Source organism: Erpetoichthys calabaricus, chromosome 5 (assembly GCF_900747795.2).
Source record: "Erpetoichthys calabaricus chromosome 5, fErpCal1.3, whole genome shotgun sequence".
In the NCBI taxonomy this organism is placed as follows: Eukaryota; Metazoa; Chordata; class Cladistia; order Polypteriformes; family Polypteridae; genus Erpetoichthys; species Erpetoichthys calabaricus.
In genome coordinates this window covers 144018184-144306541 of record NC_041398.2, presented here as the reverse complement: position 1 = coordinate 144306541, position 288358 = coordinate 144018184, and the positions used below count along the sequence as shown (strand labels likewise).

General features: G+C 38.4%; 3 protein-coding genes across 6 annotated transcripts; 1 reads left to right on the top strand and 2 right to left on the bottom strand.

The window, feature by feature from the left end:
- Window positions 1–52236: 52236 nt before the first annotated feature.
- On the bottom strand, window positions 52237–183475 carry irf2b (interferon regulatory factor 2b). 4 transcript variants are annotated; one of them, XM_028802121.2, is made up of 11 exons: window positions 183223–183475; window positions 144557–144713; window positions 117340–117439; window positions 112199–112298; window positions 87984–88083; window positions 86800–86976; window positions 81145–81188; window positions 74694–74799; window positions 64136–64300; window positions 60278–60321; window positions 52237–54443 (listed from the first exon to the last, which is right to left on the bottom strand). In XM_028802121.2, the coding sequence occupies exons 4-11, from the start codon at window positions 112283–112285 to the stop codon at window positions 54129–54131; spliced, it is 1038 nt and encodes a 345-aa protein (XP_028657954.1). In that variant the 5' UTR covers window positions 112286–112298; window positions 117340–117439; window positions 144557–144713; window positions 183223–183475; the 3' UTR covers window positions 52237–54128. The 4 variants fall into 4 exon arrangements, with proteins under 4 accessions (XP_028657954.1, XP_028657957.1, XP_028657953.1 ...); XM_028802124.2 differs by lacking the exon at window positions 117340–117439; XM_028802120.2 differs by lacking the exon at window positions 144557–144713.
- On the top strand, window positions 127638–128939 carry LOC114652799 (uncharacterized protein F54H12.2-like). The gene has a single exon (XM_028803114.1). The coding sequence runs from the start codon at window positions 127638–127640 to the stop codon at window positions 128937–128939; it is 1302 nt and encodes a 433-aa protein (XP_028658947.1).
- A 40436-nt stretch (window positions 183476–223911) lies between the features above and the next one.
- LOC114651983 (caspase-7-like) lies at window positions 223912–288024 on the bottom strand. The gene is made up of 6 exons (XM_028802119.2): window positions 287891–288024; window positions 273677–273852; window positions 255582–255710; window positions 248185–248360; window positions 226308–226425; window positions 223912–224533 (listed from the first exon to the last, which is right to left on the bottom strand). Exons 2-6 carry the CDS (start codon window positions 273807–273809, stop codon window positions 224304–224306), a joined length of 786 nt encoding a protein of 261 aa, XP_028657952.1. The 5' UTR covers window positions 273810–273852; window positions 287891–288024; the 3' UTR covers window positions 223912–224303.
- Window positions 288025–288358: the final 334 nt, after the last annotated feature.

The window sequence follows — 288358 nt, the reverse complement described above, 5'->3', positions numbered from 1 at the left end:
GATATCATTTTTAAGATGAAATGCAGCAAAATATGTTTATTACATGATACAAATAAAATGTTAACATCATTTAATTTATCTATATTGTTAATAATGAAACATGTGAGGACACAGTGGCACAGTGCTAGTTAGTTCAGGGATTGTTCCTGCCTCGTGCTGTATGCTTGCTGGGGCTGACGCGACACTGGAAGAATAGATGGATGGAATAATTAAACATGTACAGTACTATGCAGATATTTCAATGTTCCTTAAAAGTTTTGAAGAATCGGTGTTCTAAGCTTACAGATGGCTTAACATCTAATACAGAGCTGATTGTGTGGCGATTGGGTATTTGGAGAAAGAAAAGGAAGGACAGGAATTGTGAGGGTTAGTACATTTGAAAGAGACAGTATTGCTGCAATAAATTATTTTATTGAAGGTCATGCATGGAGCAGCAAGCATCTTGCTGGAGGCAGGAAAAATCTCTGGACAGGGCGCCAGCTCATCACTATCACTGCGCCACCGTGTTCCCATGTTTAATAACGTGCTTTAACTCCTATCATCATGAAAATGATATCAAATATACATCTCAGTATTTTAATTATTCAGAGAACTGTAATATCACGAATGTAATGGATTCTGTGTCCTGTCGGAGGAAGAAAAAGTCCATTTAAAAAGCACATGGTGATTCACACACATAGAGCACATAGAAGAACACATACAAAAAAAGCATTTAACGTGGTATTTTAGTTACGATGGGATTTGAGAAACTAGTAAATTAAACGATTTAAAGATGAAGTTTATGATGTTCTACTTTAATGACAAAATAAACTACGTGATTAAAGTGGAAATTTTGAGATTAAAGTCGACATTTCGAGCTTTTTTCTCACTGTGTCCCTATTTTTTTCTTTTCTCTGTACCCTATTAAGCTTTCATATGACACTCAGATGGTGGGCTATGACTCGCCTTTTCATGGCAACTTTGATATCTGACAAACTTCTTTTTTATTTCAGGCACTGTGCGACTTTGTGAACTTGAGCTTTCGAGTTTTTCTTACACTCTATGTCAGTGATTCCCAACACTGTGCCGTGGCACATTAGTGTGTCGTGAGAGATCATCAGGTGTACCGTGGAAAATTATCCAAGTTCACTTAATTGGTCTGAAAATTATTATTTATTTACTGCAAATAATTTGTCTTCGTTCTTCTATGCGACAATGACAGGCAAAACAATTAAATACTCTTCCACTAGGTGGCAGCAGATGGCTAATTTGTGTATCTACATGTTGTCATTCAAACAGTAGAATTAGTGATGCATCGACTGTGACAGCAGTGATAGCGATGGATAAATATTTGAAAAGAAAAAGTACACAATCCGAACTGTTCGTGGAGAAAACTGTGACCCAGATGAAGGCCTTAGTATGAGTAGAGGTCAGAAGAAAACAAAATCGGTGAACTCAAGACAATACAATGAAAGTTATCTTTCCTTTGGATTTACTTTTATCGGGGAACCAACTGAGCCAATTCCGTTATGCTTGGTATGTGGGGAAAAGCTGTCCAACAGTGCCATGGTTCCTAGCAAACTTAAACGCCATCTCCAAACAAAACACCCGTCACTTCAAAACAAGAACACAGACTATTTTATTCAACTTCGTGAACAGAGTAAGAAACAGGCAGCTTTAGTGAGGAAAACCACAAGACACATGAGAGAGCTCTTAAAGCTAGCTACCATCTTGCTGAACTCATCGCCAAATCAAAACAGCCACACGCGGTGGCAGAGACATTAATGCTACCTGCCTGCAAAATCATTGTAAATGAGATGCTCAGCCCTGACACTCTTAAAGAAATAGCCCAAGTCCCTCTGTCAAATAATACAATTGCCAGATGTATTGATGACATGTCTGCAGACATTGAAAGGATCATTTTGGAAAAGTTGCACGTCAGTGGAAAATTTGCTTGCACATCAGTGGACATGCACAACTTTTGGCAAATGTGTGCTTTGTAGACGGAGACACCATCAGAGAAAACTTCCTGTTTTAGAAGGAATTGCCAGAAAGAACAACAGGAGAGGAAATTTTTCGAGTTGTATCAAAGTACCTTGAGCAAGGAGGACTTAAGTGGGAAAACTGCATAAGTGTTTGCACTAATGGAGCAGCAGCCATGTTCGGGTGCACCAAAGGATTTGTAAGCAGAGTGAAAGAGCAACATCCAGATGTTATTGGAACGCATTGTTTTCTGCACCGTGAGGGACTCATTCCCAAGATATTACCAGCAGACCTAGCTCCTGTATTGGACGATGTTGTGCGCATTACAAACTTTGTGAAGACAAGACCTGTAAAAAGTCGCATGTTTGCATCATTGTGTGAGGATGGGAGCGGAGCATAAAGTGCTATTGCTGCATACGGAGGTCCAGTGGTTGTCCCGTGGCAAAGTTTTAGCCCGTGTGTATGAGCTGCGGGAAGAACTAAAAGTGTTTTTGACAAATGAGAGGTGTGATGACGCTAAGTTGCTTTCAAGTGATGAGTGGTGTGTAAGAATAGCATGTCTGGCAGATATATTTCAACATTTGAATGACCTGAACATACGGATGCAAGGCCGAAAACGAAAACCTGCCCACAAGTGCAGATAAAATAAATGAGATTTCGTTCAATGGTGCAGCTCTGGCAACAACATGTGGAAAGTGCCAACCTTGACATGTTCCCACACACCCAGAAATGGCAAGGTATCAACATTGCTGCACTATGTGAGACAATAGGCAAGCATTTGAAAACTCTTGAACAGAAGTTGTCATTTTATTTCCCTTCAGTTTCCACTGATGCCTTGACTGGGTTAGGAGCCCATATAGCTCAACCACAGTTGGAAAGGACATGACTGTGCAGGAGGAAATAACTGTACTGAGAGAAAATCGTGGTTTAAAGCTGAGCTTTGCTGATCTACCTTTGGACAGATTTTGGTGGACTGCTGCCAAGGAGTTCCCCATTCTGGCAAGCAGAGCTATTTCAGCCCTGCTCCCATTTTCCACAACCTACCTATGCAAGCTTGGCTTCTCAAGCATGACTGCTATAAAAACTAAAAAAAGAGAGAGACTCAGAGCTGTTGAAGAAGATCTTCATGTGTCTTACTTCAGTTCCTGTGTGTATATGAGCCTTGTGTTCAACTAAACTTTTAAATTGTAAGTAAATTGAAACTAGAAGATCATTATATTTCATTACATATACTTTTTGTGACATTTTTGTTAGGTGGTGCGCCGTGGGATTTTTCTAATGTAAAATATGTGCCGTGGTTCAAAAACGGTTGGGAAACACTGCTCTATGTCACTCGATCAGCTTCGTTTTGTTGTTTATACCACTGTTTAAACCAAGAAATAGTACGTTTTTCTTTGCTTCCACTTGGTATTCACTGAAATTCTTCTATTTTCCAACGTGCTTTTTCCATTGTCTTTTCATAGAACGCTGAGCTTAAGGGCTATTTATGTTGATTTGCATATTCAAAGAGGCGTAATTATGGGAGGAATTGGGGAGTGGCAGCAGGTGTGTGCATGTGCATTACTTTTCATGCTTTTCATTTATGGAGTGGAAGAATGTGGAAATTGGCGAACGCACAGATTTATGCATCTGGATTTTTTTGTGCGTATGCACATTTCCGCTTTTGTCCTTACGCCATGTTTTAGTGTAAATTCTACGCACAGCATTATGCATGAGGCCCCTGGTCTTTAATCCATCAATGTAGAGACATCACGGTGCTTTGATTAGGTGGTGGTGGTGCAGATTGCCACCACAGAAAACCAGAAAAAGAACAGAAGAGAAAGTAGGGGTTAGTACGGATTTTGGAGCCACCATGAATAATAATGATAATTAATTGAATATACAGAGCATCAGGATTAAACTAAAATGAAGGTATGAGAAAGCCATGTTAAAATAATGTGTTTTCAGCAGTGTTTTAAAGTACTCCACTGTATTAGCCTGGTGAATTCCTATTGGCAAGCTATTCCAGATTTTAGGTGCATAACAGCAGAAGACCACCTCACCACTTCTTTTAAGTTTAGCTCTTGGAATTCTAAGCAGGTACTCATTTGAAGATCTAAGGTTACAATTTGGAGTGTAAGGTGTAAGACATTCCGAAATATAAGATGGAGTGAGATTATTTAAGGCTTTGTAAACCATAAGCAGTTTTTTAATGTCAATTCTAAATGACACAGGTAACCAGTGTAGTGACATCATAACTGGAGAGATGTGCTCGGATTTTCTTTTCCTAGTTAAGATTCTAGCAGCTGCATTCTGCACTAGTTGCAATCGATTGATGTCTTTTTTGGATAGTCCTGAGAGGAGTGCATTACAGTAATCTAGCCGACGGAAAACAAAAGCGTGAACTAATTTCTCAGCATCTTGCAATGTTATAAGAGGTCTAACTTTTGTTATATTTCTTAAGTGAAAAAATGCTCTCCTAGTAATCGATTAATATGTGATTTAAAATTTAGGACAGAGTCAATAGTTACCCCTAAATTCTTTACCTCTGTCTTGACTTTTAATCCTAATGCATCAAGTTTATTTCTAATAACCTCATTATATCCATTATTGCCAATCACTAAAATTTCTGTTTTCTCTTTATTTAGTTTGAGAAAATTACTACTCATCCATTCAGAAACACAAGTGAGACATTGTGTCAGTGAATCAAGAGTGTCGGGGTCATCAGGCGCTATTGATAAATACAGTTGTGTGTCATCAGCATAGCTGTGGTAGCTCACATTGTGCCCCGAGATAATCTGACCTAACGGAAGCATGTAAATCGAAAAGAGTAGCGGACCCAGGATAGAGTCTTGTGGAACACCATATAGAATATCATGTGTCTTTGAAGTATAATTACCACAACTAACAAAGAACTTTCTACCTGTCAGGTAGGACTCAAACCAATTTAAGACACTGCCAGAGAGGCCCACCCATTGACTAAGGCGATTTCTAAGAATATTGTGATCAATGGTATTAAATGAGGCACTTAGATCTAAGAGGATGAGAACAAATAAGCAGCCTCTGTCTACATTTACCCACAAATCATTTACTACTTTAACGAGTGCAGTTTCTGTACTGTGATTTGTTCTAAAACCTGACTGAAACTTATCAAGAATAGCATGTTTATTGAGGTGGTCATTTAGCTGCATAATGACTGCCTTCTCTAGGATTTTACTTAAGAAAGGCAGGTTAGAAATTGGTCTAAAATTTTCAAAAGCAGAGGAGTCAAGATTATTTTTCTTGAGCAGGGGTTTAACTACAGCAGTCTTAAGGCAGTCTTAAGGCAGTCTGGGAAGACCCCCATATCTAATGACGAGTTTACTATGTCAAGAATACTATCAATTAGCATGCCTGATACTTCTTTGAAAAAACTTGTTGGTATTGGTTCAAGGACGCAGGTGGAGGGTCTCAGTTGAGAAATTATTTTATATAAATCAGGTAAATCTATCCTGGTGAAAGAATTTAATTTGTTTATAATGGAGTACGGGGGTACTTTATTATTTTCTAATATCATTCATTTTTTGATTAAAAAATACAGCAAAAGCCTCACAAGTTTCACTGGAAGTATTTTGGAGGCATTCCATTGAGTGACCTGGGTTTAGCAGACGATCAATTGTAGAGAATAAGACTCTGAGATTACTAGCTTTGTTATTTATAATTCTAGAGAAATAACACCGCCTCTCAAGATGGACTATGTTGTTCTAATCTGTTATTTTAACCTTCAATATCTCATAGTGGATAATCAGTTTAGTTTTTTTCCATTTACGCTCAGCTCTACGTCATGTTCTCTTTAGATTAGACACTCTTTGGGTCTTCCATGGTATAACAGTGCTAGATGTGCACTGTGCAGTGTTTTCTGGCGTGATTATGCCAGCAGCAGCTCTCACCTTATTATTAAAATTTTCCACCTTAGTATTTACATTATTCTCACTATTGTAGTAAGCACAACAAATGGACTGGTTGCTTAGAATGTTTGTAAATTTTGAAGCTGCTGATGAATCAGAGAAGCGTTTTTTAACAATATGCTTCTTGTGAATATTTTCTGTCATTATTTCTATATTAAATAGTAAAAGAAAATGGTCTGATAGACCAATATCAATGATCTGCTTCACATCAACTTTTAGTCCTTTAGTAATTACTAAGTCTAATGTATGACCTGCTATGTGTGTAGGCTGACTAACGTGCTGGCTCAAATCAAAAGAGTCCAGGAGGTTCATGAATTCTTTTACTTTCGGGTCACACTGATTATTGATATAAGAAGTCACCGACTATTAGGAACGTGCCATAGTTCGTAATTATAATTGACACCAAGTCTGAGAATTCCTCAAAGAAAGACGCATTGTATTTAGGAGGTCTATACACGGACAATACTAGAAACTGAGAAACTCCATGAATAACAACGGCAAGATACTCAAAGGACTTGAATTTATCAAAACTGACATCTTTACACTTTAACCGGCTTGAGTAAATGTTTGCTAAGCCGCCACCTTTCTTACCTTGGTGATCCACATGAGCAAAGCTGTAATTCAAAGGCGCAGATTTGATTAAAACAGCCGCTCCATCAGAGCTATGCCACGTTTCACTTCATTCAATTTTCCTATCACTAATAAGATCGTTGATGGAAAACGTCTTGTTGGTTAATGCTCTAACATTTAATAAAGCCATATTTAATGTTTCGGAAGAGCAGAACTAAATTGTATGTGCGTAATGGGTATTCGAGATAGAAATTAAGTTATTTTTATTAGCGCCGCTCTGTGCATATTTTTTATTTAATCTATGGTCTGTTTTTATAGTTTTAAATCATTGTTCATCTAGAGGTGTAATTGTAATTAAATTATTTGTATTTATGCCGCACTGCCTAGATTTTTTACATGTATTGATGTTAGTTATTAGAGTATTAATGCAGTACACTTTTGAGGAAGATACTAGGATAAGTTTGATAAAACCTCTTCAAGTCAGTAATCCGACAGGAGGAAGCTTGTCCATTTTGTCTTTTATTTACTCCTCAGCAAATGCTGAAAAGGGAACTTTCATCATCACAATAGTCTGTTACAGAATGATCAGAAAAATAAGGACTTAGGTCTATTTGATAAACAACTGAATTTACGTAGCAGTGCTTATTAATGCATACATCTACTCTTATCAGTTTGTTGACTTACATCCAAATAACTTATCTAAATAAAAGTCTGCTCTACTACACTCTGGTTCTTCCCATATTATATTCAGCTATTGCCCTAGAAATCTCTGTGTATGTGATAACTGCCCAGTCTTGTTGTTTATAAGACATCTGTTGATCTCTTAATCATCTCCTAGTACATTTTGTGTATTACATCAACCATTCTCCTAGTACATTCTTGCCTTTCAGTTACTTAACCATTCTAGTAGTTCTTTTCATGACATGCTTTTATATTTCTCTGTGCACAGCAAGCCAAAATACTTACCTATTGTTACCCCTACATTATTCTCTCACATAATTTCCACCTGTTTAAGTGTGTTGTCATTTTGTTTCATCATCCAGATGCTGCATAAGAAATGAAATTATTTGCTGTCTGTGAACTTCAGGACAATATGATAGCATTTAATGATGGCTCTATTGTTTGAATGTTCCTAGGCAGATGTTATGGGCTGAAATGGACACATGTTTTGGAGCCACTAGACGCTCTTTAGAGGGATTTAAGAGCCTCAAGAAAAAAAAAACATCAGCAAGCTTGCAGATCACTGGCTGGGAGGTTCGTTGACTGGGTGAGGTGGCCACCATGAGTAGTTGGTCTACTTGAGCAGTTGGAGTAGCTGATAAAAATCAGGGTCACTTTCAGCAGAGCTCTCTAATAATAAACCCACTGAGAGGTTCATATGTCGTGGATGCTATCCGTTTCTATCTACTATCTTAATCTGTAGATTATATGTAATATAATTGTTTTGTCTTGGTAGAATAATATATTACTCTACTTTCCCTTTTTGTGTTATTAATATGTAGGCTTTGTCAGAATACCTTAAATCTCCCAGACTTACCACTGTTTATAAGTCATATAACATCTCCCCACCTTCCCTTCTACATTTATAACCTCAAGCAATTAGGTGTAGTAAAAGACAAGCAGTAGTTAAGTTACAATTTAAATAATGTATTATTGATAATATTCATAAATAATAACAATATGCAAAGGACATTTGAATATGGGCAACCATACAAACTGATAAATGCTGATGTGTAGTTTCAGGTGGCACACAGACTTGTTAGTTACTTAAAATGTCTCTAGTTAAGTCCTCATTTGTGGTCAGCTTTCTTCAGAAAAGGCCGCATGGCTGTCTAGATATGGCTGCCGATTTGTGCTTTCCATTGTGTTGTCCTTTTCAGTTCATGATGTGTGAGATTCTCATTCATCAGATGTTTGTAAAAGAGAGAGAGAGAGAGAGAGGGGTAAAGTAAGCAAATTTATAGATTTCCAGTCCAACCCCTACAGCCAATAGGGTGTCATGGTACTTAAAGGCTTCTGATACAAGCCAAATCCAAATAGCCTTACTTCAGACCAATGAGGCACAGAATACCTTCACACCTGCCCTCCAAACCATGTGTTAAGGTGAAGTTTGCCAGTTAGGCAGTCTGGCTTTCCTGTGGGGGTTGACTGAGAGAATCCTGCAGAGAATCACTTGCCAAAGTTGTTTGAGGCATCTTCCCTTTGAACCCTGTCGTAAAATTCACTATCCTGAGTTAGTCCTAGGGGGTAAACATGAATGCTTCTCACTAATGAAATACTAATATTACATTGCTTTGCCTAAGTTACAAATAAAGACATACAAAATATTTATCAACTTATATGCAAAATTTCACACCACAGCAGTAATTTATGATATTAATAGGAATTGTAGTAATTTAGGTTAGCAGGTATTTTGGGGGGTTTGTTGAGAGTGTATTATCTGTATTTTATGCTATATGTTTCATAATACATCATAACAACTCGGATTTTGAAAATAACTAATTGGGTTTTTGTTAAAGGACAGGAAGGGTTTTGACAAAATATGATGAATATGTTCACCTGTTTTCTGGACGTTTACTAAACCTAGTTAGTTTGGTGAGGTGTAAAAGGTCGCCCTTCATAGCTTTAGAGCATATTTTTTTATAGAAAGGAGTGTTGCAGTTTTATACCTGCCACAGATGAGCTTTATCATAGCAAGAGAAGCAGCACCCAGGAGCTGTCTGTTTGTGGTGGCAACAGAACTCAGCAGCTCTTTATTGTGTACCTTCCTGGTGAAACAGTGACATGAAAACTTTATTGCAGAAGTTTTATATTTTCAATTCCTCTTCCAGCTCTACAGTTCTGTATGATACTGGCCATTTCTATTACAGGGATAGCAAATGGAAAAAACAAAGCTCAAAGAAATAGTTGGCCAACACCCCTCTTTAGTGAAGCAAAGTCAAGAAAACGATAAAGCTGCAGCTTTAATTCATCTTGATGACAAAATGAATGACAATTTGTGGCAGACATCGACATTGTGAACATCTTCCTACCAGATGTTCTTTGTTACCAGAAACTCAACAAGATCAACAAATTATTTCTATATTTTGTTGCTGTGGTTTTGAGGCCCTCACCACTTCCTGTGAAGGTTGTTTCGTGATCTGCAGCAGCTTTAAATCAGATTATGCTGGTTGAAGTGACTGCTTTTTTATGTTATGCAATACCTCTGAAAACTACTAACAGCTCTTAGATAAAAACATAACACCACAAGTGTGTGCTTTCACAGATATCTCAGGTTTGAAAGCATGTTATACAATCCAATGTGGAAGTAAATCGACCAACTTCCTATGATTCATCTCTTTGGCTTCTCTTTACATAAATATGTCTATGAAACATAGCGTAAATAGGCATACAAAGCACATCTGGCCTCATTAAATTAAAACTGGACTGAACAGGGATAGCTCTATGGTGCAATAGGAGATCTGCATCTCAGCTCCAGAGACCTGAGTTTGAACCCTGGTGTAGCCCTGTCTGAGAAGTTTGCTTTTTTATCCAATTCTGTGTTGCCTTTCTCTGGTTGCTTTGGTTTCCTCCCATATCCCAAGGATGTACAAGTTAATTTGTCTGACAACTCTAAAGTGGCCTGCTCGGGGTGTGTGTGCCCAATTTTGCACTTATACCAACCAGCACTTTCACATTTGTTGGCAGCGGTGGGATGAACCAAGACAATGAGGACTGAAAAGACAGAGAAACAGCAAGTGAGTAAGATGCCTGACTTGTAAAGAACCCACAAACTCAACCCAGAGGAGAAGTTTTTAAGACCCATACATTTTAATGGAATATTTATTGCTTGATTGTTTTATTGTCTTTTAAAGTTCTTATTCTTTTAATGTCCCTTTTCACAAGGGGGGCTTGGATTTTGTTTTATGCAAGGGTTGGTTTTAGTGCTTTCATTTGTTTTAGTGCAATGTCAGGGCTAAGCTGCGGACCTGTGCTATCAGATTCAATGGGTTGGTTGTGGTGAAGAGCCTTTCCACGCAATGGGAGGCTTAAGAGGGGAGGTATATGGAATAATGGGACCGCAGCTTAACAATTAGGAGCCCTTTTTAAATAAATAAATGGCCAAAAACCAATGTTATTGGCCACTCGCAGGTGTTCTTTATGTTCTCAGTACTAATAAATGCTCAGTGTAATGCAGCATATAAACACACAAAATCAAAAATTCTGAGCAAATGAAAAAGGTGAATTGCACAATATATACAGTATAAGCTATGAAGAAATGAAGTTTCACAAATCTGTCACTGTTCTTTTTTTTTTTGCTTTTTTCTCTTTTTTAATATGGTAGACAGAAAGAGAAAGAGTGAGGATGGTGTGTTTGAGTGAGTTAAAGTAATTAGAAACTTTAGCTGTTTCTTGTCATTAGACATATATTTAAGTCCATAATATGGTGAGACAATTCTGCTTTTAATCTTTGATATAGAGTTGTGATTTCTATCAGCTTTAAATTTAACTTTTAATGACTATTCTTTTTCTATTTTTTTTCACATGGTTTTACCTCCTTTGCATCAGCTGAGGTTAGTGCCACCTCCAATGCTCTCTCAGACCGCAAAATATGTTGGAGAAGAAATGTTGGCAGAGACAGACTTTATGCCTTGGGTACTTGAAATGTCTTTTTCAGAAACTGATAACGTCATCTCCATTCTCATTTCCACTCACACTGACTCAATAATCGGCACATAATAGAGGAGGGAAAGGAACAGGATGAGTTGATACAGCTGTGGACACGGTCCTCGTGTTAGCATCTGGTGTGTGTCACAATCAGGCTTTTTACTTTTCATTTTTTAACAATTCTCGACACTGATTGAAATATTTGATGTAGCAACATCTCCTGATTCCAGTTGCACTAAAAGCTACTGCCAAATTGTGTAGTCAGTGCAGAGTAAAGGTGAGCAATTGTATGTAACAATCAAGATTCAATAATTCTCAAGTTGAGTCCTGCAATTCAGAAAGCGGCCCTGTCCACTCTGTCACATTTTCTTTTAAAAATGCAGAGAACTGTCTTCAGTTTTGCCTTTTGTCCACACTAGCCCAGCATTTTTATCTCCTGAAAACAAAGACACTTAAAAACACTCTTCAGAGCTGGATGCTTCCATGAGCAAAGTGTCAGTGTTTTAATGTGGATGGGTTAAAATAGAGTTTTCCGAAAATTATACTCTAATTGCACTTGGATTGATCTGTGTTTATTTCATGACCCTTCTCTGATTAGATTCTGCTCATTACAACGTCCCACTTCCTGGTGCTTCACAGAAAAAAAAAATATTCCAATATAGTGGGCACAGAAGAATTGCTTTCCATGGTGCTTATTAAGCTGCTTGGTCTGCATGCATCTAAATCATTTTTACTGTAGATGACAAATAATTACATAAACTTAATCTGGTTAGTAACAAAGAGCTCATTCTGCAGCAAAGTCAATAACAAGGCCCATAACAAACTAGATGGGTGTAGAATGGTCTTCACTGTTTTTAATGGCTCCTTATTAGCAATAAGATGCGAATGACAAAGGAGCCAGCAGTTCTCCATCGTAACTTGTTTCCATTTGAACCTCTGTGAATTCATTGTGTACTGCTTGGATTAATAAAACAGTTAAGAAAAAAATGTGACAGACTGAAAATTATCCATTTTAGGTTTCATATCATTTGGATGATATCCTGGAGAGGAAAAAAATGTACAACATTGCAGACTAACAAGCCATAAAATTAAAGAAGGTCTGAGATTGGAAAAGATGGGTTTCTAATTAAGCCTTTGGGTTGGACAAAAACCTGCAGCCACTGTGGCCCCCCAAGAACTGATGCTACACACCCCTGCTTTAAGGATTTTCAGCCCAAGGTGCACATGTCCAATGTAGGTGACGATCTATGTCATATGCGTTTTTGTGGGTTTCATTATGGACAGGGATACTTTTGGAAACAATGGAAAAACTCCAGTGTAGACGGAGATCACTTTTATTTAAAAACTCTGGACAGGAAGGTGGTGAGAGTGAAAGAGTACTTCATTGTACTTCAGTTGGGCAACCAATACAAATATCTCCTATCAGATCCAGCATCTCCACCTTTCCTCAACACTCCCTAATCTGAAATTCAGTACTTACAACATTGTAGGCTAACTTCTTTTTATGTAGAGCACATCTTTTCCATTTTACCTATCACTATTGCTCCTCCACCTATGAGTTGAATTGAAAGTGTTATGCAGGTTTAGGTACCTGGAGGTTTAGGTACCTGGATAGATAGATAGATAGATAGATAGATAGATAGATAGATAGATAGATAGATAGATAGATAGATAGATAGATAGATAGATAGATAGATAGATAGATAGATAGATAGATAGATAGATAGATAGATAGATAGATAGATAGATAGATAGGAAATTGGAGGTGTGATAATGAATGTTGTTAATGCATATGCACTGCATGTTGGGTGTGCAAAGGATGAGAAAGAAGATTTTGGAGTGAGTTGGATGAAGTGATGAACAGTGTACCCAAGGGACAGAAAGTGGTGATTGGAGCGGATTTCAATGGGCATGTTGGTGAAGGGAACAGAGGAGACAAGGAGGTGATGGGTAGGTATGGTGTCAAGGAGAGGAATGAAGAAGGTCAGAGGATAGTGGATTTTGCCAGAAGGATGGACATGGCTGTGGTGAATACATATTTTAAGAAGAGGGAGGAACATAGGGTTATGTATAAGAGTGGAGGAAGATGCACACAGTTAGATTACATCCTATGCAGAAGAGTTGATCTGAAGGAAATTGAAGACTGCAAAGTGGTGGCAGGGGAAAGTGTAGTTAAGCAGCATAGGATGGTGGTCAAGAAGAGGAAGAGAGTGAGGGCAGAGCCAAGGATCAAATGGTGGAAGTTGAAAAAGGAAGACAGCAAGGTTGAGTTTAGGGAGGAGGTGAGACAGGCACTGGGTGGCTTTGAAAAGTTACCAGACAGTTGAGAAACTACAGCAGATGTAGTAAGGGTGACAGCTAGAAGGGTGCTTGGTGTGACATCTGGACAGAGGAAGGAGGAAAAGGAAACCTGGTGGTGAAATGAGGAAATACAGGAGAGCTACAGAGGAAGAGGATGGCAAAGAAGAAGTGGGATAGACAGAGAGATGCAGAGAGTAGACAAGAGTACAAGGAGATAAGGCACAAGGTGAAGAGAGAGGTGGCAAAGGCTAAAGAAAAGGCGTATGATGAGTTATATGAGAGGATGGACACTAAGGAGGGAGAAAAGGACCTGTACCGATTGGCTAGACTGAAAGAACGAGCTGGGAAAGATGTGCAGCAGGTTAGGGTGATAAAAGATAAAGATGGAAATGTACTCACAAGCGAGAAGAGTGTGTTGAGCAGATGGAAAGAGTACTTTGAGAGGCTGATGAATGAAGAGAATGAGAGAGAGAAGAGGTTGGATGATGTGGAGATAGTGAATCAGGAAGTGCAAGGAGGAAGTAAGGACAGCTATGAAGAGGATAAAGAATGGAAAGGCCGTTGGTCCAGATGACATACCTATGGAAGCATGGAGGTGTTTAGGAGAGATGGCAGTGGAGTTTTTAACCAGATTGTTTAATAGAATCTTGGAAAGTGAGAGGATGTCTGAGGAGTGGAGAAGAAGTGTACTGGTGCCAATATTTAAGAATAAAGGGGATGTGCAGGACTGTAATAACTACAGTGGAATAAAATTGATGAGCCACAGCATGAATTTATGGGAAAGAGTAGTGGAAGCTAGGTTAAGAAGTGAGGTGATGATTAGTGAGCAGCAATATGGTTTCATGCCAAGAAAGAGCACCACAGAGGCGATGTTTGCTCTGAGGATGTTGATGGAGAAATTAGAGAAGGCCAGAAGGAGTTGCATTGCATCTTTGTGGACCTGGAGAAAGCATATGACAGGGTGCCTAGAGAGGAGCAGTGGTATTGTATGAGGAAGTTGGGAGTGGCAGAGAAGTACGTAAGATTTGTACAGGATATGTGCAAGGGAAGTGTGACAGTGGTGAAGTCTGCAGTAGGAGTGACAGTTGCATTCAAGTTGGAGATGGGATTACATCAGGGATCGGCTCTGAGCCCTTTCTTATTTGCGATGGTGATGGACAGGTTGACAGACGAGATCAGACAGGAGTCCCCATGGATTATGATGTTTGCTGATGACTTTGTGAGCTGTAGCGATAGTAGGGAGCATGTTGAGCAGACCCAAGAGAGGTGGAGATATGCTCTAAAGAGGAGAGGAATGAAGGTCAGTAGGAACAAGACAGAATACATGTGTGTAAATGAGAGGGAGGTCAGTGGAATGGTGAGGATGCAAGGAGTAGAGTTGGCAAAAGTGGATGAGTTTAAATACTTGGGATCAACAGTACAGAGAAATGGGGATTGTGGAAGAGAGGTGAAAAAGAGAGTGCAGGCAGGGTGGAATGGGTAGAGAAGAGTAATTTGTGACAGACGGGTATCAGCAAGAGTGAAAGGGAAGGTCTACAGGACGGTAGTGAGACCAGCTATGTTATAGGGGTTGGAGACGGTGGCACTGATCAGAAAGCAGGAGACAGAGCTGGAGGTAGCAGAGTTAAAGATGCTAAGATTTGCACTGAGTGTGACGAGGATGGACAGGATTAGAAATGAGTACATTACAGGGTCAGCTCAAGTAGGACGGTTGGGAGACAAAGTCAGAGAGGTGAGATTGTGCTGGTTTGGACATGTACAGAGGAGAGATGCTGGGTATATTGGGAGAAGGATGCTAAGGATATAGCTGCCGGGGAAGAGGAAAAGAGGAAGGCCTAAGCGAAGGTTTATGGATGTGGTGAGAGAGGACATGCAGGTGATGGGTGTAACAGAGCAAGATGCAGAGGACAGAAAGATATGGAAGAAGATGATCCGCTGTGGTGACCCCTAACGGGAGCAGCCGAAAGAAGAAGATGCAGGTTTAGGTACCTGTCTTTGTAGCTGGTCTAAGAATGGGAGTGTTGATGCAAATTATGGGGTGTTGCAGTCAGCTGAGTTCTCCACTTCTCATACCAATTCTCATAGAAAGTACTGATAGCAAAGAAATTAAGAAATTTGTAATGGACACCTACAACCACACAGAGGCAATACTGCTTCTCAGCTATAAGCCAAAAGTCTTTAAACCCTAACTCAGCACCTAGAAAATGCACAACTAGCCAGTCCTTTCCAGTGAAAAAGTAAATCTGAAGGACAGCAGTGGACAGCTATTGCTTGGATGGGTTATTTTCGACAGGTCACTTTGCTCTCATGGCTCCACATTCAAGCTGTTATTTCTGACTGGAAAGAGGTGGCTGGGCTGGCTGGCTTGTAAATGTCTGCTTTGACAGGAGCCATGCTCTGCTCTGGTGCTTCTCACCTCAGGAAGTGGTGGCTATGGTTACTAGCCTGTCATTAAGAGGTGGACAATAAATAAGTTTATAATGTCTTCCTAAAAGCTTGTTTTATATTAGGACAGGCAGCACTGGAACATTTTTAGGTGAAGACCAGAGGCTGTTAGTTAGACAAACAAACTTTATGCATTGTTGTTACTTAGATAGGACGCAGTAATGGATAAACCCTAACCAAGCACTGATTCATTGTGATCTTAGGATGAAGTATTGTTAGGTGGGTGCAGAGGGCAGAGCTAACTGGCAGGAGGAATACAGCCTACCTTAGACAAACACAGACATGAGCAGAACAGGTTATGGCTTTGAAGGGAGAAGCACACAGAATTTTTGGTTTATAAGGAGACAGAGGACAGGAGGGTGTTTCAAAATTTTCATTTTTTCATTTTACTTCATTTGTGTCTTGATAAGAGCCGGTCAGGCGTGGTAGGCCCAAACGTGTTGTGAGGGCCTGCTGGGAATGTCTGGCAGAGCCCCCTGTCAGAAGTAGCTTCAACTTCACACCTCCGGCAAAACTTTGACCACGTCCCGAGGGAGGTGGAGGACATTGAGTCCGAATGGGCCATGTTCCGTGCCTCTATTGTTGAGGCGGCTGACCGGAGCTGTGGCCGTAAAGTGGTCGGTGCCTGTCGTGGCGGCAATCCCCGAACCCGTTGGTGGACACCGGCGGTGAGGGATGCCGTCAAGCTGAAGAAGGAGTCCTACCGGTCCCTTTTGTCCTGTGGGACTCTGGAGGCAGCTGATAGGTACCGGCAGGCCAAGCGGAATGCGGCTTCGGTGGTTACTGAGGCAAAAACTCGGGCATGGGAGGAGTTTGGGGAGGCCATGGAGAACGACTTTCGGATGGCTTCGAGGAGATTCTGGTCCACCGTCCGGCGTCTCAGGAGGGGGAAGCAGTGCAGTGTCATATATGGTGGAGATGGTGTGCTGCTGACCTCGACTCGGGACGTTGTGGGTCGGTGGGGGGAGTACTTCAAAGACCTCCTCAATCCCAATAACATGCCTTCCAATGAGGAAGCAGAGCCTGGGGACTCGGAGGTGGGCTCCCCCATCTCTGGGACTGAGGTCACCGAGGTGGTCAAAAAACTCCTTGGTGGCAGGGCCCCAGGGGTGGATGAGATACGCCCGGAGTTCCTCAAGGCTCTGGATGTTGTAGGGCTGTCTTGGTTGACACGTCTCTACAACATCGCATGGACATCAGGGACAGTGCCTCTGGATTGGCAGACCGGGGTGGTGGTCCCCCTCTTTAAGAAGGGGGACCGGAGGGTGTGTTCCAACTACAGAGGGATCACACTCCTCAGCCTCCCTGGAAAAGTCTATTCGGGGGTTCTGGAGAGGAGGGTCCGTCGGATAGTCGAACCTCGGATTCAGGAGGAACAGTGTGGTTTTCGTCCTGGTCGCGGAACAGTGGACCAGCTCTACACCCTTAGCAGAGTCCTGGAGGGTGCATGGGAGTTTGCCCAACCAGTCTACATGTGTTTTGTGGACTTGGAAAAGGCGTTCGACCGTGTTCCTTGGGGAATCCTGTGGGGGGTACTCCGAGAGTAAGGAGTACCGGACCCCCTGACAAGGGCGGTTCGGTCCCTGTACAACCGGTGTCAGAGCTTGGTCCGCATTGCCGGCAGTAAGTCGAACCCGTTTCCAGTGAGAGTTGGACTCCGCCAGGGCTGCCCTTTGTCACCGATTCTGTTCATAACTTTTATGGACAGAATTTCTAGGCGCAGCCAGGGTGTTGAGGGGGTCCGGTTTGGTGGACTCAGGATTGGGTCACTGCTTTTTGCAGATGATGTTGTCCTGTTTGCTTCATCAGGCCGTGATCTTCAGCTCTCTCTGGATCGGTTCGCAGCTGAGTGTGAAGCGGCTGGGATGGGAATCAGCACCTCCAAATCCGAGACCATGGTCCTCGGCCGGAAAAGGGTGGAGTGCCCTCTCAGGGTTGGGAGCGAGATCCTGCCTCAAGTGGAGGAGTTCAAGTATCTTGGGGTCTTGTTCACGAGTGAGGGAAGAATGGAGTGTGAGATCGACAGGCGGATCGGTGCGGCGTCCGCAGTGATGCGGGCTCTGCATCGGTCTGTCGTGGTGAAAAAGGAGCTGAGCCATAAGGCAAAGCTCTCAATTTACCGGTCGATCTATTTTCCTACCCTCACCTATGGTCATGAGCTATGGGTAGTGACCGAAAGAACGAGATCGCGAATACAAGCGGCTGAAATGAGTTTCCTCCGCAGGGTGTCTGGGCTCTCCCTTAAAGATAGGGTGAGAAGCTCAGTCATCCGGGAGGGGCTCAGAGTAGAGCCGCTGCTCCTCCGCATCGAGAGGAGTCAGATGAGGTGGCTCGGGCATCTGATTAGGATGCCTCCTGGACGCCTCCCTGGTGAGGTGTTCCGGGCACGTCCAACCGGGAGGAGGCCCCGGGGAAGACCCAGGAGACGCTGGAGGGATTATGTCTCCCGGCTGGCCTGGGAACACCTGGGGATTCTCCCGGAAGAGCTAGAAGAAGTGGCCGGGGAGAGGGAAGTCTGGGCATCTCTGCTCAAGGTGCTACCCCTGCGACCTGACCTCGGATAAGCGGAAGAGAATGGATGGATGGATGGATGGATGGATAAGAGCCACTATTTAATTTTGTATTCCTTTGCTTTTAAGGCAACATAATGTTTTGGATTTCAGGCGGTGCTTTTGTTTGGTGCAGTCTAAATGGCCATTAATGCATTTTTGTTTTAAACCACTTAATCATTTTAGAGGAAACAGAAAGCAGAGTCTACTTTGGAGGTCTGGGTACAATGCAGAAGTTAGACCTGAATGGGATGCCAGTCTGTCGGTGGGCACGCTCAGTCATATAAGGCTGGAACAAGGCACCTGATGTCTAAATAGAAACCTGAGGTCAGCTTGCAGTATTTGCACAGTCAGTACAGCTTTGCTAAATAGTAAACTGGGCTTAGAAGAAATATTTTTAGCACCTTTTAAGATAAACAGCTGACAGTTAAGGAATTAATTTGAAATTGGAAGTCACATTTTAATTGATTAGTGATCACTTAAAAAAATGCAGCAAGTATCTCTCAAAAGAACTCTGGCAACATTTTCAAGTACTGAGACACATGGAGCACACTGGCATAAAAGAAAATGACATGAAGTGTACACATGTGTTTGGAGATAATAAAGAGAAGGCTTCCGCCTTGTTACTGTGACTACTTCTCCAAGAATGCACAGCGACTTTGAAATACTGTATGTGTAAGAAAGTAAAGCCTTTATCAATAAACATTCTCAGGATTTGTGACTGTTTGAAAAATGAAGCAAGAATTATGAAGACCAAAAGGAGTCTTTTTAAGGTCTTGTTACATAATTATGAATGAGCAATAGGTGCATTTTTGAAGTAACTAAACTAAAGTTTTACCAAATTGCTTCTGAAAGCATAAGCACCATAAACATTAAAGGAGATAAAGTGCAATGTCTTTCAGGTGCATTCATCCCTTTCTCTGTTTATTTAAGTATTTCCTGATCCCAGTTTTTCCATTAAAGGGTCACCAAGAGTCTGAGGCTATCCCAGCCTGGCAGAACTGGTAATAGCCTTGGCAAAGGGAGGAACAGGATAGGGCAGCACTCCGACGCGGGGCAGGCTGGGCCAGTTCACAATAGAGAATCAAACTGTTATCCATGTCTTTGGGATGTGGGAAGAAATACTTCATCCAGAGAAAACAGACATGAGAAAAACACTCATATTGGCCAGTGTCAAAGCTGGAAAGTCACATGTCACCAGCTGAGTAGTTCAGGACCGACCACAACCGAGAGAGATCAACATCTACAAAAACAGGTCGATGTTATTCCACACACAATCAGTATAAAAAGAACTCACTGTTCTGGGTTCAAAAATATTTACAGTGAAAAATTTGTTCAAATAAAAGTGAACATCAAAAATATAACTACTCCATCGGAAAAAATGAAAAGATAACAAAATGAAAAATCAAAGGCTTTTACCCAAATATCAGCTCAATCAATGGATTTTTTATCAGCATTTTAAAACAAAACAAAATTTAACTCCAAAAAATTAAAGTCAGGAGCCTAACCAGGCTAACGGGGGCCTCAACCTATTTCAATTACGCAGCCCGTTGCTTAGCCCACTTGCTCGCTCTCATGCTGTGTTCCATATGAAGTGGGAAGTCAGAATTTCTTAGTTCCAAGTTAGAATTTTCTGCTGGAATGTCCCCACAAGTCGGATTTCCTACTCAGAAAGTTGGGAGCGTGTCACCAAACCCGACTTCAAAATCCAAGATGGCTGCCATGTGCATATCCAGTAAGTGAAAGCTGTAGTGTTATACTGTATTAATACTCTGACTATTTGTGTCTCATTAAATCAGTCGTACATACAGTACTGTCCAACTTCTATCTGTGGACATGTTGCTACGGTGTTTGGTAGCACAACAAAGGTTCTCCTGAAAGCTTCCCTACTGAATTTCTGAATGTTTTACTGGAACATGGTCAACTTGGGTGCGACATAAAATTCCCAGCTCAAAATGCAACTTCCCAGGGAAATGGAACGCAGCATTGCTCAAACTCCTCTATAGATCGGTTCTCTATGGCCAACATCACCCTTATAAAGAGAATGCCATTCCCCAAACTTGCCTGCACTCTAGATTCGAGCTACCATTCCCTCTATAAAACGGAATTGGACACATGTAGCAAAACTCTAAAGAGAACCAAACATAACTCAAATAATAATCAAACACAAACAAACATTATCCCTGGAATAAATAAAAATAAATACTAACAAAAAATGACTCCTTAACACTAATTAAACTCAATTAAACTAATTAAGGTCAACAATCAAAGTAAATAAGCAAACTAAAGTGCCCCCATGACTATTGTTCTGAGCTCCTGTCTGTCTGTGGTTGGGCAAAGCATCAGCACCATGTTTAAATCACCAGTACACACGCAAAGCCCACGTGTGAAACCGATGGTAGAAAGATAGAAACTCATGAGTAATACTTAGCGGAAGGTCTAAAACCTGGCAAACATATTCCTCACTGCAAAAATGAAATTTCTATTTTAAAAGAGGTTAGCTTCATATATACTGCAGTCATCTCGTAATGTGCTGGTGACCTGGTGAGGCTATAGCATCACAGCAGAGCTGAGACCCTGGAGATATGCAACAGTGATACTATCCATTGTTCCACCATTCACTACCGCAGTGTTTCCCAACATTTTTTGAGCCACGGCACATATTTTACATTAGAAAAATCCCACAGCGCACCACCTAACAAAAATGTCACAAAAAGTATATTATAGTATAGTTTCAATTTACTCACAATTTAAAAGTTTAGTTGAACACAAGGCTCATATACACACAGGAACTGAAGTAAGACACATGAAGATCTTCTTCAACAGCTCTGAGTCTCTCTCTTTTTTTAGTTTTTATAGCAGTCATGCTTGAAAAGCCAAGCTTGCATAGGTAGGTTGTGGAAAATGGGAGCAGGACTGAAATAGCTCTGCTTGCCACAATGGGGAACTCCTTGGCAGCAGTCCACCAAAATCTGTCCAAAGGTAGATCAGCAAAGCTCAGCTTTAAACCACGATTTTCTCTCAGTACAGTTATTTCCTCCTGCTCCTGCACAGTCATGTCCTTTCCAACTGTGGTTGAGCTATATGAGTTCTTAACCCAGTCAAGGCAATCAGTGGAAACTGAAGGGAAATAAAATGACAACTTCTGTTCAAGAGTTTTCAAATGCTTGCCTATTGTCTCACACAGTGCAGCAATGTTGATACCTTGCCATTTCTGGGTGTATGGGAACATGTCAAGGTTGGCACTTTCCACATGTTGTTGCCAGAGTTGCTCTGTTGAACGAAATCCATTTATTTTATCTGCACTTGTGAGCAGGTTTTCGTTTTCGGCCTTGTATCCGTGTGTTCAGATCATTTAAATGTTGAAATATATCTGCCAGACATGCTAGTCTTGCACACCACTCATCACTTGAAAGCAACTTAGCATCATCACACCTCTCATTTGTCAAAAACACTTTTAGTTCTTCCCGCAGCTCATACACACGGGCTAAAACTTTGCCACGGGACAACCACCAGACCTCCATATGCAGCAGTAGCACTTTATGCTCCTCTCCCATCCTCACACAATGATGCAAACATGCAACTTTTTACAGGTCTTGTCTTCACAAAGTTTATAATGCGCACAACATCATCCAATACAGGAGCAAGGTCTGCTGGTAATGTCTTGGGAACGAGTGCCTCACGGTGCAGAAAACAATGCGTCCCAATAACATCTGGATGTTGCTCTGTCACTCTGCTTACAAATCCTTTGGTGCACCTGAACATGGCTGCTGCTCCATCACTGCAAACACTTTATGCAGTTTTCCCACTTAAGTCCTCCTTGCTCAAGGTACTTTGATACAACTTGAAAAATTTCCTCTCCTGTTGTTCTTTCTGCCAATTTCTTGCAAAACAGGAAGTTTTCTCTGATGGTGTCTCCGTCTACAAAGCGCACATTTGCCAAAAGTTGTTCATGTCCACTAATTTGCAATGCAAATTTTCCACTGACGTGCAACTTTTCCAAAGTGATCCTTTCAATGTCTGCAGACATGTCATCAATACGTCTGGCAATTGTATTATTTGACAGAGGGACTTGGGCTATTTCTTTAAGAGTGTCAGGGCTGAGCACCTCATTTACAATGATTTTGCAGGCAGGTAGTATTAATGTCTCTGCCACTCTGTGGCTGTTTTGATTTGGCGATGAGTTCAGCAAGATGGTAGCTAGCTTTAAGAGCTCTCTCATGTGTTTCTGTGGTTTTCCTCACTAAAGCTGCCTGTTTCTTAGTCTGTTCATGAAGTTGAATAAAATAGTCTGTGTTCTTGTTTTGAAGTGACGGGTGTTTTGTTTGGAGATGGCGTTTAAGTTTGCTAGGAACCATGGCACTATTGGACAGCTTTTCCCCACATACCAAGCATAATGGAATTGGCTTGGTTGGTTCCCCGATAAATTCAAATCCAAAGGAAAGATAACTTTCATTGTATTGTCTTGAGCTCACTGTTTTTGCTTTCTTCTGACCTCTACTCATACTAAGGCCTTCATCTGGGTCACAATTTTCTCCAGGACCCAGTTCGAATTGTGTACTTTTTCTTTTCAGATATTTATCCATCGCTATCACTGCTGTCACAGCCGATGTATCACTAATTCTACTGTTTGAATGGTAACAGGTAGATACACGAATTAGCCATCTGCTGCCACCTAGTGGAAGAGTATTTAATTGTTTTGCCTGTCACTGTCGCATAGAAGAACAAAGACAAATTATTTGCAGTAAATAAATAATAATTTTCAGACCAATGAAGTGAAATTGGATAATTTTCCATGGTACACTTGATGATCTCTCACGGCACACTAATGTGCCACGGCACAGTGTTGGGAATCACTGCACTACTGTAACACGTTCAATATGCCTATTTAACGCTATTGGAGTGTAAGCGAAAATATGGATTGGCTGGAATCCTGGGCAGGATGGTTGGAAGTTTACAATGGATGGTCCTAATGGACTGATGGGCATCCTACCTGGGACTGATGTTTTTTTACCCAGCAGGAACTCCATTATAATGGATGAAACTAGTGGAAGAATAGGCAATATGCGCAGGCTGGGAGGTTATAATGATGAATGGATGTAAGGAGATTACTTCCTGGGGTCATATATGGATTACCCCGCTACTGTCTCTCACTTATGCACTCCCATACCCACAGCATTGGAGTTGCAGTTCGTTTGGACGGCCCTGCTGGGTTTCATGGGAGCCGCCAGGGGTACCTATAGGGAGGAAAATTCCTTTTTTTAGCAATGTTCTGCCTGACCCAGAAGTACTCAAGGGGGGTGAGGATGGTGCGCCAGAAGTACACAGATGTCCAGGATCAAAGAGGCTGCTCCACCTTGCCAGAAGAGAAAGGGCCGGGTATGGAGAATGGAGAGGAGACATGGAGTGGACAATGACTGATTGTACTAGTTATTCGATCAAGAAGCCTGTTTAATGGTTCTGAATCAAATAAATAAATTTATTTCAATCTCGGAATGTGCCTGTATAGTCGTGTCTGGCGTTTGAGGTTCCGGGTCGCCCCCTACAGACCATAATGTAACATCACAAAGTAGTCAGCTCTTAGAGTAATTGTTTATCTTGGTGTCTGTAAATGTAAAAAGAGCAACTATTCACTTTCATATCAGCCTATATTTACCACAGAAGCAAAACTCTTTGAGCTAATTATTTAGTAGTTTATTATTAAGTAATCAAAATGCTGGTATACCTTTGAAGTGCAAATAACCATTGTGTAACACGATTGTACTGCCCATTTCAGAGATTACGGATTTCTGTGGGTTTTTATCCAAGCACACTGGTAAAAAGAAATGGTGGCAACAAGACTGCTGGGTTTCCAATTATAAATTAGATTTTTAGGTAAAGTAATTCAGATAAGGAAGATGGACATTTTAAGGTAAAGTGCTGATGGTAACTGATAATGGTGCTGGAGAGTGGTCACAAGTTGCTCATGCAAGTAAGAATTTCACTGTATTCTGTACACATTGCACTATTGACCCTATTTGATGGAACAAGGGCAACCAATTTTGCTTTTAAGAATTAATCACATCTACAAAAGTGATTTTTTACAAGACTATGATGGTATTGTTAGACACACGAGCATTGGGATTGTGTAATGGATTCTGGTGAAGGGGAAACACAAAAGGATAAAGAAAGATGTTGCACAATCAGTAAGTTGTTGACCATTTCCTTTCATAGAATGGAGAAGAAGTCCTTGGAAGAAACTGAAGTTACTTCGACCATGACTCCTCCATCCCTGCACCTTCTGGTTCCCAAGATATATAAGACTCCTTTGCACAGAAAGTCAGCCATTAGCTGTTAGTTACATTTTTTATTCCTAGGAACCTTCTTATCATTAAAAGGGACATCCTCTGGGACCCCAGGTCTCCACCTGATTATCTGTCTTCCTTTTACAGTGCAATATACCTTTTAGTGGTGTGATGGTGGTATCATCTATATAATTCCTCTACAGAGCAGCTATAAAAGGATTTTTAATGCTATTTGCAATCGTAATACTAATTTTGCCACTATGATTATATGCTGCACGCTGTGCTAAGAACTGAGCCTTCAACCTATCACCATCTCATCAGATTTTCTTCTCATACTCTCCTCATTTGGTTTACACACCTTATACAATAAATCAGGGGTGGCCAATTCCGATCCTGGAGAGCCACTGTGGCTACAGGTTTTCATTCTAATCATTTTCTTAATTAGTGACTAGTTTTTGCTCTAATTAACTTCATTTAATTTATTTGCTATTTAACACTCAGACCCTTTAAATCAGGGCTGAGTGACGCTGGTCCTGGAGGGCCGCAGTGGCTTCAAGTTTTTGTCCCAACCCAATTGCTTCATGAGAAATCAGTCATTGCTGATGAAGCACTTATTGCTCAAGTGACATTTTTCTGGATCATTTTAATTGTCTCACTTATTAAGATTTTGAACCCTTAATTGCTTATTTTAGTCTTAAACAGCTATATTCATTGTTTTAACTGCTCCTTATTAGCAATAAGATGCAAATGACAAAGGAACGAACAGTTCTACATCTAGCTTGTCTCAACTTCACTATTTGGTTTAATTAATTACTCAGAAGGAAAATGAAGAATGGAAAATTGCTCATCCATTTTAGGCTTCAGATCACTTGCATGATACATGTATCATTAGAAAGGAAAAAAAATCTATGATTTAAGAATGAATTGACATGGTAGAGTTAAAACACTAACAAGCCATGAAATTAAATAAGATCTGTTATTGGTGTGGATTGGCTTTGTTATTAAGCTACTGGGTTGGAAAAAAACCTGCAGCCACTGCGGCTCTCCAGGATCAGAATTGAACACCCCAGCAATAAATGAACAGGAAACATGAAAAGTTTGGGTTCCATGCAGAAATTTCAGTTTATTGAAGAGATCATAATGGAGAGCATAATGGAGAAACATGTTGTTCTCATCCAAGTCCTGAGATAACATTGCGACCAGCCAGTCCATCTTTTATAAATGCTGTAAATATTTTATTACCATTTGTTATTTCATTATATTTTTATAACCAGCATTTGTTTTGGTGTATCTGTGTTTGAGGGGTGCGGGTTGGACAAGGCTGGAGGTGTTCCTAGCTGTTTACAGTAAAATAAATAAATCACAATGCATCACTATGTGAATCTGTTGTGGATATACCAGGGTTTTGACACCACTGCACTGATGGGAATAAACCTGAGGCTTTTTAATAAACCTTTCAAAAATGGAGGATAAACACACTTACTGAAATAGTTCCCCCTTGTGAAATACTCCCCTGCCCAGTGGTGCTGAACTCACATCACTAACAGCAGTCTCTTCCTAAGTTCACCTTTGTTATACCAGTCTGTGGAATATCTTCTGACACTGTGATTACTGTTTACCAAAAATCATGTTTAAAGACACATCACAGACACTCATCCTCATCCTCTTTGTTCGCCCATAGTCACAAAAAGCAGCCCTGTAATTACTGCTTTTCTATTTAAAAACATTTAGCTCCTTCCACACCTGCTAAGCACTTATACACCGTTTTCTTTCAGTCTTGTTTCTCGAGTGCAGGACATACCGGCTCTTCTGTCTTCTCCCAATAAAATTCTTTGTATCCCAAAAGTACCATGCAGCTGATTCATCTTAGGGAGGTGTCTTGTGCTTTGTTTGATCAGTCTTGAGGCTCCAGTAGTTTTCAGTCTTTGTTTTGCTACTTTAAAATTAAGATTTACACTACTTTCAGATAACCAAAGCAGACAACTTTATCTCTCTATTATATAAAGAAATCTTGGGACGAGACGAGAGTTTTTCAGAGAGATGAGACGACACATTTTCAGAGAGATAATTTCAAGTCCCACGAGACAAGACTTAGTGCCAAGAGATGAATTGAAAACCTAACAGGTCCAAGTGGGGGCAGAAATAAAAGACACAGTAGAAGAAGAAAAGACAAAGAGTAGAAGACAAAGTAGAATGTCATAAAGAGGTTCAAAAACATTGGCACGATACACATACAGAGCAGGTTAGAGATTATGAAAGTACCATAATTCGAAAGTCTCAAAAAACTGATAGTAAAGATCGCATTAGTGCTAACAAATAGAAATTATTACTCAGAGAAATAACGGAACAGTGAAAAACAATTGAATATATGGACATAGGTATCCGTGAGAAATAAAAGGTTTGTTATTTGGTGAAAGTGGAATCCACAAACACTACATGCAAAATATCAGAATCTACAGTACAATAAACTGTTCTCGTTCGCATCATTCAATGCTCAAAACGTAGATTTACATGATTCAGAACCGTACACTATGAGAATCTGTGGTTCTGCTACAATTAAAGCTACTACAACGTCTAATTTCAAAGAAACCACAATTCGGTCAGGTTTATATTTATGATCACGGAGAAGCGACACAACATAGAATTGAAAGAGCTAAATGATCGGATGTATTAGAAATTCTACAGCCAATAATGGATACAAATCCATACGTCCAAAAGTATCGCATTTCACACGAAATTTATCTGAAAAACTCGGACAAAGAAGTTTTCTTGGATTTCAATATGAATCCGAAAGGTCACGTTCACATGTATAATAAACCAACGTGACGAATTGTCAGCAATAATAGTTTCGAAAGATGGAGATATCAAAGACAGAGTTGATATTCATGTTTATCCAAAAGCACAGTAAGATTCGTCGCAAGCGGCAGATCTGGGAAATGGCTAGTGCATAGGGCCTCCATGGGGGTTGGCAAGCGAAGCGAGCAGGTGGCAGAGTTCCCTAGTATTTCAAATGTATTGAATATTTCAGAGAACTCAGGGTGGTATTCTCAGCTTGAGAAAAGTCTTGAAGTTCAGAATAAACTAAAATGTGGATCTAGATATCTGCACAGCATTGTAGGCCTGTGGGATCCAGAGGAAGTAGATGATCTTTTTGAGCACTTAAATAGTGTTGAAGTTTAACAAAAGTACTAAAAGTACACCAAATCAGGAGCCTCCAGTCTTAGCAGATGTTATCTGCTCATCATTTTAATAAAATTTCTTTCTTTCTAAACTTTATTCTTCTTGTCGACATTTAACTTATCTACTAAAGCTATTAAGTTATTTGTAAGTACCTACAATACTTGTGCATATCATTCATATGTTAATCCTTTTTCCTGTTCTGTTTATTATCAGGCAGCAGGTCACCAAAATTGCATTGGCGGCATTCTGAGGACAAGGCGGGAATTGACCCTGAGAGGGACACCAGTCCTTGGCAGTGTGTCACATCACCACAAACATATCACACGTAAATGAACAAGGACGCATGCAGCACTTATTTATACAAACATTTGTTACTCAAACAAAAATAGAAAAATAGTCCATGAAGATATAGATAAAGATCTTGGTCTTTCTTTTAAATCTAGGGTTCAGGTTTTATTCTAGCTAGAGAAAATGCTTAAAAAGAAAGGAAATTGCAAAAAAATCTAAAGCATCAAAAGTGTAGCTCAAGTAAAAAAGCAGAAGAGGATTAAATTTAAAAGTTGTTTTTTTCTTTAAATCATGTTTGAAATTTCCCATGGTGTAATGCATAGTACCAGGTTTCCAGCAATATTCTGTAACCTTTGTTTTTTGTTTCTAAAAAATATATTTGAAGCACAGAAAGGAAGCAAAGAGATAACATTGCTCACTTCTTTTTCCTTTTGTTCTCAGACAGATTCTCTCTTCCTTTGAAATCTTCTCCAGCTGGCATAAAGGGGAGTGAAGTAGAAGTTCCACCCATCATTTAAAAAACGTGTCCTGCTGGGCTGAAGAGGACTGAGACATAAACTAAAGAACCGGTTAGTCCTGCTTTTACCTAAGCAATTGATTAAGTTTCATTTTTGTATTGAAAGAACAATGCTTCTTTTCAAAATACTCAAAAAAATTGCACTTTCACATTCCAAAAATGTGCAAAAATGATAATTAATACATGGCATAGTCCAGCATGGCCCACGCACACTGGGTCAGTTTATTTACTTACTCAGCTACTAACAGGAGTAATTTTTTCCCATCAGGTGCAGCTTTCTCTTTTTTTCTATTATGATCTGCTTTGTTTTAAAATTTTCCTGTGTTCTCCTTTGCTCTTCTTGAACAATTTGGGGTTCTTCATGTGGTCTGTCATTTATTTTTAGTTTAGTTTTAATTTTAATGAAGTGAGAATTATTTTATGGTCTATTTGTTGCTGGTTGCTATGTATGAATGACTAGAAGCACATGGTGCTTGACATCATTGTTGCAATTGTATAAAGGTCAGCATTGTGCAATTCCTTTCCAGCTTGCATTCTTTGTGATTAGTGTTTTGGCCTGCTTGTAACTTCTGGCTAGGGGTTTGTTTAATGCCATGGCTTTGACAGCTCTATCTGCAGCAAACTTTGGCACATATTTCTTAATTCCATACTTTGGTAGAAATTTCTCAACCCATCATCATTCGTAGCTGGTCTCATATTCCTTAATATGGCCATATTTCCATACTTTGGTAGAATAATTCAAATCATCGTCGTTCATAGCTTGCAACCATACTGCAGTTATTATGATGTCAGATATTTACAAACTTCTTTGCTCATTGTAGCAATTTTTATGACTGTTTTATATCTAGTATGGAGTCTTGAAGCATAGAAAATCTGAACCTGATGTTGTGTTTAGAATTTATTCCCTGCTAACAAAGGTAATATTTAATATTAATTAATTAATTAATATTTTGTTTATGTTCTACTGTGACACCATTTTGTTTTCATCACAAGTCATGAACATTGTGCTGCCCATTGCAATGGAAATCTGTCTCTGGATTCCTAGAATGTGCTCACTGGTGATGTCAAATAATCAATGCAATGGTGCCGAGATCATTTCCACTCATTTTTGAGTATCCTTGCTTGACAGATTATAACCCTTTAGTTAGCAACGTACTTAAAATCTCTTTAGAATTCCTGGTCCTGAATCTTCATTTGTTTTTTGACTCTGTAGTTTGGCTGTGTTTTGGACTCTGATGAAAGGTTCTTTCCGATTCCCAGTTTTGACCTTGGCCACCAATTTATTTTTTGCATCTTCTGCTCGTTTTATTGTTTTTGACCTCTGTCTCTCTTAGGCCAATGTCACATTACGAGACTTCTAGGTCTGGGGTATGTCACATTGGATGACCACAGTCACTGATCTCATCCATTGAACATGTCTCTCTATTATAATAAAAAAGTTCTTGGGAGACGAGACTTTTTATCCTGTGACAAGTCTTTTGAAGAGACTTTTTGGAATGAAGCCCCACAAGATGGATACATTTGCCATTAGATTCTTTCAAGTCACGCCCTACTTACAACCATTTTCAAACAAGACTACGGTCCTCTCACCTCTCAGTCTTGTAAATGCTTTTGTCAGACACACTTCTTGCGCTCTCAGCTCTTATACATTTTAACGTTTTCCTCACTTTAATTTCCCAATTAAAGAAGATGCACCGTGTCCAAATCTTATTGAAGAATTTTATCACGAAGGGTTATCAACAGAAGAAATGAGTACACGGGCAATCCTAGCACCTAGAAACAAGGAAGTCAAACAAATTTATGCCAAAAATGTTGATCGGTAACACGGCAAAATGGTTAAACGCTTATTAATAGACTATGCTGAAACAGTTGGTGGTGATGGTGCGGAAGATGAAAACAACAACTTACAATATCACGAAGAACATCTACAACTGTTAACACTGTCCAGTCTTCCACCGCACGAATTAATGTAGTGTGGGGAACAGCCCGGACACAGACAGGTAGACATGTTGGTTTCACTACACACACGTTTATTATACATTACTTATTTACAGTTAGTGCATCAACCCAGTGCCGCAGCACCAATCACCCCTAAAGTCTTTGACCACAACACAATGCCTTCTCACAGTCTCTGGTCCGCCTCCACTCCTCTCCACCAAGCTTCGTCCACTTCCACCCGACTCTTGCCATTGACTGGAGGGAGGCGGCCCCTTTTATACACCCCGGATGGACTCCAGGTGCATCCTGAGGAGCTTCTGTAGCCACACCCCTGTGTGGCGGAAGCTCTGATGGTGCATCCGGAAGTCCTCCGGGTGTCCCCAATCCTCTTCCCCCCAGCACTTCTGGGTGTGGCGGAAGTGCTGAGGTCCAGGGCTCCCAAGGCATCGGGGCACCCCCTGGCAGTGACCACGGGCCCCAACAGGGTTGAGCTTCCAAGCTCTGCACCCGTGGCCCCCCAAACCAACCAGGGCGAGTGCCCCCTCGTGTTCTGGAGGAGGCACATGCCCTCCTCCGGTCCTCCTGGGCATCCCGACCGGGCATGAACCCCAGCTGGGTACCACAGTAGAAAGAAGGATGTATCCAAGAAAGGTAATGTATCTCCCGTGGATAACATTAAACACCAAAGGAAATCTTGATAAGCCGTTCGTATTAAAACATTAACAATTTCCCATTAGCATAGCTTTTGCAAAGACAATTAACAAATCTCAGAGCCAAACATTAGGCAAATTCATTTTATTTAATAGAGAGAAAGAAACAAAATGCAATTACGGGCAGTTATACATTGCGTGGATGCAAATGTAACACTTCACATGAAAATTAAAATCGGTTTAAATTGTACATTCACAATCCCTATATGCGAGCGGCAGAACCACAAAGAGGCTAGCGTGTAGCGCTGGCCAGGGGGTTGGCGAGTGAAGCAAGCAGGGGGTAAAGCCCCCCTACTTAATTTAAATGACTGAACTTGTTAGCCATGGCACATTTACTTATCTTGTGTCAACCATCCAGCACAATCATGCTTGTCCCTTTCAAAGTGTGTTGCCTGACAAATCCTGTGCTGTACTAGGGGTTAATAGCTGTGGCAACTTCAACAGTAATCTCAGCCCTTTAATTTTGTTTATCCATTCTGTTATGGAAACGCAAGACATCAGCCAGACAAGACTCCATTCTGTTTTTGAGGTCCAAGTCTCCCATGCTGCTTGATGAACCCGATGCTGCATGAAGGGTTCTTTATTTCTTTTTTTCCATTGAGTATGTAAAACACGAGAAATCAGAAAGAAACCCTTTCTTCTAGTTTGTGTGGTTCCTTTATTCCTCATCACTACTTCCTAAGCATTCTATTTAGGGATGAGCATTCATTGGTTGTCAGCTCCACTGCATGCAGAACTCATCCCTACGGCTAAAGTTAAAATCAAGCCTAATGAATTTTATCATATCAATGTAACAGTACAAGACTATTGATCTAATATATTTACTGCTACTTATGGGGTTCTTCCCAGTCAACTTTAAGATAACCCACTATTCTTTGTTTGACCATTTTCTGTTTTGCCCCCACAAACAAAACTGCAACATTAAACAGATCTGATCTGAGGTTGAGACATATGTTAGACAATTATATAAATAACAATAGCAAAAGAAAACATACAGATGTTTACAAAAGCCATTAAAGAAGTACATAACACCCTTTCCCTATACCTATATTTTACAGTCTCAGTACCAGCTGGTATTTAAAATACTTTTAAAAAAAATCTTGAGCTTAACTCATATATGCCACGTTATGACCTCCAATTGTGAGCGCTACAGTGATTGTTCCTCATCTTTTTTCCCAAATGAAATCAGTCCACCATGATGATGAAAATATAATATATCATTATTGGCTTTGATCTTCAAGTTTTCTGCTCTGTTGATCTTTCGTCGTTGAATTAAATCCCTCCTCCCTGTACGTTCTTCCTGTTCTTATACCATTATTTTCTGTAAGTACAGGCACAGCTATGGAGGCCTCTTCGAGACATTCTTGAAGTGGACTGTCCTTTTCTTTACTGTTTCACGTTCCATTCTTTATACAGCATTATAAAGGAAAGCAAATGTCAACATGCAGATACATAAATGTGTCTCTCTTATAGCAAGTCATAGACTAGTTGGTCTCAGATGGGCATGCCACATTAGATTTTTCCCATCATGTCCTCGTGTTGCTGACTGCCTCCAGCGTGCTAAGATCATGAAGGCTATGGAGAAGTTGTGTAATGTGACATAGGCTTGAGGCAGAGCAGCAGTCCCATGATAGGACAGTCAAGTGAAATAAAACAGTGAGTCCAGATAGACTGCTTCACTCTTGCAGTGTGCCTGCTGTCAGTGTGGTGAGCCTCTCTTTGAGTTTGCTACTGAACACACTCTTCAGCGCTTTGATAGTTTCACTCTCTGCTCATTGTTTTTGGATCCTTTGGCTGTGTGCTGCCTGCCTTTTTATGTGCTTCACCTCCTAATGCATTTTGAATTTTCTTTTGCATTAAAGATAGAGAGAGAGGTTTGGAGCATGCGCTGATAGATTGCTTCCACACTCACCACACGGCGAACCACCTGGATTGGGACCCGAGTGCGGCGGGTGACACGTCAGCACCACACTTGAACAATGTGAGGTTTTTTATGGTGGCTGGAGTGCCAATCTGGCCACCAACCCCCAAGTTTTCCCTGTATGTTGGAGGACCTGCTTGCAGGGCTGGATGCAGTGTAATGTCATACCCAGGATGGAGTAATTGCAGGTTAAGGGCCTTGCTGAAGGGCTTTAAAGACATTAATAAAATGTTACTTTTTTTGCAAAATTGATGATTCTATATAACATATACAGTGCATACTGCTGTGCATTTAAAAATGACTTTCCACAGAAAAGACCAAAGGAGTTGGCAAGTGTTCTTTGCAATGATGAGAATGTGGTAATAATAGTAGTAGAATGTGCACTGTGAATAGTTTGCTGTCATTTTTATGGCTCCTATGCAGAATGCAATGCACCTGAAAGGTAATCTTAACTTCACACAAATTCATCATTTGAAATGATGATATAGGTAATAACTGACAGATTTATTTAAGATAAAGAAGAAAGACGTTTCAAGGAAATTCCTGTTCTACCCACTAATCATGGTGATATGTCGTATGTGGATTAGTACATGCAAGTAAGAATTTCACGTGACATGAATGACTCTGTAAATGTACACATTTACAACTATGGAGCTATCTCAGATTGTTGAGGCAAAATGTTTAAGCCTCAAGGTGCTGACGAGTGAGGATTTCTTAATGATTAACTTTTCATCAAAGTCTTTCAAAGCTATTTATGATTATTGTGCTATCACTTTAATCTAAATAAACCTCCTCTTCAATTTAGCAAACATTTAAAGAATCAGAACTCGGAAAACCAGAAACCACAATACAGTAATCATGTCACTCCCTATTTCATTGTAAAATGAAAATAAAAAGGTTAAACATACAATTTATGCAAGAAATTAGATCTGCTATGATTTCACACCAAGTTTACTTACATGGTCAGATAGAATGCTGCATTCTAACCAGGAAATGCTTTTATACTGTAGTGGTATCCGTCCACTACAGATTCACACAGAGAGGCGCTGTAATTTACTTATTTTGTAGTTTTTCCCAGCGTCCCATCCCAAAGGGCTCACACTGAAGCCTCTGTAGTTAATAATGTCAGGGCCTGCACTTGCTGCTCAGTGTGTAGCGATTGCTATAATAGGACAGTAAGCGAAAAGAGAGCCGACTTGCTGTAATGTAAAGCCTGATGTCTCCACACAGCCCAACATTGTATCCACTTTTTGGCCAAAAGGCCCTGTTAGTTGAAAACATGCAGCTTTACCGTAACTTCCTGGAGTGCTTATATGATTCAGATAAAGACATTTTGGAAAGAATAAAATGTATTTTACATTTAAGTTTACATTTATTTACTTGACAGATGCTTCATCCAAAGTGACTTACAAAAGAAGTCTACATAATCGAGAAAACATCAGTCCGGGGGACTATTTGGGAATAACTAAGTCTTACAGGATAGATTACAAATTGATCACCACAAGTGAAGAGCCCAAACAAAATTCAAGTGAGTTATGATTCCTAGGTTACAAAATGTAACCGCTAATATCAGATGGACACAAATTCACCAACCAAACAAAGTCTTCAAATGCTTCTTCAACACATTAAGGGAGTCAGAATTTTGTATGGAGGTTGGTAGCTCATTCCACCAGCCAGGAGGTGGGCTAAGATTTGATACAATGCAGAAGTGGCATCACCAGACACCATTCATCTGCAGACCTGAGTGATTGAGAAGGAGATTAGAGCCTTACAAGTGTCTCTCTATATATGGATAGATAGATAGATAGATAGATAGATAGATAGATAGATAGATAGATAGATAGATAGATAGATAGATAGATAGATAGATAGAGATAGATAGATGCTGACTACACTGTAGGCAAGTATCTTGGCATACTGTATTTCTGGACATCATAGTGGTTAGTTCTGCTTATTCCTAGCTTCAGAATCCTAGGTTGAGATTGTAGCTTAGGTCCTGTCAGTGTGTTTAGTTTGTCCATTGTTGTCCAACTCCTTCTCCTTCCCACACACATGTAGGGTTGGCTAACTGGTGAAGTTATGACCGTCCCCACCTGAACAAGAGTGGATGTATGTATCAGTCTGACATGTGATAGACAGGTGCCATCTCCAGGGTTGGATGCTCTCGTGTGCATTGCTGCTGTTTTAGGTACTGGTTCTCCATGACCCACAACTGGATAAATGCGTTAGACACCGAATGGATAGATAACTAGTATATTTCTCACCAACATAATTCATAACTGAGTTATAAATGGCAGTATTTCTTAGTTTGTGTCACCTAAGAAAAAGAAAACAGAAAGTCCAACATGAGGCTGAATGAAGCTGCAGTACTGCTAGAGGGCAAAATACAAAATACAAAGCAAAAGTGAGATGACAGTATTCCTCACATAACATTTTGCATAGTAGTTTATAAGTTAAAGGAATTCTGGCACTTAGAAAAAGTATTATCAATTAAAAAGTTGTCAACAAATTCAAGAGCTGATATGCAGAAGACAATCAAAGGAAACACAAGCACGTCATGGTTCATAGGTCCTGTTCAAACCATAGACTTTATCTTCTTATATAATACGCTACCGTGGCTGTCCATTTGTCTGTCCGGGATTTTAAATTACCTGTAGCTCACAAACTGTTTGACCTCTTGACCTGAAATTTGGTACACACATACTACATGACGTCTACTATCCGCTTTTGAGGTGATGAGTCACCTCCAAGGTTATTGCTGTTTTAATTTTAATTTTATTTTAGAATTAACTCTCGGCAGTGGCCAGCAGGGCGGCCGTGTAGCACATGCATATGGGAGCCATTCTCATCCCTACCACCTTCGCCATCACTTCATATCTTAAATCTTTCTTGAGGCAGATTGAAAACTTAAGTGCCAGCTTAAGTGAAAAATGAAGGAAAACATTCTAAATAATTGCAACACAAACACTGACTTAATCAGTTTTAACGCGAAAAGATGCTGACGAAAGAAGAGAAGAAACAGGCCGCTAGGGTGGAGAAAAGAAGAGCTGCTCGGGAAGCAGCAAGTGTATGAACCTCTGAGCAAACGAATGCTAAACATACAGAGAAAGAGGAGGAAATCTAGGAATGCTCAAGTCAAGTGTAACGTGCAGTGCGCCGTTACTGATACAAGAAATATTTCAATTCAGGCTGCAGAGACTTACAATAATGAAAGAATATTTTACAATTTCCTGTCTTTCCAATTTCCTAATTGCAATTGTCCTTTGTTTTAGACAAGTCACTAAATAAAAGGTAACCATTTGTTACTCGTCCCTCTATATTCTGAGGGAAACAGTCAGAACTGACACAGCTGCACTTTTACCTGCTTATCCATAAATGCCTGGTAAGAGGCTCTCATGACCTGTTAGATAATCTGATGACCTTCACAGCTGAACAGAGATTTCCATGTTAGTTATTAACTGAAATGAAGTTAATGTTTCACTTTTCAAGCTTTACTGACTCAACAGTAGAGAAAAGCCAAGCAAAATGACACCTTTTATTGGCTAACTAGAAAGATTACAATATGCAAGCTTTCGAGGCAACTCAGGCCCCTTCTTCAGGCAAGACTCAACAGTTGTGTTTTTTATCAAGCAGAATTCTTTGGAATACAATCCTCTATATGTAAATAAATGTGCCTTTCCTAACCTGATACTTCTTAGACCAAGTGTTCACATAAAGTTTAATTTTTTTTTTTACCACTTGCCCTATAGCCACACCGATCTTAAAGTGGCCTTTGGTGTCCCTGCACTTCTGACCCTTACTGTATATTCTTTGGAAAATGCAGTTTTAGCAGCAGGATGGATCCTTCACTAACTGTCTTTTTGTCAGGATTAACATTTTAATGGAGTATAGTTTGACCTTCACAATGAGCCCCCTGACAATCCATTTTGTGGTTTCCAGCCGACTGGCATAACATCACTCAAGAGATTTTAAAAAAGACAAACACTCCTGGACTTGGCAGAAACAATGCACAGACACAAAAGATGATTTGCTCTTCCCTTTGCACTGCTGACATCCTCCAAAAATGGAACCTTACAAGCAACATGTAAATAGGTGCAATATGGCTTATAAAGGCACACAAAATCTGTAGCTTTACAAAAACATATATGAAATGCAGTTTTTAACCCATAAGTAATTCAAGTAATATAATCTAAAATAATACAATTAAAAAAAAAGCAGCATCTATTCATCTCTCCATCCATTCATCTTTCAATGCAACCTGCCCAATCCACTGTAAGGATGGCCGGGTAAGCAGACAATTCAAGGAGTCAAAAAAAAGACCCGGGAACCACCCTGGTAACCCCTTTTAATTGTAACAAAAAAGACACATTGAGTTGAGAAATGGCTCAAGCAAAAATAGCAATATTTTAAGATTTTAGCACTCAGGTAGGAGTTCAGGAGCTGTGTCTTTCAGTAGTGTCCGTTCAGTATCTGACACCACCTACTGGGAACCAGCTCACTTTATAGGGCTGGGACTGGAAGGGGAGTGGTTTTCTCTGGGAGGAGAGGTGGGGTTTTCCCTGGGACTCAATCATCTTTCTTGGTGTTTTTCCTTGGCCGAGGCAGAGGAAGGAGAGGACATTGTTAGGGTCAGTGCCCCCTCTCTTCCGGGGGTGAAACTGATTACCTCACCAGAGCCAGGAAGGTGGACCCCAGACGTAAATGCATGATACCACATTTTGGGTTTTGGATGCCGAGTGCAGGAGCAGTGGGAAATGCTGCTGCCTCACATGTCCAGTATTCTGGGCTTGAAATCCACACCCAGCCATTTTCTGTGCCACTCCACGTTTTCCTGGGTTTTCCCTCCACATATCCACATATGCTTTGTTCTGTTAGACAATGATTCCAAATTGGTTTTTAATCAGAATCAGAATCCAAATCATATTCTTTGGCCAAGCATGCTTGCATGAAATGAATTTGACCTGATTATTTGATGACTCTCCAAATACAGAGTTATGACAGACATACACACAGATGATAAGCACACACCTGAGATAAAGAAAAGACAGAAATATAAACTTATGCATGTAAAGTGCAAGACAGTGTCAGAAATACTGAAATAAATATTTAATTAGGCGTCAGCTCTATGTAAGAATACTGCAAGATATAGGGATCATCAGGCTGAGCAAGGACAACTGAAGTAGCTAGTTTTGAGCTTGTCGACCTGTGTAAGAAACTGTTCTTACATCTGCTTGTTTCAACGTAGTTTAGTCTAAAAGAAGTTGTGGCCTAGATGCAAAGGGTCGGTGATGACTCTACCCGCTTCATGACTCTGGAATAGTACAGGTACTGTAATGTGAGAAGACTGGCGCCTGTGATCTTTTTGGTAGACCTGACTATTTATTGTATCCTGTTCTTGTCATGTTTAGTTGCTGATCTAAACCACACCATAATTGAGGAGTTGAGAACAGACAGACTCGATGATTGCTGAATTGAACTGAATCTGCAGCTCCTGTGGTACATTGAACTCCCTCGGTTGTTGCAGGAATTACATCAGCTGCTGGGCGTTTTTTATGATGGAATCTGTGTTGGTCTTCCATGTCAAGTGCCAGGTGATTACAGATCCCAGTAATCTGAAGATTTCCACAACTGGCACATTATTGATCAGTATGCAGAGTGAAGGCTCTCTCTCATGGGTGGTGGTCCTGAAGTCCACTGCCATCTACACAAGATTTTTCTGACCACATCAAAAGGCCAGCTGCTCAACTGCCATTCTGTATGCAGACTCTTCACTGTTTGTGATGAGACTACAATAATGATGGTTGTGTCTTCCATATTTCTGAGGAGCATGACAGAGGGGTCCTTAGATGTACAGTAATTAGTATATTGGGAAAAGAACAGTGGGGGGAGCACACAACCCTGAGGGGCACCAGTGCTGATTGTTTGAATGCTAGAGGTGAGTTTCCCCAGTTTCATTTTTTCCTATTTTTCACAAATTGGTAATCCACTGAGAGGTGAAACAGAAAGCTGGGTCAGTTTGCAGTGGAGGAGTTCAGGGATGATTGTGTTAAATGCACAAAGTGGACAAAGAGAATCCTTGGGTTGTCAAGATGTTGAAGAATGTAAGGCAGACCCATACTGACTGCATCATCCTCTGACCTGTTTGCTCAGTAGACAAAATAAAAGGGGTTCAACATGATATCCTTCAAGTGAGTTAACACCAACCTACCAACAGTTTTCAAGAGCACAGATGTCAAAGAAACAGGCCTATAGACATTCAACCCCTTCATGTGGGATTTTTTTGGGATTGATATGATTGAGGCTTGAATGAAACACAAGGGAACTTCACACAGCACTAATGGCTTGTTGAAACCCCTTGTAAAGACAGGGACCACAGGTTTTCAAGCAGGACGGTGTATGTGTATGAGTGTGAGCACAAGCATCAGTGGGCCCTGTGATAAATATTCATCCTGTCCAGAGGGGTTTCCGGCGTTGTGCACAGGGCTAAATTAGTTAGAAAATGGAACGTTATATCGGAGAACAAATACATTTTCTGTTATGAAAGCACAGAGAAATCAGAAAAGAACTGTAGAGTGGTAGCGTTTAAAGCAAAATGTTGGGAGGCATATGAATCATGGAACAGGTAGGGGTCAGCCATGGGAAAAGAAAGTGGCGCTGTACTTATAGAGAGTAAACAGGCAACATGAAAGTCAGAGAACAAAACACAACATAACATGAACCAAAACAGACGTGCTTAGTCTAACTGAGAGTGGCATGGACCAATGCACTACTCACATATGCCTACTCCCACACTCACACATGACCAGATTTACCTAACACAAACAAATCTTTGGGGGTGTAGGAGAAAAAAATGGAGCATGCAAAGAAAAATCCACGTATGCACAGGGTAAACATATAAACTCCATGCTATCAATGACCCAGATTGAGAAATGAACCAAAGACACCAGAGCAATGAAGAAACATCACCACTAGGGTACCATGAAACCAGCCACCTAATTCAGTTTGGTCAAAAAATAAGGTATTTCAAACTTTCTTTACAAAGCCCGGCTGTCATTGTGCAAAGCTCACAGAGCAACTGAAAGCTTTTATTATTCATTTTTTATAGCTTTGTTTTAAAATTCTTCGTGGACCTTTTGGTTTTTTGAAATGTTTTGGAGGTTGTTGAATCTTATTGTGATGACAGTGTTTTGAAAAAATATTTATTCAAAGACATTTTACACCATGCCATTTTGTTTTCCAGTGAGCAGCCAGCTTGGATTATTAATAGTGCTCTTTTGTTTACTGATTTTCTGGTTAAAACCATTGGTTTTTGATTCTTTTGAATTTGATCTTTGGGATCATGGTTAGGCTGGACAACAGATTGACTTTGATTTTTGTTTAACGAGTGTTGTGTAACTTCTCCTGAAGCTCCAATATTTTCTGTTCCAGAATAAAAAGCAAATAGCACCTGTGCAAGTTGCTGGAAAGTTTTGTTATTTGTGGACACACGTACAGCTACCCTCAGCACTTGGTTATTCCTAGATGCATAGTATTCACGTTTTTTGTTCTTAGATGGAGTATGAGCAGCAGAGATGAAGAATACATTTTTAGGGTTAGACAGAGCTATAAGACGAGTCAAGGGTTAGGAGATCATTCAAAACATATCATGGATATAATTATAGAGAAACACAGATCTGGGGACAGGTACAAGACCATGACAGACTGTTAGGATATAAAGTTCCAGACGGAACAAAAAAGGTTAGAGGCCTCAAAAACTGCAACACAAAGCAGGCCAGAATCCTCACCAGACTGCCCAGATAAGGCAACATTCCCAGGTAGCCTGAGCTCCAATTCCACTGGCTGGTTTCTTCCTACACGAGTCTAAGAGCTCAAAATATTCTTGAATGTTTTCTTGAATTCTTGATGAGAAAGATAAACTGTAAAAACTCTATGTTTTACAGGTAATCCAAAATGAGAACCTTTACAAAAGAAGATTTTTATTGACAAGAGGCAAAAAAAGCAAAATTAACAGAAAAAGATCCTCAAAGGATCAAAAAGGAGTTACCTAAAAGGACACAATCTAAAGATGATCACAATCTAAAGCAAAGAATCCAAAGACAGACACAAGAATCAAAAAAGCAATAAATCCAAAAAACCAGACAACACTCCCAGAAGTAAACTTCTAACCGCACTCACCGCTGCTGAATCCTCTCGCCAGCAGACCTAAAGAGCCAATTGGAGGATCAGCAGTAACACCTGCCTCTTGGTGTACACTTCACAAACAAAAGGGACATGATAAGACAACATTTTACTCAAAGAAAAGAAATAATAAATAAAGAGAACAATATTAACAGAAATTACATAAATGCATGAAACAAATTCAAAAATAAACAAAGGAAAACACAAAAAAGGAAAAACGCTGACAGAACACAACACAAACACACTGAACAGTCTTCAGAGCTCAGTGCAGTCCATCATACAGAAATGGACAAAATATGAAATAACTGCCACCCTGCTGAGGTCAGGTCACCCCTCAAATGACACTTGTCATAGTGGCTACTGTGACACCAATTGTCACACTGACTGAATTGCAGAAGTCCATGACTGTGACTGAACAAGATGTTCACAACTCAACAATCTCCAGGGCCTTTATGATAGAGTGGAAAGAAAGAAGCTCTGACCAAAAAGAAAAAAAAAAATCATGTACAGAATCTGTAAAGCGTCACTTGGAAGATACTGCCAAAATGTGGCACAGGCCTGATGAACCTTTTTGGCTTGAACACTAAGGTGCAAATCAGCCAAGTATTACACTCCTTACTTTCAAATGTGCTAGTGGTGTCATCATGTTGTGTGGAGGCTGCTCAGCAGCAGGGACTGGCAATCTGGTCATAGATAGTATGATGAATGCTGTACTCTACAGAGAGATCCAGGAGAAAAATGGCTTAAGATCAAGATAGTTGCTGTCCTTGAGTAACCCAGTTGGACTTCTGACCTTAACTCCATTGAACATTGAACATCTGTAGCAAGACCAAGTAAGACCTAAGTAAACCTGGCACAGCTTGAGCAATTTTGCAAGCAGGAATGGGTAAATCTCACTTCATCACACGGTAAACTTAAGAGAGACTTCTTCATAATGACTACTTGCTATAAAAAGTGGTGAGAGGTGGCTTAACCATGTAGAAAAGGAAGGAGGAACACTTACAAGCTCTTTTACTTTTTGGAATTAATTTTTAAAAAAATGAAATTAGTCAGATTGGCTAGTCAAAATTATCAAAATAATATGAAGTTTATATATAATCTTATATATAAACGTCTACGCATGGAAGTGTGTGTCTGTCTGGCCCGGAAGTGAGAGGTGGAGTTGGAGTAAGGGCTCCATCTCTGCGGAGCCATGGATGTTGCCCTTCCCCATATAGTCTGTTGGTCTGAGGACTACTGTATATATCTGATAGGATATGATTTTTTTTATTTTTAGTCCATTAATCTTCTCATATATTATTTTTAGTGATCATGTCTCTATGCACTCTGATAGGAAACCCTAAAATAAAATTAATTGCATCTTTTGTCAGCTCAAGATCAGATGAAGTTGCAGTGAAAGGCTTCCTGCTCAACTGGGAGGCACATCAGATGCAGTGAATTGGTGGTGATCTGACACTTACAGTACAGGCCAAGGTGCTTGGCTTCCACAGTGAAGGCTTCGCTTGGCTTAGTAGTGATGTGAGGTGCACAACTTCAATCAAAGCTTAATTATCACCAACAATCCCCTTCATGGTGTGTCAGGTTCCTCATGCCGAGAATAAAATTGCCCAGGAGGATGCTGGAGAATGTTTCTAGATACTTAATGGGTTGATATACCAGACATTCACATTACCCATAAATCAAGTTCTTCTCAGTCACCACATCTGACGCCAAAAACACTTTTGATTCCCACAATAATGTGGTTTTCCATCTCCTTTACCAAGGCTCTGATAGCAGAAGAATGCAGAATTACAGACATTAGCGCTTGATATGCCACGTGGTTGTGTTTCAACATGATAGTGGTATTTCCACCTTTTAGACCACTCTACATTCATGTACTGAAAGTTAACTTGTGGGATGTACTAGTTATAATTCAAATCAATCATTCATTGTTACTAATTAATTTTGTCAAAATAACATTTTATTCTTTCTTCATGAAGTGGTTTCCCATGTTAGGAGGCTCTATGTTGCCTCCACTTGTTTCATCCTGGCTTGAGGTGTAGACACACCACCCATTTCAACTGACCTGAAAACGTTCAAGTAAGGAGATATTTACAAAGACTGTATGGTGAATTTTGTTATTCACGTTTCACACGCTACAAGAAAGAAAAATTTAAACCGGTATAGTGTCTACTCTGAGAAAGTAAAAGATGTGTTTGTGAAGTCTAAGATGATGTTGGAGGAGCTCTGGACAAAGTGAAGGAATGAGCAGCAAATGACAATTTGCGAATGGCTTTCTGGGGTGAGGGACAACACCGAAGAGAATATGAGGGTCTGCCAAAAATTATAAAAGTCATGTGCACTTGTACACTTTGGTGAAATAAAGGAGTGCTACACGTGCATTGTGACTCTTTTACTAGCACTGCAGGCAAATACGCTGGTGATACTATGTATGTCGGATCTAGAGAAAATGCTAAAGATTCAGAAAAGAGGAATTTATCCCAGAAATGAACCTGTATCATCCCTGAGGAGGTAAACAATGTTGTATGACCACTGTGGCACATTTACTGTAGAGCAGAGAACACACACACATTATATATATATATATATATATATATATATATATAGAGAGAGAGAGAGAGAGAAAAGCCAAGCAAAATGACACCTTTTATTGGCTTACTAGAAAGATTACAATATGCGCTCGGGGGTCGCGTAACTATTTAGCAGGAGGGAGTCTCGTTCGTTATCGGTGGTGGTGCATGGCCGTTCTTAGTTGGTGGAGCGATTTGTCTGGTTAATTCCGATAACGAACGAGACTCCCTCCTGCTAAATAGTTACGCGACCCCCGAGCGCATATTGTAATCTTTCTAGTTAGCCAATAAAAGGTGTCATTTTGCTTGGCTTTTCTCTACATTCATAATGGCTAACACGGTACAACACCCTAGTACTACATATATATATATATATGTATATGTATATGTATATATATTGTGGCACGCGGCTGGGGGTGGTACCCAGCCGGGACGCCCAAGAGGACCGGAGGAGGGCTCCTCCAGACCACGAGGGGGCGTCCGCCCTGGTTGTGTTGGGGACCACAGGTACAGGGCTGTGAAGCCCAACCCTGTAGGGGCCCATGGTCACCGACAGGGGGCACCCCAATGCCTGGAGAACCCTGGACCTCAGTACTTCTGCCACACCCGGAAGTGCTGGGGGGAAGACGAGCAGGGACACCCGGAGTGCTTCCGGGGATACAGCCAGCACTTCCGCCACACTGGGGCGTGTCGGTGGAAGATTGCCGGAGCACACCTGGGGGCACATCCGGGGGAACATAAAAGGGGTCACCTCCCTTCATTTAGGGCTGGAGTCGGGTGGAAGAGGACGAGGTCTGGGAGAGGAAAGGCATATTGTGTTGGCTTGGACTGTTGTGGTGATTGGTGCTGCGGCACTGGGTTTTGTGCACTTTATTATTATAATAAATGTGTGTTGGACTGTGAACGATGTCTGTCTGTCTTTGTCCAGGCTGCTTCCCACAATATAATATAATATATATATATATATATATATATATATACTAGTCATTTAGCCCGTTACAATAACGGGCGCTAGAACAGTAGTGCATAAACATTAGTAGGAACAGTCTATATTAAATGGCAAGGGACTTTGACCTCATTCTTTTTGTTGGTCGTATTTTTCTTTGTCTTTCAGCCTTTCTTTTGTTGATGTTTACTTGCTGAGCTGACTGTGCTTCGTGGGCTGCCGCCGTGTATTGTGTGTCTTTAATCTTCTGTGACAGTAATACTGTCTTGTACGTCCGCTAGCTTGTACGTCCGTACTATACCTTTAATTTTCTCTGGCGGTAATACAGGCCTGCACGTCGGTAATATGCCTTTAATTTTCTCTGACAGTAATACTGGCTTGTATGTGGCTGCAATATGCGTCACTGTATTGTGTACCTTTAGTTTCCTCTCGCAGTAATACTGGTTTGTATTTCTGTAAAACGCCTGTAATTTTCTCTGACAGTAATATCGCGCATCGCACCGTGCCCCGCGCATGCGCACTTCACCAGAAGACACCCACACACGGACACCTGGACGCACACAGGGATTTTATTAAAGAGGATATATATATATATATATATATATATATATATATATATATATATATATATATATATATATATATATATAAAACCCTAAGTCTAAGTGCAACGATTTTATGTGACATTTTAATTTCATGTTCTTTGTCACGCTTTAAATTGGGCTTATTTTAAAACCTACATATATATGTTTGGTATCATTCTTTTCAGATTATTTCGAACTTTAATGTGATGTTGTTATATTTTCAGGTTCTCATTCCATTTTAAAAAAAACTAAACTAAAAAATATCAAGAGCTCACGTCCCATGAGACAAGACTTTGTGCTGACAGATTTAACCACGCCCGGGGCCGGAAATAAAAGACAAAGACAACTGCTGTACAGGCTTTTAAATGTTCGAAGCACCGTGCAAGATACAGATCATGCAGCATGGCAACAGCAGCAAGCCAGCAGCTGATCGAGCAAAGAGGAGGTAAAAAGAAACTGTATTTGTTTCCCATTGTATCACCGTTTAAGAGGGTGTTTCGGAGGAGCGACTGTGTGTCCTTGGGGTGCGTTCAGCCCCCCTTTTCACAACGTAAGTGCCAGAGACGCGAAGTGGCTGGCATGTAGCGCAGGCAAGGGGAGTTGGTGAGCAAAGTGAGCAGGGGGTAAACCCCCCAGTATATATATATTTTAATATATGATTAAACTACATGTCTCCTAACTTGATGCGGACCCAATTTAAGCCCGTGAAGCAGCAGATCAAAGTCTCATATCTGCCCCTCCAGCTAAACACCACAAACTTCACCTCTGCCTAAGAATTAGGTTGGAATGAAAACCAGAAACATCAGTGAAATTCCAGGGCTGTACATAATACCCAAGGAGTTTACCTAATAAGGCTGTCAAATCACAAACTCCTCATCTAACGCAACTGGCAACTTCCCTGCTTCTGCATTTAGTGCTCTAACTCAAATATTCCAGAAGAGCCTGTGCTACATTCTGAAAAGAAGTACTGTCAGGTAATGGCAGCACAGAGACAGGTAAACTGATTAGGATTTTCTATGAAATAAAATGCAATAATGTGCTTTTTTTTTGGAAGACAGAAGATTTAAGGCAGGGGTCCCCAACTCCAGACCTGGAGGGCCCCAATGGCTGCAGGTTTTCATTCTAACCGTTTTCTTAATTGGTGACCCGTTTTTGCTGCTAATTAACTTCTTTTGAATTAATTTTAATTGACTTGTTTTTTAAGATTTGTTTCCCTGAATTTTTTCATCACACCTCTGAATTGCTTCATTTCTTTACTTAAATGACACCCAAACAGAAATGAAATGTGAACTGAGTGAGGCAACAGAAGATCAACTAAGTCGGGGCCTCAAACTCCAACCAATTTCAATCCAACCAGTAGCTTAATTAGGCGCTGATTCTTGTTGTTAATTAAACCCGTTCTTTAATTCCATGGGTTGTTGCTGCCCTCATTGTGCAATAGCAGACATTTCTGAAATTGCTGATTTTCGGTTTCCTAAGACCATTGGTAAAATGTTTCGTGGACCTGAGCAGATTAGCATTCTTGACCTACACCTTTCTTTATTGACAGATATTGTATGACGGACACAGTTTGCTGGTCATGTTTTGGTTTATTTTGTATCTTATTATTGTTTGGCTGCTAATTAAGGAAAAAGAAACAACTAAGGGGGCTTAGTCTTCAAGAGCAAATCGATTAAAAATGAATTCAAATTAAGTTAATTAGCACCAAAAACAGGTCACTAATTAAGAAGAGGGTTAGAATAAAAACATGCAGCCACTGGGGCCCTCCAGGACTGGAGTTGGGGACCCCTGATTTAAGGTAAGGTAACACTAAACATGGGGTATGATGTGTGTTGATTAGCACATGCAAGTGTGAATTTCACTGTACTTTGTACATGTGGCTGCATTAGTTTTTCTCAATTGCTTAGACACATTTCTTTAAAATAAGCTGCACCCCCCCCCCCCCCCCCCCCCAAACTCTTAACACAATTTGATAACCGCACACTCAACTCCCCAAACTTCAAACTTCCAGGTCAAAGCCAAACTCTCTACTCAAAACCATGTACTGTAATCTTATATCAAAACCAAACTTTGCTTAAGAGATCACACAAAATCCCTCAGAACCACATACTGTACACTACAACATAGGCTTACACCATGCTGAGATCAATTCAAAACACTACTGTAAAAACCTGACACTGCAATGAGTAATGTTACATATGCCACCGCCCCCCCCCAAACTACCTCTTTACATAATGAACACTATATAAACAACAAATGTAGATTTTTTTTTCTAAAAAAAAAATATATTCTTTAGTGAACAATACAATACATTAAGAATTGGAAAGAAAAATAAAATTGTATTCAGCTGCAGCATCCCTTCTCTGCTTAGGGTCAGGCCAGAGACTCCCATCCCATTCATGCAATATGAGCCCTGTTCATGCAGAGGGGGGAGAAAACCCTTGTCTGCCTCATCCATCCCTGGCAAGCCTCAATTGTGATATCCAAATGAGTTTCCTCCATGGCGTGGAGGAGGTGAACATGAATGTAGCAGTCTCAGCTGTAGACCTTCCACTGCCATACTGGGAAAAAAAACTCCTTGATAGGGGTTTAGGAAAGGAGAAAATGCAGGCAGAAAGATGGTGCTGAATCCGGGGCTGTTGGTGAATCAGTCATGAACCAGAGGAGCCCAGTGGAAACTGACAGTGTGTGGCTTCTCTGGTTGTGTTGGCTCCCTCTGGTTGAGTTGGTATATGGGATCTCAGAGACCATTGAGGTAACCAGCAGAAGCATGGTGTCGTATGGACCAAGGAGGGCATGTCAGTCGAGGACCGCTTGGAGGATGATGGCAGCACACATGGTCACATTCCCACCTCGCTGGCTAGGGACATTCGCAATGGTTCGTTGGTCAGTTATGCTCCCTCCTCCTCCTCCATTTAGTGAGGTTGAAGCCTGCCTCATCAACAAAGATGAACTTCTATTTCAAAGATTCTCTACAAAAGATAACACACACTACAGTAAGTGACTAGTTTAAAACACATTGCTAGGGTACACAAAAGAGGAGGCTATAAATATAGTTGATTCTATGTTATATAGAGCTGTACAATACTGTAATACATATTGTAACTACTGTATGCTCAGATACTTTACAAAGTATGAAAAAATCCATGCCTGAACATATTCCAGGAGTTGGTTTTTAACTCCATTGGAGTTCCTATCAAAAGGAACATGATAGGTCTGTTTCATCATCAACCAGTTCTTTGAAATAATGCAGTCAATTGTAGGAATGCTGACAGCAACAATCCCTTGGAAGGTTTCTTGGTCCTCAATAACCCTTGAATCGTGTTGTTGGCTATAACAATATTGATCATCGTCCTCTCTTGCTCTTCAGAAAATAAGTTTATTCTGCCTCCACCAGGTGGTCACCTCTCACTTCTGGAAAACAAAATACTGCAAGTAAAACCTTATCTTTACAATAGGAACATACAGTAACTATGGGGCAGCAATTCAATGAATTTCAGACAGCATACTATCCATGTAGGTGATGTACATAACAGTGTACAGTACTCCACATTTACAGTAGGGAGCAGTATGACCTGCCTATTTTCCTCTTTGAAGGTTTGTATTACAGAGGCGGAAGTTTGGTTGCATTCCTTGACCGGCTTCTACCATCGACATCCCACACACAAGGACATGGTCAACAAGAGTGACACAAATCTCACTTGAAACCGTTTGTCTCCTTGCTCTTTTTTTCCTGTGGTGGTTGACCCATGGCCCTTTGATCAATCTATCTAAGGCTATGACTGGTGTGTGAACAATTTTGACTTGTAGTGTTTGCATCTGGGGAATTGTGTGCTAAATGTGTTCAACTTAATGATATTGAAGCCAGCGTTTTCTAAATGTGCACATTGTGAAGATACATGAAGGCATTTGTGTGTAGAGTTTTGCTCAAAAAGTGAAATGAATCTGAATCATGTGTCAAAATAGTGGAATAGTTTTAGTAGTTTCTGGAAATGAGTCTGTATTTTGGTATATGGAGGTACGGTTTGGGATATTTGGTTCATAAGTTTGGTAAAAGTGTTTAAGTGATCAAGACAAACTGTACTACTACTTACTGAGTACATTTACAATGCCAGTGTTCCTGCTTGAGCTTTCTTCTCCTCCAGAATTTGAAAACCATAGAACAAAAAGAACTTTTTAAAGATTCTCACCGAAAACACAACCAGATAAAGGAAGCATGTGCAATGCACAATCTGATAAAAACATATTGTGACAGATAAAAAGATGAGAAAATAGTTCAAATAAAAATATCCACTCTAAAAGGAAGTCACATCATGGAGTTCTTAGTAATCACTGTATTAGTTTATTTGATATTGCTATAATTGTGTTGCGTGTTGGCTGTACGTGTGTCATAAATGAGTACCTGAAGTTTAAAGCCTGAAGAGACTCCAGAAGTATCCATCCATCCATCCATTGTCTCCCGCTTATCCGAGGTCGGGTCGCGGGGGCAGCAGCTTGAGCAGAGATGCCCAGACTTCCCTCTCCCCGGCCACTTCTTCTAGCTCTTCCGGGAGAATCCCAAGGCGTTCCCAGGCCAGTCGAGAGACATAGTCCCTCCAGCGTGTCCTGGGTCTTCCCCGGGGCCTCCTCCCGGTTGGACGTGCCTGGAACACCTCACCAGGGAGGCGTCCAGGAGGCATCCTGATCAGATGCCCGAGCCACCTCATCTGACTCCTCTCGATGCGAGGAGCAGCGGCTCAACTCTGAGCCCTTCCCGGATGACTGAGCTTCTCACCCTATCTTTAAGGGAAAGCCCAGACACCCTGCGGAGGAAACTCATTTCAGCCGCTTGTATTCGCGATCTCGTTCTTTCGGTCACTACCCATAGCTCATGACCATAGGTGAGGGTAGGAACATAGATCGACTGGTAAATTGAGAGCTTCGCCTTGCGGCTCAGCTCCTTTTTCACCACGACAGACTCCAGAAGTAAAAAAAAAAAAAAAATGGGAAAAACGTTTCTTCAGTTCAGTTACAATATGGCAGCTTGCATTTTGTGCTCCAAGGACATGCCCCGTGTTCAAGTACTACTAACTTGCAATCAGAGCAACCATATTTGTCTAAATGAATGTGCAGTTTAAACTTTCTGCTCCTTACTCTTTTACAGCATTCCCGCTTGTTTGCAATAACAATGTGAACACAGTGCAAAGCCACCAGGCACGTCCAGGGTAGAGGCAGAGTTGTAAAGGTAACTTCTCTCATGTGGTCTCATTTGATCCCAAGTCACCATAGTGAATATGTGAATACACACCTATTGTGTGCCATCCCTCCAACAACTGGAGGATTCTGGTCCAGATCATCATTGCTGGGTCTCCTTCACTCAGTAATGTACACCTTTTAGCACAGGCAACACAATCTAAAGGAACTTCACCAGAAAACTAGTAAGGTGGGGTTGTGGAGGAGTAGTGCTTCGTGGCTTTGTGTCCAAACCACATCAGTAAATCATGCAGCTTCTACAGAGGCATTTGCTGAAGTTTTCTGTATTTTACTGAGTGAGAGGGAGGCTTATAATATATGGTATATCTAACTTGATTAAAATATCAATCTGACACAAAGTGATAGTTACATAGAGAAAGACAATGAAAAAACAATTATGTTTAATATTGTATCACTTCACATTTTTGATTGAGCAACACAAAACCCTTTTTTCAGTTTGCACAATATACCTTACTAAGAATTCAATAATTCATTACAAGGCACCATTGAGCATTAAGATATTTATGGGAAAGGATCGGATTCAACAACCAAATCCAAAATAAAAAAGGCATTTATTAACAAAGCTTGTATATTGATTCTTCCCAAATTTCCTTGCACTATTTACTTCTCTCCTTTGTGTAGATGTAGTGAGTTAAAGGAACCGAGCCCCACACACAAGATGTTGCAGGGAACTCTCAATGCTAGAAAGCTGTGGTTCTCCCCAGCAGCTTTTGGAAACTGGTGTTTTATGACTAGACTGGCTTTCTCCATCTGACTCGATGATCTGTCATTAGACAGGCAAATTGATATTTGCTCATTTCTCATGATGGAAAGGCCAGAGTCTTCCTCTAGCAGTTACAGCCCCTGCAATGAAGGGGGGAAAAAAACAGCAGATCCTTCTCCCAGATTTTTAATGCAAAGCTACTAGTTGCCTTTTCTTTACTTCTGTTATTTTAATCAAGTTTGTGTATTGTACATTTTCTTCAACTGTCAGGCACTTCCTTGTTAGGTTAAAAATACGTAAACTCCTCCATGCAAAGCTGAGTCATTTAAGTGGGTAAAGAAGATGGTTACATCCAGGGATGCATTGCTTATTTTTACAGTGCAATAACTTGTCTTTATTTTTTTGCTTTCAACGATACATTCAATATATTAAAAAGATGCGTACACATTATACTTTGACGTGCTGTTCTCTTTGAATGCTTTTCCCCCCTTAATGACATCATTCTAATATTGCAATGCATACAACAAAACATGTCTCTTATAGAAATAGTATTTAAAATATTAACATGATATATTCTTTCACATTATCTTTGTGATCGCTGATAGCTGCGACAGGAACTGGAACACCCAACTTAATAAAGATAAGCTCATGTCCCTATTAGTTACCCACTTTTGGCATCTGCTGCAGAGCACTTGGTCACAGAAGTTTATATGTATAGAAATAAAAATAATAATAATAAAAAAAATCATATCTTGCTCAAGTCATTAGTTCACTCATACCAATCTTTATTTCCAAAAGATGGCTAACTAACCTGATGACTGACAATTCACCAATCATGAACAAAATAAACATCTCTTCTTCGGTTTTGTATATACAGTATTTTCTTGTCCTGCTCATATTTCCGTCACACTGCTACAGGATGGTCTGTTAAGGCACACAGCAGAAAGCAAAGGCTGATCTAATGATTGTGCTTTGTCACTCTCGAGCAACCATTTCGAGCTGCAAGAAATGCTACTCCATGGGTAATTAGAGCTGTAATCAAACACTTTAATTAAGCTTTGCATATTTATTGATCCACAGGATTAATAGCAATATATATATATATATACTGTATATATATATTTCATATACTATATATAAATCATTTAGAAGGTCATACCAACTGTACACTATTACAAAAATCAGAAAAGAAATGTGCCATTTAATTTCAGTAAAATGTCTAATTATGAATTAAAATCAAACACACTTTTTGGTAGAAAAGATAAAACCTTTACATAAGATTCACCCTGAATAAAGTATTCCCTTTAATAAAAAAGGACAAAATAAAACTATAAAGCAGGGGTACTCAATCACGGTCCTGGAGGTCCGCAGTGGGTGCAGGTTTTTGCTCCAACCCAATTGCTTAATAAGAAGCACTTACTGCTCAAGTAACACTTCTGCTTCACTTTAGTTGTCTCGCTCGTTAAGATTTTGAACCCTTATTGCTTATTTTAGTCTTAAACAGCTGTAGTCTTGGTTTTTAATTGTTCCTTATTAGCAGTAACATGCAAATGACAAAAGAGACCAGCATTTCTCCATTTAGCTTGTTACCATTTACACCTGTGTGTATTTATCGTGCACTAATAGGTTTAATTAAATATTTGGAAGGAAAGTGAAGAGAAAAAAGTGAAGGACTAAGAATCACTCATCCATTTTAGCGTTCAGATCATTCGGATGATATCCTTAGAAAGAGGAAGAAAATCCAGGATATGAGAATGACCTGACATAGCAGAGTAAAAGCACTTACGAGCCATGAAATTAAATTATTGGCAAGAATTGCTTTCTAATTAAGCAACCGGGTTAGAACAAAAACCTGCAGCCACTGCGGACCTCCAGGACCGTGATTGAGTACCCCTGCAAAAGGTTTGCAGTAAAGATTAGAAGTAGCTGATGTCATCACATTTTTTCATATTAGTTTTACATACTTTTTTAGAAAAAAAAATCTTTTTTTTTTTTTTTTTTTTTTTTTTTACAATCCTGCTTTTTGTTTTTAAGAAACAAACGAAAAAAAACAAACAGTTAAAACCAGCACAGTTTTCAGCATTACACAGCAGTCTCCTCCACAGAAACTTTTACTTACTCAAGGTTCCAAACGTCGTAGGATGAGTTGTGGAAGTGCCTATGGTGCCATATGCTGTAGAAGTGCTTTCAATAAGGTGCTGAAGCCAGCTGCAATTATACCAGTATCACACTATGTACATATTCACAACATTTTCTCTTGGTATACCAATAATTCACAGTGTCTTCCTTAATTCAGAGACATTCCCTTTCTTACAACAATGCACAATGACCAATGTGGAAACCTTCACATATATGTCATCCTTTTGGTAAAAATATGACAACAGTCTTCACTTTTAAGACTGTCTAATAAAATAAAACATGAACTGCAGTAGATTTCAGTGGCATTCCCATGTCAGATGTGCTATCCTGAGCTCTAGAAAGTAATCGAATCAGGCAGCCAGGTTACCAGGACCTGTGTACTTTGATAAAAAGAAAACAACACCTTTGATCAGGCAACCTAGGAAGGCTTTTGTCTCTTACCATCCAAAAATGGCACTGCCTGAATAAGAGCTGATCAGATAGTTTTCCTGAAGCAATAAAGTAAGAAAGAACTGGCTCAGCAAGTTTTTACCCTGGATTTGGAAATGTCTGATGTCTTCATAATGACGCTGGCCCTTGTCTCATGGCCTGGTCGGTTCACTGAGGAGCTGAGTGCAGCCTGCTGGGGGATTGTTTCTGAAAGGGCTGTCCATGGAGTGGAGCTGTAGGCAATTAAGGGAGACTCTTCTCGACTACTGATCACTTTAAAATTGGTCTTTCCAGTTGTCACAAAGGTGGCCATGCTTGGCAACTGGCAAGTGCTGCTGATAATTCCTTTGTTGTTTAAGAAAGGCTTCCCTTCCACTCCACCAGTCTGCCATATTCGGATACCCTATGGAATTTAAGTAAACAAATTAGTAAAGAGAGGAGCACATTCTTCAATATTCAAATGACTCAATAAGCTGCAACACATTCATTAGAATTACCAGTATTAAATGAAAGCAGAGTTATATTAAGGTGTGGGTTTACTATTTATTAAGCTATCTTTTTTTTTTTTTTTTTTTTTTAACAATGGTGGCATATTCTCAATACCCAGCAACAGTTCAGTTAGATTCCACTGTGAAGTAAGCCACAAGAGGTGGCCCCATGTTGAAGTAAATTACTTAGAGTTTCAGCCATTATTCTGTGATGAATGATGGCAGTATTAAAAACAAAAACAAATCTTTGCTCTGAAACAAGTACATTATCTACAGTATATGAGGGGGGACCCAAAAATAACCGGAATTTTGTTGTTGTTAGGTTGGTACTTGTAGTACGTGGTTGGGCCGCTAGGGCAATCTAGTTACACTCCTCACAAGTCAGTCTGCCAAGTGCCATCAGTCTGGAAGGTTGTGCTTGTGTTCAGTGAATTTTTTTGTAAAAGTAGTTTTATGCAAGCGTCGTTTTTTTACGATGGCCGATTATCGTCAGCAACGCACGACAGTGAAATTTTGCTTTCTTCTTGAAAAAAGTGTTGCAGAAACTATTGTTATTGAAATGGTATGACAACCCTGAACCACCCACCCTACTCACCGGATTTAGCTCCGTGTGATTTCTTTTTGTTCCCTCGGATGAAAAAAGACTTGAAAGGAAGGCGTTTTGCTGACATCGAAGAGGTAAAACAAGAAACGACCAGAGCATTAATGGGCATTACTTCAGACGAATTTAAAAAATGTTTCGAACAATGGAACAAACGGTTAGATAAGTGTATTTCCGCCAATGGAGAATACTTTGAAGGAGACTAATTGTAGTTTGTACAGAAAATTAAATAAACACGTTTTAAAAATATTTCCGGTTATTTTTGGGTCCCCCCTCGTATAGTAGGTGAACCCTTTGGAAATAGATTTGTACATAAATGAGGCTATCTTTAAAATGATGCCATTTAAAAGAAACATCTGCTGATGTGAAACATGGCTAGCAAAAACATATCTCAGAAGATGTACAATCAAGAAATGTTGATCTGCATAAAGCTTTAGAAGGTTACAAAGTAATTTCAGAGTTTAGATATTCCTAATTCTGGAGATAAACTGTGTATAAATGGAGATGATTTAGTACTATGGCTACTTCCCAAGAAGTGGGCACCCAGCCATGATGACTCAAAAGGCACAACACAAAATGCTCAAGAACACAAAACAAGAACCCTACAGTAACAGCTGAAGGCTTGAAGGAATCATTGGCACATGTCAAAATTTCTGTTCATGAATCTACCATACACAAAACATTGAACAGGCATGGAGTCCATGGCAAGACACCAAGGCAGAAGTCACTGTTCTTCATTAAGGGGGAAAAAAAATCACTGCAAACCTGAAGCTTGCCAAAGACCATCTTGACCTTCCACAGTGCTATTGGGAAACTGTTTTGTTGACTGAATTGTTTGAGAAAAATATATAGAAGTATGTATACCGCAAAAAGGGCTCTGCATACCAACGTGAAAACATCATATCAATGGTGAAGTACAGTGGAAGAAGCATCATGATTAAAGGCTGCTATGCTAACTTGGGGCCTGGGCAGCTTGCCATCAGTAGGGGGAAAAAGAATTCCAAAATTTATCAAAGAATCCTACAGGATAATATCAGGGTGGCTGTCCACCAGCTCAAGCTCAGTAGAAGCTGGGTGATGCAGCACAACACTGACATTAAACATCAAAGTAAATCTACTACAGAATGTCTACAAAAAAAAGAAAACCATATCCAAGAGTGGCCCAGTCAGAGCCCAGGCTAACCTAATAGTGATGCTGTGGAGTTATCTCAAGAGAGTTGTTCACACCAGACATTCTAAGAGTATAGTTGAGCTGAAGTAGTCCTGTAACCAAGAACAGTACATAACTCTTCCTGAATGTCATGCAGGTCTGATATGCAGCTACCAGAAGTGCTTGGTAGAGCGAGCATACTGCTGCCAAAGTAGGTTTGACCGGTTATAAAATCCAAGGATTTGCTTAATTTTTCCACGGCATACTGTGAATGTTTGATGGTTGTGTACAATAAAAACATGAAACGTTATAATTGTTTGCATGTTATTAGCTTAAGCATATTGTGTTTATCTACAGTATACTTGTGTCTTAGATGAAGATCAGATCACATTTTATGACCAATTAATTCAGAAAACCAGGTCATTCCAAAGGGTTCACAAACCTTTTCTTGTCACTGTATACAGTATATATGAGTCCAGAGTATTCCTGTAATGTACACGCTTGTCTTCATACAAAACTGGAATTTTTGTGGCGCAAACAGTACTACACCATGATAAGGACATTTAACATTTGTTTTCAGTTTCTCTTAAACGTAAAACCATTCGATAATAAAATGTGATACTAACTATTAAATAACATGAGATTTTGTTTTTTAGACACTCTAATATTTCTACTGTATACTAAGACACCTAAAGCTATGTTTTTTTTCTTCTAAAATTTGTATAAAATGCAACCTGACAAAGGAACCCAGGAGTCTGAAGCTTAGTGGTTTGCAAACTTCAGCAATCGAATAATAGAAAATGCAGGTGGCAAAGTAGTAATGCTGCAAGGAGATCATGGGTTCACGTTTTGGTTTATCCCTGCATGGACAGCTATTTGAATAGTGAGAAAAAGCACTATATAAAATTGTAAAGAATTTTTCTTCTTCTTATTACTATTATTATATTCCATCATTTGACATAAAAACACCAATATTTCAATCACTCATTTTCTAATAATTATCTACAACAACCTTAAGCCTAAAATTACCTTCTGAAAAAAGTTTGATTGCCTCAAAGTGTTCATGTAGCTGTATAAGACAGCTGCCTGCAGTATTTTTGCATTCATAAAACTACTGCTTCAGTGTCTGACAGAGGGAGTGGAAACTTTGCTGTTTATCATCTGCTGCTGAAAGTCAATTCAGATACTGTATATAGTGCTTGTAGAAAAGTACACAATAACTAAAAATATTGAATACAATACAAGGTGCTGTAGTGTTGTGGATTTTAAATTTTATATTTTATTTTTTGGCCACACAAACAAAAAACTTAATTTTACAAGGACAGTTAACATTAAAGCATCTTCTTTTCCTGAATTGTATCAGAAATCAATCACTGTAACATCTGTCTAAACAAGCAGAAGCTCGGGAAATGGCTAAGATGCATCGGCTGTATTGATTTCTTTATAACATGCCAACAGATGGGCACCTGGGACAAGGAATTGCCAAACTGATTTACAGTTTGGGAAAAGAAGGTAAAAGGACAGATCAAAGAGTGTGAGTGAGGACATCCATCATATCAAGAGCCAGCCAATCAGATGTGTGTAACATCACATGTTCCAGAATCCCATGTGGAATTTTAAAGTACAGTAAATATAGCTTGTCCAAGAGACAAAGACAGTGCAACTTCAGGAGAGGGTGACAGCGACATCAGAAGAAGGTGAGAGACGTGTGACTGTTTTCATCTGATCTTCAGCTAAAGCATTTCATGAACAACATTGATTCCTGGGTCAAAAGCTGCCCTAGGATACTCATCTTTAACATCTCTAACTTTTCGTAAGCTTTTTGTATAGACTATGACTAGAAGATGGCTACTCTTAACACCAAAGGAATCCTGTTACCAAGATGTATCAATAAAGAACATACAAAGTTCACAAACTATAACTGAAGGAGTCCTGAAGAAAAACCCATTGAAGTCAGGAGTGCTTCAAAAGACCATCTCAATTTCTGATGATGATTTGTGACTTATATCAGGACTTCAGGAATCCTGGAAGGAAAAATCTGTTTATTCTGTTTTGGATATAAATATATATCTTATATACTTGGATTTAGGTTCATTCAACTTTACAATAGCTTTCTTTGTACTTTATTTATAAATACTTATTACTCTTTTGAGCTAGGGGTGGCACTGCTGTTTGGGTTGGTTTATTGCAGTGTGTTTGTACTTTTTTGCTATTTAATTATTAACTTAAATATTTCACTGTTAAAGGACTGTGATTTGTTGTTTTATTTCGTCAGCATGTTGTGAGTGCTCTGTGGTCTTGATTACATTCAGGTTTACTGTCAGTTTTCATCTAATTTTTATTTATCATGTCTTTCCAGGACATTGAAGAGATCTACGCTAAAGTAAACTTCCAAAAGATTCCTGGAACTGAGGCTCACTATATTACAACATAATAAAAAAAAAACGAAAAAAGAAAACAAATGTTGTAGTTAAAATGTTTTCCAGTAAGTTAACAAAGCTCATATACTTGTATTTCTCTCACTAAGTGATCTCTTTCAAAAAAAACAAAAAAAAACAAAAAAAAAAACCATAAAAGTAAACCCTAGTTTAACTTGAGCGCTACTAAAAAATGTTGTAATCTTCTGAAATGTTACTTTTAAGAAGTTGCCTTTTCTCCAGTTTGGACAGCACATATACTTCATACTACTGGTTTACACTTCCATTCATTCATCCATTTTCTAGGTCAACTAAGTAATTTGAAGAGACATTGAGACCCTGAACTTTTCCTAACATTATAGTGCACAAGGGAGGAATGACCTCTTAAAGGACTAAACTCCCATGTGTTTGTTTTGATGAAGAAAAGCTCAAAGAAAAGACACACAGACGTGAAAAATATGCAAATTTCACAAAATGTCTGAACCTACAGTACGTCTCTGGAGGCTCAGGCAGCAGAACCAACCACTGCACCACCATGTCACCCTGGATTAAAATGCATCTACCCATGACTGATATTGTAATACAGAGTCCTGTTGTCAACTCCCAATGAGTTTTCCGATCACATTGATTTTCCCTAGATGCTCCAGTTAGCTCCTTCAACTGAAAGACATGCAGATAAATCTAATGACTCCGACTCTAAATTGGCCCTGTACAAATCAGTATTGATGCATGTGCATGTGTATGTGTAAGTGTATCCTACAATGGACTGTTGTCCAGTCCAGGGTCAGTTCTTGCCCTGTGATAAATGCTATCCTGCCAAGCTTCAGTGCACTGTGAACCAATACGGCTATAAGTATACAGTGGTGCATAATTCTTAGAACAATTCTAACTTTGAATAGTCCAGAGTTCAAACCCTAAATTCAAAAGAAATTTGATCTAGAGTTTGAACGATACTTCTATGATTAAACTACGTGCACAGTGAAAAAATGCAGCAACAGATGGTGGTTACATAGCAAGCGTAAATGTTATCTGTTGTGGGACCAAGTCCTCTCTCACTCTCGCTGTGAAAGCATCTCTTGTGTTTCTTGTGTTTTCAGTGCTTTTTTCCACTTTTTGGTGACTTTGGTTATATTTAACCATGGCATCCACACTGGACATCAACACTCCTCACTAAGGTACAATAAATGCAATTTTCATTTCATTATACAGTATTTACATATTTTATTTATTGTTTTAATTTATTATTTAGGGCATTTAATTGTGTTATTTTTACCTCAAATTATGTGCATTTGCTGTTTAAGATTATTGAAATAGTGTAAAGGTGCATTATAATAACAACATCTAGTTTAGGAGGTATATTTTCATGAAAACATTCCACAAACATTGTCTAACTAGATATCAGAGTTCATTTAATTATACAAATTAGTGTCTATTTAAGAAACCATAAAGAAAACACTCCACAACATCATAATGGACTTTTCTTTGGTAATTTACATCCAGACATAATAAGCAATAAAATGGTACATGGATATATAGAAGATTGATGAGATACAAATAAAATCAATACAGATGAATACTCACTTCTTTAGTGTCTTCATCACTGTGTACGCTGTCAGTTTCACTTTCTTTATAAAAGAAAAGAAAAAACAGAAGTCAATAGCTCAATTGTGACAGACACTGCAAATAAAAAAATAAATAAAAGAAACATTGTTTTAGTTAATCTGATGTAATCAGATGCATTGCAGCCATTGTAACTTTCATTACCCTAAAATTCCAACATTTATATAGAAAGCAAACAAAAATACAAAAAATGGTAGGATGTGAATATATCATTTCAATCTCTCCCATACCTTTAACTGCAAATCATTAAAGAAAGTGAATTTTTAAAAATACCACCAGCATATAGTCTTTGCACGATGTGATTAGCTTGCAAGAGTCACTTTCATTTGGCTTTCATATAGACCTGCCAAAAAGGCCTCTTAAAAAACTCAATGTGCACAATCATACTCTTGGATACAAACATACAGTGCCAATAACAACTATTCAATCCCTAGGAAGATTCACATTTTATTATTATGAAACACTGAATTGCAGATAAATTAATTTAACTTTTTTGATACTGATCAATAGAAAAAGACTCTTTAAAGTGAAAGTGAAAACAGATCTCTGCAATGTAATCTAAATTAATTACAAATATAAAACACACAATTGATCACATATGTATTCGGGTCCTTTAATATGACATTCCTTAATCATCACTGGTGCAGACAGTTGGCTTTTGAAGTCACATAATTAGTTACAGTATATGGAGATCACCTGTCTGTAGTGAAAGGGTTTCAGTTGACTGAATTTAAAAGCATTTCTGAACCTAGTAGGTTCAGCTAGTGGCAAGTTAGTATTGTGACTTAACCATCACAATGAAGACAAGCAGCTTCATGAAAAGGAGAAACATGAACAAGTCCAGGGATGGATACAAGATAACATCCAAGTTACTGCATATCTGTTAGAGTTCAGTTAAATCAAACTTGGGAGAAGGTTGGTAGGCTTAAATAATGTTGTTTCTCAGCTGGACCAGGGGTTGGTGCGGTCATCTGACCGTCTCTCTTTTTGTCCCTCTACAGACCAGCAAAACAGTGCTGTCACCACCATCCCTCCCCTCTGATGACATCACTTCCGTTCTTACGTGAGGACATCTTCCTTCTGAAAACACACCTACCTATGAAATAACTTCCCCTTCCACCCACCCTGGACCATGCCCTTCCTATCTCCGTCATATAAATACCTCTGTTTTCCCATCTGTATTCAGTTCTGTTTTGAACTCTGTTGCAACCATGAGTTTCTTTTGCTGCATTTTTCAGTATACGGGTTCCCTAAACCTGTTTGAGACTCCTGTTCTCATTTACACTGGCCATTCACAAAAACTGAGTGATTGTACAAGAAGACTACGACAAGTGAAGGAGGCCACCAAGAGACCTATGATAATTTTGAGAGACTCTGAAGGAAGCTTGAGGAAGGTTCTATGGTCTGAGGAGACCAAAGTTGGGCTGCTTGGTCATTAGACTAAACAGCATGTACATTATCAAAAACATATCACCCTCACTGTGAAACATTGCTAGTGCAAAACCTGATGCAGTCTGTAAGAAACCTATGCCTTGGGAGATTTTTGTTTCAGCAAGGAAAGCCAAGCCTACACAAAAATGGCTCTAAAACAAACATGTTAATGTAAAGTTGCAGAGTCAGAATCCAGATCTCAATCCAATTGAGAATTGGTGGCCACTTGAAAAGGTTGTTCACTCACAATCTCCATGCAATCTGTCAGACATTGAGCAGCCTTGCAAAAAAGAATGGGAATAAGCTTCATCGATATGTGCAAAGGTGACAGAGACCCATGGAAACAGACCCAAGGCTGAAATTTCTGCCAAAGGTGCATCTACAAAATACTGACTTGAAGTGGGTGAATACTTTGCAGTTAATTTGGACCACTTTGTAGCGATATATTTTCACTTCTTCATTAAAGAGTCTTTTTCTGTTGATCAGTGTCAAAACCAGCCAACTTAAATCCCTTGTGCTTCAAAGTTTCGTAGTAATGAAATGTAAAAAGAGGGTAAATATTTTCTATAGACACTATATCTCTAATCATAATTCAATTAAAATGTAGCAGATTTTAGCACTAAATTGGTTTTAAAGGAAATCACCATAGGAAGAGGTTACAGATTCCAATAAGCAATTGGGAAATTTAACCTAATGATTATATTGTTAATTTTTCAAACACAGTGCAGTTTGTAGTAAACACTTAGACAAACATTAAGACCAACTATAATTAAACAGTTCTGTCATAGGGGTAAACATTTTAGCTCTCTCAGTATTGATCATAGGCTTGTTTTGAACTCTTTTTGCTCTTAAAAAGGGTTAATTGCACAGGATCCACCATAAATCCTCATATTTGGACAGCTGAACTCAAGAGAGCCTCAACATTGTCAGAATCCCTTCCCAGCCCCACACGAATTGGTGCATCCCCTTCTGCTTGTTAAGAAAATACATTAGCAAGTTACTAAAGCTTAAACATTTTCAAATGATCCAAAGATACAAATGAGATTATATCCCCATAAATTACAATCAAGACGTGACTGTTCACAAATCTGAAAGATCTACATGATGATGGAACAAATACTAAGCAGAGAAGTGTTGGTATGTATACAGAAGAAGTAGCACATCACAGTCTGTAGTATTTCACTACCCTTTATTTTCCTAACTGAGAAAAGCGTAATGAATTATTATTATTATAAGTTTGCAGCAGGCTTGGACACTTTTGTTCAGTGAAAGCTTTCAGCTAATTTTAAATCTCAATATTCAGGTGACAATAATATCCATGCATGTGCTTGTAGAATGAATACAGCAGGAAGTGATGAATGTGGGCAGTGAAAGAAACATTGAATAGAACAAATAAAACATATATTGATACACCAATTCAAAAATAAGTAAACTGCATATAATGATACATTCAGGCATAATAAATACTTTGCTTTTAGAACAAAGGAAATGGAGACACTTAATGTATACTACTTGTCAAACGTCTAAGCTTGTGTGGTAAAATATTTAAAAAACTGGTGGTCTGTAGAATGATTTTATGAAAATTTCAGGCTACTCCCTAAAGATGTATACTTCTTCAGCTGATTTTCAAGATATGAAATGAGCCATCTGTCTGTCTCCACATGTGATCATGAACTGCTCTACAAGCATTTACTTGCTTAGTGGCCTCTTGGCAATAAATAAAGAAAGCCATGTTAAAACCCACACTTTTAACAGCAAACGCCAACCACTTTGAGACTATCTCATAACACACTCTACTACCTTGTCCTAGTGCCAAATCTTAAGATACCCTGGTCCAGTTACATTCAAGCTCCCCACATCACATTTGAAAAGCCCTTTGAAAACTAGGATTACATTCTAGGACTTGGTTTGACAATACATAGGAGGCCTTACAAATGACACCGACTTTCAAGATGTATTAAATAGACACAAAAACAACTTATGATCATCTTAAGTTAAATATGTTTAATCAGAGGTGGCAAAGTGGTTAGCTTCGCTATCTCACAGATCTAGTGTGTCAAGTTAGTAACCTATGCCTGGTTGTGTTGTTTGTGTGGAGTATGCATGTTCCTCCAATGTCTGGATGTGCTTTTCTCCAGGCCCTATGGATTCCTCTCACATCTCAAACATGTGCAAATTAAGGTTGCTGCTTGGCTTGTCAACGATGGTGCCAGGTTAAGCCCTGACCCCAGCAACAGTGGAACTGATTAAGCAGGTTTGCGAATGTGACATCAAAATAAAACTATTATTACTCAAATAATTTTTTAAAAGGTGCCTTAAGTTTTCATGTGCAGGAGGCCAGTCTTTATGAAATGGTCTTATGACTGAAGTTCAAATGCATAGACTCACCTGCATATGAAGAAACTGGTGAGATCTGTAACGGATAGGGATGACTGGAAGTCACTGACTGATCTTCACTTTCCGTTATCACCTCAATTACCTGGCATACATCGGGTGGGTTGGTGAAGATCACTTGGTCTTCCAGTACACTGTGGGATGTCGTCTGGCTGAACTCTTGAAAGTTATAAAAAAAAAAAATTAATAATATGCTTAAGGTTAGGTAATAATTGCACTTTCTTAAATGTTAACAGCTTTCACACGCATGCTGTTACACTTCAAAATTTTACATTTGATGCTTTATAATCAAACTTCTTGCTTTAATTTTTGGACGTTAACCACTGAGAAAACAATCAATTCAGCTTGACAATAATCAGTTCAGCAATCAGCATATGAAGGTTTCCAACACTATCTGCTAATCCCACCTACTGTCTATCTTTTACATCTTCACAAGTTGTAAATTCTACACAAGGGAATCCACTGTACATTTTTTAGCAAATTAACAGGTTCCAAATAAGTCAGATTCAGATAGTAACTTTTATTTGCCAATTTTAGTTTAAAGTGAAGTGCAGATGCTGCCCTCCTTCAAATGTACTTGATGTGAAGATTTTCCTTGTTCTCAGATAGTCTTACCACAAGCTTGCTGTATTTTAGTCAGTCACTCAGTGTATCTCTCTGTGTTTTTGTAATTGCTTTGTTTTTAAATTGTGTATTTCAGTTCTATCATAGGTCAATTACTCACTTTGGTTCATAAATTGAATAACAATAAAGTTTAGGAACCTTTGCTATTCTGATATTATTTTTGTTATCTCTTATGAAATGCACCTGTTATTGATCAGACCAACTATAAGGTTGGGAGATTTAACTGCTAAAATCCAAGACACATTATAAACTCAAAAAACCCCAAAACTATTGATCACAGAGAATAATGGTAATGGGCTTTTCCGATTAAAATGTCAGAAAAACAAAAGAAATTGTGCAAATCATAAAATACATTCTTGTTCAATCCGCATTTAGCATGCAGTAATTCAACTAAAAATGTTTCATCATTCAATATTAAAATATATAAATTTGTCTAGAAATGCCAAGCCAGGAACTTGGCTTCTGGTAAACAGATGGGTGTGATCCTATACATTACTAAGATATGTAAAATTATATCATTGTCGTAGAGCACATCTGCTCGTCTAATATTCAGCTACTCACTATTGCACATATTTCATACTATCTGCCAGGTGAAATTTAATGAAATCTTTAGTATAACAGTTTAGGATCAAATTTGTGAAACTAAACAAAAACTGGAAACCAAGTCATCTAGGTCCTTCAAACTTGTGATGTGTGATTTCAATTTATGTGAACTGGAATTAGCATTGCCACACACCAGTACATTAATATTAATATTAGGGGGGAAACATACTGGACAAATATGATGGAAACATCTCTGATGCTTACAAAATCCCACTGCAGCAGGATGTGTCTAACCACAACATTATTAACTAACTACTACGTAACAAGAAGGAACTGAAACGAGAAGTTTGAGCCATAAGAAAAACAGAGGACAGGAGCAATGACAGTATTGCAGAACTACTGGGATTCTTCTTCTGTGCAGACTAGGATATGCTGAAATTCTCACAGACATTGAAAAAGGCTGATTATGCCATCAGAATATGAATTTCTTGAACAGAAATATGACTTCTCAAAAAGTCCAAAGCAAGTCTGAAAACTAGACCAGGTGTTAAAAAATGGGGGACCAAACAGACAAGGGCCACAAGCTCTCCACTAATGAACTAAATAACTTTTTAGAAGATTTGAAACCAATCACTTTAGTATCCAGAATAAGCAATTAAGGGAGATGCTTTGTAAAAATGCTAGAAACATTCCTGTGATGGAGCTTAGCTCAGCTGAAGTGGACAAATCTCTAGGTCAGGTTGAAACCAACTGGGGTGTGGGGGCAATAGGCATATCTGGGAGATAATCAACTGTCCCCGGTTTTTCACTTGTTTTTTTAACTGGTCCCTGAGCTGTGCAAGCAATCAATAATTACCACAGTTCCCATGTAGTCTGAATGACTATGAGCCGGTAGCAATCAGCTCCATAACAAGGAAATCCTTTAAACATTTAAGGGACAAACATCTCATTGACACAATGAGTGTGTTTACATGCACTTGCAAAACCAGAATAAGCGAGTTACCAATTATGGCTGAATTATGGTTTCCTAAAAAAAAACCCAGTCACTTGCATAAGTCCCTTTATCAACTTCTCCTTTGGCAAAACACTAATTGAAAACACTCAACAACATATAGAAATGCGATAAAAAAAATAATAAAAAAAAACGATATTGTGAACACTGATGTTTTTTACTTTTAAAAGTAACTTAGTTACATTACTCATTACTTACAGAAATGTAACTAAATATATTACATATATAACTACTATAACAGGAAATGCATTACAAAGAGTGCATTACTTTTGTGTTACCTTTTCTTCTTTTGTATGAAAAACTGCACATTTCACTGGCCAGCAGTTATTAAATCCTAAGCCCATATTTGAACCTTCATGAAACTGACTAGAAACACAGCCAAACGTAATAATTTTCCTGTGCTTTATAAATATGTTTAGTTCTTCATGTGCTTTGAAGTAAATCACATTCTGCCCTCTAATACATCCATGACCTGAGCCACCAATGATTTGCAGCACAGCCACTGTGTCACCAGATCATACCGTTCTGACATGGCTACAGCAAATTGCTGGATCAAAACTAAACTGACACTTTATTATTATGTTTTTTCTACTGGATTACATGCAGCACGTTGTCTGCTTGTCTATGTATTTGAGCCCTGCAAAGAAGCTGCGTACCAGTATGTCTGCTGGAATAATAAAAAAAAACACAAGCATTGCATTAGGTTACTTGTTATTTTAAAAATTAACCACACTACAATAATGCATGTTACTTTTAACAGATTATCCCCAACACTGCCCCCACAATTGTGAGGCAGGCTTAACAAAAGCAAATCTGCCTACCTTGACACTGACAGTTTTGAGTATTTTAAAATGGTATTTACAACTTCCCAAAATAACGGTGCTACCTGTTTCATTGGAAGCAAATGTGGGTGCAATTACACAATAGCGTTTCTTTACACATTTTCCAAATCTATTTCTTTCTAAATGAGCTTCTAGCAGAAGTGCAATATCAATTTTGTTTTAATGCAATATGTCTAAACAACATGCTTTATTTTGACATAAATTGAGGTTGTGCACTTTCTTAATTCGAGTATGTGGGATAAAAAAAAAATAAAAGAATGAAAAAGACACAAGTGGAAGAAACTGAAATGATACAGGAGGAAAATCTAAGGCAAAATTAGGGCAAAAATCATACCCTGCCCAACATTCACAACCCCCCTCCCCCTGAGTACACCAACACCCCCAAGATCAAATAACTACAAAAGAAAAAAAATAACAAGACAGCACAATGCCCTAAAAACAGAAGACCGTTAATGTGGAAGGTGAACTAACTCGCAAACACCCAACATCATGGAGACACAGCAACCTGTACAAACAGCATATAACATTAATAAACCAACTATAAAACCTTCAAATCAAGGAGAAAGTGTCCCCAAAAGCAATGTATCAATCTATGGCATTACAGAGAGAGAGAGAGAGAGAGAGAGAGTTTGGAAGCATGCATCAATACAGCGCATTGCTGCAATCACCACATGATGAACCACCTCAGGATCCCAATTAGAACCTGAGTGTAGCTGTGCAACGGGTGACATCTCAGTACCACACTAGTTTTTTTTTTTTTTTTTTTTTAAACAGTGCCTGGAGTGCCAATCCTGCCACAAACCCCTGAATTTTCCTTTGCAAGTCTAAGGGCTGGATGCAGATCTTTAGGCATACCGGAAATGGAGGGGAGGCCCTAGGATGATCTGATCTGTTTTGCTTTCTGTGTTGACAGAATAAAACTTCTTTCTTCAACCTGTATTAGGTGTGAAGTCTGGGAAAAACCACAAGTCAGATTTGTTACAGCTGACTTTGAATTCTGAAAAAACTCTTAATATCTGGACTCAGTTGGTGAATATTAGTGGCTTTGCAATCATGACCTGTGGCTTTAAAGTGGACATATTTGAGCTGTAAACCCTGTGGGCTCTTATAATCTCAATCTGGCCAGGTGCCAGTTGTGGAAGCCACTCTCAATAAAAGCTCTAGAGTCTTCTCCCTTAACCCCCTCCAGTAAATGTGTTGTATGGATGTTGTACCTTCTCGAGCAATTTTCTAAGCCACTTAGTTTCTGGTTCAAGGTAGTACAGTAGCTTCAGTCTTGAGAGTCATAATTCTCAACATGGCGTGCACTGAAGCTTTTCAGGGCAACCGTTGCAACTCCAAGATTAAGTTTCTTCTTTAACAGCTACTATTTCAGCTTTGATTTCTGAAAAAAATCTTAAATATTAAATTATTCAGCTGCAAAGTAATTTTCAGGATTCAATTACATAGCATTTCTATGGTGTTTGAGTTGAGAGACTCACAAGCCGATTCATACTACAAAGATTTCTTTGATGAATCCGAAGCAGCAGAGTGAAGTCTGCAAGATGAAGAAGCCATTATTCGAAGGCCCACAGTATAGCTGTTCACGAAAATAAAGTATAACTATGGATTGCTTCAGTGTAAGACTGAGAAAAAGATTAAATTGGAAGACTAAGACTCAGAGGAAAAACTTGGGCTGCCATTTTCACTGAGGTGTAATGTGACTTCAGAGGTCTATTTTTGTAAAGCAACATGGTTTTGTTGCACTTGTAAAGAGCAGATCTGTATCAAACCGAGCAATATCTGAACAGATTCTTTCAGCCGTAAGAAGGAATAATGCAATCGACTGAGCATTTGCCTCAAGGAATTGATCTTTGTGTACGCTTCCTCTGTCTTCTACCCTTGGATACTGGAAGTCTGTGCGAAACTAACAGGGTGCAACAAACAAGCACAGACTACAAAATCCTTTACTGCAACAGGTTTACATGGTGAAGCAACTGGGCTACTCGCAGAGAAGTCAACCTGTGATAACCTGGTTTCTCAGAGACCAACATCCTAATTCCTGATACTGGAAAAAGGGTTTACATGACATTTTGGAAACCAAGTTTCTATGCATAAGTGGGTTATTAGTGCGTTTACATGAACTTTAAATGTAAGCCCTTTCAAGATAGCTATCAATTTTTTTTACTGTGCGAAGACAAGAAAACATGTATTTTAAAGTTTAAGGTTCATGTACTATATGCTAAGCAAAGAAAGTAAAACTGGGCCAATAGGCAGCATGGACACTCAACTCAGGAAAACATTTCTAATCTGCTCTTACAAACATCATTTCTAGGACTTTAGTACAGGAAAGGCAAATAATAATGGATTATAAGTGAACTAGGTGAACTATAACTATAGTACTAGGGGAACTATAAATTCAGAATACTGAATTTCTTTTACAAGTCTCTTTACAATAATACATTACTTCATCAATGTTATTTTTACCTTTTCATATATTCTTCTCCTACGACTATTACAAATTACAAACAAACAAGTATATGTCCAAGATTCAAAATTGGTCTGATTATTGAACCTGAAGGGAGGTATCCAAGAAAGACCACCACATACTGTACAATAGCAGCTGAGCAGGATTTGTGAGCAAGCTAAGAAAGCAGTGTGACAAATGTCAATACACTAATATTTTTTGAGGATGTGCATTGAATCACATCCTATTTGGAAAAGTTTCTAAAATGGTGATTAGAGTTAAAGGAGCTGTGAAAGTTTTATCATTTTCCAAAACAAGGGAAAAGTAGATGTCCTAAGTAAAACATAAGCTTCAGACAAATCCAAAACATGTGGCTAAGCGAGGCTGGGCCTTGGTGGAGCCTCTAAAATGCATGATCTTATCTTGGAGAAATTTTGGAAGGTTTGAACTTGATAGAGGGATATGATTATACAGTATTAGGCAATATCTACCACAACAAGTAAACAAAATCATTTAAGAGATGAATACAAAATTAAAATCTTCTAGTGTTGTTTTAAGGAGTACAAGGTTATGCAGTATTACAGGTTTAAATATTATTTAGACATTACGACTTTGTCTACACAATTTTTAATAACATTTTACCATTGAATTATATAGTGGCAGTTTAGGAACTTGAGGTATACCACTACAGTGCTATGTGACGGTGTGGGTTGGCTCTCACTTCTTTTTGGGAGCCACTTAAACCCGTCACTGTCAATAGTCATAACCAAGATCAGCCCGGCAAATGAGGACACACATATGAAGCAAGGGGTAGGTGCAGAAAGTTATAAGTGCTTTAATTAAAATCAACCCCATAAGCAAAGATTGATCCAAAAGTGCAGTGCAAAAGTTTAATAAATAAATAATCCAATAAAAGTCAAAGTGATTATAGTGGTTTAAAAATAAAAAATAAAAATCCATAAATAATTCATTAAAACTCCAAAGCATGAAGCTTCTCTTAAAACCCCAGTCCCCAGTACATCCCTTTAAAACCAACATCTCTGTTTATTCCGCATGGGGCTTCATAGCAGAAGTGACATCTAACTGATAGGCACAGCCGACCTTCATTTAGAGGCCTGGGTCTCTGCTATCCATTGCTCCTAGCAGGGCTCAAAATCAAAGCCTCATGTTGCTTCATCCATCTCTCACTGCCTCTCCCCTGACTTACATGGTATTGAGCTACGGGTCTCTCCAGCTCCCAAAACCACTTAGATGGAGTGACCCCTTTCAGCCCCCAAAGTCTGCCTCACGCTGTCCCAATGGCCTCATCTTCTGGCTGGCTGCTCCCCCTTTCCCACACCGACCTTCCATTTCTTTTCTCCGTAAGTTTTCTCATCTTTCACGACTACCTGCCATGCAGGCTCCTCTTAATTTTGGCTTTCTTAATTGGGCACAGGAACAATGTGCCACTACCTCTCAGGTAATAAAGAGGAACCTGACGGATGTTTCCATTCGCACATGCACATGCAATCAGCCAGGTGCCCCAATTGTCCCCGAAATCAAACGCGTTTGTTCAAACTCTTGTCCGATCAGAGCTCGCACTTTATGGGGAGAGATTATTTATTTAAAATTTTCCTGATGCCACAGACCACTTATAACATGCTAACAAAGTGCCAAAGTCTTTCTGAAAGATTTAGATTTTGACATATTCTTCTAAAATGACTGTCTTTAAATCCTGACAATTAAGATTGCTTAAACTGATCTTTAGTTCCTTCCACAAATGTTCAATTGGATTTAAGTTAGGTGATTGACTAGGCCATTCTAACAACTTGATTTTCTTTCTCTGAAACCCATTTAGAGTTTCCTTTGCTGTATGCTTTGGATCATTGTCCTACTGGATGGTCCATCCTAAGTCTTATCCTCATCATCCTGGTGGACGGCAGCAGATTAATTTCAATAATCTCTTGGACCCATTCACTGTTTCTTCAATTACATGAAGTCCGTAAGTACCATGAGATCAGAAATAGCCCCACATCATAATGCTTCCACCTCCAAGTTTCACTGTTGGTATAGTGTTTTTAGGGTGATTTCATAGGTTTGACCAAGTGCTGTGAAGCTTGTTTAGAGGCTGTGCTGGTGGAATGTATTGCCTACTGTTTTCTCTGTAACAACTGTATGTGTTGCCACCAAGTCTTTCTGGAGCACTTTGCTCTTGGGCTACTCCTCTGATTATCTTTGACTCCCTGGACAGAAATCTTGCAAGGAGCTCCTGTGCATAGCCCATTGATGGTGGAGTGATGTTCCTTCCACTTGCTAATAATGATCCCAATGGTGATTACTGGATGATTCTGAAGGTTTAAAATATGTCTGTAATCAGTTCCATTGATATGTTTTGTAACAATCAGGTTGCAATGGTCTTGGTAGAGCTCTTTTATCAATCATGAGATATTTCTTGTGTGACACCTTGGTAGCTAAACACCCTTTTATAGCCCATTAATATGTACTAACCCAGCTGATATCACTATGCACAGATAGGAGTAGGAATTACTTTCTATTTATGGATTTCAGCTGTTTCTTTGCCATTCCTTGTCTTGGTGTGCTTGTTTTTCTTAGAGTGTTCAATACTTTTTCCCTGTGTCATTCCACGTTATTATACATACCTTTATCTATGGCCTTTAATGTTGTGAATTCTTTATATTTGTGGATTTCTTGAGTTAATACCAATGTCTGGTGATAATTTCATGTGCATAGCCTCATTGGAAATATATTTACTGAAAAAAATTGTTGACATCCATCCATTTTCCAACCCGCTGAATCTGAACACAGGGTCACGGGGGTCTGCTGGAGCCAATCCCAGCCAACACAGGGCACAAGGCAGGAATGTTCAATACTTATTTCCCCCACGGTATCTAGTTGTCTTATTCTCAATTGTCCTCTACTTCTTTTGCCTTCAATTTTCTCCAACATGTGAATCTTTTCCAGATAATCCTTTCCACTCATTATATGGCCAAATGGCAGGCGAGATTACCTGGTATCCATAATTCTTTAAGGACATACCATCTTGAAGTAAATGTTATTAATCAAAATAGGCAAGAAAAACTGCAAAAATTTGCCTTTTTATATCACCATACCACAAGTGCCTACCATCAGCATCCTGCCCTCCATTTTCTGGAGGATACACACATTAAATTGCTGGGGCATCCGTCATACTGCACTTGATCCCTTTCAGTTTTTGCCTGCTTGAGAACAGCATATGGTGGGAGCACAATCTATCCAGGCTTGGTTCCTGCCTTGGATGTGGTATGGCCAAGCTGTATTCTATTACTCCTGATTCAATATAAAAAGGATGAAAGCATGGTGGGAACACACTATCCACCAAATAAAATAGTACTGTCTGCATTTAGAAAGCTGGACAACAGTGAAAAATTGTTTACCAAGAGAATATTCAAGATGAAGCATTGATGAGACAGGTGGACTAACAATTGTGATGCTAGTCTGCAGGCGTGATCTCTGTAACTCATAGTCTTATAATTTGTTAGTCACTCACATATCTAGAGTATACTGCACAGGAGTCTCTTAAAAGGCCAGTGAATAAGACTTTGTAAACCCTAAAATATCAGTCATATCAACCATCAGAGGTTGATATTTTTGTAATATGTTGTACAATATGTGGAGCTGCTTCGTTTTGAAATTTTGGCATGACTTTACCATCAGTTATTTCTTCTTCACTTTTAGGTTATGTTTCCATTCACTTTGGCGTCTTTCAGAAAGAAAAAAAAGTAGGAAGTTTTCCTTTAAAAATTCTGCTGTCAGTTGTTCATTGCATTTATTCATTTTGCAGATTTTTTTTTTTATCAAAGTGACTTAAATGCATGCAAAACATCTAAGCACTTTAAGATTTTCACTGTAGATAAAATAAAAAACATCTAATGCTGTTGTTAGAAAAAGGAACTAAATGACCAAATTGTAAACTTGTGAATAAACGTTCAGGAAATCCAGGATGGTACAGTAAACGCTGTAGATATCTACAGTTAATACAAATCAAGGACAGCTTAACTTAAAATGATTTGCTAAAAGAAACACCTGAATCTCTGAAGACTAACAGCAGATGAGATAATCAGCGGACGTTTATTCAAAAGCTTTTAAACAATGAAACGACATACATGGTGGGAGAGCAAAGTAGATAGGCCAAAATTAAACATTCATTTTTGGTAACAACAAAGAGGTATCAGTGGTCAGAAACAATGAAGGGCAGAGTTTTACTGGGACCTGTACGACAAGCGGAGTAATAAAATTTTACCAATAGAACAAAAGTGTGAACTATAGCTGTAGATAATTTGGTAGGTACAAGTGGAATAGCAGCTGTGGGGGGAAAAAAGGAAACAGGGATTGATCAATAACTACTGCATATATGCCGATCCAAGAAGTCAACCATCCAAATAAAATTCTGTAGCCACTGGGACTGTCCAGGACTGAACCTGAGCACCCCTGACATAAACCATCTGTAGCTGTGCACAGCAAGAGTCAACAATGTGTCTCTCTCTACCACCAATATTTGTATATTGACAATCCTACCAATACTAAGATGACTCTTAATTATGTCATGAACCTCCCTGAATAATACAAAGAAATGAGAAAAACACATTTCATGAGATAAAATGTCATGAAGATACTTTTAACAGCACTTTGAATTTTGGTGAACCTTAAAACATCAATGCTAGAAAAAAAACTGATTACCAAAAATGTGAGGATAAGTTGCTCCTTGTAAACAGTATTTATCCAGCTCACCAGCATAAGTTCACTTACACAGATTTTTTAGAACACCTAGTAAACAGCAAACTGGACCATATGTACAGACAACGGGGATCCTTTCAGTAAGGGAACATAGACCATATTATTCAAATGCATCACATTAATGTGACAAGCTTGTGTTTTTTCTCCACTAACATCCTATAGAAATAGCTTCAATATAAGCTGAAAATAAGTTAATTTTTAAAACCTTATAATTTAACATCTGCATTTTTTTGGACTTGGTGGTTACCAGTAATATGCCAGTAAAAATAAGGACATCCTCCATTTAAGAAAAGCAGATTTCTCACAACTTACCTGGAATAGTGCTCTCAGAACACTGCTCCCGCATCTCTTCTTTCATGTCAGACTTAGAATCCGCTTCTCCATTAGTTCTTTCACATGTAGTATTAGGCAACTCCATCTGAAACAATAGTAATATAGTTAGATATACTAGTCAGTAAGAATCCCAAAATTATTTGCTGATAAAGTACAAAAAAATTCTGCTTTTGAAATTTTGATAAATATATATGCCACATTTGGCAAAATTACTGATCATCAGTGATGTCTCTGTATTAGAGGCAAGCAGGGTACTGCCAGCAGATGGGTCTGTTTTGCAAAAATTAAATAAGTAGTTAATTCATATCAATAACATGACACATAGTTAAAATGTTTATTAGAAACACAAGTTATTCCTCAAAATATTTTTTTGTAATTTCCATAATATGCTCAATGCAAGTTCTTATTTTAAAAAAATATTTCTTTTTTGAAGAAATTTTCTTTGGTTCTGCCACAAATAGCTCTTTTCCAGGTGGCTTGGGCAGGCTCTTTAACACCACTGTGCTTCCATATTACTTTTACACACGTCCACATGCATAGTCTCAACTTTTTAGTTTGGCCTTGAGGCTTGAATAATAGAGCCATTTCAAACTACCATTGCTGGAATTTGTATAAGTTGCTGCACTATAAGAGTCACCATCAACATTATCATGATTCACATTGATTATTTAGTAGAATATGATTTAGCATTTTTACAACTGATAAAAAGTTGGAAAACAAACATCTGAGGCCACATCAGCCTGAAGAATTATGTTCTATGTTCTTGGATTGAAATTTTGAATGTGCTGACTGTTATGTATTAGCCAAGCACTGCACCATTAATTGAATGAATATTTCTTTGCCCTTCTGCTTTCAGTGTAGACTATTTGATGGATGGATGAAATTTATTTTAATACTCTCCTTTGGTGGTTAATAATAATAATACTTTGCATTTATATAGCACTTTTCTCACTACTCAAAGCGCTCAGCAATTGCAGGTTAAGGGCCTTGCTCAAGGGCCCAACAGAACAGAGTCCCTATTGGCATTTATGGGATTTGAACCGTATTTTGTATAACAAAATCATATATCAACAGATCTTCACTTTGTGCAATTTTTTATGACATTATCCAGCTGACATTTTATCATCACTGATACGGGTATCCTAATACATTGTGAAAGACTCTGTCCATCCCTTGCTCCATCATGGGAGGTTTACTGGAAGTCATCTCCTTAATCAACTTCCTTCCAACAGCTATCCAATCTTACAGGACTCCTTCAATGCAGCTCTAATATTTTTTTTCTCTACCTTTTCCATTTCCCACACATTCATACCACCGGCTCAGCCTCACAATGCTCACTTGGGGTCTGAGGCAACACCATCCATTCTCCCTAACCCTGTGAGCCAATTCAACCCAGGACGCTGGCTGACAACTAAAAGCGACTGAATACCCAGTACATTGGAATTAAGTGTTTGACCATAACTCTTCCTCACACTTCCTCTTTTCCTCTCTCTCACACTATCTCACACACAAAAACACACACATACACACTCTGCATGACTCCATCCCTTCTTATGGTTTGTAGACACTAATGCCCACAGAAATTTCCTGCCAAAAATGCCACAGCAGATCATAAAGCAATTTGTTGTTAGGACAGGCTGGTGCATTGTCAGCGTTAATGAGTGTCTGCATACTTCTTCCACTCTCAACACACAAGCCTATCTTCCAATCAATTGACAGTAAGGATGCCCAATCAGTTTACCCGTATAAAGCACTCTTTGTCGAGTGTGCTGGCAGCCAATGGGCACTTTGAAGCAACCATGAACCCCAGTCACATATGCAGGCTACTACAGGAATTTGCATGGGCAGAGTGCATATGTGAACAAAGCTGAGTCAAGAATCCTTGGTAAGTTGATCTCGCAATTCCTCCAGTCAAGAAATTATATAATTACCTGAAAGTTCCTGTTAAACGTATGCATGAAAAAAAGCCATAAAATTGTCAGCTAAAGCATTCAAAACATCATACTGTATTTACTCGTATACGGTAAATACACCGACTCTTACTTGAATGACTACCTTGATTGTTTCTTTTAAGTGTCTTTTTTACAGTTAGATATTTAAACAGCTTCTGCAAATTGATCAGATTCTGAAATCAAGCAGCTTCTCTCTATTTATGATAAAAAGCAAATTCCTAAGTCCAGTTGTCACAATTAGCAGCCCTTTCAAAGCTTATGCTTTCCATCAGTAAAGCAAGTGGCATGCTTTGGTGACACTGAAATCATACAGAATATGAAATTTGTTCAGCTAAAGTGAAAAAAAGGAAACCCATGGTTCTTTACTTTTTTGGATTTGATGTTGTTGTTTTTAAGTCTCATATTCATGGTACTGTTTACATCTGAATGGATTGTTACCATTCAGCTACATCATTTAAAATAACAGAATGGGACAAACACTGCACTTATTTTTCAAGTATGAAAATCACAAAGTATCAGTAGCCTGGGAAATCATTGGATTGACCTGATATACGGGAATAAGTGATTTGTATTTTAGACTACATTTCTTAATTTAAATATATGAAAGGTGCTCACATGCTTTTAATCTTGGAGATCAGAGGTGTAATATAAGCATCAGCTATCAGCAGCCAATATGACCGAAGTATTTTGAAGACAACTCTTCACACAAGATGCCTTTGCTGTGAACTTGATTTGAAATTAAAAGAAATATTATAATTTCAACTGAACCCGAACACAAGAAATATTGGAGCTGGGAGGAATGGGGGAATAGCATACCGGCAAATAGCAGAGATAAACAGAAACCGAAGATAGAGGAGAACAATCTGTAAGAGTAGGACAAAAAAACAGAATAGCCTATCAGCCTTTGAACTCCAAATCTTTTGCTTCCTTCAACATTACCAACTCCATTTAAGATAGATGCTTTTGCTTGACACCTTTTCATATTCTAACAAACGTTTTGCTTCTGCTCATCAAAGAATTTTTAATTTTCTCAGACAAAATGTTCGCCACATTTATTCCACAGCTTCATGTGTTTCTAGCGTATTTCTTCATGACAATGTTATTAATTACAAAATGGCCTTTGAGATTTTTTTAAACAATACAACTAACTGTAATCTGTCTTTCTTTTGCCATTTGTTTTTCAATCAGGAACACATTCCTTTTTAATTCCACACTGAATACTTAGTCTATTCCTTGGCTTCATTTTTCATCAGTTATATTGTTTACAATTTTGCTTAGCCTCCTTGTTAATTACAATGTTGTTTCTCACCTTCACTATTTTTTTACAATCTTTAAAGGACCTCCTTTCCCCCTAATTCTTCATTTTAGCAGCATTCCACTGCTATATTCTACTGTTCTGTTGTTCTAAATATAAAAAATTTTTCATGACTTTTACCTGCATATTCTTTATCATTTTTCACTTACTACTGAAACTACACAATATACACACACACATACACACAAACATACCAGATATTTATATGCTAAAATTAACACAGAGCTTTGAGGAACAGAAAGCTACCTATGTATGTATCAGTTTCAAGGGGACAGAAACTCTTCTTTGTGTATTAAAATTATCAATGTAAGAAAGAGAAAGGTTGGGAACATGTATTGATACAGCGCGTTGCTGTACCAACCACATGAAGAACCACTTCAGAATTTTAATTTAGGACCCAAGTGCAGCTGTGCAACGTGTGACAGCTCAGCACCACTAGTTTGAATGTAACAGTGTGCAGCCTTTTTTTTTTTTTTTTTTTTTTTAATATAAACAGTTGCTGGAGTGCCAATCCTGCCACCAGCCCCTGAATTTCCTCTTGCAAGATGGAGGACTGCTTGCAGGGCTGGATGCAGGTTAACATCATACCCAGGATGGAGCAATTGCAGGTTAAGGGCCTTGTTCTGGGGCCCAATGGAGATGAATCACTTCTGGCATTTACGGGATTTGAACAAGTAACCTTCTGATTGCTGGCACAGATCCCTAGCCTCTGTGCCAACACTCCGCCAGAATGTAAGAAGACAGCAGATTTTTACATCTGAATCCTTCATACTGTATAACAAGGTTACTTTCTTTGTAGTATCATGTTCCATTATGATAATCCACACCCATATTTGAAAGTACATACAGTATACACTGTTTACATCACCTTTAGGACTGTGTCATACAAACTAAAACTATGTTTCAATTAATCACATGCATTGGTCTCTACCTGTATCTTACAAGGTACTGTATATAGAAGAAAATGTGATGTTATCATTAAGCCCCTCTCAAACTACACAACGTTTCAGTGAGTTTTAGTTACAGACTTCATTTACAAGATCTTCATGAGTCAGGGCAGTTGCAGCACACTCCTTTGATCACCAGTTGTATAGTTTGACATCTGCATTTGACTGATCTGAACTCTCCCCAAAAAAATCAAACAGCTTTCATTTTTGCCTTAAGTCGTAGGTGTGGGATCCTGTGTGTATGAAAGTTGACAACTAATGATTGCTCAGCCAGAAGTACAATTCATACAATTACAGACACAAGTAAAGATGAAAAAAGCAGGTGATTTGGATTGGGAAAATGTAAGAGAAACCTGATTCATATTTCTTGTACCATGACAGAAAAAGGTGGAGAGTGTGGTTGGACTCGCCATTCCTGGAAAACATTCATACATCCAACGGTGCTGACAGACAGCACATCAATTGGCTGTCAAAATGCAGCAAGCTCACAATACTTTGGAAATTGAATTCTGCCTTGAGAAGTTGTGAAGCAGTTATGTAATCTGTCATCCCTTGTGATTTCCAGTTCCAGTCAAGAAAAAGTGTATACGGTTTTGTGAAAGATTGTCCCACATTCACTACTTTGAAATATTATTCAATACTAAGCATCAACTGAACTTTGCATTGTGCTGGCCAGATTGTGAAGACTAATGGTCAAGAAATGCTATCAGATTGCTTCATGTCTCTGTATAAATAGTACAATCATTTACATAACAAGCATGGGATTACACAAATAGAAAATATCACTGGTGATTGTAAATTGGGTAGTTGCGTCTTGTCTGTGCACAAACCATTTCAAAGTTGACTATTTGGTTGACTAGTAACACCAAAACAATTTTCTGAGAGTGATAGTGAGTCTATGTATGTTTGTATGAAAGACTTGCATTTCACTGAATGTTGTGTCCTGCCTTGAGTCTATTTCTGGCAGAATTAGCTCTGGCTCCCCACACCTGTCTTGTTAAGAATGAGATGATTTGGCTACTTTTATAGGGACTAAACTAAAAGGGCTGTAGGATTAAGTCAGAAGAGTAATGTGCCTATCTGTTTACATCACAATCCAGAAATGGTTAACCCAAAGGAAGAATGTCGACTCCAACAGAACTCTGTCTACTTGTGTGCCTCCAGTCATTCTCATCTTTCTTAACCTACTGAACATCCTTTACTTTACTTGCTGAATGACTGGAAGGAGGCACTGACAATCACTATTGGCAGACTGCTCATGCACCAACCTTCTCAGTAAAAAGGGACTTTTCATCTTGGGAACCTACACATCTCCCATTCTTTTTATACAATGCACTAGATAAAGCATACTCTAAAAATGGATCAATGGCGACATATACAACACTCATTCATCAAAAGTCTTCTTAACTAGCATTGTATAAAGTAATCTCAATTGCTACATGACTGCTGGCCTTTCCTGGATGACCAGCTGTACCCTCTCTCAGATTCTTACTATGGCCTGAATACAATGAATAGATGTAGTGCTAAATATATATAGTAATTGTGAATCTCTTAATATTTTATTGCATTGACACTTGGAAGCAAAAAAAATATAGCTGAATCAAATAATAATAATAATAATAATAATAATGTATAAATTACATTTTCAACAGTATCATTCTTAATGGAGATAATTATTTTTTAAGAATAGAGCAGAGTGATACAGAGATAAATAGGCTGATGAAACATACAATTTATAAAACTATCTAAATGAGGACACAGCAGCCTGGTTTGTTTATCCAGCCCTGACCTTACAAAAGTATAAAACAAATAAATAAAATAAAACCAAAAAGCCAATATTTAAGTCAGCTGCGGTAAAAAAGCAAATGTGACTATGTCAATATTTGCAACCGCTTATGTAACACAATACTTTGTTAAACTAGAATCCCAATTTCCCTGATTATGTTTTCACTATGAATTATAAATACTTATAGTACTCCATGAAATTATAACATATGAAATTAACAAAACTATGTACTTAATGCATTTTGTCAACTTATAGAAGCCCTGTGATAGCAAAAATTGCTGATTTTTTAAATATAGGACATAATTTAAGTATGATTTAATGCAACATCTATAAATAGTGACAATTATATGTCAAGCATAAATGGGATCACAAGATATATGAAACATATTCCCTAGGACATCAAAATGTATAAATAAACATGGGATATTACCTTAATGATGTTCATTGGTTCGTCTTTGTCTACTTTTTTCTTTCCTGTAAGATAATATAACAGATAAATCTGTATTAATTATGTTAAGAGACTGCACGGAAAAACAATCAAAAATCCATACACAACTTTGAAATTAAGAAAAATATAATAATAATAATAATAATAATAATAATAATAATAATGGTTATACTGTTACTGTGATAGGCAACAGGAATGCAAAATAGTCAGCTATAAGCAACATTTACTGTTATGTTGCCATGCTGTCTTCAGAATGACGGCAGACACAATAAACCCTTTATTTAAAAAACGCAGAGCTAAACTTGATTATTCAGCTTTAGAAAGGATACACATAGGCTATGGACCGATAGTTTTTTGCTTTTATAACTTCTTCAATTTTCCCCTAATAAAACCAATAAAAGCAATATGTAAGTCATGATTAAGATGGAGGTGAATAAAACAAAAAAGATTTTCTAATAGAGTTAACAGCAGCACAACAGAGGCCCTTGCCATATACTGCATGCTATTTGGCACTACAGTAGACCAACCAATAGTAGTAGTATATTAGAAGGCAAAAAAAGATTGGTCATTTTCACTGAAAAGGAGTTTGTAATACTCATGGGTCTCAGCACTATATTTACAAAAATCTCTTGCTCTATTTTTGTAAATTGTGACGTATACATGCATTAACATGCATGTAACAATATACAAATAGACACTTGAAAATGAAAATCTAAATTCAATATATTGTTTTTGACTAGGAATAAAAAAAAATGATCCTAAGCCAAAAAGATGAATTTATGTCAAATTATATTGTGCTCCAATGACATAAAAAGAGAGCTGTTCCTGTTGCCACAAGTTCATGGAAAATATCCTAAATTGACCTAGGTACAGCTTGCACAAAAACATAAATATGCTTTAGTAAAAGCCACAGTAAATCAATAATGATTAAAAAGAAATATTTCAATTGGACTGAGTCTGCATTTGTACTTGTTTAAGTCATGGTGGCCTAGAAGTTAGCACTGCTCCCACAACATACTTGGACTGCAGTTCAGGTTTCAATGGAATATGCATGTTCTCTCTGTACTTTAGTGGGTTTTCTCTGCCATCCATTAAGTATATCAAAGACATGCAATTGGGTGGACTGGAAACTCTAAACTGGACCAGTGTGACTGGGTACAACTGTGGTTTGTGATCGACTAGTCTGCATTCAAGGATGGTTCCTTTTGTCCACTATTTCCAGGACTGATACAAGCTCATCAGAAACCTTCACTGGAAAAGGTTATTTCAGATAAAAGAAAATATGTAAAAAACTACAAGATTCCAAATTTTTACTTATGAGCATTTACTGTTTTTTGATCACTAGCATTTTTTTCATTATGCTCTAAGACAAAGTATATACATAAATTTGAAATGTCTGTATAAAGCTACTTTCTCTGAACTGCAAGGAAAGTAAGTAACATGAGAAATTTTAATTGACAGAGTTTTAAATAACTTTTGTTGAATAAAGATATGTACTTAGCATATTGAACATAGTAAGACTCCTTTTCCTTCTTTCTCCTGCATTCCTTTAAAGTGTGAAATGACATCCTTCACATATTCATAATTCTGTAATGACCAGTGATTTTCTACGCTGTAGTGTGCCTTGCCAGTAACATCACTTCAAGAGAGGCCCACCAAATCTAACTAAAAGAGCAGGCTCAGTTATGGGAACAATCTGGACCCCCAAGAGGTAGAAGCAAAGGAGAGAATGAAATCAAAACTGAGTTCCATTAGAAACAACACTGCATATCCTCTCTCTGACTCACTAACACTGAATACATTCAGTCTGAAGTGTGCCAGGAAACACTACCTGGGCTCCTTTATACCATAGCAATGTACCTATATGATGTCTCACTGCCATAGTAACTGTGAAGTCAGAAGTTTTCTTTTTTAGTCCTTCTGGTGTATACATATTGATTCATTTACTCATCTTCTGTAAAAATCCAAATTTCCACCTAAGGGACAAATAAAGTTTGTTCTTTCTTTCTTTTCAGCCGTTTATATAACTATCTATAATTTTACTGGTTATGGTGCATTATTGAAATTTATAATTTAGAGTCAGTCATTATTAACATTAGCATTACGAGTTCATTTCAGTTCAATTCAAACTTTTCATATAAGCTGCACTTCGAGTATGCTATTCAGTAACTGTATGTAAAACATGTACAATGAAATATGATATAAACATAAAAACTAAGTAAATGTCTATACCCACAGTGTGGCTTCAATTCCACATTCTAAATATCCTAGGTCAGCCATTAAATTTGTTACTGCTACTCAGTCACTATCATGAAAGACAGTATGAATTCCACCTGGTTATTTGCGAAAAGAAACACAATCTGAAAAACACTGTCTAAGTATTTCTTCAACACTGCTTGGTCTCCCTTTCCTGATTCTGAGACAAAATGTGTGCAATAGGACCAAAAATAACTAACTTTCAAGACATGATGCCAGAGGAGATTTTTAGTGAAATTAGTGAATTTAGTGAAATTATCAATTGGCACAATGCCTCAGCTAATGTGCATAAAATAACCCTCAGTTTATATCCAAATAGCCTTGTTACATACTCGCTTCATGGGGATCACACTATAATATCTTAAGAGTTTTAGCTGATGCTAGAAGTAATAATTGGACAATACAGGCAACTGAGGTACAGAACCATTAGTAAGAGTATACAACAGATTTGTCCCCAGGAGGAAAATAGACTTTTTACAGAAGCTCTTTAAATAAATAAATATAAATTGGTAGATAAGTAAGTAAGTAAATAAATATGCCCACACACACTTTGGTCAATGTCAATTTATATAGCACATTTAAAACAACATAGTAATGCTGTGGCCAAAGTGCTTTACAATAATAGAATAAAAGAAAAACAAAAAAATTAACATAAAACATAAATAGAAATAAAATATATGAACATAAAATAAAATACATAATAAACAGAAGTAATGTTATATAATCACAAAGAGGAAACCATCAGTATTACTGAAGGTCACGGAATGCAAGTGAATAGAAATGAGTCTTTAATCTTGTTTTGAGCAGTTCAATTGTAGACGAGTCCTTTATGTGATGAGGTAAAGAGTTCCACAGGCGAGGCACAGCAGCTGCAAAAGCCCTGTCCCCCTTGGTTTTACACTTGGTACGAGGAACAACCAGAGACAGCTGACCAGAAGATCTAAGCACTCTAGATGGCTGATGTAAAACACACAGTTCAGATAAATAGGCAGGAGCAAGCCCATCAGGGTCCTGGCAGGCTGCAGTGGCTTCAGGTTTTTGTTCCAACCCAATTGCTTCATGAGAAATCATTCATTGCTGATGAAGCACTTAATTTTCAAGTGACATTTTTTCTGGTTCATTTTAGTTTTTGAGCCATTAATTGCTAAGTTTAGTCTTAAAGAGCTATATTCATTGTTTGGTTTGAACACAGACCAGATGGACTATAAAAGCAAGAAAATTAAAAAGAAAAAAAAACTTTTGACTTGGCTGTTACAGTCCCAGTGAGACATATTGCTGTTGGTATAAAACTTGGCTAGAAGTATTCAGTGTTAGTGTGACAGAGAGAGGATGTGTAGCATTGCCCATAATGGCATTCAGTTTTGTTTTAACTCTCTCCTTTGATATCCTCCTCCTCCCATACTGGTGATCCAGTGTGCATCCTATAACTGAATTGCCCTTTTAATTAGCTTGTTCATTTGGTGGGCCTCTCTTGAAGTGATGTTACCAGCCCAGCATACCACAGGTCGTAAATGTCCTCTAGATGGAAGTGTGGACACAATGGAGAACTGTATCATTTTAAATGCCATTCACTGCCATATAGAGCTCTAGAGCAGAGGTGGTCTACAGTGGCTACTGGTTTTCATCCTAACCATTTTCTAAATTAGTGACTAGTTTTTGCTACTAATAAATATTAAATAAATGTAATGAAGTTAAAGATTCAGACCCTTTAAATCTGGGCTGAGCAATGCTGGTCCTGGTGGGCCGCAGTGGCTTCAGGTTTTTGTTCCAACCCAATTGCTTCATGAGAAACCATTCATTGCTGATGAAGCACTTAATTTTCAAGTGACATTTTTTCTGGTTCATTTTAGTTTTTAAGCCATTAATTGCTTAGTTTAGTCTTAAACAGCTATATTCATTGTTTTAACTCCTCCTTATTAGCAATAAGATGCAAATGACAAAGGAACCAGCAGTTCTAGATTGTCTCCATTTCCACCCATATGTATTCATCATTCACTATTTGGTTTAATTAATTACTTAGAAGGAAACTGAAGAGAAAGTGAAGAACTGAAAATTACTCATCTGTTTTAGGCATCAAATCACTTGGATGATACATGTATCATTAGAAAGGAAAAAAAATCTCTGATTTAAGAATGAACTGACATGGTAAAGATAAAACACTAACAAGTCATGAAATTAAATAATAGCTGTTATTTGTGAGGATTGGCTTCTAATTAAGCAACAGGATTGGAACAAAAACCTACAGCCACTGCGGCTCTCCAGGGACAGAGTTGGCCACCCCGCTCTAGAGTACAGTATTTAGTCTGTAAGCTCTCCAATGTGCAGTGCAGGACAGACTGGCATTATCCATTTTGTTACACGTGGAACACAAGTTGTTGGCTTAAAAAGATACTGCCAGACACTCTTGATGTCAGCTAAAGAGCCTGAGTCCTCCAAACGAGGCCTCTTTAGATTGCAGCTTCTGCACCTTATCTGATCAAATGAGCAATTACTGAGGAGATTGTTCCTCCCCCAAACTATGCGACTCTTCAATTCCACCCAGGAATTACCTGCATTTTTATTACTCTTTAATTTAATATTGTTTTTTGTATCAGTATGCTGCTGCTGGAGTATGTGAATTTCCCCTTGGGATTAATAAAGTATGTATGTATGTATGTATGTATGTATGTATGTATGTATGTATGTATGTATGTATGTATGTATGTATGTATGTATGTATGTATGTATCTATCTATCTATCTATCTATCTATCTATCTATCTATCTATCTATCTATCTATCTATCTATCTATCTATCTATCTATCACCAAGTGACACCCCAGAGATGTCTCTGTGAGGCACCATCTAAATACTTGCTCAGGAAAAAAGGACCATAACTCAGTGATGGGTAACATTGATGACTGATGAATAAAACTTTGTACAACTTGTCAAACAAAACAATGTGTTTATGTACAGCTAAGAAACCAATGGCAATATGTCTACTCTTTCCTTTAATAACACTTGAATACCTCAAATGTGGACTCTCTCTAGCAAGCTTATTGCTCTTAACCTAGTTGTAACTCTGGTTCATATAGCAGGACCCCAGTTGCTGAGGGTGTAGCTGTAATAAAGTCTAGAGTGATCCCTTTGACTTCGAAGGGCAATCGGTGCCAGACTGGAAGAATGGAAGACTCAAATGTGTTAGAGTTAGACAAGGGGGCTATACATACAAACCTTCCTAAGAGACAGCAACTGCATGAGAAGAGAGACAAACCATACATAAAAGCCACACATTCATCTAGCTAGCAATGGGAGCTGACTGATCACCAGCTACCCAGCAGGCATAACACAGGTATAACAGTGTTAAACTGCAAATTTGTTGTATATATGTAAGTTTAATTACCTTTTTTGGTAGGTCGTTCTGTTAGTGTTAGCATTCGGTAGACTCGAAATGCATTACTACCCTTTTTAATACTTTTATCTTTAACTTCTTCAATGTCAGGCAAAGAGTTCATTGCACAACGGAAATTGGCTTTCCATGTCTTTGGATCTGGCTTATCTACTCCAGGCTGGTATTTTCCTGCAAAGATAGAACAATATTGCAGTGAATAATTACTTAGTGCAAATTGCATTTAAAACTATAGTAAGGTAGTTGGCTGGTGGTAGGGAAAAATTACAGGGAATTTTCAAGACTTTATTTTAGACAGTCTTCATGTACAATAATACAATATAAATTTGGAAATGATGCTGTTATTTCAATTTCAGAGCCATTATTTGTAACTATCCTGATACCTTGCATTACTAACAGAAAATAGTTTTGAGTAGTGTTGGTTAGTGAAATTCACCAAAGCATTTTCTGCAGCAAATATGCAGTGTTCTCCAGTGACCTTGTTCACAGAATATTTTCCTAGACATCTGCTGTGCAACCAACTTAGGCAAATATTTTTTTCCCTAGTGCCACATGATGCTTTGTGAGGCTAGTGTGACATCACAGATATAAAGCAACCATGTACAGAACTTTCACACATGCCTGCTGTAAAATTATTGCAGATCTGATTCACACAGAGATGGAAGATTATAAACTACTATCTGAAGTATCCAAAATGTCAACTATTTCATGCATCCCAGTAATTTTTCAATATAACTTACATACAAAATATATTGATATCAATATAATAAAATGAATCTAAATTTATTAACTTGGACTCATTTGTGCTCTTTTAATTTTGCTGAGGACAGAACAGTAAACTAGCTCACCAAGTACCTTCTAAGCACGTCTAAGACCCAAAGAAGGCAGTAAGTTTGGGGAGGCCACAAAATACACTGGTCTTTGAACCTCCTACATGCCTCTTATCTGTCAGGTTATTAGATCTAATTTCATCTGATCATAGTGCATATAAAATTTTAAACATTTGAAGTGTTGTACTCTCTACTCTTCAGCCATTTTCAGCTCCTTTATTACATTTATTTTTTGGTATGTAATATATAGTAGACACAATAAAGGTAAAAAAAAAACCCTTAGTGCATAAGAGCTTAAATGCAAAACAAAACTATGCAGGACTTCTGAAAACATTCTAAATTCAATACCTGTATGAATGGCCCAATTTCTAAATAAAGGGGCATCTTTATCCACATCCCATCCATGGCGAGCTGCATGCATCCAAGGAATCTGAAAAATCTTCTTTTCCTGAAAATTAAGCACAAGCCCTTATGTTATCAGAATGAGCACACTTGGGATTCCAGACTTAAAAACATCTTATGGTAAAGAGCTGGAAAATGTTATCCCCTTTTCAGACACAAGTCTCTAAATTAGAAAAAAATATGAAATATGATTATAAAGACTGACATGTTTTCTTCTAATACAAATAACTGAAATATTGTAAAGTGGAAAGACACATTCTGTCCTCTTAGTAACGTGGGCATTTTTAAACAGAAAGTACAAAATTTCAAGATTTCCTAACAAGGTGTCAATACCACCAAGTTGTCCTAATGTATGAAAGTGCCATATTCATTTTTTCCTTTTTCAAACTTCAGGGCATTGAGACAAAACTTAGAAATCTAACACTAGTTTAAAAAAACACATTTATTCTGCCTATATATTACTTCTGTTGTTTTTTGCAAACAAGTCTAACATCAACCATTCTGGATAAACCAGGAAATGTAGCAAATCCATTCTACCATCACTGAACTGTATAGTTTATATACTCAACCACTCAGAGCTTCAGGCGATTACTGTAGCTGTGATTAGCCACACACCTGTATGTAAAACTGAAACTCATGGGCTTCCTTTTGGAAACTGCCCAAGTCTGTAATTAGACTTGTGCAAACGTGAAATAAAAATAGAACAGCCATCTATCTATCCGTCCATTTTTTTTTTTTACCTCTATTGCATCTCAATTAAGGCTTTTTGAAGAACAATTCATCTGGACCTGTTTTACACTCCAACATAAAAGCAGCGTCATATTGCATATAATTCCAAGAGAAACATGATATGGCTTAGTGGTCCATACACTTCAATTTGCTATTTTCACTTTTTTTGTTTCTTCAGTTTAACTTTTCTATTTGCACAATATTGACTGGAAAAAACGGAACTGTGATAAGTGCAAAAGGAAAATAGCTTATAAAACTGCACAATGTCAGCAATTATCAATACCAACAAATAATAAAGACATACTAATACACACTCTAACAACAACAACAAAATGTACTGTAGCCATTCACCTAAACAATTTAGGGCCATAGGAAAAAAATAGGGTAATAATGTTTAAGAAATTGCCAAAACTAGCCACTACAGGCTGCACAGGATTATGCCTTTTGTTTATCACATACTTGTGGTAGCACTAATAGCCATAGAATAACACACACTGCATAGTATTTTACAAAGTATTATAGGTTCTGGTAGTAATAATAAGTTATTAACAAGTGTCCATGATGTTGATGGAGCATGACAAACTCCTGCAACTCATCTGTTGCTCATCATGCTAATGTCTTCTGTTTAAAAGTTAGTGAAGCCATTCATGCCTTTAATGTTAAAATCAAGATTTTAAAAATCAACCCTAAACTTAAACAAAGGTAAATACACAGATTTAAGGAAGTATATGACTATATACTATATTTTCACCAGACTGAAAATGTGTGCTTAAAATCCCTGGCTATCCACTGATCAAATTCTAGTAAAATGTTAACAGGAAACTGGTTATCCATGGCTTATTCCTACAAATTTAATTTTTACATAAGAAGCATTCAATGTATTGTATGTAGAGATAGTGAACCAATAGATATCTAAACGCTAATCTTGAACTGTCCCATAATAGCTAGTTAGTTTGTGAAGTAGAGTTATATGAATCTTTCTGGCTAGATACGTAGGTGCATGTAAACATTGCAAGATCTTAGTGAACAAAAATCTAGCTTAGACATTTGTATTGCCATTTTCTTGTATTACTGAAAAAAAGACTGCCTAGGAGTATGGATGGATTAATTATTATCATCATTAACTGGGGGGTTTCACTTTGCTTTATGTTAATAAGACTGTGTTGGAAATTTGCACATGAATGTAAATGTTAAGTATCTTCCAATAGGATGCTATAACCTGGCCTAGGAGTTTTACTGCAAACCCAGGTTATACGACAATGCTAGGCTATAAAATTTATTGATAAAAATACCACAATGATAAGTGGCCCTAATTTAAAATATACTTTTACACATATCAGAATTTAACAAATTATAAACTATAGAGTTATGCCATTCAAATATGCCAGCTACTATGATCTATGTCATATAAAAGGTTATATTTAACAGCATTACTCGTTGCTGTTCCCCTGTACCTTACATTGCTAGAAAAGCATAAAAATACTTATCAAAAGAAATTTATTGTGCACTATGTATCCACTATTGCACTCAATGCATGTTTTCAAAACAAATCATCAAGTAAAAGTACCAGGTGAAACTTCTCAGTCTAATTTTATTTATTACAGCAACACCAGCATCAGTACCGAGTTAAAATGATTTTAAAACGTACTCATTATTTGCATCTTGAAATTTTAAGCATATTAAAACTAATTATTAAGAAATGTTCAAGGTAAGGAGAATTAGATTCCTAAAAAGACACATCTGTATCACAGTTGTTTTGATTTGGAGAGTATCTAATTTAGTATCAAGAATTTAAATGCTGCCTTTATTTTAATACCAAATCATCATTTCAGATATATAATGCTGCATGGGCATAGGAGACACTGGCATCACCAATTTAGCTGTGCCACACAAGCCCATTGCTTAAGAAGCAGCGGTCACACTCTTAACTTCAACTCAAGTCTCAGTTCCGGGTCATACCTGATAGGACTGATCAACCACAGGCAAAAGAGCATCCAGATATGCTGCACTAATTAAACTTTTTTGTTAGTGAACAAAGAACCATATCTCAATGACTGGAAACTTTGATGAACAAAACATTGCACCAATTATCAATCAAAAAGGTAGGGCTTATGTGCACCCAAGAAACCAATGGCAAAATGTCAGCTCTTTCCTTTATAATACATTTCATGTACTTAAACCTTCTGCTCTTGACCTGGCCCAAACTGTGATCAATAGCAGGATTCCTGTTGCCTAGGATGTAGCCGCAACACAGTCTGGAGTGATCCCTTTTACAACGAAGGGCAACCTGGTGCTGGAACTGAATAGGGGAATATTATTTGTATCAGAGTTAGATGAGAGTGCCAAGAATCCAAACCTTGAAAAAGTAAAGAAAAGTGCATGAGGAAGAGAGACCATATGGTAAAGCCATGCAATTGTCTTACTAAAGATGGGAGTCAAATGATAACAGGCTAACCAGTAGAAATGAATTGTATGCTAGCAAGTGAGGGCCACTATGTGCGAAATGTCAGAGAAAGCTGCAGTACTGCACACCAGGTGCAATCAAAGTGAAGAAGAATAGCTTCTTAACAAAGAAAGAAAATATCCTGTACATCCTTCCACATTTGCTGGAGAAAGCTGACCAAGAACGATTGGAAGAAAGCTTCTTGTACACCAGGGGGCCTCATGTATAAATGGTGCATACACACAAAAATGTTGCGAACGCCCATTTCAACGTACACTTCAAGATGTATAAAAACTATACTTGGCGTAAAGCCACTCACTTTTTCACGGCATCCTCTCCCCTTGCGTACGCAGGTTTCTGCTTGGTTTTGCAAACTGGTGGCACCCAGAGTCAAAGCAGTGCTACTCTTTCTGTGTGGTCTCCCTTTATTCAGATTCACATCAATGATGCTGGATTTATGAAATACTGTATATTGAAATTAACTGGATATCATTTACAAATTTAAGGCATTGATTGCAATCACTTTGTAACAACATAATGGTGCATGCAATGGCCAAACTATTCCAAATACCATAGCTGCTTTAGCATTGTAATTCCCACTGCACCACTCAGAGTATTTTAACTTATTGTATCTGTGTGTGGAATCACAGTTGTACAGTAGTTGATCGGAAAGCCCTGGAGGACATTTATAGCACATGCTGCATCAGGAAAGCCCAGCATCTGCATGAATTTCACTCAGCCATGCACAGTCTATTTGAACTTCTTCAATCTGGAAAACACTATCCTGCAAAGACCTCGAGGCTCAGAAACAGTTTCATCCCAAGACCTACAAGCGCACTCCATCAGTCCATCAAGTGCTCCCGGTAGAACTGTTTGAACTTATAATTACAATTACCTTGCTGTAAACTTGCACTACAACTGTAATATAGCACAACCTGAGACACATTATGAATCTTTTGCACTATCTGCACTATATATCCATGTATATTGTATTTATACTTTCATACTATATATTTTTCATTGTTTTTTATCGTATTATTATTGTTGTTGTTATATCATTTTACAGGAAAATAAGTTTACAATGACAATAATGTGCAAATCATTCATATGGTACAATGAGATTCAAAGGAATTTGATTCAATTCAATAGAAATGAGTGCATATTTACATGATGATGATGATGACTGGCTTCTAAGCTGATTTAGATTTCCAAGAGCTATCCTCTTGGTGCTGTGTGCTGTTAGAATATTAGGATGTATACTTGATATTATTTTTATGATGAAATGCATTAGAGTATTGTTATTACATTTTACAGATAAATCATTAACTTCATTTAAATAATGTATACTGTTCATCAAACATGAATAAACACAATAATCAAACATGAAGGGGCATAGTGGCGCAGTGATAGCGATGAGCTGGCACCCTGTCCCAGGATTGTTCCCGTCTTGTGCTGTATACTTGCTGGGACAGGCACGACCCTGGATGGTTAGATGGATGGAATAATTAACCATGTATTGCAAAGATTTTTCAATGTTACTTAAAAGTTTTGAAGAATCATCATTCTAAGCTTATAGCTGGTTTTATATTTATTACAGAGTGGATATTGTGGCGATTGGTTGAGAAAAAAAAAAATGGAAGAACAAGAGTTGGGGGTTGGTACCTTTGACAGACACAGTACTGCTACAATAAATTATTTTATCAAGAGTCACACACATCCCAGCAAGCATCATGCGGGAAACAGGAAGAATCCCTGGACTGGGTGCCAGCTACCACTGCGTCAACATGTCGCCATGTTTAATACATACTTTATATAATTTAATGATGAAATGCGTTAAAGTATAAATCTTAGTATTCTAAAATGTTCAGAGAGCTGTAATATCATGAATGTATCATAATATCATGTAAATGTATTCTGTGTGGCGATCAGTGCCTGTGTGCTATTGTCTGTAAAAGAAAAAGCCCATTTAAGAAGCACATAGTGATTCACACACATAGAATAAAAGGCATTTAATGTGCTGCTTTAGTTACAATGGGATTTGATAAACTCTAGTAAAATAAACATCAATTTTAAGATGAAGTTTACAATGTTCTACTTTAATGATAAAATAAACTATGAGATTAAACTGGAAATTTTCAACATTTCGACCTTTTTTTCTTCACTGTCTCCCTATTTTTTTTCTTTTCTCTGTGCCCTAGTACACTTCTGTATGACACACAGACGATGGGCTACAACTCACATTTTCATGTCGACTTTGACATTTGACCACATCTTTTTATATTTTAGGCACTGTGCAACTTTCTGAATTTGAACTTTTAAGTGCCATTCCATCATATTCTTTTTGTTGCTCATACCACTGCCTAAGCCACCAAAAAGTAAGTTTTTCCTTGTCTCCACTTCACTAAATTTAAGGAATCACTGCATTTTTTTTTATTTGCACTTTCCATACCGTCCCAACATTTTCTGATTTGGGATTTCATATATACTACTGAAATGTGCCCCCTGGCTGCCTATGGGGTCCCAAACCTCACTTTGCTTGCAATAAGTCCACAGTATTCCAACATGGTCAAAACTCTGTCCCTGTGATTTATTTATAGTTAAAGCAAAAGCTAAAACTATTGGAAATGAATGTCTATGCAAGATGAATGGTATTCTACTTGCTGAAGTATTGACAGTATCTAACTTAATATGCAGAAGGAAAACTACTTCTGCATGATCACCAGTCATGATTTAGATAGATAGATAGATAGATAGATAGATAGATAGATAGATAGATAGATAGATAGATAGATAGATAGATAGATAGATAGATAGATAGATAGATAGATAGATAGATAGATAGATAGATAGATAGATAGATAGATAGATAGATACTTTATTAATCCCAATTTTGTGGCCAACATTCAGTTTATGCAGTTTTACAATTTGTAAGGATGTGCCATTACATAGGCTTTATTCGTCAATTACTAACACACAGAAATACTGTTCTTGGCAGAATGGATGTATGTAAGGTATTTTGTTTGACGAATGTACGTTAAATTGTTTTTTATTGACATGAGAGTATCATTGTTGCATTCTCCTAATGAAGACAAAAAATCTTATATAGATGTATAATATATGACATATGGTTTTGAAGAAAGATGTGTGTTGCATGAAAACGTTACATGAAAATGCTGCACGATTTCTGTAAACTTCATACTTTTCCAAAGCACTTCATCACAAAGGTTTTTGTTTATCCCTGACAAGGCTGTCAATAGTGAGCTTTCCTACAAAGCACATGAAGGTATCTCCAAACCAACTTTGGGTCAGGTCCACTAAGTCCTGGACCTGTTCCCGGATGTGTATAATCTGCGACAACCAAAACTGATGTCCCTTGGCCAAGGGGCTCATAGCAATAGGAAGGAGGATCTGTTGCAACAGGAAGTCAAAAATCATCAAGCCTTTCAGGAGGAAAGTTTTTAATACCTGTAACGACTCCCCGGTTAAAAAGGGGGCCAAAATAGCTGCCCATCCTCTTTTGTCCCAGCACATCAGTTGTACACCGAAACACAGCTGATGTGTTTATCAAGGGTTGCTTGTCCATCACCAAGGCAAACACAGGTTCGCAGCGCCACCAAGGCAAAGACAAGTTTGCAGCCTCCCCATATAACACATCTGTCACCTGCTGCATGATGCGGGGAACATTCTAACCCACCACTGATCTGGCTCTGCCACTGCTTGTATACCTGACTTTTATGGTTTTGAGTGGAATAAGGTTGGCTTTCTTTGAGTCTTTGGACTCAGAGTCTTCTCTCAGGTGTAAGATAATAACTCACATGTCACAATACATACTATGCAGGTATAAAACGGGATGGACAGGATCCTGGCAAGGAGTCAGGATGATACCTTACTCAGACAGGAGACTCAGAGTGGACAGAAAGACATCCTGGCAGAGAAAAGGAAGGATGTTGTGACCAGACAAGGCTTACCTAATGGATGGACAGATATCCTAGCCAGAAAAGATGGTTCCTTACCTGGGCAGGAAACCCCACACAAATGGACAGTCTTCCCGACTAGAAATGTGCATAGCACCTTCCTTAGCTGAGATAAAAGAGGAGGACAGGGTAGGACCATCTATTGGGAGGGCAGGTGTTTATTCCCCCCAGTCACTAAATGGCAGCAGCCCTTGATATCGACGACCATTTGGGAACAAGCAGTTGTAGTACGACAGCCCTGCTGGGGACTGTGGGTAACGCAAGAGGGCGCTGCAGGGAGAGGTACACCATATTATGCGTGACGTCCGTATGACCCGGAAGTCCAGCACCAGAAGTACTTCCAGATCTTTAATAAAAGGGACTATACCTCCCTTGTCCAGGCAAGTTGGAACTGGGAGGAGCACAAGCAACACTCAATTGGAGGAGGGCAGTGTGGTGGAGAAAGGAGAGGTGTATGGAGAAGAAATAACTTGTGCTTTGTGTTTTTTTGTGAGGTATTTATATAATAAACACCAGTTTGTTTGACCTAGGACTGTCCTGGTGTGTATGTGTTGGGGCTTAGGGCTGGACTATAAACAGTGAAAATAGAAGTTATTTAATGTGGATTTTTGCCAATTTATGAATTGTATAGATCCCTTCAGAGTTTGTGTATCCCAGTTGGAAGGTGAAACATAGTTTCTTCACACATACCTAAACACCTTGCTAATATCTCTGAATACTCTACAAAGCTCAATTAACACTGAATGAGTGACTTGCTACCCATCTCTCCATTGCACTACTGCTTTAGGTGCCAGAAAAAACAGCAATTGTAAAGTGCTGTTGTAAGAATGCACCTGATGGTAAATGCAGACACAGAATAGTGTAATTTTTAAGGGTTCAAAATTTCCAAACACTTTTCAAATAACATGCAAAACAAACTTCTTGGATCTCCTACGATTGGCTTACTTGCACCTATGTCGATATGCATGAACTAACAAATTACCACTTTGTTCACAAACCTGGAAAGTTTCCAAGAATTATATTAAGCTTTGACCTGTAAAACTGCCAAATGCATTTCCCAGGATTCTGGACTTGGGCTTTGTTCACACATGCCCTCAAATAAACATTTTGAAAGTAATTGCATGCATAGCCTAAATATGTAATAGCGCTCACTTATGCTTATGCTGATCCTACTGTAATAAATAAAGCAGGGTTTGAAAAATGGATAGAGTATGTGTTTAATTTCAATCACTAAATATACAGTACCTAAATATAACATTGTACTTAATATTGCTACTGACACACATCATGTAGCATTTAGACCCCACTTGAATGTAAGAGAGTATATTTTTTCATTTGTTCTTCATTGAGCAAACGGAAATTTAATACAAAACTCTAAATCTCAGGCTTCCTTAGGATGTGAAAATATATGACAGGATATATTATTTACGAGCACTCATGCATAAATGGACTTATCAAGAGCAAGTAATGCCTACAATTGTTCTTCTCTTGCTTCAACAAATGCACTTTTACCAATATATCTATTAATGACACCTCTTTGATTGTAGTGGCCTCAGAAAATGATGGTTATTTCATTGGTGAAACATACAATTAGTGTCTGAAAACTGACCAAAAAAAAAAAAAAAAATTATCGAGACACGCTCCTTTCCTGAACCTCTTGTTATAAACTATGACAATATTGGTAGGGTTTTAGCATTTTAATTTATAGATATCAGCATTTGGTACAGTATGCATCTGCTTTATAAGAAAACACTAAGGTCTGATTATTAAGCTCCTCAGAGCAATCTTATGTGTCAGTTTGGCTTTGGTAGAGAGACAAAAAACAATGTGCAAGTTTGAGAAACACGAGGAAGAGTAAAGGCGCATGTGGAGAGAGTCACATTTAAAGATGACAGTATAAAAATCAGACCAGAGGTGAGTAAGGTGCACTGAAAAAAATGACAGAGTAGGAGAAGTAGGCTTTATGGGAACATGTGCAAGAAAGGGAGTGATAGTAAAGAGAGATTCAGACACACACACATACACACACAAATACAGAATAAAGGAGCTAAAGCTATACATATGACAAAGAATAGCAAATATTTTAAAATTATTCTGTTACCTGTCTTTGACAGGCAACATGGCTAGTTTTCATAAAGCAAGTTTAACACAAAGACTTTTTTTAATCAAAAAAGTTGACTTCACTGCCAGTTATTTCAGTTTCAGAAGAAAAAAAAAATCAATGAAAGTATTATTACATTGTTCATAGAAGGTTTCAATTGACTTGTTCACTTAAACTTCAAAGTGATTAGAATTGGTCTAAAAACAAAATAGCCTGAAACTATATTCCAATCAAATCAGGCAATGGCCAGGTAATATAATGAAAGATTTCCTCACCCATGTAAAAACCACTTTCAGTTATTACTATTTAGAAGACATTAAACGTCAATTAAAACACAGAACCACTGATCATCTTGATAATTCCTAAAAGCAGATACCTTACAAACCTTAAAGAATTGTTAAACCCTCAAATTTCAATAAACTGTTTGAAATAACTTTAAGCTTATGCATGAAGCATGGTATAGACTCTAACTGCAATTTCTCAAGCAGAGATACAAATCATGTTTCATATACATGCATATAAACATTTTATTGACGATATTAAATACTGCATATTGTGTTATGTTCCAATGTTGCTATTAATGTACAAAGGCCATAGCATAAAAGCAGATTTCTAGAAATGTTTCATGAGATTGAAGTTTAAAAATGTTGTTTCTTTTTTCTCTCAGTATTAATATTATGGTACTAGTAAAGGATATCAGACTAGACATTCTACTCAAGTTCAACACTACTAATAAACACATTTAAAGACTACTGTCTAATCATTTACCTACAATACATTATAAATATGTTTAAATAATTAAAGTCATTTAAAAATATTTTTTGTGATCAACAATGCTTCCTTTGGGTAGTAGCTTTTTACAGATGATAAAACACAAAAAAGAGACAACTGCAACTATATAAAGGATTTTTACAAAAAAAAACACACACAGGATTTTTAGGTTAAATATTATGTACACTGTATATTTACTCAAACACATACACACCTACAACTGGTAAACAGAATTCCAAACATTTTTTGAAACAATCTTTCAGTCTGTTTATTGTGAGTAATGCTTTTCTAGGGTATTTAAGAATTCTGTAATAGAAAAGATACACACCAGTGTAGGCCTGTGCTGGCTCACTGTTAACCAGATCACTATGGTCCAATGCCAGTTATTTTTGTAATTTTTGTCTGATTAACTGTTGGTACTTTTAGGGGAGACTGGGGAGAATGGCAAAATTATAACAATGAATCAAAGCACTTACATTGGAAAAATGTAATCAGAAGTGGCAAATAAAATGCTAATTTCAAAAATGGGCAGGGCTATAAAAAAACAAGTGTAATGAACACTACAACACTATGATTTGCAAGCTTTCCAAAGCTTTCCACAGCTCAGAAAATCGATTTAATGAATGCTGTGCTTTATGGAAATGAGTGGACAATTTCTGTCATGAGTCACGGTTCACTGGTTTTGAAACAACTGCTTTTAAGAAAAAAATTTAAAATGGACCTTGGGCAAGAATAATGAAACAGAGTGATACTGAAGATGGAGGTTACTTCGGAGGCAATTGCAAAATCTGCAGTTTGGACAAAACAATAAAATCACAGCCAAAAAAAGTTAACAGGTTATTTGTGGGCACTGCTTTAGAAATAGTCTTTAAATTCTCAAATACAAGCAATTTGTAAACACATAAAACACAATCACTGCAATTCTTTTGCTCAGCAGATGGACTCTGCTTTATAATTCATTCTTACAGCGTTGAAGACAATTTCAGTCTAACCATCTACTGTCTGTAATATTTGGCCTACAAGCACACCTCTACATTGAAGTTAAAAAAAACAAAAGCTGCTCTCTATAGTAAATGATAATATATACTAATTGTTTCAATCTTTGCGTTCAAGAGTAATTTCATTTAAACTAATATAAACATACAATAAAACAGAAATGTACAGTACATGTAAAATGACAACACTCAATATTTTTGCAGCAAATATAATGAATAATTAGTATGTCACTGTGTTTTATACTATAGTTATGCAAACTGCATTAACACACTTGCATAAAATTATATTAGATTGTATTAAGAACAGAAAATATTACTGTATATGAGCTATAAGAAAAGTCACCTTTCAAACAAACATTCAAAGCACAAAATCTTTTATATGACCAAGAACTTGTAAAATATTCTGCTTACTGAGAGAAGATGAGGTAAGAAAGGGTGTTTAGAATAAGTACAACATATCTGATTAGCTTTTGTAAACAAAAAATGAATAAATGGAGTTAATACACATTGCTGCTTGTTCACTGGTTATCTGTTTGTCACAATGCTTTACATTTATTCCCGGTCTTGATTGAGTTCACAAAGCCTTACAAAATTTCAATTAGTTATCCAAATCAAGTCAGACTAACACAGCTGAAAACCAAGACCTCGGCCAAAAAGAAGAAATGTGATCACGTTCCAGTTGGATCAAAGATTCTTGTTATGATGACATGCTGTCTTTATGGGTCTTAAATGTATTAACTGTTTAGTCAGAATATTCAATATAAATAATAAAATAATATTTGTCAATACTTCATGATAGAAAATCATTAACATCATAATGACATTAGTTGTGATGAATGACAATGATAAAAGAAAGACTAAAGACTTCAGAGTATGTCTGTACCTCCCTTTCACTGATTTTACACCAAAGGAAGAATTAAGTCAAGTATAACAGAACTGTGTGAATCAAAACTTAGTTAAACTATCAAATACAACACTAAGGCACATTATAGTTGATGACAGGATGATCAGACAGTATTCACTGATCAAGGATCAAACATATAAAGTGATGCTAGAACTACTAAAGAAGCAGTTATGGAAAAATATCAGGTACAGTAGTTGGAAGAAACCTATACGTAGCAGGCTCTAGTTAACACTGTACATTTCACAAGCTATAATTGTATTACTTAATTTTGTACATTATTTTATGATACTGAAACATAAGTTAAAGCTTTCAGCATATTTTAATATAAAAATATAACCAGATAATTAATTTTAAAGGTTCTTGACTTCTACCTTAAATACATTATGTTAGATACATTAAATGTAGATGCTGATTTCTTATTGGAGGCAATTGAGCAGAAAAAAACCCCCCACAAAAATCATTAAATAAAACTGTTGATCAAAAACATTTTTTTCTTCAAATTTGATATGGAAATCTCCTCCATGTTTTAAACATGTTATAACAAAATGGTCACCCAGTATTATGAGAGCCTGATGTTACTAACAATCATTCTGAAGATTAAGATATACACACCTTAATAAAATTATATAATAAAACAAGCTTTATATTCTTTAAACTGGATAGGACAGGTTTAGTTTGATGACATTGGAACCCTTTACTTCCAGAAGCAAAATAGACAATTTCAACAAAAACTAGGCTTTTGTGAGGGGAAAAAAAGACTTAACTGTTCTCATTCACACTAGACCATTTTAAGTTACTGAGTATGTGAGAGGACTCCACAGTACAAGGGGAAACCAACACAAACCTTAGGTTTACAAAAATCTCTGCACATAAGGACATAAAACTATTATGCAAGTGCAGTATGTGTGTGTGCATGTTTGGTGTGCCCTAGATGTCTTCTCAAATTAGGACAGGTCACTTCAAAAACCACCTTAACCACCTAAGTCAAGAAGATGTCATTTTACTCAAGTAATTCTTTGGGCTTTACATTGCATGGCTCAGTATACTTAAGAATGGTTACTTGTCTATTGCAACTCCATCAAATTTAAAAAAAAAAAAAATAATAATAATAGTATTTTAATTTCCTACCTGTAATGATGCTGCAGAGTGATTTGAATTCTTGTATTCTCTAAAGTGGTTTGAATCATTAAGTTCAGTTGAAAAGAACAGATTAAGATTAATGATTCACTTACTCATTCATTTATTTTACTGACCTAAATACTGAGTTGATACACCATTCACATTTCTTTCTGTCACTTGCATGTTACACATCACTCCTGCCAACATACAGGGTGCACAGGTTTTAGCTTTCTACCAGTTGCATTTCAAGGAAGCCATAATGCATGCATAGTTGCTTTAAATAACATTTTAAACTAAATTAGGCAGTTTTGCCACACCTAGGCCCAGGAAAGCTTTACAGCACAATTTTAGTAGGCTTATTGATTAACACAGTGAATAAAAACTCAAAGATAAAATTTAAGATACATGCATGCATTCATTGCAAAGGCTCAGAACTGATCAATCCAAATACGACTTCCCATGCTGTTTTACCCCTAATACATGATGTCTATACATAATTTCAATATAGCAAAGGATAATATATTGTATACACACATATACAGTAAATTGGACACAGACAACAATAAAGCATAATACACTATACACAATCAAAAGACACGCTAGATATAACTGAATTCTTGCCAATGTTAAGAAGTGGCATGAAAACAAATCCTGACCTGTGATAACACAAAATAGAAAGTCCTAAAAAAATAAATTCAGCTTCAGGGAATAAAACTAATTCCTCATTAGAATTTGTAAATCCACACAAGATACTAATGAATTCCTTTTTTTTTTTTTTACTGAGAACAGACCTCAAAGTTGTTTTCAACTCCTATGAGTATTCCAGAACTCTCTCTAAACATCATCTTCAGCCCCTTCCATTCTTTCTGGTTGTGTTTATGTTGGATTACAGTAACAGGCACCAACAACATCAGACACATTAAGACAAAATGAAGAGGGGTTTTGTTCAGCTAACTACAACATTCCAAGTATAAAAAAAATGTGAAAATACAAGACACAGAAGAAAACACATATGTAATAAAAATGTTATATATACAAAATCCTTTAAGATATTTTAATATGTGAACTAGTCATGGTTGTGCAGCACATATTTCTCTGGGACGGTTTACTTTATGTTTTGATGCTATTTACACATAAAGCCCTTGCACTATCCTAATAATGCAAACAGGGATCCTGCTTAGTTTAATAGCAAGCTAAAAATGTATCCACAAAATCTTTGAGCTGGATAAAATTTGTCACTAAAAAGTACATTTTTCAAAGAAATTGCCAAGAGCCTGAAGATGCAGAGAACAAGTGAGGTTTTTGCACAGTATGTCCGTTTCATTATTAAGATTGGCTCCTCAATCCCAAAAATTTGAACTAGTACTGTGCTTTGCAGAGTACATTCAAAATACATTATTTCTTTTAGTAACTGTTAATTGAATATGCAGTTACACACACCATTTTAAGAATTCATGGTGGACCCAAAACATTGTAGTTTTGCATAATCCAAATATGTACAGGTATAACCACTTTCTTTTTATAGTGTATGCATTACTCTTACATTCCTTTTAAAAGGTAAAAAACTTGTTTTTTATTTAAAATATTTGTTTCCCATTGCTGGGAAGAAAGAAGCTGTGCAGAAGGGACTGTAAGAACAGAATCATTATGCAGCAGGATTCTCATATGGTACTTTCTCCTGGTGCAGGTGTGCTCTGAGACCAGAACATTGGAGTGGACTTAAGGGATTAACATTACTGTGCTCCAGGTTGGAGCACAGGCAGATTAAGTGACTTGCTTATGGTCACATACTGTTAGTAGAGTGATTTGAACTCACAACCTTCGTTTCTTAAGTCCTAGGCAGAAAGTTTTAACCACTACACCACACTGTGTGCCAATAATATTAGCCCTTAGTTTTAAAAATAAATAAATAAAATAAAAAATAAAAATATAGTAGTTATAGTAGTTATATAGTAAGGCCTTACAAACTTTCCTTGGTGAAGACATGTAACAAGTTTAATAAGTCTCATTGACATTTAATAAGCATTAAATGATATAAACTGTTATGATGGCCAGGAACATTCCATTGATGTACAGAAAATCAGAATTTAATAATTGTGTGGAAGAGATTTTAGGGACATTAAACAGGGTAAGTCAGAGGTAGTCACAAAAGATCAACTTCCCCAAAAAGTTAGATCAGCTAAATTCATGGAATGTGAAATATATTCCTCCTCTGTAGGTGTTTATTATAAAATTTGACCAAAAAATAGCCCTTCTTGCCTAAAATACACACCAGCACTTCTAACTCCTAAAGTGTGAAAAACTACCACTTCAACTTGCACGCACTGAGCATTTGTAAGACAAGTATTTTTTAAAACTCATTCTGTTCTTTGCATTGTAAAAAAAGCACATGGAAATTGGAAATGCACTGTGGTAAATTGCACATACATTTTGCTTTCTCTGTAAATCTGCCTCAGGCATTTCAGTGGATAGTCATACTGACATTGGTTGTAACCAAATTTTAAAATGCAGCATATCCCTTCATTGTCTTACTCTGTGTTAAAGACTAACTCATAGAGTGAGTTTGACTTTTACTGCTCTGAGAAAAACAGAGTGAAAAGTGGTCTCCAATAAACAATTTGAACAAGAACGTGTCAAGTTTTTCTGGCCTAACCAGTTCATCTAGCAGTTACCCTATGTTAACATTCTGATGTAGGAAAAAGACTGTGAGCTTCAAAGCATTAATACAGCATGACACTGATGACTTTATTTATACTGGAATTCTCCTCTTTCATTTTTCATACTACCATCTCCTGCATTATTGACAAACATTATTTTATACATCCATATATAACCTCAATTTGAGTTAATTCAATGAATCGAATCTAGCACTGGTAAATTTAAATTTTAACATTCTAACTCCAGAGAGATAGACTGTTAGCAGTATAACACTTTATTTCTTAGTATGTTCTATACAAACCCATGTCTTAAATTTAAAGTTCTTCAATCAATATTCCACTGCACACTTTTGGAGTTAAGTAGAAAAATAATATGGTAAACATTGTATTCAAATGATTAAAATAACTATCTAAATTTTATATACTATATATATATCTAATTTTATATACATCCATCCATTTTCAAACCCACTGAATCCGAACACAGGGTCATGGGGGTCTGCTGGAGCCAATCCCAGCCAACACAGGGCACAAGGCAGGAACCAATCCCAGGCAGGGTGCCAACCCACTGCAGGACACACACAAACACACCAAGCACACATTAGGGCCAATTTAGAATCACCAATCCACCTAACCTGCATGTCTTTGGACTGTGGGAGGCCCAGAGGAAACCCACACAGACACGGGGAGAACATGCAAACTCCATGTAGGGAGGACCTGGGAAGCGAATCCAGGTCTCCCAGCTGCGAGGCAGCAGCACTACCACTGCGCCACCGTACCACCCTTATATACAGTACATCTAATTTTATATACTATATGACTGCAAAGTGAATCGTACAGTGTATGAGAACATGAGGGCAACCATTAAGAAGGATATCAGGGAGGCTAAAAGACAGTTGGAGAGGAATATAGCAGATAAGGAGAAAGAAGACCCTAAGAGATTCTTTCAGTATATTAGTAGTAAAAGAACAGTCAAGGAGAAGGTGAAGTACAGAAATAGTAAAGGGGAATTAAAAGATACAGACAATGAAATAGCAGATGCCCTAAACTTACATTTTTCTGAGGTGTTTACAAGTGAGCAAGTGGATAACCTCCCAGAGGTAAACGCGACTACTAAGGAGGTACTGAGGGATTTGGAAACTGTAGAGGGAGAAGTGCTGCTCAGATTAAATAAAGTGAAATCAAACAAATAACCAGGACCAGATAATATTTACCCTTGAGTTCTTAAGGAGGCTAGTGAGTACATATATAAACCCTTGACACGTATTTTTAGGAAGTCACTGCACACTGAAGAGATTACGAAGGACTGGAAAATGGCAAATATCATCCTATTACAGTGATACCTTGAGATACGAGTTTAATTCGTTCCGTGACCAAGCTCGTAAGTCAAAATGCTTGTATCTCAAATTAATTTTCCCCATTGAAATTAATTGAAATGAGATTAATTCGTGCCAGCCCCCAAAAAATAACCCCAATTTTTTGTTAAATGTTTTCAACATAAGAAAAATGTATTTATAATAATCAAATATTGTATACAAACAAAATAAAACCTAATACATAAAAGAGAATCTAAAGAAATAAACAGACGTTGGCAAAGCCAATTAGCGTATTGTAATGTTTTTTTTCTTTCACTTCACTTTTGCTTAACTTAATTTTCTTTTTCACTAGTTTTTTTCTTTTCTGCCACGCTTTCATCACTTCATTCACAGGGCATTTCAATAGAAACCTGTCCAAGGAGCTTTGTTTAGTCCTCCCCTTTAGAATGTTTCTGAAATGAGTTACGCAAGTGTCATTAAATAGCGCGGATGCACGTTCAGTTTCTTTTCAGTAAAGTCTGGCGTTAGGCAAGTGACATTAAATAGCGCGGCTGCACGTTCAGTTTCTTCTCAGTAAAGTCAGGCGTTAGGCAAGTGTCATTAAATAGCGCGGCTGCACGTTTACTTTCTTTTCAATAAAGTCAGGCGTTAGGCAAGTGTCATTAAATAGCGCAGCTGCAAATTCAGTTTCTTCTCAATAAAGTCAGGCGTTAGGCAAGTGTCATTAAATAGCGCCACTGTATGATCAGTTGTAATTTTTTCAGGGTGTTTCTTTAAAGTTCGAAACTTTTTCCCACATTGCAAACACTTCCTTTATCTCACTTTAAGAGATAACCTCCTCCGCGATACCGATCTCCTGCAGAACCTCCGTATGTTGCTGCGTATGTAGTTCCGTAAACTCCTCTGTCGTCAGTTCCTCGGAATGTGTGGGGACAAGCTCTTTGATGGCTCGTATTTCTAATTTTGGCTCGTAACTCAAGACAAAAAAATCGACCTAGTGACGGCTAGTATCTCTAAAAACTCGTACATTGGGGCACTCGTATCTCAAGGTATCACTGTATATAAAAAGGGTGACTGGGCAGATCCAAGCAACTATATACTTATTATATATATATTATATATATATATTATATATATATTATATATTATATATATATATATATTATATATTATATATATATATATATTATATATTATATATTATATATATATATATATATATATATATATATATATATATATATATATATATATATATATATATATATATATATATATATAAATGACAAGCTGGTTAAGTTTGCTGATGATACCAAGATAGGTAGATTAGTAGACTGGAAATTTGGAATCCGTTATATCATTATACAGTAGAAGGACTTCGATAGCATACAGGCTTGGGCAGATTTGCGGCAGATGAAATTTAATGTCAGTAAATGTAAAGTATTTCACACAGGAAGTAAAAAGATTAGGTTTGAACACATAATGGGTGGTCTGAAAATTGAGAGTACATCTTATGAGAAGGATTTAGGAGTCATAGTGGACTCTAAGCTATCAACTTCCCAACAGTGTTCAGAAGCCATTAAGAAGGCAAATAGAATGTTAGGTTACAGGGTAGGATTTAAAAGTAATGAGCCTCATTTTGTTCTGACGCGAACATACCTCGCTGCGCGCCCCACTTGCCAGCGACGGTGGGTCTTGGCTTCACAACACAACGGAGCTCCTACCGCTCCGAGCTTTCGGAGCGGTAGGATCGGCCTTGACGGGAACCCCTGTGCGGTAGTGCGTTACACGGCGGAATGGAAAGTTCATTAGAGCAACAGTACGCGTTGAAGACGAAGACCATGCTCATTGCCTTCTTTGGAGTGAAGGGGATCATCCACTACGAGATTGTCCCGCAAGGACAGACCGTGAATGCTGCTTACTACTTGGAAGTCCTGAAAAGGCTAAAAAGAAGCGTCGCGCGCAAGCGAAGGGACATCAAGGACAGCTGGAAGCTTCACCACGATAACGCGCCCAGCCACACCGCCTTCATCGTGAGCGCCTACCTGGCCTGGGTGAACGTTCCGGTGGTCCCCCAGCCTCCCTACAGTCTGGACGTGTCACCTTCTGACTTCTTCTTGTTTCCGCGCTTAAAATCAGCGCTGAAAGGAAAACGCTTCGACTCGATCGAGGACATCCAAGCAAATGTCAAGGCAGCCCTTGCAGCCATCCCGGAACAGGCCTACGTGGACGCCTTCGAGTCATGGAAAAGCCGCCTACAAAAGTGTACTGATGCAGGAGGTGCCTATTTTGAAGACTATTAATTAGTTGTACCGATTTGCTCAATAAATTTGTCTTTTTGAACAAAGGCTCATTACTTTTGAATCCTACCCTGTATATAGCATGATGTGTGAAGTACAACTCCAAAGATGTTATGCTCAAGCTTTATAATGCACTGGTGAGGCCTCATCTTGAGTAATGTGTGCAGTTTTGGTATCCAGGGTACCAAAAAAGGACATAGCAGCGCTAGAAAAGGTCCAGAGAAGAGCGACTAGGCTGATTCCAGGGCTACAGCGGTTGAATTATGAGGATAGAATAAAAGAGGTGAGGCTTTTCAGTTTAAGTAAAGGAAGATTAAGAGGTGACATGATTGAAGGGTTTAAAATATATGAAGGGAATTAGTACAGTCGATCGAGACTTATTTTAAAATAAGTTAATCAAGAACACAGGGACATTGTGCGAAATTCACCCTTAACAAATTTCTAAATAACATTAGGATGTTTTTCTTTACACAAAGAACAATAGACACTTGGAATAAGCTACCAAGTAGTGTGGCAGACAGTAAGACTTTAGCGATTTTCAAAACTCGACTTGATTTTTTTTTGGGCTGAATGGCCTGTTCTTATATATATATATATATATATATATATATATATAAAAATAAAATATATAAATGGCATGTGGAGAGATACCAAAGTGAATGCTCAAAGCAAAATAATCCGTGGATGAGTTTTTTCGTATTATCACTGAATCGGACTCAGATTTGTCGGACTCCGATTTTGATGCAAGTGATCTGGAGATGTAGATCAAAAACGAAAGTGAGGTACTGGCATCAGCTGATCGGTCCCCAGCTGATCGTGGTACTGAACACGTTCATGTAGCTGATGCACCTATGGCAACATTCACTTTGGAGGACAGGCTCTTACGATGACAGGGGGTACAAACCATATTGTGTTTCACTGCAACTGCCACTCCTGCGCACCTGTCTCACAAAGACAGTCAGCCCACTGTGCATTCCTGATGGCCGTCGAGCCACCTACCTCACAGCTGCTGTTGCCGCAAACTGCAAACAGGTGCCGAAAGCAGGCACAACAGTCGTTTTATGTTGATTTATGTGTGAAACCATTGCTTTTTGCGCTTTTCAGAAAACTGTGTTTTTTGGAAAAAATATTAGCCCTCAAAGAGTTGCTACTGAACATTGACCGTTTATGCTGCTCCCTGATAAAAGAAAATGTTTCTTCTGGTATCTGTTCAGATAAAAAAAGAAAACAGATTTAGAAATGTTAACTTGCTGTTGCTCGGAAGGTGCCTGTTATAATGTTATGATCGTGGCTCTGGACTCCAAGGGTAGCAAACCAAATACACACAATACACTACTTTTGAGTTCATTATTGAATTTTGCACATAACAATGATATTGTTGCGATTGTCTGCGATTAATTGCTATTAAAAAATGTAATCGTTGCCCAGCACTAATATTATATATATAAATATTTAAATATATAAATAAATATATTGGTCTAGCACAGGGGTGGGCAATGTCGGTCCTGGAGAGCCACAGTATGTGCAGGTTTTTGTTCCAACCCAGTTCCTTAATGAGAACTCAATTATTGCTGATGAAGCACATATTGCTTAAGTGACATTTTGATGCTTCATTTTAGTGGTCTCGCTTGTTAAGGTTCTCCAACTTTAATTGCTTATTTCAATCTTAAACTGCTGCATTCAGTGTTTTAATTACTCCTTATTAGCAATAAGATGTAAAAGACAAAGCAGCCAGCAGTTCTCCAGCTAACTTTTTTCCAATTACATCTGTGTGTGTTCATCATGCACTGTTTCATTTAATAAAACACTTAATAGAAAAATGTGACAGACTGAAAATGATTTGTTTTAGGCTTCAAATCATTTGGATAATATCCTTGGAAAGGAAAAAAATCTATGATATAAGAGCCTTACATTGCACAGACTAACAAGCCATAAAATTAAATAAGGTCTGAGATTGGCAATGATTGGTTTCTAATTAAGCAATTGGGTTGGAATGAAAACCTGTAGCCACTGCGGCTCACCAGGACCGACATTGCCTACCCCTGCTCTAGCCTGTCTTTTGCTCTCATTTTCTTGTTTCTCAATCATTTTCTGGTTCTCACCACTCTTGTTCTAAAGAGCATATCACCAAGAACAATGGGCATACCAATTAAATAATGCTGGCAATTCACTTCCAGGTGACTCATTTATTTACATTTAAAAGATTCTGTTACTATTATGCATAGAGTATCTTGTGAAAGTCCTCATCGACGAAGAAAGAATTCAATGGATGACACTACTTCTCTAACCTTGCCCTTAAATATTTCATTTGTGTGAGATATACCAAATGGTGCAATTACAGATTATACCTCTGCCCTCAACTAAGCTACTACCACTAAGTGTAGACCTGGGATTTGTACTTTGACAATACATTTTATAAACATGCAGATTATAAATGAAAAAGAAAAAGACAACCAAACTTTCTGCACACAGATTAAAAATCAAAATGGCAGGTCTCAAGGCTGCAGCAGTAGCCCAACCCACACTCTATTTTTAAAGATGACCATACACCAAAAATACTGTGTAACGTGTTGCTGGGCTGGCAAGGACATATCAGAAGTGAAATAGGTATGAAGCACAGTTTCAAGAGGAAAGTGGGCATGTGGTCCTTGGACTTTAAATAGGAACTGGCGCTCAAGGATGCAAGGGACCAGGAGTAGCAGCTTTAAGAAAACAACCTCAGAAATTTGTAAGGACATTCCTGATCTCAGGAAATAACCCCAGGACAGTGTAAAAAGTGACCACTAGTACTAACTGGTCCTTAGAATATGGAGTCAGAAGGTGAGCTGGGGAAAAACGCACTACTTGCAAGAGCGAGGCCAAAGCTGATAGAACGAGAAGTAATACAGCCAATGCTGTATTGAGTGACTATTCTTGCAGAAACCTGTCAAATGGGGTGGAGCTGGATCAGCAAGCTGCAACGAAGTTTTCTTGTGTGTTCACATACTATGGTTCACATAACTTATCATGCATTTTAATAATGTATATTTTCTTGAATATCACGACTCCAAAAAGACAGTGAAATAGTTGGAAAAGCCAAAGAAAATTGTAAGGCCATTCCTTTGAATGTGAAACTTCAAAAGATAAAGTGTAGGTAAACAGCTTTATTAAAGGGCACTTAATGAAGGGAAATGTCTTTTTTTGGTTTGTTTTGATGACCAAGTTTAGTATTAAACCAGTTCTTTAAATTTCATGTATTTTTTGCCATTCGAACAAAACCAGAGTTATTTTTTGGACCAGGTAACACTTACATTTTTTTCCATTTAAGTTAATGTTAACTGGATGTTTGCATTATGAAAATTCAATTTACAAAGGGGTTTTCAGGAAATGATGGGAAGCATGGGAAGCCAATATAATCCAATGTTTTTTCAAGTCAACCACAAAACAGCCTCATTTAAACAAACACAACACAGTGACCTAACAGGAGGACGTAATATCTGCCTGCACACACACACACGCGCACACACACACGCACGCACGCATGCACGCACGCAAATCAAAGAATCTGAGTAATGATAAAATTTGTGATGATGGCTTTCAAAGGTTAGTTAAAGCATGTTTGATAATATCCCTGCCACCAATACAACTGGAAAGGCAGTAGAGCAGTAGATTTATGGCAATCTTACATAAAAAAGCTGATATAAATATTTATACATAAAACCACCACCATTTTCACTTATGTTTCCTTTTAATAAACTGAGGATTCAATACACAGACCTACAAACTGCAGCAATATTTAAAATGGTTCAATTGCAGGATTTCCAGAGACTTTAACAAAGGAGTGAAATATGTTATTGCTGCATGTGTTGAGGCAATCCAGCAGGAATAAAATGATCAAAGTATCTTGTTAAAACATCTCAAACAAACACTCCACACTTGGAATTAGACAGGTAACTCTTTCTTAGAGGTTTGCCATAAATTGCCCTTATAATCAATAACAAACAAGTCTGTCTTTTGAAATTGATCACTGGAAAGCTCTGTTCAACACAAATTCCAGACATTCATATCCAATACCTTTCCTCTCTTCCTCAGAACCTCAGTGGTCAAAATTCACATTCTCCCTCATTCCACGTAACTTGTGTGTGCTATGAAGTGTAAGTAAAATCTTTTCTTTTAACTGGCAACATAAGCCAAATTCTTACTTTATAATATTTCTTCATGTTTAATATGGAACAGAATTGTGAACATTTGTGTTTAGTAAGAAACTATATTATTAACAGGCTAAAAATTGGAATCGTTGGTGAATGAAGGGTTACCGATATAACAAAAATGTCACATATACCTTTTCCCCTGGGAAGAGGAACACTAATGAGATTCATCCATTTGAGATAGAAGCTTACTACGAAAAGCACAGAGTGGTAGGATAGTAGGCTAAACTGGGTGAAACAATACAAAAACGTTTAAAAGAATATACCATTTGCTAATCATGAAGTGGATGAATATGGATAATGATTCACAAATACACATTTTTATAAATAGAACAAACATTCTCAAACCAGCTTAATCCATTTCACGCTCACATAAAAGCCAAAGCCTACTTTGGCATCACTGGATCCATTCATTTCTCTTTGCTTAGTGCATAAGCAAACAAACACAGAAAAGAATATATGAATTTTTGGTATGTTAATACTCATGTCTTGTTGTCAAGAGTAAGTGGTTGAGTGTGGATGCAGTATCCAAAGTCAACAAATAAAGGTCACAGTGGCTTACAAATGTGAATAAAAAAGATTTAGTCCAATTTTACAAAACTAAAAGATACCAAATAAATTTTGTAGGTGATAGTTGGCAGTAAGAAATTAAAAAATATACTTACCCTATTTAACCATTTTAAGCCTGGTATTTTGCTTGAATTTATTTGATCTTCTAGCCAAGGACGCATTCGCATTCGTTCAACAGGCATGATGACTAAAAACCTGTAAAATGAAAATGATTGATCATGAGAAAGAGAAATGAAACAGTTTGACTAATAACTAAACTGGACAGGTTAAACCAGGGGTGGGCAAACCTTTTGGCTCAGGGGCCACATTGACTTTTAAAATTTGACAGACGGGCCGGGCCAGCACTAGATGCATACATATCAAACATAAACATAAAAAAGGCATTACAGTGTTAATATTTACATTCACGTTTAGTGGGAACAGTGTTGTTGATCACCCTTTTTTGCCAGTGCATCGAAGTCTGGTGTGAGTTTTGTTGTGGCAATTCTCAGAACAGATCTGAGGTGTTCATTGCTCAACTGGGATCTGTGGGGTGCTTTGTTGGTGTTCATCACACTAAAAGTCTGTTCACACACATACGTAGAGCCAAACAGCGCCAGCATCCTCTGTGCCATCTTCTGGATGTTTCGAAATTTGGCTGCACTTAATGAAGCATAAAACTCATCCAGTTTAAGAGAGTTGAACTTCTCCTTTAAGATGGTGTCACATTGGAGATCAAACAGTTCCAACTGCAACTCCTGTGGCGCCGTTTCAGGATTCTGTGTGAAGGGACATGACACCAGCTAAAATGACTTATAAATTTTTCCAAAATCACAGAACCGACGGCAGAATTCTCCATGCAGGTCGTCCAGTGATTTCCTGTATTTTTTCACAAGTCGAGGGGCCTCTTTCAGCGTAGCCAGTGTGGGGAAATGAGCGAATGAGTTGTTTGACATTTGCTTTGAGAATAAAGCTAGCTTGGTTTTGAAGGCTCTGACATTTGTGTACATTTCATGCACAAACTGGTCTTTCCCTTGTAGCTTCACATTCAGCTCATTCATGTGCGTCAGTATGTCCACAGAAAAAGCTAAATCACAAAGCCAATCTGTGTCACTCAGCTCAGGAAAATTGTCAGCTTTCTCAAGTAGCTCCAAAAATGAGATAATCTCCTGTTTGAGCTCCCACACTCGTCGACATACTTTCCCCAAACTTAACCAGCGGACATTGGAGTGGTAAAGCAAGTCCTGGTGATCAGCATCAATTTTTTCAAGAAACTTAATAAACTGACGATGCTGAAGTCCCCTCGTTCGAATAAAGTTAACGAGTTTTACAACTGGCTTCACTACGTAGTCAAGCTGCAATACGGATTTACACAGTGCTTCCTGGTGGATTAGGCAGTGTAAGAAAATTACCTCCTGCTCAGGGTTGTCCTCCTTCACCCTCTCCTGGATTCTTTTGAGTAACCCAACGTTTTTTTCCAGTCAGATTTGGCGATCCATCTGTGATAACGTTGGTGAGCGTACTCCAAGGTAGCTTGTGCCTATTTATGACCCCCAACACGCTGTCATACAAGTTCTCTCCCTGAGTTTTCCCCTTCAGGGATTCCATGGCCAAAAACTCCTCCGTTATCTCAAAATTGTCATTAATCCCTCCGATAAAAATTAAAAGCTGAGCGGTGTCCTTTATGTCATTACTTTTGTCCAGTGCCACGGAATATAATGTAAATGACTCCGCTTTTTTGTTTAACTTGCTAGCTAAGTCTTCGTCAATTAGCTCAACACGGCAAGTCACTGTCCTACATGATAAGCTAATTTTTTCAAATTTGTTCTTGCTCTCAGGACACAAGATACCTGCTGTCTCTACCATGCACTCTTTGAGAAACTCCCCTTCGGAGAAAGGCTTGCTGGTCTTTGCTAATTTGAATGCCAGCACATAACTTGCCTTCGTGCTTGATTCTTGGATGGCAGTTTGTCGGATAAAGGTGTTTTGCTGAGCCTGCAAACTACCTGCCAACCTCTGAGAGGTAGCCGTCCATTTTTGCGCTGACTGGTTGTTAGCGTAATTACCATGCTTGGTGGAAAAGTGATGGCTGATGTTGTATTCCTTTAAAAACGCAACGGTTTCTTGGCAAATAAGACGTACAGCCTTTGACCAGACTTCAGTGAAAAAGTATTTAGTTGTCCATTCCTTATTAAACACTCGGCACTCACTGTCGACTTTTCTTTTCTTTGGCCCACTCATTGTTGCAGATGGGTTCAGAGCAGTAGCAGAGTAATAACAGAGAGTAGCCCAGGCTCCGCAAAATCAAGTCAATGTATCACTGCGCCTAATGCGCCACCTGGTGAAATGCCAGGCATTACAGGACAAGGTCAAATGAATGCAGTCATAATTATGATATGATCTGATTTGGGCAATTTTGTACCAATCTTTGGCGGGCCGGATTAAAAAGACCAACGGGCCGGATGCGGTCCGCGGGCTGTAGTTTGCCCACCCCTGAGTTAAACAGTAGCTTGTCAGACCTTGATTCAGATTTCAAAACTGACAACTGCACAAATCCAAATTATTACATTAATAAATAATGCAGATTATTACAGCAGAATTAAAATTCTGATAAATAATAAATAATATGATATTGATTATGCTATGTAACAGTTCTAATTCAGCTGAATTAAACAGGGTTTGAAAATAGAGTTTAGGCTGCTACCTGATTAATGAATAAAATAAGTAACTTAAAGGCTTTAGGCAACAAAAAGTAAACATTTTGAGGGGGGGTGAGGACTGTCATTACCATCATAAAAAATACTGTAAGTGCAGGATAGACTAAATGGTGAATTTATATTGGCTCTGTGTTATTAGATCTTCTGACGTACTGGCACCACTTTCAGGGTTGCTTAAGAGAATGTTATGTTATGTTTTAGCACATGTCCATATAATATACATATCACAGAGACAGAAATGATCAAATACAGACATATACACAGACACACACACAAAAGCACAAGGAAAAGACATTGTGGGTATTGTCTTCATCTTGTTCAAAGTAAATTGCACAATAAACACATTTGGAAAATACCACCCAGGAAAAACCCTGCCACAGTTTGCACTATCCAGTGAACCAATGCTGTTTAAGTTTAAAAGTTCTGAAACCTCCCTTTGCACACTAAAAACCGTTTACATAACACACAGTATCCTTCCCATATGGATTATTAAAAGCTTTAGGGAGTGTTCAGGGTGTGTGCTATGAATCAGCAAGAGCTGCCACAAAGGCATTTGGAACAAGAACTTGTTTTTCATGTTTAACAATTATGCTAAGCAACATACCTGAATCTAAATCCTGAGTAGGAAGCAAAGATTAAACTAAACTAGTAGATCACCAGACTTTACCTGCATGTCTTTGATAATGTATCAATGTAAAATGACTTTTCTTAAAAAAGTGTGGCTTTCTTTTCTGAAAAAGGCAAGTGATTGTGTATCACATAGACAAGAAGTTAACCAAAATGAAATGATGATAAGCACTGATCTGTAAACAAGTGGGAGGAGGTACAGAACTCGCAGGAAAAAAAAATCTAAGCATTAGAATAGGCCACCTGATTCACTGAAAAGTCACACCAGCTGTTACACATCAAATCTCCAACATACCTGGCAATACCCATAGCATTGGCATAGGTAATGTTTGTATTGGCAGTATCAATAGCATATTTGTTTTACAGCTAATTCAGCAAAACTTTCAAAATTAAATATTATGGTATTCTATCACATTAGGAAAAAAGACATTTTTTCTCCCATCTACTTTATGAATCCACTATGTTCAAGAAACCAAAATAAAACAGCAATGGGCGCAAGGAGGAAACCATCCTTGGATTGGATAGTAATCCACTACAGGGCATACTTACATCCAAACCTACCCTCACTGGCACTGGGATGTGAATCAGTTTCACAATGATATGTTTAAAATCCATTCCTTCATTTTCACAGTTATGGCTCAAAATCACAACATGAAATAATCTTGACAAAGCATTTTTGAATAATGCAACACAGATGAGCTAACCACCTAAATATTACTCAAAGAAGAGTGAACATGGCTATTGTATACAGCTAGCAATATGGCATCACCTTCATAATGCCTTACTATTAATAGTATTTTGTTTAAAATGGACCGTCTACTAAACCAGCAGAGTGTCACTTAATTTTTACTAAAGAGGTGTATCTTGACCTGTTCTCTGAAAAGTGCAAAAGTAAGTAGCTTCATTGCATTACTAAATACAAGATAAAACACTTGCTAAAAGATTAAAACATTAATATTCACCCAAATGTCAATTATTCGTTTTTTCATGCAAACAAGAAATGGAAATATGCAATTTTAACCTGAAAGGGTGTATTTTATGCAAACCTTTCATCTTTCAGAGGTGATGAAATCTGATTCTGAGAAATCCATCCTTCAAAATCAACTATTATTTATTATGATTGGACCAATTTATCTTTCAATAATGAAAATAAACATGAGCAACAATAAAAAGATTCAAAACACAACATGTGCTTATTCAATTCATATTGTCACTGTCCCCTAATCATCATCTCCGCCTAAGGATATGTAGTTCCATTCTCTCTGGTTGCATCATCTCTTGTATTGTGAGAGATGTGCAGGTACTCAAAACTGGGATAAAGAGTGATCGATTACTGTATATATAATCCACATATCATTTGTGAGGTTAAAACAAACTATATGTGTATACACTATTGTTAAGTTAGATATTTATAGTAACTTACTAGTCATAAATTACAGTAAGCCTGTAATTTCTTGATGAAAAACAATTATTAAGAGTAACTCAACTAACATGAGCATGTGTTATTGTTCATTTTAATGAACAGTAAAAAATAACAAATCTCAGTTATTCCATAAATAAACAAAAAACATAGGGATTTTTCTTTGTAATGCATTAAATGTGATTTTACTGTTTCCTTTTCAAATGTACAGTATCTCTTGTTGGCACTCAGTAAGAGTCTATTCTGTTAATAGAGTATTGGTATAGTCTGCCAAACAATGGTATTAGTATGTATACCTGTAGATTTAAATTTGCTTTGTTTCTCTGATTGCACTTTATTTACCTCACAATTTTAGACTTGTACTTTATGCTCTTTTTATACATCATTTGGAGTAGTGCTGTAAATTTTACTTAAGGTATTAGATATGAAGCCAGTTAACTGAGAAAAAGTCTGACTCTGCCAAACAGTTATGCCTCTATTCTGCAATACTCACTAATGTAAACTCAAAAACAAAGGCAAACATTTAGTGGGTCCTTCTTGCTGTCTGTTCTGTGGTATAGCCTGAAGGAACCCAGTAGATCGTCCTGATGTGTCTACAAAAAAGAATGAAAAATTAATGCACATGTATGATTCTCACCATTCTGACATAATTTGTATCAATACTAGCATCTGAGAGACTTGTAATATCCCTGAAAAGCCTTCCAGCCAAAGGTTCCAGATTTCATCCTGCCTTCTTCCCTTCAACCTGCCTATTTGCTAGTCTGCCACAGTGCACTGGCAATACAGTACATACACTACATAAGGTTTCTATACTGCAACTTCAATATTACATATAATCCATACTTTATTTAAATGACTTTATTGAAAACATTTCCCTTTATGTTTGTTTAATACTTGTTTAATTCAAGAAACAAATAAATCACTTAAGGCAGAAAAGAATTAAGAAAACTGTTTGCCTGTTTACACATAGAAAATGTGTTATAATTGAGGTTAGGTGGTGATCGGCATGCAAATAAATGAAAATCCTCAACTTATTTTATATATGTAAGCATGCAACTGAAACCGTAAAACAGTGTAGAAAAAAAATGTTCATAACTTACAAAAATATTGTCCCAGTTCCAATAGAAAAAAAATCACTATAAAATCTTATGAGTCATGCATGGGCATGTTTTATGTGCATCCCATTTCTCATAATTTCACATGAAGGGAGTTAAAATGTAAAACTTATACTTTGACCTCACAATACACACAAATAATACTTTCAGTTCTCATTTTTAAACACATTTTAGTTCTTAACTAACCTAAAAATGGAACAGCTGCATATTTTGAGTATCTAATTTTATTTGTAAACCAAACCAAAAGTGACCTGCAATTAACTAACAAAAAAGTAATAAAATAACTGATAAGACTGTTCATTATAGATTAAATGACGCAACTAATTAAGGTTAAGGTTAATTCTGAAACAGGCTGCAAAATTTAGAAGCATGGAGCTCTTTCATCTCGCTTCACATAAGAAATTATTCCCAAATTTGTTTAATCCAATTCAATGTTGTAGCGGGGACAAAATGCATCTCAGTAGTATCATGCATAAGGCAGGAACAAATCTTAAACAAAGTACTTGTCCTTACTGGGCTCACTCACACATGGGGTGCACATTTTGAATTCAAATTAACCTATGAATGTGGGAGAAAAACCAGACTACTCACAGAAAAGCCTGCAAAGACAACAACCAGGTGTAGGATTTGAACCCAGGATAACAAATCCATGAGGCATTAATAACCACCCTTTTGTCTTATTAATTTCAGTGAATACAGTCAAAACATTTTTTTTTTTTGTCTTTTGTGACTGTTTTTTGTGACTACATGACACAACACTTGGCTGCAATCAGACCTAGCTAAAAAAATTCACATGCAAGACTATTCTATTTAATACCCTCTCTTTGATAAGTAACAAGGAACAAGGTTTTTCTTATCTTTACCACATAATTGTAATTTCCGGTTACACTGCCTTAGCTTTGGATTAGTTACAAGTGAACATTAAACGGAGTACAAAAACACACTCAGGAGATGGATACATTACATAAATCCTTCAGTTGCCATTGAACACATTCATAATTGATTCAATGAGCTCTACTGGATTCAAGACCAGAACTGATTTAGATAAATGTTTTGTAAGCAATACATTAATCTGATTATTAACATAAACTGAAACAGACATGGGGAAAATATGCAAACTCCACACAGACGGAAGCCCCACATGTAACTCAAACCTACAAAGCTGGATCTTTGAAACTACAGCACCATCCATTCCACCACACTGCTAGAATGTTTTTATATAAGCTAAGTAGGAGGCGGGTGGGATATTTGGTGGGAAATCAAGTCACGTAGAACATTACACATCATATTTACTTATAGGCATCAGAATGGTTGAAGACCAGGAGCTTTTATATTGAAAATAAACACTGTTGTTCAAAATCATGAAATATGTGCTGCTACCTTTATTCTCACCATTTCCAATCTGATAAAATAGTAAATTTTATCCATCCATCATTCCACTGGATGGAGTTAGGAGCCAGTAATTGTTGACTTGGGGAACAGAGATAGGACAAAGATGGTACAGAACTAGAATACACTTATGAAAATTAGAAAGAAAAAAAAGCACATTTCTTTGTTAAAGTTGGGAGAAAGCCAACAACCACCCATAGGCATTTTACAATTGCTAATGTCTTCAGTGTTTAACTTCTTCTCTGTTTAGACTTTATATCAACCTCTCATTATGTTAATCTATTATAGATTCAGTTTCTGTCTGAAAATATTGTCTACTACAATTTTATTAGTTTCTGTTTTTATCATTACATTGGTTATTAAGATAAAGGAATCAGAAAGACATCTTCAAATACTGGCTTGGTCATTCCGGACTCTTCAGGCACTATAGCATAATCTACACTCTTGAAGGGAAACCAGATGTGGGGATGGAAGAGGTACACTCTTGTCTAGCAAGAAACTTTTCTGTTATTGTGCACCTCCAAATGTTGATAGAAAGGCTTCCTACCACGTGGTAGGTCTGCCCCATACATCAAAAATCATTTCCTATTAAGTCTAAAGCCTTAATCACTACACCACACTATCTGACACTACAAAATTAAGCCTACTATATTGATAATGTTAGAAAGGACTGCTGAACTGAATACAGTACAATTCAAATTTAAAATATACATCACTGGTTTACTCCCATTTCAGGACTGGAGAAATATTGAATCTACCAAGGCAGCAATGGGCATAATAAAATAATCAGCAATTGATGATGTATCAATCCATTACCGCAATGTACACAAACATATTGGGCCAGTTTACAGATTCCAAACAACATACTGCAACAGTGAGTCTTTGGGCTATATTGTATTAGGAAAAAAACTGAGGTCCTATGAAGAAGCCTATATTTATCTATGTACAGCATGCAAACTCCATTCAGAGGACACTCAACTCCTTTCAAACAAGGGTTCAAGTACAGGAATTAAAGCTGCTATAGATTGTTCTCTGGTGGAATCCTAATCTTAATCTTGTAAAAAGCACAAGTGCACAAATCTTTATTGCAAAAAGAGAATGAAATTCTGTATTAAATCCAAATTCTAACAGTTGGTATTACTGTATAGTATTTTCCCTACCACCCCAAGAAATGATCTTTTGCGCACCTTATAATTTGTTCCAGCTAGGGCAATGTTAAGAAAAATCTAAACCATCAACATATAGTATACCTCTTAAACATGTTTTTTACACAATTTAATCTGAATTGTTTAGTTTAATTAATGCTTAAGGCACTTCACCATTTTATATTTAATGTGGATATTAATGTAGCAAGAATTGCCCAAGAACAGAATTCATCCCATTTTGTTTACATTATATCCTGTTCATGCATTCATAGATCAGTACAATGGTGAAATTGTGACTTGATACTGCCTCATGAATCCAGCATCCAGGCCTGGAATCCTGCTCCCGATTATCACCTGTATGATTTTGTACATTCTTTCTGTGTCTCACAGCACAATTAGTTTAACTGGTAATTCCAATTTTGCCCTCTATTAGTTTACATGCGGGTGAGTGAGCCCTGGGATGAACTGAAACCACACCCAGGATTTACTGTACTTCTCAACTTATACCCAATGCTGTAAGGATATGCTCTGCCCCACAATTTTGGAGTGAAATAAGTGGAATTAGGAATTGGATGTGGATTGGATTTTTTCCCTACATAATTCAAAGGTAATTATATAGGAAAACAGCTGAGATGGATTCATGATTTCAACAGATTTTAGGTAAACATGAACACAATCTGACTACTTTCTGAATGGAATCTGTCTGTACGTTGAAATGCAAGTTTGTGGATACAATAAGTCAAAAACAGTTATTAGTAATACAGAATGCAAAAAGCTATTTGGTTTGCAGCAAAATCACTCCCTGCAACTCTGAACTGGATTAGCACCTTAAAAAATGGAAGGATTTATTTAAATTCAGTAAAACTGCACTTTAACAGTTTAGTATATAAAAGAGTATACTCAATTGCTAATGGGCTTTGCATTAGTGGTCTATTTGTACACAACAAGCTCAGTTATCCAATGCAGTACTAAAAATTTGCTCAAGTGTCTATTTATCAGAACAGAGTTCACTTTGTTAAGAAACATGTTGACATGTAGCTGAAAAGAAGCCTGTCAAAGGAATGGAATGCATTTCTATTAAATATTTATTTTTTGAGACAAGTTAGATTATCTTAAAGAAAAAAAATTGATGTAATAGAACCTTCACCCAGACTGCAGAGACAGTTAAACATTAACAGACATAAAAGTAGCCTCTTCAATACATTTTACACTAATTGTTTATTGATTTATATATTAAGAGACTGGCTGTATGGCTCTCCAGAAAAAAACTGAATAACTTCTATTTAGGGTGTGAGGAACAGGCAGAAACGTTTGCAAGTTTTTTTGTGGTTTGCACTATTAGGTTGAAGTCCGCAACACATACCTCTGAATTCTTCTTTCATAAATGAAATATGATAGGAAAGTGCACTGCTTTTTGAACCATTACAAAGCTTAGCAAAAGCATTTTATGGCTTATTATAGATTAGATAGATTGATACTTTATTAATCCCAATGGGAAATTCACTGTGTTGCTCCTTATTATGTAACTTATAAGGAGTGTTGCTCCTTATCATGTAACTGTTTGGAACTACTCTTAAACATCTGTTTTATCTCAATGTTCGTAAGTCATCTTTATGATAGATAGTGTGTCTTAGGATGCTTAACTGCCCTGTCCTGGGCTGGTTCCCTCATTGTATCCAATGTTGCCAAGATAGACTCTGGACCTCTATTACCCTAAACTGGGATAAGAAGGTTAACAATATATGGATACCTGGGTAGAAGTTACTAATGCAGTATAAAGTTGAAAAGAAACATTAGGATGCCTCAACAAAATAAATAAATAAATAAATAAGGTAACATTCTTATTAGATGTAAATTACCACTATGTTATAGAACAGCTTTTAATAAATCTAAATTTAATTAATTTTACTTTGGTTCAGTCCAACATTAGAAAGCTTATTTTGTGTTATTAGATCTAGTTCTTGAGCTTTGCTTCATTGCTGCTAAATTACAAAGTTGCAATCTCTGATGTTGACTTGAGTTGAAAAGGTTAGGTATAAAAATAGAGGATGAAAAGCATGAAAATGTATTACCTATGCTAATGGTGCTATACATTTACATGAGCATGTCTTTAGTAAATCAGAAGCTCTGCTAATCTAAGTAACTGTAGAAAGACATTGAAAGGGATAAAACTGACCAAAAAATGTGATTATCATATTTTAAAAATTCAAGATTTCACCTATTCATTTAGGGAAATGCAGAAATTACTTATATTGGTTATATACAGCTACAGAATACTTAAAAAAAATCTCTGAATGCTAGATCTGAACTTTGAAAAATGAAAAAAAAGTTCAAGAAGAAGAGTCCACATGAGTTATAATTACAGCTTTATTATATTTAATAGCAAGAAGGTACAAGGTAACAAGAGAGAGAGAAATACAGACTAACAAGACACAAAAAATTAGACAAATAAACTAGCAGAGTTAGGCATGGTGTATTAAACATGGGACATTCCATTGTCATTGTAGCCCTTAACCAAGAAAACTCCCAGTTTTAAATTATGATGGCAGAAGAACTATTTACTGGTGTTGAAGATAGCTCTGGCAGATTTAGGCAGCAACTGACTAGAAGGAGATAAAAGATAGGAAAGAAGAAGGTAGAAAAATCTATAAACAACCATAATTGTAGAGAACAAGGGAAGATTACTCCCAAAATAGTACCAGCATAAGAAAAGGCAGATAGATAGAATGAAGCTACTGGAGCGGGGGGTCACAAAACGTGTGGAGAACCCTTTATAAAATATGCCCACACAAAGCAGTATATGGAAAAAGGTTTAAAGCCTAATTCCATATTATGGAAAAGGGCACAATGCCAGGATCACATAGGAAGCCATACGTAGCAGAAGCAGGATTAACGTAACAAGATGAAGAGGTAGCGAAATTGTATAAAAGTTGGATTGGTAAGAGGAAAAAAATAAAATAAATAATAATAAAAAAAAAGACAAATTCCATATGCCCCAAGGACAGATCTAAACTGAAGGTAAAAGAAAAAGGAGGAAGACGAGTATGGGAAAGAAACTAAAATTCTTTGTAGCATATTGTATACAGATTTGTAAATGTTTAATAATACCTTACAGTATATAACTATCACTGAATGTGCACTTCCTTTCATTTTGATAAATAAAAAAACAACAGTTTAAACCAGCATAGGACTAGTGAACCTTGGATAAAATGACTACTCCTTTTAATTTTGTGGTTTTATAAATTTGAAGATCTTGCACTGAGCCATTAAGAAACTGTTTGTGTTCTTCTGATGATCTGGAATTTTTAAACTTCGGCATATTTTATGTAATGCGTACCAAAGACGAGGTAGTTCATAATGTGAAAGCTTGTGAGGAAAATCATCTTGTTGGGATGCTGTGTCCACTGGCTGGCAAGTCATACAAATCCAGCTGTTTATTAAGCACAACATTTATTTTTGTAAAACTGTTGCAATTTCTCCCTGTTTGGCACTATGGCTGGCATTCCTTCTTACAAACTAGCCAGTACAGTTCTTTAAAGATCTGTTTCACAATGCAATGCAAGGTTGAACAAAATGTGCCATTTATAACCAGTGCACGAATGGAACAGAAACAGCATCACATATTAGTTATAAAAAAAAAATAAAAAAATAAAATAAAAAAAAAAGCCTTTTTAGTAAATATTGGATGTACCAAATATTTGCATTGGCCAAAAATTCAGTGCACCCTGAGTCTCAACCAACATATGGAAAAGCAGAAGCTTTAGTTCAGGAATCTTTCAGCTTGCGAAATTCTTCATTACATAATGGACAATAAGCTTAGTGATTCTTGAGGACTGTCAAATCAACCTAAACTTATTTTAAAGGCTGGCCTTTCAATAACGAAAAAAACATTAATACTCCATATCCCAATTCTCACAGACCCACCAGCTTTGCTGATTATGACCACCAAGAGTTAAAGTGTTCTGCTACGTTCAGGGGCAACTGGGAGACACACAACTCGGCGAAAAGACAATTTGGTGACAGACAACACGTGAAATCCTTTACCAGTTAGATTCAAAGAGCTTTTTTAATGATATTTAAATGACAACGTAGGGCGCCGGAAAATCCACAGAATCACCTGCTTTATGGGAGTCCCAATACGTTGAGAGTAAAGATATTCCTTAAGCCGTACTCGCAGGTCACCTTTTGTATTCTAAATAACGTTATCATACGATTACAGTCAATACAATTTATATAAAGGATTAGTATTTTTGGTTGCAGAAGATAATGTAAGATAGAGTTTGTTCCATCCATCCATCCATCCATCCATTTTCCAACCCGCTGAATCCGAACACAGGGTCACGGGGGTCAGTAGTAAAGGAGCGTCACTTTTATACATCATACCTTTTTGACAGGTGTTTGTCCCGCCCCCCTTGGCATTTCCGGTACCCACCGTATGCCACCTGAGTTAATTTGGGTGTTTCCCTGCGCTCTGATCTCTGCCTGTTGTCGGGTGCGCTGTTTGACCGGCACCAGCCCTTTTGTCAGTCGTGCGTAAGGAAAAATGGTTGGCTGCTCTTAGCCTTGATCCTAAAAACTGGGTCTGTTCATCATTGTGATCCGAGCCGGCGCTTCGGGCCCCTGTAAGGCGTCAAAAGGTAAGTCAGTGATTTTGGGGCGGAGCAGGCATCCTGCTCGTGGCTGCGCACAGCGCCAGGGTGTGTACAGAGAGTACAGAGAGCTTGAGTGAGCCTGCTCTTATCTGCTTACAGCGCCCGGGTGTGTACAGAGATTACAGAGAGCTTGAGTGACAGACCCCCTGCAAGAGGATGGAAAGGAAAACTTTAGAGAGGCTCTATTACACACCCAAGGAGCCTGGCAGTTTCGGTGGTATTAACAGCTTCTTGAGAAATGTATCAAGTCGTCGGAAAAATGTTAAGCGAAAAAATGTGCTGGAATGGATGAGTGGGCAATACACTTACAGCGTGCACAAACCAGCACGGCTGAGGTTCAAGAGAAACAGAACCATTGTTTCAACGGTCGATGACCAGTGGCAAGCCGATTTGGTAGAGATGTCTTATTACTCAAGATTCAATGATGGATATAAATTTATCCTCACGTGTATCGATGTGCTGTCAAAATATGCTTGGGCTGTGCCATTAAAGGCCAAGACAGGGAAAGAAGTTTCTCGGGGTTTTAGTTTGATCTTTAGACAGGGTCGAGTTCCTAACAAGCTACAGCCAGATCAAGGCAAAGAATTTCATAACACATTGGTCCAAAAACTACTCAAACAGAACAATATTGTACATTTTGTCACGAACAGCGATGTAAAGGCCAGCATAGTAGAACGGTTCAATAGAACCTTAAAGTCCAAAATGTGGAAATATTTTACATATGCCAATACTTTTCGGTATATAGATGTCCTGTCAGACTTTCTGCAGAGTTATAACCACAGTTTTCACACCACGATTAAAACAAGCCCTGTAGATGTGACTCCAGAAAATGCTCTGAGTGTTTGGAAAACAGTCTATGGCAAGTCAGGGCAAAGAAAATCTACACCGTGCACTTTGAAAATAGGGGATCATGTCCGTGTTTCAAAATTAAAAGGTGTATTCGAAAAAGGCTATGAACAGTCGTTTACAGATGAAATATTTATTATCGTGGACTGTTTAAAACGGATCAAACCTGTCTACAAACTAAAAGATTACGCAGGTGATGAAATTCAAGGGACGTTTTATGCAGAAGAGTTACAAAAAATAAATCCCGATGCTAACCAGGTGTACCGCATCCAGAAAATTCTAGCCAGTCGTGGGCGTGGTAGAAACAAGCATGTATTGGTAAAATGGCTTGGCTGGGACAAGAAATTTAACAGTTGGGTCAAGGCTTCAGAAGTGAAAGACATAAGGAGTTGAGAAAGCAAGAAAAAAAAAAAAAAATGTCTACATTCAGAAATGGCTTTTATGTGACCCTGCCGAGTAATTCATCGGCCAGGACTTTTCCCAACAACACGATAGCATCATTCACCGTCCAGCTAGCCAAGACAATAGAACTGTCCAGAGACTGGGAAGTGGCATTGGTGGAACTGACATACCCAAAAACGTTCAATTCCATCACTCAACCAACACAATTTACGCTAATGAATGAGGAAACAAGATCAACAAAATGGACATACACTTTAAACAAAAGCTATTTCAGGAATATTGAAGCATTGTTGTCGGAAATGAATCATGTCATTGATACCAACCCGTCATCACCTAAGGCAATACTTAAATACAATCCTGCCAGTAGAACCGTTCACCTGATTAGTGATAAAAGCATTTTGCTCCAAGTGTCCGGGGAGCTGTCTTACATTCTCGGGTTTGATCATGATAAGCCGTCTCACAAGTCACCCAACTCGGCAGATATCACAGGTGGTTTTTCCACCATGTTCGTGTATACAGATATTATCGAACCACAACTTGTTGGAGATACGCATGCGCCATTACTGAGATGTGTAAACATAAAAGGTGAAGACGGTGCAAATGTCACCATATTTTTTGAAAGGCCACACTACCTACCACTCGCCGTGCAAAGCTTCAATACTATAAGGATTGAAATGAAGACGGACCAGAATAAACCAGTTCCGTTCCAGTATGGTAAAGTAATAATCAAGTTGCATTTTCGTCCAGCAAGATCTATCAATTTTTAAACATGCTTGTAACAAAAAACTATGGAGATCCACGCACCTACGCATCTTATTACAAGATACAAGCTGGCAGTGGTCTACCAGGGTTTCATGGTCTCCCTGTCCAGTACGGTGGTGGTATTGGTGGTATTTTTAAAGCTCTCTTCAGAAAAGCAGTGCCTCTGTTTAGGCGAGGGCTAGAAATTGCTAAACCTCATGTCAAGTCAGCAGCGAAAAGCATTGCTAATGATGTCATGAGTCACGTGGCAGGTACTGTAATGAATAAAGTTGCAACACCCCAACAAGAAGGTTCTGGTATGATTGTTATAAAGAGAGGTGTTAAAAGAAAAAGACACACACCCCATCTAGCACTGCTCGGGCCACCTGCACGGCCCAGGAAGACAGCAAAGAGGAAAAAAGCTCGACACTCTGCTAAAAAAAGAAAGTCAACCAAGAGAAGATCCAGAACTAAGCAAAATTCTAGTGATATATTCTAAACATGGCTTTTGTACACTGTGCATCAGATGAATGTGCAAAATTGGAACTGGACATATTTCAGCTGTCACCAACACAAACCAGCATTGAAAAAAGCTACTATGCCGAAGTGCCGCCTCTCACAGCATTGTCAGAAAATGCCCCACTTGAGTTTTCCATTGCCGGAAATGATCAATACCTGGACCTCAACAACACACTCCTCTACTTAAGCTGTAAAATACATAAAAATGATGGAACAACTCTGGCCGCCGATTCACGTGTTGCCCTTGTAAACTACCCGATTGCTTCTTTGTTCAGTCAGGTGGACATCACCATCGGGGACAGATTGATCAGCCAGAGCAATAACTGTTACCCATATCGAGCGTTTATCGAAACCGTACTAAATTACGGAGACGAGACCCTGAAAACACAATTTTCAGCTGGCCTGTTCTATAAAGACACACCCGGTCACCACGAAGCCACTGCACTGGATGGCACAAATTTGGGGTTCAATAAAAGGGCTGCTTACACGTCCAGAAGCCACAGGGTTGATTTATTGGGTCACATCCATGCAGATCTCTTCTTTCAAGAGAAATTATTAATTAATGGGGTTGATGTAAAACTAAAGTTGGTGCGAAATAAGGATGACTTTTGTCTGATGAGCAATGGTGATGAATTTAAGGTCAGCATATTATCAGCATCATTATTTGTGAAAAGAGTTCAAGTCAACCCGGCAGTCAGACTGGGTCATGCTGAGGCCTTGATAACCAGCAACGCAAAATACCCAATCGACCGGGTTCAAATGAAAGTGTTCAGCATACCTACTGGGAGTCGTGTCTGCAACCAGGAAAACCTGTTTCTGGGACAGCTGCCCAAATTGGTTGTTTTGGGATTTGTTGACAATGCAGCTTTCAGTGGCAACTTTACACACAACCCCTTTAATTTTAAACATAACAACATCAACTTCATGGCTCTTTACCTGGATGGAGAGCAGATACCCAGCAAGCCTCTGCAGCCTGATTTTGCTAATGGACACTGTGTCAGAGAATATTTTCAACTGGTGGAGACCGCTGACAAGAGGATGAAAGATAAGGCCCTGTTAGTTGATCGTGAAGAGTTTGCTAAAGGCTATTCACTTTTTGCATTCAACCTAAGCCCTGATATGGAATCAAAAGGACACTATTCACTCATCAAAACAGGCAACCTCAGGGCCGAAATAAGATTTGCTCAACCGCTGCAAGATACAGTGAATATGATTGTGTATGCAGTTTTTGACAACATCATTGAAATTAACATGCGTCGGCAAGTTATTTACGACTACAGTTAAGCCGTAGACATGTTCAGACATGCAGCCTCCGGACACTGTGCAGCTCAGGACCGCCCTTACATCTGGGCCGCTGACACGCATCCATTTTCTGGATGTATTCCCTTCAGATCAACTGCCCATGGAGAAGTTGGTTGCCAGACCTCTGTTTATGATCGTAAACACAGATCCCCATGATAAACCCGGAAAGCACTGGATTGCCATTTACCTTGCAAATCATGGAAAAGCTGAATTTTTTGACTCGTATGGAATCCCCCCAGATTCTGAAATATTTCCCAAAGTTATTATGAAATTTTTGAAGATTAATGCTAAATGCATCACTTATAACAGTATTCAGTTACAGGAGTTTTTCTCAACCAGTTGTGGTCACCACTGTGTTTTTTATCTGAATCAAAAAAGCAAAGGACTTACCATGAACCAAATATTGGACTTGTACCCAGGAGATGTTCGTCTAAATGACCAGATGGTTGTTAGATATTTTCATCAAATAAAAAAGGGACAAACTGAAAACATGAAACTGGATATGTTTACCCAGAAATCAGAAATAAGTCAGTCGTGTGTTTGCTTTTGCTGAATATTATATGCAAAATATTATATGCAGAAAAAAAAAAAAAGATGTTGCAACTATCTGTATCCCCTTATTTGAAAATAAATAAATAAATGAGATATTAACCAACATAAAACGTGTCTGTGGTCATTATAGTGAATAATCCAATAATCAGACAGATAAAAAAAAAAAAAAAGGGACTGTTTATATATATATATATATTTTATTTATTTTTAAATGTTCACATGGTAATAACACACAGTGTAAAAGCATTTTTCACACAGTTAACAGAATCATGATACAATCAAACAAACGAAATCATCTAAATGAAAATAATAGTGATAATACACACTAATAAACTGTATATAATATATGCAGCTTACTTATTTTTTCAAAGCCTTAACACAGGGTGTAAAAGTATTTTCACAGCTTCATGATACAATCAAACAAACAAAATGATCTAAAATGATAATAACAATAATAGCAATAGTACATACTAATAAACAGCCATATTAAAACACTATTTTTCTACATTTATTTTTAAAACACTTTTATTCATACTGTGAGCCATGTGTGTTTTTTTAATAGTTGACTTTTTCTAAAGACTGGGCGTTTTCTGATCTGCCTAACCAGCCTGGGTGTTTCAGCTACAGAGGCCGAGGCCCTGTCCGGCCTTGTTGGAAAATCATGTGATACAGGAGGACGAAGCTGTTTACGGCTGGCTTGAAGCGCATTGGGGTCATTTTTAATCTCTTGAAATAAAGCCCGAACACCCAAGTTCGGAAAAATGGACCCGGGCACGTTAATTTCGGCCATAGCGTTAAAGAATAAATCCCAACCTTTTGGTTTTCCACTCTTATTTAGTGTCCCTGTCTGCGTGGCGAACTTGATCAGATCAATCATATTTGTGCCAATAACGGGTGTGCCTTTATATAAAAATTCTCCTCTTTCATTCCAGGACGTTGTGGTCGAGTTTTGTGTCATTTTCCGAATTAGCATTTCCGTATTTTTACGGTGTCTCTGAGAGACGGCATCCAAAACGTCTCTTATGACAACATCAACCCTGTCTGTGGTCGGTTGCAATGCAGGGGTCTGGTGTGGCGCTTCAGTTTCTGGTAGGATGAGAGTCAATGTAGACTTCTGTGATTCCCGTTGTCTCAATAGACTCAGATAGCGCTGCAAAGTGTGAAAATACAGTTCCAGTTTTTCATTCGGTGATAGGGCACTATTTTGTAAAATACTTCTCATCTCATGGTCAAGCGTTTGCATAGTGTTTTTTGTCATATCTGTTTCTTCACCGGCATATGTTTTGATCTGCTCCAGTTGTTTTTCTGGTACAAGGTACATTTTCTCAGCGTGCTCCATTTTTACCGATTTGCAATTAGACCGGTGAGTAAAGGAATCGCTATGCCAAGTAGTTGGCCGATAAATCCACCAGACTGATTTATAATACTTTTCTTTCGTTTAATGGCAACTTTTTTATTGCTCAGATTTTTTATAATAATGCGTTTCTTTTTAAGAATGCCGATCTGTCTGGAATTTAATGGTAGGCTACCCTTAATTGCATTTAGCGCAATTTCACAAATAGCCAGAATTAAATCATCAGAAGCTGCACACAAAATGGACTTTCTCTGCTTTGGTTTTGCCTTTATAAGCAATCGCATGAGTTGTAAATTTCGTTTAATCCTGGAGGACATGGTGTTCGGGAAGATGTCTTTTATAAAATGACACAGGGGCCACTAAAATCACATTTTTTTATCCTTTGGGTTTTTAAACACGTAAGCCACCGGGCGCTGCGACGGGTATATGGATGCCCTGAGACGAAACTCGTCGGGCGTATTAGTATTTAAATCTACCAGTAGAAAGCCAAAGGCTAGCTTAGTTGCATCCTCATAAGCTTCCAGGAAGTAGCGCCACCTTCTGGGGTACATCTGACGGGCCAATATTGATATCTGTTGCCTGTCTCTGGGGTTCTTAAACAAAACAATGTATTTTGCATTTAAAGCTATAGTACGGCTCTGTTTTCCCTGGCAAAAAAGATTCTGCACAATATAGATTACGCTCAGATTTCTATGATGAACATACTTTGTGAATGCCAATTCCAACTCATTACTTTTACAGGCAGATTGCATGAGGTCATCGACAACCACCAAGTTTATCTTAGCACGGGGCAACAACGTGTCGTCATTTAGAGAGTCCGGGAGACCTTCGACAAATTTTATACATCTGAATTTTTTCATCAATTCTGTATAGAGAGGTTGCCAAACGGAATAACAATACAGGATATTTTGAGGTTTGTGTGACATCATCTCCGTCCCGGATTCTAACAATGTTTTCACAAAAAAAGATTTCCCACAGTTGCTCGGCCCGCTTAAGATACAGGAAAATGGGTGTTGTAAAGGAATGTCCATTATTATTTTATTTTACTATTATTATTATTTTTTTCTCAGTATCAATAGCCAAAAGGTAACGACGTGAAATGTTTAGTTAATACACGCTTGTCATATACAACTTGCTGTGTTTTTTTTATTTTTCTGGTTTCTATATGCCAGTTGCGTTTCACCCTGACAATGCCAATATCTTCGATTTTAATATTTTTATGTTGTGAACACCCATTTATATTTTCTGCATACTCAAAAACCAGTTCTTTCAAGCTTTCAAAATTCACCTTTTCACAGTTCTTAACATTCAATGTTATACCTTTAACTTTTAGACAGGTTTCACCGTTTGATAACTTGTAAGCATAACTTTTCGGGCCACTGCTTACAAATTCTGTGATGTATTCATTTGTTGGAAGCTCGCTCGTCAATTCTCCTAAATAGCAACCGGTTTCTGGGTCCCACTCGTTTGCTCTGGAAATATAAAGAATTGAATCCGTGTCATAGTATAGTATTCTTTCGTTCAGTTTGTTTAAAAGATTATACAATTCTAATCTTGCATAAGCTGTAGTAAAACTCGCAATAAAAATGTTAACATTGGAAGGTGTACTGTAACGATCTTTATCATATGTCCAAGTCACACACGCACATTCATCATCAATAATATCACAAGTAGATACCTCATAGTTTGGGGCGAAAAGTAATTCAAACAGTTTTTCCGGGTCCGTAACTACAGATGTCTGTGGCAAATTAGGTCTTTGTGCAAACTTACCCCACAAGGAATTTAAAAAAAGTTTTGCAATTTGTCTTCGGGCCGGATTTTTTTTAATCAGGTGCTCACTTAATTGTACACCTTCCTTTTCATAAAACATGGACACATACAGTTTACACTGTTCTGTGTTTAGACAGCTCTCAGGATAACCCGACGATTCTTGCTTAGCTTTTAAATGGGCATTAATATACTCTGAAAAAAGTTCAGTAGAGCTTTGTTCAAAGTGCCATATCTCATAAATGCTTTCAATTCTGTAACCCTGCTGTACGGCTGCAAACAATTCCGGTGTTGTCCAGCAACCGGTTATCGCTCATTCCTCGTGAGAGTGTGTGCAGGGGCTCTGCTGTTGTGACACAGCACAAGTATAACAAAGCGTAAAATATAAGTTTTTGTTTATTTTGCATGGCAAAACAGGGAATACAAGATTTCTGGGTGGATACACCCTCACCCAGGCTAATCCAAAATACGTTTCTAACGGTCCAAAGTCCTTATAAATAATTTTTGGATGACCGATTGGATATCTTTTGGTTTTATTCACATATGGATATAAACTCGTAAAATCATAGTAATGGATTTTTTCACCAGCGCAAACCTTGTAATATAAACGTGCTGCATTTGTTCGTCCGCCAAAGAGAGATTCCCGAGGGTTCAAAGCCTCTGGGAGTCGTGCGGTTTTCAGGAAATTCTGCACACTGGTGTTTTCACGAACCATTTGTCGCCAATTATGTTCCCAGATTTGATGCACCTGAAAACCCTGCATTTTTAAGTAGTGAACTTTTTCCATAGTTCTTGAATAAAGTGAACCGAATGACGTGTTTGTAACACTATTCCATGATTTTTCATTATAACAGATATTACACCCGTGAAAAAAACAACCGTTAAATTCAAATGCCATCTTTATGCCGTTATTTTCGGCATAGCCGTCTAGATAATATTTTCCAATACGCATTTCACCTCCGGGTTTTAGCGCGTGCCGAATATCTAGTTTATCTTGGGCCTCTAAATACATGATCCATTGAATGGCCGGTGTAGAGTAGCGCTTCTGTATTCTGTGATAACTGTCTTGTAACGGCAAAGCTATGGTTTGCTCACGCAAAAATTTAAGTCTAAACATTGCCATACAAACACTCGCTAAAGTAACATATTGAAAAGGATCAATCGATAATATTTTGTATTTGATCTGAAACTGCTCGTCTAAATACACCTTTGTCGTTTTGGTGATCTCCATAACCTCTTGTCTGAACAAAATACAAGCCGACCTTAGAATCTCTACATCTAAGCGACAGTACATTTTTAATTCCTTTTGAAAATCAAATGCGTCATTCTTGTGATTAGAATACCATAAAAGAAATTCTTTCTTTTCGTCTGGCATCATACTTTCCACACCATAAAATTCTACAGCCGGTCTAGGCCCGACATAATTTTGGATCTCAATCGTGTTAAAAAATGAGGAAAGTATCCTTTAGCCCCTTTAAAACCCAAAGCCTGCGGTAATTTAGACAATTTTGATGCTAAAAAGTTCAAAGAGTCTATGAATCTGATGTTTAAACCTTTCACCGTTATCGACATGATTTTACCACCGATCGTTAACAAATCCATTTTCATTTTTTCTTTTATTAATTGACTAATTACAAAATAACTGTCATAGGATTTTGCATTGTGTGCAATAAAAGTGTAATTCTTAAACTTACTATCTATAAAAGTTGATATAAATCTTTCAACACAATCGTTTCCGGCAAATTCCCAGCTTGTGTTACCATCCATGTGTAAAGCGTATATGTAATTCGGTTCGTGTATACCCGTGTCTTGCCGACATTCAAAATCATAAAATATATTTTTTTTTGACACAGGACTCTTTAATAACGGTTGCATATAACATAAGTGATTGTCGCAGCTTGTGATTGTTTCTTTACAATGAGGACATAGCCTCGGTTTGCAACGGTGGGTAAGCTCTGTATAACACTGACAGTAAGTACAGTATTCTTTCCACTGGCATGCTTGTTTGTTTTGGTGTCTCTCATGGCAATCGTTTGATTGACAGATGATTTTGCATATCCGGCATCTGGTTAAACAGCCTGTTACTTCAATGCAGGAAGCATCATGGCAGGCCCTGCATGTATTGGCACAAACATGGCGATCTTTGTGAGAATAAGCAGCATGGCAAATTTCGCAAAAATAATTAGCCCCGATAAATTTCTTCACGTTTAAAATCCCATAATAATGCTCACTGTGTAAGAGTAGGAAAATCACTTTAGAGTTTGTAGGCGTAGGACCCGTTGTGAAGTATTTCCACGTACTCTCATGCATGTATAGTACCTTTATAGAAACATCTAATAGACGCTCAAATTTTTCTACATCTGAAAAAGATATTTTCTTGTCACCCGAAAACCCCAATTGTTTATGCATTTGTCTAGCTTTTTGCAGAATGCAGCTATCCGGTTTACCTTTCCGACTGAGTAAGCGGATGACAGCGCCTGAAAAACATAAATTACCCCGATATGAGAAATCTACTAATAGACGTCGTTTAGTATTAATAATTTTACTGAAGAGTAATGTGTTAATTCTAAGTCTTGCACCACCACGCATGTTTTTCACAATGGTTACTACAAATCGGAGAGAAGAATCTGTAATAATTTCTGTATTACTCTGCAGCATCTGAGACACGTAATTTAAAAAGCCTGTGGCGTCAAAGCTGTCTAGATTCTTTTTTTGGGAATAAAGATTGTTTTGCAAACTCGGGGAAATAAGTCGCAATTGAACAAAATCACAAGGTGCAATATTCGGGGATAATGCATCTAAAAGACCCTGAATACTTTGATGGACGATGTTTATGGCCTGTGTATAGGAAACACTATAATAGCTATATAAAATAAATATGGATACGTACAGAAATTCATTAAGCTCGCCGACCCAAAAGGGCCCCGCGAAAAAGCGACACACACCCAATCTTTTCATCTATACAGTTTTGCTCATTTTCTGAGGCCTTTGGGCGGCAAAGTTCTTATCAGTCGGGTGCACACAGGGCTAAGCAAGGTTAGCAGTCCACGTCAGGGCGTTGGTCAGCAAAGTTCTTATCAATGGCTTGCACACTGGGTTATGCAAGCCGGGCCCCCTATCCATGTGTTGCTCTTGCCTAACGCTAGGGTACATTGAGCACTATAATAATAATAATAATAATACATTCTATTTATATAGAGTCTATTCCATGCACAAGGCACTTATGGGATATAAGAAGCAGATCATAAAGTCATAAAGAAGATTACGACCAAAAAATCAAAGAAAATATAAATAAATAAAGCACAAACACATACAGGCTGACCCCTGAAGATCACAGGTGTCCTTATTGTCTGTGATGAGAACGCCAAATACATACACACTCTAGATTTTGATATTAACAACAAAATTTTATTTTTTCTTATTTTCATACCTGTAGGTTGCCGAGGTGCCGTCACACTTCCTAATAAGGTGGTTGCAACTCGTCTTGGCGGTTTTGTGGTGGCTTTTCTCGGTGAGACGGTCGTTAATCGAGATTCAAGCAATTTCTCACGTGCTGAAATATTGTTAAAAATAATAATAAGCTGGTGGATGTATTTTTATTATTAACAGTGTACATACAAATATCCTTATAACCTTTAAGGTGTAAACCAATAGGTTTTTTTTCACTAATTATACGTGTATATATATTATACAAATCTTACCGGACGATTCGGTACTAATTCTATGTCGATCGGAAAGCTGAGCATCAAATTCAACCGAATCTAAGAAGCGAGCCATAATGTTCCAGGAATGCAGAATGCATTAAAATATTTTAATGTGTAATTCGGCTCAAGTCAGTTATATATTAGGCTGATAACCATCTAACATTAATCAAACATTATCGTTTATAAACACACGGTGAAAACGTAAATAAAAATATTCCATGGAATTTTATCATTTTATGTCATGTATCAGGGTACCTCTAGAATGTTCCAATGTTATCACTTATAGACAGCCGGTGAAACGTATATTCCAATGAATTTTTTATCAAATTTTATTCTATGGGTGCCTCTAGAATGTTCCAAGAAGGCCCGCGGGGTCAAGTACACACGTCTTATCTCAACGATCGGCAACAGATGTTAATTTTGTAAAGAAACCTAGAATTCCATTTTACCATTTCATTTATGACATATCATATCATAATAATATACAGAATTTAAAAGTACACGTCCCAATTTTGCTCTTCGGCTCGGATGCGAACCCTGATCTCCTGGCTTAGAAAATGACAGCTCTATGCGTGCAGAGTCACCGGCAACATACGTACTAAATGCGCCGGTTCTTTTTTTCTTATTTTAAGGCACAAGTTCATCATACCATGGGTTAAAAAGACTAATGAAACGTGTACACACCATCATGACTTATATATACATAAATATTAACGCTTTATCAGCTTTTTTTTTTTTTTTTTATTATTTATCATACAAGACCGCCTGCCCTGGCCTGTCTTACCAATTTATAGGCCTATCATAAATTAAATGGCACGTATTAAAAATGACAACAAGAGCATTTCATTTTACCTTTAAATTATGGCTCTATAATAGCATATCACAACGTAATGCACAATCATGATAATATACAAAATTTAAAAGGACATGTCTTACTTTGCACTTCTGCTCGGATGCGCCGTGAAATCTCCTGGTTTAGAAAAACAACAGCCCGAATACCCGAAGCATTATTGTATGTGTTACAATATTTTTGTCTGTTGCTGTTTAATCCATATGCTAATACATTTTCCATAGACAGAGTCGTTCGTACTTTTTTGACAGCAACGCCATGTTGCCTTCAATCCATACACATTTCACACTCCCGCCAACAGGTCTGTATCCTGATTGGCGGGCATGAACATGGGACGGGCTCGTTGCAGTCAGCGCATGCCCGAACCAGACCGGTGTAATGCCATTGGCTAGCTTAACATGAGGCTTGTGTTTATTGATTGGTTAAAAATATGCTGGCGGGTTATCTTAAAAAAATCTTATCTTTAAAGGCTTTGATTGGCCGAGCGTTGTAAAAAGCTTCGCCCAAAAGCATATTTAAAGAACGATTTTTGCATCGAAAACCTCAGGCCTCCTCAATAACAAGAATTGGGTATGTTGTGATGAGCTAAGGTGTCCACTCCGTTATGACTGATACTTAGCAGGCTGGCATCATCCGCCGCTATTAAGGTCAGAATGGAGGCACTAACACTTGTTTACAGCTAAACCATTCTTCTGACCAAGCGATTGCTGGCTGGCTGAGACCGCCGCTTTGCATGGTTTTAACCGACCGCTTACCAGTGTCCCTGTGTCGCTGGGGCCAGTCGAGCGTTCTCGATTGTCCGTCGCGGCATCGCCGCTTGCTGCAGGCCGTTTACCTGTGTTGCTTGGCCAGTCAAGCGTTCTTGCTATGTATTAATAAAGTATCTATCTGTCTGGGGATTAATAAAGTATATCTGTCTGTCTGGGGATTAATAAAGTATATCTGTTTTGGGATTAATAAAGTATATCTGTCTGTCTGGGGATTAATAAAGTATATCGGTCTGTCTGGGGCTTAATAAAGTATCTGTCTGTCTGGGGCTTAATAAAGTATATCTATCTGTCTGGGGCTTAATAAAGTATATCTATCTGTCTGGGGATTAATAAAGTATATCTATCTGTCTGGGGCTTAATAAAGTATATCTATCTGTCTGGGGATTAATAAAGTATATCGGTTTTGGGATTAATAAAGTATATCGGTCGGTCTGGGGGATTAATAAACTATCTATCTGTCTGGGGGGTTAATAAAGTATCTATCTATCCATCTCAGCAACACAACATCACCGGTTGTCTCTTAAGAAGCAAGACATGGATTCTGAAGCAACAAAAGCGACCGTTAAAGCAGAGACCAAGCTCATCCTTGTAGAAGAATACCAGCCTATAGATGGTGAACCAGAGAAATCTAAACGGGTAATTTTGAATGAATTGTTTTTTCTTGGCTTACAGTTGTATTGCTTTTCTTAGCTCACAGTTGTATTGCTTTTTTCTTTTTAAAGGAGCAGCCCAAAAGAGAAACTCGCCAGTCCGTGAAAAAGACTGATGCATCTGCTGGAGGCCCGACGACATCTGGCGTGAAAAAGACTGATGCACCTGTCCTAGACAACAAGACCTTGGACATGGTGAGTCTGGATCCTGGGTTTAAGAAATTTTCCGTTAACCCTATCTACAGGGCGGTACAATAATAGGTTCTCATTTTATTTTATTTTAACTTGACAGATTGCATGTGCGGAGCCCAAGTATTATGCAAAAGAAGTAATTTCTGCAACATTGAAAGGTCTTATCGCTAAAAAGAAAGACGATTTAAACCCTGATGTTAAAGAATTAATGCGTGACATTGAAAGGCTTACTGAAAGAATGCCTGGCTTGGTGGAGTGTTTCCTTTTTTCAGATAGAAGGGCCGATGTAAAAAGCATACCAGCTATTTCACGTGTGACTAGATGTATCTATAGATCAATAGGGAATACCGTTCCTGTAATGACACGTGATACATTTTTGTGTCTTTTAAGCCGCATAGCCCATATCTGTTCCAACACTGAGGACGATTGTGTTGAGAAGGCTATCCAGATGGCTTCTGATATATTGTCCAGAATTCTGTTATGTTTTACTGATAGCCCGTTAGGTATATGCGTTTTTCGTGTGGGAATATAACTTTTCTTTTTCCCTAGAGTGACTTTAAGATGGCCGGTGAGGTCTTTAAACACGTTTTAAAAGATTGTTCAACTTCAAGTCTGAAGTCTCAAGACCTGTGTGTAATTTCCCAAACACCTGACAGCCATCGCAGTCACAGAGCCGGATTGATTTTAATGAAACATTGTGTGAACGCTGTTGTAGCTTCCGTGGTTAGCACCTGTGTAAGAGATGTATTAATGGGGTCTTGTTTAGCATGCCGTTTGGGTGACGAATCTCAGGATGGTCACACTTGCCTTTTACTAGAATCTGATTCTGAGGAAATGTACCCTTGTGTTTCCAGCATCTGTCAACAGATCAGTATTAAAGATTAATTCAAACGGTGTTTTCTATGGTTAAACCCCTGTGTGGATTAAGAATTGTGCAACCGACTAAAATTTATATTCTTAACTGTCTGAAACAGTTTGTTGCCGTAGTAAACAGTTTTCAGCTTATACAAAAGATGCATCATGCAACAAAACCCAAGATTCGGGCAGCTGCTTTTCAACTTGTCTCTAATCACCATTACAGTTATTTTTTAAAACCAACATCGATTTACAGAAATCTAATCAAAAGGCCTTATCCATGCTAAACAAGACCTGTATGTGTTATATTTTCTGTTGACTAACTGTTGTATTTTGTTTTGTTTTGTTGTCAGAGGATCCAAGACTCGGCAGCTAGAACAAGGAAAACCTGGTCCCAACCCATCGTGACACGTAATACCTATAGAACATATTCTCCTTATATTATATCTGCTAGAAAAAGATTCATTATGACCATAATCGGTCGCTCAGTCGTCTGGGCTTATGTTTTTAGTTCTGTTGAACATTTAGGGGAAAAATGTGATGAATGTCAAGAGAACAAATGCATACCAGATGGACACATTTGTAATATCTGGTTCACTAAACCATTTATAGCATATAAACAGAGCTTATTTATGCTCGAAAGGGCTAGAAAGGATAGACTTGTGTCCTGTGTGCGTGCTTTGCTAAAAATGTATAACTTGCCTTGTTTTCGTAAAGCTATCAAGAATGATGTGGATGATATTATAGCAGAGTTTGAGAAGGGCGAGATACCCATTGATGCTTACGCACAACTAATTCAGCCTTTGAAGACCAGCTTTATGTGGTCGGCTCTGTTCCAAACAGAGAAAATAGGCTTACATAATTTAGTGAAATACAAATATATTAAACATGTGTTGGCTTAAACATTTTACTTAGATGTATTACCGGCTCACTGATGGGTTGGGACCTGGTTTGCAATTTGATTTGTGTTTTCAACAGTGTATACAATTCTTGTATTTTTTGCTTCTTTTTAAATTGAATTGCTAATCTGTATTCAAACAAGCTTGTGTGACTATTTTTACAACTGTATAACCTGCTTTTATTCATACTTTTAAGCAATTAATGTATAACAGTGTGTAACCCCGGAAAGTGAAGACAACATGTTATTTTGCTATGTTTGGAATTTTGCTTCAATAAAAATTGTTTAAACCACTTTTTTGGTATCTTTTTGATTCATTCAATAAAACTTGTTGTTTTAAATCACTTTGGTATCTACTATACGCCTTGCTTTATAAAGGGCATGGTTTTACATGGCTGTTTGGGATGCACTGCATTAAATCACTTTGGTATCTACGATATGCCTTGCTTTATAAAGGGCATGGTTTTACATGGCTGTCAAGGTAACGGTATGCTCTGGACGTGTTTGGGATGCACTGCCAGGCTCCTTGGGTGTGTAATAGAGCCTCTCTAAAGTTTTCCTTTCCATCCTCTTGCAGGGGGTCTGTCACTCAAGCTCTCTGTACTCTCTGTACACACCCGGGCGCTGTAAGCAGATAAGAGCAGGCTCACTCAAGCTCTCTGTACTCTCTGTACACACCCTGGCGCTGTGCGCAGCCACGAGCAGGATGCCTGCTCCGCCCCAAAATCACTGACTTACCTTTTGACGCCTTACAGGGGCCCGAAGCGCCGGCTCAGATCACAATGATGAACAGACCCAGTTTTTAGGATCAAGGCTAAGAGCAGCCAACCATTTTTCCTTCCGCACGACTGACAAAAGGGCTGGTGCCGGTCAAACAGCGCACCCGACAACAGGCAGAGATCAGAGCGCAGGGAAACACCCAAATTAACTCAGGTGGCATACGGTGGGTACCGGAAATGCCAAGGGGGGCGGGACAAACACCTGTCAAAAAGGTATGATGTATAAAAGTGACGCTCCTTTACTACTACTGGGGTCTGCTGGAGCCAATCCCAGCCAACACAGGGCACAAGGCAGGGAACCAATCCCGGGCAGGGTGCCAACCCACCGCAGGACACACACAAACACACCCACACACCAAGCACACACTAGGGCCAATTTAGAATTGCCAATCCACCTAACCAGCATGTCTTTGGACTGTGGGAGGAAACCGGAGCGCCCGGAGGAAACCCACTCAGACACGGGAAGAACATGCAAACTCCATGCAGGGTGGACCCGGGAAGCGAACCCGGGTCTCCTAACTGCGAGGCAGTTTGTTCCATCTGCAGAATAAATTCGTTCATCAATTATATAAATTTATTTTCAACATTTTAAATCACATTGTCATTTAAATATAATTAAAAAATCTCTTTGAGCCTAACTATTACCTAACTGGTAAAGAACTTCGCCGAGTTGTCTTTTTGCCCAGTTGCCACCGAACCGTTCTGCTACGTGTTCCTGTTCTTCCTCTCTTACATTTAGCATCATTTTCCATAGCTATTTGCACCACAGATTAAGAGAAGAATTTCAACAAAATCTCAAGTACTCAAACTAGTTATTCTTTAAAAAAACAAAAAAAAAAAACAAATGGACAAATTGTTCAGATGCATGCATGTGAGGAACCTAAATGATAGATCTACTTTTTCTGCATTTGAAGCATGGAAAAAATATCTTAAGCCAATGTTATGTTATGTGACTTCTAGTCTAGTCTAAGGATATGTCACACTCAAATTAAAGAATTTAAACAACTCAAAATTGCTGGGCATGTCAGTCTTGTTAATCCCTTTTTCTGAAACCAATAGCAAACTGCCTAAAGGAACCAAGACTATATGAAGGGTTAATAGGCAAAGCAAGACAAGCTGCAATCTCAGCCCTTCCTTTCCTTTTTAAAAATTTGCCGTGGTATGTAAAACACGAGATATCAGACAGATGCGCTTCTCTACTGTTTGTGAGATCCAAAACACTGACAATCCTTATTCTTCATCATTGCATTACATGCATTGTACTTCCAGACGAGCATTAATTGGCTGTTAGCTGTGATGCATACAGAGCCAACCCCATGACTAAAGACATAATAAAACCAGCTTGATTTTGGTGGGGGAAGTCGTATGTATGACATCAGATTACCCGACCGAGAGTCATGGGAGCATGCTGCCAACTGCTTCTGACTCCCTAAGATTAAGGAACTTAAGTCAATGACTGAAAATGCTATAAAAATTATCTAATGTGATATTGCCTTTACATGCAATATCACTGGATGGGAGCAGGGTGCAAAGGTGATTTAATCTTACTGCACATAATACTCATCCATTTGAAGAAATATAAAAATCATAATTGATTTACATACAGCTTACATTATTTAATAATATAACGAATCCCATGGGAGTAATGAATGAGACAAAATGGAGGAATAAACGTGCAAGTTTAACATTAAGGTAAAAGGGAAAATGCAACCTTACCAAATCAAACTATGTACTAAATTTAAGTTTCAATGAAACTTTTTTTTGTAATTTTGTAGAGGACTCAGATCTTTCCAAGGCAGTGGTTTCTATTTCTTTTAGAATCAATGGAGCCGATTCATAAAAGTTTTACAAATTCACTACAGTGGAAATAAATATATATCAATAAAAAAACAGTTAAAAATGAAAGAATCAGAAATCTTATTTTTTTAAAAATTGAAAATGACAGACTTTATGAAATCATAATTAGTATCAAAAACAGGTGTAAATAACAGTGTTCCACTTCCAGATGTCATTTTTTCTCCACAATATCTTTACCTACTTCTTGATTCTCTGTTTTCTGCTACTGCCACTTGGCACACTGTAAACTGTAATGCATTTGAATGAAAACACAAAGGCAGACGGATGTACTACAAGTGTGTGGATGTTGATGAGAACAATAACAAAAAACATTTATATATCTGAGAGTCAAGTGACAAACAAAGATTAAGTCTACACTGTATTCATTTATTTTTGAAAAAAATGCAAAGATACTAATGTTCACAAAGGAAAAGCAGAATAAATCATACGGAAGGTATGCCACTCTACCATCTTTTTCAATGTTTCTGTGTACACTAGTGTTTTAATTTACATATACACAATGACCCACATTGTGTAGTTAAAGCGGGGTTTCTGTTCAAACAGAGCTTCTCAAAATGAACCGGAAATAAAACTTAAAGGGATTAGATTTTGAAGAAAATGCCTTATTATAAATGGGATGTGAAAGCCCACTAAACAGAACACTTGTTTTTCTATAGAAATGTATCTTCAAGGAAATAGAGACCGGCATGGAATCTTTCTCATATGTCATTTAGTGGTAATCTACTAATGAATGGCATACCATCATAAGTAAATAAATAACACACATTATTAAAAACTGTAAAACACAACTCTGATTCACATAAACGTCTGAGGCAAGTTATAGAATTCCAAGGTCTAGCCTGCTGTACTAATACACAAGCTATTAAGACAAATGGAAATCATTCATCTCCAAGGGGCAGCATTTTTATATGCTTGCACTTCTCTACTACTACATGTTGCTTCTACTTAAGGAGATGAGAACCAGACAAAAAAAAAAAAAAGCAGACTGCTTGTCGACATGTTTTTTAACCTAATAAACTGCATCATTCAAGTTGGGTTTAAGAGAAGCTAAACTTTCTTCCAACAGTGCTCAGCTGTTTTAAAGTTACACCCATCAAATTCAAATAGTGGATGACTGAGTTCAAAAGGTTGCATTATCTGTCTTATGAATTCATCCAAACACCAGCAACATATAAGCCATCTCCTGATCATGTTAATCAATATCTTTCATACATAATATACAAACTGCACTTCCTCCAATGTGAGCAATAAACATTAGTAGAAGTTTTCTCTTTAAATCATTTCACTGGTTCAAAATGTATTCATATTTTCTCTTTATTTAAAATTTTTTTTTATATACTGTATACCAACAAACAACTTATAAATGAGTACCTTTTAACACAGGTGGGTTATCCTGAGGCCAAGTATTTTTTTTTGGTTGCACTCTAGGTTTCCATTTATTATTTTTTCTAATGTCTTGAACGCCAACAATAAAAGATGTTTTGTCTTACATCACTTGAGTATGAAAGAGAATCCCTAAAGAAGATAGCTTTGCAAAAAAAGTAGATATTAAAAAAAAAACTTTAAAATGTGTAATTCATGCAATTAGCTTGGTAAACACATGAGAAAAATCATTTGGGAACATTATACAGTAGGTCACTTAAAAAATGCATTTTGGAAGATAAATACAGTACAAGGGCAGAAAAATAAAAGCAATAGATATAAAAACATTCTGAGTTATCAGTATAAATGTAAACAAGTAATAAATAAGCCCATTTTAAAATTGAAGACACTATTAAAAACAATCTATTGAACCAGTATGTTGTGAAAACTACCATTTAAAAATAAACCTGATTTAAACAGACAAATTTAGACTCAGCAAAACAGCTTGCAATTTTTGGTCAAAGATGAAAGTGAGCTCAAAGCTGTAAGTAACACTTCTGACCAAAACTGAATCCAAAGTGAGACGTTCATTATTTAATCTTTAGTTATGCATTTCAAGATTAAATAGGCATAAAAATATTCACTTGCAGCTACACATATTAAAAGGTATTTATATGCAAAGAAAATGAAAAACAATACAAAGAAAAGGAAACACAATTGTGCAATCTGAAATAAAACCATGAATCAATCTAATAAAAGGTACATTGGAACGTGTATGTCTGAAAAGACTTACTATTAATACAGAAACTTTTTATTTTATTGATTTTATTGAAATTACACAACATTCCATACAAATAGATCCATTTTTACAAAAATAGGAACGAAAACAAATCAACACCTACCCCTGGGAAAGAGAGCTTGGCCAGCAGAGTAAAACTTAAAGCTAGTAAGTAATAAGTGAATAAAGATAAATGGAGAAGAAAAAAGAAAAGGGGAGAGAATCTGCTTCCTTTGTGCTTTAAAAGCTTATTCTAAAATGTTATTGATTAGATCCTGCCAGGTTCTGAAAAAGTTCTGCACAGATCCTCTAAATGAGAATTTTATTTTTTCCAATTTCAAATAGTATATAAACATCAGTTACCCAGTGACCTAAAAGAGGAGAGTTAGGATTCTTCCAGTTGAGCAAGACAAGTCTATGTGCCAATAGTATAGTAAAGGCAATTACAGTTTGTTTGCCCTTGTCCACTTTAAGCCCATCTGGAAGTACACCAAACACAGCTGTTAGTGGATTAGGAGGGAGTGTGACACCAAGGCTGTCTGAAAGGCATTTAAAAATGTTGGTCCAGAATGATGTTAATTTGGTGCAGGCCCAAAACATATGACCCAGTGAGGCTAGAACTTGATTACAGCGTTTGCAGGTTGGATCTTGCCCTGGAAACATTTTGGACAATTTTAAACGAGACAGATGTGCTCGATATATAATTTTGAGTTGAATAATTGTATGCTTTGCACATATGGAGCTTGAGTGAATTCTCTGCATTGCTACTTTCCATTCCTTTTCTGAGATATTGAGTGAGATCCTTTTCCTACTGTCCTCTTGGATCTTTGAAAGGAAGGACTGTAAAATGGTTTTATATATTGCAGAAATGTTGTCTGTGTCCTTGAGACTGATCAGTATTTTTTCCAGCATAGAGGAGGTGAGGAAAATTGGGAAGGTTCGGTTTTAACAAAGTTTCTAATTTGAAGGTAGTGAAAGAAATGTGTTGCTGGAGAAGTTAAATTTGGAATGTAATTGTTCTTAGAATGCAAAGATGTTGTCTATGTACAGATCTCTAAGTGATTTAATCCCAAATGTTTTCCAGATATTACAAACTGCATATGTTTGCAATGGTCCTATTAAAAGGAGTGACATGTCATAGGAGTGTCATAACCTCAGATATAAATTTCAAAGGAGTGACAACCATCCATCCAACCAACCATCCAAGTGGTAGGAACGTTTTTTTTGGCGAGCATACTTTCAGTTGTGTGTGGTAGGTGACTCCAATAAAATGTCACTCCTTTAATATGGTATTTATGTCACTCCTTTGTTATGTCACTCCTATGATACAGACCCGTTTGCGAGGGTGGAAAAAGGTGGTTCTTGTGCAGAGGTGCCACAGATAAAAGCTTCTTTTATCTTAAAATACTTCCTACATTGGTTCCATATTCTGAGTGAGTGAAGCACAACTGGGTTATTAGTATATTGGTGATAACTTGCATTTATTGAGGCTCAAAGCAGGGAATATAAAGAAGTACTGCTTGGGCTTATCCAGTACTTGGAAGGGAGAAACTATTTTAAAAACAAAAGTAAAACATGCCTTTACACATACTGGACTTTCAAAAGTAATTAACTTCAAGACACCACCAAACCTAATCAATAAAATTACAATTATCTCTTTAACATGCTTCTCTTGAACAAAGTACATTAATATAGTTTACATGGTTGAAATAAAATGTTGCACAACTCTGTACTACTCTGCTTGTGCTTACAAACAGCAGCTGATAGATATTACTAACCAAAATAATTTAGCCGAGAACTTTTTGTTGCCAAAGTGCCAACATATATCGATTCCCAAAGCTAAGGTCACCCTTAAGCACTTGAATCTCAGTAAAATTTACCTTTTTAAAAATATAGATCTATAAGTAAGTATGAAATGCAACATGGCACTAACTTGCAGCTTACAGCATAAATCAGATGAAGAAGTAATTCACCGAAAATATATATTTGCGCACACTAGGTCTGCTGAAACAGAAATTTGATCAAAAACTTTGCATTAATTGAAATAAAAACAGTTGGTGCATACGTAGAAATCTTAAAATGACCTTACAAATTTCAACATCCAAGGCTTCTGTCTAATATAAAAACCAAAAACAGACATTTTGCATCCTGGTAATGTTAAGCATAATTAAGAATTTACAATCTCTATATGTGGCGAAAATCGTTTTATGCACAAAATTAATAAACTCTTTAATTATTTCAAATCAAAGAAAATCAAATATACAAATTTCATTAAAATTATCACAGAATGTACAGTACCTCAAATTTGCAAAGCTTCAATGATTTATTAGGAAACAGCAGCATATTCCTTTGCAGTAATAGCTTACATTTTGCAATTTATGAACTGAAAAAAGCAAGATGACATTGCTGACATTTTAACATTCCTCAGCTCTCAAAAAAAGGAATGACTTTTAATAGCACTATACGCAACATTGTATCAAAAAAAAAAAATATCTACGTTAACATAACTTGAATTTCAGAGACCCAACCATGAACAATAATCTAACATGAAATTGTACTGAAAAATTTCTTATCTGATCACTGTTGTATAAAAATGTATAAAAATATTGTATAAAAATGTTTTGGAAGTTACTAAACACACTATTAAATTATAGAAGTTTTAATCCAAGAATATTCTTTTTAGAAAATGTCAGCATAAATAAAAGTTACCAAAAGCAATCTGCAATCATCTACAAAGTTACATTTAAAGTTATTAAAATGCAAATTTCTACATACAGTACTAGTTTACACATAATTGCTAACAATGTAGTACACTTTTATGTATTGTGTGATTGATTGCCAAGTAAGACTCATATGTATGATTGCTAGAAAAGGGAAAGATTCATAAAGCAAGTATGTACTGGATTTGCATTTCTCATTTCTTACAAAAATATGAAACAGTAGTACAGGAATTTTGGCTGGCCTAGGTATTGCAGTACACACCCATGTCAGGAAGTGGCTCTCACTCCTTTACCACTATTTCTTATTTACCACACACATCATATATTTCATAAAAGGCAAAGAGTCACACTAATTCTGTTCAAATACAATAAGGCAAACATATATATGGAAGAAAAACACACAGCAAAAGGATGTGCAGAAAAAAACCAAAAGAATCTGAATAAATGTTCATGTTTAGGAAAAAAGGCATTAATCATTCTACAAAGCTGCTCAGAGGCAAGAGTAAAGAATATCTGAATAATTTTCATTTATTACACATCAGTAGAATACACAGATCAGGCTTACCAGACCAAGCAAAACAAAATTAAAATAATTAAATTTCCTAAATGACATTGAAAGGCTTCAGATAAACACAATAAATCTCACATCATTCAGCTAAGACTTAGTACATAAAGATTAATCATTTATCATACTTCTTCCCTATCTCACTCATTAATATTGTGTTTAGCATCGTTGCCTCACAGCTCAGAGGAGACTCGTTTTGAATCCTGGCCCAGTTGTTCTTAGCATGGGTTTCTTTTCATATACTGTACTCAGTTTTTGCATTTGTTTTTTGATCCTTTTGCATTAATTTAACTCATGACTTTAAATTGGCCAAGTATGAAAGTACATTGCTAAAAAAATTAAAAGAACACTTTGAAAACACATCAGATCTCAAAACGGAAAAAAATCATGCTGGATATCTATACTGATATGGACTGGGTAATGTGTTGGGAACGAAAGGATGCCACATCATTTGATGGAAATGAAAATTATCAACCTACAGAGGGCTGAATTCAAAGACACCCCGAAAACCAAAGTGAAAAAATGATGCGGCAGGCTAGTCCATTTTACCGAAATTTCATTGCAGCAACTCAGAATCGTACTCAGTAGTTTGTATGGCCCTCACGTGCTTGTGTGCATGCCTGATAATGTTGGGGTATGCTCCTAATGACACGACAGATGGTGTCCTGGGGGATCTCCTCCCAGATCTGGACCAGGGCATCACTGAGCTCCTGGACAGTCTGAGGTGCAACCTGGCCGTGTCGGATGAAGCAAAACATAATGTCCCAGGTGTGTTCTATTGGATTTAGGTCAGGCGGGCGTGGAGGCCAGTCTATGGTATCAATTCCTTCATCCTCCAGGAACTGCCTATATATTCTCACCCCAAGAGGCCGGGCATTGTTGTGCACCAGGAGGAACCCAGGACCCACTGCACTAGCATAGGGTCTGACAATGGGTCCTATGAATTTCATCCAGATACCTAATGACAGTCAATGTGCCGTTGTCTAGCCAGTACAGGTCTGTGCGTCCCTTCATGGATATGCCTCCCCAGACCATCACTGACCCACCACCAAACTGGTCATGCTGAACGATGTTACAGGCAGCATAACATTCTCCACGGCTTCTCCAGACCCTTTCACGTCTGTCACATGTGCTCAGGGTGAACATGCTCTCATCTATAAAAAGCACAGGGCTCCAGTGGTGGACCTGCCAATTCTAGTATTCTATGGCAAATGCCAATCGAGCTCCACGGTGCCAGGCAGTGAGCATAAAGCCCACTAGAGGATGTCGGGCCCTCAGGCCACCCTCATGAAATCTATTGCTGATTGTTTGGTCAGAGACATTCACACCACTGGCCTGCTGGAGGTCATTTTGTACGGCTCTGGCAGTGCTCATAGTGCTCATCCTGTTCCTCCTTGCCCAAAGGAGCAGATACCGGTCCTGCTGATGGGTTAAGGACCTTCTAACGGCCCTGTGCAGCTCATCTAGAGTAACTGCCTGTCCTCTTGGAATCTCCTCCATGTCTTGAGACTGTGCTGGGAGACAAAGCAAACCTTCTGGCAATGGCACATATTGATGTGGCCATCCTGGAGAAGTTGGCCTACCTGTGCAACCTCTGTAGGGTCCAGGTATCATCTCATGCTACCAGTAGCGACACAGACTGTAGTCAAATGTAAAACTAGTGAAAAAACAGCCAGAAAAGATGAGGAGGGGAAAATGTCAGTGGCCTCCACCTGTTATAAACCATTCCTGTTTTGGGGGTTGTCTCATTGTTGCCCCTCTAGAGCACCTGTTGTTTATTTTCATTAACACCAAAGCAGCTGAAACTGATTAACAACCTCCTCTGCTACTTAACTGACCAGATCAATATCTGGTATCACTTGATGTTATTCTCCGATTAAAAAGTGTTCCTTGGGCAGAATATTTTCTGGGGCGAACTGGTAAGACATCCAGGGACTTGCCTTGCACCCAGTGCTACTGGTTATAAGCTCAACCCTTATTATCTATTAACTGGATTCAGCTGCTTCTAAAAATAGATGGAAGGATGTACAGACCGCCACATAAACTTGCAACAGAATGGAAAACCAAACAAAGTGCATTAAGAGAATTAGGAGAAGCAATAAGGTTTGGTTACAGCTTCACCAGATATTATACAGCAACAACAACAACATTTATTTATATAGCACATTTTCATACAAATTTGAAATTATATGAAAATGTCAGTTTATTCAGCACTTTTCATAGAGGATGTCTGCATTTTACAAACAACAAAGCATACTTAGAAATCTATACATTTATAGGTATAAGATCTCAAGCAGATTATAGATTCAGCTCTTGTTTACAAAGAGCAATGTAGTAAAAACAAGAGATTAATGCATTAGCCCTGGAGTCCATATTTCTTCATCTTAAACCCTAGCATCATTGCATATGCCTGTTTAAGTCTTCTCTTATTTTTGTATTTGTGATCTTCCTTTACTTACACAGACAGACAGACTCCTTTTTGGGGGTTTAATTATTTGCTTAATCCAGCACTCAGAAACCCTTAAGACACAATAATATATATATTTTAAAAAATCACTCATTTGCACAAGAAAAAAAAAAGATAAAATACAATATTAAAGTTTGTTGTGCAAGGTAAATTGACAAGTTAGAAAATGTCTCCTAAAAACATGTCATTTCTGTTGTTGCAATTCTAGGAAAAAGATTACACAGAGCTGAATACAGCATTACTTACTATAATATAAGTAACTTCACCTAATTTATAAAATGTGTTCATGATGCAAGACTACTCAATGTCATTAAAATAAAAATAGTTTATAGCTCTATTATATATGCTTAAATTTTATTATAAAATAGAAGAAATTCCCAAAAGTATTTTTAAGTTAAAAAATGGGTGAGATACAGCTACATCTTTTCTGTTTTGATTGATTAGATTAAACTACAGCAATACAAAATTTCTTTAGCTTCTTTCACAGATGCTACCTTGGAAAACTCCTAAGTCATGACTACTGAATGTGGATTTTTATTTATTTTTTTTTATTATTTAAAATAACATTATTGATCTGACATCAACAAAAGCAGACAAATATGAAGCAGGAGGAGATGAACATTTTACTGCAGTTTTACTTTTCCAAACAGCTACATTAAATTACATTTTGACATGATGTGCATCAAACACCAGAAGCTCTTTCCACCATTTTATCATTAGCAAAGCATACTACCTGTCTTGACTAGTGACAAATAACTTCTGAATGAAATGAATATCTGCAGCTGATGGTAAGTGGTAAGGTGTTGTCACCATGAAAGGAGGCTCCCCAGTTTCCAGACAATTTGAAAGAACACAAATTTTTGATAAGCAATCATGTTAGCTTTTTGTTTGTTATTATTAGCCAAGATTGGTTCACTTGTATGAACATCAATGCATTGTAAAATTCAGACACCAAGATGTTTTGCATGATTTAAACATCAATTCTCTGGGCATGATCAACCATATGCCCAAATGCTAAATTACTACTACTACTACAACATCTCATTTTAGGGAATTTTATAGTTGTCTTTTCCTGGGTTTCTTTACTCTGGTCTTGTACAAGCATGGTCCCAACTTCTCAGTAAAGATCTGGCATATTCTGTATGTGTAAAAGGTGATTTTGTAAACTGCATAAAAAGATACCTCAGTGGGAATGGACTCCTCAAGTCTATTCCCACTGTGTTTAAGGTTTTTGCACTTACAGAGAAATTAAAGCAAGATTATATTATTCTTATTGATCATTTTCTCAGTGAGAAAAAAGTGTATTTTTAAATAGGTATTTAGCCCTGAACCTTGGAAATTTTTCAAACAAGAGAAAGAATCAAAACTGAAAAATGCCTGTTCATTATTTTTCTTAGTACAAGTATATCAGATCTGCCATGCATTGCCTAGACAATATATTCTTTTGTTCCTTCAATATATTGCAAATAACTGCATGGCCTTTTATTGTGGGACAGTGTGTTTAAGTGGAATTGTCCCTCAAAATGGTATGGGGGGCCAGGTTTCTCTAAACGTCCTGTTTGAAAAGGAAACGAGTCATCAGTAGCTTCCATTAAAAGGGTAAGCAGGAAGTAATGAAGAAGAGCTGCTTTCCTGGAAGGTACTACCTGAGTTCAAAGCAATGTGATAGACTAAAAAGGACATACACACCGGATTTCTGAGGATTTTAAACCATGCAAGTTCACTTGTTTGAAAGGGTTTACAAACAATCACAAGAAACAGCAGGAATATCCTTCTCAAAATACCAGTGAGTCTTTATTAAGGAAAATTCTGGTAGGAACATGCTTTCTGTTTTTAATGTTTGTTAATCTCCACCACTGATTCAGACTTGTTTCAATTTACATTATTGGCTTTGGATTTGACTGTTCATATAACTCATAGAAAAAAATGCTAGGCTGATTTAGTTATAGGTGAAGCAGTTTGTGGAAACATGTTTATATGTATGTTTACTGTTGTTAATATATACAGTATGTGCCTGATTTTATATATTTATCTATTGTTGTCAGCCACTACATAAAAAGATATCAACAACTAGAGTGGTGTGTAGAGAAATAAATGTTGACATTTTATATACAATCGCATACCTGGCAGCTGGAGAACAGATCATGGTGGGTTTTATGGGATTAGAATTAAGGGACAATTAATAATTTAAAAAGTTAACATTTCTGTTAGTATATCTTCAAATATGAAAATGTGACTGCATAACACACCAACAAAACACTTTGAAGACTGCAGTGCTTTTAGTCATGTTTGGCTTCCAGAATAAAAACCTAATTATTCCTTTACTCATTACTACAAGTACATGGGGCCCTCTTCATACAGACAATGACCAAACCAGAAGTCTGCCCTGTCCATCACACTTCACGGTAGAAACATTAATTACTAAACCACTCTGTCACTCCCAATAATAAATGGTAAATGAGAAACACAAAAATTGTAATATAAATGCCTAAAGTATTTTTACAAATTATGGTAAAAAATTACAAATAATAAAATGTTATCTACTTAACAAATACAGTATATCTTTAAATTTGCTTAATCAATTGTCAACTAAAATACATGAATGCAAATATTTAGAAACTTAACATATCTAAAGCTTATTTTCCTTGCATGTTACACAATGAAAAGGCTGTGATATAATGGCAATTTAATAGCGTGCAAAATGCAAGGAAACATGCAATTTAAACCTCAGTGTAGCATTATTTGAAAAACAGCAGCAGATATTAAAGACTTATAAGTTTTGGGACCTATATATGGCAGAGAAAGGACTGCTAGCAAGGAACATACTTGTACTCTAACAATACACTATGTGCATTTTGGATGGATGGATGGGATGGATGGATACTTTATTAATCCCAGGGGAAATTCACATACTCCAGCAGCAGCATACCAATACAAAAAAAAAAAAAAACAATATTAAATTAAAGATTGATAACAATGCATGACATGTATAATGTTAACGTTTACCCCCGGGTGGAATTGAAGAGTCGCATAGTCAGTGGAGCAGGACAGTGACAGCAGTCTGTCGCTGAAGCTGCTCTTCTGTCTGGAGATGACACTGTTTAGTGGATGCAGTGGATTCTCCATAATTTGATAGGAGCCTGCTGAGCGCCCGTCGCTCTGCCACAGATGTCATGCTGTCCAGCTCCATGCCAACAATATAGCCTGCCTTCCTTACCAGTTTGTCCAGGCGTGAGGCGTCCTTTCTTCTTAATGCTGCCTCCCAGCACACCACCGCGTAGAAGAGGGCGCTCGCCACAACCGTCTGATAGAACATCTGCAGCATCTTATTGCAGATGTTGAAGGACGCCAGCCTTCTCAGGAAGTATAACCGGCTCTGTCCTTTCTTACACAGAGCATCAGTATTATTAGTAATTATTAATAATTATTATTATCAGTATATTTTCTAACAGGTTGCAAATTTAGCCCCCCGCCCCGTGTCAGTTTATACAAAAAATTCCAGTGTTAAGAGCAACAGGATAGTTGCAACATTTCTAATAATGTAGCTTAATTAAATATCTCTCATAAAATGACTTTATATGATTAGATACAGTAGCTGTACCGCAGGGTATAAAGAAACTTACTGATGTTTCATCACTACAAAATTAACAAAAATGTATTTAAAAACCTTCTAGGAAAATGTGTATTATTTTTCGCACGTAGTGTGAACACAAAATTCTCTCAAGCAAAATATCAAGTACTAATTATGGCATTAAATTATTTTAATCTCATGTGGAGTTTAAAGTTTAATTAGTTTAACTGCCAACTTAACTCTTTACAACTTTAAATGACGAACATACTCATTTTTTTCATGGAATTACATTATTCATGTAAAGGCCTTATGACTGTATACAGTAATCCCTCCTCCATCGCGGGGGTTGCGTTCCAGAGCCACCCGCGAAATAAGAAAATCCGCGAAGTAGAAACCATATGTTTAAATGGTTATTTTTATATATTTTAAGCCCTTACAAACTCTCCCACACTATTATAAACATTTCACGCACAATTATACAGCATAAACCCTTTGTATTCTCTTAGATATTAGGTAAGATTCGTTGAAATTATGTATGTAAACACAGTTTACATACAGTAAAACCTAAATATTATTTTAAAGATATCGAGCGTCTCCGATATCACATATGTTACAGCCATTACGACAGACAGGCCACCAGCAATAAATACGTACAATGCAAGAAAAATTGTATACAGTAAAATGTGTGTACAGTGACACTAAACTATGTACATGTAATAAGTACTGTACGTAAATAATTAATTATGGTTACTCACCAACAATGACACGATGACTTGTCCAATAACGATGAGTTTAATTTTACTGCACTACAAAGGATAGCGTTACAGCTCTTCTAAAGGAGCCTCTTCAGGCGACTGTTTAGCACCGCCGTTATACTTCTTCCATCACTCTTCAATCCAAATCCCTAAAGCAGATTCCATCCAGACTACTGCCTTATCACGTCCACTTGCAACTCGTTTGCGCCCTGGTTAAATGACACTGCGGCCGTAGATCTTATATGCTTTTCCTCCTTTTTAAATAAAAAGAATCGTGGACTCATTGATGCTGTAACGGTGTCCTGCAGCGGTGTAGCTGTTTCCTTCCTTCAACATATCCAAAACTTTTACCTTTTCTGCAATCATTTGCATCTTCTGTTGGCACTTGGACACGGCTCCTGCAGCAGTAGCAGTAACGTGCGTTAATGCTGAATGAGTGAGATTAGACTTCCTGTTAATGCAGCACTCCGTCACTGAGCCAATCAGCAGCACACAGGAACTTAGCCGAAGGCTCTGATTGGGTAGCTTCTCAGCCATCCGCCAATAGCGTCCCTTGTTTGAATTCAAATGCATCCCTTGTTTGAATTCAAATGGGCAAGTCAACTGAGGAAGCACACGTACTGTAGACCGCAGACATCCGCGAAGCAGTGAAAAATCCGCGATATATATTCACATATGCTTACATTTAAAATCCGCGATGGAGTGAAGCCGCGAAAGACGAAGCGCGATATAGCGAGGGATCACTGTATTTCCAAAAAATGGTGTTCATCACATCTCTCAAAATCTACAGTACCTATATAAGGTGTTGGTTACGCATTTCAGTCTGATGTTAAAATGTGCAAAATATATTGTGGCAGAAGACCCAAGTAAGTATTTTTATACTGCACACAACTGGAGTCAGACTGTAAGATGCCCTGGCAGAAGATGCACTGGTAACTAAAACATACGTGTTCCAAAAGGTTTGGTTGCAGGGTTACTCATATGGACAATGCAGGTCAGTAGAACCTGTGTTTAAAAGAGTTATCTGACCCTCAATTAAATAAGACTGTTTGGAGCATTAATTGATTTTAGTTTTTTATTTTATTTTACTTACTTTGGTGGTTAATTGGTGTGTGAACGTGCCTTAATTAGTCGATTGCTGTTTAGCGTCATGGTGAGTGCATGCTATCAGTGAGGGCTGGCTACATTGATAAAAAGGAGAAGTGCAGGTAAGAAAGGAGAAAAAGAAATCTGGAGAAAAGAAAATCGAGAAGTTAGCAAGTAGTGCAAGCTTGAGAAACGTATGAGCCAAGAAGGATGGCTTTAACTCTATGTGGGTTTCTGGCAAAGGTAACTGAGAGATTGAGAAAGACAGAGCGAACGAGAACCATCAGGGAGGATATAACTAAGAGAAGGAGGAAGGTAGATTTTTTTTTTTTTTTATTATTTTTAATCAAAAATAACTTAATATCAAAGATACAGTATTCACTTACACTAATAAATAATTTTTAACACTAATATTTATAGTTAATGATTATTATGCAATACAAATCATTGTCTGTATTGGTTATATATATATTTTAAATTAGTGACAATCTGTGGTTTTCTATGATCTTTTGGCAAGCTCCAGGGGCCTCATGTATAACGCCGTGCGTAGAACTCACACTATAACATGGCGTAAGCACAAAAGCGGGATTGTGCGTACGCTCAGAAAAATCCAGATGCAGGAATCTGTGCGCACGCAAAATTTCACGTTCTTCCACTACATAAATCCCGATCCGCGTGAAAAGTAACGCACGTGCACGCGCCTTCTGTCCCGCCCCAACTCCTCCCAGAATTACGCCTCTTTGAATATGCATATCAATATAAATAGCCTTCTGTGAAAAGACAATGGGAAAAGCACAGGGGGAAATATAAGAATTTCACCGAATACCAAGTGGAGGCAAAGGAAAAACGTACTATTTGTTGGTGTAAACAATAATATAATCAACAAAAGAAAGTTGATCGAGTGACAGAGTGTCGGAAAAACTCGAAAGGTCAAATTCACAAAGTCGCACAGTGCCCGAAATAAAAAAGAAATCACATATCAAAGTCGCTGTGAAAAAGGCGAGTCGTAGCCCACCGTCTGAGTGTCATATGAAAGCGTATTAGGGTACAAACAAAAAACATAGGCACACAGTGGGAAAAAAGCACGAAATGTCAACTTTAATCTCGAAATTTCCACTTTAATCACATTGTTTATTTTGCCATTAAAGTAGAACATCATAAACTTCATCTTAAAATCGTTTATTTTACTAGTTTCTCAAGTAGCATGTTAAAGTCTTTGTTCTGTATTTGATCTTCTATGTGCTCTATGTGTGTGAATCACTACGTGCTTCCGTTCTTTTCTCTTTCTCCGACAGGACACAGAATGCATTACATTCGAGATATTACAGCTCTCTGAATAATTAAAATACTGAGATGTATACGTGATATCATTTTCATGATGATAGGAATGAAAGCATGTTATTAAACATGGGAACACGGGTGGCGCAGTGATTGTTCATATCTCACGCAAGAGGCTTGCGGTGCCATGTGCGACCTTCGATGAAATAATTTATTACAGAAGTACTGTCTCTTTCAAACGTACTAACCTCCAATTCCTGTCCATACTTTTCTTTCTCCAATCGCCACACAATCAGCTCTGTAATAGACGTTAAGCCATTTGTATGCTTAGAACGCCGATTCTTCAAAACTTTTAAGGAACATTGAAATATCTCCGTAGTACATGTTTAATTATTCTATTCGTCTATCCTTCCAGTGTCGCATCAGCACCAGCAAGAATACAGCACAAGGCAGGAGCTATCCTTGAACTATATGCTGCGGCACCGTGTCCTCACATGTTTAATTATTAACAATACAGTTATTTAAATGAAGTTAAAGTTTTATCTGTATACTATAAGCAACATATTTTGCTGCATTTCATCTTAAAAATGATACTGTCATCATACGCGCTTTATAAAGTAGCGCAGGTTGTGCAATATTATAACTGTAGTGCAAGTTTACAGTGAGGTGATTGTACTTATAAGTACAAACAGTTCTACAAGGAGCACTTGATGGACTGATTGAGTGCGTTTATAGTTATTGGGATGAAACTGTTTTCTGAAACGCGAGTGAGAGTACTGTAATATGGAAAAAGATGATCCGCAGTGGCAACCCTTAACGGGAACAGCAAAAAGAAGAACAAGATGCAGTGAGAGTAACAACGCTAAAGCAGTTATGGTATTTGGAATACTATGGCTATTCCCTGGCCCATTATATTGCTACAGGTTAATTACAATCAGATGCATTACACTAATAAACAATATGCAGTTAATTTCAGTGTATTTATAAAGCCGCGTCAGGAATGTGGAGCTAAGAAAGAAAGGATGAGCACACAGGAACAGTAGTTTGACCATTCTGTGGACCATTATATTGTTACAGGTTAATTACAATCAGATGCATTAAATTTATGAACGATATGCGGTTAATTTCAGTGTATTTGATAAAGCCGCCGCCGTGGATGTGGATCTAAGAAAGAAAGGGTGATCACACAGGAACAGTAGCACTGCTTTGACGCTGGGTGCTGCCGCCAGTCTGCAAAACCGAGGGGAGAAATTGCGTACGCCAAGGTATGAGTTACCATGGAAATGTGCGTGGCTTTACGCCAAGTTTAGGTTTTATACATCGCGATTTGAGCGTGGAAAGGTTCGTACGCAACATTTCTGTGCGTACGCACCGTTTATACATGAGGCCCCAGATGTATTCACATTTAATTGTTCAGAGACAACTCATGAATAAACGAAACCGAAGTTGTCAAATTTGCACATCTGAAGGTGTGACTACACTACTAAATTCTAAGTATAGAGGACAGATCGTGGGGGATGATGGGTAATGTTTTGGCAATCTGACAGATGAATGCAAGGTGGCATGTTAGCTTATACATATCTTCCTGTTAGTCATTACAGAAGACCACTAAGGAGAGTTTTAAACAAGTTGGGAATGGGGTTTTGGAGGTCATTAATGACCCCAAAAGTAATTCAAGGATGTTTTCAGAAAGCGAATTATGGCCAGGGTTTACAAACCCCTTTCTGATATTCCTTAAGTAGTGTGGACATGTGTTGATACAATCAGTTGGAGGGAAAGAAGAGAGGCCACAAAGATAATATTGGGAGAAGTAGGGCAGGTTTGAGAGATGGAGCAAATGCAGGTTGTGATATGGACCAGCAATTCCACATAATAAGGAGCAAGATGCACATAATTCAGGAAGGCCTGGGGAGTCCTTAGAGCTAATTAATTTACTTTACTATATTCTTTTCTCATTTTGTATATTCCTCCCTTATATCAATTGTTTGTATATTAAATCTTAATTTTTAGATACTTTGGTTACCCATAGCATAATTTGGGGTTCTAGTATTGACATCTCAATTTATCTGCTGACACTATAGACTTAACAAAAAAAAAAAAGATTACATTTTTGGTTTTATAGAGGATTACTGAACATGATATGGCATGAATGCGCCATTCCTGAATGTCAAAAGGAATATGATTTGACTTGAATAACAATGAAAAACCACATTAATATGTACAAGTACAGTACCTTAGACATTCAAGGAAAGGCGACAGGAAAACACGACACATTGTTTACAGCTGAGCCTTGTTTTATGATTAGCTACCCAGGGCTGTACTCACATTGCAAATTATGATTACTTGTTTAAAGCATAAGACTTCTACATTATTAGTCCTGAAAACTATTTATGACATTTGACTGCATACTATTTCCTGGGTGGCGTGTTGGCCCGGAGGTTGGGGATCTGTGCTTGCAATCGGAAGGGTGCCGGTTCGAATAGCGTGAAACGGCAAAAGTGACTACTGTACTCCGTTGGGTCCTTGAGTAAGGCCCTTTTAACCTGCAATTGCTCTGTCCTGGATATGACATTAATCTGCATCCAGCCCTGCATGTAGGCCCTCCAACCTGCATGGAAAAACTTGGGGGTTGGTGGCAGAATTGGCACTCCAGCCATCATTAAAAAAAAAAACATTCCATCTGAACTAGTGTGGTGCTGAGGTGTCACCGGTTGTATGGCTGCACTCGGGTCCTAATCTGGGATCCTGAGTTGGTTTGTCATGTGGTGGGTACAGCAATGCTCTGTATCAGTGTATGCTCCTGACCGCTCTCTCCTTATTTCCTGAAAGTCACTCCATTTTTCCTCTACTTTGTTAATTACTTAATTGCAAAGCACTAGATCTCACACATGCTTAAAAATGAAGTCTGTAGAAAGAAATGTGTCAAGTTAACGAATCTAAGTGCCCTGTTCGTTTATCTTACTAAAAATGTAAGCTAACTATATAATGAGGTACCTATAAATTTAATAATATTCTGAAAATCTACCAACTACACCATAAAAAATGAAAAAACTATTTAGGCTACATTAGTAGTTTCATCAACCTAGACATCTGTATGTAACACACTTTAAAGGTATTCAAAACCTAGAAGTGAGTCCCATGGTAGTCCAGGCAAGTTAGGTTAGTAGTGTAGCAAACTGCTTAATGATTTGGATTTCAAATCCCAAGGATTTGGATTTCAAATCCCAAGGTTCAGGGTTCATATACCATTACTGACACTGTGTGAACATAAGCAAGTCACCCGACCTTCCAGTCCTCCAATTGGGGGGTTATTGGGGGGAATGTAACCAATTGTTTATCAAACCCTCTCAGTCACCTTAGATAAAGGCAGCACATAAATAAGTAAATGTAAATATAGCAGCCCAGTCCATACAACTTTGATTCCTTGAAATGTTCCTTAACTCATGCAGAGTTTTAAAGAAAGTGTCTCCAGCAACATTGTATATTATGATACAGATAAAAATGCATAATTTTGCAGAATGCAGATCGCAAAATATAAATGGATGTTTAATTCTATCACCTGGATGTTTACTTAGCTACTTTATATAAACATGATTTTGTTTTAAAGGACAGACTAATAGATGTGAAAAAACTATCAATGTTGTCATGTATGAATTGTGTAGCACTCACATATGAAGGTTTGAATACACTGGTACAGAACTTGCCCTTAGTATGAGTACTATAAGTGAGGATCCAATACCATCTCCATAAGCAAGTTTAAAAAAGAAAGCACTGTGTACTTCAGGGCCCGTTTAAACCATGATAGGCATGGATCAAAGGTTTTGAACTGTGATTGCTTGATTTTTTAGGTACACAATTCATTACTTCTTTGCTATTTAAAAATTAAAGGAGATGGAAAGAGTAATTTAATTACACATTTAGCGATCTATTAAAATGTTTTAACAGTTGTATATACAGTGTTTTTAAATTTTGTTTTCCTTTTGTCTTGCATCTGTCCTGCAAGTTGTCCTTTAACACCACACATCTTCTGAGCACCCATTCCTTGATCCGGGACTAGACTGCCTACACTATAAATTTTATGTCCAATTCCATAGGTCCTGCCAAGAAACACACTACTCTGTATTGGATTAACTGGGTTAAGTAAAGGATTGAATAAAGTTTTACAAATACTGAAAAGGGACAGCATAAAAAAACATTTTTGGTAATAAGGCATATAATATTTTTGAGAATCTGAGACTAACATAACCATTAATTTGTGAGATTAAGATTTAAAATCAATAGTTTTCCCATTTCAGTTCCATATGTACAATTCTGGTCTCATCATATTCAATGGCAATAAAACATTTTAGAAATTAAAAGTAGTATTGCTAGAACTCAGGAAGAACCACCACTAGCACCAGTAATACCGTCCAGAGCAGTGATGTCATTTTGCTTGTCCACTTCTCAGTCTACTAATCTGCCAATCAAAAGGATAATCTGAACATAAAAAAGACAGCTATTAATAGTGTTTAATTTTAAACAGAAACTCACAAATCCTATTGTGTGTTACTTTAGCATGAGAGTGGAGACTATTGCTGGGCGGTATACCGGTTCATACCAAAAACCGTTTTTTATTTTTGTTATGATATGGATTTTTCTTATACCGGAACACCGGTTTAAATAGCCTAAACAACATTCAGAACGTGGCGCAGCGGGAAACTGTTTAAGTGGGACCTTTTTCACTGGTGCACCGCAAAATACGCATCCAACAGAGTATATGTGTTAGTGGAGGTATTGAGCGGTGAAAATGGACAGGGAACATTCTGAAACTGAAGCTGTAGCAGACGATAAAGTTGAACATGATAACACGGAAGAACTTTTGACGAAAAAAGGTGCTGTGTCTGTTATCTGTAGATACTTTGGTTTTAAAAGGTCGGATGTGGAGCATTATGTTCAAATGTATGAATACTGTTTCTATACTACTGGATAATACTGCAAGCCAAGTTGTACTTGTTTTATTTTATTTTTTTTTTCAATACTGTGTAATGTATCTGGTTACTGTGTAATACTGTGACGATGCCAGTCCCCTACAGACTCCCTCTTCCCACATGGAAGTCTATTGAACCAACACCGGCGATAGTCATGATCGAGATGAGCTGAGAAATCTCACTGAAGCCAGGGGATGTTGGAAAGTGCTCAAGTGCTTTTGTTAAAAACAGTCAAAGTAAAACCAAAAGTGTCCGTTGGACAGTGTTCAGAAAAATACAGTACCCAAATAAATAGCAAATCCATAAAGCCAGTGAAATGTGGGGATAAAATCCATAATAAATATATCCGTTAAAATGCAGTCTCTCTCCTCGCCCGATCGCAGCACACCACCTTCTGTCTCCACGGCTCACCCTTCACTGGCATTGCTGACGGAGCCTTTGCAGCACAAACTGCTTTCTGCCACCCCCTGTTTTGGCTGCCGCCAGACTGCGCAGCCAGACCGTCTGAGGTCGGCACACCTCCCGTCTTCCTTCGTGCTCACTTAGTCACTCCTCAGATCCATTTGGAGGTCTTACATTTCGCTCGCCCCCCCTCCACACGCTTACTCAGTGGGGTGAACCAGCCCCTAGATCGCCTAAGCCTGCACTCCCTCACGGAGCCCCAGCTCGTGCTGCCTTCTCCTTCCTGGTGTCTGGATCGTCTCCCATGACTGCCTTTTCCCTTCTTTAACCTCCTTGTGTTCTATCTTTTCTTTTTGCCTTCCCCCATCCTGCCGGCCCATAAATATACGTCTCCGTCTGTGGGCTCAGCGCCTTATTCACACACCACACTAAGCCGACGAAGCAATTGAGAATGATCAGATGCGACTCGCCCCAATCACCTCATCAACTCCCTGCAGTCGAGCAATCGCGCCCACGAAGACAGACACGGCGAACTGGATTTAAAAATGGACCATTTTTTTTGTTTGTTTTTTTTTGACCCACTAAACAACAAATAGTATTATAAATGCAAGTTGCAGTTTTATTATATATATATATATATATATATATATATATATATATATATATATATATATATAATGCAATTTGCCTTAATGACAGTTCAGTTGGTAAAGATGTCATCTCCAAGTTGCACTTGTTTTATTTTAGTTTGGTGAATACTGTGTAATGTACCTGGCTTGAAGTTTTGATGTAATAGAATTATTACTGGAAGTTGCACTATTATTTATTTTATTGTTATTATTTATTAGTTTATATATTATGCAGTTTAATGATGGTAAAGTTGTTTAAAAAGTTACTTTAACATGTCAGTGGACAGAGATTGTTAATATTAACAAAGTGTAGTTGGTTTACAAAAAATATTTGCCATTTATTCCTTTTCTAAGACATATTCGGTGCAATACAACTAAATGCCTCTTTGGATGGTTGACAATTTGTTGTCAAAGTTTTAGTTTAAGCGGTTTGCAAAATTTGTTCAATAAAAAGGTTCTATATTTTGACAGCAACTGTCATGCAGTGTGATTCCTTCTCATCATTAGTGCCCCCCCCCCCCCCTTGAAAACTATCACTTTATGGAGCCATGCAAACCTGTATTAATACTTGTGTGTACATTAAAATGTTTTTTTGTACAATGTACAATTCTCATGACAGTGGAATAGGTTATTCTTAGCCAGTCTACTGCAGTAATTGCAGTGGAAAATGTTATTAACTCATGCATGGGAAAAAAATACCGTCGAATACCGTGAAACCGGTACAATCCTGAAAAATACCGTGATATAGAATTTTGGTCATACCGCCCAGCACTAGTGGAGACTCAATGATTTAACAGAATAACACAGAAGGCCGCATGCTTATTCTATCTAGTTTAGCATTAGTCACATAAAACAATCCCTACTTTTGTAATAGTACATTATCAAACTGAACCTAAATGAGGAAAATAAAAACTGAAATTCTGAATTCCCATTTCACACTAACCATATCAAAAATTTCTCTGGGTCTTGCTTATTTACACAGAGCACAGATTTTCTTTTTTGGTGTAAGGTACACTGATAGAGAGTAAAGATTAAGTAATGGATTTATTTTAGTTATAGTTTTCACAAAAATAAGATAAACACCACCATGAACTGGAATCAGAAAAACCACCGAGTGTAATATGTAACTGCAAGAATCTTAGTTTTCAGTAGGTGTGCTGCTGTTCCCCACAGCTTCACCACTGATTCATTGAATTACCCCCTTATCCCATTGGGATTAATAAAGTATCTATCTATCTATCTATCTATCTATCTATCTATCTATTCCAAAATGTGTCCAAATTACATATTTTAAATAGTTTGCCTTGAATTGCAAGTCATCTCCCTAAAAAATAAATCTAGATAGTTGAAGTCTTATATTTGGTTCACTCACAAACCTAGAAATTTTTATGGGATTTTCAGGATATGAAAAATGGCCAGGTGGACATGTATGCGCGCAACCCTGTAACTGTGAGTCTGGAAGGGGTCGAAGTATGCATTCTATTGATGAATTGCATTATTCTGCACACTAACTGCTTGTTAAACTGTTTGCATGAAGGTCTAATGTTTGCCTGTTCAAATACAGTATGTTGCATGATGTCAGGTTTACAGGAAGGTTACTAAAGACTATTGGAATTTCTAAAGACAGGCTAACATTAGCAGTCTTCTCCAACAATAAAGAAAAAAATAAATCAGGAGGCTATTTATATTCTCACATGAGATAAAGAATTCAAGGCACCATTTAAAGGGCTTTATAAGCAACTTGTTGTATAGTACAAGCATCAAAATGGATTAAACAAAATTTATAATTGTTTTAATACTATAAAATGTAACTTAAGAAACTGCTAGAAATACAAGATGTTGCAAAAGACCACCTTAAAGGTCTTTGAAGATTATCTAAGAGAGTATGTCATTATGTAGCAAACAAAAACACTAGTATTACAATGTATTGCAAATCCCTCTCCCAGTATCTACTGAAGTAGTTGATGTTATGCATAAGCTGTAGGCTAATAAATTTATAGGACAGCATTGTCACCTAAAATTCACTTTTGTCTTAACTCCAATACTTTATATTCAGTTCATTTGATGTTTTTTGCTTTGCAGTTTTCCATTGGTTGTAGAATAGTACAGTTTAATATGGAGTTTAGCTGTAAATTGACAAAATCAGCAGCTGCATAAAAAGTTATTGTTTCACACTGTGAAGAATTCAATAAAGTGGCACAATAAACAGGTACTACATGCACAAGATATGTGCTCTGACATGCATTGTAGCTATGTAAGTTGCCCAAAGATGAAACATGGAAAACATTGTGAGCTCTTTCCCAGTTTAGTAATGTATTGCAATTTGTCATTTTCTTTTATATGTAACTGCAGTTCACAATTAAATTAAATAAGTGAAGATCTTACCCCAATATGGGAAAACTTTAAATTGGGATAAATAAATTGTCAAAAAAGTAAACAAAGTATCTTGGCTGTCTCCTCAGTAAAACTGGAAATACTCAATTATGTTTTTTGTCTAGTCTAGTTGCAGTTGAGGACAGATTTTCAGCTTGGACCCTGGACTCTGTTTGACGGAACAAGCAGTGCCATCAATGCGGTTTTGTTAGTCATGTCCAGGAAGGGCCATTATAGTATTAATGTGAAGAATATGACAAGTAGTACTTCTCTTACAAATGCGTTCAATCCAAAGAATGGTTGTAACGTTACAGTGCATCCGGAAAGTATTCACAGCGCATCACTTTTTCCACATTTTATGTTATGTTACAGCCTTATTCCAAAATGGATTAAATTCATTTTTTTCCTCAGAATTCTACACACAACACCCCATAATGACAACGTGAAAAAAGTTTACTTGAGGTTTTTGCAAATTTATTAAAAATAAAAAAATTGAGAAAGCACATGTACATACCGTAAGTATTCACAGCCTTTGCCGTGAATACAGGCCTGATTGGTGGATTGCTGCAGAGATGGTTGTCCTTCTGGAAGGTTCTCCTCTGTCCACAGAGGACCTCTGGAGCTCTGACAGAGTGACCATCGGGTTCTTGGTCACCTCCCTGACTAAGGCCCTTCTCCCCCAATTACTCAGTTTAGATGGCCGGCCAGATCTAGGAAGAGTCCTGGTGGTTTCGAACTTCTTCCACTTACGTATGATGGAGGCCACTGTGCTCATTGGGACCTTCAAAGCAGCAGAAATGTTTCTGTAACCTTTCCCAGATTTGTGCCTCGAGACAATCCTGTCTTGGAGGTCTACAGACAATTCCTTTGACTTCATGCTTGGTTTGTGCTCTGACATGAACTGTCAACTGTGGGACCTTATATAGACAGGTGTGTGCCTTTCCAAATCATGTCCAATCAACTGAATTTACCACAGGTGGACTCCAACTAAGCTGCAGAAACATCTCAAGAATGATCAGGGGAAACAGGATGCACCTGAGCTCAATTTTGAGCTTCATGGCAAAGGTTGTGAATACTTATGTACATGTGCTTTCTCAATTTTTTTTATTTTTAATAAATTTGCAAAAACCTCAAGTAAACTTTTTTCACGTTGCCATTATGGGGTGTTGTGTGTAGAATTCTGAGGAAAAAAATGAATTTAATCCATTTTGGAATAAGGCTGTAACATAACAAAATGTGGAAAAAGTGATGCGCTATGAATACTTTCCGGATGCACTGTACATTATATATATATATATATATATATATATATATATATATATATATATATATATATATATATATATATATATATATATATATATATATATATATATACACACACACACACACACATATATATATATATATATATATATATACACATTTAAATTTTTTTTTTTTTTTTTTAAACCGAGGTTTTATTTTTTTGCCATAATTGCTCTGCCCTAATACACAGAAATATTTTTTATATGTATTTAAAGATTTTTTTTAATAGAAATTGTGTTCTCTCAGCATCCAATAACCTATATTGTAACACGCTGCTCTTTTATTGTAAATATGTCTTGTACCGCTTTTTACAGTATACACATTTTACATATATGACATAGATTTTGAGAATGACTGTAAAAGCTGTTGATAAATTATCATTCACACATAGTCCTCTTCTTACAATATCAAAATATTTACTGTAAAATAAACATGTTATCCTAGTAGGCAGGCTGCCAATAAAGATAACAAAACAATCTGTTCGATTGATCTGTTGTCCGATTGAACATAGGCACAAAATTTGTATTTAAACAAGCATGCTTCTTTGAAGGCATTTGCTTACTCTTATAAACAGGTGAGTATACTAAAACTGGGATCCTGTGTCCTTATATACTCTAGGCCAGAAATACGTTATAAGATAAATCATCTTCCAGCCTTCTGATTATCACTGACAGCAAAGAGAGACTTCCAGGTAAATAAGAAGCTTAATTTAGAGTTTACAAAACATATTTTTTGAATATCATGAAAGACTAAATGCAGTCGCCAGATATACCATAAAATAAAGTATAATTTGCAGGGCTTGAAAATCAGCACCTCATCCTACATAATCCAAATAGGCTTTTGTTATCAAAAACCAACACAACACAGCACATTATTCTCATTACACTTCTTTAATTCGGTAGCATGGAAATCACTCCACAATAAAATTATTTACTGCATGTATGCCAAAACTGAACTTGGGAATCAAATGTGTCTGTGTACTATTCAAGTTTCACAGTTTGCATGCAGTACTATAGTCATCTTATTACTTCAGACCTAATGTGTCATACTAGATGAGAATGAGTAAGCTGTTAATCTAAAACACCAACTGCTAACAATTGGGATATTTTTTATAAATATTTTAATTTAATCTGATGATTTTTTTAAACGTACACCATTAACTAAATCCATATGACCAAATGTGAGCTAGATATGGATAAATAACGGTCACAACCATAAAATTATAGTACTTCTTATTCAACTAACATTGATCCTCAAATGGACTGTTACCATGTCCAGGGCTGTTTCCCACCTTGTGCCCACCGCTATGATGTCCCCATCCATGCACTGGATTAAGTGGGTTTGATAATGTTATTTAATGTAACTAACATTCACTAAACAGTATTTATACAGTAGGAGATGTAATATTAATGCCGCACAACATTTTAAACATCTTTTTTAAACAAAAAAAATCTTTGTACATGAAAAAAATTAGCATGACTGTATTTATCCTCTAGCTCATATGTATTAACAGCAAATATCGCAGAAATGACATCCTTTGCAATTGGTACTCATCTGCATGAATATATCCGGTGTTGAAATCCTATGTCTAGTTGTCCTGTGTGAAATTGCCACTTTTTTGTCATGTCAAAACTGTTACCAGTATGTTGACCTACATGAGCTTACTCATGTAACATATTGGGACTGCTACTGGGTTTATCATTACTAAAGAGAACAATGTTGATGTTATCTGCAGAGCCCGACTTCCCACATTCAGTCAAAGGTTATTGTTGTCATCTTACATTGTCACTGTTTTGCTGTGTACACAAACATAGCCTGCAACATTTTGTAAGTTGCCTTTAATAAAGGCATCTGTTAAGTAAAGCATAATACCAGATTACACTATTAAAGTCAAATAAAGGCAACACTTCGCTTAACTTTCATGTCCCTAATAAGAACCAGGTGAAAAGTAATTACCATTATTTTAAAACTGCTACTTTTGACAGAATTTCATCTTCTCCATTTTAATTATTGTTCCATATCAAATCATAGTTGAAACACAGTGGAAGTGTTATATTATTGTTAAGTGTCCCTAAGTTGGTGGACAAGGTGTCTAGCCAAATACTGATTTGCCACTGTTTGGCTATGTATTAAATATACATTAACTGTTGTAATGTTTTTAATGTATTTCATTTTTTATTTTTTAATTGTTTTAAGTTGTAATACTTCATTTGTGAACAAAATGCTGCTTGATATTTCAAGATTTCTGTATGGGAAAACTACTTTAGTTTCCCTTCATGCTTTTATAAAAAACAGGATAAAAACAGCTGACAATGTAGTGCAGTGTATAATTGTTAAAAAATGGTATTTCTAGATAAGACCTAAAAAAAAAATAGTATGGATATGCTATAGTATATACAGTGCATCTGGAAAGTATTCACAGCGCATCACTTTTTCCACATTTTGTTATGTTATAGCCTTATTCCAAAATGGATTAAATTCATTTTTTTCCTCAGAATTCTACACACAACACCCCATAATGACAACATGAAAAAAGTTCACTTGAGGTTTTTGCAAATTTATTAAAAATTAAAAAAACTGAGAAATCACATGTACATAAGAATTCACAGCCTTTGCTCAATACTTTGTCGATGCACCTTTGGCAGCAATTACATCCTCAAGTCTTTTTGAATAGGATGCCACAAGCTTGGCACACCTATCCTTGGCCAGTTTCGCCCATTCCTCTTTGCAGCACCTCTCAAGCTCCATCAGGTTGGATGGGAAGCGTCGGTGCACAGCCATTTTAAGATCTCTCCAGAGATGTTCAATCGGATTCAAGTCTGGGCTCTGGCTGGGCCACTCAAGGACATTCACAGAGTTGTCCAGAAAAGCCAATACTTTGATATCTTGGCTGTGTGCTTAGGGTCGTTGTCCTGCTGGAAGATGAACCGTCGCCCCAGTCTGAGGTCAAGAGCGCTCTGGAGCAGGTTTTCATCCAGGATGTCTCTGTACATTGTTGCAGTCATCTTTCCCTTTATCCTGACTAGTCTCCCAGTTCCTGCCGCTGAAAAACATCCCCACAGCATGATGCCACCAACATGCTTCACTGTAGGGATGGTATTGGCCTGGTGATGAGTGGTGCCTGGTTTCCTCCAAACGTGACACCTGGCATTCACACCAAAGAGTTCAATCTTTGTCTCATCAGACCAGAGAATTTTCTTTCTCATGGTCTGAGAGTCCTTCAGGTGCCTTTTGACAAACTCCAGGCGGGCTGCCATGTGCCTTTTACTAACGAGTGGCTTCCGTCTGGCCACTCTACCATACAGGCCTGATTGGTGGATTGCTGCATTGATGGTTGTCCTTCTGGAAGGTTCTCCTGTCTCCACAGAGGACCTCTGGAGCTCTGACAGAGTGACCATCGGGTTCTTGGTCACCTCACTGACTAAGGCCCTTCTCCCCCGATTGCTCAGTTTAGATGGCCAGCCAGATCTAGGAAGAGTCCTGGTGGTTTCGAACTTCTTCCACTTACGGATGATGAAGGCCACTGTGCTCATTGGGACCTTCAAAGTGGCAGAAATTTTTCTGTAACCTTCCCCAGATTTGTGCCTCGAGACAATCTTATCTTGGAGGTCTAGAGACAGTTCCTTTGACTTCATGCTTGGTTTGTGCTCTGACATGAATGTCAACTGTGGGACCTTATATAGAAAGGTTTGTACCTTTCCAAATCCTGTTCAATCAACTGAATTTACCACAGGTGGACTCCAATTAAGCTGCAGAAACATCTCAAGGATGATCAGGGGAAATAGGATGCACCTGAGCTCAATTTTGAGCTTCATGGCAAAGGCTGTGAATACTTATGTACAGTAATCCCTCCTCCATCGCGGGGGTTGCGTTCCAGAGCCACCCGCGAAATAAGAAAATCCGCGAAGTAGAAACCATATGTTTATATGGTTATTTTTATATTGTCATGCTTGGGTCACAGATTTGCGCAGAAACACAGGAGGTTGTAGAGAGACAGGAACATTATTCAAACACTGCAAACAAACATTTGTCTCTTTTTCAAAAGTTTAAACTGTGCTCCATGACAAGACAGAGATCACAGTTCCGTCTCACAATTAAAAGAATGCAAACATATCTTCCTCTTCAAAGGAGTGCGCATCAGGAGCAGATCATGTCACAGAGATAGAGAGAGACAAAAGCAAACAAATCAATAGGGCTGTTTGCCTTTTAAGTATGCGAAGCACCGCGGCACAAAGCTGTTGAAGGCGGCAGCTCACACCCCCTCCGTCAGGAGCAGACAAAAGATAGCAACGTGAAGATAATCTTTCAGCATTTTTAGACGAGCGTCCTTATCGTCTAGGTGTGCGAACAGCCCCCCTGCTCAATCCCCCTACATCAGGATCAGAGAAAGTCAGCGCAAGACAAAGAGAAAAGTAAGCTGGGTAGCTTCTCAGCCATCTGCCAATAGCGTCCCTTGTATGAAATCAACTGGGCAAACCAACTGAGGAAGCATGTACCAGAAATTAAAAGACCCATTGTCCGCAGAAACCCGCGAAGCAGCGAAAAATCCGCGATATATATTTAAATATGCTTACATATAAAATCCGCGATGGAGTGAAGCCACGAAAGGCGAAGCGCGATATAGCGAGGAATGTACATGTGCTTTCTCAATTTTTTTTTTTAAATAAATTTACAAAAATCTCAAGTAAACTTTTTTCACGTTGTCATTATGGGGTGTTGTGTGTAGAATTCTGAGAAAAAGAATTCATTTAATCCATTTTGGAATAAGGCTGTAACATAACAAAATGTGGAAAAAGTGATGCGCTGTGAATACTTTCCGGATGCATCTCTAAGCGTTATAGAGATCAAGTAGGTGTACATTTTTTGCAGTTCCCAAAGATTATTCATACTACTAGATAAAAAAGCTTGCTCCTCTGGACACCAAGTGCCTCTAAACTTGAATTAAGTAGGTTTAGAAAATGGATAGAAGGCTGCAACTCTTTTTATAAACACATAAAATGAGGGATGCTATAATGAAAAAAAAAAAAACTCAGACAGTACTTTAACACTACATAAAAACATTTCAAAGAATCTAGAATGGTGAGAAAAGAATATTTAAACTAGCATCTTAGAAAAGGAATAGAACTCAGCCATACATAAAAACACTGTAGTTCTGTATGTGCTAAGCATTCCATAATTCAACTAAATCTTTCTTCAATCACATTTATACTATATCATTTGCCAAACCCACTTAATCCTGAGCAGAGCGGCAAGTGGCTAGCGCATTTCCCATCGAGCATATACTGCATGGCAAGAATAATCCCTGGATGGGTCGCCAGTTCATCGCAGCGGAACACAGTCACACACGTGCACACACCACGGCCATTTCAGCATCAATCACACCGATTAAAAATGGTCTAAAATTTACCCAGGGCAAGTTTCAAATTGCGAACATTGCCATCTTGCTCCAGCATCACTAGGCCATATGTTTTAATGGGAATGCACTAAATTAACATCATTTTGGACAATAAAAATTTTTTTTACATTTTTCTCAGATAGCTTTGGTGTTATAATCCCTCCAAATTCATGGTGTACTCCAGGATGCAGTTGAAGTGCATAGGGATAAATCAGTTGTGATATCCTTTACCACAGCACTAGAATCCCTATCCACCTTCTATAACTTAGTGGGAAAAAGACGTTCTATTTTATCTTAGATTAGAAAAAAAAATCAAATTTTCCCTTAGATAATTTTTTCTTAAAAACACATCAAAAATGTATAAATATTATTTATGAACAAGCATACTGGGTCTGTAATTTAATCTCTCATGCTATCAATTTTTTCGTTTCTCTTCTTTTTTTCTCTTCTCTTAGGTGGGGGTTGAAATTAATTTTGCTTTTCTTTCTATTTCTGTTTTTCTTTAGTTTTCTCTGTATTGATTTTGAAGTATGTGGTTGCATCTGTTATGTTATTGTTTGTTTTATTGATAAGTATGCCATGGTAATGTTATTTTCAAAAATAAAATGAGTATCCTCTTTTTTTAATAATCCATTTTTAGACCTCAGGTGCTTATTTACAACTTTCTGAAAATCTTAACTTCAAAGAAAAGAAAAATCAAAACTATTAGAGAAATACTTTATACAAATTATATTTAGCTTCATTACAACTATTGTATGTGTACTATTGTTTCCATTCAAGACTTACAAAAAGCAATAAAACATTGACCCTGAATTGGATTAACAGGTGTTCAGAAAGACTGATAGTGGCTGTAAATAACAAAAATTTTTACTTATAAAATAAACTACTATTAAATAATTGCATTTCACTTTTAAACTTTTGATAGTTTTTTATTTATAAAAAAAAAAAAAAAAAAAACTGGCATACCTAATAAAGTGAACCATGGGTATTATTATTATTCCAAAGATTGTTTTCTCCCTCTCCTTAAGCTTCCCATTAAATAAGTTAACTTAAAATAAATTAAAGATGGTTATAAACTATGACTTTGGTTTCAATACCAGCTTTCTGACCTAAGAACTGGTACCAAAACGATACTGAAGCAAATACAGTAATGGATAACTTCCCATCACCTGTACATCAACCCTGTTGCGCCACATAAACTTGCACCACCCCATTATGTTACAAGCTATGGATTCCCTTAGAATTCTCCAAGTCAAAGAAATTTGCTGTCCCTGCAGCATGTCAAAGAGAAGAATGGAGAGGATATGGTGTTGTTTTACACTGCGGACTCAAAACATGTCAAATGGCAGGAGGGCAGTTCAGGGAGATTGTCCCATACTGAGTCTACAGCACATCTTACTGCCTTGCTACAAGCAGTTGTTCCCCCTTAAATTATCCAGTGCTAGTATTCTGAAACCGTTTTAATCTAAAGACCAAAATATGAAAATCAGTACCATACTTGGACCCAAGAAGAGTTGTTGTTATTATTATCATAATGACAACAGAATCACAAAGAGACAAATAAAATCGAGCATATAATTAAACGGTAATGCTTTTTGTTTCATTTCAAGCATATTTCTGACACTAACATTACAAAATGAGAAAACTGGGTTGGTTTGGGGGAAGTATAGCAACAACAATAATCCATCCATCCAAATCTGCTTATCCTGAGCAGGGATGCAGGGCAGCTGGTGCCTATCCCAGCAAGAATAGGATGCAAGGCAAGAACAACCCCTGAACAGGGCACCAGTCCACTGCAAAGTGAACAGACACAGACACCCATGCACACACACCAGGGGCCAATTTAACATTACCAATCCAACTAACCTGGATGTCTAAGAAATACGTCCTTCATAACACCAGATGATAGCCATTTATCAGACCATTTTCATACGGTTTGACAAGAAGTAATTCTAGCCAAGGCACATTAAACTTAACACAAAATGTTCTTTCCACCTCTATTACAGATTTGGATTCAATGTATGCAATAACAGGAAACATGTTCATCATCACTAGAACTACATTTTACATACAACAGTCAGGTCCATAAGTATTTGTACAGCAACGCAATCTCTTATATATATTTCTCTTCTGGTTCGTCCTGCTTCCACTTCAAAACTGGTCCCGCCCACACGGCATTTCTCGATTACTATTAGTCCTCTTCCAAACACTTCCCCATGCTGCCTGCGGCTCCTGTGTCTTTACAACAGCTTCTTACACAGCAAACATCAGAAGCTAAAAATTATCGTGAACACATTCGAGAATACAACTCTTCTCTAGTGTTTGTTTCCATGGGTGCACAGATAAATCAACCTCCTGGCCACGGACCATACTGTTTTAAAATACACTTGCAGATTTATCACCAAATCTCTCCACTATACGCTAACACTTCTACCTCTCCACGATATGGACAGTTGTATGTTTTTGACACAGCGCAAGCTACTAAAGTACTGAAGAAGCTACTGAAGAAAATTTACTTCTCCAGCTAGATTCCATGCTCAGAACCATCAACCCCTTCGCTAAATCATACAAACACATGAATGAAATCGCTCACTCCAATCCAACAGAATCTGTACGAATGGTTTTCAAGGAAAACCCTAGGCAGGATTTACGACGATAAAATGCCCCGACATGTCACACTGATGTTGCAACGATTTTCGTCGGAGGAGATGGCGAACTGCCTGCCGAAAGGGACATTTGCATCTATCCCATAGGCAACTCCTGTAAACAGATTTCCACGCTCAGTATGAATTGCGATCCTATGGTTTACACACTTTTATTCCCTTATGGCGACATTGGCTGGCACAAAGATTTACAACATGTTCCCGATAAAAGAACCGCCAAGCAAATAAGGCTTACTCAATGCCAATTTTACACGTACAGATTAGCAATGAGGAATACATTTAGTATTTTGAAAATAACAATGTATGTGTAGGCAAAATGATCATATTACCGTCCGCATTTCCAGGAAATCCAAGATACATGCAACACAACTATCAGGATGCCATGGCCATAGTACATAAATTCGGAAAGACTGATTTATTTATCACTTTCACATGTAATCCTGCTTGGCCGGAAATTCTACATGCACTGTTGGATACCCAAAGACCAGAGCACAGACCTGATACCAATCTTCAGCCACGGTCAGTTGTACGTGGCTTTTTCTAGGGTTAGATCTTTCGACTCATTATCTGTCTTCTTCACAAAAACACCTATTCACAACTGCGTCTTTCAAGAAGTATTTATTTCTTCTTGATTTCTGAATTCCTTTCTCACCGTTTTCTGTTCCTATTCTTGCGGCATCGGCTAGCTTTCATAATTTTGTCTCTGTACACCACGATAATGGATATGAAATCAAGAAATCATTATGTGACTGAAGTTTTGACTTTCAGCTTTAATTTAAGGGGTTTACCAAAAATATTGTTGAGCCCTTAAGAAACAACAGTCTTTTTTATAGATAGTCTCCCCTCAGGGGTTCAAAAGTATTTGGACAAACTAACATAATTAGTCATTACTAAAAGGATCACACAATATTTTTTGTAAACCCCTTAAATTAAAACTGAAAGTCTATACTTCAAATAAGTTATTTCAAATCCATTGTGGTGGCGTAGAGAGACAAAATTATGAAAATTGTGTCACTGTCCAAAAGCCTATGGACCTGACAATATATAAACACATACACAAATACTCTTCCACCCAATATACATACCCTTCATAACACTCTGAAAATTGTCACATCCTTGTCCTGCACCTGTTATTTTCATTTTGACATTTCAGACTAACACAACAGTGTCTTCACCTCACAAGCTCAATTGTCGGTTCCTCCTCTCTATCCCTTTCTTATTAGCGTCTTTGTGTCAGTCGTCTCAGAGTGACTGTTTAATATGCTGTGAGATGGGAGTTGATGAGAACTTATATGTTCATGCCACGGTAATGAAAGCTCTCCTTGTTGCGTCAATGGCATTGTTTCACATACTGCTGCAATAAAAAGTACAATAAATAGTGGCAGGCATTTCACATGGCACAGAATTCACATATGGATGAACTTTTGTAATTTTACAACACAATCATGTGGCGACTCATCATAAACATTCACTACCCATAGTTTAAGAAAGATTGCTCTAGTGAACTGAATGGGAGTGGGGGGAGGGGATCTGTCCCAACCCCCCCCCCCCCCCCCCCCCCCCCCCGTGGACTCTACAGCGTGTCAAACAGCACAAAAAACAAAGAGCTGAGCACAATGTCTTTCAAAACTATTGTGTACTTCAGTAATGCTGGAACTGTACCAGTTTAAAAATTGGATTTTCCAGTACTTTTTCAGCATATACTGTACAACCCTAACCGGGGCTGGATTCAAACATTCTAAATCTGTTAACTCCTCACTTAAAAAGGTACTAACACTATCTTCACTTAGAGTAGACACTAACCTGGATTAAAAATTTCCTATTTTATTTATTATGGCCAGAAGCAGCAATTCACAACAAGAATAAAATTGATAAGATTCATTAGGCAACATCCACACTAACATGTTTTCATTTAAAAATAGTGTTTTAAACCAAAATGATCTTCATCCATACTAGAACTTTCAAACCAAACCATTCATAAAAGTATCTCCGTCCACACCAAAATGTCTGAAAACACATATGATGCAGATGTTTGCCTACACTGGACATGCTCACATCGGTGGAATAAATCTTCAAAAGTTTTGTTAACTCTGTCAGTCACTGACTTATCACAAAACTGTAACAGATGGTAATAATAATAATAATAATACATTTTATTTATATAGCGTCTTTCCCATGCTCAAGGCACATTTACATGGTAAATTATTTCCTTTTTGCACATGCATGCAGCATTTAAACTGTACAAAAAGCAATTAAGATACATAAAGGTAAGCAACACAAGCACCATGGAAAGAAACTCTTCTATGCCCACTATGCTGGATTTTGGTTTTCTTCTGAGAAGAGGGACCAGTCAGGGAATAGGATGTTGTAATGAGCAGGATCCACTCAGGGAAGAGACATGTAATAAGTCAGAACCAATCAGAGCATGATTAGGGTCTGAGTTTCAAAAACAAAACAGCATTTTCATCCATCCACAACGCTGAAACTGCATTTTCAAAAGTATACTGCTATGGTGAGTGATTTTAAAAGTATCAGTTTGTGGATTGAAAATGCTGGGAGAGTGTGGACGAAAAGCAAAAATGGAGACTGATTGCTGCATTTTTAACACTAGAATTACCAGAGTCTACGAAAAAACTCGTAGATCCGGCCCACCTTAAAACCGTTCTCACCTCTCTTTTGTCTTCTAAATGTGCCGATTAAGATGAGCAGGAAGCAGCTGGCTATTCCATCCCCCACCATCGCAGAACGATCACTAAGTTTTCCCAGCTCATGCCTTGTTTGATTATCTGGGAGTGACTGAACTGCTAGAGTTTTACAGTGGAAATAATAGATCGTTATTTGGAACACACGCATTTCATGTGTGTTCCATTTCTACAGTAATCTGTGTAAACACATTGTTAAAGCAGAAACTTTTTCATATTGTAGTAATAAATGTTACAAAATGTAGGCATAAACTATAGAATGTGTGAAGCCTATGTAATGCTAAGATATGCAGAATCAGAGCACAGCAGCCTTGCTGTGCCTTAGAGACCAGTGTTCGATTCCCCGCTGGAGAGGAAGTGTTTTTTTTTTTCTTTGTAACCTCAAATGGACATAAAATTTATAAATTGGTATACACTGTAAATCGTTAATTTTAAACTGTCAATCACATTTATTTCTGTTGATTAATTCATGCTTTTTTACTTAAGAGTCAGAACAGGAGCTTATTCAGCTTCTGATCTGACTCTAACAGCGCCACAGTATAAATTCATACCCGATCTGACGCGGTTCGTTTTCAAATAATATTGCATTACTTCGACGATGTTTTCTGATTGGTACTATTCGCGTCATAAAATGATTTCATCAAAACATCACATATATTTGTCTCTTTTTTTTAAAATGTGCGTTGTGCATGTTCTTGCACGCACTGAATAAGCGCACTGAATAAGACAGCGCTATATGCAATCATCAGATTCAAATGTTAACAGTTCACACAAACGCAAGGATTGTTTTTCTTACATTTACAATGTGTGTACCTGTTACAATGTACTCACTTCTCTCTATGCTGTGGTTTCTATTACACACCTGAAAGAAAGACAATATATGTGAAAACATCATCACACTAATGCAATATTATTTCAAAACGAACAGTGTCAGATCGGGTGTGAATTTATGCAGGAACTGGGGCATGGGTGTGAGTGGTGGACAGAACAGGAAATTACTGTGAATGTGCGTGGTGTTTTGAGATAATGAATAGAGCTGCAAATTACAGGTGTTTGTTCAGTGTAATAGGAACCATAGCACAGAGAGGTGTGTACACTGCAACAAGTACATGTCGTAAATGTAGGAAGGGCGCTCCTTGGGTGAGCTATAGCGTGTCTTTATGTGAAAACAGCAGTGTCATATGGTGAGTGTCTGATGATTGCATATAGCGCTGAAGTTACTGCTCTTTACTATGCTTTCCTCTGCATGTCCTGGAGTACAAAAGAAACAGCATACAGCAACATGTGGGGACTGGCAAAATTGGGGAAAAAAAAACATGCGGTCATATGTATCGTGATAAAGACGCGCTATAGCTCTGCAGTGTATGTGAAAACAGCAGTGTCAGATGGGGTAGGGAAGGATCCTGAACGCGACTGAGAGAATGAAAAGTGAATAAAAAAAAAAAACAAAAACAAAAACAAAGCTAACCTTTACAAATATCATAAACACCGGCTGTTATAGACTGAACTCAAATGTATCTTTTTATTCTAAAATAGTAAAAATAAGAGCAGTTCACTTCTCAAAAGGAAGTCGAGCAGGATCGAACTCGTGACCTCGTGATTCCCAGTCAGCAACTGATACTGCTGCGCCACGGCGGCAGTCGCAGTAAATGAGTGTCAATGTCGCACACTAAGGCGGCATTTTTCTTTGGCAGTTATATTTTTGAATAAAAGCGCACTTGTTCTGTTATATTTGTACCTTTCGTGAAAGTGTTTCTTTGATATTTGGACTTCAGGCTTCATACATTATATAGCTTATGCCTATATTTTGTCATTTACTACTAGAATATGAAAAATGTTCGTTTTAAAAATGTGTTTACACAGATTACTGTAGAAACGGAACACACATGAAATGCGTGTGTTCCAAAAAACGATCTATTATTTCCACTCTAAAACTCCACTTCACTCCCAGATAATCAATCAAGGCATGAGCTGGGAGAAGTTAGTGCATGTTCTAAGTCGGTGGGGGGATGGAATAACCCGCTACTTACAGCTTGTCTTTATCTACACATTTAGAAGACAAAGGACGATGGCGGAGAGGTGCGAACGGATTTAAGAAGTGATTTAAGGTGGGACGGATCTACGAGTTTTTTCGTAGGCTCTGGTAATTCTAATGTTAAACAAGCATGTAGTAATGTGGGTGGGGCCTTAGTTTTACTTCAGCAGTGTTACAATCACATTAATTTTAACTGATAAGATAAAGTGATCATTGATATTTAATGTGTTAAAGTAATGTTACTTTTAATTGGCACCAGATAATTTAATCACAAGCCCTGCTTTCTGGTACATATTGAGGAAAAGCTAGCCTAATCATCAGAAAGATGAGACAAATTGCTGGATTGGATTTGAACTTACCCATGTATTAGATTACTAATTAATGTTTACATAACAGATGAGAAAACTTTAGCAGTGATTTGGTATTTATTGTGACCTCAAACTTATCCACTTGGCAGTATAAATATAATTTAAAAGAGTTACATCTGGTATTGGTGGAAACTGATTTCCTGTTTTCCACCAGTACTGACTAAAAAAAGAAAAAAAAGTTTCAGTGAGCACAGGTGCAAGACAGAAAGGTGTAGTTTTTCCTTAAACGCCATTTATCAGTTGTAATTATCATAGTGCCTTAAAACCGTTCAGCCTTCTAAAGGGACTTTTTTTCCTGGTTGGGGCTTCCAGGCAACAGTGTTTATCTGGTAGCAACATGCACAATACTGATAGGGATTCAACGCCTCCAATGTAAGGAATATTTTAAATTCTGAGCTGTGAAAAATCAAAGATTAAAAGACTAAATAAATACTTTATTACCACTCAAGTCTTATTTCACTTATATCTGGATATTAATATATTCAAAATAATTACAAACAAAATAGCTTAATTTACTTTTATTAAACGTGAAGGGTAATAAAATGGCCGCACACCCTCCTATAGATAACACCTACAATTTACTTCAACATTTAAAACTTTTTGGAAAGGACTGTGTGTTAAAATCTGACCGACGTTTTTAAACAGTAATACGGTGCGATATATAAATCAAGTCTGTTCCAACAAAATAAACAAACATACCTAATTCATCAGGTGCCAAAAATCGAGAATTAAGAACTAATTTGAAAATGCAATATTTCTACTGAGTGATTTGATCAACGGTCAAGTTTATATTATCCATACAGAACAAACTACCTTACCGTCTCTTGAAATGATTTACATACCTGCTGCGAAAAGAAACCTGACCGTAATGAAAAACTCCAAATAAAATCGGAAAACAAACAGTTCATACACGTAGACTAACGGAGTGCCGAATCAATACCAGGTACGCAGCATTCAGTAGTTTTTACCCCAAGAAGTACACGGCATAGTTTACACTACATAATATTCCGTATTGTATAGTTTACATGCTGTGTTTTGCAAGATACATTAGTTTCATTTGCACTACTGGTATACTATAGTCATTTATTGTTGCCTTGTATTTCACTTACTGGTTTAACATTCATTTTATTGTCATAACAAGAATTGAAATATACTTCCTGGAAGCTTGATTATTTACATGTATTTGCAAAAGACACTGGACTCCACAATATTCTATTTTACACAATATGTAAATATGGACTTTCCCTAATTTGAACGTCTGACCTCCGATTACACAATACACTGTATATACTGCAATATATAACCATACGTCGCAAGTCTCAAATAATTTTGTCTGTGATACCGACTTCTTTATAAATAGCAGTTTATACTTTTTTAGTACTTCGTATTAGTGTAAAAGGCAATTATGAATCTTCCAAATGTTCGTTTATCACCATGTCTGCAGCTCCAGCGGTCGAATGTTGCAACGCCCTCGCGGCCAGGCACAGCACACGCGAAAACCACATGCTTTCATTAAACGTTGACTGGCTTGTTTACACTGTGTAGCTGGCCACTACCCCCAAAACCTTCCGCTTTAAAAATACCAACCATCGTGCAGAAACAGGTGCCATAAATATCAGAAACTGTACTTCAAAGGGTATAAAGAGCTAAACACAGCGAAACGTGCGCAAAGATAAACCATACACTGCGCAGGTCTCCACTAAAAGTAGGTGTGCGTGGCCCTCTGATAGTCCCCAACTGGATTAGCTAGCGTCCCGCAATTCTCCCTTACCATTGGCTCTCCAGAGTGTCGATCAAACCAAACTGTCTAGTGCTGCAAAAGCAGAGGGGCAAGCGCCGTCACACATACGAGCGAGCTCAAAGTCCGCTCGGACAGCTGGAAAAAATGAAGTTGGCTAGCATTCCAAAAAAAAGAAAAACACAACATTAGGATAGTAGAAGAAGATAATCCAGTTTGCTCAAAAGGGTGTAAAAAATAAGCAAAATAATCTCACTCTGAATTTGACACATGGTGAAAAACAGTGTTATGACAGCACAACTGGATCAACATATAAACAGAACACAGTTAAAGATCGTCCAATGCATTCCAATCATAATGCCAGTTTTCCTCGCCGTGTCCATGTGAATAATGTCCAGATGCCCAACGACTGAAGCGTTTACTTCGACAAATAATTAGTAGCTTGTACCTTAGCCACCCAACCCAACCAGTTAAGGTAACCTGGCGTCTGGCAACAACCGCCGCCCCTGGGAGCAGAAGCCCTGCAGTTGATCGCAGGTGGAAAAAAAATCTCTTGCTGAGCAGTCGTTTGAACTCAAACTCCGGCTTTCGTAACATCAGCTTTAAATCGCATTGATAGCAAGCACCCTCGTGCCTTTTTAAAGGAAGTGCTTATTATTATTTGAGATCAAAAGAAGAGAGACGCAGCGGCTGACACAGCGTACACACAAATCAAGTCGAAATCCAAAAGTGAAATTAAACCTCAGTCCTGCTCTCCGGATTCACATGATCCACACATCTCTGACCTTATTATCTAAGATTCTGCAACCGCGCCACTTCCTGTTTATAACAAAATAAATAACTGCAGCGAAAAGGATCATAATAGTCGTCGTTACCTGGTAGAAAATGCCTGTTCTTTGCAGAAGATCCGCGGGCACTGATTCTTAATAAGTACGGAAAGTTTGTTTCGAAAAACCTTTGATTCACTCTCACTTAAGTTTCTAATGCCCAGTAACAAAACTAAAACTTAACTTGGCTTTGCTCAGCGTCCAGATCGAAAGCAAAACAAGTAAAGGAAACACTGATCCGCCTGGAAATCCCCTCCCGTCTTGTTCGCTTGCCTGGGCCTTTAGAGGGCGTCTTGCGCGAGGAGCCCGGAAGTCCGGCGCGCTCTATCATTGGTGCGCTAGGACGCTACCGTCACTTATCGGAAGCTCAATTTCATTTTCACTTCCCTGTGGCCGCGAAAGTGTGACGAACGATAAGGGGCAGTTCCAGTAATGTCTACAGTCCAGTAGGCTGTTTTTATCAGGTAGTACCGGCGACTCAACGGCTCTTTCTGCCTTGGTGGAAGGGAGGAAGGAAGGAAGGAAGCTTTGGCATGTGTTTCGGAGGGGCTGGGCCACATACAGAGGAAGAAGCAAAGGAGAAGTCGTACGGTGCCACTGATTATTTCATATGTACCATGTAACCGCGATGAATGCTTATGTTCATGTTTGTCACGGCACGGCGTTTATTATATTTAACTAATTTTAGAGGAGCTTAGTGTAGTAACTTGATGTAATTTTCAGCAGCGTTCAGAAAACTTTAAAAAAAGAGAAAACGAGGCTACCACAGAAGTCTTCCCGCGTTACTAAATCAGATATACACAAACGAAAGCATAGCTGTTGATTTGAACAGTTTTCGTGGCAAACATTTGCACAGCATTTTAGATGGACACAAGGACTACATAGAAGTGATCTTTCATTGCATGTTGGGGAAATATGTAGCCTTGGATTAAACTGACTTGCTTCAAGATGTAATGCAGCACAGCGCTGGACGGGATCTACTTCTGGATTTCATTGTAACTAACCTTTAACCGTAATATTATTTTTGTTTGGAGTATTCGCATAGCTTTTATTCCGTTGTGGGAACTTTACGCTAATCGTGAAAATATTAAACATCTGTAAATAAATGGTGAATAAGTCCGATTTGATGTCAGTAGCTGTTTACATTACATAATATACAGTAAATGTACACTTTTCAGTGTTATATGGAATTCTGGCATTGTGACACAGGTGAGGTGTGAACATGGATCCCCTCGTGTGTTTTTTCCTCGTGGTCTTAAATGTTCTACGTTTTAGAAGCACAGCTCGTGACTTACTGAAAAACGACAATGGAATTACGTGCTTTATCATTTTCTGCCGTGATTTCCTTCACCACTGTTCTGAGAAGAATTTGGATACACAACGGAGCAGGAGCCAAGAGTGATGAAATGGTGTAGTTAGCTATTTTGTGTTGGAGGGCTTTCAAACGAGACGAATAACATTCGGATATCTGCGCGATCGTTTCTAACCACGCCTCTTCTGTTAGCATGTCATATTATGCACATGACGTAGTTAGGCCACATCCTCGAGGGACAATCCCATCTGAATGTTTTAATTTTAGGAAATGGAATTTTAACTCGAATTAAAGTACCACATATAAAAGCGACCATTATCCGATCCCCAAAAAATCAGGTCTCTTCAGGGTGGCAACTGTAAACGCAGTAGATTCATGTACCAGATACTGATACTTTTGTTGCTTAAACAGCCACGAGGCCCAACGCGGATACTTTTATTCTAGGGTGAAATGAAGTACCGTTTTGTGGTTTAGGTCACCATCAGGCGCTTGTCTTACTACAACAATTGAAAGGGTGCAAGTAACTTGATAGAAAGGGGGTATCCAATTTTTAGATTTTTCTATCTCAAAAATATAGTATGCCCTGATCCTTCTTTTAATATGGTATTGATTCAGATAAACGCATACCATTTTAATTGCCTGAATTATAACTGGTACTGAATCAAATGTAATTGTGCACAACATAATTTCAAGCATTTATTAAAATGTTTAATTGTGTTGTCTGCACTGATTATTAAGGCAGAATCTTTTTTACTTCTGTTTTTCATATGCAGATACTCTCAGTCAACATTACAGCAATGCGAAAAAGTAAGCATACCGGGTGGATTTTTTTTTTAATAAATGGTGGCATATTAAGAGTTAATCTTCATTTAAACAGCAACCTTAGACAAAGGTAATGTAGGGGACGGGGGGTCAAAATTTGACTTTGCAATACTTTTTTCAATGGAAAAATGAACAGATATACCATTTCTGTTTGTAGGTGCACCCTTGGCTCTAATAGCTGGTATTACCCCCCCCCCCCCCCCCCTTGCCAGAAACAACCTGAAAAGGCATTTCATACAACTTTCTGCTAGTCTCTTGACATTGACTTAGAGAGAGTTTTTCCCACTGTGTTATGCAGAATCCCATCAGCTGTGTGATCTTTGACAGGTTTCTTGCATGTACAGCCCATTTCAACCCCCCACAGCATGTGGATGGAATTCATAACCGAGCTTTGACTTGGGGGCATGCAAATGACGCTGCACATTGCCACAGTCACCACATGACGAATAACCGGACATACTAGAATCCTCATTTCTTTCTTTCCACTTTCTGTTCAGCTTCAGCGTTCTGACAGATGATGTTACGTTATTCTCAAACGGCCACTGGTACAATGAAGAATTAATAGTGCATTTTATGATTATCAGCTGCCCAGGGTTTTATGCAGCAAAGCAGCCCCAAGTTGGTATCCAGTTCTTCTGGTCAAATGCTGTCTTTGGTTCTCACTGAGCATGTCTTCAAATAGCATGGCCAGATAACTGTTTTCACCTTGTCTGTCCACATCATAGCACATTGTTTCAGAAAACCTAGATTTTGCCTAGGTGTTCATGAGCAAACTTTAGTGTGTCCCTGATGTTTTTTTTTTTTTTTTTTCTAGACAGCAAATGTTTCTTCTTAGCATGCCTCCTATAGAGATCTAATTTGTGCAGCCTTTTTAATGGTAGACTCGTGCACTTTGACATGAACAGTGGGTTCTTAGAAACTTGTTTTAGCATCTTGTGTGATGCTGTCAAGCTGAACTTGCTGGTGCAGCCTGGTCTGAACATGTTGGCAGTTGTTTCAAGTTATCTCCAATTGTAGATGATCTTCTGGACAGTGGAGTGTTTTCCGGTTGTTTGTAAATCGTGTTAAATTCCTTTCCTTCTGTAACTTTCTATCTAAAGGCCTAAGTGGGCTCATTCAACTGAGGTATGGTAATAACATACACTTCAACAACATGCTACAAACCAATACAAGATGTTTAAAAGAGACAAGTTCAGACAAGACGCTCCCTAATGATAGCTGTGATGAAAAAGACAAAATGAAGACTGAATGGGATGATCCTGGACTGGGTGATGTGGAAAGAAGGATATGGATATTGGAGATGCTGGAGAGCAGAGCCTGCCCAAGTTTGAGATCCTACTAGAAAATAAAACAGGAAAAATATGAGATAGATATTATTGTGAGGATGTTAATACTTAGAAGAGTTGGGGAGGGGGAAACCTCATATTTGATGCAGGGTTGAGCAGATGATATTTCATTTCAGACAGTGGATGGTGCGAAAGTGTTATGAAGGAGCTGTAACAAAAAATGAAATGTATTCTATTAAATGAGTGTTTAAAAAAAGGGACTAAATATGGCAGCAGTGTTATTAGACTAATTGAACCTTTTTTGGGGGGTATTTTCTAATTACACTGGTCAAAAAAAAAAACCTTTTTCACTTGTGTCAAAAATTTTAGGTGTTCTTTATAGAGCTGTGGGTGCTGACTCCAAATCTAACAACAGAATTCCTCTATCACACCTAGTTGTTAAGATATTAAAGTATAAAATTAAAACCACCATTTTAAAGGAAAGGTTATTTTTTATTTTGAAAATTAACTTGGACTTGAAAAGGTATAAATTACATATATAATTGTTTTAAATATAATTGTTACTTAATGTTAATTGTTACAAAAAGTACTTGCATGGTATTTCTGTTATAATCCTCTGAAGGTGTTTCACAGTGGAATGACCAACAGATGTCTGGTAACATAGAGTCACTCTACTTTCCATTCTAATTCTCTGTGTTCATCTGAGACTGCTTCCATGTCCTGTGGAGCAAAATCCAAATTAGAGTGTAGGAAATTGATTTTTAAAGACATTTTGCACCCAAGTGCTTGGTAGGAAGAAAGAAGCTCCACAACTAGTTCTTCATAGTTTCTGCCTTAGTATTTCCAAGAAATTTATAGCACATGCTTTTTTCCCCTCAGTAAGGGAAGGGTATGTATCTTTTACGCTTTGCTTACTTATTACCTGATCAAGACAATGTATTGATCAACTTGACCTTGCATATTTTTGTATAAACATTTAAACAACTTTCTCTCTTCTGGAAATTAAATAGTTTTTTATGCTTCTAAATATAAATTCTTATATATTTTGAAGGAATAAGAGAGAAAAAATGTTCTGATTGAGAGAAACAAACGTGTAGTAAATACCTGATATTGGTTTATTTCCACTTCAATTAATGTTAAATACTAGAAGGTGTGCCATTTTCAGCTCTGAATATTCTTGAAATAATATTCTGAGCATAAAAAATATTTATGCCATAAAAACGTTTTCAAAAAATCCACAGTTTTTTTTTCACTGAATCCTATATATAGCAGAAATGGTTTGTGGTGGAGAAATTCCAATTTCAGAAATGGGGTTGGCATGCCTAAATCTATAAAGTATTTGTTTATTTCTTGTACACAGTATGTTTTTGGTACAGATAAATGTTATGTAAAGCAGGAAGATGTGGGAGCTATTGCTTTCTACAGAATTGTCCATTTATTTTCCGAAGTGCTTATTAAATTCAAGGACACGAGGAGCTGCTGCCTGTTTGGCACAAGATGGGGCACCCCCTTGGTTGGATGCTGGTCCAAAGGAAGGCACAAACACTTAAAATCAGTACAATTTTTTAGAGTTGCCTGTTATTCTAAAATGTACATCTTTCGGATCTAGCGAGAAAGTCAGAAAACCTACAGAGAAAGACATGTAGAATGTAAGGTAACACAAATTTTATGTGACAAAAAATGCAAGGATGGCTCAAATATTAGTGCTACTGGTTCATACAGATTTAATTCTAAGGTCACATTATAGCTTGGGCGCTGTTAATGTGGAATTTGCATGCTCTCTCTATTTCAGTGGATTTTTTTTTTTTTTTTTTTTTTGCAATATTCATATTGGCATTCCATTTTTAAAAGACATGGATTAGAGAAACTAGACACTAAATTTGTCTAGTTTTAGTGAGAATGTCTTATGATTGACTGGCATTCTGTCCAGGGATGTTTCCTGTCTTGCACCTGATATTCTATGGTTCCATATTGTAGTGGGATTAATAAAGTATCTATCTAAACAGTTTGGAGTGTCTATCTGTATAGAGACCCTTTGATTAACAGAATATAAATCCTATGTGAGACATAATGTGAAATGTCTAAGCTGTTTTTCAAAAAGTAAAACCAAAACCTGTACAGTTAACTGTTTATTCATTAGCGTCAGTGCTAATCTTGTTTCTCACTTAAGGAATGAGGTGCAAGTGAGTGGAACAGCAAATGATGGAGACAAATCTGACGTGGTCTTAAGGCAGACTACCTAAAGCATGTAACAATATGATGACAATTTTGTTGCATTTGAAGGTGAACAGAGATGTGTTTGGAAATGTAAGTGCATTCTGCCAGTCTAATTCAGTTGAAGTGATCACAGGTAAGTATGTCTGTAGTAAAAAGTGGTGGCAGTTGGTTTGTGGCGGATGCCTCTGCTGTTGTCTCATTGCAGTGAGTGCAAAGAGCCAATGGTGATAATGTGGTGATGATTGTTGTTTGTGAAACAAAAAAAAAAAATATGCAGTCAAGCTAGAAGTAAAACTGTAAATGAACAACAAAGTGAAAGCTTATATTAATCTCATTGGTTTATAATAACTGCATTAGTCATTATTTGCTTGTTGTCTTATTCTTATTTTCACTCATCTGCCTCCCTTTTTCATATCAAATGTTTGGCTAGTTTAGTCAGCTTTTTTATATTTAGCTCTACTGTGACAATGGTGTAAAAGTGCGCAAATGCTGCAATCAATAATTCATTAACAAGAAGGGGTATTTTTCACTCCCACCCAATTCCACAGTGTCTATAACTTCTCAGAAATATGTTTATATCAACATAAAAAGCACAGGTAAGGATTAGCAAGAGAAATTGCAAACTACTAAATAAACATGTCACAGTAACAAACCTGATACACCCCTGGCCAGCCTGGTTGCCCACTGCCAAGCACACAAATTCCAATCCTGTCCTATCTCCCATTTCTCTCTCCATACTGGGCCCTTTGGCTCTCAAGTTGAGCCTTCACCCCAAATCCTCTACCAACTGAATCTTCAGTGAGGTACGGGCTGTCTTTGAACCATATCCTTGGGTGACTTCTGGAGTAATCATCAGAATCATTTATGGAGTTGAGTAATGCTCTCAGAGTTCTGCTCCATGGACTGTCCTCCACAATTTACAGTTGACACTGTGGCAACCTCCTATCCCTCTCTGTCTTCCAGACCTCGATAATGTATCAGCACTCAGCAGGGTCCTGTGCTATCACTTACTATTTTTTAGAGGACCTTGCTTGACCTTCTGATAGTCCACATTACATTTTACTTGTTTGCCCTTCCTTTCATATTGAGATGACAGTATATGTAGCTCTATATAATATAGGGTGATGGGTCACAATTAAGCCCCTGTCCCTATTAATACATAATGATCTGTTTGTAGAATGAACCTGAAAGTATCCTGGCCAGGGCTGTTGGGAAATTCCATTAAGATAGACTTGAATATCTCCCATGATTCTTTACATTAGTGAAAGGTGCACACTTACCTGCTACACTAAAGACAAGTAGCACTGTGCAAAAAGGAGGATGTTGTAGTGTATTTTACTTGCTTGTTTAATTAAATTTAGAGTTGTTGGGATCCAGAGCTTATTCAGACAAAAATGAGTACAGAACAGGTAATCAGCCAGTACATCTCTAGGCACATTCACCAGTACTGGATCATTTTAAAATCACTAGTTTGCTTATGTTGCAAATCAAGTCCTCAGTAAACCTTTATTGTAGGACAAGAATAGAGAAGGTACACACCAAAGACATTTTTTATTCACAAAAACAAAAAAAGGAGTAATAAGTGGAGAAGAATACCATCCTGCCACCCCAAAAACCAAAAAAATGGATGAAAACCTCCAACAATAGGAAAAAAGGAAACTCCTGCAGACTCCATGCATGGTGCACCCTGGTCACAAAGCTGGATCTCCTTGTTGTACCAAAGTCTTTCATATAGATTTGATATAAAAGGTGTTAGATCACTTTTTAAGTTCTATCCTGGGAGACCTCAATGCTTACATGTTTTTATTCCAACCAATTTGCCATGGATTTACTTGCTTAAATTTCTTTGGTTGCTATCTTTTGTTACCATGTAGAATCTGCACCCTTAATTGTGCACAAATATTGATGATTAGCAATGAACAGAGCAGACACGGGCATTAACAAAAATCAATGCTAAATACAGTACTTCACTTCCATTTTCACTTGTCTGCTCATTAAGAAATGTTTCTTACAAATAAGCAGACAAGTAAACGTGGCACTGACGTTATTAGAGCTCTGTAGCATTCAGTGCTGTTAGCATTTTAATACAATTAATGGAGAATTAAATAAAATGGTACAGGAAAATTATGCAAGATGGTAGTTTCTGCCAAAAGCATACCTTATCAGCCGTCACCACTAATTTGTCATTAATCCTGTATCCACCTAGAATTTACATTTTGTTAAAATTCCCAGACTTATAAACAAATTATTAGGTAACGCTCTGAAATATGAATTTTACAGTGGGGCAAAAAAGTATTTAGTCAGCCACCAATTGTGCAAGTTCTCCCACTTAAAAAGATGAGAGAGGCCTGTAATTTTCATCATAGGTACACCTCAACTATGAGAGACAAAATGAGAAAAAAAAAATCCAGAAAATCACATTGTCTGATTTTTAAAGAATTTATTTGCAAATTATGGTGGAAAAAAAGTATTTGGTCAATAACAAAAGTTCATCTCAATACTTTGTTATATACCCTTTGTTGGCAATGACAGAGGTCAAACATTTTCTGTAAGTCTTCACAAGGTTTTCATACACTGTTGCTGGTATTTTGGCCCATTCCTCCATGCAGATCTCCTCTAGAGCAGTGATGTTTTGGGGCTGTCGCTGAGCAACATGGACTTTCAACTCCCTCAAAAGATTTTCTATGGGGTTGAGATCTGGAGACTGGCTAGGCCACTCCAGGACCTTGAAATGCTTCTTACAAAGCCACTCCTTTGTCACCCGGGCAGTGTGTTTGGGAACATTGTCATGCTGAAAGACCCAGCCCCGTTTCATCTTCAATGCCCTTGCTGATGGAAGGAGGTTTTCACTCAAAATCTGACAACACATGGCCCCATTCATTCTTTCCTTTACACGGATCAGTCGTCCTGTTCCCTTTGCAGAAAAACAGCCCCAAAGCATGATGTTTCCACCCCCGTGCTTTACAGTAAGTATGGTGTTCTTTGGATGCAACTCAGCATTATTTCTCCTCCAAACACGACGAGTAGAGTTTTTACCAAAAAGTTCTATTTTGGTTTCATCTGACCATATGACATTCTCCCAATCCTCTTCTGGATCATCCAAATGCTCTCTAGCAAACTTCAGACGGGCCTGCACATGTACTGGCTTAAGCAGGGGGACACGTCTGGCACTGCAGGATTTGAGTCCCTGGCTGCGTAGTGTGTTACTGATGGTAGCCTTTGTTACTTTGGTCCCAGCTCTCTGCAGGTCATTCACTAGGTTCCCCCGTGTGGTTCTGGGATTTTTGCTCACCGTTCTTCTGATCATTTTGACCCCATGGGTGAGATCTTGCGTGGAGCCCCAGATCAAGGGAGATTATCAGTGGTCTTGTATGTCTTCCATTTTCTAATAATTGCTCCCACAGTTGATTTCTTCACACCAAGCTGCTTACCTATTGCAGATTCAGTCTTCCCAGCCTGGTGCAGGTCTACAATTTTGTTTCTGGTGTCCTTTGACAGCACTTTGGTCTTGGCCATAGTGGAGTTTGGAGTGTGACAGTTTGAGGTTGTGGACAGGTTTCTTTTATATTGATAATGAGTTCAAACAGGTGCCATTAATACAGGTAACGAGTGGAGGACAGAGGAGCCTCTTACAGAAGAAGTTACAGGTCTGTGAGAGCCAGAAGTCTTGCTTGTTTGTAGGTGACCAAATACTTATTTTCCACCATAATTTGCAAATAAATTCTTTAAAAATCAGACAATGTGATTTTCTGGATTTTTTTCCCCATTTTGTCTCTCACAGTTGAGGTATACCTATGATGAAAATTACAGGCCTCTCTCGTCTTTTTAAGTGGGAGAACTTGCACAATTGGTGGCTGACTAAATACTTTTTTGCCCCACTGTATTGCCACCATCTAACACACAACTCTTTGGGATGTGGGAGGAAAGCAGGAGTACACATTGAAAACCTTACAGTAAGAACAAAATCTACACAGTTACTAATGCAGGATTCTAACCCAGTCTTCTGGACCTGTGAGCCATTAAATCTTGATTTTCAGTTTCACTATACTGTATACATCATTTGCATTAGAACAGTTGAAGCATTTAATGATGGCTCCAATATAAGCTTCTCCTTCACAAAAAAATTACCAATGAGTTGTTATTAGCATTGTGCAAACACTTAGCCAACACACAAAATATCAACTTATGCTTTGCCTTTTCTTTTATCGGCAGTTCTCTTCAGGTGTTTTGAAGTAGGAGTTCCAAAACACATAAATCCCAAAAAGTTGCAAAAGCATTTCCAATAATACTCACTAGAGGGGGGTGTACCACCAAACTCTGGCCATTAAAAATGGCAACCACAGAAACTTTATAAAATGTTTTATTTCCACAAAAGATGCTATGTGATACTGTCAAGTTCCAAAGAGCACAGTGGCAAAATGGGGTTGCCTAAAACACAACGTAATCCAAGCAAACAAATTTCCAAATCACAAATTCAGTGAAAACAGCAAAATAGGAAATGAATCCAGAAAACCACAGATTCACAAAAGCACTGTTAAATACAAAAACTCACCTACAATAAATGGTGAGTTCAAAATAAACTATGAGAGACCCTCCAGATTTATAGGGTGGAGGAAAGATCATGCTGCTGATTGGCAGGTGGCCCCACTTTTGGGGGCCACCCACAGTACACACAGAACATAACCCAGACAGCTTACATACATGGACACAGTCAAAAACAAAGAAGAATGCAAACAATCAACAAAATTGGCATTAACATAAATAAGAGAAACAAAAATAAACAAAACAGACCTAAATCATGAATTTGGAACCCAGCCGTTGGAGAATCCTTGCTGAAACACAACATCAGGAGTTCAAATGTTAGTTTGGCTACTGACTGTATTTACACATTCTTCCCATTTATACATGCATTTGTCTATTTTTCCACCCACACCCCAAACATGTAGATTGAAAGTTTTTAGGTCATTATTATAGTAGTGTAGACTTACAACTCTGTACCCTGCATGTGTGAATATGCCTCGCAATGAGCTATGCATTATGTACTTACTGTTACCAGAATGGCGCAAGGGGTAGCGCTGCTGCCTCGCAGTTGGGAGACCTGGGGACCTGGATTCGCTTCCCGGGTCCTCCCTGCGTGGAGTTTGCATGTTCTCCCCGTGTCTGGGTGGGTATCCTCCGGGCGCTCCGGTTTCCTCCCACAGTCCAAAGACATGCAGGTTAGGTGGATTGGCGATTCTAAATTGGCCCTTGTGTGTGCTTGGTGTGTGGGTGTGTTTGTGTGTGTCCTGCGGTGGGCTGGCACCCTGCCCGGGATTGGTTCCTGCCTTGTGCCCTTTGTTGGCTGGGATTGGCTCCAGCAGACCCCCGTGACCCTGTGTTCGGATTCAGCGGGTTGAAAAATGGATGGATGGATGTTACCAGCATAGGGTCCATTTCCTTTTGACCCTCGTTTGGATAAACAAGTACAGACACCTAAAAAGCTGCAGTGCTGCCTTTTAATGGCAGCGTGGCATGGTGGTTAATTTCACCACAGCCTTCTGCTGTTATGCACCTAAAATTTGGAATAGCTTGCCAATAGGAATTCGCCAGGCTAATACAATGGAGCACTTTAAAAAACTGCTGAAAATACATTACTTTAACATGGCTTTCTCATAGCTTCATTTTAGTTTAATCCTGATGCTCTGTATATTCAGTTAATTATCATTATTATTCATGATGGCTTCAAAATCCATACTAACCCCTACTTACTCTTCTGTTCTTTTTGTGGTTTTCTGTGGTAGCGATCTGCACCACCACCACCTAATCAAAGCAACGTGATGTCCCTACACTGATGGATTACACGGCCAGAAGTCCACATGACTGTCATCATCAAGTTCTTCCATGTCAAGCCTGAATACCATGAGGACTGATTGAGGTCATTTATGTTAGGTAGAATGCCTAGAGGGGGCTGGGCGGTTTCGTGGCCTGGAACCCCTGCAGATTTTTTTTTTTCTCTAGCCGTGTGGAGTTTTTGTTTTTTTCTGTCCTCCCTGGCCATCGGACCTTACTTTTATTCTATGTTAATTAGTTACCTTATTTTAATTCTTATTTATTTTTTATTTTTTCTCTTTCTTCATCATGTAAAGCACTTTGAGCTACATTGTTTGCATGAAAATGTGCTATATAAATAAATGCTGTTGTTGTTGTTCATTTAACGTAGACATCAGTAGACCAGGGGGGTATTTTTCGTACGTGGATTACTCGCTTAGCCGGATGTAATTGTTAACGATTTGGCCTGATCCTGGATCTGTCGGTTTTTTGAAACTCTTGCTGGAAGTGTTGTCATAGCAACACATCCAAATCCGCAAACCTGCTCGGAGCAGGTTTGTTCTGCGTAAACAAGGATTAGTTTACACACGTGATCAGTGACGGTGCATGGAAGTCATCCAGTCAGGGCTTCGCCGTTCATGAATGAGCGACCAATTGATATTGGTGTGCAAATTATACGAAGAGAATTTCATATAAAGAGGGTTTTGCGCGATCGGCAAGATCCTTTATTGCCCCCGGAGGAAATTCTGTACGAAAGATACCGCTTTAGCCGAGGGGGAATATTGTACCTCAAAGATTTATTAGCTCCGTATATTCGAAGTCAAACTCGGCGAAGTCGGGCTCTCACAACCACACAGACAGTAGGCATTGCTTTGAGGTTTCTTGCAAGCGGCACTTTTTTATATACCGTAGGCGATGCGGAACAGCTATCGAAAAGTGCAGTTTGCCAGGCAATTCGTAAAGTCTGTTTGGCTCTGAAATATTTCCTTCAGGTTTTCATTGTGTTTCCTGGACACCTGCGTGTGCAGACAATAAAAGAGGCGTTTCATGCCATTGCAGGTAGGTAATACACAGGCTAAAACACCCACAGTTCCACGAAGAATCCCACAATCAGCCTAACATTCTCATTACCAGGATTTCCAAATGTGATTGGGGCACATGGAACTGATCAGAGTGGAGTTTGATCAAACATTATTTGGAAAGTGTACCTCTCCTCCTGATGAATAATCAGACACAGTGTCTTCATCAAATATTTGACCTTCATTAATATCTCGTTGGTCAGACACAGGTTCAAGGGATATGACATTCCCTGCAACTGACCCAACAAAAAAGAGGGCTATATGGAACATACCTATAGCACACATGGAGGACAAATATGCAATGACCATCCTTTACCTGAAATGAAGTGACCACTACTTCCTGCCACTGGTTCTGAGGAGGAGCTTCCCCCTGGAATGCCCTCAGAAACAGGGCGATGGGCATTTTGCTGGAGAGCCAACTCTTCTGCAGGGGTTAGGTCTGGACCGCGTGGACCTCCACCTGTTTTTTGCTTGTCAGCCTCCTTATTAGCTTTAAAATTAATGTTTTTTATATTATATATGATTCTTTATGTCAACAATTCTTTAAATAGTTATATACCAATATTTACCAGTTTGAAGTATATTCTTGTACTTCACTTTAACCTGTTCCCATGTTCTCCTTGTGCTCACGTTTGATCTGGAATTATGACATATTAAATAATAATTAATCTGACACATAGGAAATGAAACGCTGCATTCACTAAGTACAATGTACACTACTTAGCGTTTAATTTTTTCGGCCACTTTTTGCCAGCCGTCTTTTCTGGTCTGGGCTGCTTTTGCAGTGTTACCGATTGTGCATATTAAATCTTGAAATTCTTCGTGTCCTTCGAATAAAAGGTCTTGCGCCGCGTGTGTGAAAAAAAAAAAGCGCCCGTTCTTTCGTCATTTTGTTACAGCCTAATCAAAGACTTGCTGATCATGTTTTCTAGACTCAATATATATGGGCTTTTCACTCAGCGCGGGCGCGCGCATTCATCTCGTATGATTAGATCCAGCTCGACTAATCTAATACACAGCTGCGTTTGAAAAACCGACTTATCTGGATGAGTTTCACCGGCATTAACTCATTCAAGATGAGGCACCTGATCTCGGATGGTTTAAGCGATGTACGAAAAATACCCCCCAGGGGGGTATTTTTCATACGTGGATTAGTCGTTTAGCCGGATGTAATTGTTGACAATTTGGCCTGATCGTGGATCTGTCGGTTTTTCGAAACTCTTGCTGGAAGTGTTGTCATAGCAACACATCCTAATCCTCAAACCTGCTCGGAGCAGGGGGGTATTTTTTTTACGTTGCTTAAATCATCCGAGATCAGGTAACTCATCTTGGATGAGTTAATGCCGGTGACACTCATCCGGGATAGGTCGGTTTTTCAAACGCAGCCGTGTATTAGATTAGTCGAGCTGGATCTAATCATACGAGATGAATGCGTGCACCCGCGCTGAGTGAAAAGCCCATATATATTGAGTCTAGAAAACACGATCAGCAAGTCTTTCATAGGCTGTAACAAAATGACGAAAGAACGGGCGCATTTTTTTTTCACACACGCGGCGCAAGACCTTTTATTCGAAGGACATGAAGAATTTCAAGATTTAATATGCACAAGGGGTAACACTGCAAAAGCAGCCCAGACCAGAAAAGACGGCTGGCAAAAAGTGGCCGACAAATTAAACGCTAAGTAGTGTGCATTGTTCTTACTGAATGCAGAGTTTCATTTCCTATGTGTCAGATTAATTATTATTTAATATGTCATAATTCCAGATCAAACGTGAGCACAAGGAGAACGTGGGAACAGGTTAAAGTGAAGTACAAGAATATACAGTAATCCCTCCTCCATCGCGGGGGTTGCGTTCCAGAGCCACCCGCGAAATAGGAAAATCCGCGAAGTAGAAACCATATGTTTATATGGTTATTTTTAGAATGTCATGCTTGGGTCACAGATTTGCGCAGAAACACAGGAGGTTGTAGAGAGACAGGAACGTTATTCAAACACTGCAAACAAACATTTGTCTCTTTTTCAAAAGTTTAAACTGTGCTCCATGACAAGACAGAGATGACAGTTCTGTCTCACAATTAAAAGAATGCAAACATATCTTCCTTTTCAAAGGAGTGCAAAGCAAGCAGTCAAAAAAAAAATCAATAGGGCTTTTTGGCTTTTAAGTATGCGAAGCACCGCCGGTACAAAGCTGTTGAAGGCGGCAGCTCGCACCCCCTCTGTCAGGAGCAGGAAGAGAGAGAGAGAGAGAGAGAGAGAGATAGAGAGACAGATAAAAAAAATCAATACGCGCCCTTTGAGCTTTTAAGTATGCGAAGCTCCGTGCAGCATGTCCTTTCAGGAAGCAGCTGCACACAGCCCCCCTGCTCACACCCCCCTACGTCAGCGCAAGAGAGAGAGAGAGCGAGAGAGGAAGAGAGAAAGTAAGCTGGATAGCTTCTCAGCCATCTGCCAATGAAATCAACTGGGCAAACCAACTGAGGAAGCATGTACCAGAAATTAAAAGACCTATTGTCCGCAGAAACCCGCGAAGCAGCGAAAAATCCGCGATATATATTTAAATATGCTTACATATAAAATCCGCGATGGAGTGAAGCCGCGAAAGGCGAAGCGCGATATAGCGAGGGATCACTGTACTTCAAACTGATAAATATTGGTATATAACTATTTAAAGAATTGTTGACATAAAGAATCATATATAATATAAAAAACATTATTTTTAAAGCTAATAAAAAGGCAGACAAGCAAAAAACAGGTGGAGGTCCACGCGGTCCAGACCTAACCCCTGCAGAAGAGTTGGCTCTCCAGCAAAATGCCCATCACCCTGTTTCTGAGGGCATTCCAGGGGGAAGCTCCTCCTCAGAACCAGTGGCAGGATGCAGTGGTCACTTCATTTCAGGTAAAGGATGGTCATTGCATATATTTGTCCTCCATGTGTGCCATAGGTATGTTCCATGTAGCCCTCTTTTTTGTTGGGTCAGTTGCAGGGAATGTCATATCCCTTGAACCTGTGTCTGACCAACGAGATATTGACGAAGGTCAAATATTTCATGAATACACTGTGTCTGATTATTCATCAGGAGGAGAGGTACATTTTCCAAATAATGTTTGATCAAACTCCACTCTGATCAGTCCCATGTGCCCCAATCACATTTGGAAATCCTGGTAATGAGAATGTTAGGCTGATTGAGATTCTTCATGGTACTGTGGGTGTTTTAGCCTGTGTATTACCTACCTGTAATGGCATGAAACACCTCTTTTATTGTCTGCACACGCAAGTGTCCAGGAAACACTATGAAAACCCGAAGGAAATATTTCAGAGCCAAACAGACTTTACAAATTGCCTGGCAAACTGCACTTTTAGTTAAATCTTCTGCATCGCCTACAGCAGTGGTTCTCAAACTTTTTCAGCCCTGGGACCCCTTTACAAGCCATACAATATTCGCGGACCCCTGATGCGGCCTGATTTGTCAACCCAAATTATAATAGCATAGCCACAGGCATAAAGTGTAAACTTCTTTAATCTTAAGTCGACTTTATAAAATAAATCATTCTTTGTAGTCATATCATAACAACACTAACTATTGACAGTCAATGATACAGTGTCATACGACAGTCACAGGACTAAAGCCTGCTTAGCAAAAACAAAAAATGCAAAACAACTACAATATTTAATGCTTAATACTCATACTGCATAACTACAATACAACATTGTTCATTTAATAATAAAGAGTAAGACTATTAATTTTACGGCTACCTACCAGTGGTATCTATCTATCTATCTAAACGTTTTAATTATTTAATACGTTCAAATGTAGCCTATTACAAATACAATTACATTAGACTCTAATACTCATAGAAACTAATGAGATGAGTGGGCTTGCTTTTGTCGGCAGAGAAGGTCTATCCTTGGTGAGATTTTTGATAGACACACTCGAATGTCATCTTCCACCTGGAGACGTGATCTAAACTTAGATTTTATCACAGCTAATGCTGAGAACGATGCTTCGCACTGGTAGGTAGTTGCAAATGGGACCAGCACAGTCAATGCTCTCTCAGCTAAAAGCGTATATTCGTTCCTAACGTTGCACCAAAACGCGGTCAATGTTTGTTCTTGAAATTTAAGTTTGAGACTTCTGTCACTAGACAATTCAGCCAACTGTTCTTCTTCCTTCCCGGTCAAGTCGGTAAGCTGACAACTGAATGGATTTCTGATCCAGTCATAATCGGCAATGTTATCTGTTGGAAAGTACCTGTCAAAGTATTCTTCCATCGCCGACAAATGGTCAAAGATATCTGTTGCCAAGTTATCAATGGCCATATTGTTTTCATTCAGAAATTCAGTTAACAGTTCAAACATATCACAGCTTTTATTTTGTACTATTGTTCCATATTTTGTTCCATATTCTCAACTTTTTCTTGAAGGCAGTTATCTTGTCTGTTGTTTTCAACACGCTTGAATCTCTGCCTTGCAGTGATGTGTTAAGTGCATTAAGTTGACAAAAGATATCAGCCAGGTAAGCCAATTTTGCAAGCCATACATTATCTGAAACAAACTTCACCAGCTCTGAGTTTTTATCCATTAAAAATGATGCCAGTTCACTGCGAAGCTCGAAGACGCGTTGAAGTACCTTTCCGCCTGACAACCAGCGAACCTCTGTGTGTAGCAGCAGATGTCGATGATCTGAGCCGCTTTCTTCGCACAGTGCAGCAAACAGTCGTTCATTCAACGGTCTGCACTTTATCCAATTAACTAGTTTAATGCATGTATTTAGCACTTTACCGAAGGATTCGTTTAAATTCTTACTAGCAAGAGCTTCGCGATGAATCATGCAATGTGTGGAAACAATATTCGGAGAAACAGTTCGTACGCGTGCAACAACCCCACTTTTATGACCTGTCATTGCTGCAGCTCCGTCCGTACAAATTCCAATACAGCTGGACCACTCAAGCTTGTTAGCAATGAAGAAATCATTTAGCATTGCACATATATCTTCACCTGTCGTTCTAAGTGGCACAGGTTTGCAGAACAGAAAGTCCTCGTCCACATCATTGTCAAAGCAATATCTAACGTAGACTAGTAACTGCGCTTGGCCTGCAATATCGGTACTTTCGTCCAACTGTATGGCAAATGTACTGCTTTGTAGGCGCTCAACCAATTGTAATTGGATGTCATTGGACATGTCGCAAATTCGCCTTCTGATGGTATCGTTTGATACTGGTATAGACAGTAATTTTCGGCTGCGTTCTTTTCCTAACATTATCTCGCATATTTCTAAAGCCGCTGGCATAATCAAACTCTCCGCAACCGTTTGTGCTTTTTTGCTCTTAGCTATTCGCATTGCCATAATATACGAAGCCTTAAGAGCTTTTTCATTCACTGTTGTCGCAGTGCTAATAATTTTCTACTGATTTGCATACACTTCTGCTCGACTTTTGAAGAAATCAACAGGTTTGTCTTTTAGTTCATTATGCTTTGTTACAAGATGGCGCTTCAGTTTAGCAGGTTTCAAACTTTCGTTCGATAACACGTTTAAACAAATGACACATTGTGGCTGATCACTGTTGTCTTTGTACAGTATAAATCAGAATTGTAAATATTCAGGATCATATTTATGTAATTTTGCCTTACGCGGTGCGGCCTCTCTTTCGGCATCATGTCTCAGTTCATCGCCACTATTTCCATTACCCCCGTGCTCTTCTTCAGATATCCGCTTACGCTTCAGATATTTATCCATACGTTAGCTGGGCGTGCGAAAAACAATTTAACAAGCAAGAATTACCACTGTATAACTTAATAATTAATCATAAACTGTGCACGATTACAGGCTGCGTCTATAATGACGTCATCATAGAATAGTTCGTAATAGATATATATATACTATATATAGAGTATAGAATATAAACAGTAGTGAGGGGCGAGTTGATTATTCGCATTATCCGATTGGATAAAATGGCGTTTAGCGAAGAAGTTATTAATTGTAAGCAATTTTCACCCTTTCTGCGGACCCCCTACGGTCGTCTCGCGGACCCCTGGACCACAGTTTGAGAACCGCTGGCCTACAGTATATAAAAAAGTGCCGCTTGTGAAAAACCTCAAAGCAATGCATACTGTCTGTGTGGTTGTGAGAGCCCGACTACGCCTAGTTTGACTTCGAATATAAGGCGCTAATAAATCTTTGAGGTACAATATTCCCCCTCGGCTAAAGAGGTATCTTTCGAAAAGAATTTCCTCCGGGAGCAATAAAGGATCTTGCCGATCGCGCAAAACCCTCTCTATATGAAATTCTCTTCTTATAATTTGCGCACCGATATCAATTGGTCGCTCATTCATGAACGGCGAAGCCATGACTGGATGACTTCCACTCACCGTCACTGATTACTTGTGTAAACTAATCCTTGTTTACGTAGAACAAACCTGCTCTGAGCAGGTTTGCGGATTAGGATGTGTTGCTATGACAACACTGCCAGCAAGAGTTTCGAAAAACCGACAGATCCAGGATCAGGCCAAATCGTCAACAATTATATCCGGCTAAACGACTAATCCACGTACGAAAAATACCCCCAGGCTTGTTCTACGTAAACAAGGATTAGTTTACACACGTAATCAGTGACGGTGCGTGGATGTCATCCAGTCATGGCTTCGCCGTTCATGAATGAGCGACCAATAGATATCGGTGCGGTGCGCAAATTATACGAAGAGAATTTCATATAGAGAGGGTTTTGCGCGATCGGCAAGATCCTTTATTGCTCCCGGAGGAAATTATTTTCCAAAGATACCGCTTTAGCCGAGGGGGAATATTATACCTCAAAGATTTATTAGCACCTTATATTCGAAGTCAAACTAGGCGAAGTCAGGCTCTCACAACCACACAGACAGTATGCATTGCTTTGAGGTTTTTTACAAGCGGCACTTTTTTATATACCGTAGGCGATGCGGAAAATCTAACTAAAAGTGCAGTTTGCCAGGCAATTCGTAAAGTCTGTTTGGCTCTGAAATATTTCCTTCGGGTTTTCATAGTGTTTCCTGGACACCTGCGTGTGCAGACAATAAAAGAGGCGTTTCATGCTATTGCAGGTAGGTAATACACAGGCTAAAACACCCACAGTTCCATGAAGAATCTCAATCAGCCTAACATTCTCATTACCAGGATTTCCAAATGTGATTGGGGTACATGGGACTGATCAGAGTGGAGTTTGATCAAACATTATTTGGAAAATGTACCTCTCCTCCTGATGAATAATCAGACACAGTGTCTTCATCAAATATTTGACCTTCGTCAATATCTCGTTGGTCAGACACAGGTTCAAGGGATATGACATTCCCTGCAACTGACCCAACAAAAAAGAGGGCTACATGGAACATACCTATAGAACACATTGAGGACAAATATATGCAATGGCCATCCTTTACCTGAAATGAAGTGACCACTGCATCCTGCCACTGGTTCTGAGGAGGAGCTTCCCCCTGGAATGCCTTCAGAAACAGGGCGATGGGCATTTTGCTGGAGAGCCAACTCTTCTGCAGGGGTTAGGTCTGGACCGCGTGGACCTCCACCTGTTTTTTGCTTGTCTGCCTTCTTATTAGCTTTAAAATTAATGTTTTTTATATTATATATGATTATTTATGTCAACAATTCTTTAAATAGTTATATACCAATATTTACCAGTTTGAAGTATATTCTTGTACTTCACTTTAACCTATTCCCATGTTCTCCTTGTGCTCACGTTTGATCTGGAATTATGACATATTAAATAATAATTAATCTGACACATAGGAAATGAAACGCTGCATTCAGTAAGTACAATGCACACTACTTAGCGTTTAATTTGACGGCCACTTTTTGCCAGCCGTCTTTTCTGGTCTGGGCTGCTTTTGCAGTGTTACCCCTTGTGCATATTAAATCTTGAAATTCTTCATGTCCTTCGAATAAAAGGTCTTGCGCCGCGTGTGTGAAAAAAAAATGCGCCCGTTCTTTCATCATTTTGTTACAGCCTATCAAAGACTTGCTGATCATGTTTTCTAGACTCAATATATATGGGCTTTTCACTCAGCGCGGGCGCGCGCATTCATCTCGTATGATTAGATCCAGTAGACTAATCTACTACACGGCTGCGTTTGAAAAACCGACTTATCCCGGATGAGTTTCACCGGCATTAACTCATCCAAGATGAGGCATCTGATCTCGGATGATTTAAGTGACTTACGGAAAATATCCCCCAGAGGGGTATTTTTCGTACGTGGATTACTCGTTTAACCGGATGTAATTGTTGACGATTTGGCCTGATCCTGGATCTGTCGGTTTTTCGAAACTCTTGCTGGATGTGTTGTCATAGCAGCACATCCAAATCTTCGTTCTATGTAAACAAGGATTAGCTCACACACTTAATCAGTGTCCGTGCATGGAATTCATTCAGTCATGACTTCACCGTTGATGAATGAGCAACCAATTGATATCGATGCGCAAATTATACGAAGAGAATTTCATATAGAGAGGGTTTTGCGCGATCGGCAAGATCCTTTATTGCTCCTGGAGGAAATTCTTTTCGAAAGATACTGCTTTAACCGAGGGGGAATATTGTACCTCAAAGATTAATTACCACCTTATATTCGATGTCAGACTAGGCGAACTAGGCATCTGATCTCGGATGATTTAAGCAATGTACGGAAAATACACCCCAGGTGCTGCCTTTCTTGCTATGGCTTCTTGTTTATGTTAAATTTTTTACTCACATCTTCATTTTGGGTTGAAACTTTTGACCACAAGACACAAAAATCTACCAAGGAGCCTGTACATTTGATCAGAACTCACAGAGAGTTGACAAGGGCCTGCCAGGTCTAAAACAAACTTTTAAAATTTTAAATGCCCTTTATTATCAATTGGTCAGTGCCTGCAATGTTTGTTTGTGTTTAGTATGATTGTTAATTCTATTAATTAAGCACATCTGTATCAAGATAACAAATTGAATACATTTATTGTCTGGTCAAAACTCAAGTCTACTGTTATCTTGTGACTGGTGTAGGAAGACACATATTGCTCTAGACTAGAGGATGGGGATGATGCATATTTATTAAAGCCACCAAGCAGAAACAACGGCTTTTGTCTCATGATCTTACCTCAGTGAATTTAACAGCACTTGGCTCTTCTGCCAACATAAACCAGGATAACTGGTAATTCACTCAAGAATTACTGTATATCAAGTAGCTTCCTCCCTGTGAAAGATTACAGGTTTCGTCTCTGAAAACTCTAGACATACAATGTAGCACAATAATGAAATCATCCATCCATCCATCCATTTTCCAACCCGCTGAATCCGAACACAGGGTCACGGGGGTCTGCTGGAGCCAATCCCAGCCAACACAGGGCACAAGGCAGGAACCAATCCCGGGCAGGGTACCAACCCACCGCAGGCCACACACAAACACACCCACACACCAAGCACACACTAGGGCCAATTTAGAATCGCCAGTCCACCTAACCTGCATGTCTTTGGACTGTGGGAGGAAACCGGAGCGCCCGGAGGGAACCCACACAGACACGGGGAGAACATGCAAACTCCACACAGGGAGGACCCGGGAAGTGAACATAATGAAATCATGTTGCTCATATTATGACATTACATGTCCCGAAAAGTTAACAAAATACAAATGTAATGATACAATCACGACAACTGTGACCTTTTGAGGCTTTTCCACAACTTTCCCAGTTCCTCCGTTAGTTACTCTCTGGAAGTGAATATCCTTTAAACTAGAAGGCTGCATTGGACTAACATATCTATTAACTTATTTTTTTTAATAGAGATCTTATCTGTTTTTTAAAACTTTCATCCAGCTCCCATACAGAACCAGTCTCAGTTCTGTTTACTTCTGCCCACAACAGTAAGCATTTGTGCTGCCTGTTCTTGATAGAAGTTAAAGATCCCATTTTTGCTTCCATCCACTGTTGATCCTGATGTGAAAGGCCTGTAAAGCACTGGTACTGAAACACCAGTCTCACCCCAGCTTTTGTAATTCAATTAGGGTGTTATCCCTGGGTCAAGTGTATTTTTTTTATTTGATCTTTATATTGTTTTTGAAATATTTTGTTTTGGTTATGTTATACTAGTGGGGCCAAGTCCCCCTGGCGCCAAACCCCCAGTTGCGGCCAGAATATTAGTAAAATATGTAAATGTACAAAAGAAAAATTATTATTTATCAGAGTCAAAATCATGAAATTCTATAAATATGTAAAAGAAAAATTATTTAACAGAGTAAAAATCATGAAATAAGAATAAAATATTTAGTCTCTTACCAATTGGAGCATTTCCGTTAAACTGAGGTCCGTTGTGCTCGATGAGTATTTATAAGAGACTAAATACAGTAAACGATCCATTCATTTTAACTGAAATTTTTATAGATAAAAAAACGTTTTTAAAAAAATGACATGATTTAAACAGGAAAAATCATATGAAAACTGAAGTGGTATGCAATGGGTCATCGTAACTCGACCTTCTTGTTATTTTAGTTTATAATTTTAAAACGGAATAATAATCTGAAAATCTAACATCACATTAAAGTTCGATAAATTCTGAAAAGAATGATATTATGCCCATCTTTAAACAGTCAGGACCTTGGTTTTACGTCTCATCTGAAGGACAGTGCCGTATTTACAGCACAGTGCCCCCATCACTGCACTGGGGCATTGGGGTCCATATAGACCACAGGGTGAGCACTCAGCAACACCTCTTCCAGTAACAAATCAGGTTTTTCCTAGATCGTCTTCCATGCAAGTACTGGCCAGGCCCAAACATGCTTAACTTCAGGTTGATGACCTATTCTGAAGCACAGGTAGTATGGCTGCTGAGATTATTGTTGATTTTAAAGCCTTTACTCCACTATTGGAACTGTGCAGGCTACAAACCCGTATCTTGAGTTTGGAAGTAGAGTACTTGGAGTGCTTAGGCCTATATTTTTATTTCATACCTGTGGTGGAGTGTTCATCTAGCTTTCATTTGTGAGACATGTCATCCTTTTTAAGTTTATTTAACAGACAGAATTACTGTATAACATCCTGCTCCACAAAGTATTCCTGCATATGTCCACTTTTTTTTACTCTTCTGGGTTTACAAGGTCTCAGTGGTCACAGTGGTCTCTACTGGTCCTCATGTCATTACACTCCTGAACTTTGATATCCCAACTGTTTGCTTAAAATGAAAATGTTGATTTTCCCCAATCTTTCCTTTTAGCTCATATCATAGCTCCCTTGTGAATTTTGTGCAAGGTTGTTATATCTATCGTTTTAATTTCACAATCACACCACACACAATATTTTAGATGTAGTCTGCTCTATAGTGCAACATCTTCCTACCCTTTTAATAGCTTTGATATGCTATCTTGTAGAGGACAGTAATGATTCTATTGGGATTTCTAATTTTCTATTGTAAGATTTATAGGTAAGCATGTGAGAAATTTTAGCTATTTGTAATACTTTTAAATTTAGATTCAGATTCCTTTTTATTTCAGACTCTTTTTGATTGTCATTGCACTTAGTACAACTAAATTTCAGCAATTCTAAAGGTACATTCACATATAATGGACAAAATGAAATTTGAATACAATGTAATAGAACAAAATAATTAGATATTGCACTTAGGTATAATGCACATATAAAACTGAGTGCAATAATGAAAATAGATACATAATATACTTGCAAAGAATGTAAACATGTGCTTGTAGTGCAAGAGTGACTGTTATATTGACCGTTGTCAATCATTGTAAGTGTTTAGTAGTACAGTAATCCCTCGCTACTTTGCGGTTCACTTTTCGCGGATTCACGACTTCGCGGGTTTTTAAATACAAGTGATTGCCCGCCAATCGCGGAAGTTATGTTCCAGACCCATCAGCAACAGGAGAAAATCCGCTATATAGAAAGACCATATAAATAAACATTTTTATAGTTTAAGCCTTAAAATGCCCATCCCACATGCTTTAAACACATGTAAACTTATAAAACACACTTTGTTTAACACAAATGATATGTGGATGTCGGGCTAAGGATATGAGTAACATCTCACTATTATAAAACATTTTAACTTCACGCAAGACAAGACAGTGAGACAGGAAAATTGGTGATGTACAGGCTTAAAATTATTGACACGCAGAGCGACAAGCAGCACAAAGCCAGCACAAAGTCCACTTCTCCTTAGCGTTCATTCAGCTCCCCACCCCCTTGACAATGCGAAGTGGCAGGAGCGTACTGCGCTTCCGGGGAGGGGGGGGTTGAGCGAAGGTGCATTCAGCTCTCACACACCCACACACACACACACACACAATCCTCCTTCCGAACACGCAAAGCGAAAAGCACACATTTTGGCAGAAGCAGCACAAAGTCCATTTCTGCTCAGCGTGAGTTCAGCTGCCCCCCTTCACAAAGCGAGTGCAGACACATTGACGTCTGATCGCTGCGTGCAGTGTGCAGTGTTGGTCTGAGGTGTTTAAGAATGTAGAAAGTGTTTAAGAGCATAGGAAGTGTTTATAAGAGCGTGGGAAAGGTTAACAAGAGAGTGAGAAAGGTTTATAAGAGTGTGGGAAGGGTTTATAAAGCCTTAAAATATGTATAAATAATAAAATAAATATAGGTCGCTACTTCGCGGATTTTCACCTATCGCGGGGGGCTCTGGAACGTAACCCCCGCGATAGGTGAGGGATTACTGTATTCAGTTCTCGTATGGCTCTGGGGTAGAAACTGTTCTTAAATCTGTTTGTCTGCAATTGGATAGGCCTGAACCACCTACCAGATGACATCAATTCTAGCAGGTGATGTCCTGGGTTGGAAGGGGCTTTCATGATGTTGGTGGCTGTGTTGAGGCAGCGAGAGCTTAAGAGTTTCTCCAAAGAGGGCAGGGTACAGCCAATCATTTTTTGGGCAGAGTTTATGATCCTCTGAAGGGCTCTTGTTCTGTTACAACTTGTAAAAAAACTGTTCATTTTATTAAGAATTGCAGTTTAGGTCCATCTAGTGGGTATAGCTGCTTAGCATACCCAAAACATATTTAAGGGTTCAACGTGTCTCAGGCAAGTGCTGTGGCATTCACTTTCTCTGCTTTATGTTATTCAGTTCATTTTTGTGATCTTCCTCTTCAGGTTTGTGCTTTTACCTTATTTGTGGATTAATTACTTTTCTACTATTGGCATTATATTAAAGATTTTGGATTTTTGACTTTGGGATGATTACTGTTTCAGCCAAGGTTGTTACTCTTGCTTAGGTTTATTATTTGTTTATTCAATCTCTTTGTTATTGTTTAAAAATAAGTCTGCGTTTTGTTTTATAAGTCTTTGTCCATGACTGTAAAATCTCCAACTTTTGAAACTGCACGTCGCAGAATATAATCCCAAGAAAAGAGTCAGGAGCCAGTTGTTTCAGTTACTTCAAGTTTTACATAACTTTAACATGCTTATGGGCAATGAAAAGAAGAATCCAATCATGGCGCAACAACAATGACAACAAGATGGAGAAAAAAAAAACCAAAATCTGCAGGGGTTCCAAGGCCAAAAGACTGCCCAGCCACCACTGGTCATTCTACCTAACTTAGATGTTCTAAATCAGTCCTCATGGCTTTCAGGCTTCACATGTAAAAATTTGATGATGATGGTCATGTGGACATCTGGGACACCCGCCATTCAGTCCATAAATACTATGGCAGCGTGGTACCTTGATCAACACCACAGAAGAATTGGAAAACACAGCAGAGAATAGTACAGATTAGTATGGAATTGCAGAACCTAGAGGGAAATGACAATTCAATGCCCATATAATGGGTTTTTAGCAGTTTTTAAAATTGTTCTACAGTATTAGCTTGACGAATTTTTATTGGTAAAGTACTCCAAATGTTAGGTGCTGTCACAGAAGGCTGGGGTTCTTACCCAGCCAGAACACCTGGAAGGACCGGGAGGTGGCATTTATATCCTCCGGGTCACGAGGGGGCACATGCCCTGGATCAGGAGAGGATCACGGGAGAGGAGCAAAGAGGTTCCAACCCGGTGGGACCCGTGGCCACTGCCAGGGGGCGCCACAAGCCTCATGAAACCCGGAAAAACATTTACTTCCGCCACACCCAGGAAGATGGAGGAAGATCCTTCCAAAGACGCCTGGAGTGCTTCCGGAGCAAAGGGCAGCACTTCTCCACACCAAGAAGTGCTGCCAGAAGAACGTCACAAGGCACCTGGAGCACAAATAGAAATAAAAGGGGCCGCCCCCCTACAATCTAGGAGCTGGAGTCGGGAGCTGGAGTCGGGAGTGGGAGCAGGATGAAGCTCCCATAAGGAGAGGAAAGGTGGCCACGGATGTTGAGTTTGAAGCCCGGAAGAGGGGTGATTGGTGCTGGGAGCACTGTGTACTGTGTGGGACTTGATTTGTGCTTGAATAAACGTGTGCTTTTTATATAAAAATGTGGTTTCCGTCTGGTGGTGTCCGGGCAAGTCTCACAGTGCATAACAGCAAAAGGCCGCCTCACCACTTCTTTTCAGTTTGGTTCTTGGAATTATAAGCAGACCTTCATATGAATATCTGAGGTTATGACTTGGAGTGTAAGGGGACAGACATTTCAAAATATAGAATTGAGCAGGATAATTGAAAGCTTTTTAAACCATTAGTAGTATTTTAAAGTCAATTATAAATGTCACGGGTAACTAATGTAGCAATGCTAAAACTGGTGAGATGTGCTCAGATTTCCTTTTTCTAGTCAAGATTCAGGTGCTGCATTCTGCCCTAACTGTAACTAATTGATGTCTTTTTTAGGTAGTCCTGTAAGAAATGCATTACAGTAATCTAGTCGACTGAAAAAAAAAACATGAACACATTTTTCAGTGTCTTGTGAAGTTTTAAGAGGTCTAACGTTAGCTATATTCCTTAAGTGAAAACATGCAGTCCTAGTAATCTGATTAATATTTGATTTAAAATTTAGGTCAGAGTCAATAGTTACCCCTAACTTATTTACCTCTGACTTGTCTTTTAAGCCTAAGGGAATACATTTATTTCTAATACCTTCACTTATATCCATTTTTGCCAATAAGTAAGATTTCTGTTTTCTCCTCATTTAGTTTGAGAAATCTAATTTTCATCCATTAGGAAATACAAGTAAGACACAGGGTCAGAGAGCCAAGACCATCAGGGTCATCAGGCACTATGAATAAATACAGCTGTGTGTCATCTGCACAGCTGTGGTAGCTTACCTTGTGCTTAAAGATAATCTGATGTAAGGGAAGCATATACTGTAGATCTAAAAGAGAAGTGGATCCAGAATAGATCCCTGTGGTACACCATATAAAATATCATGGGTCTTCAAAGTATAATCACCACATCTAACAAAGAATTTTCTACCTGTTAACTAAGACTTAAACCAATTTAAGATGTTGCTGGAGAGTCCCACCCATTGACTAAGGCGATTTATAAGAATACTGTGATCAATAGTTTCAATCATCACAATCATTACATCACTTTGGCCAATTTAGGCAGAACCAAACTCATTATTCATAGGCTAACTAAGGCCAGAGGAGAAATCCCTCTTATCACTACTCACAAACACATGATTGGAAACCAAACATCTCCCCCACCCTTGACTAGGAAAAGTGTAGTAAAAGATCACCACTCTTGCCAGTTATGAGCAGTAGTAACGTATTATATAAGGGTATGAAAGTATCAACCAGATTAGTGTTGAATTACCATGCTGGATAAGGGTGAATGGGAATCTTTGTCTTCATCACTATCAGATGACAAGCTGTCTGTTGAATCTGTTGCCTCTGTTCCACTGTCTTCAAAGATCAGAATGGGGTTTTCCACATCGTTGAGGCTCAAAGTCATAAAAGGATTGATTGTAGGTTCATGCACGCGAGACAACTAGAAATTTATCACCTGGAGCAGTGACGCTTGGGTCATCTGGATTGGTGCGATCAGGGCCATCTGTTTAACTTGCATTTGTACTGAAAAAGATCTAAGAAGGGTTAGAATGGAATACACCCATTATGGCAATGGCTATTCCAATAGTGAAATCTTGCCAAATCAATATGCAGACAACAATACAAATTTCCATACTGGATTGGTCGAGCCCCAGGTTAACAACGACCGCCACCAGTACTGTTAACCAACAGGGTGCTGGCGGAAATTGGGCTACTGTTGGCCAAAGACGAAGAAGGAGAAGAAGAGGGGGGAGACGTGTCCGGAGGCAGGAGGAGAGCAGGAAAGTAAAGAGAGTGGAACTGAGGGTTGGAACTTTGAATGTTGGCAGTATGACTGGTAAGGGGAGAGAGATAGCAGATATGATGGAGAGAAGGAAGATTGATATATTGTGCATGCAAGAGACTAAATGGAAGGGGAGTAAGGCCAGGTGGATTGGAGGTGGATTCAAATTGTTCTATCATGGTGTGGATGGGAGGAGAAATGGGGTAGGAGTTATTCTGAAGGAACAGTATGTCAAGAGTGTTTTGGAGGTGAAAAGTGTGTCAGGCAGAGTAATGATTATGAAGCTGGAAATTGGAGGTGTGATGATGAATGTTGTTAGTGCATATGCACCACAAGTTGGATGTGCAATGGGTGAAAAAGAAGATTTTTGGAGTGAGTTGGATGAAGTGATGAACAGTGTACCCAAGGGACAGAAAGTGGCGATTGGAGCGGATTTCAATGGGCATGTTGGTGAAGGAAACAGTGGAGATCAGGAGGTGATGGGTAGGTATGGTGTCAAGGAGAGGAATGAAGAAGGTCAGAGGATAGTGGATTTTGGCAAAAGGATGGACATGGCTGTGGTGAATACATATTTTAAGAAGAGGGAGGAACATAGGGTTACGTACAAGTGTGGAGGAAAATGCACCCAGGTAGATTACATCCTGTGCAGAAGAGTTGATCTGAAGGAGATTGAAGACTGCAAAGTGGTGGCAGGGGAAAGTGTAGTTAAGCAGCATAGGATGGTGGTCTGTAGGATGACGTTGGAGATCAAGAAGAGGAAGAGAGTGAGGGCAGAGCCAAGAATCAAATGGTGGAAGTTGAAAAAGGAAGACTGCAAGGTTGAGTTTAGGGAGGAGGTGAGATAGGCAGTGGGTGGCAGTGAAGAGTTACCAGACAGCTGGGAAACTACAGCAGATGTAGTAAAGGTGACAGCAAGAAGGGTGCTTGGCGTGACATCTGGAAAGAGGAAGGAGGAAAAGGAAACCTGGTGGTGGAATGAGGAAATACAGGAGAGCTACAGAGGAAGAGGATAGCAAAGAAGAAGTGGGATAGTCAGAGAGATGCAGAAAGTAGACAAGAGTACAAGGAGATAAGGCGCAAGGTGAAGAGAGAGGTGGCGAAGGCTAAAGAAAAGGCATATGATGAGTTGTATGAGAGGTTGGACACTAAGGAGGAAGAAAAGGACCTGTACCAATTGGCTAGACAGAGGGAGCAAGCTGGGAAAGATGTGCAGCAGGTTAGGATGATAAAGAATAAAGATGGAAACGTACTCACAAGCGAGGAGAGTGTGTTGAGCAGATGGAAAGAGTACATTGAGAGGCTGATGAATGAAGAGAATGAGAGAAAGAAGAGGTTGGATGATGTGGAGATAGTGAATCAGGAAGTGCAATGGATTAGCAAGGAGGAAAAAGGACAGCTATGAAGAAGATGAAAAATGGAAAGGCTGTTGGTCCAGATGACATACCTATGGAAGCATGGAGGTGTTTAGGAGAGATGGCAGTGGAGTTTTTAACCAGTTTGTTTAATGGAATCTTGGAAAGTGAGAGGATGCATGAGGAGTGGAGAAGAAATGTATTGGTACCAATATTTAAGAATAAGGGGGATGTGCAGGACTGCAGTAACTACAGGGGAATAAAATTGATGAGCCACAGCATGAAGTTATGGGAAAAAGTAGTGGAAGCTAGGTTAAGAAGTGAGGTGATGATTAGTGAGCAGCAGTATGGTTTCATGCCAAGAAAAAGCACCACAGATGCAATGTTTGCTCTGAAAATGTTGATGGAGAAGTTTAGAGAAGGCCAGAAGGAGTTGCATTGCATCTTTGTGGACCTGGAGAAAGCATATGACAGGGTGTCTCGAGAGGAGCTGTGGTATTGTATAAGGAAGTCGGGAGTGGCAGAGAAGTACGTAAGAGTTGTACAGGATATGTGCAAGGGAAGTGTGACAGTGGTGAGGTCTGCGGTAGAAGTGATGGATGCATTCAAGTTGGAGGTGGAATTATATCAGGGATCAGCTCTGAGCCCTTTCTTATTTGCAATGGTGATGAACAGGTTGACAGACGAGATTAGACAGGAGTCCCCGTGGACTATGATGTTTGCCGATGACATTGTGATCTGTAGCGATAGTAGGGAGCAGGTTGAGGAGACCCTGGAGAGGTGGAGATATGCTCTAGAGAGGAGAGGAATGAAGGTCAGTAGGAACAAGACAGAATACATATGTGTAAATGAGAGGGAGGTCAGTGGAATGGTGAGGATGCAGGGAGTAGAGTTGGCAAAGGTGGATGAGTTTAAATACTTGGGATCAACAGTACAGAGTAATGGGGAGTGTGGGAGAGAGGTGAAAAAGAGAGTGCAGGCAGGGTGGAATGGGTAGAGAAGAGTAATTTGTGACAGACGGGAATCAGCAAGAGTGAAAGGGAAGGTCTACAGGACGGTAGTGAGACCAGCTATGTTATATGGGTTGGAGACGGTGGAACTGACCAGGAAGCAGGAGATAGAGCTGGAGGTGGCAGAGTTAAAGATACTAAGATTTGCACTGGGTGTGACAAGGATGGGCAAGATTAGAAATGAGTACATTACAGGGTCAGCTGAAGCTGGACAGTTGGGAGACAAAGTCAGAGAGGCGAGATTGCATTGGTTTAGACATATGCAGAGGAGAGATGCTGGGTATATTGGGAGAAGGATGCTAAGGACAGAGCTGCCAGGGAAGAGGAAAATAGGAAGGCCTAAACGAAGGTTTATGGATGTGGTGAGAGAGGACATGCAGGTGATGGGTGTAACAGAACAAGATGCAGAGGACAGAAAGATATGGAAGAAGATGATCCGCTGTGGCAACCCCTAACGGGAGCAGCCGAAAGAAGAAGAAGATGAAGTGTTGAACTGAACCAATCCCAGGAAACATCAGTTCCTGCATTAGTTGCAACCTCCTGTCTCAGATACTTTCTCTGTCTTTTCCTGGGTTATTTTTGGGCTATGACTCTGCTTAATGATCAGGCCCTTATCACTAGTCCTTTTTAGAACTCACATACAATGATTAAGGTGATACCACGTGGTGCTTCCTGCTACCTGCACAGTTGTGGGAGCAGCCTGAACCACCTTGTAAGAGCCTTCTCTCCTACTCTTGTTCCACTTTCTCTCGAAACTTGTATGTACACCTGATCTCCTGAGACTATTAGATTGAGGATTTCCTGCTTCTAGCTCTCGGCTTTTCTCCTGCAAATACATAACTTTATCTATAGCAGTTAGTTGCCAGAAAGACACAGCATTGCAGCTCCCTATGGCAGCAAGCTCTGGACAAACCAGCATATTAATTCTGTTAGACCTCAGTGCAGCATTTGACACTGTCAGTCATGACATTGTACTGTCAAGAATGGAGAACATGCTGGGTATCTCTGGCACTACCTTCAAGTGGTTTAAGTCCTATCTGACTCATAGGCAAGAGTTTGTTAGTCTTGGCAACAGCAGGTCCAGCTCAGCACCAGTCACGCAAGGAGTTCCTCTCCTTTTCTGATGCTGAGAAATTTGTCCATGCTTGATTCACATCCCGCATCAATTATTGTAACTCTCTACTGGCAAGTACTGCTTCTAATCTTATATCACAGCTCCAGCTGATTCAAAACTCAGCTGCAAGAGTTGATACACGAACCAGCAACAGAAAGCACATAACACCCATCCTGCTTCACCTTCACTGGCTGCCTGTGTCTTATTGGCTTGAGTTTAAAGTTTTATTAATAACCTACAAAGCTTTAACTGGCATTGCACCACACTACATTGGTGACCTTCTACATCACCATGGTTCTGTTCAACCACTTAAATCCTGATTCTGGCAACTTTGTTGTGCCTCACACTAACCTGCTATGTTTGACAGGGCTTTCAACTGTATAGCCCCCAGACTTTGGAATGACCTCCCAGAATGAATTTGATTAGCTGACTCCATTTATTCTGTTAAAAAACAACTTAAAACTCATTTCTTCAAGAAAGATTTCAACCTAACATAACATTCTGCCCCTTTTTTCAGTTTGCCTCTCTGTCCAGATGCTCAGGATAATTTGTGTGTGTTATATCACAAATTATGTTATTTGTTGTGGCAAACAGGCACATGGCATTATGCATTATCTTCCCTGGAGCACTAGATGGCAGCCCCCCTGGGTTTCAGTGGTGCCTTGGATTCCCACTGGGCTCCTTGGAAGTTGGAGTTCAACCGCCCTGTGGATTTCCATTGGTGCCACCAGAGGTTGCTGTACGACTGCAGAGCCCTACTTTGTCGGGCTTCTGCCTCACCCAGAAATGCTTCCAGACCAAGCTAACAAGCCACCAGAAGTACTCCCAGGTGCAGGATGAAAGAAGCCCACTGCCCCTGCTCCAGGAGCCAGAGTCGTGTGGAAGAAGGGCAAAGCTTGCCAAAGGAGGACTGGAGGCGGAAGGACAGGGTGAGAGACAGAGGGAAAAGAGAAGAAGAGAAAGAAAGTGCTGTGTGCTATATTTAGTTGTGTTTTGTACTGTGCTGAGCAGGTGGGAAATGAGGGAAGCATTTCCCATAGCCAAATTAAAAAAAACGTGTTGCAGAACTTGTGTCCTGTGTCTGTCTGTATAGGGCTTGGGGTGCTGGTGCACCCTCTGCAGGCCACAGTGTTTTATATAGAAAATATTTGTATCCAATGTTTGCATATACCTTACTGTTCTTTTTGAGACTCAGTGAAGCACCTTGAGCATGGTAAAGGTGCTATATAAATAAAATATAATATTATTATTATTATAATGATGTATTATGAAATCATAAAAACTACAATAACCTTTAGTCTAAGTTTGCCTATGCTCTTTCAGTTCTGGAGTACAATCAGAGTCAAGTTGCATGTGCAGTGATATGCTTTTTTTGGTGTCTGTACTTCTGGTATCTGAGCCCTCATGAACTTTTTCCATTTCTGCATCAAGTTTTACAATACTTCTCCAAGCTTACCTAAACAATAAACATTAGCACATTTTCTTGCCATAACCACTTGCACCTGCTTTGTCTACATACACCTCTTGTGTGGGAACACCAAATTTGTACTCCCATTTTACACAATGCTTCCCTTTCGAAAAGGTAATTGGTGTCTGCTCTGGTACTAACATTGGCAGTGATACAGAATTACTTTTCATTGCCAGGCATACTGGAACTGTCATTGGAATTAGCTGCACTTGTCCCAAGAATCCTACCATCTTTGCAAATTTGCCAGGCAGGAGGAGGTGAGTTGCATAATTTGGCTCCAGTGTCTATCATCACGGATGTGTCCCTTTTTTCTATTTGAGCCAGCAGCACTGGTTCTTGATCAGCTTCTGCAGTCAATTCCAGAAGCTGACCCTCCCCATAGGATTCTCTTGGTATCCCTAGTAACCCTGGTTGGGCCCACCCCAGGGGTTCACAGGGGTCTGCACTTGACCCTGAGGTGACTGCCAATTTCCAAAGGCCTTATTACCTTGCTCTTGCTGCCAAGGTTTTATTGAACAATTATGTGTATTGTGTCCTGGTTGCTGGCAACCCCAACAGATCCCAAAAGGATCTTATAGATTCCTGGAAACATTTCTCTGATTACTTTCAGGTGGGCCCTGTCACTTATTTCTCCATGAAGGGGGCATACACATGGATTGCTGGCACTGTGAGTTGTTAGCTCTGAGGCATCGGCCCTGGGTGTAATCCTCCAGAGTTAACTGCAACGACTGTTTTGGCTTCATTCTCTTCATCTTTGACCACTGCTTGTGTCTTCTTGCTTGTGAGCTCTGTTTTAGTCTGTTCTTGTCCTTGCAGTAATTTTTTTGCACTGCGTGGAGTACATGGTCTCAGAATTCTTTGTGGGGTTTGGATGTTAGCCACATCACATCTTAAAGTCTGCTTTTTATTTGTTATGACATGGCCTCTATTACAGTTTCTGACCATAGCTGTTATCAGTGGGTACCTAAGAGATCCTTCACTGGTCAACATAAAAATCAAAGTCAAAGGAAGGTTTGTTCTTATGCCATATGTTTATATTTTTTATCTGTACCTCCCATTGATATTATAATTTATCGTTAACTGCTGCCACCAATGTAACTGAGCTTTCCATGATTTGGCTTAGAATTGGTCGTAAATTAAGTAATGAAGCAGAGCAGACTGGTATGGAGAGCACTTTGAGTTTATTGATAGTTTGTTCACACCTACAACATGCTGTTATGAGCGCCCTGGGACAAACTACAGATATGCCTTCCTTTTCTATAACTTCCTCAAGGGGACAAAATACTCTCAATAGGCAGCCTCATAAGGTAATCCCATTGAAGAAAAGTATATTGTAGGTGTCCATGTTATACTAACAATTTCACTGTTACTGCACCATGCATTGCTGATATGCACACATAGTCCTCCACCTTGGGTCTTACAGGAGCTCTCTGCATTTTTATCCGTATAGAAGTATGTTATCCTGTCCAGCTGAATTGCTGAGTTGGAGATATTATTGTGGAGCCAGGTTTCAGTCAAAACAACAGTGGTCTCTAACTTCATGCTTCATATGTAGTTGCAGTCATAGCTAATCCTGCTGATTTTTGAAGGAGTAAACATTGGTGGATTGTTTGGATTAGCTTTTAGCCTTGCACGGACTTCCTGTGCGTCCTATCCTAGATCTCCACAGCAGTCTGAGGCTGTGTAGCTCTTCTTTCATAATGGGAAGTCTGTAATCTTTCAGTCTTTCAAGATTGCACTTTATGGTTAACAACATCTCTTGATCATACCTTAACATAAGACACTCAGGACAAACATGACAATAATGACATCATGCACTTTTTCCCGGACCTTGCGTGTATATATATATATATATATATATATATATATATATATATATATATATATGTATATTGCATAGTTTACTGTCAAATAAATTCAGGTCGTCGAGACTCAGACTACGAATGCAATGAATAGTTTACTGTCAAATAAATTCAGGTCGTCGAGACTCAGACTACGAATGCAATGAATATATATATATATATATATATATATATATATATATATATATATATATATTGTGGTACGCGGCTGGGGGTCAGACCCAGCCGGGACTCCTGGAAGGACTGGGTCATGGCTTATTTATCCTCCAGGCCATGAGGGGGCAACTGCCCTGGAGTAGAAGAGGCCCACGGAAGGGGAGCAGGGAGGCTCAAGACCGTTGGGGCCTCTGGTCACCGCCAGGGGGTGCCCCGAGCCTCATGGAGCCCGGGACTTATTCACTTCCGCCACACCCATGGATGAACTATAAGGCAATTGCAGTTCAACTCAATTTAACCACAAGGGCAACTCGCTCTTCCTATATTACACCAGTAATTTATAACTTTAGTGCATCTGATACAGTTGATTAACAAATTAATGATAGAGGGAACAGAAAAAACAATATGAATGCCCCAGAATCAAAAAGGCTTATAACTTGAGAACAGCAAACAAGTACTGATGCCACAGCATCAGAAGCTGTTTCCATCAGTTTATAGCTTGGGAAAGGAAAGCAGTACAGTAATCCCTCGCTATATCGCGCTTCGCCCTTCGCGGCTTCACTCCATCGCGGATTTTATATGTAAGCATATTTAAATATATATCGCGGATTTTTCGCTGCTTCGCGGGTTTTTGAAGACAATGGGTCTTTTAATTTCTGGTACATGCTTCCTCAGTTGGTTTGCCCAGTTGATTTCATACAAAGGACGCTATTGGCAGATGGCTGAGAAGCTACCCAGCTTACTTTTCTTTCTCTCTCTCTTGCGCTGACTATCTGTGATCCTGACGTAGGGGGTGTGAGCAGGGGGGCTGTTCGCACACCTAGACGATACGGACGCTCGTCTAAAAATGCTGAAAGATTATCTTCACTTTGCTACCTTCTGTGTGCAGCTTTTAAGTATGCTGCACGGTGCTTCGCATACTTAAAAGCTCAAAGGGCACGTATTGATTTTTTTATCTGTCTCTCTCTGCTCCTGACGGAGGGGGTGTGAGCTGCCGCCTTCAACAGCTTTGTGCCGCATTGCTTCGCATACTTAAAAGCAAACAGCCCTATTGATTTATTTGCTCCTTTGAAGAGGAAGATATGTTTGCATTCTTTTAATTGTGAGACTGAACTGTCATCTCTGTCTTGTCATGGAGCACAGTTTAAACTTTTGAAAAAGAGACAAATGTTTGTTTGCAGTGTTTGAATAACGTTCCTGTCTCTCTACAACCTCCTGTGTTTCTGCGCAAATCTGTGACCCAAGCATGACAATATAAAAATAACCATATAAACATATGGTTTCTACTTCGCGGATTTTCTTATTTCGCGGGTGGCTCTGGAACGCAACCCCCGCGATGGAGGAGGGATTACTGTATGCAGATCTGTAAAAAGATTAAAGATTTTGAACAGAGTCATTCATTCATCATGAGGACAGCCAGCCAATCAAATAAGTGCCATGTCAAATGCACTGAGTCCCCACATGAAATTTTAACATAAATATGGTGAAGAAAGTAACGAGTGACCATTTCATCTGGATGTTGAAGAATGTAACCTATGAATGATGTCAATTGCTAAATGAAAAAGCCACCCTGGATAGCATCCACTCCTGAAATTGCTAATTTTTCAGTAAGCGTTTCTAAGTCTATATTCACATAGATTTTGCTAGTTTATTTTGCATTGCATCTTTCTTCTATTTCAGGGGTCCTCAATCACAGTCCTGGAGGGCCGCAGTGGCTGCAGGTTTTTGTTCTAACCCGGTTGCTTAATTAGAAAGCAGTTCTTGCCAATAATTTAATTTCATGGATTGTTAGTGCTTTAACTCTACTATGTCAGGTCATTCTCATGTCCTGGATTTTCTTCCTCTTTCTAAGGATCTCATCCAAATGATTTGAAGACTAAAATGGATGACTAATTCTCAGTCCTTCACTTTTTTCTCTTCACTTTCCTTCCAAGTATTTAATTAAACCCAATAGTACATGATAAATACACACAGGTGTACATGGTAACAAGCTAAATGGAGAAATGCTGGTCTCTTTTGTCATTTGCATGTTATTGCTAATTAGGAACCATTAAAAATAAAGAATACAGCTGTTTAAGACTAAAATAGGCAATAAGGGTTCAAAATCTTAACAAGCGAGACAACTAAAGTGAAGCAGAAGTGTTACTTGAGCAATAAGTGCTTCTTATTAAGCAATTGGGTTGGAGCAAAAACCTGCAGCCACTGTGGCCCTCCAGGACCGTGATTGAGGACCCCTGTTCTATTTGGACTACATTGCTTTTATATTTTTATTCTTTTTATCTAGAGTGATTGCAGTAATAAAGCAAACATTAGGGTGCTAGATGCAAGGGGAGTTGCCATTTGCTCATCTTTGCAGGGTTATCAAGGCTGAGAGGTCGGACTTCAATAGGCAGAACAACTGAAGTAGAAGTAAGACATTGTTTGACTGGTAAGAGTCATATAACCAAAAAGTGTTGTGTTTTCGTGTGTCACGAGGACACCCATATGTTTGGTAGTACTGGTGATATTAAGTCTCTATGTAGAGTACAAGTACTAACAGTAACAGGTATTCAGGCATCACTCTTATATCTACTTACGTGAAAGTGATCACATGTGAAATATTGCAGTGTGACTGGCAATTGGGCATGATTGAAGTCATTGTCTGGCTAGGATCTCTATGTGTGTGCATCTGTGTGTATTTTACTCACAGATCTCACGGTAATGCAGTCCTTACTTATTCAATATGCTGTTGTTTATTATATCCCAATTTTGTGTATGCTAAGTTTCTTTGTCTTAGTTTTCTCTTAATTGCCTCCTTTATGTGAAGCCGAGGAAGGTGGGGCCATTCTAATTATGTAGCTGGAAAAGAAGGTTCAGGTTGTACTGAAGCATCAGCGTTGTGTTTTGGTCTTCTATTCCTGTTTTTCATCTGTACTTCTTGTGTTCTAGTATTCTGTGGCTTTTTACTCCTGCATTTGCTATAGAGTATTGTTTACTGGATTCTGATTTAGGAGAGTATGCTTAAAGTTTTTGCCATTTAGGTAAATCCTACTTTTGACTTTTTTCTACCTTGTCTTTTTCTTGTTTCTTTTTTCTTTAAATAAATTATTTTGTACATTTATTTTGGACCAGGACTTAATTATCAATCTCTCCCTTTAAGTGATTTTGTAAGTCTCAGACCTTTTTTGATAGTGTAAACCCTAGGCCTTTTTTGAAGTTTTTAGCCCTGAAATCATTACAGTATGTTGATCCCATTATACTACTGTCATTTGTCCATTGTAGACATGCAATTAAGGATCTCATTGTACTTTGTAATTATGAAAATAAAACTGAACATGACCAAGAAGATCAATACAAGAATTCAAAAATAAGAACAAATACACAAACTTAACTGCCAGTATGATTGCATGACTAAAACCTGGCCTGGAACCCTTACAGATTTTATTTTTTTCTCCAGCCTTCTGGAGTTTTTTTTTTGTTTTTTCTGTCCACCCTGGCCATCGGACCTTACTCCTTTTCTATGTTAACTAATGTTGTCTTATTTTAATTTCTTACTTTGTCTTTTATTTTTCTTTTCTTCATTATGTAAAGCACTTTGAGCTACTTTTTGTATGAAAATGTGCTATATAAATAAATGTTGTTGTTGTTGTTGTTGTAAAAGTAGTTCGAAAATCAGGAGTCTGTTTAAAGAGGAGCAGTTGCATTTTATGGCAAAAATCACATTTACATGTGGGAGCTTTGAAAAATGTGTGGTAAGAAGTTGTTTTGTTGTGAAAGGGTCCTAAGGTGACCCTATTTTCTCTTTTAGACTCTTTATTACGTAGACCATAACAAAAAATCTTTAATTCCATACTCTTAACCACAATGCTAGGTTTGACTGTTACTATAGTACAATATTTCACTCTTTCATTTACATCTGTGAACCAAAACAACTAGATGGAGTACCATAACAGGCAGGAGAGAAAGTTGCATATTTATTCATGCCTTATAGATACTGTGTCTCAAGTTGCAGAGTATTATGAATGGCAGCAAAATAATACGATGTGGATACTAGGCTACCAAGTGGCTCTTATTTACTACTACTCTCTGTTTACTATGTCATCATGTGAAGAGGTACCTGCCTTCTTTGGAATATTGTAGGACGTTTTCCATAGCAGTGGAACTTTCTGAAGCCTTAGGGACAGATTGAACAGGTGACAGAGCCCGCATAGACACTAAACTGGAAACCAAACAGCACAGCACTTCCAGTGAATACTGAACAAGCTTGCGGTTTAAATCCAGCCCTTTGACCCAGAATTTCATGGGGTCATCAGTGTGCTTAGATTCATGTGCACTGGTGTACCCCAGGTGGTTTTTCAGCATGCAGTCCAGCTGCTAGTAGTGACTGCTGCTTCTGCCACCTTTTGTCTGACTGGATCATTGAGCATAGAGAAAGTCTCCAACAGATTACCAACCCAACAGCTGCTACTTTCAGCTCTCTCATGGATATGTGTAGAGGTGGCAGGTGGGGAGGGGAAGACCTCAACCAGCTTGTTGGTAAGGATGAAACAAGGGTGGCCACATCCAACATTGGCTACTACAGCTCTGTGAGGACACACTGGCCTCACAAAGCATTAGGAGACATTGGAGAAAAGCATATGATCAGAACAAAATCTCTAACAAGCCCAGTAAATTTGTTTTGAAAACACTTTGGCGAATGAAGTCAGTTGGAGCAGCAGGTTTTTGCTCTTCCACTTCTACTTTGTGTTTTCCTTAAAAAACACTCCTATTATATCATTTAATAATTAATTTTCAGTGCTTTCCGCAGCTGTTAAAAGTATCAATATATTAAGAAACAGAATATATTCTTAGTTTGTGGCTATTAGATTACTGAGTCACTTTCTTGTTTCTTGTACCTTTTTTATTTAACTTTACCTTATTACCTTAAGTTTTTTGTCATTCACCTTATCTCCCAGATTTTTGATTTTTCTTCAAGCTGTTGTTTCTCTCATTCATGCCTGGACATTTTGCTTGAATCTAACGTCATCCTGTTTTCTATCTTTAATGTGTACATTTCTTAAATTTTATTCATCTTGGCTTATGATTTTATTCCTCAGCCTTCAGGTTATCCAATATACTGTACATTTTAAAATCAACCACAATGTTAATGATTCCAGGATAATTCTCTGTATCCATTGAAGCCCAAACACCAAGTTAAACAAAAAGGGTGCATGCAGAAGATAACAGGGTAAATTCTTGGTCTAATAACATTTGTAGTCAAATAAGTGAAAAAATGTAGTCCTCATTACAGAATGTTTATTAAAATTGAGGTAACTATTAAGTCAGCCTTAGTTTCAAATGCTGTAATTTCTCTATTGAGTTTTATTTACTTATTTTCCACTCAATCCATCCTAATTATTTTTATAAGGTGAATCTGCAATTAAAAGCAGTTTGTAGCTGTAATATAAATTTAAGAAGTTAAATACAATTCCTTTGTCAGCCTACTGATGATGCATGGCATCTGACTTTTTCCGTGGGTTGGGCAGTAGTAAGTATTTGATCGGAAATTGAAGGCAACTAAATTATTAACTCTTGTGAGGATTTTTATTATTTCAAGCCTTTTGCCGTTTTCCTGCAGGACTTTACACAAGGTCTGGATGAAGACAGATCCAGAAGATTCATTTCTCCAAGAGTAGTAACCTAAAAGAAAACATAAAAAACTTTGCCTTGATACAATGTTAGTACTAATGAGTGATTGTAATTGTCATATAGGGGTTAAAAAGGAATTTCGCAAAAAAGAAGGCTGTTTTTGTTTAGTGCAACTTGTATACTGTGTAGTTGCCTGCATCACTGCAAACACCATTTATCTTATTTTCTAGCTGTTGTCACACACACATGCAAATCAGATGTTCACCTTCAGGCTCATCTGAGGAAACCAATACCACCTCAGGACAAGAGGGGGCACTGTTGCTAATAGTATCTTTTTCAGTTCCCTCAGCTCAGAGAAGACGCCCAGTGTGGGCAACTGACTCCTCACCTTCTGGTCCTGAGGACTATAAATTCAAAGTGAACCCAGAAAGTTGTGTATAATTTGGACAATTTGCAGTTCAAACCCAGAACTGAGCAATTATTAAGAGGCACTGCAGCCCTGTGCTTTGTTTGTTTTGTGTCACAGAGTGCTATTTCTGTTTCAGCTGGTACCATTATTAACTGGGGTGACTGGGCTGGTATGCTACGATTTATTTTGGATTCCATGTCGTACCTCAGTTGAACACACTGTGCTACCCATCTAAGACAGGTTCAAGTCTAAGTAATCAACATAGACTCAATGTTAATGTTTGCAGTGCGGTGTGTCCATCCAGTTGCTATGTCTCCATTACATGACATTTACTACAGGATTATGGATTAGTAAAAAACAGTGTTAATGTTTATTATACACCCTCTGTTGGATAGCAGAGAGGCATGGCAACTAGATGGACACACTGACAGACATACAGACATTTGTTCCTTTATGAAGGTGGATTTTATTACTGTTTCTCTTTATTTCTCCTCACAAATTGAATTAATAAATTACTGATAAGAGAAACAATTCACTTTAATATTTGAGAGGTTTTAACATAAATGGAGTTTCCTTTTCAAGGCAGACTACTTATACCACTACAACCATCTTATCAACCACAGTGGCAATGATTTTATTTTCTTCAATTTATCTTTGAATTTGATATCTTTATTACCAACAGGTTACTACCACTGCCTTACAATTCCAGAATGGTTTAAAAAATCTTGCCCAGATGGGTTAAAATCTTGCCCTAGCCCAGCGTTTCTCAACCTTTAAGTATTTGCGACCCGAGTTTTCATAACAGTTTTAATCGCGCCCCCCTAAGGTTTTTTTGAAAGGAGCCCACTAATACCAATTTGTTCTTTTTTAATTAATGATATATCATAGATGCATATTTTATTATACCTACTTAACTTTTATCGACATTTATCTAACTCTATATTTATTTTTCCAGTATCAGAATGTAGTTTAAGTTAATTTGTTTTGGTTTCAATAGATGTATTTTTCATATTTTCGATTCTTGTTTTCTTTTTTTCACATCTTCGCGCCCCCCTTTTTGTTACTTCGTGCCCCCCTAGGGGGGCCCGCCCCACAGTTTGAAAACCACTGCCCTAGCCACTGTCTGTCTTGAGTTTTCACATTCTCCCTATATGCTTATGTGGATTATTCCTCTTATTCCATTTTTTATCTCTATGACAAGTTGGTAACTCAAATTAGCAACTCAAAATTGGCTCTGAATGAGTGAATGTACAATATTGTTATGGACTGGTATCCCATTCGGGATTCAATGCTACTAGGATAAACACTAGGTCCAGACATAGCTAAAAATAGATTAAGTGGGCTCATAATAAAGAAGAATATTTCCAACTGCTGTACTTTATAAGAATGTAAGACAGGAGAAGTCCTAATAATTACCAGCAACTGTTGAATATCCACACAAAAAGTCCTCCTCTGGAATATCTCGAAAATATGTGGAATTGCTTTCCATGGAATCTGCCTCAATGCCTGAATCATATTTTTCTCCTCTGCAGGCCTGGTGAGAAAAGGAAAAGGTTATGGAGGCCCAATGTACATATTAAAATTACACCATTCTATTCAATACCATAGTATCTTCATTAAAACAAATAGCCATTAATTCATGCACCCATTTTCTGAAATCAATTCCATTATAGGGTCCAGCACAAGGCAGTAAGCAGCCCAGGTTTGGACACCAGTTAATAAAAGGGTACTCTCAATCCCCCTCTCACTGGACCAATGGCAAATACAGTGCCCTCCATAATTTTGGGGCAAACAAATTTTTCTTTTCCTTACTCCTCTGCTCCACAGTTTAAAATTTCAAATCAAAATATTCAGATATGATTAAAGTGCATGTTGCAGACTTTAATTTAAGGGTGTGTGTATACATTCTTGGTCACATCATGTCATACTCTTTCTACATGGTATCCCCATTCCAGGGAACTATAATGTTTGGGACAATTGGCATCACAGGTGTTTGTGTTTACTCAGATGTGTTTCATTGCTTCATTTGTTCAGGCATAAGATACCAGGCTAGGCTTGCTTCTACCCTTTGGAGTTTGTAGTTGCTGTTTTTCAACATGAGGACAAGAACTATGCCATTATTAGATTGAAAAACAAGAATAAAACCATTAGTGATAAATGATAAAAGTATAAGATTGCCTAAATTAACTGTCTGGAATATCATTAAGAAGAAAAAACACACTGGTGAGCTCAGTAATTGCAAAGGGACTGGTAGGCCAAGTAAGATCTCCACTGGTGATGACAGTATTTGGTCATAAATGCCTGTCCAACAAATCAGAAACAGTCTTCAGGAGGCAGATGTGTGTGTGCCGTTCTCTACTATCTGCAGAAGACTTCATGGACAGAAATATAGTGGCCATGCTGCAAGAAACAAACCACTCTTTAGTCACAAAAACAGGATTTACAGATTCCAGTTTGTGAAAAAATACTTAAAAGAACCTGCACAATTATGGAAAAAGGTCTTGTGGACAGATGTGTCAAAGATGAACTTGTATCAGTGTGATGGCAAGAGCAAAATGTGGAGATGGAAAGGAACTGCCTGAGATCCAAACCGTCCCACCTCATTTGTTAAACATTGTGGTGTGGGTGTTACAGCTTGGGCATGGATGGCTGCCACAATCATTGGCTCTCTTATCTTCCTTGATGATGGAACTGCTGATAGCAGTAGCATAATGAATTCTGATGTGTATAGAAAATCTTATCTGACCAAGTTCCAGTAAATGCCTCCAAATTCATTGGAAGGCAACACAGGAGTTTTTCAAAGCAAAAAAATGGGAAATTCTTAAATGACCAAGTCAGTCACCTGATTTCAATCCAATTGAGCATGCCTTCCATATGCTGAACAGAAAACCTAGGGGATAAGCCCCCAAAACAAGTAAGAGCTGAAGATGGCTGCATTTAGAAGCTTGGCAGAGCATCACCGGAGCAGATACTCAGCACCTGGGGCCTCATGTACAACATCTTGCATAGAATTCACCCTAAAACAAGGCGTACTGACAAAACTAAATAGGCTGAAATCAAACAAATCACCAGAACCAGATAATAATTACCCTTGAGTTCTTAAGGAGGCTAGTGAGTGCATATATAAACCCTTGACACGTATTTTTAGGAAGTCACTGCACACTGGAGAGATTCTGGAGGACTGGAAAATGGCAAATATCATCCCATTATATTGTCACGCTTTGGTCACAGATTTGCACAGAAACACAGGAAGTTGTAGAGACAGAAACTTTATTCAAACACTGCAAACAAACATTTGTCTCTTCAAAAGTTTAAACGTGCTCCTTGAGAAGACAGAGATGACAGTTCTGCCTCACAATTAAAAGAATGCAAACATATCTTCCTCTTCAAAGGAGTGTGTGTCAGGAGCAGGGAAGGTCAGAGAAAGAGAGAAAAGCAAACAATTAAAAACTGACAGGTGCTGTTCAGTCTTTTAAGTATGCAAAGTAGATCGGCTGCAAGTAAGCCCAGCAAGCAAGGGAGCAATATGAAGGTTGTCTTTTAGCGTTTTTTAACCTGTAAGGGTGCGACCAGCCCCCCAGCTCACACCCCCTCCCTCAGCTTTATTCACATTTTTGTGAATCAAGCAACATTCTAAACCAGGCTCAAACAAGCATGACAGGACATCAGCATTAATATGTTCAGAGCCGGATCGATGCCTCACTGTAAAACTGTAAGGTTGCAAACCCAAAAACCATCTCATGAGATGAGAGTTTGTTTCCTTCTTACGGTATAACCACTGATGTGGAGCGTGATCTGTCACTAATGTGAAATTTCGACCCCATAAATAATAACAAAGAGCTTCCACAGCCCATTTTATTGCCAAGCATTCAACGATAAACATAAATCACTTGGCTTTCTCTTCTTTCTTCTTCTTCTTCTCCATCTCTCTAACCTCACTCTAATTATTAGTCAGAAGAAAGAAGCCTGTGATCAATTTACTAAATTAGATTTTTCTTTTAACATTACTAACTGTGCTACCCGTCTAAGAGAGCTTGAAATCTAAGTAATCAGCATAGACCTTATTGTTAGCGTTTGCAGTACACCATCTACAGTGCATCCGGAAAGTATTCACAGCGCATCACTTTTTCCACATTTTGTTATGTTACAGCCTTATTCCAAAATGGATTAAATTCATTTTTTTCCTCAGAATTCTACACACAACACCCCATAATGACAACGTGAAAAAAGTTTACTTGAGGTTTTTGCAAATTTATTAAAAATAAAAAAATTGAGAAAGCACATGTACATACCGTAAGTATTCACAGCCTTTGCCGTGAACCTCGAAATTGAACTCAGGTGCATCCTGTTTCCCCTGATCATCCTTGAGATGTTTCTGCAACTTAATTGGAGTCCACCTGTGGTAAATTCAGTTGACTGGACATGATTTGGAAAGGCACACACCTGTCTATATAAGGTCCCACAGTTGACAGTTCATGTCAGAGCACAAACCAAGCATGAAGTCAAAGGAATTGTCTGTAGACCTCCGAGACAGGATTGTCTCGAGGCACAAATCTGGGGAAGGTTACAGAAAAAATTCTGCTGCTTTGAAGGTCCCAATGAGCACAGTGGCCTCCATCATCCGTAAGTGGAAGAAGTTCGAAGCCACTAGGACTCTTCCTAGAGCTGGCCGGCCATCTAAACTGAGTGATCGGGGGAGAAGGGCCTTAGTCAGGTAGGTGACCAATAACCCAATGGTCACTCTGTCAGACCTCCAGAGGTCCTCTGTGGAGAGAGGAGAACCTTCCAGAAGGACAACCATCTCTGCAGCAATCCACCAATCAGGCCTGTATGGTAGAGTGGCCAGACGGAAGCCACTCCTTAGTAAAAGGTACATGGCAGCCCACCTGGAGTTTGCCAAAAGGCACCTGAAGGACTGTCAGACCATGAGAAAGAAAATTCTCTGGTCTGATAAGACAAAGATTGAACTCTTTGGTGTGAATTCCAGGCGTCACGTTTGGAGGAAACCAGGCACCGCTCATTACCAGGCCAATACCATCCCTACAGTGAAGCATGGTGGTGGCAGCATCATTCTGTGGGGATGTTTTTTAGCGGCAGGGAGTGGGAGACTAGTCAGGATAAAGGGAAAGATGACTGCAGCAATGTACATAGACATCCTGGATGAAAACCTGCTCCAGAGCGCTCTTGACCTCAGACTGGGGCGACGGTTCATCTTTCAGCAGGTCAACGACCCTAAGCACACAGCCAAGATATCAAAGGAGTGGCTTCAGGACAACTCTGTGAATGTCCTTGAGTGGCCCAGCCAGAGCCCAGACTTGAATCCCATTGAACATCTCTGGAGAGATCTTAAAATGGCTGTGCACCAATGCTTCCCATCCAACCTGATGGAGCTTGAGAGGTGCTACAAAGAGGAATGGGCGAAACTGGCCAAGGGTAGGTGTGCCAAGCTTGTGGCATCATATTCAAAAAGACTTGAGGCTGTAATTGCTGCCAAAGGTGCATCGACAAAGTATTGAGCAAAGGCTGTGAATACTTATGTACATGTGATTTCTCAGTTTTTTTATTTTTAATAAATTTGCAAAAACCTCAAGTAAACTTTTTTCACGTTGTCATTATGGGGTGTTGTGTGTAGAATTCTGAGGAAAAAAATTAATTTAATCCATTTTGGAATAAGGCTGTAACATAACAACATGTCGAAAAAGTGATGCGCTGTGAATACTTTCCGGATGCACTGTATTGGAATTTATTTTGTAACAAATGTATTATTAAAATACTTTGTATTTGTATTCCAAAATATGGCACACCACAAACATTTGAGCAATACAACGCATTTCTACAAATGTTTGTTATGCTCCATCTGTTGAAATGACAAATGCAATGCATATGTTTCTGCTATACGCCATTTGATATGGGATTTACAGTGTTAATGTTTGTGATGCACCATCTGTTGGAATGTGAAATGTAATGTATTTTAATACTACACATGCTGGTGACCAGATGAACACACAGACACACAGACATGTAGGCACTTATACTTTTATTAAGGTGGATATGGTTGTGTTAACCAATATTAAGGCGAACCTTCAATCCTTCAAAAGTTGCATTTAACTGAGCTCACCAGAACTCATGGGTCAAATTTCCTGTGCCTGCTTAGTTTTTGACCAGTTCCCCAAGGCCATACTGGAAGTACTCCAGTTTGCCAAGGCCATCCCAAAGATATCTGAGTTAGGTGTATAGGTACAGTGCCCACAATAATGTTTGGAAGAAACAATTCAGATGTGATTAAAGTACACATTGCAGACTTTAATTGAAGGCTATTTGCATACATTTCGGTCACACCATGTAGAAATTACATGGTTCTCCATATCAGGGCACCATAATGTTATGGACATAACAATGGTGTGTATATTAAAGCAGTCATATTTAATACTTTGTTGCATATCCCTTGCATGCAATGACTGCTTGAAGTCTGCGATTCATAGACAACACCAAGGGCCTTATGTATAAATGGTGTATACTGTGCTATCGCTCCCTTGAACTCTCAGATCAGACGCCAGACACCAGATAAAAGTCCAATAATTATTATTTATTATAATAATAGTGTGCACAAAGCACCTACACTCCACTTTCCAATAATAAATCAATAATCCAATAATTCCAATACAGTACAATAACAATAATCCTCCACACCTCCCAGCAGCTCAGTCACCCTTCCTCCAAACTCGGCTTGATCTGCTGGGGTTACCCATAGTTCTTTTATACTTTTAACCTGGAAGTACGTCATTGCTTCTGTCCCCTGTAGCATCCCCTTGTGGCCTCCATGGTATCCAGCAGGGCTGTGCATTAAAACTCCAATGTCCATGAGGCCCTGCTGGAATTCAGGGCACCTCCATGTTGCAGGGAGAGCTCCATCTGGCGGCCTGGGGGTATTGGCCGGGATAAACTGCCAGCCATATATCACAATATGCACAGAAATGTTACGTATGCCTGTTTCCACGCTCACATCATGTATCAGAACTAAACTTGGTGTAAAGCCAGGCACATTTTCACAGCAGCCTCAGACTATAAGTACACACATTTCAGCCTGTTTTGTAAATGGACATCAGCCAGTGTCAAAGCAGTGCTACTCTTTTTGTGTGGTTTCCCTTTCTTTTTCATATTTGCATCCATGACATGGAGTTTATCAAAAACACCTAAATTAATTGCACATCATTTACAAATATAAAGCACTTGATTGTAATCAGTCTATAACAATGTAATGGTGCATGCAATTACCAAACTATTCCAGCTGCTTTGGCAAAGTTAGAAGACATCACAAATGGAAGAATTAGAAGAGTGCATGTATTTACAGATCATACTGATTTCTTGGTCCCATGATAATATCTGGCGCTTAAGTCAATTTTGATTTCCAACAGATGTCCTCTTGCAGCTGTAGGCTGAACTGGCGCCGGCTTTACAAAGGCAGACTTTGAGGAATTGAGCTCTACCTGATCTTTTGCAAGTTCTGTCCACCCTTGTGGTTTTAGCTGTAGGAGCTTTTCAATGTGAACTGGCTGACCAATAGGTTATTTCTCAGTCATCACTGGGTCGCACCATGCCAGCTGTTCGGGATGGTATTATCCAGTTGTCATCCAGTTATATAAGATTTCCTTACACTGTGGTTGATCCAGCAAACATCAAAGCATAATTCACAGCTGTGTCTGATTTTCCAAATGTAATCGGAGAGGTCTACTGCACCCACATTGCTATAAAGGTGCCTTCAGAGGATGAATTTTCTTATGCAATATAAAGCATTTCCACTCTATTAATATGAAAATTATCTGTAAAGTAAAAATGTTTCATTAATGTTGTGGCGAGATAAGCAAATCATTTAGAAGTGTCTTGCCAATAATTGCAGCAGTTCGCCGCTCAAATGGTGTGAGCCCCGGAATTCCGCCACCTGCTCCAATGGTGTTGACACTCAGATGATGGGCTGCGACTCGCTTTGTCAACTTTGATATCTGACCACTTCTTTTTTATTTTGAGCACTGTGACTTTCTGAACTTGAACTTTTGAGTACCCATGCCATGCTGTGCCTCTCCATCAATTTCCATTTGTTGCTTATACCTTTCCTTACCTTCACTTCATTGAGCAGAACCTCCATTTCACATTAACTGAAATTCTTCTTTATTACATGTGCTTTTGCTTGTGTCTTTTAACAAAAAACTGAATGGAAGGGGCTATTTATATTGATTTGCATATTCAAATCTGTAAAATTCTGGGAGAAGTTGGAGTGGGGCTACAGGCTTGTGCATGTGTATTAAAATTCACGTTGATTGGGATTTATAAAGGGAAAGTGCATAGAACTTTGCTTAAGCAGTTTTATGCATCTGAATTTTTTTGTGCGTATGCACATTTCTAGTTAGAACAATCTAGACGAGAACAGGTCATTCATCCCAACAAAGCTCACCAGTCCTATCCACTTATTTCTTCCAAAAAAACATCAAGTTGAGTTTTGAAAGTCCCTAAAGTGTTACTACACTACTTGGTAGCTTATTCCAAGTGTTCTCAGTGTGAAGAAAAAGTTCCTAATGTTTGTGCAAAATTTACCCTTAACAAGTTTCCAGCTGTGTCCCTGTGTTCTTGATGAACTCATTTTAAAATAACAGTCTCGATCCACTGTACTAATTCCCTTCATAATTTTAAACACTTCAGTCATTTCACCTCTTAATCTTTTTGTGCTTAAACTGTATAGGCTCAGCTCTTTAAATCTTTCCTCCTAATTCAACCCCTGTAGCCCTGGAATCAGCCTAGTCGCTCTTCTCTGGACCTTTTCTAGTGCTGCTATGTCCTTTTTGTAGCTTGGAGACCAAAACTGCACACAGTACTCCAGATGAGGCCTCACCAGTGCATTATAAAGGTTGATCATAACCTCCTTGGACTTGTACTCCACACGTCGTGTTATATAACCTAACATTCTGTAATAGCCTTCTTAATGGCTTCTGAACACTGTTGGGAAATCGGTAGTTTAGATTCCACCATGACTCCTAAATCCTTCTTATAAGGTGTACTCTTGATTTTCTGACCACCCATTGTGTATTCAAACCTAACATTTTTACTTCCTTTGTGTAATACGTTACATTTACTGACATTAAATTTCATCTGCCACAAGTCTGCCCAAGCCTGTATGCTATCCAAGTGCTTCTGTAATGATATAATGGATTCCAAATTATCTGCTAATCCGCCTATCTTGGTATCATCTGCAAACTTAACCAGCTTGTTACTTATACAGTATTCCTATCTAAATAATTTATATATATTAAAAATAGTAGCGGCCCTAGCACTGACCCCTATTGAACACCACTCTTAACATTGGCCAAGTCTGATGAGGTTCCTCGCACCATCACCCTCTGCTTCCTGTGTCTGAGCCAATTCTGCACCCATCTAAAAACATCACCCTGAACTCCAACTTCTTTTAGTTTGAAGCCCAACCTCTCATGTGGCACCTTATCAAATGCTTTCTGAAAGTCAAGATAAATAATATCATGTGTTCCCCTTTGATCGTATCATTTTGTTGCCTCCTCATAGAATTCCAGCATGACTTCCCTCTTCTAAACCCATGCTGATTATTCAGAATAACTCCTGTCCTTGCCAGGTGTTGTTCAATCTTATCCTTAATAATTCCTTCCATTAATTTTCCTGTGATGCATGTTAAGCTTACTGGCCTATAGTTTGCTTGGATCTGCCCTGTCACCCTTTTTATATTGTGAACTGGGGGGCTGATCGCACCCCTACAGGTTAAAAAAACGCTAAAAGACTACCTTCACATTGCTCCCTTGCTTGCTGGGCTTACTTGCGGCCGATCTACTGCGCGATCCATGTGGTATTTCTCATACTTAAAAGTCTGAACAGCACCTGTCAGTTTTTGATTGTTTGCTTTTCTCTCTCTCTCTGACCTTCCCTGCTCCTGACGTACACTCCTTTGAAGAGGAAGATATGTTTGCATTCTTTTAATTATGAGATGGAACTGTCATCTCCGTCTTGTCAAGGAGCACGTTTAAACTTTTGAAAAAGAGACATGTTTGTTTGCAGTGTTTGAATAAAGTTCCTGTCTCTACAACCTCCTGTGTTTCTGTGCAAATCTGTAACCCAAGCGTGACAAGTGGTACCAGGAGTGGTTGCATAGATGAACGCTGAGGAATTGTTTCAGATCGCTCAAAATGTCCCGCTTCCTCCCGACCCAGAGGATGATCCAGTTCCTGCTCTACCTGCTAATTCCAAGGATGTGCTGACGAAAATGGGGCTTTCCGATGACCCAGAGATGTTTCTTTTGGCTTTTGACCATGTTGCGACTTTGCTGGGATGGGACAAACAAAACTGAGCTGTCATCGTCACCCCTTTTTTGTCTGGGGATACCTTAATTGCTTTGCAGAATGTGCCTCACGATAAACTCAGTGATTATGATTTCTTCAAGCGGCAGGTTGTTTTACGAAAAGCTTTTTGTCTAAAGGTTTTGCGCTTCATGATTGGAAACTGAACATGGATGGACCCATTTGTGTGCAAATTCAAGATTTGATTCATAAAGTTCACTGCTGGTTTGAGGGAAACGAGATGGAGTGAGTTATGGAGTAGGTTGTAATGAATATACTGCTGGCAGGGATACCTGCAGTTCTCCGAGAATTCCTTTGTCATGATGTTGAATCGTTGATGATCATAGCCAGATGTTTGGAGGGTTCTCAAATCGCTTAAAGAAAAATCTCTGGATTTGCTGCTCCATATGCTGTTCCGCAGTCTCTGAGAGATCGCCCAGGGAATGCTTGTCGCTTTGAACAGAGATTAGAGCATCTACATGCTGTTAAACCTGAAAATCTGGTTTCCTCAGGAAGACCACCAGGGGATCTGACTGTTAACGTAGCACCCATATCTGGGGAAGCAGGAGGCAGTGGACATTGCCGTGGGTATTTCAGCAGTGCAGCTGAACGAAGATGCTTTCAGTGTGATCAACGCGGCCACTTGGCGAGGGAATGTCGCCTATCCCCTGCTCAATCGATGGAAATTGGTCTTGCAGAGGTTTGTTGCTCCCATGTTCCTTATTCTTCAGATAAAAAGGATGGCTTAATGGTCTCTGTGAAGTTGGGGGGCCGCGAGATCTCTGCATTATTGGACTCAGGAAGTGACCTTTGTATTGTCAAACTGACTGTCTTGACAGCATGTACCTGTGTAACACTGAAACTGTAAACATATGTTGTGTACATGGAGATGTTAAAGACTATCAGACATTGCTTCTTCCTTTAACATATAAGGGTCGACATTTTAAAATTTGGTCTGCCGTTTCGGATTCCTGCCCCTGGCCCTTACTGATCGGCAGGAGGAATGCCCTTTTTCCTAAACTCATGACCGAATGTCAGACACCAGTCAGTGAGCCCCGTGTCAAGCTTAGCGGGGGGAAGAGGACAAACTGGCTGTTGGGGAAGATCTCGAGCCCCATTTAAATATTGAACCCCAGGTGGCTGTTGGGGAAGTTCTTGAGCCCAGACTAGATACTGAACCTGATCTCTCCAGCGAGACCGAGGGTGGCACCTCCCCCAATTTCCCAGAGTGGCTGGCTGGCCCATATACAACTTCTCAACTTGCAAATGCCTCCGAACAAGAATGGAGCACTGGCGAGCAGACCGATTTTGTGCACTTGCAGCATGCTGATAGCTCATTAGAATATGCATTTAAACAGGCTCACACTGCTAGTGACTCTTGTTACCAAGAGCGTTCATCCAGGGGCTTAAAAACCCAGCCCTTTCTTGAGAAAGACGGCTGCCCTTTTAGAGTGATATCAGATCATTTTGTCAGGGAATGTATTGAACAGTTAGTTGGACCTGAAATACATAGGGACATTCTTTTGCAATTAGCTCACTCTCACATCTTGGGTGGGCACCTGGGGACTGATAAGACTAGAAAACATTTATTAAAACGATTTTATTGGCTGAATATGGGGAAAGATGTGGAGCGATTCTGTACTTCTTGTCCTGATTGTCAAATCGTCTCTGCTTATAAACCTCCTTGGGCTCCCCTTTCTCCTATGCCTATTTTGGAAGTCCCCTTTCCAATGGATGGTATTAGATATAGTAGGCGCTCTACTTAAGACTAAAAATGGGTATCAATATTGTGTTGGTTGACTATGCGACGTGGCTGCTTTGAAAAAAGCCAATTCCTCCATTGTAGCCAAAGCTTTGTGCAAGATTTTTACTCGTATTGGCATCCCTAGAGAAATTTTAACTGATCAGGGCTCACCTTTTACTTCTCGCATGATGAAACAATTGTGTGACAGCTTTGCTATTAAGAAATTGAGTACCACTGTTTACCATCCACAGATGAATGGTTTTGTAAGAGCCATTTTCCTTGTTCTATAAGATTCATGAATATTTCTTAGATGACAATGCATAAATTATGGGAGGTTCCTATAACCCCCGTAAATAGAATCGTATTGGTATATTCTTGCCATTTCTAACAGCTTGGAGTAAGCATTATTCTTCAGTTAGTTAGTGACAGCCTTGCCTTGTATAAGGTGTAGAGGCATACGGTTTTTAACCGTGACCGCACGTTACCGTGCCTGGGCACTTGCCTATGTGCCAACCGGCTTACGAGCCTTTTGAATGTGAGAAGTAAATATGTAAGAAAACAGCACTTAATTTATGTGTTGTGCCGTACGTAAAGCGTACAGAAGAAGGAATTAAGAACCTTTAAGTAGAGAAGAAGAAATTAAGAACCTTTAAGTAGAGAAGAAGAAATTAAGAACCTTAAAGTATAGAAATAACTAAAGTCTTTCAAGAAAAGCTAAGTTTATAGAAGATACTTTTTTTTTTTCTTTTTTTGCCTTTTATTCTATGTGTGTAACTATTTTTTCTTTTGTTCTTGTTTGGATTATTCGCTTTTAACTTTCACTAAATACCTCTAAAACGAACTCTTGGACTGAGAATTCTTTTGACACGCGTCTTACCCGTGCCTGATGACACCTTATATTTCAGCTACACTAAAGTTAAAAACCAGCCTAAAGTTTCAAAACTGCCTAAAATTGAAATCGACCTCAGAAAGAAAACTTGAAATTTCCTTGGATTATAAAAGAAAGCAAGTATGTGTGTTCAACGCTTCAGATCGGACTGTGACGACAGAAAACGACTTGAAAAAGATTCAACAGGTATCTTTCATCTTTGTTTTCCATCGGAGTAGGACATATTTGAGAATTGCTAGTGCTCCTCGCGAGACTGTATAAATTATAAAGGAGCTTAAACACCTAATAAAATCGTCATGGCCCCAGTATCCAGCATCCAGATGAAACATCTACGAGGCGTGAATGAAAGTCGCTTTGAATATGACGTTTCTACAATGGAGGACCATCTCCATGATGACGGAAAGCCGTTCAATACAGTGACAACCAAACTTCAATCAGAAATGGATTACAAATATAGACAATTATCTGATTCCATGAAGAACATAACGGATTTACAAAAAAATGAATATAACTGTGAAAATATAAAATTAATTTTCGAGAATCAGTTCGCCAACCTGAGAATGGAATACAAAAAGTTAAGTGTCAAAATTTTATCCATCCAGAACAACGAAGATGCAAGGAAAGTGATACAAAACAACGTTGACTCTAAAATGGAAACTATAACCATGTTTTGTGGAAATACTTCAGAATGGATATTTGAAGCACAACAAAATAAAGCACCAGCACCTCTTCAACAATTGCACTATGAACAGTGTCATGATCAACTGAAAGAACAACAGTATATGACTCAAGTGTCTTATGTGTCATACAGTAAAATCCCAATATTTGACGGCAATCCCTCGAAATATGTGGATTTTATAAGAGCATTTGACCGACATATCGATGATGTGATAGAGAATCCGCAGGACAAATTGGACTTTTTGGCACAGTTTACTAAAGGTACACCTCACGAGATTGTTAAAAACTGTAAACATTTGTCACAGTTAGAAGGTTATCAAAAAGCCAGAATGAAGCTCGAAAGTCTTTATGGAAACCAGCTACAGAATGGAAAAGGTCAGAGCGATTATGCGATCTCTCTTGGCGAATATATAAACATTATGCCTGACTTACAAAGCGGACAACAATTTGAAAGTAATGATAACATTCGTATTAAAGTCTGTAAACTTCCTCAAGACCTACAAGCACCGTGGCAATGAAAAGTTCAGAGTATTGAAAGTACGGAGAGCAGGTGAACCCCTCTCGCCGATCCAGCGAACGTTCTGGACAAACAGACAACATCAGCTTTGAACCCCGTGTGCAGCTCAGCTCTACAAAGCCATACCTTCGGGAAGGAAAAGGACAAAGCTGATCAAGAGAAGTATCCTTTGAAAGGCGTCCTAAGAGAAAGCAGTTTTGCTACAAACATTTCTGCTGCAAACGAAAAAAGGGATACAGACACCTCAGTCGAAACAGCGGAGACAGCTGGACGTACAAGCGGTAAGCTCTGTCATTTTTGCAATGAAAATCACGATCTTAATGAATGCAGTGCAATTCAGAAACTAACTTATGAAAGTAGAATTGACTTTTTTGAAATCTAAAGGCTTATGCTTTAAGTGCCTTAAACAAGGACATTTTACTAAAGAATGTGAAGAAAAGATTAAATGCCAAATATGCTCTCATTTACATCTAGTAATTCTGCATATGAATAAGGAAAAAGGCACAGACGATAAAGCCGGACCTCCTAAAGAGGAGAACGCTTAGTCGGAAGAGAAGAACGTTTCTTCTGCCCATATTTCTGTTGAACCGCAAGAGACTTGTACTGATACCGAGGCCGGTAAAGAGTGTGTCTTAGCTGTGACTCCAGTTGAAGTTAAGTCTGAAACGAGTGAAAAATGTGTAGAAACATCTGCTCCAAAAGACTTAGCAAATCAGTTATGCCAGAAGAGGCAAAACACCCTGCAAACATTCAGAAGAATTTGCATATTGCTACTGTCATTATGCAACAAGTTCATAAAGAAATTGGACATTGTGGGCGTAATTACAAGATGCTACACCCTGAAACTCCTGGGTAAAGACAATACCAGATGCAAAGGGGGCAGTCAGAAGAATTTGTGTGCAGACCTAGACCAGCACACTGGACATACCTGTGAACAAACTGCGCCTGCTCCAGGAAACAGCAAATGATTGAAATGATTAATTTTTCTTTTTGCATGTTTAATTATACATTTTTTAAGCTTTGTGTTTTTATAGTAGAATCTAAGTTTCTTAAGTTTTAAGTAAGGATTAAGTTTAGTAAAGCAGTGAAGGCTCTTAGTAAGTAATGTTAAAGTAATTGATTTCTGCCCTAGCATAAACAGTCATAGACTATTTATTCTACGTGTGAAACTATTTTTTCTTTTATTCTTGTTTGGATTATTCGCTTTTAACTTTCACTAAATACCTTTAAAATGAACTCTTGGACTCTGAGAATTCTTTTGACACGCGTCTTACCCATGCCTGATGACACCTTATATTTCAGCAGCTACAGGGTTAACTGAACGATTTAACAAAACTTTAAAAAAGATGATCAGGTGAGTTGCTCATGATGATCCAACTACTTGGGACTCTGTCCTGCATTTTATTATGTTTACGGTGCGAGAATTGCTGCAGGCATCCATTGGCTTGAGTCCATTCGAGTTGTTGTTTGGGAGGCGTCCGCAAGGCATCTTGGATGTTGTACGAGAGGAATGGACAGGATTTGGGACAACAGCTCATGGGCCGAGCTTTGTAAGATCGGGTAATTTCGTTGCAAGAAAGAATTTCTAAACTTTCTTCTACTGCTGTGGAGCATCAGAGACATGAGCAGGAAACTCAGAAATGTCTTTATGATAGACGCTGTAAGCTCCATGAATTTAAACCTGGTGATCGTGTTCTGGTACTGATTCCAAAGGATCTACACAAATTCCTACCGAAATGACAGGGCCCTGCAATTATTGAGGAACGTATGGGGCCAGTAAATTACAAAGTTGGAATGCCGGGCTGGTGCAAACCATTCCAGATTTTACATCTTAATCTTTTGAAGGAATGGCATGACACTTCTTTGGCTGCTGTCTCTTAGACCGATGTTGCCATTGGTGACGATTTGACTGACTCGCAAAAGATAGTTTTTATCTTTGATTGAATGGAACACTGATATTTTTTCAGACTTGCCAGGCATGACTAATCTTGCAGAACATAAAATCACTACTGAACCTGGTGTTAGGGCGCCCAAAATGGATTCCGGAACCACGACGGAATATTGTGCGCGAGGAAGTCAAAAAGATGCTGGCACTAGGTGTAATTCGCGAAAGTAAAAGTGACTGATGCAGTCCGGTCGTATTAGTCCCAAACAAGACGGCTTGGTTCGCTTCTGTATCAATTTCAGGTGCTTGAATAAAGTCTCTAAACTTGATGCTTATCCAATGCCCCGTGTTGATTAGCTGTTGGAAAAACTGGGTCAGGCATCCTATATCTCCACACTGGATCTCACGAAAGGTTACTGGCAGGTGCCTCTTGAGGCTGACAGTTGTGAAAAAACAGCATTTTTGATTCCTGACGGACTTTATGCATTTACTAGACTCCCATTTGGTCTTCATGGCGTGCCTCTAACTTTCCAGCATATGATGGACCAGATCTTGCGTCCTCATTCCGAGTATTCTGGGGCGTATCTTGATGATGTCGTGATTTCAGTAATGATTGGCAAACACATTTAGAACGTCTCAAGGCTGTCCTTGAAAGCTTAAGACAGGCTGGTTTGACAGCTACCCCAATAAGTGCAAATTGGGTATGTCTGAGACTCATTATCTGGGCTACTCCATGGGCAGGGGTTTACTCTTACCTCAATTTAGAAAGTGGAAGAGATGCAGAAGAGAGATGCACATCCAGAAATGCAGAAACAAGTATGTGCCTTTCTGGGGCTTGCAGGTTATTACAGAAGATTCATCCCTGATTTTGCACATAGGGCTGCTCCACTTTCAGATCTTAATAGAGGCAAGAAAAACCGCCCTGTTGTATGGACAGACATTTGTGAACATGCCTTTTGTGATTTGAAAACTGCTTTGTCTTCTTATCCAGTTCTGCGGAATCCCGACTTCTCCAAGGATTTTGTTCTACAGACGGACGCAAGTGCATTTCGTATAAACGCCGTCCTGTCCCAGGTTTTTGATGGGGAAGAGCACCCTATCATATTTTTGAGTAGGAAATTGCTTCCTAGGGAGCGTAATTATGAAAAAACATTTGCTCCTGTACAGATTTCCTCTATTATTGCATATTTTTTGAAGCTGAATATTTTCATGCCTTCAACCAAATTTCAATATTAGAGAAGACATGCAAATGAACAAACCTACAGAAGAATTAGACTTCATGTCAGTGTGAAGTACCACTATGGTTTGCTCAGCTGCTTCACAGCTACAGAATTCTAAATTCAGTTTGCAGCCTTGTCACTGGCTGTGTGATGTTCGCATGTTCTCCTCCTGTCTGGGTGGCATTTCTCTAAATTCTCCAGATTTCTTGAGCATTCTAAAGATGTACAAGTTACAGTGATGGTAGATTGTAAATTGGCCCTGTGTGAGTTAGTATGCATTATCTTGCTGGCCTTTAATACTAACCAAATTTAGTACAGAATATTATCACATTCAAATGAAGCTGAAAGTTGGTACGGACACTTTCCTTTTATTTAAAGGGTTGTCTTGAATGGATTGTACTGTATAGGAAGGTAAGGAAAGATCCTATTCTATATTGGGTATAAAATATTTGCGCCAAGGCCTTTACAAAAAAAAATATACAAAAAAATTGACAAGGATTGTTCATTTTGTTTGAGAGCAATTAAAGTCTAAGCAATCCTGTACTTAACTACTGATATGGGGAATTGTGTGTTCATTTGCTTCACTTTTGAAGGGAATCTGCAAAATTAAGAAAGACAAACGTTCACTTTGTTAAGGATGCACATTTCTTTGCAGAAGTATGCCACACAGCTCAAATACTAAATAAAAAGATCAGGGAGGAGACTAATGTGCTTATCAATTCCCATCACATGCCAATAAAGAAGAAGTGTCTCCTGAATTGTGTAGTGGTGAGCCTTACTGTAAAATAAAGTATCAGACAACATCTATACGGTTTTCCATTGAATCCAAAGGTGAAGTGTGAAAGGAAAAGATTCCACCAAGGTGCAAAAAGTAAAACATCTGTGTGCTGTGACAGAGATACTGAGAAATAACAGTCCTTTTATGGCACCCTTCAATGGGAATTTTCATTCTTCTAGAGATAGCGTTCATTGTCCATCAAATGGTTAGCACTGTAACGGCCGACTCCTTACCCAGCTGGCAGCTACTCTACCAAGACCTGTGGTCTGGATAAATTACTGAGGCTAACCTATACTGTATATACCAAGCCGTACCTCTAACAAATAATATTTTCCCCTTAATCGACAGTGAATCATGAGCACACAAAAGCAGGTATGTCAAATAAGTGAATATATTAAATGAAACACAATAACAAAACAATACTGCACATTCTCCACGTAGAAAAAATATATATATATTTATATCCCTCCACCAAAACAGCAACGTGAAAACACCATATACTGTATACAATAACAAACCCTCCCTTGCCCCTGTAACATATAACAAACACAACACGAATAACAATACTGGATGAATACGGAAATGACAATGATCGTGAACTTGAGTCCGGGTATATTAGTGTCCTGAATACGGATGACTGGTCAACAAAGAATGGATGTGTTTGAATCTCCAGGAAAAATGGAACAATGTCACTGTGTTTCCTCGGCGTGTGGTGGATAATGAAGTCCAACCCCGGGGTCTCTGGCGATGATTGAACTGAAGTAAATCCGGCGGAATGAAAAACAAACTGGATACAAAGCGCGATGTGAAAAATAGCAGGTAATGGTGGTTCGTTGTCGTAAAATGAAATCTCTGTCTTTCTCCTTCCACCTCTCTTTTCCCTCCTGATTGTCTTAAATAGTAAAGGGCCGAATGTAATTGACTGTGAACAGGTGCTTTCCTTCTTGGGGCTGCGGTCTCTCTCCCTCATCCGTCCCCTCTGTATTTACGGGGACAATATTCACTGATGCACACATTATAAACAGCAATCGGGAAAATGGAAACAAAACGCACTCAGCACAAACATTGCAAACACTATTACTATGTAGCCCAGCTACAGCACTACTATTGTATATATGACCAGGTATTGTTCAGATGTCATTGTTTTACCATTATACAATAATATGCTGAAGGGAAGCACTTTACATAATGCGGTGGTTAGCTAGGTGGGGGTACACATTGCAGATAATGTAGATAGTACAAGTTAAATGCAGAGCTCAGAAGACTGCTGTTTTAAGTAAACAGTGCAAGCCCCGGCAGGGATAACATGGGTTATGTTATGATAACAAATAGAATACCACCAGGTGGCAAACTCATTAGTGTTTCAAGGGCACAAAAACAGTAATTGATAAGCAGCAATAGGGACCTCCTGTACAGTACTGTTCTAAAGAGTTCCATACTTTGTCTGGAGAAGGGCAGGCTAGTAGAGGTTGGAAGATCAAGGTTAGAGGAATATGCCATCTGAGAGGACTCCAGGAAGATGGCCTCAGGTTTTCAGGAGACATTTTTGACTTTGTAAATGAATAGGAGTGGGGGGTTACCTAAGGGCCGGTTTATACTTCATCCTCAGAACACATACGCACATGTGTCATGTCAGCCACGTCTTCCCAGCGTTCATTTGACGCTTCCTCTGAGAACATCCTCAGAAATTAACATGACGTGTGCACGAGTTGCAGTACCAGCAAAAAATCAGGGGTTGCAGTTTGTTCAAGCTGGAATGTGATGTCAGACTTTGCAGATCCTACAGGATTGATATGTGTGCTTCGATGTTTGATGAATGGTTCGATGTGGTGAAGCAAAATGCTGACATACAAATGTATTTGTGGTGCTTTTATATTCAAGCATCGCATATTCCCCATCGTAATGACGCAATACGTTTTAAATTGCTCACACACCATTTTCTGTGCCGTACTTTTTTTCTGGCACCTTCACAACAGCATCAGAATGTAAGGCAGCATATTTGATCCACAAAGAAAAAAAAATTAGGGACACAGTGAAAAGGCCTACTTTGTGATTAAAGGGAAAATTTCAGCTTTAATCTCTAAATTTCCACTTTAATTTCATAGTTTATTTTGTCATTAAAGTAGACCGTCGTAAAAGTCATCTTAAAACCGACTCAGTTGTTAATCACTATGTGCGTCTGGGGCTTCCTCCTGAACTGACTTCAGCAGCAAGCAGCAATTGCCACACAGAACACATTAAATGTATGATATTCCAGCTCTTTGCACATTTAGAATCCTTAGATGTATACTTGATATCACTTCCAAGATGAAATGCATTAAATAATGTATATTACATTTTACAGATAAATTGTTAAATTCATTTAAATAATGAGTACTGTTAATATTTACACATGTGGGGAAGGCATGGTGGCGGAGCAGCAATGCTGCTGCCTCACAGGGAGTCACATCCCTGGGTTTCCACAGTGTGCTCCAGTTTCCTTCCAAGAAACATGCAGTTTTGGGGATTTGGTGATTCTAAAATGCTTCTAGTGTTTGTGTGTGCTTGTATTCACCTTGCAATGATCTGATGGCCTATCCAGGAATTGTTTCTGCCTCGTGCCCTATGCATGCTGGAATGGGTGAATCCCTGGATTGATGGATGTAATCATTAAACATCCATTCTTTTCAGAGATATTGTGGCAAGGTGGACGTTTCAGGCAATTCACAACACAGTGAAGCTGAACATTTTTTCACCATGATGATATCTTGCACTGCTACCTGGAGGAATCTTCCAGATTTAGATAAAGTTTGCATGCAAGTATAAACAGTACAATGCTTGCGTAGCAGAAGCGTCCTCTGGGGCATGTGTCACATTGTATGAAGTATAAACCTGGCCTAAGAAGTGATACTTTGATGAAGCCTAAAAACCCCTTCAGGTCATCCATACAGGGGCATGGAGTTAGGAGGAATAACAAATGGGAGCAGAGGCCAGGGGGTCAAGGTGAAAGGGAAGAAGTGATGAGAAAGAGAATTGTTTTTGATAGTTAAAAATGTGGAAAGTTGAGCAGCCACCATGCCAAATAGGCAGGAACCTAACTTATGTAGGAAAGTCCAGACGGACATTATGTTTTTTATTTTCATTGTATGTTCATTTAATACTTTTCCACTACTCTTTCTGATCACCCAATCCTACGTGCTTATTATTTATAATAAAGGCACCCTTTTTCTTATAATCTTTGGCCACTTCAGTGTCATTTTGGGATTAGGGACCACTCAAGAGCACCTTCCAGTGTCTACAGTATAGGACAGACTGGCATTACCCATCTTGCTTTGCTCTGGTACACAAGTTATTTTCTCAAGAAGCAGCTGCTAAACCCTCTTTTCATTGCTATTTAATTTCAGCTTAAGTGTCATTTGCCCTCAGCTTCCTCTCTTTGGAATGCAGATTCTGTGTCCCTCATTAGATAAGACTGATTGATCACAGACAAAGTGGCATCCACAGATGTCTCAATTTAAACACTTGGTCATGAACGCTCAACAACTGGCTACTTTGATGGACAACACTTTGCACCAATTGCCAACCTAATTGTTGGGGTTATGTTTATCCAAGAAATTAAGGGGAAAATGTCAACTCCTTCCTTTAAAAGCCCTTGCAAGCACCAGATCTGTATTCTGTATATGGTAAATGCTCTCAGCCTGGCCGTAATTCTGCTTCATAGCAGGACTCCTGTTGTCTAGGTGGTAGCTGCAACAAAGAGTGGAGCAATCCCTTTTATTTAGAAGGGCAACCTGATGTGGGACTGGAAAGTGGTAGATTGTCTTTATTGGAGTTAGGAAAGGGTATCACAAGTCCAAACCATGCTAGAGTAAAGCAAATTGCATAATCAAGAGACAGTCCTACATCTTGCTGAAAAGAGAAATTGACTGATTACAGACTACCTAGCAGTCATAAACTGAATGGCAGCAAAAGAAGGTCACAGTGCGTGAAACCACAGGAAAAAAACTGAATTGTGACCTAGGTGAAGAAGGAGAAAAGCTCTTGAACAAAGAAAGAAAAAGTGCACTGAGCGTCCTTCCATGTGTGCTGGAGAAAGCCGACTCAGAAAGATTAGAATAAAGCATCACCCACACCTGGAGTCAACAGAAGCCAAACCATAAGTACACCTACTTTGATTCTAGGAACTATTAATTGCAACTTAATTGTAAGGATAAAGCCATAATATATTTTGTTTATTGGTATTACTGTAACTGAAAAGTCATAAACTTTGTGAAGGATATGTTTTTAGCTGTGATGAGTTTCTCTTCCTAAATTCAGAAAGACAGCTCAGAACAGCATCTCTCTCACACATACAGAGGAGCTTCATGGGAATAAACCAGAATAGGCTAACTGTGAACAAATTGTCACTTTCATGGTGCAGATGCTATTAACTTAATAACTAACTAAAGAAGTTATCCATCTTGACCTCACTGACTGGAAGATCAGAATTCATAAATTATCTGACTTTTTCTATAGGAGAGATAAACTTTGCATAAATCTATGTTTTGTGTTTGTATTTGTTATTGTCCTTCATCTATATATCTATCTACATATATCTATATACTTGCATATACCATTTTCCATTATCCTTATGTTATGATTAAACCATAATTTTATTTATTGCATTAAGCATGTTGGGGTTATTTGTTGTAAAATAGTCTTCACAGTGTTGATGGCAGAAACTAAATAACTAGCTAAAGAACTTATCCATCGTAACCACATTCATTTGAAGATCAGAATTCAAAAGTTACGTGCCATTTTGTAGAAGAGAAAAAGTTCAGGTAAGCTAGAGGGTAAGTTTATGTTTTGTGTTGTTACTGCCCTTTGTTTATTTATCTATGTACATATATATATATATATATATATATATATATATATATATATATATATATATATATATATATATATATATATATATATAGATGAATATATCCATCTTCTATTATTCTTATGTTATGAACATATTGTATTATTTGGCTTATTACAGCAAGCATGTTGGGGTTATTGTTTAAAAAACATTCTATCACTACATCTGAACCACAAACAGAGAAAGTGAAGTTGTTTAATGTAGACTTTTGCCAATTTATTAACTTTATTCATACATTGTATAGACCTCTTCATAGTTCTGGCATCGTGGCTGGAAAGTGAAACAGAGATCCCTCCCACAACCTACAACAGTAAGCTACTGCAGTATTACAAAGAGAAAATTCTCTACCTGTATGAAGAATAACTTAGGTTTCCCAAGTAGACTTGGGCACATCTCTCCAGTAAACAGTTTCAGTAACTGCTTTATTTCCACCTCATGATCTGTTCCATGGATATTTCCTTCATCACCATGGCTAAGCAGGACGCATATGAAGCATGCCATTTCACTGTGGTCCTCCCTAGAAACTAGGACAAAGAGAACATGCTTATGATTTCAGGTGACAGCTGGTACAGTTACTTTTCACACAACTATATGTATATATAATAAGAAAGTGACTAAATGTAAGCAATAATTTGAATAACTCTATCCATTAATTTATTTCTAACTCCTCTTAGTTAATTCAGGACCATGTAACACTTCATCGATGTCAGAAACTGCTGTCTTCAGCAATAACACTATTTACACGTAGTGGTTTGAAGGAATCAACAGTAATATAACTGAGGATCCTTGCTGGGCAATCAAGAGTTAGTGACCCAGGAATAGACTGTTGTTTGATTCTCCTAATGGTCTAATCCTGCCGGGACCACAGCATACCCACTTCCATACTGACATCTTCTGCCAACATCCAGGGAGCACCCTGTTACTCTTCCTGTCCATTTGCCACCTGGGCCACCCTGCCAAGTAAGGGAAAGGAGTCCATCCTGCCATCCATTACAAGATGTACAGTATTAGTATATACATTATGACGTATGGTGTTTTTTGTTCTAGTTTAACTGCACAGCACTGTGAGTCTGTCCAAAGCAATACATCAAAATGAACTGGGACTGATCTAACTGGAAACAATTAAACTGTATAAGGTACCTGTTAACAGAATAAGCAGCATCTCTTTCATGGCTTAATTGAGGTTGCCTCTCATCTTTGACAGTAAAAACGATGGCAATGACTGTGGCATATACCTGACATTGTATGTAAGTAGTAGCTCCAGATCAATAGTTTTCAGTTTCAGTCCTACGAGTTTTCATCCCAACCAGTTTCACAGATCCGTGAGTCAGGCTTGAATCTAATTGGCCAAACTGTTTAATTATATATTAGGCTTTATTCTTTTGTTATTTTGCATTTACAAAAGTGTGCAAGTGTGATCTTCACATTTAGAAGACATTCATTCATTTTTCTTTTACTATTTTCTTTTTAGTTCACCTTTCCCTGTGGGGTTTGCTCACTTAATTGTACAGTTAAAGACTAGCAGTACAGCAAATGACACTGAACGCTAAAGCAGAGCTCCTACTTCAGTATCACATTCTCAACTTAAGTCCTGTGGACCCCCTTAACTCAGTATCACATTCTCAACTTCAGTCCTGTGGACCTCCTTAACTGATGGCATTCAAGCCCAACTAACTCCTGCTTTTAAGTGGTGTCTGCCTTCTTTTAGTCAATCCAGAATTTGCTACATTCTTGTTGGACTATAACAAGCATTTTTATGTGTTACACTGGGGTGAATTGTTTTACATTTTAAGATTAACTTTTTTTAATGTTCTGATTACTCTGTTTACTTTTTTGCTTTTTAATTAGCACACAAGTGAATGACGCAAAGGTAGCATTCTGTGTTATTTGTGCCTCTGGCTGCACTGCTCATCATTAATTGTCAGTATCTGTATTCAAATAAGGGAGCAAATTACTCTTAAAAAGGAGAATTAGAAAACATGTGGCAAAACAAAGTTATAATAAAAAATATATATTTCTGAATGTCTTCTAAATTTTATATGTCACTCTGGCACATTCCTACTTCTTTTATTTTGCATTAAGAAAAAAACTAGGCTAATTTGAACAATGACAAGCACGACTGATCTACTGGAAAGGATGAAAACCTGCAGTGCTGTGGTACCCTAGGACTGAACTTGAGAACCCCTGATGCTGGTAATACCTCCAGCTGGTCCATGGTCATAACTGACAGTCAGAGGTGGGTAGAGTACCCAAAAATTGTACTTAAGTAAGAGTAGTGTTACTTCAAAATAATATTACTCAAGTAGAAGTAAAAAGTAGTCATCCAAAAAATTACTCAAGTAAGAGTAAAAAAGTATTTGGTGAAAAGTCTACTCAAGTACTGAGTAACTGATCATTATAAATTATTTAGTTTTTAGAAATGTTGTAATAAGACAGACAAAAATATAAAATAATGTGCAAATTCTGCTATTTCCAAATAATAAAATAAAAAATGAGTAAAAATAAATAACATCTTTACAAAAAAAAGATGCACAAATAACACAAAGTTCCAATTCTCAGTTTTTCACAACAAAGCTTTTGAAGCCAATGCCTACAGTAGGTAACATGTATGTTTGAACAGTGCGAACTACTTACAGTGACAAGATGTACTGTACACTGACAGTATAACACTGCATATTCACTTGCCCTCCAAATAGCACAGCTGATACAAAATAAGATTAGAACAAGGCAGCTTGTGCACGTACAAGAAGTCTCACTTTACCTTGACTGTCTGTGTCTGTTCATGTTTGGTTAAAACATGCTTGTTCTTCACTCAGTGAAGTGATGGCTCTCATTTTTCATGTACAAGTGGAACTTTGGATTGCGAGTAACTTGGTTTGCGAGTGTTTTGCAAGATGAGCTACAATTTTTAATTAATTTTGAACTGATAAACGAGCAAGGTCTTGCAATACAAGTAGTCCGTATACACTTTGTCTGCCGAGCGTCACGTGATCACAACTGAGCTGATGGTTCTTCTCTCTCTCGCTGCGGGATTGTGGGCAATCGTCAGTCGGCATGCCTCACTCATATAGTCAACATCCGTATGAGCGTATATTCTTTACTACAGCATTGTGACCACGTGTGTGTGCTGTGATGTGTTAGTCCCTGTCTTGCACCCCAAAACACAAAGCTGTGTCTCAATACTTTAGCAACACCATCTTTATTCAGCTTGAAACAGGAACAGCGTGGTTATTTATTGTAGCGGGATCTGTCACTCTCCTATACACAGACACAGCAGTCAGGCAGGGTCATGCCCGGGTTAGTGGCCAAGTAATATGGTGCCCTGCGCATTTATAATGCTCTTTGTATCACTCATCAACGGCAGGTGTTTATAGTGTGACCGCGATCTTTTCGGATTAGCTTTTACAGCGAACTGCTACAGCTTTGGGTGCCTGCGATTGCTTTGGGATGCTCTTCCGCGTGTCATCCCGTTGGGTGAAATCCCACAAGAGTTTAGAAACTCACTCACACCAGCCATGATTCTTTTCAAATGTAAAGTGCAGGTTAATTTGTTTTATGTATTTTTACTTTATATTTTGTATTAATCATTTTATATGAATAGTTTTGGGTTGTGGAACGAATCATCTGAGTTTCCATTATTTCTTATGGGGAAATTTGCTTTGATATACGAGTGCTTTGGATTGCGAGCATGTTTCCGGAACGAATTATGCTTGCAAACCGAGGTTCCACTTTTATTCTTTCTTTCCCTGTCCGCTATCTGTGAAGGAGTTTGTGCCGCTATGACGCCACAGTTTGTGTGTGGTCATGTGACTGCATGGCTACATCTGATTTGTGAAACGGAGCCATGTGATTATTGTTGCTATGTCTGATTGGTGAAACGGAGCCATGTGATTATTGTTGCTACGTCTGATTGGTGAAACGGAGTCTTGTGATTATTATTGCTACATCTGATTAGTGAAACAGTCATGCAGTAGATCCACTGGCAGCTTCTCTCAGGCAAAAATATAGCGTATCTAATGGAAAAAAGCAATGATTCGAGTGTTGCCCAATGTAGCAGAGTAAGTGTAGCGTTTCTTCTTCACAAATGTTCTCAAGTAAAAGTAAAAAGTATGGTGCAGTAAAACTACTCTTAGAACGGAGTAATGTAACTCATTACTACCCACCTCTGCTAGCAGTGTAACCTTTTCTGGGTAATAACACATAAATGCAGAATCATAATGTTAATTTCTTCCTATTTTCTTTTTTCTGTACTTACAGAACATGACAAAAGTTTTTTAATTACAAGGCTATCCTTATATTACATACTAAACTACGTAATACTGGTATCAACATAGTTTTAATCTTTTTTTATACACATTTGAGAATCTTTCTGTATGTTTTTGCACATTTTAAAAGGTGTTTATTATTGTATCACTTTGCTGGTAATGCCTTTTCACCTCCATTTTGAAATCATTGTTGATCACAGGAGCTGTCATATGTATTCATCTTAGCATGGGAACAGCCATGTTGTTTATGGTTGCACAACCCACTGCCAGTCACAAGACATAGAGATCATGTGATGTTATCATGCCTTGCCTATATAAAAAGATTACACCCAGTACCCTATGCTACTGGAATAAGCACAACCAGTTTGTGGCCCTGTATTGGAGTAAACACATTAAGTATATGAATGGATGGACATGTATTTGTTGCTTGGAATTTCAGTAATTTATGTTTTATCTCGGAAGTGCTAAAATGCAGTTAGATGGTAACATGTTTGTAGTACTAGGGTTGTGGTACTCTGTTAGCCATTATGGATGCCTCAAAAGCTTGCATATCGTATTCTTTTTAGTTAGCCAATAAAAGGTGTCATTTTGCTTGACTTCTCATGGTAACATGTTGGAATTTCATTACCAGATAGTTACAAAACAGACCTCCATCCTTCTAGAGAAAGTCTATTTATTCATCCTTAGCTTTTTCCTTACATACTTAGTATGGGTGGGACAAAGCAGTTTATTTTACTATTATCTCTGAGTCTATGAATAATGCTGCATTCCATCTACCTCAGAAGTCAGATATCAGATCTGGGAATGATGTCACACCTGAGTTAATTGCATCCCAGTAAAACATTTGGAAAACCAATATGAACACATCCAGTAAAACGTTTGTTGTGGATGCTCTATCAGAATAAATAGCAGTTGATAATAACATATTACGTGGTATTTTGCGTATTGAAACACAGTAGCAACATCCCCACAGATAAAATTTGTTTGTAATACTGATTTAATGAGACACAACTAGACAGAAGTGCTAATAAACAATATATCTGTAATACTACAGCTTTCTATAAAGTTTGTGGTGTACATCACCATTTTGGATTGATGTGATAATCAGAAGTTGAACAAACGCAAACTGACAGGCCAGCCATGAGTTTACAATTTGGAAATCTGATTTAAGGGGCCATTCTAGTTGAAAATTCCGACTAGGAATTCAGAAATTCCAACTTCCCATTTCAGGTGGAATGCAGCATAAGAAGATCCCAAAACTGATAAGTTCACTGTTCTTCAGACAGCACAGCTTTGAAAGTCATGCATTGACAAGATAGATAGCTTCCTATATTTCATAATGTAACAGTAAAAATTTGACAATTATATGCAGTACCTATAAAAAGTATTCACCCCCTTGGAAGTTTCACATTTTATTGTTATATAGCATTCAGTCAAAGTGGATTTAATTTGTCTTTTTTGACATTGATCAACAGAAAAAGTGAAAACTGATCAAAATGAATTATAAATAAGTATTCAGCCTATTTAATGTGACACAACTAAGGAAGCCAATTGGTTTTATAAGTCACATGATTAATTCAGTGGAGATTACCTGCCTGTAGCCAAGAGGATTTCAGATGATTTTAGTATAAACACACCTTATCTGGAAGATCCATCACATGATGAGTCAGTATCGTGGCCTGACCTACACAATGAATGCAAAAAAAACACTCCAAGCAACTCAGTGAGAAAGAGATTGAAAACCACAAGTCAGGAGATGGAAAGAAATAAATGTCCAAGTCACAGGATATCCCTTGGGGTTCAGTTAAATCAATCTTTAAGAAATGAAATGAGTATGACTTAGCTGTAAATCTGCCTAGAGCTGGAAGTCCACAATCGTACAAGAAAACTTGTGAAAGAGGCCATCAAGAGATATATGATAAGTCTAAAGGAGTTACAAACTACAGAGGATCAGGTTGGAGTGACTGTGCATACGACAGCTGTTTCTTGGGTACTTCTCCAGTTGCAGCTTTTAAAAAAATGCACAGAAGGGATATGAGAGACTCTGAAGTCAACTGGAAGAAGATTATATAGTTTGATGAGACCAAAATTGAGTTTAAAAAAAAAAAGCATAATTTTGGCAGCATCATGCTGTGAGGATGCATCTCTGAAGAAGGCCCTGGAAGGCATGTGAGAGTGGAGGATAAAATGAATGCAGCAAAAAAACAGAGAAATATGGGATGAATCCTGATGCAGTCTGTAAAAAAGCATGCATTTTATTTTCCAGCAAGATAGCAACCAACCCTAAGCATAAAGCCAAAGGTACACAGGAATGGCTTAAAGAACAAGGCAATGTGAAAGTTCTGGAGTGGTTAACTCAGAGTCCAGATCTCAATCCATTTGAAAGAGTGTGGCTGGACTTGAAAAAGACTATTAATTCACAATCCGCATGCAACGTGACAGAGCTTGAGGAGTTTTGCAAAGAAGAATAGGGAAAAGTTACAATGTCCAGATATATAGATCTGATAGAAACCTATTAACAGAGCCTTATGGTTGCCAAAGGTGTTTCTGATAAATAATGACTTGAAGCGAATTAATACTTATGAAATTAATTATTTTGTATATTGAATTTATAATTAATTTAGACCACTTAGCAGAGATTTGTTTTCACTTTGACATTAAAGAGTCTTTTTCTGTTAATCAGTGTCAAAAAAGCCTAATTAAATCCCCTGTGTTTCAACATTGTATAACAATAAAATGTGAAGACTTCCAAGGGGTGAATACTTTTTATTGGCACTGTACCATTGAAATATTTCAATTGAACAACCAGCACAGACACAAGGAGAAGATAAAAAGAGATTAGGAGGTATCCAAAATGGCTTTTTTATTTCATGAGTTTCTAAGGGGACTGTGTGAATATTTTAAAATTATTAAAATATAACTTATGTAGAATCAAAATGGTTTTGGGTATAAGAAACAGCTCTAGTAATTATTGTAATTAGTCCATATGTCAAAATGTTTAAACTTCATGTTTAGTTTAATTAACAGATCCACAACCTTGGGTTCAAATCATATTTACCCCACATCTGCATTGCTTTTCCTCCTGGTATTCATGTCTTCTTCAAATATCCATCATACGTGCTTGGCAAATAAACTGCTCAATATCCAATGGCCCTGCATTTGTGTGAGCAGACACTGTCATGGACTGGCATCTTGTACCACAATTGGTTCCTGTCTTGAACCTGATGGGGCAGGAATAAGCACTTACCCCTGTATTTGTAAGTTTGAGGATTACTCATTATTTTGTTATGCTTTTTTAACTCTGTTATGTGCCTTAGGAACATGTATATGTTTTTGCCTATATTTACAGCATTATTTTTGTGTTTTTTTTAAATAATTTTTTTCACTATTTGATATACTTAAAAGAAAATGCAGTCTTATACAACTGAATAAAGCATGTTCTAAGGTAAAACAATCATTTCCACATAATGTATATATTACCTTTTCTTAAAAGTTGCAACATTTCAGCAGCTGATAAATCTTTGGCAACTTCTACAGAGAATCCCAGCGCTCCAAAGGTATGTTCCAAAATACTGACATCCTGCTGTGTGCCCTTTCGTTCACGTAATGCTATGAAGGTTTTCAAAAGGAGACATTAGTTATTTATTGAAATATACCATGTGACTTTAATAAACAACATTTTACTTTTTACAGATCTCTAAACTGTCCCACACAATTATAAATACTGGTCAAATGTACCATTTCTGACAAAGCTCATTTTAGAAAAAAAGAGTTTTATTTTGTACACCATTATGACAAATAATTAAATAAAATAGTAAAGAATATTGAAACATTTTATGACTCCCAGAAACATAATTTTAAAGGAAGAAGAGTTTAATTTGTTCAGGAGCCCCATATATTAGAAATTGAAGCAAAACCAATATTGAAAACCAGCTAGCCAAGAATAAAACCATGGCTGTTAATGTTTAAACGTTTCTTAATGAAACCAAGAAAGAATAAAAACAGTGATGTGTAAAGAATTTGCAATTTAGAATGTTAGGGAAAAAGATTTTCAGGTCAGAGTTCATAAATACAATGAAGAAGGACGACAAAAAAGAACCAAAGATAATAGAAATGTGTGTATTTCCAGATTCAAGCCAGGCAAGTATGTTTTTGTGTGTTCAAGTGTGAATTTATTTTAAATTCTGTTTTTCTCCATTGTTTTGAATAGTGATATTGTTGTGTTTGCTGTTTTATATCACATACAGGAGCTTATTACTTCAGATATTTTCAGTTTCATATGGCTGGCTAGACAAAGCAAACCCTCGTGGGCTCATGAGTGATTCTGATCATTTTTTCCAAATCTCAAAATGTGTCTTATTAACATTTAAGTCTATTTTCTACATCTTATTAACATTTAGGCCTATTTTCTACATTTTTAAATATAGGCATTATAACCATTTATTTACTTTCATTATGAATGATTATTTTGGCTTTATACAAATTCATTATCATTTATTTTGGATTTGTCATGTCATTTATTTTTTTAAGGGTACTGGCATTTTGAGCACCCTGTAGTATAGCATGTCTGAAGTCCATGGTAGATCAGAACAGGTGCAGAATTTTGTTTTGAAATAGTGTGGCTCAGTGAGCGCAGAACCTACACTCATATAAGTTATATAAAGGTGCTGGGTAGGTCAGTGATGTGTGGAAAAAGGAAGAAGAAAACTTGAGAGAAAGAAGAGAGTAGAATCATGAGTATTCAGTGCCGTTGAAAGGAGGTGAAACAGTCAGGGATGCACTGCGGTGAGGTGAAGTGAATGGAGCTCCAGGGTTGGATCAACCCTGTGTGATACCTTGTGCAGTGGGACCATGGGCACCAAACTATACAATGGGCATACTTGTAGTTTGGGACTGAACAGGACCAGTAGAAGAGAAGTAAGATAAAGAAACACAGGCAAAAATGTTGTGCATTAAACAAAAATGGTGCTCAAAACAAAAATACTTTCTTGTCGTTCATCTCCTGATCAATCCCACTTCTGACACAAAAAATCTGACACTCCATTTAGTGCAATTGTGGGCACCAAACTACACAAAGGACATCCTTGTAGTTCTAGGCCGAACAAAACCAGTAGGAGAAAAATAAGATGAAGAGACACAGACAAAAATGTTGGATTCTAAACAAAAATGGTGTGAGCAAAAACAAAACAAGAATTATATCATGTGGGCTTTGATATACATTCCAACAGCAATGACACATGAAAGTAATAAAAAATAAAAAAGATTGTTTACAGTAATTACAATGAAAATCCTGTTACCCCAAAAAGAAGACAAACAAAACCAATGTAAATGCATTGTGACAGATGGCCCATATGGGCGGGCACCCTGGCTGGGACTGAAGAGGCATCCTTACCTGGCCGGGAGGCCATTATAATGGAAGGGCAGGGGAAGGAAGCTAACTCGTGCTGGTTACTAACCCAAAACACACAAGATTGCAGTGAGCCCAGGCTGGGATTCCTGCATGGATATCTGCAGGGCATGTGCTGTAGTTCCAGGGAGCAGTCCTGTTGGGTTCCATGGGATCAACCAGAGGGAGCCGCAGGGATTGGGTATCCCTATTGTTTGGGACTTCAGCCTTACCCAGAGGTTCTTCCGAGCCACAGTTTCATGTCACCGGAAGTTCTCCCAGGTGTGGGATAAAAGAAGTAGCTCCGCTTCAATCTGGGAGCCAGAGTGGGGAGGAGATGGATGAAGCTTAATGAGAGAGGAACGTAGGAGGAAGATAGAGATGATATAGAGTGCTAATTGTGGAGAATTGAGTATTGTGCTGTGGGAAGCAATTACAGCTGTAAGAGTTTCACAAAATAAAAACCCTTTTGTTTGTGGCAAACTTGCGTCCAAGCCTGGGTGTTGGGAGTTTGGGGAGCTGCAGTGCTCCCTGGTGACCACAGTACAGTATATAAAAGAACAGATTGTAGTTTTCCTAGATAAAAATGCTGGCAGAAACGTACTGCACAATAGCACAGTCCCAAAAATATGTAGAATCCACCTATCCAGGTATACAACCAGGAGATGCCAATATTACAAAGAAAATATTTGCAAAAATATGCAAAGCCACTTTACATAATTGAATCATGAAATGCTCTGTAATAAACTGCTCCTCACTGTCACCAAGAGGCCAAAAAAGACAACCCTACAGGCAGAAAGTGCCTTTTATATTTGATGCAGTGGCCGAACACCCTGTTGAATTTCATCCCTCCCAGCCAGTCGTGATTGACACAAGCACTAATCAAGTAATCAAATAATCAATATGCTGTGTTACATGTCCCCACTGTGCAGTGCCTCTGTTTCATTGCAGTTTCACAGATGCCTGCAAGCACCCACGGCCATCATGTGCAAGTTTGAGCTCCCCACTTTTTTTTAAATCAGGATCCACAATATTTCTAAACTATAAACTAAGTGCTACACTTCATCTCTCTGCAGTGAAGGACTTAGCTATGAACTGCTAGCATTCGGCGTGGACACTGAGTAAGGCTGCATGTTGCCAGCACATCGCTGCACAGCCCCACCGAAGCAGTACTAAAACTCTAGCAGATGTGTTACCTTATATACACAAGTTCAAAGAAAGAAAAAAACAGTGCCATTTTTCCTTTCTTATTTATCTTTTGACCCCCCTAAAAGTGCATTAGTTTTCTTTTCTATTTGGTAACCCAACTAGAGATATTACCACACCTTGTAGTGCAAAAGGTGGAATGGTGATTGTGGACCCCAAATGTCCTGCAAAGATAAAGGAGGTGGCAAGAAAAGGAAGCTGGGCTCAATAGATCCCAGTGGGTACCCACTGACTTAGCTGGAACTGGACCCAGAATGAGGACCAGGTATGTTGGAGTCTCTTCCTGCTGAACAGACCTGTACAGCAAGCAGGGAAGATACAGAGAGAGAGAGGGAGAGAGAAATGCTCATGTTCTGTTTTTTATTCTAGGTTTTAACTGTTTATCGAACTTATTTACTGGTTTTATCCCTCTATCCCTTTTTATTCCACTATGCACTATTTATTGAAGACGTTGAATGCACTGCACTCTTTGGACACTGACTGTTGCCATGAATAAAATACACTTTTGCATTTTGAACTTTAAAGTCAGGAACACAGAGTCATCCTGTTCCACATTTGCGGATACAATCTCTAGCACTTAAATGAGTTTATTTTTTACAGAGTTATAGCAAATAATTAATGACTGTATTACTGATTATGACTTAAGTTTTCAAATTGGGTTGGATGAATGTTAGGTTTGAACTATTGGTTTTGACTAGGCTCATCCCTGACTGACTCTTTCTTCTCCTGACCCATCAATATGTGCCCATGTGGCCTGTCAGTTTCCACCTCTTGGCGGTACATTAATAGATGCTTTTTTTAAGGTCATCTTCAATTAGGAGTTAGTGGTTAGTCACAAGACTGAATTTTGTTTTGCAATGTATCTGTTTTCTCAGTAATTCTAGTCTATTCAGCTCTCCATACTTAGTAATAACAGGATTGGAATAGAAAACAATAAATCTAGTTGGAAAATTTTAGGAAAAAGTGAGTACTACACATTTACAGAAAAGCAATATCTCCATATTACAATAAAAAATCCTGGGACGAGATGTGACTTTTTCAGAGAGATACTTTCATGTCCTGCAAGACGAGACTTTGTGCCAAGAGATTTAACCACGCCTGGGGCCGGAAATAAAAAATAAAGAGTAGATGACAAAGTAGAACATCGTAAAGAATTCATTAGAAATTAGAAATATGAAAGTACTAAAATTCGAAAGTCTCAAAAAAATGATAGTAAAGATCGCATTAGCACAAACAAACGGAAATTATTACTCGGTGAAATAATGGAACAGCAAAAAGAGATTGAATATATTAATATATTGAATATATTGTTCGGATTTAAACTTTAAGTTAGAGACTTGTAGATCGTCTAATTCGTGTTGCCATCAGGGAAAAGTAGTGTTTCTTCCCAATGAAGAGGCATATCCGCGAGAATTGAAAGATTTGTTGTTTGGTGAAAGTGAAATCCACAAATGCGAGCGGTAGAGACGCATAGTGGCTGGCACATAGTGCATGCTGGGGGGTTGGCAAGTAAAGCGGGCAGAGGGTGAAGCCCCCTAGTTATCAACAAAATTAGAATCAAGAAAAACTAGGTCTGAATAGACATTTCTTTTTAAAAGTCAGTAAAAAGACAAAATGAAGGCAGGACCCAAATATAGTTCACAACGTATTTCAGAAGAAGATATACATGGAATTCAACGCTCAGACCAGACTGAATACCAGAACCCATGGGAGGCTGTGAGACTATAGAAGAAAGCTGTAAGTGGAATACCTTCAAAGTTTTTCAATATCATAGAAAGTGACTCCAGCAAGGTGATATCTTTAGTGTGCCTTCAGGTAAAGTACAAAAGACGCCGCAATGGCTGATTGATTGTAAAAGATGAAATTCTTTACTATTTATAGACAGTCTCAAAGAATGTGCAAATTATTGTGCAACTGTTGTGAACTTTCAATGTAAAAATGCTGAAAAGTATGTAGGCAGAACAGTGGCCAAATATGGAACAGAGAATAGTAAATGTGCAAGATGCATTTAGATAAAGAAAGAACAAAACAGCTCAAAATGCCAGCATTTACCGGATAGTAGAAAAAGAATGTCATTTTAAAAACATGGAAAGCTAAGCAGCTTAGATGGAGGCCAAGCAACCCCATAAAAACAAATCATATGGGTCATTTGCTTCGTGTTAACTTGCTGGTTAACAAAATTGTTTCATGTACGTAAAGCAAGTACTTGTCATATAAACCTTTAATTGTATTGATATTGAACATAATTTAAATATTGTTGATATTTAAAAATTTTCATTATATCATATTTAGTGATACAATTAATTTCTTTTACATCATATTATATGTACACTCCTCTACTTTTTTAAGTTTAATTTTCTGTTTTTATCATTCCACAGTTGTATCCACCTTCTCATGCTAGGACTTCCACAAGCATAGGGAAAATTACTGAAGAGGGGTTATCGAGGTCTGAATGCCTCATGTCTTATGTTTGCTTTCCATTAAAAATATATTTATTCATCTGTATGCACTGTGTTTTTCTATTGCAGTTAAACCTGTTTCTTTACCTCAGTAATGCAGAGCGATGTTTGCTTTCTAGCGCTAAAAAGAAAAAGTGTGCAATAGTAAAATATTTAACATTCCTTGTTGGCATTATCAGAGGTGATATATTAAGTATAACACCTCAAATACACTTTTGGATATTTTGATTCATTTTTGGAAGAGTGCTCATCTTTTAAATTTCTTGCATCAAAAAAGACGATTATTTGTGTGGTGTCTCATGAATGCTGTTGTGCATACTGACAGCTATCTAAAGAAAAGGGACCTTCATAATGTGCCTCGAAAGAGGAAAACATGAATAATGTATTATCACTACTGCACACCTTACAAGACTGTAAGATTTACAATTCAAAATATAAAAGAAATTTATTAGTTTAGCAGACCGCTTTATGTAAAACAAGCGTCATCTACTATGTATACATTGTATTAATAATTAAATGACCATTTTATAGTCAAATGATTGTCTTCACTTTAATTTCAAAAAGGAAACCATAATAAGTGAGAATTATGCTTTTATGAATTTAAAGTCTGATTGACACTTAAAGCACAAGGATAATGCATGACTCAAAAGTGCATGCAGTTGACAATGAAAACGACAGAGTCAAAGCCATTGACAAGTTACTGTTCACGCAGTGTGATCATGTTAAGGTACTATAAGATGGACAGCACTGAGATGCTGCTATAGCTTTGGATATTTTTCTTTTATGGTTGACTAGTGAAGTATATATTAGTAATTAGTCATTATTAGGAGGTATTTAACATCAGAATTAATTTATATATACAGTAAATCCCAGACTCTTTTTTAAGGTGTTTGAACTTGTTGACAAACTGGAGGACAATTACATATTTTTTTAATTGGTGATGTGCATTAACATGAGGAAGATGAATTGTATAGTTATATAAGCAAGCAGCAAAAAAGGAGACCCGCTACACTATAACACAAGTCAGTAAACTGAAAATAGGTGGATATATTGTTGTGAAATTTACATTTGTTCAGCGTTACAAAAGAGGTCAAAATGTTTCATTTGACCAATGAGGTTCTGCACTGAAGTGACCAAGCTGAATCAGTTGTACAAATATAAATGTAAAATGTTTTTAAAAAGCTTTGAAAGGTCAAATGCATAATTGAGCAGTTAAAAATGTCAATTAGATTTGGTTTCCATAGTCCAGAAAAACAGATTCTTTGACTTCAAATACATACTACACTAATAAATTTTATTATTTTGAACATTAAGCTTGTTTCAGGTTCATTGTGATGTCCTTATTGAATATAAAAGACAACCATCAGAAAAGTCCAAACCTAGCACGTGATTCAATTAAGACTGTGTACTGGTGTGCCAGATCTGCAATTTTTTAGATGTCTATATTTGCATTACATTTTGCTCAAGGACATTTGCATTGGAAATTTAACATCAACACATCTTTTTTCCTGAATTGTATCACCTTAAAACATCTGTGTACACAAAACAGAAGACCAAGATGATGCCATGGGAAGGCCATGTTGATTATTTTATGCCTTGGGAAATGGACATATATAAACAGAAAAATATCAAGGAGTTTGAGCAAAGACATCCATCATATTGACAGTCAGCCAATCAAATGTGTATAATAAGACATGTTCCAAAAACCCACATGTAATTTTAATATAAATATAGCTTGTGCAAAGGACCAAAAAGAGTGACGACAGAAAGGACATCAGGAGAGGGTGATAGTGATGTCAGGAAAGGAGATGAAGGGACGTACAACTGTTTTCACCTGATTCTCAGTGGAAGCATCTCATGAATAACATCTATTCCAATTCTTGACATTCTTTGTAAGCTTTTCTACAGACTATGTACATTAAACAGCCACTGAACTGCATGTTAACACAAATATCTAATCAGCCAATCACATGGCAACAACTCAATGCATTTAGGCATGTAGATATTGTGAAGACAACCTCCTGAAGTTCAAACTGAGCATCAGAATGGAGCTGAAAGATGATTTAAATAACTTTGAACGTGGCATGGTTGTTTGTGATAGATGAGTTGGTCTAAGTATTTAAGAAACCGCTGATCCACTGGGATTTTCATGCTCAGCCATCTCTAGGGTTTACAGAGAATTGACCTAGAAAGGGAAAATATTCAGTGGGCAACAGTTCTCTGAGCGAAAATGCCTTGTTGATGCCAGAGGTCAGAAGAGAATGGCCAGACTGGTTCAAGCTGATAGAAAGGCAACAGTAACTCAAATAACCACTCATTACAACTCAGGTATGCAGAAGTGCATCTCTGAATGCACAAGGAGGATCGCAGGAATCATCAGGTAGAGGGGTTCTTTCATCAGATTGGCTGGCCCAGCACTGAGTCATCTGTGGAATGACCAATAGGGGGAGGCAGCTTGATGGCCATGGTCTCCAGGACTCTGAATAAATCCAAATCATATTATGTGATATCATTTACTGTTGAATTGTGCTCTGTATTTATAATATTTCTATTGCACTATTATATTGTAGTGATGATTACTGGTGTTCTGTTCTGTGTATTGTATTTACCCCCTTTTTGACACCCACTGCATGCCCAACCTACCTGGAAAGGGGTCTCTCTCTTTGAACTGCCTTTCCCAAGGTTTCTTCCATTTTTTCCCTACAAGGGTTTTTTGGGAGTTTTTTCTTGTCTTCGTAGAGAGTCAAGGCTGGGGTAACAGTCAAGAGGTAGGGCCAGTTAAAGCCCATTGTGGCACTTGTGTGATTTTGGGCTACATAAAAATAAATTGTATCGTATTTTATTGTACAGCATGTTTAACCTTGAAGCAGATGGGCTACAGAAGCAGGATACAACACTGGGTGCCACTCCTGTCAGCTAAGAACAAGTAACTGAGGCTACAAATCGCTCACCAAAATAGGAATACAGAAGATTGGAAAAATGTTTCCTGGTCTGATGAGTCACAATTTCTGCTGCAACATTCGTATGGTAGTATCAGAATTTGGCATCAACAACATTAAAGCATGGATCCATCCTGCCTTGTGGGCCCCTTAGTACCAGCTGAGCACAATGCCACAGCCTACCTGAGTATTGTTGCTGACCATGTCCATCCCTTTATAACTGCAGAGTATCCATCTTCTAATGGCTACTTCCAGCAGGATAATGCACCATATCACAAAGCTTTAATCATGTCAAACTGGTTTCTTGAACATGACAATGAGTTCACTTTACTCAAATGACCTCCACAGTCAATAGATCTCAATCCAATAGAGCACCACTGGGATGTGGTGGAATGGGAGATTCACATCATGGGTGTGTGGCTGACAAATCTACAGCAACTGTGTGATGCTGTCATGTCAATATGGACCAAAATCCCAGAGGAATGTTTCCAGCACCTTGTTGAATCTATGCCATGAAGAATTACGGCAGTTCTGAAGGCAATAGGGGGTGCCAAACCAGTACTGGCAAGGTGTACCTAATAAAGTGGCCAGTGAATGTATATCCAGACTTAGCTATTTATATTTTCTTTTATACTTTCTTCTACTGGTATTATTATTCTTTAGTAAATACCAGATTACTTTTACATTTCTATAATTTGTCTTTATATCTAGAGTGATTGAAGTAATAAAGTAAATATTAAGCAGTCGGAGGTTTGCCATACACTCTGATCTGTGGGGTTTATCAGACTGAGGGGGGAGCTCCATGTGAAGAGTACATAAAGTAAAATGTCATTGGTTGATAAATGGCCTATAGTCAAGGATGCTGAGCCTTTATATATAGATACTCTATATCTAAAACATCATACCTTGTTTGTGCCAATGATAAGTAAGTCTCTTGAAATGCTAGGGAGTTACAGACTATGCATGGGTCATTCATATGGCACTTAAGTGGTTAAAATGCTAGGGAGTGACAGGCTGTGTACAGGTATATGTTATTCATATGGTACCTTTGTGGTTAGGGTCTGTGTGTATGTGTAAATCTGTGTGTGTGTTAATCTTAAGGTGCGAGAGTAGACCAATTCAGTAATGAACTTGAGTAAGTTGAGGGTAATACCATGATAATACAGACTATATGCTATAATTTTTCTATTCAACCTGTACACCAAAATATTATGAGAAAGAATGAATTAGAAGACAATGAAGCTGGTTTAAAATAGATGGAAACACTCTCAGTAGTCTTCGGCACTCAGTGGCCTCTGTATTCGGTACACTTATCCATTACCTGGTAAGATCACATTTTTTTAGTCCAGAACAGCTTCAATTTTTAAGGCATGTGTAAACAAAGCACTAAACACATTTTGGTCCATGCAGACTTTGTAAGTCATGCAGTTCCTGCACATGTTTAGTCACACATTCAAGCTACAAAAATCCAATTTCAATTCACAACAAAAATGATCTGTTGAATTGAGATCTGGGTACTCTGTGAGTCATTACAGAAAATAAAAGTCACTGTTTGCAGAGTCACATGTTTGCAAAGCCATACATTGTGACGTGGTGCCTTACCTTGTTGGAAGTGCCCACTTGATAAAGAGTAGACTGGGCAAAAAGGAATGTTCGGCAACAATGCTTAGGTATAAAGTTCTGTCAGTATTAAGAACCCTAAACTGTGTTGATAAAACATTTCCCACTCCATTAAATTACCACCAAGAGTGAACAATGTTAAATTTTGTTTTTTTTCAATTTATTTTTTATATTGAGACATCATTATTTTTGTGTAATAGCTTTTCATAGCTGCTATCATTCTGTGAATCTGATTTCATGTGAGCCACCATTTTGTTTGTATGGTCATTACTATGTTGCTTGGATGCTAGGCACATTGATGTTTTTTCTTGTCATTCTTAGTAAACAATAAAGATTGTAATGCGTGAAAATTTCAGGAGGGAAGCTGTTTCTGAGAGACTGGAACCACCATCCCTGCTACCACCATCATACTACAGTTAAAGCTCGTGCTTTTTATCTAATCTAATAGTCATCATCTGGACATAGACTGCATGCTGTATATACAGTATGAGGTTGTAGGAGCTGGCTGTTTGCATTAATGAGCAAGTGCGCCACTGCACATACATTCAGGCATTAAAAGGAAGATTTAAATATATATATATATATATATATATATATAGAGAGAGAGAGAGAGAGAGAGAGAGAGAGATAGAGAGAGAGAGAGAAAGAGAGAGAGAGAGAGAGAGAGAAAAGCCAAGCAAAATGACACCTTTTATTGGCTAACTAAAAAGATTACAATATGCAAGCTTTCGAGGCAACTCAGGCCCCTTCTTCAGGCAAGATGTAATCAAGACAACTCTGGAGGGCGTAGCAGCCAATCAACCCGACAAAGACAGACGCAGGAGGCACGTTTATAAAAGAACAAGTTTTTCATTTTTCTTCACCTCGTGGGAAATGCCTTCCTTATTTCCCACAGGTACAACACAGTCTCAAGCAGAACATACAATACACAATACTCAATCCTTTTTCTTCTCTTTCTTATTCTCCTCCACTCCTCCTCATCAAGCTTCGTCTCCCGCCTCCTGACTCTGGCTCATTGAGTAATGTCTGCTGACCCCTTATATAAGGCACCCAGAAGTGCTTCAGGTGTTTGTTGCCCTACTTCTGGCAGAACTTCCAGGTGTGGTGGAAGAACCGCCCACATGGGCTCAGGAACAGCTGCAGCACCCCCTGGTGGTGCCCCCGGATCCTAACAAGGCTATATTAAGCTCCATCTCCCATGAAGCTCTGCAGGAGTCCGAGGCACCGCTGCCACCCAGGGGGGTTGTCATCTATAGTGTTCCGGGGAAGGAATGCTCTGTCCACACTTGTTTCCCTGGTTCTTCCAAGGAAGAGACGTCGAGGGCTCTAGCCATTCATGACAATACATATGAAGGGAAAAAAAAGTACATTTTGGAACAATGTAGTAAAGATGAAAGCTGAAGGTTTTAAATGGCCTCAATCAACCAAAAACAAATATTATAATAAAGAAATACGAACTGTGCAATATTTAAGTTTCCTGGTATGAATGGCCCACATAAAATGAAACACCAGTCACAAATTATGAAAATGTTTCCTTTAGCCTGTCAAGTCTAGAGAGAATAATAAAATCCAGAAATACTTGAAATATTAGCAGTAATAGCTGAGACACGATCATAACAGAAGTTTAGAATACAGCCATTAAGCTCAAAAAAGTTTGTCAGCCCCTATTTGTCTAGCTTTTGTAATATTATAATATATAAATATATTTTGACTTGAAGAGTATGGCCACCTACAACATATTTTGGCAATTTATTCCACATCTATAGTTCTCCATGTGAAGAAATAAAACAAAATTTCATTAGTGCTCAACACCTTGCACTTCTTCTCAAAGCCCCAGGTAGCCTTGACAGTCTATTTTTCTGTAGACTATAAAATGAAAGTAACAATGGGTGATCTGTCATTTATGTAAATCATTTGCCAAGCAGATACATGTGATTTAATTTTTACAGTATACAACAATTCAAATGTCTCTTTGTTAATTTGATGGTAGATTCCATCTGCTTTTCTAATGCACTTGATGCAAAGACCTATTGGAACTTCTGCTCCATCACCCCTGCATATGAAAAAACTTGACCCAAGCCATTTGAAAATGCATTGCCAGCATAGCTGGCAGATTTCTCACCCAGTTGGTCTATTTTTAATTCCATTATGCATGAAAGTAGTCGCTTGGATATGACTTCAGTCTGGAATATTTTTCTTGAAATTGCGCAATAATTTTGTAAAGACAAAATTGTTTATTTGCATTTCCACACTCCCTTAGTCTACAAAACCTTCTTCCTTTTTTTTTCTATCTTTCAACAGTGAAATGATTCACAACCCCCTTCATTTAAAAGTTTAATAAACTTCAGTGTTACAGATTATTTTATTGTGTAGGACTGGATGTTTTTATCCCTTAATTGAGTATCTGAGACACTCTGCCTAGACTCTGCAAAGGAATCACTCCTTCAACATATAGACTCTGTGGGATGGTCAAGTGAGTTGTGGCATCTTCTGGGTTTTGAAATGGGCATCCTCTGTCCTCGATGTTTCGCTGATAGGCCCACAACATCTCCAGAGGGTTCAGCAATAAATCCTGGCATCCCAGGCTCACCTACTAGATACTAGCAACTCTGAAGAGATCTTTGACAGCTTGCTATTGGGCCTTCCTTTACACCCCAGTTCCCAAAGTAGCTTTGATATTGATGTGGCTATGGCTTCTCTGCAGCCTACTGTGGCCAGTCGGACCTTTCCTTTCCAGCCATATTATTGCACATCAACTACAAACTCAGTATACCTCAGCTTCTTGCACTGGTAAGCCTCCTCCATTGCATCCTCTGAAGGCACTATAAGCCTGATGATGTAAGCAAGCTGGAGTAAGACTGACTATAGCACATGATCTGGTCTGTGGTTGGTTGTCACGATTTCAGCTGGGAAGCAGAGCCTCTGGCCAAGGTCTGCCACAATCTTCAAATCACATGCCTCCTACGCAGAGTCTGGTCTTGACATGATGAGTCTGGCTTGACTCTCATCTTCCTAGTCAAACATTATTGTCAGACAGTAGGATCAAGTTAGTGCAAGGATGTTAGCACAACAACTTTCCAGCACTGCTGAAAGACACGGTAGCACCTGGTCGTGCCACCAGATGTATCATCCTTGAATGAGGCTGGTCTTGCAGCCCAACAGGATGTATTGTAGTGTTGCTGGAGTTTGGCAGAGGAAGCATGTGGGTTCCTCTCTGTACCACTTTCTAACATTCTTGGGAGATGGCAAGATGTCATACATAGACTTGATGATAAAGCTCACTCTCAATGTCTCCATCTCCCACAGCTCTTTTCAGGAGATCTGCCTTTTCTCCAGTCCTTTCCATCTTATCCATTGCCCATGCCTTGCCTGAGCCATGGTGTTTGCACACCTTGCTGCTTCTTCCTGCTGATGTATCTCTTGAACCATGAGCCTGCATCTCTGTGACCAAGTAGTCTTGTTCCAGACTAGAGTACTAACACCAAGGCCAAGACTCCTCCTCCATTGCTGAACTTGGCCCACAAATATCCCTGTGCTTGAGCCCACCTTAGCCTGCTCTGCTTCCGTTGCTTCTGAGTCAATTTCCTCCTAGTGCATTCAACCAATAACCTTGCAATCACAATTACTGCTTCCCAAATACTGATAAATTGGGCATTTCAGTAGGTACCAACCAATAATGACTGATGGAACTGTTTAAAAAAGACAAGAATAAAAAAGAATTCCAAAACAGGAATACAGAGGTGGGATAATTGAAGTACAGAAAATATTTTTGTGTACAACTTTACTACTGTTGAACCACATTTTGTAGGCATGTGGAGAAATAGAAAAATATTTTAAAGGAAAGAACAAAATGTATTGGAAGGAATGGGAGCATAGTCCTTATCTGAAGCAATTCATCACTTTTGCTCTTTGTGACAATAGGAAGGTTAAAGGCTGCAATATTGTTAATAATTAATCCTTTCAAATGTGAATGCAACATTTATAAACAAAACATTAAACTATTTCAGCAAGTTTATTTTTTAAAAGGATGTTTCCTTTGTGAACAAACTGTAATATTCTTCACCACGATGTTTGTAATTGTGCTGACTGGGTTTAGTGGTGTTGTACATTTGCCTTAAGGAGAAAGTTAAAGCTTATTTACATGTTAAGAAGGGAAGAAGGTAAGAGACGCAACATTTCGGTGACACACCTGAGGAAGGCTATACAGTGAAAAAGTTGTGTTTCTTACCTTCCTTCCTATTCATCATTGAAAATAGCCTTTAACTTTCTGTTATGTTGATTCAACTGAAAGAAAAACAATGGAACTGATATAGCCAATCAGGCTCTTATCATAATTTTTTTTTTCTAATAATTATATAATCAATCCATTTAAATGATTTGCTCTATAAGTTGTACCTTCTGGTGAACATCAGCCATTTTGGGAACGACTGAAATGTTACTACCCAGCCTCAACCATACATACAATTTAAGTTCCATTATTCCAATTGGAGGCATGGCATTCATGGATTTCTGCAGCCTGGGAGTGTTGGAGGGTATTAGGATTGTAATTTGCTGGCTTGAAATGGACCAACCAGTATTGGATGAGATTTTTACTGTAACTGGCCTGTAAAGTGCTTTTCAAATCTGGCAACCCTTCTCACCAGCTAGGGGGCAGCCACCTTGCTAAGACACTTGTCTCTCTACTCCCTTCTGGCACACACTACAGAACTATTCACACTCACACAAACAGATCCAGAGACACATTCCATACAAAGGTCAAGAGGTTACTCAAGTAGTCATATATTTATATATTTATATATTTTATTAGTATACTGTACTAGGGGGGTGCGTCTCTCTAGCCACCTATGGCAGCCCAACCCCCCCTCGATAGCTTGCTTTGCTCGCTATTGGTCCATGGGTATGGTCAAAACTCTGGCACCGAGATTTATTTATAGTTATAGCAAACGCTTAAACTATTGGAAATTGTCATCCATGCAAGATGAATGGTAATGTACTTGAAGAAGTTTCACTAGAATCTAACTTAATATGCAGAAGGAATATGACTTCTCCTGCATGATCACCAGTCATGATTTTGTTGGTATTTGAATGTTTATGCAGTTTTACAATTTGTAAGCGTTTGTCATAACATAGGCTTTATTTTTAAACAGCTAACAAACAACTGAACTACTACTGTTCTTAGTGGAGCTGATGTATATAAGGTATTTTGTTTGATGTATGCACATTAAATTGGTTGTATTGACTTGAGAGTATTGTTGTATTCTCCTAAAGAAGATGAAAAAAGATACATAGGTGTATACTATATAATGTACGGTTTTGAAGAAAAATGAGCATTGCATGAAAACGTTTTCACTAATCTTTTTATATACAGAGAGTAGATATGTTGCATTCTGTGCATGATGTTGTATTCATTGTCTTTTTGTCTATTGTTAGTATTTTATTACTGTCTGTGAGAAGTATACAACTAAGAAATTTTGTGTAGTAGGGACATACAGTAATAATAAACTTGATATGAACTGAACTGAGCTCTTCTCTGCTGGTAACTGCAGGTAAGCTTGTCTGTTCTACTAAAGTGTTTGTAACTATTATGGCATAGACTGACTTCATTTTTAATTTTATTCTGTTGTTTTTTTTATGGATTACTTTGTGATTTATGTTATGGAATATGATTTTTTTTGTGTTCATCGTATGTGGATCCCAAGGAAATATGCTATGTTTCAGCCAGAGATGTTGCCCTGGTTCAAGTTTATATTTTATTTTTGCTGTTTGTTGTTTTTTGAATATTATGTTAATGGGTGGAAAAGTGGTAGAGCTGCTGTCTTGCAGAGTCTTCCCTCTGTGGAGCTTGCAAGTTCTCCCAGTGTCTGTGTGAGTTTCCTCCTAGTGCTCCAGTTTCCACTCACTGTTGAAAGACATGCAGGTTTGAAGAATTGGCAATGCTAAATTGGCCCTAGTGTGTGTATGTGTGTGTGGGTATGAGTGTATGTTTTCCCTGCAATGGACTGGCACCCTGTCCAGGGTTTGTTCCTGCCTTGCACCCTATGTTAGCTGGGATAATGTCCAGTGCCTCCTATAGCCCTGGTCTGGATTAAGCAGGTTAGAAAATGATATGACATATTATGTTTATGGACTCCTAATGTGTTATGTTTTTAATATTGTTTTGTGTAATAATTATTTTGAATGCATGTACTTTTCAAAGTATTTAGTTATTGGCCTTTATGTAGATGGTCAGGGGGCAGGGACCCCATGAGGTAGCAGCTAGAGAACCATCATCTGACAATGTTAAAATATGAAGCCCCAAACATGGCACATAAGGTGAGGCCTCTAAAATGCTCCACAAATGGCAGGCCATAACCTTCACAGGCCCACCCAGAAGAGGCCCACCTCAGACTAGCTTGACCCAGAAATGTATGCCTGAACAGGCTTCAAAATGGGCAACTGGCTGTGAAAGCCAGAAGTCTCAAATTATTCAAAATATACAAAAATGTCTTACAAGGGAGATAAAATTATGAAAACTTGTAAAATAATCCCAAACTGTAATCTTTTTAAATTGAGGTTGCATTTACAAATATAGAAGAAACAAAAGCATTCATAATAGCAAAGAAAAGATCTGCCTAAAAAGGCAATGTAAGATAAACAAATCCCAATTCATAATCCTAAAGCGAAAAATCAAAAACAGAGCAGAAACAATCAGAAAGTATACTACAATGCTCTTCTGATTTTAGTTTACACGGTGTCACACATGTGCAATTACGAGGGAGATGAGTGGACCAAGTGAAGGTAATTACTCTCCAGGCCAGGGGTGGCAGGGTGCACTAAACCTACCTCTGTTATCTCTGCAGGCCAAATACGGGAAAACCTGCCAGATTCACATCAACGACGTCATTTCAGTTCTGGCGCCCAGACTGACGTCACTTGCAGTTCTGGCACCTAGATGACATTACTTCCAGTTCCAGAACACAGACGACATCACTTTCGGTTTCGGCTTATAAAGCCGCCATCTTTTCAAAAACTAAATCAGTTCAGTCTTGGAACTCAAAGAGAGCACTGCTACATTCATTTGAATACCCATTTGCAGCCAGGGACAATATAAGGGTGGCTGCCCCAAACCTTTTTCGTGTGTTAAGACTCATTCCTTCACACCGGCTCTGGCCTGAAATAGCCAAAGTGAAGGCTTAGAAGAAGTGGTGTCTGGGTAGCCCCGCCTCTTGGGGCTCCACCCACAAAACACAAGGAATGGTAGCACAATTAACAGCAACAATACAGAATTGTGAACATAAGAGAAAAACATTCAAAAACATAAAATACACATAAATACGGGCCCTTACAATACAGCCTATATATTCTGGGCAGAGCAACAAGTTCCCCAGAATGGCATTTTAAAATGTGATTTTAAAAATATATAAAAAAGAGAATAACAAAAGAAACAAATAGTCAACCCTGAGCCAACAAAACCCAGTGCCAAATTCAAATCTCGAAAACACAGAGCCAGAAAAAAGATAAAAAAACAAGACCACAGTTGTTTTGGGCTGAAAGACACTAGTAGAGTTTCTTCTTCTGTTCGCAGCTTGCAAACGTAGTTACCCGTAAGCCAGGGTAGAATCAAAACTTACCTTAAAGCACACATTATTGAGATGTGGGAAGATGGCAGCACATATTGGCCACCCACAGTCCACAGATGTTTGTTCGCCTGGGCTTGGTGTGAACATGTGCCTAGTTGTGTCTTAGGCTGGGCTATCATCCTGTCCAGTGCTAGTTCCTGCCTTGTATATAGTGCTCCTGTGTTAGGATCCACCATTTTATGATTCTGTTTTGTTTAGATGGGTTAAGAAAATGCATAGCTGGATTTTGAAACTTGACAGACCACCATCCAGTTACAAAGACAGGTCTCCAAATGAGTAAATGTCCATATAAAGCACTAGCTTTAATAATGAGTCTGAATGTAACAACAATAAAAGGGCAGCTTACCTAGAAAATTCTCGTTGTTAATTATTACACATTTTCCAATTTTGCTGTAGTCCATATTGTAAGAATAAGACAAAACGTCTGCATTCAACTGGTCAGGTGTGGTTAGCTTCATTGAGTCTTTGTGTATTTCCATTGTTAGATAATCCCAGTGTTGTCAACAGGTGACTTGTTACCTACTATAAATAAGAAACAAATAGAATAAAAAAACAAATTATAAGAAGCCATAGATAAATACCATAGTTGATATTTGATGTGAAAAGAAAAAAGTCATTATTTCAAGTCCAACCTATGCTTCTTTGTCCTGGGACACTATATAGAAGGGCATTTCTCTGTTGGTCTCCACTAGCGTTTACTAGTGAAATTCACCAAAGCATTTTTCACATCAAATATGCTGTGTTCGCTGGTGACCTTGTTCATTGAATATTTTCCTAGAAATTCACCGTGAGGCCAGCTTAGAAGAACATTTTTGTTTTTAGTGCCACATGATGATTTGCGGCTCCAGCATGACTTCACAGAGCTGTAGCAGACATGTGCAGACTTTAATGCCTGCGTACCGTAAGTGTACTCCACATCACACATTTTACATTGATCTGCTCCATGCACATGTGATGTCCTGACCTGATCAGTACACCAGCTGGATTTGCACCCCTCATGCATTAAAAAAAAATAATCTTGCAGTATTTTCATTTTTAGAGTACATTAGCTGACCATAATGAGAATATTATGGAATTCATTGTATGTTGTATCTTCACTGCTGGATTAAGCACATTCTGCTCCTCACTATGTAGTGCACATCAGATGGTGGCAGGCACAGCCCACTGAGTATATAAGGCTGATCTCTTGCATCAAAAGCTGTCTGAGTGTGCTCAGATAGGGAAGTGTCAGTATGGAGAAGTGCACATTTTCAAATTCCAGTGGCCACACTCCACATCCATATAAGCGAATGGGCTGTGGGCCAAATCCATATGCAATTAGCCAATGCAGTGCAACACCTAGTTAAAGCAAACCTTAAAGGAGCTCCTCTCTGCCACTCCCAGAGTCAGAAAGCAGACGAGAGCCTGTGAAATAACTGGAAACAAAAAGGACGTGCCAGCTGCATCTGATCTATCCGTGCAGATGCTGTGCATTTTTTTCTTCCAACAAAAACATAGTAATAATAGGGTGTTGTACCGTTTTAAACACTATGAATGTAGTGAGAAGTCAAGCAAAATGACACCTTTTATTGGCTAACTAAAAAGATTACAATATGCAAGCTTTCATTTTGCCTGAGGAAGGGGCCTAAATTTCCATGAAAGCTAGCATATTGTAATCATTTTAGTTAGCCAATAAAAGGTGTCATTTTGCTTGACTTCTCACAATAAAAAACAGAAATGCATTGTAAATAGTAATAATTCTTAAATTATTATTTCACAGGGTTTGAGGTTTGTTATGACTTGATGCTGCATTGATCCCCTTTTCTTATAAGGAGCTTACACATGGTCACCTATTTTGTTTCTAGTTATTGTTCTGTCTGTGTCTTTTGTTGTTGAAGTCTGGTAGCACAGTGGTTAACACTCTAAGCTCAGGTCATATTTTCAGCCACAGTGATCAGTCCAGCATAGTTGGCAGATGCTTCTCCAGCTCTCAGGGACAATTAAAAAACTATTGCCCCATTAAAATCCACTCACAACTAGTTCAGTTATTCTTTCCCCACTGACGTCAATGCATTTAATTTCAGTGAAGTTCATGAACATTTCTGCAATTTCACCAAACTCACAGTAAAGTGAATTCTGTGGAGTTCACTCATCACTTGTCCCCACCAAAGCAGGAGCTTGAAATGAAACTTTTTGCAATTAGATTTTGATTACCATCTTCCACAGAAAATATATCTGACGTCACAACCACAGGGATTTAACTATAGCCATGCTGTTGTCTTTTACTTACCACCACTTTAGTGAAGGCAACTGTTAAAACTCAACCATATGGTAGTTTTAGTCTACCTGGTCCACTGTTCCTAATGTTTCACGCTGCCTATCAATGGGGATTTTACCATTACAGCCTCTTCTCTTAGGCTTTTCGGTTTCTGTTTTTTTTTTTAATTAATTAACATGTGGATTGGGATTCTGCATACAAGCTATGTCACAATACTTGATTTTTTTAATATGAACTACTGTAGCATCAGAGCTGCTTCTGTAATTTCCAGCTTAGATGGCTCAAGGCCTTGAATGTTTGTTCTTGGAACTGTTGAGTCTGGCTTAGTGAATACTTTTCTAATGAGGTTCAACTTTCGTTATTGTGTTACAGGCCTACACTTGCAAATTTAGTTCTCTTTCTCTGCTACCGTAATGTTACAGAATTCAGTTTTTGGGCCAACACTTTTGCCTTCAATACATAAATTACAAATGTTGCGTGTTTTATCCTGTCTTCTTCACACACAGCAATTGTAACCTTTTCCAGGATTGCTCCATTAGAGGTAAGGGAATAGAAATTCTCTTTCCTATCCAGTATCACACTTGGTGGCATCCTTCATGCTTTTCACTCACCATCTTGAAACCTAATTTCTTACAACCTTAACATCTTCTATTACACAGCATTTGTGATCCAACTTGTCTCATTACTTTAGCCCACTTGTGGTCAAAGTGATCTTTTACCAGTCTATTTTGCAAAGACAGCACAGTGATCTTATAGCAAGTTGTGCTCATTTTCCCATATAATCCTGCTCCTTTCAATTGTCATTATGTGCACCTGTACTGCCAGAGTGAATAAACTGAGAAACATGGAATAAGGATGGAGCAGAAGCTCAAATGTAAGTCTAAACACCAAGGCAAGGCTGTTAACCATGAATTAAAAATAAACTGTTGTCAAAAACAAAATGCTAAACAAACTCAAAGTCAAAAAGGGAATCACTAATGTTTTGAAGCCAGAAACACACTAAATCACTCAAAAACTCTGTTTTGTTTATCTGCGATCTTGGATGTTGATAGATTTGCAATGCTAGTTTATAAAGATGACTTCCAAGACCAAACACACCCTCCCGGGACAATGGGATAACCAAAATGGCAGTGCCCATAAACAAAAACAAATGTATTGCCGTAGAACCAAAAAAACAATGTAATAAAATACATTCAGAGCTTAACTGCAGGCTTGGTATCCTCAGTTTTGACCCACTACAATTCAAAATTATTAAAAAGAAATCCAGAATATTCTCAGAAAATAGTATTTGAAATTCCTGCATATAGCACTACTTGCTAAATATGCACAGGCTGGTGCTGCTGAGGCATGGCATACCCAAGCCCAGCCAACCCTCAGTACCGCTGCATCAATCCTTGTGTTTGCTTGGTACATTCATCTGAAATTGTCTTTATGCTTTTATATACATAACTCCTGAGCACCCATGGTTTTTGCTCATCCACAAAGGGTCCTGGAACATATACTCATGGACCGACCTGTATACTTAAACCTGTAAGGCAGGCCAACCTGTATACTTAATTCCAACATTTATGTGTCTAAAATAATCAAATAAGATGAGTCTCTTGACATTCTAAATACCCAAACATGCAAAGAGGAATTCCAAAAAAAATGTACTAAATACGTAATAAACCATAACAGCACCTAACTGTGCAACCATTTCGAAACACTTATTCAGTTCATCACTAAATTCTTGACTTGCGTTATTTTTCTTAGCTTTGACCACATCTCTCAGATGCTTTTCCCCACTGCTCCTGGCCTCATAGTTATGTTGCTTGTCAATAATTAATATACAAAAATCATGTGATGAAAAGAAATTAGAATTTTGAATAAGAGCACTCTTTTGTGTGCCCTGGCATTGTATTTTCAGCTTTTTTAAATGAACTTACATTTTTTGTTGTAGTGTTTTCAAATTTGGACACTAAATCCCGATGTCACTCCTTTCAGCAAGCGTATTATGAGACTAAGATTAAAGGACTCCCTGGGTGCCTTGTCTGTTGTATCAGTGTATGCACCGACTGCAGTGAGTGATGTCTCGGTGAGGCAGACATTTTATTTGCAACTTCACTCAGTGGTTGATGGGTGTCCGCGAGGTGACACTCCTCTGGTCATGGGTGATTTAAATACGAGCACTGGCACTGACAGGGGTGGCTATGAGGATTGTGTCAGTGGTGACTGGCGACTGTGGTGAAAGTGGCTTCATGTTCCTTGACTTTGCAAAAGGTCAGGGGCTGCGGAATCACTGGATCCTGGTTCCAGTGTTCTGAGCCACATTGCTGGACTTGGTACTATGATACTGGTGGTGCAGTGAAGAAGATCGATCACATCCTTGTGGGCAGATGCTGGAGGTTCTTACAAAACTGCAGGGTCTATAGAAGTGCCTAGTTTGTGAATTGTGACTACAGACTTGTTGTTACTACTCTGAAGATCCAGCTTAATAATAATAATTCATTATATTTATATAGCGCTTTTCTCAGTACTCAAAGCGCTATCCACACAGGAAGGAACCGAACCCACAATCTTCCACAGTCTCCTTACTGCAAAGCAGCAGCACTACCACTGCGCCACCTGTAGGCTACCACCTACTAGGAGAATAAGACTGGACCTGGCCAGGCACCAATATCAGGCTGTTTCTGACAAGTTTATATACGGTTTGTGTGAGGAACTTACAGACTTGGGTGCAACTGTTGATCCTAATGTGATGCAGGAAACCTTCCGTGACAAGACCCTGAAGGTTGTTGAGGGTTGTGTTGGTGTTACCAGTGTTCCCAGAAGGAGGTGTTTCATCTCACAGGGCACCCTGAATATCATCAAGAGGAGTCACAGCGCACAGTTTGATGGCAACTCCGGTCTGTACCGGGAACTGAGAAGGATGGCTGGGAGGGCTCTGAGGGCAGACAATGAGGTGTTTGTTAGAGGAATCTGTGAACAAGTGACACATCATCTATGGTCTAGTGATGCACATTCTGTCTACAGAGGAACTGAAGCATTACACACATCCGAACATGTTTCTTCGGAGAGTCTGAGTCAGAGCAGGTGATGGACCAATCCTTACAGATGATGCTGCAATTGTGACCCAATGGGCTAGCTACTTTGAGCAGCTGTTTAAAGCTGATCCTCTGGCTAGGACATTGGACATCTCTGGGTCCATGGTTCTTAAGGCTGATCCTCCAATTAGCTGTGAACCACCCAATCTCACTGAGATTGCACAGGTGTTGAATCAGCTGCGGGTAGGGCATGCTGCAGGGATCTGTGGTATCCAGGGTGAATTTCTCCAGGCTGATGGTAAGGCTGTCCTCCTTGCATTGCAGGCAATCTTTGCTTCCATTTAGGAGATGGGCATCATCCCAACTGACTGGAAAACGAGACTTGTCGTACATATCTAGAAAGGGAAGGGTGATCTTCTGGATTGCAGCAGCTACAGGGGGATAACACTGCTCTTGGTGCTGGGTAAGGTCTTAGCTAGGGTAATCCTCAATAGGATCCGTGATCACTTGCTCACCTACCAGTGAGCGGAGCAGTCTGGTTTTACACCTAAGAAGTCTACCATCGACTGCATCCTGGCACTGAGGGTTCTCATGGAGCACAAACACGAGTATAGGCAGAGTTTCTTTACAGCCTTTGTCAATTTTCGCAAAGCGTTTGACTTAGTTGAACGAGCTGCTCTGTGGGACATCCTGAGACTTTGCTGGATCCCCCCAAAGTTGATAGATATCATGGCCAGCCTGTACAGTGGTACTGTAACTGCTGCGCAGAGTGGAGGCAGAACTTCTGCATTTTTCCCAGTTGATTCTGGGGTTCATCAGGGGTGTGTTCTTGCTCCTACTCTGTTCAATGCTTGCATGGACTACGTGTTGGACAGGTTCATGGGGTCCAGCAGCTGTGGAGCATCTGTTGGTTAGGAAAGATTCACTGATTTGACTTTGCCAGCTGTGCTATGTTCTTCTCTTAGTCAATGGAGGCTGTGATTGGGCTCTTCAGAGACTGAGTAAGGAGTCTGAATGTCCAGGTTTGTGAGTGGCCTGGATAAAAACCAAGATCCAGGCCTTTAATGACCACTTGGGCACAGCCATCAGCAGTTTGTCTGTCTGCAGAGAGAATGTCGACCTTATCAAGAAGTTTACTTACCTAGGCAGAGACATTCATGTCTCTGGTAACTCTTCCTATGAAGTCAGTAGACAGATTGGGAGAGCATGGGGGTCATGAAGTTGCCGGAAAGTGGTGTGTGGTGCTTGCAATATCTTGGTGCAAGTCTTTAGAGTCCTGGTGCTTCCTGTCAACGTGGTTGCAAGACCTGGATGCAATCCAGTGACCTGAGACGAAGACTGGACTCTGTTGGTACTGTGTCTCTTAGGAGAATCATTGGGTGCCACTGGTTTGACTTTGTTGCTCACAGAGTCCCAATGAGGCACATTACCTGTATTGTGGGGTAGTGTCAGTTACAGCACTATGGCCATCTTGTGCAATTCCCAGAAGGTGATCTGGCTCACAGGATCCTTGTTGTTGAGGATCCAAGTGGCTAGACCAAGCCAAGGAGATGCCCATGTAACACCTGGCTGCAGCAACTAGATGGTAATTTTCAGGGAATGGGACTAGATCATGTGTCTGCCTGCAGAGTTGACAACCAGGATCTCAAGCTGTTTCGTTGTGTAGTGGGTGCACTGCATGCGCTGTATCAGTGCATTTTGACCTGGATTTTGTATTTTTTCAGATTTTTGGTCTGTAATTTACATCTTGTGTTTCTGATTCCTGTTAATATTATTATTTGACTGTGGTTTGACATCCTGTCTGTTCCTGGTCGTTCCTGTTGCTCTAGCTCCTAATTTCTGCTGTCTCATGGCTATTGTGTTTTCCTTACTTGTTTAGTCATTTTTCTCTTGAACCTGTATCCCATGTAGCTCTTTTGGCTTTATCAACTGTCAGTGTTACCTACAACACTGCCTGGTAGAAAGGATCTCGGGGAGTGTCCCACAAGTGGTGTAGCTGCTTGGTGTGGTATAAAAGGTGAGTGAGGGTAGAACCAGCAGTGTTCTTTAATAAGGCAGAAATGTCTGGAAGGACATAAACAAACAAAAGGTTTCAAAACTCTTCAGTTTTAATGCTTCAAAAATTAAACAACAGATAGCTTTCAAAAATTAAGTAAAACCAAAGACTGCCAGTAAAGTTTTGAACTGTATTTTTGAATGATCTTCACAAAAATTTGGATGATCTTTGGTCTAAAACAGATGCAGGATTCTAGGTGCTGCCATGTTTTCTAGTGTGTCCGCGATGATGTTACCAAGTACAATGTGATAGTATCACCGTGACGTAAAGCATCAAGACATACAAAAATGGCAATGTCCACAAGACAAAACTAAGGGACAAAACTAAGAATAATGGTTTAAAAATCAAAAAACTCCAAAAACACCAGCAAAATGAACTAAAATCTTGGCAGTCACAAGGTTTTGTGCTCTCTGAATTCTGGCAAACACCTGTAAGTGCTAGGCAGGATTATCCGGCATCCCAGCCAGGGAAAAGGAGGACATTTGCCAAAAAGGGAAGCCAGAAAAATGACAGCGATGGACTGGCCTTCCGTCCAGGAATGGTGTGGGACCCCTTCCCAGACAGAACAAACAAAGGAGCAGTGGGGAAGGTTCCTATTTCAGAATACGTTTATCCCCCATCTACTATATGGCAGCATCCCAGGAACTCTTAATCATGTGGACATCTGCAGGGCATAATGTGAGTTGTAGTGGTGGGAGTCAGATTCATGATCCCTGTTTTTGAGGCTTCTGCTTGACCTGGAAGTGCTTCTATTGGGCTATGCCCTGCACCAGAAGTACTACAGAAGCCATCTAGCATCCTCCAGTTGAGTCAGAGTCTGGAAGAAGGAAGGCAACACTCCCTGGAAGGAGGTGGACAGAGAAAGAAGAGAAGGAAGATTTTGGTTGAAATTGTGCTTCTACAACCATTGGAGAAACCTTTGTGAGGTATTTCTCTCTATTATAAAAAAAAATCCTGGGAGGAAGAGACTAGGGAGACAAGACATGATCTTCACGGAAGACACTTAAAAGACCCGCGAGACAAAAGAGATTGGCCACAGAGCATCTCGCAGGGACCTTAAACATGAGACTTGGTGCCAAGAGATTGACCCAGGACTGTCTTGCGGGGACGTAGAACATGAGATTCTTGCAAGACACACCCTACTCATAACCAATATCAAACAAGACCATGGGCAGCAAAACACACAGTCATGTAAAGGCTTTTAGCAAACACAGATCCTGCGCTCTCGGCGCATATAAAGCATATAAGGACAATATGTTATAGAGGAAACGTCAACGAATAATCGAAGAAGAAAGAGCAGCACGGAGAAAAGAGACCCAAAAGCGTTGGAGAAAAAAAAATGCAAAAAACAAAAAGAATAATCTATGTGCAAATTCAGAAATTAAGGAAAATAATAATCAGCCTGGAACAAGTGGAATTGAAAAAAAGCAGGTCTAGTCGGGCTCAGAAATAAAAGACAAGGTAGAACTTCATAAAGACATTCAAAAACATTGGCACGATACACATGCAGAGCAGGTTAGAGATTATGAAAGCAGGAAAATTCGAAAGTATAAAAAAAAGATAGGAAAGATCACAGTAGCACAAACAAACGGAAATTATTACTCGAAAAAAGGGAAAATAATCACCATGGACCAGGTGTAATTAAAAAAAAAACAGGACAAAGCAAGGTCAGAAATAAAAGACAAAGAGTAGAAAAATATAAAGAGGTTAAAAAACAAGGGGGGCAAACACATGCAGAGCAGGTTAGAGATAATGAAAACAGTGGAATTCAAAAGACTCAAAAAAAAACGTAGGCGCGATACACATGCAGAGCAAGATACAGAATATGAAAGCAGAAAACAAGAAAAGTGTCAAAAGAAAGAAAGTAAAGATCGCATTAGCGCAAACAAAGAGAAATTATTACTCGGAGAAATAACGGAAAGGCGAATAGAGATCGAATATATGGACATAGGTGATATGTCAGAAGTATGTAAATATTGTAAGGCTTTGAAGTTTAAGTCAGAGACTTGTAAATCGTCTATTTTGTGTTGCCATCAGGGTAAAGCAGTGTTTATACACAATGAGGAGGCATATCCAAGAGAATTAAAAGATTGGATTTTTGGGTAATGTGAAATCCACAAACACTACAGGCAAAATATCCGAGTCTACAATAATCTTTTCGCATTCACATCATTCAATGCTCAAAACGTAGATTTACACAAGAATGGACAATACGCAATGAGTACCTGTGGTCCAGCAACAGTTAAAGTTAATTTCGAAGAAACCACAATTTGGTCAGGTGTATATTTATGATCACGGAGAAGAGATGCAACATAGAATCGAAAGAGTTAAACAATTGGACATATTAGAAATTATACAGCCAATAATGGATACAAATCCATACGTCCAAAAGTATTGCACTTTACACAAAATTTATCTGCAAAACACGGACAAAGACGTTTTCTTGGATTTCTATATAAATCAGAAAGACCACGCATGCATATATAATAAACCAACATGTGATTAATTTTTAGCGATAATGGTTTTGAAAGACAGAAATATCAAAAACAGTGTAGATATTCGTGTTTATCCAAAAGCAAAACATGAATCTACATTTCTGTCTAATAATTCACCACATTCCGATCCATTACTCTTTCCTTTGCTTTTCCCAGATGGAGAAACAGGATGGTCATACAATATGAATCACACGAATTCAGAAAAACGAATAACACATAATACACACAATATTTCGGGGCAAAATTAGCGATACGTTCTAATGTATTTAACCCACTTCTGTCATCTCAGAACATTACATTATTAATGCGTCTCTAAAAGTCGAAGCTAATCGTCTCTTCTTTATTAAATCGAATCAAGCAAAACTTAGAATGGAACATAAGCAAGATCTCATTGATCACGTTCAAAATTCAAATATCAATAGTTCAGACAAATTCAAAATAGGTAAAGCAGTAATATCTTCATCATATCAAGGTAGTCCAAGAGCATTGCAACAATTATATCACGATGCAATGGCAATATCCAGAACTGTTGGTTGGCTAGATTTATTTATTACAATGATGTGCAATCCACAATGGCCAGAAATCCGGAGATTCTTGAAAACAATGCCATCTGATACATCAGCTCAGGATATTTCGACTTTTGTAAGTAGATTGTTTTATCAGAAAGTCTTCATTTTATTGAAAGAACTCGAAACGGTGTTCAGTCAAATCCGAGTATACATTTACACGATGAAATTTCAAAAACGGGGTTTACCGTACATGCATTTATTGATTACTTTGCAAAAAAAATTATTAACTGCTGATGATGTAGATTGTTTTTTCTGTGCTGAAATTCCAAACAGAGAAACCTAACCTGAATTATGGTACAAAGTCATTAAACACATGTCTCACGGACCTCATTTAAAAGATTCAGCATGTTGGGACTCGAAAGAAAGAAAGTGTTTAAAAAAATTTCCAAAAGTTTTCATTCAAACAATAGATATAACTAAGGCTGGCTTTCCAGATTATCGCCGAAGAGATAATCGTCACGAACAACACATTTGTCACGGAAAGAAAGATGGAAAAATTGTGACGCCCTGCCCGGGATTTGTTTCCTGTCTTGCACCCTGTGTTGGCTGGGATTGGCTCCAGCAGAACCCCGTGGCCCTGTGGTTAGGATATAGCGGATTGGATAATAGATGGATGGATGGATAATTCAATGATGGTACCATATAACCCATATTTGAGAAAAAGATTTGATTGTCATCTTAATGTCGACTATTAAAAGTGTGTATCTGGAAAACCAAACACGGGGGTTGGCGAGCGAAGTGAGCAGGGGGCAAAGCCCCCTAGTTTATAATAAAAATGTCCCTTTTGAACCCAAGATTGTATTTGTGTAGGTTGTGTCCAGGATTTGAGGCTTGGTTCAGCCCCCTATCAGCCACATACCACTTTTATTTACCAATTTTGGCCTAACTTATTTGTGGCCTATTTTTTATTTTAGTAATTAAAGGTATTTTATTAAACCAGAAGTTTCTTTAAGTAAATTAAGTTAATAGTTGTATTAGGAAGTATTTGACTCTGAGGATTATTGCCATCTTTTCTTTTATAATTATAGGTGTGCTCGTAGGCCATTTTATCTTATTTGAATAACTAACCAAAAAAAAAAAACATTGGTAGATGGCTAAACTGGTGTTGTCTGAGAGGGTAACTGGGTCTATGATTTTTTTCATTTAAACAAACTGGGCAAAATTATATTTAGACGAACACTTCATTGCAAATAGTATCCTATAAATAACACATAATAAATGTAAAAGGTGACTGTTTATAACAATTAATTACAAATGTCAAATTGTGGACAGTGATATCAACAACAAAGAGGCAAAAGGCATCAAGTAAGCAAAAGTACTGGAGTGATTATATTTGAGAATTTAACGACAGCTTTTTTGAAACAGTTCTGAAAAATAACCTCATTCAAGTTTTTTGGCTCACCTTCATCCATTTGGCTTGTAACCATAGTGAGTCCAAACTGAAGATGTTACATTGACTTTAGAATAATAAACATATTTAGTGTTGCTCCTTTTCATTACTCTTACCAAAGGTCTATTTTCTCCAAGGCAGTTGTGCTAAAAACACATAAACTGCAACTAAGGGCAGAAACTGGCCAGTTATCGCTCATAAGAATGTTTTTGAATGAAATTGAATTTTGGAGCTTTGCAAAGTTTCCATATAGTTGGCCCCGATTGTTCCATCCAGCTAGTGTTGCTGATGGCCATTATTGTTCAGTGTTGCAGTGTTTATTACAAGTGTATTATTTCTACTCCTGTTAATTTTTGAAATACAAATTAATCATTTCCACTGCTTGACTACATTGTATTCATTTAAAATATTTTGCCATTCAAAAAAAAGCTGGTAATTTAAATTGTACTTAAATAAGGAACATATCACTCATTATCTCAAACCATTTCAAATGACTTTGCATCTAACAGGTCTGCAATACTCAGAGCTCAGCCCATTATTGTCTTATTGACAGGTATCAATAAATCTCTGTATTATTTTTTCACACAGTACCAGGTGGTGTTGGATAATTTTGTTAATTTGAAATAGTAAATTAAATATATTAAAACAAGCATTATTAGTTTACTCAGGGTCCTTTATCTAATATTAGGCTTTATTGATGACCTGAAAATATTCAGTGAAAAAATTTGTAATAATACAAGAGATCAGTGGGCCATTGCCTTTCCATGATATTTGCATCACAACCTCCTATTCACATCTTCTCATTACTTTTGAAACCATGTCACTTCAATCTTTGTTCTCTCCTATATGAGTGCCTTCATTGTGGTTTCCATGAAGGTCAGGGATCTCTTTCTTCAATCAGTTTACAATTTATGTTATGTGAAGAATTACTTAAGACCACTAAAGAGGTAACAATTTTATAGTTGCTTTTATTTAATGCTTAATTCTTTTGCATACTGTCCCTTTCATTTTGTGATCAACTCACAATATGCGGATGTCAGGATTTGCTAAGCTATCTAGATTTATTATTCATTTCTGCTTCTGGATAGGATTCATGGGTCTGCACAGTCCTGGTACACATTTGCTGGCGCAGGGCTCTAATGCATCAGCAGAAAATTGTATGTCCTGGGTATTTCTGCTTAAGGGGTGAAATGTATGTTGTCATGTCATGTCTCTGTTTAGCCTGTTAGACTTTGTGTGTCTGTGATTTGCTGAAGAAATAAATTCTACATTCATTTTGCATTAAGGATCCTTTCCAATAAATTGATTTTTCTTTGATGATATCACAGTATACATTTGTAACTATATTTGTCATCCCAAGTTTTAGGCGTATTTTCTTTTTCTACTTTTTTTATTAATGAGAAACTTTGTATTGATTTCTTAAAAGACAGCATGTTCCTTTACACAGATTTTGTTTCCCTTCACATGAATGATGCAGTACAAATTGACCTTTATAATTAATCATAAAAAATTAATTCAATGGATTATCTTTTTTAGGCCGCTCTTTTCATTTAGCTTCCACGTTAGTAGAAGCTGTAATGGACGGCACGACAGTCCTACTGGGACAGTGATCCCTACCCAGCCTGCAGTGGAATGGCCGGGGGAGACAACAGAATATGAATATTTTCTCCCCTGATATGCTACATGACAGTGTCCCCGGGCTTCAGTAACCTGCAGGTTAACCACAGGGCACACTGGGAATTGGAGTCCTGGAGTGCAGCCCTGCTGGGTTCCTCAGGTGGTGCCAAGAGGCACTGCAGGGTTGTATAATCCCTAATTTGTCAGACTTCTGTCTGACTTGGAAAAACTTCCTACTGGCAAAGCTCTGACACCGAGAAAACTCTGCCTCATCCAAACAAGTTGGAATTAGGTAGACGAGAACAAAGCTTGCCTAAGAGAAGAGAAGAGAAGAGAAGAGTGTTTGTTGATTTGTTATAAGGAAGCCTTTTTTACAATGAGACTTGTTTTGCTGTGGTTGCATCTGGGGTTAGGGCTATGTCACAAAACATTTGAATTTTGTAACTCTTAACACATATTATTATTTTCTAAACTTGCAGGCACATTGGTCACAGACAGGATGTCAGTCCATCATAGAGTATGCTCATACATGGCTTGCCTCCCTCCCTTCCTCCCTCCCTCACTCACTCACCAATTTAAAATAACCAGTTAAACATTGGGCCAAGGGAGGTAGACCACTCACTCACCAATTTAAAATAACCAGTTAAACATTGGGCCAAGGGAGGTAGACCACAGTTTATGAAGAAAAGTCCGTACAGACACATTTAGCATGGATATACTCCATACAATAAATACCTGAGCCAGGATTCAAGTTCATTCTAGTCCAAATATGTGTTCAGCCAAGTCATAAGCACTAGATGCACCCTATACAGTATCTCAACTATAAGGTTTTCCAAACTACAGCTTATAAAGATTTCACTGGACTATAAAATAATTTATTTTTGGAAATGTTATCCAAATTGTTATTTACATGATAATACAAGTACAGCATATTTTCCATTCACAAATTATAAACACATTTCTACACATGAGTAAAACAATCTTCCTTGTTCATTAACACTTACTGCATTAACTCTGATATGACAGTCTCGTTATTACTTAACTTTTTTATCTAGGATTATTATATTTCACAGAATTGTCGAACTTGTCTAAATCAGATCTTCACAGTATTACAAGAGTTACAAGAGAAAAAGAACAAGTAATCCCAACTTACAGACACTGTGCTTGGCAGTTGGAGTCAGCCTAGGGCTTGCTGTGTTCTGTCTGAGTGCCTCCTGTGTATATCCCTTACTTTCGTTTTCCCAAGCCTCTCTTGAAAGGATTATGCAAATAAAGGTAAATGATTAACAGGAATTTTTTTCTTTTTTGTTCTTTATTATTTCGCCTTATACAATTTCTTGTATTAGGAATTTGTTAGTTTTCGCATACCCATTGGGGTCAGAGCACAGGGTAAACCATTGTACAGCACCCCTGGATCTCTTTTAGCAGTGACAAGGATCTGAACCGGCAACCTTCTGGATACCAGCACAGATCCTTAGCCTCAGAGCCACCACTCCACCCATGTGTAATGTGTAATGATTTCAAGTATTAGATAAATGGTCATTTAGTGCAGCTGTATCACTATAACATATAACTGAACATGGAATGTTCAGTAGCCTGAGTAAGCATTGTGGCACGCTGT

Excerpts from the sequence above, each read along its gene's own strand:
- irf2b (XM_028802121.2), bottom strand. The coding sequence starts at position 112,285 with ATGCCTGTTGAACGAATGCGAATGCGTCCTTGGCTAGAAGATCAAATA. Across the intron at positions 86,977-87,983 it reads AAATTGGGCCATTCATACAG|GAAAATACCAGCCTGGAGTA; the intron begins GTATTGAATTTA and ends CTATCTTTGCAG. Across the intron at positions 54,444-60,277 it reads GTGATGAAGACACTAAAGAA|GGTATCCGAATATGGCAGAC; the intron begins GTGAGTATTCAT and ends TAAATTCCATAG.
- LOC114652799 (XM_028803114.1), top strand. The coding sequence starts at position 127,638 with ATGGCTTTTGTACACTGTGCATCAGATGAATGTGCAAAATTGGAACTG.
- LOC114651983 (XM_028802119.2), bottom strand. The coding sequence starts at position 273,809 with ATGGAAATACACAAAGACTCAATGAAGCTAACCACACCTGACCAGTTG. Across the intron at positions 255,711-273,676 it reads TAACAACGAGAATTTTCTAG|CATTACGTGAACGAAAGGGC; the intron begins GTAAGCTGCCCT and ends AAACCTTCATAG. Across the intron at positions 226,426-248,184 it reads CTAAGTTATTCTTCATACAG|GCCTGCAGAGGAGAAAAATA; the intron begins GTAGAGAATTTT and ends TTTTCTCACCAG.